This window comes from Monodelphis domestica, chromosome 3 (assembly GCF_027887165.1).
Source record: "Monodelphis domestica isolate mMonDom1 chromosome 3, mMonDom1.pri, whole genome shotgun sequence".
NCBI lineage: Eukaryota > Metazoa > Chordata > Mammalia > Didelphimorphia > Didelphidae > Monodelphis > Monodelphis domestica.
Genome location: NC_077229.1, coordinates 207,997,628 through 208,241,420, shown reverse-complemented (window position 1 = coordinate 208,241,420; position 243,793 = coordinate 207,997,628). Strand labels below are relative to the sequence as shown.

Here is a 243,793-nt window from a genome sequence, read left to right as displayed (position 1 = left end):
TACCACTCTAGATGGCTTAGGGTGAGAGGGACAGTTGATTGACTTTACAATGGTAAGAAAGGAAAATGAGGAGTTCCAGACAGGAATGACAGTGAGGGGCTGATGCCCCACAATGGACACAAAAGGGAAAGACTCAGCCCAGGGCTGGGCCACCTTGGTAATGGACCTTAGCCTAGGGGTAGAAACCATTGGGACAAAAGAGATACTTAATATTGGATGGGATTAGCTGTTCCCACCCAAACTACCAGGATGTCCATTGTCTGGGGAAGTGGGAAGTTCTCCAGTGACAAGATCAAAACCTGGGGGCAATGTCCAGGAGTTCAGGCTGGGATGGCTGCAGGGTTGCAATTGCATTTCATGGACTCCAATGAAAGCTTTCACTCTAGAAGCCATTAGAGAAGTGACAAGTTTACAAAAGGAAGGTCCACATATCCCATAGGGAACTAACCAAAACTGGGATGGATAGGTGCAAATCTCCTTGAAGCCTTAGGTTTTGGGTAAGCCTCCAAGGCACTGAGACCACGGGTTAGCTTGGGGCGCTTTATACATACCCAGGAGTCATAGGAACTTGCTTTTGCTACTGTTTCCCCAAGTTGAATCAGAGAATTATTTGTCCAACTGGCTGGACATGCATGATTAAAAAAACAGGAAAAGACAGAAAGTGTAAGAAAAAGGATAGTCATGGCTAAAGCAAGAGAGATTTAAGATAACAAGGAGGAAGGGGGGGGAAGGGGACTACTTATTGCAAGTGTCCTTAGGTTGGTTTTTTGGAAAAAGGAATTTGAGATCTTCTACTGGCTCACAGGAATAAGTGGCTTCTGTTCCTACCTTCACCACCTGTTTCTGGAGGGATAAAGGGTTTAATATGAGAGACATCAGTCCATGTATTCTGCCCCTCTAATTTTACAGTTGTGGGGCAGTGGATAGAATGACTCAATGGGGGCCCCTCCCATTGAGGTGTTAGCTGGTTTGATCCAGTCCATGTTTTCAGGTATACCAAATCTGTTCCGGAAACAGTTGAACCTAGAGGAGGGGATCCTGGAGCACTTGTTAGTTCTGAGGAGATTGGGGGAGAAGAAGGCTGTGGTCTAACCTCAGCCCGTGGGGGAGCTGTTTCCCTCCACTCTGGGAGGCAAAATTGTCATTGAGTGCTGAATCATCCAAAATGTCCTTCTGTGAGCTTTTCCCAGTAGGGGTTAGCAAGGGTGCAGTAAGGTAAGCTCAGGATTCAGACTGAGTTTAATAAATGCTGAAATAGAGGGTCATGCTGTCCTTTTCCTTTTCCTCCTGCAAAGCAAGTCCAGTTGTTGGGTGGTATTATAATTTAGGGTGCCATCGATAGACCATGCCTCTTGCTTATCAAGGGTGTAATGTGGCCATTTAACATTACAAAAAGAAATTAGTTACTCTTTTTTTTTCAAGTTGTAGAGATCCAATTTTTTTCCAATTTTTAAGTATATACCCCAAAGGGGAATCTCAGGGTACATTCTGTCTCTGTCCCATTTTGATGTGGAATGGCCAATTCCACACCAAGGGTCCACAACAACTGTTCGTCCACAGAGGTTGTCTGACCTATAGCACTCATGTTAGTGAGGTGAGAGTCTCCCCTTCACCAGAACATCTTCTAGTATGAAAAAGGGGAGCCGATAAACCCCAGATCCAGTGGCCAGACTAGACTGACTTCTGGGGCTGATGGGAGAGAGAGAGTACAAAAGAGTTCCCACAAAGATGCCACCCCAAAAATGGGGGTTTCAGGAGTCCAAGAAAGGCTCCTTCCTACCTGAGAAGCTGTGTCTTCGTGGATGATCTGGGGAACAGGAGTAGCATTCAGGGGAGCCAATCATGTTGGGTGCCAAAATGTTGTGGGAACCTCTGGGATTCAGGAAGGATAACTTTTGCAAGAATGAAAGACTCTGAAACTTGGCTTAAAAATAAAGAGAAATTTATTAATTTGGAAAAGTAATGTTGTATCTGACCAGGAGGCACCATAGGTGGAAGCCTGCCTCCCATTTGGAACAGCATGGGTGGAAAAGCTGCTCCTTGGGAGGACAGCAAGACAGCATGAGTGGAGCAACCTGGAGGGTTGCTCTGAATTCACATCTTCTTGACTCTAGGTCTAGCACTCTATCCACTGAGTCATTGAGATGCCTCTTATTTTTTACTCTGGTTGCTCTTAATTCCATTTTGGTTATGTAGTCATGTCTGCCATGAGCTTCTCTATTGCTTTCCCGATAACCAATTTTAATTTTTCAGACTGCAGCAGTCTATGTCTAGGCATATGCCACCATCTATATGTATATTGACATCACTATGCTCTAAAATGTTTTGTTTGAAAAAAATTATATTGCTGTCACTGAGCATGACCAAAATTGTTTCATAACCAATGATTATTTCCACTAGAGATCATTTCCAGTAATCATTTTCACAGTGCAAAATTTTTGTGTAGAGCATGCAGCTTAACACAGTCCCTGACTGACATAGGAAATGTTTAATAAATGCTTGTTGCTTGTTCACTGACTAACTAATTGATGTAGTATCCTTTTCTGTAATTACTCTATAGAACCTGTCTCTGCTTGCATCCCTCTGCCCTATTTCTGGTCACAACATGCCATCTTTGTCAGTGGGCTGCTATTTCCCAAGTTTATGTTTCATAGCATGACTTCCAGCTTTAACTTAGGTTCCTGTGATATGAATCCCCACTGAATTTTTTTTTTGGTAGTTGCCTTGTCATTGTGTGCACTTCTGTATAGTAATCTGCTATATAGAACTTCTGGGAATCCTGCGAGTCGTTATTTTACACAAGATCCAAACTCAGGTTAAGTATATCTTGTTTACCAGAGTTGATTGTCCTTTGAGACATTATAAGTAGGGTGGAATACATTTTCTTTTGGAGGGGCCTAATTTCATAAGATTGAAGAAAATGAGCTTAGATCTTATAGTTTAAACTCATCATTTTACAAATGTAGAACCCAAACTCAGAGAGTAAAATGACTCATCCAAGATAACCACACACAACTACCTAATAATGGAGCAGAGATTTGAACTTAAGTCTTCTGACACGTTATTCCATGTTCTTTCTATTCTACACACACTGATCCTTCCCATCAATTTGCCTTAAATCTGATGGGTAAGGAAATGCTTTGACATAGGATATATTTATCACTACTTTTCTCTACTGAGGTTCACTCCATTATGAGATATCACACTAGTCACAGCCTGGTGTCTGTTTTCTATAATGACTTCCAGGAAATTTTCTTTGCTTTTTTTTAAGGAGTTCAGTATCTGGCTCACATCTTCCTCTATTCTGTAACTACTTGAGGTCTTAAATTTACATGTTGATGAAATACTCATCCTTAAAAGTTCATCAGCTTCCTTCATTCTCAGGATCTGCACCTTTACTTCAGTAGTCACACATGGGAATTGAGTCTTTCATCTATTATCCATAAGTGTTCCACTTCTAGCCATAACTAATATTCCTATATTGGACCACATCCTTCCATATCCCCATGTGCCTCACCCCTCTAAACCTCTATGTCCTTACCATAATGCTGGGGCCTCCTGTACTAGCACAGCATAGGGTGGGTGCCATTTGGCAGCTCTTTAGCCCATTACCCAGTTGTAGGTTGCAATTCTTGGATGAGAAGGAGCAGTCACAATTGTGAGTGAGCAGGGATCCTACCTGTGTAAGGATCAGAGCACAGGCTTGGAGAGCAGTGATCAGACCTCTCCTTGGATCATACAGTGTTGGAAACACTGTAAACTTATAGGCATCCATTGAACTGGGAAAGCAACAAAAGGACATAAGCTCAGGCCAGACATCTTCAATATTCCCAGAGGTGAGCAAAGACCAATTCTAACAAATTCTAAAGCCAATAAATAGAGTAGAAAAAATGAGCAAACAACAAAAAAGGAACCTGACCATAAATAACTATTGTTGTGACAAAGAAACCTAAGCCACAAACTCAGGAGTAGCAAGGTGGCACAGTGGATAGCTTACTAGGTATAGAATTGGGAGGACCTGGATTCAAATCTGACCTCAGACACTTCCTAGCTATGTGGCCCTGGGCAAGTCACTTAACCCTCATTGCCTAGCCCTTGCCTTTCTATATTAGATTGTTTATAAGGCAGAAAGTAAGTTGTTTTTTCTTTTTTTATGAGGTCAGGGACATACTCTATTTTTAATGACTCCTCTTCCATTGTATAGGATAATGTCAATGGAAATAGCAGGCCTTTTAATAAATATTTGCTGAATTAAGTAATGAATAGATAGAAATGACTAAAAAGTATCCCTTTCCTCAGTATATGTGCTTTCACTTTCAATTGCTTTAATATAGCTTCACCCTCAACTTTTTATGTTCCCTTACCTCCCATATGCAGTAGCCAGATCTTGTTGAGCCTTCTGACACATCTCTCCTATGTATCTCTTTCTTTACTCTTACAGTCACCATCTTAGTAGTTTAGACCATAATCAGCTCTCAGCTGAACTCTCCAATAGCCTCTTTTTAAAAGACCTTTAGCTTTAAAACCCTTCTTAGTAACAACTCTAATGACTGAAGGACAAGTGATAGGCAAGAAAGGATTAAGTGACCTGCCCAGGGTCACATAAATAGGAAGTATCTAAGGCCAAATTTGAATCTATGTCCTCCTGATTCCAGGCCTGACACTCTATCCACTGTGCCACTTAGCTGTCTGTCTAATAGTCTCTTAGTTGGTCTCTTGTTGTCAGGCTCTCCCTTCTCTAATCTACCCTCCACATATCTGTCAAAATAATATGTCTGAAGCACAGGTCAGACCATAGTATTCCCTAGTGGTCTATTATTTTTAGACTGAAATAAAAACTTCTCTGCTAATCATTTAAAGTTCTTCTCAGTCTAGCCTCAAGCATATCTTTCTTTTAAAAAAAATTTAATGTAAATTTATTTCTTTGATACATTAAAGTATTCAGGTGACTTCTTTGCTTCTTCCCCCCCATTAGAGAAGGCATCATTTGACAAAAGGATATAAGAATATATAAAACTATGTCTTGTGTATTTCTATTTATCAGTTCTTTCTCTGGAAGTAGATATACACATTCTTCAAACAATATTTCTGTTGTTGTAAGGGTTTAAAAAAGACAAACACAGAAGAAGATAGTCATTTGAAAACATCTATGGACAAAGCTCCACAAAATGCTCTAAATAAAAAAAAAAATTTTTAATTAAACAAACAAAATAAGAAAAGAAACAAGAATAATTCCAGAAAATTTTGAAAAGAGAATTAATAGCTTGGTAGAAGAGGCACAAATAATACTGAAAAAAATAATTTTTTAAAAATTAGAATCACTTAAATGACTAAAAGGGATTCATAAATACTGAAGAAAATAACTTCTTAAAAACCAACTGGAGGAGGCATCTAGGTGGCCCAGGCCCAGAGATGAGAGGTCCTGGCTCAAATCTGGCCGCAGACACTTCTTAGTTGTGTGACCCTGGATAAATCACTTGACCCCCATTGCCTAGCTCTTAGCACTCTTCTGCCTTGGAACCAATACACAGTATTGATTCCATGATGGAAGGTAAGGGTTTAAAAAAAATCAACTGGACACATTTAAAAAGAATACAACTTTACTAAAGAAAATAACTCCTCAAAATTAGAATTGATTAAGTGGAAGTTAATAATTCCACAAGACATCAGAAAACAATGAAACAAAGAAAGAAAGAAATAGAAAATTTGAAGTGTCCCATAGGAAAAAATACTCTCTTGGAAAAATAGACTAAGGAGAGACAATTTAAGAATTACTAGACTACTTAAAAGCCATGATCAAAAAAGAAAGAAAGAAAGAAAGAAAGCCTAGACATCATATTTTAAGAAATTATAAAGGAAAACTGCCCAGATATCTTAGGACCACAGGCAAAATGGGAATGGAAAGAATATAATAGTCATCTCCCCCCCAAAAAATCACAAAATGAAAATGTCCAGGAATAATATAGTCAAATTCCAGAGCCCCCATTTAAGGAGAAAATACTGAAAGTAACCTGTAGGAAACATGGCAAAAACTGGGAAACTATGGTCAGTATCACATAACATCTAGCAGCTACCATTACAAGGGGGTAGAAGACTTGGAGTATGATATTCTGGCAAGCAAAAGAGCTAGAACAAAAATCAAGAATAATCTACCCAGCAAAATTGAGTATAATCTTATTAGGGAAAAATGGACACAATTTGATTCCATATTAAGCCAGTTCAACTTTACATTGTCTCCTACTCTTGATTCTCTTATTCCCTTATCCCCAAAATGTCATCTTTGAATATTCTCCTCACCTGCCTTCTTTGCTTTTACACTACTTGTATGGTCTTGAATGCTGATTGAGGAGGTCATACAGCTTTGCTAATTAGGGCCAGGACAAATTTATGTTATGTAATCTCAACCATGCTCCCCTGTTAATTTTGACTGAATCTCTATCCTACTCTTCTCACTGTTCCAAACTTTCTCTCCTTTTACCATTCCTTTAGTAGAAAACCTAGCTAAATAATTTACTAAAATATTGAAGTGATTTGTTATAAGCTCTCTTCTTAAATCTTTGATTTAGAGCATCTGAATATTATCTCTCACTTTTCTCTGTTCTCTGATAAAGTTGGTGAGCCTTCTCCTTGCTAATATCATCTCCTCTGTTGTACCTTTGATCCTATAAAAGCTTTTGTTTCTTCTGGTAATGGTCCCTTTTGACCTTTCTCCCTAATGTTTTTCTATTTTTCTTCCCCAATTGGAATTTTTTTTCTGACTAAAAACATTCCCAAATATATCGCCATCATTTAAAAAACCCTCACTCGATCCTGGCATCCCTTAACTCTATCATTCTATCTCTTTCCTCACTTTAGTAACCAAACTTCATTGCCTCTACTTCTTTGCCTGCCACTCATTTCTCAGTCCTTTGTATTCTGTCTTCCAGTCTCTTCACTCAACTGAGACCTCTCTCCAGGAGTATGGGTTGAGAGGCATTCCAGAAAAGGTCCTACAGAGTCAAAAGTTAGAGTCCTTTTCCTGGAGCAGCTGCTGAAATTTTAATAAGACAGGCAAAAGAGATACAAGATATTTTTGGTGGGGGAAGATTTTGGCAGTTGAGAGGATAAATCTGAGAGGATAAATGCCAAACAGAGGAATTTTTATTTGTTCCTAGAATAAAAAGGGAGTTAATGGAATTTACTGAATGAGGAAATGATATGGTCAATCACAAACTTTAGGAAAATTATTTTGATAACTGTGTTGTGGATATGTTGGAATAAGGAGATACCTGATGCAACAAGACCAGTTAAGACATGATTTCAATAGCACAAGTGAAAAGTAATGAAGGCCTGGACTAGGGCAGTGACTATATGAGTGATGATAATACTTAGCATTTATATAGCATTTTAAGGTTTGCAAAGTGCTTTATAAATATTATCTTTTTATTCTCACAACAATCCTAGGAAGTAGGTACTATTATTATACTCATTTTACAGATTATACATTTACAGATGAGAAAGCTGAAGCTCAGAATGGTTAGGTGACTTGGGATACACAGCTGTCTTATTCAAGATTCAAAATCAGGTCTTTTTGACTCCCAGTCCAAAGCCATATACACTGCCACATAGCTGCTATGGAAGAATTGGGATGCATAAGATTTTGTGGTGGTAGAAATGACAAGATTTGCTAATTGAATGTGAGAAGTGTGAGAGAGTTGGTGAAGATGACAGAGAAGTTGCAAACCTGGGTAACTATAAGGATGGTGGTGATCTCAACAGAAAAAAAGTGAAATTCAGAAGCTGGAGGTGGGTTTTTTTTGGGGGGGGCAGGTGGGGAATATGTATTTTACTTAGGATGTGTTTATATAGAGATGCCTACAGGTCATACAATTTGAAATATCCAGTAGACATTTGGGAAGAGAGATTAGGATTTAGACTTGCATATGGAGATGTGGGAGATAATTAAAACCCTGAGAGTTGATGAGGTCACCAAGTGAGAGAGTGTAGAAAGAGAAAAAAGAAGAGGCTCAGGATAGAGCTTTGGGGTATACCTATACTTAGTGGGCATGACATGGATAATACTGAAGAATGGTCAAACAGATAGGAAGACAAACAAAATATACACATTTTGTATTTTGGTGTTCAATTTTCTATGTATCTATTGTTTCCCAGGCTCCCATCCCCCATACTCCAAGAATATAAACTCCTTTATAAGATAAGAACTGAAGGTTTTTTGTTTTCTTCTCTTTGCATCCCCCAGATGCCAGGCACATATTATACACATGAACTTCAAAAAAGTTTGCTTAAATGGATGTTAATCAATTAAAGACAACAAGTGAATACACACCAAGTGCTCTTAAATGTTTTCATTGTTTTTTTTAAAGATTGTAGTTGTCCCAACTGCCATTGAAATGATCAAAAAACCTGAAAAAGGAACTAAAAAATGAAAAGAAAAAACTAGCTTACAGTGACTGTTGATAGTAAGAAGTAAGAGGCGGGGCTAGGGTCACTGGGGCAAAAACAGCCCAAGGCCGGGTGATCCATAGATTGCAGAGGTTATGAACTTGGCAAAAAGGTCTATTTGCAGACAGAATGAATGAAATTCAATGGGAGATCTACTGCAGGAGGACAAGCCTTGTTTAACTTTACTGTTGATCCTTAAAAAGCTGATAATTTTCTTGCGGAGTAGCTTCTGCCTCAGAGATGACAGCGGGGAAGCTAGCACTCCTTTGCAGACTCCAAGATAGACCCTTCCCTGCCTCCTGCCACATACAGCGTTAGCCATGCAGGCTCATATTTCCATTCACCTCAAATCTCCTTAGAGCTTTAAATGCATTGCCTAGGACTGCACACACAAATGAATGGGGGAAAGGAGACGTGTGTATGTGTGTGGAGGGTGGCGGGAGGGGCGCCGTAAATGAATGAAGCTCTTGAAAGGAATTTTGTTTGTTTGTCCCCCCCCTCCCCCATTACGCTTACTTGCTGGTGGGGGGGAAGGGGGGAGAGAAAAGAGAAAGGAGGCCAGGCTTGTGATGTAGAAAGTAGGATATGAAGAAAGGCAAGTGGAACTGCAAGCGGACAGTGGATGCGTTGTGCAAATATCTTTTAACTGCGTCGGAGTGGCCTGTGGGCTGCTGTATGTAACCCAATCCAGACAGGTTTGCTCTGCCTCGCAGCTTCGGGGAGGAACCCTGCTTGACTAGCTTGGGGTATATGGGACAGGACAGCAGCTGTAGGTGCCTGGCGGAGAGGTTACCATCAGTGGCGCGGAACTCCTCCTGGTGCTGCTAGTCCAGCTATGTTCACAAGCACGCCATCGCGACCCTCTCTACATTTAATTGGGGCGGGGTTAGGAGGGAAGAAAGGAGAAAAGAAGGTTGAGAAGGAAAAAGAAATAGAGAAGGAGAAGACCGAAGGAGAAGGAGGTGGAGTTGGGGCAGTAGAAGGGAGGAGATAGCCGGCAGAAAGAGAAACAAGCGACAAGTCGGGAGGGCGGGTGGGGCGAGGCGGGGTGGGGGTGGGGGGAACTGCTCAGCCCGGAGGCCAATGGCGTGGGGAGCTCCGGAGAGGGCGTTGCAGGAAAACCCAGGGAGCTGACAGCCAAACTCGCCAACTCCGCCTTCCTCCTGAAGCTAGCGATTCGGGAGAGGGCTGCTGCTGCTGCTGAGAGCGAAGATGGCAGAAGAATGAGGGGGATGCCTATCCGTTGTGACTACGCCGCTCAGCAACTTGGGACCCCCACCCTGTCAGGGGAGCTCGGCATCCTTCTTAGCTGGCCTCCTGGTGGCTGCTTCGTTTTGGTTGGTTTTGTTACAGGGCGACGAGGATAACGAACGAGAAGACAGAGGCAGATTCACTCCTCGCCTGGGAAGGTTGCAAGCTTTTTGCTTTTGGGGGGCGTTTGTAGGGAGTAAGGGTGGGTGGGACTCCCAGAAGCGAAGACAGTGGGGCGCGTGTGTGGGAGGGGTGAACCTACAGACCCCTCCGGGCCGCAAAGGTGGGGAAGCTTGGCAGCGGCCAAAGCGGTGCGAGAGGTGGAGAGGGGATGAGCCGGCTATGGAGCGGCCCGGACCGTGCGTGCGGAGCAGGCTGCAGTTGTGGCCGGTGTTCAGCCTGAGCTGGTGCTCCGCTGGGCAGTGGGGCATCTGCGTCTCTGCAACCACCAGCGGCAAGGGCGGGAGTCTCCGGAGTCCAGTGCAGCAGCCCCAGCAGCGGTGGCGGGGGCGACGACGGTGGCAGCAGCAGCAGCAGCAGCAGCAGGGACAGTGAGCCTCGAACTGCATCCCTGAACTGGGCTTGGCGCTCCAGGTCCCCTGCGTGGCGCGCGGCACCCGAAGGAGCTGGCTAGGGCTGTGAGGACCGGGGTAGGGGGGTATATGTGTGTTCGACCGGAGATCCCGGTAGCTGCACTGCTTAGCAGCCATGCTGCCCGGAGTGGGCGTGTTCGGCACCAGCCTCACGGCCCGGGTCATCATCCCACTTCTGAAGGACGAGGGCTTTGCGGTGAAGGCACTATGGGGCCGGACGCAGGAAGAAGCCGAGGAGCTGGCCAAGGAGATGAGTGTTCCTTTCTACACCAGCCGCATCGACGAGGTACTGCTGCACCAAGATGTGGACTTGGTCTGCATCAACCTGCCTCCCCCTCTCACCCGGCAAATAGCAGTCAAGACCCTGGGTAAGTGAGCCCTCTGCCTCTGCACCTTGCAGTGACTCCTCACTATCGAGCCTATGCTCCTTTTCCCACTCCTCTGACCTTTTCCCCTCCCACAACCCTAGGGAGAACCTGTACACCCTGATTAGATACTCCCCTGTGCACCTTCTCCACACCGGGATCTTTCCCTTCTCTGGCACTAAGGACACGCGCTTCCTCCTACACGTGTATTGAGAAGGTGTTGGAGGAGTGTGTGTGTTTTTTGGGGGGGGGATTGGGGGGGAAGGGGATGGTATTGAGACAGGTCAGATACTGATCGCCTAGCTTAGGCAAACCAGCAGTAAGAAGAAACCAAATGCTGAGCTCTGTGTGTGTGTGTGTATGTGTGTGTGTGTGTGCGCGCGCGCGTGCGTGTGCAGGCGTGTGCTGGCGTGTGCAGCTTCAGAGAAGACTGAGTAAATGACACCCCACGTGTCTTAACTTCTCCTGGGGGGGGGGGGGCTGAGAGTTTTGCTATTTAACCCCTATCAGTACTTTGCCTGGGTAGTTTGTTTTATTTCCTGGGTTCGTTTGTGCACAGAGGGTTTTAGAGGAGAGGGTTCTGGGATAGCAAGGGTCTGGAATTATTCCAGTCTAAGCCCTTAAGCAGGAGGTGGAAAGATATATTCCCTGGAGTATTTTTGAGGTTATTCAAACCCAGTTTGGTCCATCAAGAAAGGCTTTGGTCTAACTATGTATTTATTTGGGTGATGATAAAACTACCACTTTGGAGCTTTCTTTTATTCTTTTGGGTCAAAGTTAAGCTTCAGGTTTGGAATTTGAGATACATTAGATACCTTTGCTAAAATTCTATGCCAATGTAAGTGGTGGTGTCCTAAGCATAATTCCTTTGTGCCCAGGAAGGCTAAAGTTTTCTAGGTTCCTTTTGTAAGTAATGGTGTTTCCTTCCCTAATGTCTTTCAAAAGCATTTCTAAAGCCTTAGTGTTGAAAGGCATGATGGTGATCTCATTATACCTTATCTTTCTAGTCTCCTAGATTATCATCTTCATACTCCGAAGGAAAAAAAAAACCCAACACCTCACAGTATACTGTATTGTCAATCTGGAGTTTTCCCAGGGACACTGCACACTGTTTACTGGTCCTAGAAAACAAACCTTGTCTGAAGTACTATCAAATGGATGATATATTCTTCTTGAATAATGAGGCTGTTAATGAGAAGGGATAGAGCATGGCAAAATGATCTTACTGCCAAAAAGTTGGTGGGAGAAATGAAAGAAAGAGAAAGAAAGAAAGGAAGGAAGGAAAGAAGAAAAGAAAAAGAAACTAGGAACCATATAAGAATTACTCTACCTATAAAGATTAAGCAATATCACTTTCAAGGAAGATCCCCAGGGAAAATATTTTTGAAATAATCCTGGATTTATGACAGGTGAAAGTTGTATAAACTGACTAATTCATAGATTTACAAACAGGTTGTAAAAAGTTTTCTCCAGGAAAGAAATCATTTTTACTAACACATACTACCAGTAGATATAGCAGAGGTCTTCTAATTAGAAAGATTTGAATTTATATCCTATCTCAGATACTTAATGTTTGAGTGACCCTGGATAAGTCACTTAACCTCTTAGCCTCATTTCTTCATGTATGAAATGTATTTAATAAGAGTACCTATCTATCAGAATTACTGTGAGACTCATATGAGATAATAGGTCAAGCACTTTGCAAACTTTAAAGTACTATATATATAACAAATCTTATTTTTTATCTCTAGGATCAATCCTAGAGTTTATAACAGTTTGCATTTACACAGTTTTAAGGAGTCTAAACAAAGGCTTGAATTTTTCCTCTTGGTTTTTGGATATATGTTATATGGGGGCAGCTAGATAGCTCTGTGGCTAGAGAGCCAGGCCTAAAGACAGGAGGTCCTAGTTTAAGTCTGGCCTCAGATACTTCCTAGCTATGTGATCCTGGGCAAGTCACTTAACCCCCATTGTCTAGCCCTTACCACTCTTCTGCTTTGGAACCAATACACAGCATTGATTCTAAGATGGAAGGTAAGAGTTTAAGAAAAACAAACGTATGTTATGGGGGAATGAATGTTTGACATAGATTTAGGAGTTATTTTTGAGTCATTTTTTCAGCAGATTCTGACTCTTCCTGATCCCCATCCCATTTGGGGTTTTCTTGACAAAGATATTAGAGGAAACTGAGGCAAACAGGGTCAAGTGACTTGCCCAAGGTCCCATAGCTAATAAGTGTCGGAGGCCAGATTTGAACTCAAGAAGATGAGTCTTCCTGACTCCAGGCCCTTTCACTGTATCCACGGAACCACCTACTTGCTTCTAGATCTGAGCTCAAATATTGACCCAGATACATTCTAACACTTACTAGCTGTGTGACCCTAGGCAAGTCACTGATTGCCTCTGAGCTTTAGTTTCCTAATCTATTTAAAAAAAAAAGGATGATACTGGTACCACTCATGACCTAGTTTTGCAGTTAGAAAGCATTTGAGAGTTGTCATATTGGGGAGACAATTAAATTGCTACTTTGGTTCCTTGCATATCAATATGATAACTGTTCTATAACATAATTTATTGAGATAGGAATTTTGGCTTATTTTGGGTCAACAAAACTACTCTAGGGGGAATTAAAGCCATACCAGCACAATGCAACTTTTGATATTTAGTGGAAAAAAAAAAAAGCATTTGTTAAGTAGCTACTATGTGCCAGGCACTGGACTGGGCACTGGAGATAGAGACAAAAATGAGTATTCCTGCCTTCAGGGAGCTTTCATTTTAGTCGGGGAGACAACATAGTCATATGAATACACATGGATCATAACATAACATTCATGGGTTTAGGATGGGAAAGAGGATGATAGAGTATACTCTTCTACCAAGGAACCCCATCTCTGGGCAGTTGGTGAGGACCAAACTCCGTTCTGGAGGAGACTGAAATCTAAAAGATGGGACTGAAGTACTGACATGTCTTATCAAGCAGGAGAGACTTTAAATTTGAAGTTCACTGGTCCAGCTACAGACCTATTCTGTCTTTTGTTTTAGGACCAGATGAATTAAGTTCTGAATAGCTCCTCACTAGGATCCTGGCCCCCAAGTGATGGAGACCACTAGAAGAGGAATAGAGGGGTTGTGATCTTTATCAGTGGACAAAGTAGATACCCATACCCATAAAATTATAAGTCCTTGAAATATTGATGTAAATTTTGCCACAAGTATAAGAGATTTTTTTTAAAAATTGAACTTGTGATTTTAGTGGTTTAGGGAACTCTCAGTATGGGAGTAACTTTCCTTCCTTCCTTCCTTCCTTCCTTCCTTCCTTCCTTCCTTCCTTCCTTCCTTCCTTCCTTCCTTCCTTCCTTCCTTCCTTCCTTCCTTCCTTCCTTCCTTCCTTTCTTTCTTCCTTTCTTTCTTTCTTTCTTTCTTCCTTTCTTCCTTTCTTCCTTCCTTTCTTTCTTCTTTCTTTCTTTCTTTCTTTCTTTCTTTCTTTCTTTCTTTCTTTCTTTCTTTCTTTCTTTCTTTCTTTCTTTCTTTCTTTCTTTCTTTCTTTCTTTCTTTCTTTCTTTCTTTCTTTCTTTCTTTCTTTCTTTCTTTCTTTCTTTCTTTCTTTCTTTCTTTCTTTCTTTCTTTCTTTCTTTCTCACTTTCTTTCTTCCTCTCTTTCTCACTTTCTTTCTTTCTCACTTTCCTTCCTTCCTTCCTTCCTTCCTTCCTTCCTTCCTTCCTTCCTTCCTTCCTTCCTTCCTTCAAATCAGTTCCAAAGGTCAAGGGCCAGTCCAACAGAGTTAAGTGACTTATTCAAGGTCACACAGCTAGGAAGTGTCTGAGTCCACAGGCTTAGTGCTCTATCTACTGCTCCACCCAGTTGCCCCTAGAAATTTCCTCTTTCAATGCTGATTGGTACTTTCTTTCCATCTTAGAGCCAATAGAGTTTCCTGAAAACAGTTAGGGGTTAAGTAATTTGCCCAGGGTGACTTAACCTTATATTCTTAAGAAGTAGATCTTGAATTCAGGTCTTATTGACTCAGAGCCAAGTCCTATCTAGTATTTCACACAGGCTCAAGCAGTTTGCAAAATGCTTTACATACCTCCATTTAGCCTGGCAATCTTCCCCCCCACAACCTCACAGGTGTGCTCCCAGTTTTATAGAATGAAAGGCTTGTCATAAGGTCATAGGTTTAAGAGCTGGAGGGACTTTAGGGGTCATTTAGTTCAGTACTGTCAAACTGTAATAGAAATGGGGGCCCAGTAGTCCCTACATTAGGATCTTTTGAAAGAGTTTAAAATGTAACATTATCTATGTTTTATTGAATTTTTATTTCTTTTGTTAAATATTTCCAAATATATTTTAATCAGGCTCAAATTATTATAGGTAGGCATGCTTGACCCTCCTTATTAATCCACTCCCCTAATGTTGATAAGATAATACTTCTATTTCATAGCTGTGTGACCCTAGACAAGTTACTTAACCCTCATTGCCTACCCCTTACTATTCTTCTGCCTTGGAACCAATATACAACATTGATTCTAAGGTAGAAGGTAAGGGTTAAAAAAAAGAAAAAGATCAAACCACTAGAATGAGAAAGGAGGCTATCTAGTTCATTTTACATTGAGTTCCAGGGATGTTACAAAGTTAGGAAGTTCTACCTATAGTGTTTGAACCCAGGTTTACCTGATTCTTAAGTCTAGGACTCTATTTCTGTTACCTGTATTTATGACATAGGTCTATCTGATGCCATGGACCCCTGGGATAAGCGCCTATGATTATAGTGACAATTGGGGGGGCCAGAGCTATCCAGTTATCTGGCATGATCTCACTTCAGTGTATCATGGTATGTCTGCATTGGGGTGGGGATGGGTAGGGTTATGTTGCCTCATGACAAATAAAACAAGCTCTGTTGTGCATCAATAGCACTTCTTTTGTAAAAAAAAAAAAAATCTAAACAAATATGGTATTTGTCTTCTTAAAGAGCCTCTTCAAACCCAAGATTTAGCAGCTGGGTGTACTGTAGCATGTAGAATAGAGGTCTATCCATCGCCTGATTGAAAGAGAGGGTTTTTTATTTATTTATTTATTTATTTATTTTTTCTGTTATATTGGGCCTTTCCTTAAGCCTTGCTCCATCTTCCAATTAGACTAGAATTAAACCTTCTGCCTTAGAACCAATACTTACCCAGAGTCACACAGCTAGGAAGTAGAGGTATAATCTTATAAACATTAGGGGAGTGGACTAACGATGGGTGTCAAACATGCAGCCCACCTAAAACACTTTAAACCTGATTAAACCCCACCTTTGTCCCTCGAGGTTTTCTAGGTGAAGATACAGGAGTGTTTTACAATTTCCTCCTCTAATGTGCCTTCATTTTATAGATGAAGGAAATTGAGACTAAGGGTTAAGTGACTTGCCCAGGGTCACATAGCTAGTAAGAGTCTGAGATCAGATTCTTAAACTCAGATCTTCTTGACTCCAAGCCCAGTGCTCTGTCCACTGTACCACCTAGCTGCCTCTTTACTTTGGTGCTACAGATTTGGGGATGTGGGATAAATTTACCAGTGCAACTGTATTAGAATGAGATTTTGCTGAGATTAAGCCTTGTAGAGCCTCAGGAGGCAGTCATTTTGCTTTGTACTTCATCATTGGCAATCCAGGGAACAAAAGCCATTTTTTCCAGGAGCACCTGCAGATGCACAATGATTCTTTCTTCTTTGGTTGACTCTGGAGTCACAGTTGGACCTCCAATAAGCACAATGTAGTAAATGAATGAAGCAAATAAGAGATTATATTACAAGAGCTGAACTGGGTTGAATTGGACTCAATTTGTTTGTATTTGTTGTTGAAAGTCAACTAAATGTGGATTTTTTATTAGTAATGTGGGTTCTTCTCTTTGATAGGAAGATGCTAGGGCCTATCCACCTTCAACAGGGAAGGGGCTTTTTAGTTATTTATCTAACAGGGCTGATTGGCTCATACTTTTTTTAAAGTATCATAAGAAGAATGGTCCTTTTTTGGGGGCATCTGGGTGGCTCAGTGGATTGAGAGCTAGGCCCAGAGATGGGAGGTCCTTGGTTCAAATCTGGCCTCAGACATCTTCCTAGCTATGTGACCCTGGGCAAGTCACTTAACCCTCATTGCCTAGCCCTTATCAATCTTCTGCTTTAGAACCAACACACAGTATTGATTCTAAGATGGAAGGTAAGGTTTTGTTTTTTTTAATGGTCCTTTGGGGTGGAATTATAGTCTGGCTACAGAGGTGTCTTTTACCACCACCACCATCACCACCACCATGACCATGACCATGACCATCACCACCATTACCACTACCACTAGCTAGCTAGCATTTATATAGCACTCTTAGATATGTAAAATCCTGTATCCATGTTATTTCATTTGATCATATAGGATTCAGATTTTGATCCTAGATCAGTTTCATTATAATTGTATATTGAGTAATTGAGTTAATTGGCCACCATAACTAGTATTTAACTCTCCTACCACTTGTTGGTGATGGGGTTTGTGGTTTGTTTTTTGTTTGTTTGTTTGTTTTTGTGGAGAGAATTCCAGTCTTCCTAAGTTAGGTATTTATAATGCTGGGATCTTTCATAGAACCATGTTATTGATAGAATGTGGAAATCAATGTATATATTATGTATGTGTGTGTTATATAGAAATCAATGTATATATTTTCTGACTTCTGCTCAGTGGACAATCCAGGGCTGACTAATTGAGATTTTGTGTTCATGTGTAGACTGCCTTTGTTTCACTTTGTAAGTTATTTCTACCCAGAGCTGCATGGGTAAACCTATTTCATGAATATTTGAGAATTAGTTTCATTAGAATCTCTCTGGCCTGCAGGAGGACTCTTTGTTATTGGTAAAACTGTGTCCTCTGGGATAAGTCATTCTAAACTGTACTTTATTTTCTCTATCTTTAAAGCCAAGATAGTCATTCCTCCATGACTATTAAAAATGTCTGTAATTTACTTTGTTATCATCATAGGAAAATCTTGCTTTGTAAATACAAAGGTAATGATCACTCTACTATCATGACTGGAGAAATACCAGCATCTGAAGCTAGCCATGGGACTAGAATGAATTAAGGAAAAAGTATTTACTGGAGACAACTAGGTGGCTCAGTGGACTGAGAGTCAGGGATGTCTTGGAATGGGAGGTCCTGGGTTCAAATTTGACCTCAGACACTTCCTAGCTGTGTGACCCTGAGCAAGTCACTTAACCCCCATTGCCTAGCCCTTACCACTCTTCTGCCTTGGAACCCATACACATTATTGAATCTAAGACAAGGGTTTAAAAAACCAAAAAGATTTATTAATTGCTATGTTCTTAAAGGCAGTTAGATGCCTCACTGGCTAGAGCACTGGTCTTGGAGGCTTGAAGACCTGAATTTAAATCCAGCCTCAGAATGATTAGAAGTCCTAGAGCCAATGGCTCTGCTCTTAATTTAAAAGATCCAATTAAAGAGGAAAAGGGAGCATGATTGTGAGGACCAGGCTGATTCCATATTACAGGATAATGAGATTTCTCAGTGGAGAGATTTCGTGGGGAAGGAAGGCTTAATGGAGAGAATCAAAGAAACTCAAAATTAGTGGGGTTGTTGAGAAATTTAAGTGTGTGGCTTCTGGTTTGGAGGGTCATTGTCAAATGTTTGCAGGGAGGGAAAAGACCAAAATAAAACTAGTTTCAAAGCACTGATTCTCTATGTGTAATTTGCTATTTCTTTTCCCCCCATCTTTCTCCTGCTTCTTTGTTTCCATTCACACCCCCACACTTCAGAATCTCACTTGAGATGTTAAGCTCTGCCCACATTTTTCTGCACAAAAGGCAACCTTTGTGACTTCCATAAGAGCAAAATGGAATAGAGTCGAGGCAACCAGGTAGTACGATGGATAGAGAGCCAGATCTGGAGTCAGGAAGGCTAGAGTTCAAATCCAGTCTCACATATTTTCTAGCTGTGTGACCCTGAATAACTCATTCTGCCTCTGGCTGCCCCAGTTTCCTCTTCTATAAAGTGGGGATAATAACAGTACCTACTTTCCAGGGTTATTGTGATGATCAAATGATATAATAATTGTAAAGTTATGTATGGTACTGAGCACAAAATAAGCAGTATGTAAATGTTAGCTATGCTATTATGTCACTAGCTTCATGGTCCTGGACAAGTCACTTAATCTCTCTTTGCCTCAGTTTCTACATCTGTAAAATGGGGATAATATCACTACCTACCTCCCAGGATTATAAAATGCTTAGCATAGTGCCTGGAGCATAGTAAGATGCTAGCTATCATCATATCAACAGAGAACAGTCACTCTTAACTGTAGTACTATCAGAATCTAGAGTATAGGAAGTGGGCTCTTTCTCAGGCCACTCAGTAGGCTTCCTGAATTTCTCACATGGCACAGCCCATGTAGTGAACTCTTCAGAAAAGGTTGCTGAATAAATTAACCACTTGAAGAAACCAAGCCATTCCTTGCTTTGTCAGAAGCAGATTTCTTTTTTCCCTCAGAAGCAAAAATAGAATTTGGGACTCCCCTACTCCAAGTTTTTGAGCTATTGCTCTTGGGAAGCTTACAATGCCATTTCTCTGCCTTTGTTTTATGTTGTAAGCTGTCATTACAACCATGTCAAAATAGTTATTGCCCTGTGGTAAAAAGTGACAGTTTCTGTTTTAATGAGTTTCTTTTTTTTTTTAATTAGTCCATAGGTCTCTTTTAGATCTGTCCGATTATGGTGACCAAAATGCTCCTTTGGATGCCAATTAAGATTTTAGGGCTTCACTTAGGCTTTGATCTTATTGAATATTGAGGTAGAGCCAGCGCTTGCCCTAACTTGTTTGAGTTTTTTTAGCTGGGAATTTCAAGTTCCATATCCTTCCTCTTCTTTTCCCCAAATGCCAATAACTGCTCAATATTAGTAGGTTACTGTTTTGAGGGTCTTGTGCTCCCAGAAGCCGGGATGAGATAAGGAAGTAGATTGGGTTCAACCCACTGGGCCATCACTGTCACAACAGCAGCGATATCCCAGAAGAGGAAAGTGGTATACCTGGACTTCCTTCTGGCATGGTAGGCCAATTTCCATGCCTCTGTTCCTTATGGTCCCTTGTGATCTCCTTCCCACCTTCTGTAAATAAAGTGTTTGGAAGCATTAGTAAAAGGTTGTTGCAATTCAAAATGAGCTCTTTCTCCAGGGTAGTGAGTGAAATGGTTCAGATTTGAAATTTGTAGAGAGTATGGAAAATCCCTGGGCATTGCTAAACAAAAGAAATGACTGTAATTACTCCTAAGAGTAATTAGAACTGATTTTATAGAACTGAAATTTTGTTTATTTGAGCCATCACCAAACTGAGGATTCCTGGACTTAGAAAAAAAACAGAAAAAAATTTTGAAAAAACAATTCTACAGAACATGAAATTAAAGTCAAATGGAAATGTTAGATATCTTTGAATGCCTCAAACTAAAGGGGAGAAAACAAATCTGAGGGAGTGGAATCCAGATATATTTTGTGGCTTTCACAGAGAAAGAATTAACAGGCAGTCAAATAGATATTTTGACGTAGATTGATTTGATGTCACAGCAGAAGAATTTCCTTTGGATGGTGGGTCCCACTGAACTAAGGCGATAGATGACAAAGGCTAGTTACTCCATTACATAAACATGTATTAAGCCTGTGTGAGAGGGCGACACAAAGCTTAGCTGTCTGTCTCTGCCCTTAATTATAATAAGATAATGTTCTATAATAAGAAAATGTTATTAGATAGCCTCAAATGAGATAATTCTACCTAGCAAAATTAATAATATTTCAAAATTTTTTCATGAGGACATTTATATTTTCTGAACTGTCAAACTCTTTCCTCTAAATTTACAGAAATATGGTTAAATATTTCCTTTTTTTTATAGAAATGGTTGTTTTAAAGATTTTAGCCTCTCTGAGTCTCTTTATACTGTAGGTTTTGAATGAATCATAGAGTGGTGATGCAGTCAAGAAAGGAATTTGGCCCCAGTAGAAGTAAATGGGACTTAAGGAAAATCCTGAAAAGCCCACAAAATACCTTTATTATTTCATTGCAGAAAAAGCAGTTACACTGCTAATCTTTATTGCTAGCATTTGCTGCCTTTTTCTTTTAGCTTATTTATTCATTGCTGTTGTGTCTGACTTTGTGATCACATTTGGGATTTTCATGACAAAGATATTGGACTGGTTTGCCTTTCCTTCTCTGGGTCATTTTATAGATGAGGAACTGAGGCAAACAGGGTTAAGGGACTTGCCCAGGATCAACAATTAGCAAGTTTCTAAGTCTGGATTTGAACTCATAAAGATGAGCCTTCCTGATTCTAAGCTTGATTCTCTTACATATTTCATTAGCTATACTTAAAACCTAGCAGCCCTTATCTATTCATTAGCTATCCTTAAAACCATTGAAGAAAGATGAAGGCTTTCTAGTACCAGTTAAAAAAGTAGAAGTCTTACATGGTATGGAGAGGTATATTGGGAGTTGCAACAAGCTAAGAATAAGGACACCAGGATTTCTATGGTGGCTCATTTAATCTCCCCAGGCTTCAGTTTCTTCATCTGTTAAATGAGAAGGTAGACTTAGAGTTCCATGAGGACCAGTGGTTGGGAGATGCATGGAGGAAGTTGGTTCAGGATAAGAATGAATTGCATCCTGATTCATTTGAAACATCATTAACTCACCCTGAGTGATTTAGAAAGAAGAAAGGGGGAGGGAAGCTGAAGAGGCTGAAGAGGGAGGAAACAGGAGGAAGGGAGGTATAGAGGGAGGAGGGACAGACAGAAGAAATAAGATAATTGCCTGATCTTTAGTTACCAATCATCAATCAAATATACCCTCTTATTATTATTTATTACATAATTTAGTCTGTTCAAACAGAAAAAAATTGACTTAGGAGGCAATAAGTTCTCTGTCATTGAAAGTGTACAAGCAGAGAGAAGTTGTATGCCTCTCTGGAGGAGCTGAAATTACTGAATTGGGTTAAAGGTTAGACTAGGTGATTTCTAAAGCCATTTTCCCCTACCCCAAGATATAAGAACAGGTAGGTACATCATGGGTTGGGGTCAGCGATTCTGAAACTTTTTTTAATATACAGCAACACAATGTTATTATTAGTTCTTGCCATGGGGATCATGGCACACTACAGGAAAGTCAGAAGATTCTCCTGACTTGAGAAAGTATATTTGATTGCAAGAATGGATTTCATACAATTCTTGAGAGATATATGAATGCATATGGGGTTCCATGGAAGAGTTATACAATAAAGGGCACACTTAGGTGATATACAATCTTGGAGAATGACTAAAAATTACTGGATTAGACCTGGGGTGTTGTGAGGTTCAAAAAATGGATACAGAGCACTTTGCGAATCTTAAAATGCTATATATATGCCAATTGTCATTATTCATTATTATTATTACTATAGTATTTTAGCTTATAGTCACCATGCCTCCAGTCTGGTGTTGACTAATTTTCTGAAGCTTCTACTTTACTCCAGCTCAGTTTAAATAGCATTTATAGAGCAGTAAAAGGGTGTGCTGTTAAATACTTAACAACTAGGCTCTTCCGAAAAAAATGTGCACCTGCTTAAAAATTTTATTTGCATTATTGCCACTTTCTTAAACCTAGAAATCAACAAAACAATACATTGAACTTTAATTTGTGGAAATTGCTGATTTCTGAGGTATAAATGCTCATAATAATTAAAGCGTTGAGACCTATCTCCATCTATGAATCCTGCTCTCTCTAGTGTTCCCCTATTTTTCTTTGAGATATACGTTCTCTTTGTGGGATTCTGAAATGTTCAAATAGCTCTGTGATCTCATTGATTTGGGAGTTCAGCCTACTGGTACAGATAATAACCCATCCATGTCTACCCCCTCCTCTGCAACTCTTGTCCATGTTCTCACAAAAGTTTGCCACATGGGGCTACCTAATATGCTGGTAGCCATTCTCACTTTCTCCTACCATCTTAAGGGCACTAGTGAAGCACTCTGGCCATCCATCTTTCAACGTTGCTCTTATAAGCTGACTACTGGCCCATTATTTCTTCCTGTCATACAATTCCTTAATGACATTTTTTATTCCTGCCCTTCAGAATCCCTCTAGACTGGGTTATGTGTTATGGTTATATGTGGCAGCCTACTTGTGCTCACCGTGCACCTCTACTTTGCCCCTTGTGGGATACTCATTTTTCCTTCTGAAGTTATGATGTTCATATCTCACTGCCATGTACAACACTGCTATAATGTTCATATTGAAAAGTAGGTCTTTGTTTTCATAGGTGCTTAGAGTCTAAGAAAAGTATCTTGCAATTTTCTGAAGGCACTCTGTGTCCCCACTCTTCTCCTTTTCAACCAACTTGTGTGTGTGGCCTGTTCCAGATGCACACTCTATTAGAAAACCATTCCAGAGGATTTCTCCAAATACAAGTTGAGATCTTCACCATCTCATCAACATGAGATCACATTACAGTCTTGTTCATGGATTGTGGAAAGATTTCATTCACTAGAACAAAACTTTGCCTAATGTGTTCTTTTTACATTGATATCTTCCATCTGGTTATATATGAAGATCATTAAGGATTCTTTAGAACAGAAATGTCAAATTTGTAATAAGGTCTAATTGGGAAATAGTTAATAAAATAAAAATATAGTATGGCATAGATAATGTTCATTTGTGGTTTTCTGAGTCAATTTGCAGCTGTTTGGGATCCATTTCTATTTGTATTTGACACTGCTATCTTTAGAAGCAAAACAACAGAAGTAAATCTGTTCAATGGTCCTCTGATAATAAATATCAAGTGAGGCATAGAACAAGAAGATGTCTGCTTGCCAAAGGTACTGACAGCTTTGATAGAGCAGATCCAGAGCAGACTGAGTTCTTTATCTGATCATCATCTTTTATCTTTCTATATTTCCTTATGTCTCACTCTGGAACCTACTCTTTATTTTTATAATGACTTCCATCCTTGTGGTCATCAAGTACCAAATTATTATTTGTGTATATTTTAAAAATGATATTAGACATTCTGGAAATTTGCAACAGTTTTAAATGAAAGTATTCATTTCTTTTTGTGTTTTGTTTTTTGAAACTGTCATTGATAGTTTTTGTTTTAAAATCACTTTTATTTCCCAAAGTAGCACATCACAAATGTCTTAATGACTTTTAAAAGCTTAAAACTACTATGAATTTTGATTCTTCCCCTGTCCCCTCCACAGAATACAACAAAGAATAAGAAATTAAAGAGGAGAAGAAAAAAGTTCTGCAAAACTGATCAATATGGTAACTAACTGATAGTTTATACAATGTTCCATACATAGTGTCCCATTTTTACAAATAAGTAGATGCATTTTTTTACTCCTTTTCCAGATCAAGCTTACTCATCATTATTATACTGCATTTGGCTTTATTTTTAAATTTCTTGTTCCTATTCTTTCCATTCCCATTGTCATAATCACTGCATCTATTATTTTCCTGTTAGCTTTATTCCCAGCATCTAACACAGTACCTGGCACAAAGTAGATGCTCAGTAAATGTTCATTGACTATTTCTGCTTACTCCACTTTGCATCAGTTTATATAAGTTTAGTTATATTTCTCTGTAATCATCATATTAATCATTTTTTAAAGCAAATAATATCTACAACTTGTTTAGCCATTTACAAATGGATGGGCACCTACTTTATTTATAGTTCTTTGTTACTATAAAAGTTACTATATGTATTTGGATATAGAATTATTCATTTAGAAATGTTGACTTTTATATGTCAAATGAAGGCATAGGACTAGGAAATCCCTAAGGTTTCCTTCCCAGCTCTTCTCTGATTTTAGATGTAGGTCCATAGAGCGGTATGGTATATAGTTCTGTATGCTGATCCTAGAGGGAGTCAGGATCAGAATTTGTCTGGATGAGTGTTAATTACACATATACATTGGGTGGTGAGACACCTGAAAGACAGGTGTGAGTCTGGAAAGGAGAATTGCTACTTTAGTCAGCTATTCATAGAAAACTGTCTTGGTAAGCTTCAAGACAAGAGGTGGTTCACACAGGAAATATGGCTTCTAAACTCTATTCTAAAAACCATTTCTTCCAGCAGAAGGATATCTTTGAGTGTATCTATGCATATATATGCATACATTTATATGAGAAATTATTTCCCTATTATACTGGTATGTTGGTGCTGACCTAAATCAAGGTATAGGAAGATTATTGATCACCTGTGGGTAGCACACATTATTCCATCTAGTCTAGCTACTCATCTCTGAAACAGTAGGCTTTGGATGAATCAGGGATATCGTGGGTGGTTTGGGCTTTCCTAGGTAATTGTATAAATCAAAACAGACTGCTGATCCAAAAAAAAAAAGTAAAAGAAAAACATATTTAGCAAAAACTTCTTAATAGAATAATATCAGTTATTTTTTAAACAAAATATTTATTTGTCTCTATTCATTCTTCTTGCAGTTCTGTTAGTCCTTGGCAATATTCATATCTGTTCTTTCCATTAGTCGAGTTCCCATATGCTATTATGAGGTGATTCTGTAGACCCCATTAGAACCTTAGACTTTTGATTTGCAAGATAATTAATGTTAGCTTTCACCCCTGCATTTTCCAGTTTGGTTTGGTATTATGTTAGTTGTCACTCATGAAAGAAGTTTTTCTGTGCTTTAGAGATCTTTCTCTCTCTCTCTCTCTCTCTCTCTCTCTCTCTCTCTCTCTCTCTCTCTCTCTCTCCTTTGGGAGATTTAGCATACCCAATTTTCAGAATTCATAAGGAAGTCACACACTTCTACTTCTTAGAAGAAGGCTTGAGAAGCTTATTAACCAGTAGAACCAACATTGAGGCAAGATAATTAAGTGATCAGAGGCAAATATTGGTAGAAAAACTACTGTTGGGCCCCAACAATAGATTCAATTCTCAATGAATGGGTTTTTAGCTTTTAAAAAGTAAGTGTAATGATCTCCTTCATCTTCTTCTCAAACTTGATCATTTTCTTAGCCAAACAGTTCATAGTTCTATTGTACATATATATGGTGTTCTATGGAGTACAAAGTGCTTTGAAATACTGATTTTGGGGGGTTATTTTGTAGAGGATGAATGCAACAGATATAAGGAGGTAAAAAACCAGCAGAGCTTGGTAACTGATTACATATGAGAATTGAGGGGTACTTTTGTGAACATGCTGGAGAAATGTGGACTATATGATATTCCAAATGAATGGATTCAGAAATGTCTGAATGAATGGACTCAAGGATCAGTAGTCATGTCAACCTGTAAGTAGGTTTCCTGTGGAGTGCCCTAGGGACCTGTATTTCACTCTTTTGTTAGAATGAATGAATTATTGAGTAAATAAGTATATATTAAATGCTTGCTATGCAGGTGCCAAGCACCATGCTAAGTGCTGGGGTTACAAACATTTTCATAAATGATTTGGATAGATGTAGATGGCATGCTGATCAAATTTCCAGCTGACTCCAAACTAGGAGGAATAATTAATCATCTCTAGAATGAAGGGGTTGGATCACTGTATTTTTTAACTAAGGTCTTTTTTAGCTTTACCATTCTTTGATTACTACATTTCTAGAGTCATGGATAAAGTACAGATGGAAGGGTTGGTACCCTGGCAATTTTTCAGTGGGTCATTAACTACTAGTTTTCTTCCTCATGCAATCAGAAATGTCAGCATTCAGGGAATTGAAACTGAGCAAAAAACCACAGATGGATTAGGTTTAATGTACTTTAACCTTCTTCCTTCTTTATTCTTCCCTAGGAGGTCAAACCATTTTTATAAAAATGACTTCATGGATTTTCTTGGCCACTGGGTAGTACAATAGATGGACCACTGGGTTTGGAGTCAGAAAGACTCCAGCCTCAGACACTTATTAGCTGTGTGACCTTGGACAAGCCACTTAACCTTTGTTTGTTCCAGTTTCCTCAGCTATAAAATGGAGATAATAATAGCATTTACTGCTAGAGTTGTTGTAAGAATTAAATGATATGCCACTTATAAAATGCTTAGCACAGTGCCTGGCATATACTAGGTACTATATAAATACTTTTACCTCTCTCCTTCCCCACATATATAAGTACAAATAGATAAAAAGCATACTTTCTACATCGCATAGGTGCTTCAAGAGAAGTGATGCTCTTTGTCTCCCAGTATCAGAGAGTCTAGCACAATGGGATGTCCTGTGCTGGTCAGTCAGTGTTTCTTGAAGATGACATTGAAAGCTAGAAAACCCTACCTGTCACTGGTGTGCTGTATTTGACAGAGTTCAATTATACTTCCTCTGCATTCATACATTTTAAGGCTAAATAAAGAACTTAGTAATGAACTTCTGATTTTCTGTAGACTTTTTAGTATTCAAGATGCAAACCATAATGGTGCTAAGAAGTTTCATCCTCATCATTCACCACAATTACCTCCTCCTCATCCATCCTTTCTTCCCATTATATCTCAAATGGAGACAATAACAAAAGACAGTTATTTAGGAGAGAAAGAAAAAAGCTTGGCAAAAGGTTGGAAAGGATCTTAATGAGAAAAGCTGAAAATAGCTGCAAAAATTATATTATGCAAGGAAAGTTAAAGGACAAATGCTCTTGGGATGGTGGATTCAGTTACCTAGTTTTGAAGGAGAGAATAGATCATTGGATTATGGGAACCTATGCAATCCAAGAAGAGGATAATCTAAACCTTACTCTGTTAATGGTTTTGTATATATGGTGGCTAATGTTGGATGGATTTGGATTGGATAGTTAGTCATTTTGCTATGTACTGGGGCTTTTTATAGTACAAGAGCTACTATTGTAATGCAGTTATAACCAATTGGATAAAAGAAGATAGAGTTCTCCACCAGGGTAGAGATGTCTAGTGAAGGAGAATTTTGACATGCTTTTCAATAACCTCATCATTAGGAGGTGACAGACAGTTAATGGATTTAGTATAACAGATGAGATTGAAAAAAGCAACACATTGACTATTTAGTTTATGTAAAGCTTTGAAGTTTAATATTGTGGAAAAAAGTTTATATTAGGAAAGGGACAAATCAGAAGTCTCTGAACTAGAATAAATGGTCACTTTCAGTGATGGAAGAAGCACTGGCGCCCACATTTCAACTTATCAGTCTTGATTTTTCTACTAGTTTGTTTTTAGACTGTGAGTACCTTAAAATCTAGGACTATTTTTCACCTTTCTTGGTGTTTAGTACAGTTCCTGGCACACTGAAAGTAGTTAATAAGTGCTTCTTGACTTGAATTGATTTGACTTGTATACGATTAAAAAATAATTGAATCTGGATGGTCTTCACTAACTTAGTTCAGCATATGAAATAATCTGTTTAATTGACCTTCATACTATTTGGAAGTGGTAGATCTGAAGCATTTTTCTTTTTAGTTAAGAAAAATTAAGGGCACACATTCCATTTTTAGGTCATCATAGGATTGCTTCAGGTATTATCTTTGACTAATCAGTGTGAGAAGACTGATAACATTAACAGGTAACTTAGTTAGCCATCACTGACTAGTTAATCAAGCAATCAATTAACCCCTGGGTGGAATGGGTGGATGGGAATACTGTGTTCCAGGGGGCATGAAGGTGGCTAAAATAGGCCCTGTGGAGTGCTTGGAGCTTGGTCAGATATAAAAAACAAAAGGATTGGGGGCAGCTGGGTAGCTCAGTGGATTGAGAGCTAGATGTAGAGATGGGAAGTCCTAGGTTCAAATCTGGCCTCAGACACTTCCCAGCTGTGTGACCCTGGGCAAGTCACTTGACCCCCATTGCCTAGCCCTTACCACTTTTCTGCCTTGGAGCCAATACACAGTATTGATTCTAAAATGGAAGGTAAGGGTTTAACAAAACAAAACAAAACAAAAAAAACCTCAAGGATCATCCACTGCATCCTGGGCTATTTCCTATTGTCCTGACTTTTGTCTCGCTGCTGGTCATGGCAGCTCTTAAATCCAATTCATCTTCAAGTTAAGACATCACCCTGTGACATGATTAGTCCTCTTAAAAAACAAAGGATGAATAACAAGTACCTACTGTGTGCCAGGCACTTTGATAAGTACAGAGGTAACAGATACAATAAATGAAACAATTCCCCTCTCAAGGAGATTGTATTCTTCCCCCCTTTTTATTTTTGCTTTTAAATTTTTTATCAGTTGTTACATTTAAATATCACTTTAACTCTCTCCCTCTTCCCTATTAGAGAAAGCATCATTTGACAAATATATATATATATATATATATATATATATATATGTAACTATGCCTTACTTATTTCTGTTTATCAATTCTATCTCTGGAGGTGAAAAGTCCTTCTTCAAACAATATTTCTGTTTCTGTATATAATGTCCCCTTCTGTATATAATGTTCCCTTGGTTCTGCTCATTTAACTTTTCATAATTTCATGTAGATTGTTCCATGTTTTCCCAAAATTAACTTGTTTGTTATTTAAAACATTTTTATTTTGCTATACCTTATTTAGCCATTCCTCAATGGGCATTGAAAGGATGGGTATCCTTTCAATTTCCAGTTCTTTTGCACCACAAAGAGAACTGCTATCAATATTTTAGAACATATAGTTTCTTTTTCATTTTCCTTAATCACCTTAGGAAATAAACCAATTGAGGTATTGCTGAGTTAAAAGGTATGCACAGTTTTATAACTGAGCATAACTCCAGATTGCTCTCCAAATGGTTGGATCAGTTGGCAGTTTCACTACTATTGTATTAGTGCCCTCATTTTCCTACATTCCCTCCAACATTTGTTATTTTGCCCTTTTATCATTTTAGCCCATTTGAGAGGTGTGAGATGGTATCTCAGAATTCTTTTAATTTACATTTCTCAAATTAATAGTGACTTGGAACATTTTTCATAGAGTCATATAATAGCTTTGATTTCTTTATCTAAAAACTCTGTTCATATCTTTTAACCATTTATCACTTGGGGAATGGCTCATATTCTTATATATTTGACAAAGTTCTCTATAGAAACTGTCTATAAATGTCCCCCCCCCCAACTTGCTGCTTTCTTTCTAATCTTGGCTAAATTAATTTGATTTGTACAAAACCTTTTCAACTTAAGGTATTCAAAATGATCAATTTTACATCTCACAATACTTTCTGTTCCTTTTTTTGGTTCTTTTACCCCTTTGTCCCTTCTTTCCCTCTTTCCTCTTCTCTCCCCAACACCATTTATTAAGACTAAAAAGAACATATTTTCAGTTAATAGAGATGCTCTGGAATGAAAGGTTTTTTTTTTTTTTTAATTAATCCTCTGACTGTCATTCCTATAATACTAGCTGTGTGACAATGGGTAGGATTTTCTTGTTGAGTCACCCCATTTGGAATTTTCTTGGCAAAGATACAGGAATGGTTTGCCATTTCCTTCAGCTAAGTTTACAGATGAAGAAACTCAAGCAAACCAGATTAAGTGACTTACCTAGGGTCACCTAGCTAATAATTGTCTGAGGTCAAATTTAAACTCAGGTCTTCCTGACTCAAGGTCCAATACTATATCCACTATAATATTAGCTGCCTCTTTAGACCTGCTAAAAAAATGGAGATAACAATTCTTGAGTTGTCTACCTTGCTGGGCCATTATGAGAAAACTTCTTTGTAAACTTTAAAATACTGAATACACATGTGAGTGAAGGTGATAATAATTTTCTCTCAAAGTATAATCAATGTTTGATTACTTGTGATCCACTTAGTAGATTTTTCTAGATGATCTGAAGCCCATTAGAGTAAAACTTTCTAGGTGGTTAGTGTTAGGGATTAGTGGCTGCTATTAGTGGTGAGTGAGGGAGTATATGTGTGTACCGAATTGTACACAAATATACTAAGAGAGTCTGACTTAATGCATGCTTCTTAACTCAATTCCAAAGCCAATTAAGAAAAATTATATGTTGTATTTTATTACCTATAATTCTTATTCCTTCCATTAGCATGCATAATCAAGAATGGATTGGATAAAAATGCCATTACCCTTGCCTAACATTCTCTTCTATCTCCCTCCTTCAAACTCCCCCACAGACGAATAAATACATCAGAGGAGGAAGAAAAAGAATCAGACAAAAAATGCATTCTGGGCAAAAATATCTAAGCCACGTGCAGCCTTCTCAATGCACGTGGCTGTGTTTGCCTGAGACTCACAGCAACTGCCCCCCCAACCCCCAGTAGAGCCCATATGGGAGATTTGTTTATACCCAAGATGCATCTCTCTTGAAATCCTGGGGCCCAGGTTTACAGCCATTTGGGTATGTAGTTCTCTCTGACTTAATGTGCACAGCTGTTCACATCAAGGGCACCAAGGCAGGCTGCCTTTCTCCCTCTCAGCTCACGTGCACTACATGGTTTTGTCTCGCTGGTTCTAAACAGTCTTTTCATGCTTACATAAATTGGCTTACAGCTGGCATGCAGTGTGTTGCTTTCCCCAGGCTGCATTTGGAGTATTAGGTCTGTCCAGAGTGCAGTCTCTTACTCTGTGATGAGGGATTTACTAAGGACAATTGACATCTGTTTATTCTTCTCCATCTCCTTCTCTCCTTCCCCCAACCCTAACCCCCTTACCATCAGGTATGCTGGTTTTACACAGTCCTGGGAGAAATCATTGGGAGATAGGCAGATATACATCTCCAGTTGGAATTTCACTATTAGCACAATATTTCATTTTCAATGTTCATTCAACAAATATTTATTGAACACCTAATGTGTGCAAGACACTATGAAGAACTACAAAGAGGAAACAGACGTGATCCAACAATAAAATTAAAAAATAGTTTATAAGGCTATATACAATGGGAATGTGATAAATTACACCAAGCACACACACCATTTTAGTCCATTAATGAGAAGCTTAGAAGCTTTGGGAAATGCATGTGTCAAATAATAAATATAATTCCCCCAAAAGACTGAAAAGTTGAGCAAATGCTAATTATCTTCCTTTCTCCATTAGCTTTGAATACATTTAAAAATCCTAAAATAGAAAGCTGATGTGTTGTATGGATGGAATGGGAACAGAGAATGTGGCTCATTGCTCTCTCTGATTTTGGTCTGAAGATATTTCCTGGATAAAAATGTAATGATACATGGCTCAAGACCCATTTTTCCATATAGGATTGACTAATGGTAGCAGTAGAAAGGAATAGATGATGGTGGGGGGGAAGGGGTCTTTGCCACTGTTATATAGTCTATTAGAGTACCTTTAGTACTGTTACTAGAAATTTCTTCCTCTTCCTACAGATTGACTTTTGGGGAATCTGCAAGCATGACTATGTGTCCATGTTTTAATATATCATAACACTGAACTCTCATAGCGATGAAATAAAGTCTTTGAGCTGTCCTCACCTCGCCCTGTTCCAATCCAAGGCTGCTCTAAAAACTGAAAGAAATGTCATGGATTATAGGAAGTTAAAATATCATCTGATGATGCCCCCAACTTTTTGTTCATGACTTGTTTGTATAGTTAGCTCCATGGCAAACATTCATTTAATCCTATTTGCTCCCTGAATAGTTAACATGGAAATGACACCAAAAAATAGCCCTTTCTGTTGGAAGAAAAGCTAGGCTTGTTGGTTGGCAGTATCATCGAAACAACTCTTGTTGTTCCTTGAAAGATTGTTCCAAGCTACTCCCCCAAACTCCACTAACCATCCCTGTAACTTTCCAAACCAAAATACCCTTTTCTGGTTACCAGTCCTGTGTATGCATTATGTTCCTCAATAGAATATAAGTTTCTTGGTACAGGTACTATATTTGCCTTTATATCTGTAAGCACTGAACATATTTTTTTTCATTCATTTTTTCTACTATACATAACTCTCTCTCTGTGATCTTAGAGGCCAAGTAACTTGTTCAAATTAACACAAGTTAGTAAGTAGCACAGTCTGGATTTTAATCCATGCCCTCCAGATACTAATCCATGGCTCTTTATTGCATTGTGTTAAATCTGCTTATTTATCTTTTGTTCATGACACATGAAGATTTGTTTGGGGGGGGGGGGGCACTTGCCACTGATCCAGTCTTAATGAAGCAGATAATTTTAAAGGCTTACTTTTCAAAAATGTTCATATTCAACCACTCCCTTGATTCCTAGGCTAGTATCCTCCCTTCCATCCACCTTTCCATCCTTCTATCCTTTCTTCTTTCTTCTCTCCCATATGGAACAGACCTATAACATCTGTAGATTGGGTAATTCATGTGTTCTTAGCATTTTTACTGTTTGTTCATATATTTTGTCCATTTATTAATTGGGGGATAATGGCTCACTTAAAAAAAAAAACATTCCCTTCTTTCCTGTTATCTCTTCTGATTCCCAGGAGAATATTCTTCCTTTTATCTTCTAGGGAGGAATACATTCCTAGGAGCATAGTAGAATGACTGGTATTTTGGAAGGGATCCAGCAAGGTAGCTTGTGTGCATAGGTGGGCATACATGTTCATATTTAGTGGTGTAGAAACCTTGGTTTCTGACAAAGCCTGAACTTGTGGTGTGTCCACTTCTGAATTGGTAGGTGCTACTAGTGTCACTCACACATTAAAAGGTGTTGTATGTCATTTCAGGGCATGCTGTAGGCACCTTAATTTGTTTTCTTTGTGGGATGCAGGGAACAAGATGTTCTACCTGGCAGTTGGGAAAGATGCAGCTTTGCCAAAACACAGAGATTGCTCTGTCAGCTGAAAAGCCAAAGAGCTTTCCAGGGCTTGAATCTATCTACATACCAGCCAAATTCAGAGGAAACTAGGGGAAGGAAGGAACATGAAGATCTTAACCCAGCCATGATTGAGAAATGGTTGGGTACAGCCATCTTTCATAAGTTGACCTATCTGGGACTGGTTATCTCTGCATTTCATTAGTTTACCTAACAGAAAGTAGCAGAGAACACTGTTATTAATACACAGACATCACAATTCTGATGCTCACAATACCCTGCCAGACCAATCTGAAAAATAATCTTAATTTAATTCAAACATTGTTTAAGTACCTACTGTTTATAAAGGCTTATGCCAAAAGTATGAGATACTTTCAGAAGGAAGGAATTTGAGATTCTACTTCTTTAGAAAGACAGATTTTCTCTCCTATTTTTTCTTAATGCATGATTCATTAGTTGTTTTAAGTTTGTGGTAGATGATAGAGTGAAGTGCCCTTTATTCGTTATTTGCCAACTGCAATTTAATAAGTAATCAAAGAGCCATTTTACTAGATTGGGACTTCTGAGAATTGAGTCCAATGCTTTGCCTCCATCTAGGATCATTCAAAACAGTCCAGGCAGATGACCAGTTATACTTTTTTTTTTTTTTGAGATCTCTGGAGAAGGTCGGATCATAGCTGCATTTGATATTATGAATATTAACTCAGATATTTGTCATTCACTATAGTTAGGCAGTGTTTCCTAATGTCTAACGTGGTTGAACTTGATTTTTTAAAATAGAAATTTCTGTTTCTTCTCTCCCAGATGAAACAGACTTATTGCTTATCTGTAGGTTGGGTAATTCATATATTCTTAGCATTTTTACCAATAAAGTACATATCCTGCCTTCCTCCATCCTTCCTTCCTTCCTTCCTTCCTTCCTTCCTTCCTTCCTTCCTTCCTTCCTTCCTTCCTTCCTTCCTTCCTTCCTTCCTTCCTTCCTCCTTCCCTCCCTCCCTCCCTCCCTCCATCTCTCTGTCTCTATCTCTCTCTGTCCCTGTCTTTCTCTGGGTGTCTCTGTCTCTGGGTCTTTGTCTCTGTCTCTGTCCCTCTCTCAATCTCTCTCTCCCTCTCCCTCTCTCTCTGGCTGCTGAAGCACAATCAATGGCCCTTGGTTTCTGAGCATTTGTAGCCTTCCTCAGTAGCTGCATGCTGCTGTTTTAGCACTTATTTATCCTGTTGGGAAGAGAGTATACATGTACTTTTGTGCACAGAGCCACACAACATAATTTGGAGAGTGAAACTCAGCAAATTGCCTTTCCCTCTTCCTTTTCGTTGCTTAATGCCCTTCTGTAAGCCATGGGGCAGTGCAACTGAGCCTGAAATTAACGCTGGGGAAATCACTTATAGTTCTACAGACTTGACTTCCTGTATCTACTGATGTTGGGCCTAAATATTCTGTGCCATCATTTCATTGACCATATGGAAGAGCCAGGAGACCCAGGAGAAGATGAAATCTGGTCTAGGAAGCCAAGGATGTAGATTTTCCTGATTCTCTTTAATGACAAATATCTTTTGATAACTGGCGGGGTTTAGTAGGTTGGAAGGAATTTGATGTTATCCAAAGAATGTGATGAGGTAATTTGAACTTGTTTCACTTCCGAGTGGCATGTTCTACTCTTCCCCTCCCACTTGACCAGAGAAAGAAATCTGGATATGAGATTTATGATCCTTCAATTTGTACTACTAAGTCCTGATGCGATCTGAAAGAAATCAGCAATGTTTGTTTGAAACCTGTAAGAACTAAACCATCACTATAATTATTGTATGGCATGGCGTATTTGTGTAGTCACAATCCCCCTACTAGATTGTAATCTTGGGAGAGGGACTATTTAAAGATTCAATAAACGATTATCAAGGCGTTTTTCTAGGCTATGGAGAGAAAGAAAGAGACAATAAACAAATCAATCCCTGGCCTTAAGGAGATCTCATTCTACTTGAAAGTATATTATAGTGTTTAGATTACTAAATACAAAGTAATTTGAGGAAAGAAAGAGCATGAATACTTTGGAGCTGGGGGGGGAAAGGCTTCATAGCAAAGGTGCCTGAACTGAGTTTCGAAAGAAGATAAGGAATCTGAGAAGCAAAGATAAGGAAGAAATATGTTCTAGGCAGAGGGAATGGCTAGTGCCAATATGTAGAAAATGGAATGCCAGGTATGAAGAACAAGGATTACAGTTTGGTTCCACTGTAGAGAATGTGAAGTGAAATAAAAAACTTAGAAATGTAAGGAGGAACTAGATGGTAGATTACCTTCACCACCAAGGTGGAGAGTTTGTATTTTTTCCTAATCAATGAGAAAAAGGAAACCACTGAAGATTTTCTAGCAGGGAGGTGACACCGTTAGTGACTGTGCTTTACGAAGATTATTTTGGCAGCCACATTTTTATTGTTTTTGTTCTCTACCAGGCATAGCCTTGATGATTTATATAAATTAACTGCTTGTTGTTAAATGATTTGATGAATAGATTCTGATCGAAGCTTTGTCAAGCTAGTTGATGAAACATAGGCCATATATCTAAATTTAATACAGCTTTGGTCTAGATAAAAGAACTTACTGATGTTTTTCTTTTGATGTCTCCATCATTATTCAATCAGATGGCCATTTTAGATCACTGCTGAGATATATATGGGAGAGCTTGGCTTCTTTAAGACCTCTCATGCCACCATCTTAGCCAGAAGTCCACACATATAATTTTCAGCATAAGAACATGGGCATAAGAGTTATTAGTGCCTGTCACTAAAAACTAAAGTGCTTATATTTCACAGGTAGTTGTGAATTTTGGATTATTATTAGTGACTGACTTATTTTTTTTTAACTCTTACCTTCTGTCTTAGAATTGATACCAAGCATCAGTTCCAACTTGCCCAGGGTCATATAGTTGTCTAAGGGCAGATTTGAACCCAGAACCTCCCATCTCTAGGCCTACTGATCCATCTAGCTACCCCCAAGATAGTACTTTGTTAATAAACATGCCAATTGATTCTGTATGACCATGTTGGAGCTGTAGTCTTTTTTTTTTTAACCCATACCTTCCATTTTAGAATCAATACTGTGTATTGGTCCCAAGGCAGAAGAATGGTAGGGGCTAGGCAATGGGGGTTAAGTGACTTGCCCACGGTCACACAGATAGGAGGTGTCTGAGGCCAGATTTGAACCTAGGATCTCCCTTCTCTAGGCCTGGCTCTCAATCCACTGAGCCCCCAGCTACCCCCTTGAGCTGTAGTCCTAGTAGGGTAATTCCATTGTCTAGAAAATTCTATTCTCCATTATGCTGAGGGAATTTAATGTTTTGTTTAATAAAATACTCCATTTTTTTCTTTCCATATGTGTACCATGCTGGATCATTGTCCTCAACAAATTGGAACACAGTAAAAAAAGAATACTATAGAAGAACCTCAATAGAGAAGCTGCTGAACATTATTTAATCTTTCCATGATGAGTCAGAGGGAACCTAGGATGTTGCAGTGTCTGAGGGTCATCATTAGAATGATAAAGATTCATTTTATTAGCCAAGTCTGAGAAGCAGTGGTTAAAAGACTACTTACTAACAAAGAGTTTACAGTAAGTGATGTTCCAGTTGCTTTCATCTCCTACCAAGACTGTTTAACAAACCAAGAAAAATTATTATTATTTGGCCTATATATAAGTACCATATATTTGTCCTGTCTGGGGTTCCCAATCCAAATGGTGCCAAATGATGCCAAATGAGGCAAGGATTTTCTGTTTTTATTTCCCTTTTGAACCCTGATGTTAGATTTGATGGGTGATAATGCCTGTGTCACAGAATCTCATACATTGGCTCACTAAAATCGGGAATATGCATTTATTTGCATCATCAGAATAAATTTGTCACCTCTTTTTTAATTTTTTAAAAAAATTCTTACATATGTCAGAGATAAGAGTGTAAAAGATTGGAAAGATCATGAGATCTGGGACAGAAAACCTGAGTCTGGGTTGGGGCTGGTCCACTTATTTGCCCTAAAGCACATCAATTAACCTCTTTGAGCTTCCATTTTCTTATTTGTTAAATGAGGTTAATCATATTTATATCACCAACTTTCAATGTTGGGAAGAAAGCTTTTGTGAAATTGAAAGTGTCATTAATATGTATTTTCCCATCACTATCATCATCTTGAATATGGAGATTATTCTCCTTACATTACCTTAGTAGCTACATAAATATCAACTATATAAGAAGTTTTCTAAATGTAGCATTAATATTACAAGCTTGCATAAAGAATTTGAATTTTACAAAGGCAAGCATTGCAGTGGGTAAAAGCCTACCTATATAATCTAGTGCCCATTGCCCATCTTTACTGGTCCTCACTATCCTCAATCATTCAACAATCATTTATTAAGCACCTACTATTTCTTAGGTGTCATACTGGGTGTCATGTACATTTCTATTCTATTCTATTCCATCCCATTCCATTCTATTATATTTATCCTATCCTATCCTATCCTATCCTATCATATCCTATAGAGGGGAAACAATGTGTATGTATGACAGAATGTATAATATATGCAAAGTAAATATAAGATTTCAGGAGGTGAATGATGAAATGTTAGAGGATAAAAAAATTAGAAGTTAGGACTAGATTATAATCTGTAGCATTCTTTTGAGGAGACACAATATGCATATATAGGAGAATGTATGACATATACAAAATAAATATAAGATCATTCCAGGTAGGGAATGATAAAAAATTGGAGGGTAGAACTTGATCATCTTTGAGGTCCTGCTGAATAGCTGCAAGATTTTATAAATTTGAAACACATTTTTTGAGTCCAAAAGGCAAAATATTATTTACTTAGTCAAATCCTAAGTCTTATATGTTTACTATTATTATTCAGAAGTTTACAGTAATGCAGTATATACACTCAGATCAGCTTGTTTGTAACCCAGGAGCTTAGACTTCTCTTTTTGACTTCTTTTCCCCCTTCATCAGGGCCTCAGACAACCTAACAATGTCCCTACTTGCCCTAAATGTGAATTATTTAACATTTTTAAAAAAGTTTATAGTTAGTGGAAGGAGATCCTATCATTTGTGGTCCCACATAATCAGTTCATGCTCTTAGTATTAATTTAGTCATTTGAATTTGAGATTGACATAGCACATTAAACTGGAGGCCTCAAAAGGACCATTTTAGCACACATCCTCAGCACTTTGTGATTTGGAAAGCTTAGATAAGCCCTTGGAAATGTGGCTCCATTAAGGTGAACACTCCTTCCACTCAGGGAATCTATTTTACTTACCTTACTCCACCATAGGAGCTGACCGAATAATGATTGTTTGCATTAACATAGTCACTTTCTTCAGAGAGCTCAGAGCACTTTCCAGACATTGTAATCACATACTTGATCCTTATAAGTAAGCAGGGAGGAGGTCTTATCACCCTCCCCCATTTTGTAGACCTTGTGACCACCTACAGATCTCTTGGATGCAGTAAATACTGTTCAGTACACTTTATTGCAACTGTTAAATCCCTTTGATTGGTGCTACTTTCTGGGAAGGCATGAGTCAGGATTGAATGAGATGATGCTTAAGAAAGGATTTCCACGCCCCTACCCTCCACCCTCTCCATGATGGCCTGAGGCAAACATATGCCAGATGAGAGAACCACAAGGAACATATCTGATAAAAGAAAAATAGGGCACCACCATAGCACCAATAGAGATATTTGACAGGAAATAGAGTTACTAAAAGAAAACAGCTTGTGTCCTTGACCAGAATCCATTTCCATATTGTTGTTGTTTGCACTAGGATGTTCATTGGGAGGGAGGGGAGAAGGGAGGAATAGAAAATGATTTTTGTAACCAGGGAATAATGTTCGAAATTGACCAAATTAAAAAAAAAAAACAGCTTCATGGGGGTTGGCCAATACCTCAGGTGATAGATGAACACAAAGAATGGATTGAAGGCAACTTATAAATGTCAAAGAAGGAAGGGGCAGGAAGAGCCAGTTCTGGTTAATTAGGTTGCACTGTTTTTGGTGTTATGGTGGTGATGGTGGCACAGCAGAGGAGTATCAACTGTGCCAATGCATTTAGATTGCTTGAAATGTTTCAGGCTGTGTGTATCATTGTTGTGTGTTTTGCAGCAAAAGTCAGAGTCTGGCTGGTTTGAATGAGAGCAGACATTCTGGACTTCATTCAGTTCTGCTGACCACCATATCCCTAGGGAGCACCAAAACACTAAGGACACGCAATGAGCTGAGGGTCAGTATTGATCCTCACCATTATCACCCTGCAGTGAACACTTATTAAGCACATTCTTCATGTGAGTCAGGAGCTAGGCAGTGGTGCTGTGGATGGGGAAAAGGAGGGAAAGGTAGGGAAAGGAAGGTAGCCCGGTCTCCCCCAGCCCAGGTAGGGAAATTGACTAGGCTTTCTTTTCCAGTATAATTTCTCTAGGGAATTAAATTAAATCAAACCAGACTCTAGGGATAGTTAGATAGGTTTATTTGGGCTAGGAAAAAAGGTTTGGAAAGGGTAGAGAAAATTAGATCTCCAGCCCAGCCCAGCCCAGGGGTAAAAGGGTCTGGTGGGAAAAAGGCTCTTCTCTAGAAAAGATGCCCAAACCCGTGCTTCTCTCTTCTTTAATACTTTCTCAGACACCTCCCACAAAGGAAGTGGGAGGTGTCTGAGGAAGTTGGAGTAGAGAGTTCTGGGAGATGTAGTCTCCCAGGGCTCAGATCCATTTAAAAATACACAGTGGTCATGAGCTTATGATCTAGTCAGGTTTATAAAACCCATAATATAAAAACAAAGAAACCTTTACAATATAAGGCAGCCTACCATGAATGCTAGATGAGTTGTCGAGACTACAAACCTTGGTTTTTCTTCCCTCTGGAAATTCTTTATCACCTTGACCAGACCTTAGAAATGGAGGTTGGCTTCTGAAAATGCTACTGGACAAAGAGTTAATCTCTGGACTATTGTGAGGTTTGGGACTGTAATCTCAGTCCTTAAATTCCCAGGAGTTGTTTGTTTGTTTGTTTAACAGTAATTTAAAGTTTATTCCAGCTATAATGCACATTATTCTGATTGAGTTCTGATTCAGTATTTAACTCCTCAATAGTATTTCAAATAAAAAGCTCCTTTTAGAATTGATAGAAGTGGAAAGGTCTCTTTGAACCCTGCCCTCAACTTCTCTTCATGTCTTTCCCCCTTTTCCTTCTATCCATAACTGAATACAGGCATATTAGCATTATCCCTTTAAATAATAGTCTGCAGCTGTTATTCACTCAGTCATTCCTTATGAATGATTCAAACCTAGATTTTTTTCCTTTTGTATAGGGAGTATGCTCACAGGCTGCCTGCTCCATCCAAGGTTTACCTTTTTGACCATGGGAGGGGATGAGGCTCTTTGCAGCCTGATGTGATAGAAAGAGATGTGGAGTCAGGGAAGGGGAAAAAAAAGTGATTCCAGCTTCCATTTGGCCTCAATTTGGAGCTTCCTTTAGATAATCTTGGGAGTTTAGCTTTGTCAGATGAGATGTGCTTGGAAGAATTGGGAAGGAAAAAGAATCATCTTTCTGGGTCATTGACTGCTTGCTGAATTTCTAGGAATTGCATTTGAAAGCCTGTACTCCTACCTACAATTAAATTGCTGCTGTGTTTTGAGGGAATCATCATCATGACTTAATGCTGACTTAAGGCTGAGAAATCACTGCCTGAGAAGAAAAACAACATCCCTCTCTTCCCCCAACTAATCTAATTAAATTGAATGAAAAAAAAAAAACAAACCCAAAATGCACACACAAGTTTCACAGACTCACTGAGTAAAAAAAGTGATAATCAGCTTCTAAAGTGGAGAAAAAATGTGGCCTTTTAAAATCAGTAATAAAATTCTCTTGCAGCAGTGATAAATTAGAAATATTCATGGAAGTGTTTATGCTATGGAATCATGAAAACTTTTAGAACTGGAAAGGGAACTTCAGAGATCCTCCTCTAACCCTTTTACTTAAAATATATACGTGCATACATATATTATATATATATATATAGTAGTAGTCTCTCGGTAACCGAGGATGACAATTGTCTTTGTGCACTTTCATCTGTGATGTAGATGAGTGTGCACAAAAACACTTGTGCGTGAAGGAGATTTAAGTGGGAGAGTGGATACACAGAGACAGTCCCACTCTCTGGGCGTTGGAAGTCTGGGTCCAGTGGCACGAAAAGTCGTTACACCTGGAGACTTCCTCAGCTGCATTGGGTGGCTGTGTTATCCTTTGTGCTCCAACATACCCTAAGCACTCCACAGTGCTTTGGTGCGTTGCCCTCTCAGCCGATGAACTTTCTTGTTGGTTTCTTCTGCCTGTTCCGCCGAAGCAGTCTTCACATGCTGGGTGAGCAAAGCCCTGGTTCACCAGGGGTCGATGACCCGATGGCTACCCTCACAAGGTTTAGCTGGCCTGTCCGTTGCCCGGGTTGTGGCCACTGCCGAATGCTAGCAGCTACTGGGAGCCACAAGTGAGAGCTGGGTGTCAGATGGGGGTCAGAGGCTGGAGAGCTGCCCTATATATACATACATATATATATAACACAGGAAACTATGAAATGAAATGAAACCAGGAAGTGGCTAAAGCTATATTTGACCTCAGGAAGATGAATCTTCCTAACTTCAGGCCTGTCACTCTATCCACTGAACCACCTAACTGCCCACAATTTCTACTCAACTACTAAAGCCTGGCTTAAAAGTTAACTCCTCCAAGAAAGCAGGCCAAAAAGCATTTATTAAGTACTTACTATATGTAGGCACTGTACTAAGTACTGGGAACACAGATATAGAAGGAAATACAAGCTAAAAGACAGTTAATTCAATTGTCAAGGAATTTTATGTTTTAGCGGGAGAAGACACCTAAAAGGGAGCTGAAAAATGGGGAAAAAGGGAAGAGAGGGTACAGTGTCTGAACAGTCAGCAATAGAACTGGTAAAGGAGTGAAGGAGCAAGTATGGCTGTTCTGGGCAAATGGTATGATTGGAACTGAGGCAAATAGGGCTAAGTGACTTGTACTTAGGCACACCACTAGTTAAGGTCTGAGACCAGATTTGAACTCAGGAAGAAGAATCTTTTTGATTTCAAGCCCACTGTGCCATCTTGTTGCCCATTAGCTCATATAAGCCTTCCCAAAGATGTTCTCCAAATCCATCTCTTGAATCATTTCTCATGTAAATCCCTTATTTTAGGAAAGAAAAGATGGAAGCTCAGAGAGATGGCCAAAGTCACACACAGGTTTTTCTAACTTAACCTGGCAAAAGGCAGGAGGGAGCCCAACGCAGACATTGCCTCCTTGTTCACCTGGCTATACTACCTGAGGACTTCTCTTACTGATGTTTCTATCATGTGTCCCATACCCAAATCCCTTTCAGCTTACATTTGTGCTTTGTCTTCCCCATTATATGAAAAAACAAATAAAAACTCTAACCTTTTGCCTTAAAATCAATACTAAGTGATAAGGGCTAGGCAATGTGCATTAAATGACTTGCCCAGGGTCACACAGCTAGAAAGTGTCTTCAGCCAGGTTTGAACCCAGGACTTCCTGTCTCTAGACTTGGCTTTCTATCCACTGAGCCACCTAGTTCCCCACCTCCCATTTTATTTTAAGCTCCATGAAGTCAGGGGTAGTCTTTGTTATGTTTTTTTTTTACATTTATTGGCTCCTCACTAACTTCTTTCTTCCAAGAAACATTATTGAGATAACTTCATTATCTTTTAAAATTCCATAAATCTTAGTACTCCACTTTTTGACTCTCTGGGGCATTTGGCTATACTGCAACTCCCCCCCCCTCCCCTTTCAGTTACCTTTTGTATTTTGTCTTCCCCCTCTAGATTTTAAGCTCCTTGAGGGCAAAGGCAGTCTTCCTTTCTTCCCCCACCCCCCTATATCTTTGTATTCCACAGCCCTTAGCAATTGATGCCAGTCCCATGGATTTTCCATTTTACCAATTTGATTGTCATCAAGGATTCCTGGTTTCACCTACCCAGAGCATATGTTCTTCTGAAGAATTGCTGCTATACAGCTGAAAGTATCATGTGTTAAATGTATGCATCACTGGTGTAGGAATATAGATATGTGCACTCTATCCATATGTCAGGTGGGAGGATAAAATCATATGAGGCAGAATTGGGGAGACTATAAAATGGAGAAAACAGATGTGCCTGCAGTATGTCAGACAACATCTTAAAGTAGAATGGCCCCTTTGGAATTAGATTAAATGAAATGAGCCCTTGGAGAATTCATTGCCTAGTACTCTTTAATCATCTCTTTTGCCCGCTCTTGTTAATTATTTTATAGTATTTTGTATCTGCAGCATGATGTATGGATAGTTATCCCATATACTGGGATAGGAAAATAATGGGTGGGAGTCTAGTGCTATTCTCATATGGTATTGAAACTAGATAGAGGGAGGTCAAATAATTTGGCCAAAGTCATTTAATCTGTCAGTGAAGTCCTCTACATAAACAAAGACCATTTTCTTCCATCTGAAGTGTTTTTACTAGCTTTCTTTCCTCCATAGCAGTTTCCTTAACCTAACAATAAGGAAAGCAAAATTCTTACTCACCCGATATAAATTCCTGCTTGCCCTGGACAAGTGGTAGGTGGTTATGATCAAAGGTATATTAATGATAGAATAAGTTAGAATCCTCATTCAGCCCTAGAATTTCTAGTCAGTTTCTCCTCTTTCTCTTTCTCTGTTTCTCCCCCCCCCCCACATACACATATAAAATAAACTTATTGAGCCACGAGCTTCAAGGTTTAATTCCAATCAATAGATAACATTAGAAAGAAAATGCCAAATCTCCATTGATTCCTTTTTTATTTTACTTTTTTCAATAAACCCTTACTATGTCTCTCAGAATTAATATTGTATATTGATCTCATGGCAGAAGAGTGGCAAAGGTGAGGTAGTGGGGGTTAAATGACTATCCCTGGGTCACACAGCTAGGAAGGTAAAGGTTTAAAAAAGAAAACATATCCTTTATTCTCAATCCATTGGCTAACTTGGAATCACGAAAAGAGTGTTAGAAGGAAATTTTTCTAATCTATTAGTGTCTTCCTTCATTAGGAATTTAGTTCTCATTCTACAGGTTTCAGCTGAGACTTCTACTAGGTTGACAAAAAAAGAATGCTTATGTAAATGTTTAATTTCTTAACTTCCCTATTCCTACCAGTGTATGAAATGTTTAATAGATAGCTTTGTAAAAATTATTAATAATGATAATAGTTAACATTTATATAGTGTCTACTGTGTACCAGGCAATGTGCTAAGTACTTTACAAATATTATTACTTACAACAATCCTGGGCGGTAGGTATTATATTATTGTCCCCTTTTTACAGATGAGGAAAGTAAGGCAAAAAGAAATAAAAAAATTTTCCCTGGATGATCCAGCTTGTAACTATTTGTGGCTGCCTTTGAACTCAGGTCTTCCAGACTCCAGGCCTAATACTTCAGCCATTACACTAGCTAGCTGCCTAAATTCACTAATAAATTTGTGTTTTAAAATATGAACCAAAAAATTAAAGAGGCTTCTAAGTCATAGGATTAGAACGCTGGAATAGAACTTAAAGATTCAGTACTTTTTGCTCTTTCATTTTTACAGATGAGGAAACCAAGGTCCTGAGTAGTTTAAGTCAAAAAACTTGCCCGAAGTTATACAGATGATAATTTAGGCAAGCCAGTATTCCACTCCAATCTTACAATAACCAACTTTGGTTTACTTATGAATCAAGGATGCATTTGGGGTTAATTCTTCTCCCTGGCCACCCTTCCTCCTACTTCTTTAAATGTTCCAGTGAGTGAGTTTATGCATTTTTAAGTGAAGGAAGATAACTGGTGGCACTTGACCTTCTAGGTGGTTAACATTGCCCTAATATGGGTTTTTGTGTGGGTGTTACACATTAATTTGACTAGGCTGCTTCTCTTCTGAATTAGCTTGTTTAGATCCAGCTAAGTTTGCAAGCACAGGATGAAACTAAATATCTAATTCTCTCTTGGCTGCTACTTGGACTTCATGCCTGAGGTCAGACTTTTCAGGCTCCCTGCCAAGCTTTGTGACATTTAGTGAAGCATCTTGTGACTTTTAAAAAAACTACCTTTCATTACAAGCCCTCCTCACTTCCTTGTGCCCTCTAAAAAGCAATTTTCTGAAGTTTGTTCAATTAAATTCCACAGATGTTTATTAAGTATTTTCTATGTGCAAGGTCCTAGAGGTATGAAAAAAAAAGACTAAGAAGGAGTGGGCACACAGGTAGAAGGAGAGACAAGGAAGAGCAGGATTCATAGAATCTCAGGATGGGCAAACATAACCTAGTTTTGGGGAGTGGGATTGAGTAACATTGTTATATACATCCTTCTGAAGTTGACTTCATTTAAAAAAAAATCCTTGCCCTTCATCTTAGAATTAATACTGTGTATCCATTTCAAGGCAGGAGAGCAGTAAAGGCTAGGTCAAGGAGGTTAAGTGACTTGCCCAAGATCACACAGCTAGGAAATATCTGAGGTCACATTTGAACCTAGGACCTTCTGTTTCTAGACCTGGTTCTGAATCCACTGAGACACCTAGCTACCTTACCAAACAGCCTTTAAGAGCCAGAGGCTTTGGGTAGTGATGTCAGCCCTTGAAACTGTGGAGATTCCTATTGCCCTTTGGAATCTTCCAGTTGAGTCTAGGACTGGCTTTCTCCCAGGAAACACAAGCCATGATGAGCACTGATCAAGAGTTTGGAATTAACAAAGTGATTTATTGATAGGAAATGTCTGAAAGAGTTAGTCCTAGCATGTAAAACTGAGTTCAGATCCGGTCGGAAACTAGACACATAATTGGCCCCTAGGAATATGTCACGTCTTGGAACCCCTTCGCCTTCCAGGGATTGGTATGCTTCGGCTCAGAAGGACATAGAGACAGCATCTCTACTTCGGAGCAGAAGCATTCAGGGACAGGCATTCACTTTAGGATGTATCCTGTAACTGGGACCATTTACATGCCATTGGGTGTGCCTGTTACACCACAGAGTGATAGACAGGACCTGAGATCAGGCATTAAGGTTAACCCTGGCAGTACAACATAGCCTCATCCATATTTGTTAGGTATCTCTTTGAGATTTTTACTCTGAGTGGCAGCCAGAAGTTTGCTGTGAGTGACAGCAGGAGCAGAAGGCAGAATTCCTGAAGGTCTCTGCTTGCCTACTGAGGCATGACCCTTAATCCAACCTAAAGGGGATGCTTCTCTTGGCATACAGGAAAGACTAAATGTGAATATTCATCAGGAACTGTCACTCTCAGTCCCATGCTGTGTATAGGAAACAAAATTTAGCAGTAAGTGCGCCTCAGCCCAACTGAGTGTAAAGACTCCATTCAGCAAACCTGTGAAGTCAGAGTGTGAGACTTTTCAGTTTATCAGTTTATGTGTGGAAGTATGCATATGTCCAGGGGTGCAAAGTCTCATCCTGAGAAGGAGGCTATAAGCATAGTATTATAAGGAGGTGAGTCTCGAAGGACCAGAAGGTGCAAGGACAGAATTGGCGGAGGGGATAGGAAGACATGTGTTATTTTTGTTTATTATTAATAATAATGTAAATATCAAAATATTGTATAAATATTAATTGTTCTTAAAAACACAATTACTTAGTGCTACAAGGTTTACAAAGTGCTTTACACATGCTATCTCATTTGCCTTGTCACTATTCTTAATTAATTCCTTCTGCTTATGACTTTCCTCCAAGTGGATCCTTTTAAATGTGTATGCTATTGATATTGTATATGGGGGCAGGGGGCAGTAGAAGGAAGGGAAGACAGAACGGTGCCTCATTCTCTTTACCTTTGTACTCATAAAATTGGGGAAATAAAGGGTGATTGTGGCAACTGGACACTTTCAGTGATGCTCTGACGATTTTTCCAGGGGCCTTTTGGATTCCCCAGATAGTCCTCTTTAGTCTTTAAAAGAGTGTCTTCATATAGAATATTATTCTTTCAAAGAAGCAGGCTAATTTTCCTTGGTATAAGCTTAGTTAAAAAAAAAAAAGGATGGAAGATACCTTTCCTCTTGCCTATACATGTGAAGAAATGGGAGCCAAATGGTAGTATTAAACATTTATTGACTATCTTTTCCTGAGATGCTCTAAATATCTTATAGGGCTCAGCATATTTAGTGTGGGAAATGGAGAACAGAAACTCTAAATTTTACAATCCTAAATATCCTATTTTAGGGATCAGGGAACTTAGCCAGAGAGAAGTTAATCCATCTGTGAAGGGTTATCTAACAAAGTTTATTGGCCAACAAAAATACATTTATGGTGTTTGTGGTTGGTTTTTGTTGTTGATCAGACCTATGATTTCATCAATGTGGCTAGCTTTTTTTAAACCATTACTTTCTGTTTTAGTAGCAACTCTAAGATAAAAAATGGCAAGGGCGAGGCAAATAAGGTTAAGACTTGCCTAGAGTCACACAGTTAGGAAGTATTTGAAGCCAGGTCCTCCTGACTCAAGACCTGGCACTCTATCCACTAGGTGCTGCAAGAATTTTTTCAGTGTCAGAAAGCTAAGGTGTAGTTAAGTAAAAAACATAAATGCAAGTTTTCTGACCTAAGCCCCAGAATGTTTGACTCCTCCTATGCACTTCTAGGCATTTGGCTGATCCCAATACAGTAGACAAGAGTGCTGGGCCTGAAGTCAGTAAGACTCCTCTTCCTCTGTTCAAATCAGACACTACCTTGCCCTTAGTTTTCCTTTTGGATTTTCTTGGCAAGTCACGTAACCTTGTTTATCTCAGTTTCCCCATCTGTAAAATGAACCAGAGAAGGAAATGGCAAACCATTCTAGTATCTTTACCAAGAAAATCCAAATTAGATCACAAAGAGTTGGACATGTCAACAATAACAATAACAACATCAGTGCATCTATTTTGTAACTTATCTGAAAGGTCAAAGAGGCCATGCATGATCAGCTAGATTACTTCTTGTACCTAAAGTTCTGAATATATAAAATGGGACAGATCTCTCAAGTACCTCTTTAAATGGGAGGATGCAGAAAAATAAGGAAAACTAAGGGCAGTCAAGGAGCAATAGCCTTGAGTTCATATTCTGACTTAAACACTTACTAGCTGTGTGTCCATGAATAAGTCACTTATCTTCACTTATCCTTAATTTCTTCATTGGTAAAATGGAGATAATAATACTTGCACTAACCACTTCATAAGAGGGTTTTTAAAAAATTCTTCGTAAAGCATTCTATAAACAAGAATTATTTGTTCATGTAGATTGTATTGATGCCTATTTAGTTCATGACAGCAATAGCTACTATGTAGAGGCAGAATTAATAGCTGCTTTGGTCTGAACATGGGCTGAGGCACCTCTGTAGTACTGCAGAATCCAGAGAATTCTGTTGTTTGTCAGAAATGTATAGTCTACATAGATTCTCTCTCTATGCTTCAGCCCTTGCCACTATTTTGCTGTTATCTCAAGCAAGTAATTTTGACTTTACAGGCTGAGCCCTTAGTTTTCCTGGATGTCAGGTGCTGAGGAGGGAGGGTATATATAATATCGGATCCTTTGTAGAGATACTGTGAGTCAGACAGGAGATGGTGGGTGGGAGGGCCACTCTTGTCTCTATTACTCATTGACTGGAAATGCAAAACTGGGGAATTTTCCAAAGCCCCTTTAAATAAGAATAGCTGAAAAAAGAATATGTGATATGTTATCTAATCTCATTCACTAAATGAGGATAATAATAATGTTTTCTCTGCCTATTTTGGCCATTCTTACAAGGTCTAATAAAGGTATATGAGATGTTCAGGGCGGAATGGTACTTCTGGTGTGAGGACTTGCTGAGATCCACCTTTGGTGTCCACCTGTCACCCAAATTTCTTCCATGGCTCCAAGAAGTTATAGCATGTACAGCAGCCACTCTCTGGCTAAAAAAATAATGTGATAATCACAATAATACAATAGCTAATATTTATATAGCACTCTAAGGTTTGGAAAATGTTTTACATATATTATCTCACTTGAGGCAATAGTTTATAAGATCATAGATTAAGAGCTGAAAAGACCCAAGAAGCCTTCAGGTTTACCCCTCTTGACTGGGAGAAGCTCATTAAAAAGCTCTTCAAAAAGTAAGGACCATAATAACTATAGATATAACTAACAACTATTTAAAAAGTTACTAACAATTCATCTATTGCCCTTTTCCAATTGGCTTAGGGTTATGAGACTTGGGTTTGACTCATCTCTTAACCTTTCTAAGGGCTCAGTGCCTCATTGCTTCTAAAATGTATTGATTGCTTCTAAATTCCCCTTTAACTCTAAATCAGTGATTCTAATGATCCTATAAATAATTGTAAACCTCATATCTTATTATCTATACATGTAAAATATAGTTCCTACTTATTCTTAAATTTCCCAGAACCCATTTAGAATAGTGCTGGAATCTATCCTCTCTTCTAGAAGGAAGGAGCCTTCTCTTCCCCTTAAAATACGCATATACCAACTCTAAACATTTTTGGCTCTTGTTGGCCCCTGGCTGTGTTAGAATGGCAAGTCCTACATTGGGTTGCCAGATCAAGGGACCCTTTGTGTAAGAAATAGCTGTGACAATTTAGATATAACTTGCAATAATAGATTATAGAGAAGAGTGAAGAATGGATGCCAACTCAAGGAGCCATTCCCATTGGGAGCGACAAAACCTTGGTGGGGCAGGTTGAGAGATATATGTTATATTTCTGCATTGCTCATTGCAGCATTTCCTTAGTCTTAAGTGACTTAGAATGATTTCCTTAGAATAGGACATAGTAGGAACAAAGGATCATAGAATTTTAGAACTGGAAGGGTCTTTGAAGGTAATCAATTACTCTTCTTTTATGAATAAGAACATTGAAACCTAGGGATGCTAAGTGACTTGTTTATGATCTTCGTAAAGTCCTTGTGTAGTTTTAAAACATAGATATTAATAAATTAAATAATAAATTTAATTTAATGAAAACAGATATTAATAAATTAAAATAAATAAATAGAAATTAAAAATTGAAAGCATGATAGAAAAAGAATGTGATCTTTCTTCTTACAACTAATATACTTCTGTTCTGTTCAGAATATAGTTTTCTTTCTAGAAGTAGGTGGTACAATGCCTAGAGCCCTGAGCCTTGAGTCAGAAAGACTTGAATTCAAATTCACAATAACTGTGTGACACTGGGCAAGTTACTTGTCCTCTGTCTCAGTTTCTTCAACTGAAAATGAGGATAATAATAGTACCTACATTCCATGGCTGTTGTTAGGGTCAAATGAGATCATATTTGTAAAGCATTTAGCACAGGGCATGGCACACAGCAATACTATGTAAATGTTAGTTTATTATTATTATTAGAGCAAAAAGTTAGTGTCCTAAATTTTAACATATTTTAAATAATCTATTTTAAACACTATTTGTAGATTGATTCTGCCACATTCATAGATTAAGTTACTAAAATGGGAACGTGTATGAATATTTTTGATGACAATTTTGTACTCTCCTTCCTGGTCTCTGGTTAGAGGTGTGGCTGCCCGGCAGATGTGTTGTGGCCCCCATCATGTGACAGTGCTGCCATGGTTACAGAGAATTGTGTGGCAAGGAAAACATCTTGCATTCCTTTGAAGTGATAACACAGTAAAAGTGGGCTTTGTGCTCATCCTTGTAAGGCAGCTAGTTTTGCTTCCCTGTAGAGATCCCTTCCAGCTCTAAATTGATGTGATAAGCCTACTGAGCAAATTTCAGTTATATCCATATGCATATTCTCCATCTCTTTAGAGGAGCTTAGCCTGAAGTTGATCCATGGGTAGTTTCTTTGAAATGGATCATTGTCTCCTAGAAGCAGTACTGGAATTACTGTTTGGATCTGTCTACCCTCCCCATTATGGAGAATGCTTCCCCATTATGCCTTCCACTTTCATTGCTGGTGCATTTCACTCTGCAGTTCTACAAGTATTTGTTGAATTCCTACTTACTATATACCCCAAACAGTGCTAAACAAGGGAAGTACTAAAACATGGTCCCTGCCTTTATGAAGCTTATGGCCTAATTGGGGTTAAAAAAAAAAAGAAAGACTAAGGCAAGAAAAAAAGATGCTACTATTGGATGGTGCATGATTAGGCATTAGCAAGGGGAAATAGATTATTGGACTTCAGAGAAGAGATAAATAGAGGCACTATGTGGTGGTACTGAACAACAAACAAAAGGGAATGGTGAGTCTGAGAGAGATTAAATGACTTACTTTTTTTTTTTAGTATCAAGTTTTTTGTTGTTTTTTTTTTTAGTATCAAGGCTTGATTTTGGAACTGAGGTTTTTCTAATTCCATGACCAGCACTTTTTCTATTACACTATGACAATTTGGATGCTTTTCATTTAATTGGTACTAGTATTCCATTATCCAGGAAGCAGGAATTTGCACCAATTCTGTAGAGAGCCAGAGAAGTGTATCATTCCATATGGATGATGCATCCCTGGTGGAGTGAAAGAGATATATTACAGCTTGAAGGTCCTTAATGTACATCGCTCCTTCCCCCCCCTCCCCCTCCCAGCTTGTCAGCCTAGCATTGACTGACTTTTGCTGCCCAAGTGGCTGGGGATTTTAGTCTGACTCTACAAGCTGACTTAGGGAATCAGCTGTATTTCAGATACTACCATTCAAAAATGAGCAGATAGGATACATCTGAGGCCAGATTTCCACCTAGGACCTCCCATCTCTGCAACGACTGAGTCACCCTCCTGCCTCCTACTTCTTAACCTCTGTATCTTTGAAAGACAGAACATATTTTGAGTCATGTAACTAACTCCTTCTGATATATTGTCAAAGTATAGTCATCCAGCTCCATTTTGTATTTAGGAAAGATTCTAAATGTAAAATCTGATCATCTGCTGTTCCTTGCACAAGACATGCCACCTCCTATCTCCTAGCCTTCTCATTGGCTATACCCCACACTTGGAACACTCTGGCTCTACACTCTGGCTTCCCTAGCTTCTTTCAAGGCCCAGCTAAAATTCAACTTTCTACCAGAAGGTTTTTCTGAGCTCCCTTAATTCTAGTGCCTTCCCAATGTAATCCATTTTATCCTGTTTATATTATATTAATTATTATATATTTATATATTATTTGTACATACTTGTTTGCATATTCTCTCCTCCATTAGATCATGAGCTTCTTGAGTTGTTTTTGCATTGGTTTGTCTCTCCAGTACCTGGCACAGTAACACAAAGGAGCCACTTGATTAATGCCTGTTGTCCTTGCATTTTCTTTTTTTGCTCATATTCACATTACCCCCATTTATGAAATACAAAATGGGGCTTACCTAGGATCTCCAGAGCCATGAAAAGTTCAGCGAGTCACTAAGCTAGCTCCTTTCTTTCACTGAAATGAAAACAAAAGCAAAAACAAAAGGCAAGTAGTTGTTTAACAGCATCATTTGTTGTGTGTCTGTTCTGTGTAATGTATTTATTAAAATGTAACATAATGTATTTATTATATATTTATTAATTTAGTTAAATGTTTATTAAATATTTATTATTAAATATTTCTTAATATATGTTATACTGTGTCTATTATTGTAGAAGGATGCAAGAGAAAAAGAAGAAATAGTCTCATTCATTAAGGAACTCTTATTCTTCCTGAGGAGATGGAATTCATCTTAAAAAATGACTGAAATACAATTACAAAGCAACATATCAGACATGCCAATGAACAGCATAGATTGATTATGTGAGTGCTATGGCATTGCATTGGAAAGGAAAGAGGAAGAGATTGCAACAGCTGATATTATAAGAGCTGTAATAGCTGATAAAAGGACCCCTTCTGTTCAGCACTAATTTCTATTTTAGGTGATAAGGCTTCTGGTAAGAGGTATGAGGTCAGTTTTGAAAGAGGTAAAGAAGATAGATTGGTAGGAAAAAATATTCTGAAACACAGGTTCTGTAATGAAATAAGGGTTATAAGAGAGCTCTGAGAGCTCCCAACAAGGTCCAGCTAAAATTAGGGGTTGGGATTTAAGCTAGAAGATGTATGGAAGGAACTTTGTTGTTGTTTTTTTAAGGCAGGGAGATGGGGATTAGATATTCTTGTAGTGACTTCTCCCATTAAATATTTTTAGTCATTAGTCTAGAGCAGAATGAGAAGAGGGGCTCTCCAGGAGAAGAACTAATTGAGGGCTTCCCAGGATACTCGCTTTCTCTGGAGTAGCTCTGGATTCTGTAGTTCTGTCTCCATTTGTAGTCCCATCTCCACCAGAAATGAAGTGGAGAAAGGAACAGGAAGAGGAATATCCATTTGTATGTATGGGACCTTCATGGGGCAAGTATTCATCTATCAGAGGAAACCTGTATTGTTATTTTTGTAGCATAAAATCTTAGGGTTGGAAATAAATAATTTATTCTAATTCTCCCATTTGACAGCTGAGGAAACAGGCTGAGAAAGTTGAAATGATTTGCTCATGGTCTTGTAATTACTTAGTGATAGGATAAGGTTTTAAATTCAGGTCTTATGAAACCCAGCCCAATATTTTTTTTTCCATCACCTCATTCTGCCTTTCTTTTTAGAAGCCTATATATGGAATGGTTTCCTTAAATTCTTTTAAGTTCTTTAAATGTCACAATATGTTATATGTCAGTATTATAAATAACATTCAGAAGTCATGAGTTATATTGGTCCCTTATTCAAATCTATATTCACCCAAGCATTCAGAAGGGTACATATTTCATTGCCCTCAGTGAAAATGGAAGGGAATCTTTTTTTTTGTTTGTTTCTTTTAGACCACTACTCAAACCAGGGAACCCTGGTGGGCACCAGGGGTTAGGGAGAAAGTTATGGGCCTTTTTTCTTGAGCTCAAAACAAAAACAAACCCATGAGCTTCCCATTCATTCAACCTGTCAGTTTTTTTTTTTTCATTATCACTAAGCTCAGGTAGGATGGTTCCTTCTCACCTTTTCATCTTTTGACTTCCTCCCCTCACTGTGGCCAGGTGTTGTCCTTTGGTGTTTTCTCTCTTAGAGTGGCCTCTGCTGCTTTTTAAAATCTTGACTTTACCTATGTAAAAATGCTGAGGGGAAAGAGTAGAGAACCTGTTTGATGTGACTTGTCCCAGGCCCCTGTTATTTTCTATATGAGACCTAACATATCATTTGAAACAGATCTCCAGGTGGGATGGGAGGTAGTAGGAGCTGGATGGTTCAGTGGATTAAGAGTCAGGCTTGGAAACCTGAGGCCCTGGGTTCAAATTTGGCCTCAGACACTTCCTAGCTGTCTGACCCTGGGCAAGTTACTTAACCCCCATTGCCTAACCCTTATCCACTCTTTTGCCTTGGGATTCTCAAGATGGAAGGTAAGGGTTAAAAAAAAAAAGAAATGGACCTCTAGAATGCAGGGTAGCCATTAAATGATCCTATGGTGTTTGACTACTGGCCAAGACTTTTTGCTTATCCCTTCTACAACTTAAAGCTCAAGGTATTATATTAAATGAATCTTCTCATCATAGGAATATTTAGCCTGTGTGGAAATGAGGGAGCAATGCTCCACACATGACAAATCCCAAACTGGGAGATCTCCATGGTCAGTACCATATGATTAAAGATACAAGATTACCTTCCATTTACATTGTGTATCTCATGTATGCTCAAGTTGCTTTTTCTTATTAGAATATGAGCTATTTGAAGACAGGGGCTAGGTTTTTGCCTTTTTATTTTTTTGTAACTCTGTTTAGCACAATGCCTGGCAGATAGGAAGCACTTTTTGTAAAATGATTTTATTTTAGTGTATGTCCTGATGGTCATCAAAAAGTCTAGCTTTACATCTGGATGAGCATTACTGATCTAACTTTTTTCAGAGTCTAGATCTATGATTTCATTAGCACAAGGAATCAAGGTGAAAGAAACCCTTTACTAATACAGAATGACAATTCTTGTGCAAATTATAGTTTCAGAGAATTTACAGGAAACTGAGAGATTAAGTGACTTACTGGGAGTCATACAGATAGTATGTGTTAGAAGCAGGACCTCAGCCTTGGTTTTTTCAACTTTCAATCCAGTCCTCTCTCTGACTTTGTCTCTATCTGCCTGCCTGTCTGTTTTTCTGTCTGTCTCTCTCTGTCTCTCTCTTTTTCTCTGTTTCTGTCTGTCTCTGTCTCTATCTCTTTGTCTGTCTGTCTCTCTTCCTCCCTTTCTCCTATTGTGTGTATGCTTATACACATTATATATATATATATATACTAAAGAGTCAGTATGGCATGATATGTGTGTATAATACAATGTGGCACATAGGCACACATATAGTAAATATACAAATATGTATAATTCTATGTTATGCAATTATATCAATATATTGTAGAATATGTATTATGTAATTTAATATAAATATATTACATAATAATATATAACAGTATATGTTATAATAATGCATGGTATACAATATACTATAATATAAATATATCTATTATAATTAACATTATCAAATATAAAAATAGAAATATATTTTATCCTGAGAAACTTTATACCAATCTCATTAGCTCTGTTTTACCCATTTTTGTTATTTTGCTTCATATATACTACAATTATACTACAATGAAAATAAAAAGACTAAATAACTAAAATGCTATTCTGGGACCTCATTGTGACAAAGAGGTCACCATGAGCACTTTTATGTTATGCTAGTTGAGGCTAAGCCATGGAAATCCTTCCAAACTGGAAGAACTTTTTATATAAGCCTAGTGACAAACTGTATGCCTGATGTCCATCTTAGCTTAGCTAAATCTTAAGAACCTCATCACCAGATTGAGCATTGTTGATTCATTTTTATCTATTCCATCTCTTGATGACCCTCTTCTGGCTTATTTATGGGCTGTGGGCTATAGGAGTGGCAGGAGTATCCACATTAATAAAATAGCAAATCCTTGTTGTATAGAAATATAGAGACATAAGGGTCTAGACCTATGATTTCACTGGTCCAGAAGTCCAGAGTAAGGAAACTCTTTCTACTAATGTAAATGGACACTTTCTTTAAAACGTAGTATTGTGATTCTGAAGGACTTATGACGCAAAATGCTACCCATATCCAGAGAAAGAACTGGATACTTTATTTAGGTCTCCTTTCTTTCATAGTATGACTAACAAGGATTATGACTTCACATATGCGTCCTATATTATTGCTTTCTTAATAAGAGGGGAAGAAAAATGGGGTGGAGAGAATTTGGATATCAAAAATTTAAATAACATCTTTAAATTGTTTTTACATGTAATTGGAAAAAATATTAAATGAAAGGAAAAACATAGTATTAGCAGCTCAGATCACTGAGAGCTTAAGGGACTAGCATCATGCAGCCAGGCTATGATCAGAGGTAGGACTTGAACCCCGGTCCTAATGGCTTTAAGACCTGAATGTTCTTGTTATAATATACATGCCCATATAACCAGAGGGAGGACTCCCAAGGCCCTTCTATAATTTTCTCCTATTAGTATATTAGTACAATGAATTTCTCAGAATAGGAAATTATTACCTCGGGGGGGGGGGGGAGACAGAACTTTTGCACAGTTTGCTTTGTTGTAATGGATTTGGATAAGATACAGGATAGGAATAAAGAGTAAAGTGAGGAGGCCCAAGCAGAATAACATATTGGGAGCTTTATGCTTGGAGCAATGGAATATGGATTTGGAGAGCTTAAGGACTCTTAAGTCTGAGCTCTTGTTGATTTATTTATGTAGTATGATATTAGTTAACATACAGGTTATTCTTTCAATCTGGCTAAAAAGTCCTACATATGTGCCAGAAAAATCCATATGTAGGTCAGAGCCCACTTCTAGTGAGAATGGGGGCAGTGGAGGAGAGAGGAAAAACAAAGGCCCACTGAGAGCTCTCCTTGGTGCTGCCTCAGAGCTCATATCCCAGATTTTGTCTCTTCAACTAGTACTGTCTAAATCTTTGTTTTTTACTCTTCATGACCACACCCTTCCCCCTCATTTAACACAGGGTAGGGAATGAGAACTGCTTTATGAGTCTAACAGATGCCATTGTATTTTATGAAATGGAAAAATAATTCCCATTCATTGGAATAATGTGATTTTCCCTAACTAGGTTTCCAAAATGTTGTTTGCAGAACTTGTTTTTGTTTTTAAATTTTTGATAAGCCAACATTTTTGTTTTATCATACAAAATCTCAGCAGAGTAGCCATTGAATCTCACTCAGTGTATAATACCAGAAGGAAAAAAAAAGGTATAATCTTGTTCCTGTTCTTTGGATAGGTATATATTTATAGCAGGAGGTCAAAGCCAAGGTTGGGACATGGTGCTTCAGTGATTTCTTTTTTTCCTCTAACATTCTCCTTGAATTCCACTGCTAGAATTTAGAAAAAACCCACATATAAATTTGCCTCTTTCCACCTAGTGCTTTTCATCTAATCAAGGCAACAAGCTGCAGGTTTCCTTTTGTTGAGATCTTTTATGTGGTCTCTGAAGTGCAGTGTACAGCATGGGATGTTCAAGCATGCAGTAATGGCCAAATTTGTATGCTGTGTGACTCTGCAGGAAAGATCTCTTCTGCTTCTTTCTGTTAGGCTGGGGCTATAGTTAGCTTTGTGCATTCTCTACTCAGCAGTGTTCAGATTACTTACCTGAGGAATCAACATAATAATTCTAGGGAAGCAGGGAGAAATCATAGTTTCTCTCTAGCATATGTTTTTCAGGAAGAACAGAAATACAAATAGTATGTTTTTTCCTTAAGGTCTTCCTTACCTGGCCTAGGGTTTCTTCCTGGAAGTGAATATTTGGATGTCAGGGAAAAAAGAAACAGGTCATACTAATGACTTCATTCAGATTATATTAATTTACCTTTGCACTAGAAAATAAGTTCTTATTTTTAAATTAATTGTAATTTTCTAGGTATTCTGTTGGAGAAAAGGATATTTGGCCTGAAGATCTATAGGGGGAAAATTTTAATCTAATTGCAGAGGGCTATTATTATTGTCATTATTAGAGGGCTATAGCCACATACAATTTTAGCTCAGGTCCTTATTTAGATCCACCTTGTATATTCCCTTCAGTCCTCAAATATATGTGTGTATTTATGTATGTATGTGTATATACACATATGTACACATGAATGTGTATGTATTTATCTTTCCTCAGTAATTTCTGTTACTATAAATAGAAAGTCACATTCATATGTGAAAAATTCATATACACATATATTCATATACACACATATATACCTATATGCATGCACCTGCGCACATGGAGCAAGCTGAGGAATAGGTAAAACTGGAGATTGCCATCAGATGTCCTTTGCAAAATTCAGAATACTTTACACTCTCATCCAGTCAACTCTGAGGAAACTAGATACTGACCTCCAGCTATTTACCTTGTTTGAGATCCATGCTCATAACGATATTTTTTGGGATGTGTTGTCTCAATGTCAGGTTCATGACATAGTATTAAAATATTTCACTATTATCTCTATTTTTGTATACGAAGTATGTAAAGATGGGATTATATTAGAAGACAATGAAAAAATAAAATAGATTGTCTTTAAACTCAGATATTTTCTAATACTCTAGTGGCAGGATTTATTTTTGTAGAATATGTCACTTACAAATGATATTTTTCATATTTAGAAGGTGTATTGTCTGCAATTATTTCATAGTCTGTTTTCCTAGAAGCTTCTCATATCAAACCATGAATTTAATAAGATAGAAATTCAAAAAATGTGATTTTATAATGGCAAAAATGGACATGAAAGGGCTTAAAAACATCGAGATGATAGAGAAACTTAAAAAAGACTACATAAATCATGGAAGAAAATGGAGTAAGATATCCATCTAGAAGGTATATGACTTTGTTTCTATTTAAGAAATAAAAGTAATTACTAGGGAAAAGCTAAGTATTCGTTTTTACATGAAAACAAATTATTTTATATAGCAAAAACAATATAATAAAACATTCAAGGCAAATATCTCAGATAAAAACACAACTCACATACATACTACTTAGAATCTATAACTAGTTTTTAATGGGTTGTTAGGGGTTATGAACCATTTATTTTTTTAAAAATCCATAAATTGTTACAACTCATTTGAAGAATGTTCAGATTCCTTCCTAATCAAGAGGTGCAAGTTAAACCCATTCTGAGGCACCATACTTGCCTCATTAAATTTATAAGAATAATTAAGAGAAATAATTATGAAAAAGCAGACATACACATTCATTTTTGGTAGAACTACAAATTAGGGGATTATTTTAAAAGAAGTAATCTGGAACCACACAACTAAAATTATAAAATAATCATACTCTTTTATCTTATTCCATTTTTCTGTTATAGTATCAAAGTGCTGCATAAAAAGATATTCAAAAGTTTTAAAAATAGCACCTATTATCTGTGGTTAAAAAAAAAGGAAAAGCATATCTGAAAACAGCCCTCATGTCCAAATATGGTTAAATAATTACACAAGCTTCAGCATACTCTGTAGCTAGGTCTTGATTAGTGTGAAAAATGAACCCCCAATTTTTCAGGACTGATTCCATTATTCATTGCCTATTTCCAGTTGACCATACTTTATATAATTATATATATATATAACTCAAATAAAAATATTTGAGTTATTGCAAACTTGAATATATTTGATCACTTTTTGAGATTTATCATTTACACTGAGACCTACTGTAATCCAATGAAGACAAAGAATTAAAAAGAGGAGTGGGATAGAGACTGTGGTAAATGCTTTACAAATAAAATCTCAGTTTATCCTCACAACAGCCCTTGCAGGTAGGTGCTATCTATGACCCCCATTTTATAGTTGAAGTAACTGAAGCAGACAAAATTAAGTGACTTGCCAAGGTCACACAATTAGTAAATGTCTGAGGCTGGAGTTGAACTTAAGTCTTCCTAACTTCAGGTCCACTATTCCATCCACTCTGATTTCTTGCTGCATCTATGTGAAGAAGGAACTTCTATGAAATAATTCAAATAGAAAAAAAAAATACAAGCCAGAAGAACAGAGCAACAAAACTACAATTACATAAAAGGGAAGGGTAAATGGGGAATGAATGAATGAAAAAAAACCTGATAGAGACTTAGAGGGAATGGTTAAAAAGTTATAACATCTTACATACTGAAATTCATTTATTTAAATTAAGTTGTTGCAGATAGGGTTTGAGCAAGCAAAGAGATTTAATATTAAATTAATAGTAATATTATATTTATAATAAATCACTAAAAAAAGAAAACAAATAACATTATGTGCTGCAACCTTTGTAGAATCTGAGAATTTATAGGAGGAGGGGACCCAGAGAATCATTTAGCCTAACTCCTGGCTTTTGAAGATGAAGAAACAGAGCCCTGAAGCCAATAAATGATTTTCCAAGGTCCAATATCTGGTTAGTGGTACAAATCTCCTTCTTTTCCCCTCCCTATATTCAGTGCTATTTTCAGGACACCCCAAGTTGGCTAGCTTTCATAAGCAGGTAATTTGGTATACACCAGTTTGTTTGGTTATTGACAAAATGGATTCTGTGTAAAACAAATATTGTCATCTGGTTTGGTGGTGGTCTGAGTTTAAGCCAATTCTACTGACAGTCTGTCTACTACTAATTGTTTCAGAAGATGTGTTTACTTTGGTGCAACAATACTTGCTCAGTTCTTTTATGGATCTATAATTTCACTCATGTAGCTACTCTTTCCAGGTGTGTAGATAGCCATCCATCCAGCCCTCCTCCTCATCTTTTATGCATGCTAGGCAGGTAGGTATCAGAGTATATAGAGTGCTGGCTCAGGAGGCAGGATTTGAGGTCAGATCTAGCCAAACATAATAACTGTATAACCTCTGTCTGTCCCAGTTTCTTTCCCTGTAAATTGGGGCAGTTAGGTGGTACAGTGGATAAAGCATCAGGCTTAGAGTCCAGAGGACCTAGATTCAGACACTTCCTAGCTATGTGACCCTGGGCAAGTCACTAACCTCATTTGTCTAGCTCTTGACCTTCTCTCTTATAGTTGTAACTAGGTCCAAAAGAAAGGATTAAAAAAAAAAAAGCACCTGTCTTCCAGTGTTGTGAGTTTTAGATGAGATGATATTCGTAAAATACTTAGTATGATGTCTTGCACATGGTAGATACTTAGTAAATGTTTCCTTTTCTTGGTCCTTCCATTCTAGGAACCCTCTATGGAGGATCTTCCAGAGGATTTTCCTTTTGGTACCAGTCAGTGCTCAGGCTGCCTCTTTGTCATCTTCTGTTTTTGCTATATGACTGGCCCACCTCCTTTGATGATCATACAGTTTTCAATGACACCCCAATGCTAGTCCCTGCTCAGAAATTATTATGGATAATAGGGAATAGCCTTCTCATGTTCATTATACATATTGTCCTTTGGGGCTTCACCATGCAATTTTGGCTCTTTGGGGATTGTATTTCACGATTTGCAACTGTGTTGGTACACCAGAAGAGTATGGATATTTTTTTTTTAATGGGAGCTGCTTGGGATTGTTGAAAATATTTTCCTAAACAGGATCTAGTCCCTCTTCTTTCATCCTTCAGTTCAATTCTCTGCCCAGTGAGCTGGTTAATAATAATGAGGCCCCACTATGCATACACAAATCACTGTGATAGATACTCTTGGGAAAGAGGGGAAATGTTTCATTTTTTAAAAAGTATATTTGTTTGCTTATTATTTAAGCCTATATTTAATGTTCAGTTTTGACTAGAATACAGTTGACCCTAGATTTTTCCAGGTTTGGCTACAGATTCCAAGTTCAGAAAGATAATAAAAAATGGAAAACTTCAACTATATAGACTTAATAGTCTAGAATCAGCCTAGCTAAATTGGTCAAAGCCATTCACAAAAAAATTCATAATAATTCATAAGTAATATCTGGTAAGGTGTGGTGGAGCTTAGAATCATGGGTTTAGATTTTTTTTTAAGCCTTTATTTTCTGTCTTGGACTTGAGACTAAGTATCTGTTCCTAGGCAGAAGAACAAGAAGGGCTGAGCAGTTGGGGTTAAGTGACTCAGCTAGAAAGTGTCTGAGGCCAAATTTGAACCCAGGTCTTCCCACCTCCAGACCTGGGTCTGTATCCATTGATCCACTTAGCTCTCTAATAGGGTATTAAAGCTATAAAGGCACCTCAGTGGCCATCTTATCAAACTTCCTTCTTTTACAGGTAAGGAAACTGAGACTTCAAGGGTTAATTGATTTGCTCATGGTCACATAGGTAGGAAGTGATGAAATGGGGATTCGATTTTAAGTTTCATCTCTGACTCCAGATCCCAAACTGTTTCCATCATTATTTCTTTGCTAGTTGTCATCTATGTTGGTGGAGGTTTTTATCCATGATGATAAAAACACAGATTTTTTAAACTATGATCTAAATATATTTACATTGATAGGGATTGTCTCTTTATGGCATAGAAGGAATTGTCATCAAATAACAAGTAAATTTGAACCTCACAGATGAAGCAAATTGGCCAAGGCCAAACCATCTTATTTTTATTCAATATATGGCTGAACTATTCAAATAATTGCACTAGCTTTCCAATTAACTTGTGGGGAGATAACCACAGAGAAAAGCACCAACTAAAGGTATAATAATAGAATAGAGGTATACTGGAGTGCAAAATTTTGGCAAACACAAAGCATTAAAATATTTAAACCAATATTTGATGTTTTAGTAATGAAGGAACTAATGATGTTTGTATAATAATCCAATTACTGTTTATATTGAAAGCTGTTCCTTGATTGAATAGAAAACATATCTGGTTTTGATTTCAGCACCACATTTGTTAGCTAGATGGCTGTGAGGAAATCAAACCAATCTTGGAATAAAAGGAAACCATGTCTGTTGATTTTTTTTTAGGGAAATGTAAAATGTTTCTCTTGTGTCAGAGGTAAGGGTTACACTGAGAAGAAGAAGAATTGAGTTAAAAGTCTTGCTTATTTAACAGTATGAATTAACTTGATCTCAGAGAGCAAATGATAATAGTAGTAACAGTAATAATAATAGCTATCATTTATATAATATTTACTATGTGCCAAACACTGTACTAAGTGTTTTACAAATAATAATAGTTAATAATAGCAGCTAATGTTTACATAGCACTTATTATATGCCAGGCTTTCTTTTAGGTCTTTGAGTATGTGGGTAACTGGAAAATATTTGGTCTCTCCTTCAATTATCCCTTGTTCTTATGACATTACCAACATATTTCCTTTTCATTGTTATTGTTTTAAAACCCTTACTTTCTGACTTAGTAACAACTCTAAGACAGAAAGACAAGGGTTGGGCAAACAGGATTAAGTGATTTGCCCAGAGTCCCACAGCTAGGAAGTATCTGAGGCCAAATTTGAACACAGGTTCTCCAGACTCCAGGCCTGGCACTTTATCCACTGTGCCACCTAGTTGCCCTTACCTACTTCTTTTTCTGATCATATTTCCTGAATAGTGGCTATTACTGCATTATTGTGCTATATACATAGGAATTCTCTTTTTTTCTTCTTTTCTTTCACTTCCCTCTATCCTGGTGGATAAAGTGCCAGGTCTGGAGATGGGAGGTTCTGGGTTCCAATTTGGCCTCAGATACTTCCTAGCTTTGTGACCCGAGCAAGGCATTTAACCCCCATTGCCTAACCCTTACTGATCTTCTGCCTTGGAATCAGTACTTAGTATTGATTTTAAGACAAAAGGTAAAGGTTTTTAAAAAGATAACCATACTAATGTAGGCAACCTAGTGAAGTCAATCTATCAGTCAACACACATTTATTAAGTTCCTGCTAGGGAGAAAAGGAAGGGAGAAAATGGAATTATTTAGCACTAGACACAATGATAAGCACTTCCCAAATATTTACTCCTTTGATACAAATAACAACTCTGGAAAGAAAGTGCTATTATGATCCCCATTTTATGGTTGAAGAAACTGAGACAGGCAGAAGTAACATACATAGTCAAAGTATCTGAGGATGCTTCTGAACTCAATCTGTCTGTATGTCTCTGTCTTTTTCTTTTTCTTTCTCTATAGTGCTAGGTGTTTAAGGATACTGGGACAAAAATTAAACAGACTCTGCTTACATTTTATCCAACAGAATACTATAAAGTACATTGACCTAGGGATTAGGACACCTGGGTTTTCGACCTGCCAATGAAAAGTAACTAGTAAGTCATTTCCCCTCTCAGTTTCCTCATTGATAAAATGGGGGACTGGGTTTGGACTTGATCTCTGAAGTACCTTACTCCTCCAACATTTTAATTTCATGGTAGTCTTATCCTTACTATTAGATCTGTTTTGGGGAATAAGGCAGCTTTTTGCCCTTGCCCCCTATTCCCAGTTGCTGCAAGGGAAAAGTATGGTCAGCCAGTGGGGTTTTGACCCCTATTGTCTGTAACTCAGTAACTTTGGAGAGATCTGTTTTTCAAAATTAAATGCAGAGATGAGATAATGGGCAGCCTGTGTTCAAGAGTGAAGGCTTTTAATGGATTGTTTGTATCTGCTTTGATTCATAACTTAATGTGTATATTCTTTGGTATGCCTAGTGTTACCTTGAAATTCCTCAGTGAGTTTGTATCCTGCTCTGAGATTAATAGTTTCTTTTCAATTCTTCAAATATTGGTTATTTTTATCTATATCTATTAGGTCCCATGAGGACTGATTGGGAATGTATATCTTAGAGGAGAGAAGGTTTAGGAGGGATATAATAGCTTCCTTTTAGTGTTATAGTAGAATATGTAAGATTAGATCTGTTCCTTTTGTTCCCAGAGGGCCAAACACAGTGGATTAAAGTCTCCCCTCACCCCCTAATACATTGAAGAACTTCCCAGTGCAGAAAAAATGGGACAGTCTAGTTCAGTGATGGCAAACCTATGGCATAGGTGAGAAAGATGGTATGCAGACCACCCTCTGTGTGCACACAGCCAGCCCCTACCCCCACCCTCCAGGGTTCATTACTAGAAAGGCAGAGGGTCTCTGGCAGAGCTACTACTCTCCCCCTCTCTGCCAGACTGATGACATTTTTTTTACATCATGTGCCTCTCTGTCCAGTAGCCCAATGGGAGCACACAGAGGGTAAGGTGATGGCTCACAGGTGCAGAGCTGGAGGAGAGCAGAGTGCTCTGGCCATTCCCCACTTCACCTGCCTCTCTGCTCAGCCACCCAATGGGAGTGCTTTCTTCCTCCCCTGTGTGGGGTAAGGGGCAGCAGGGCACATCTTCCACTTGGTGGGGAGAAGGGGCATTGCACATGGTTGGGGGGGGGGTTGGGTTTGCCATCACTAGACTAGCTCATTAGATAGTGAGCTTTCTGTCACTGAAGATTTTAAAGGGCTTGATGACTACATTTTGGGATGATAGAGAGGACTTGTGTCAGGAAGGGAGTTGGATGTCTTCTAAGGTCCTTTTCAATTCTGATGTATATAGAAAAGGCCCAAATGGTTGGAGTTGTCCATTTTCTCCCTTGCCTCTTGATATTGGTATCTTTTGATGCCCTGTGAGGTTTCTTGTGAGCCAATGGCAATGGAAATCGGAAGTGAAATTCCAGTCAGTTCACTGCTTCTTCATAGTTATAGTAAAGTTCTGGCAAGAGAGAACCTGGAAGCTATTGGTTAAAAAGCAATATCTATGGATTCCATTTATTTGTGTGTATACTTCCAGTCACTTATTTCAGATAACTAAGTAAGGGCAATTTAAACATTTTGCTTATTGTTATTCATCCCCAAGTGAAAACAGAATGTATAGCTTTTGAGGGGGGGCAGTAAAAATACCTTCATGCAAGAAACTATGAACTGCTTGAGAACAGGGACTTAAGAAATGTTATAGTAGGCATAGTAGGCACTTAATAAATGTTTATTGACTGTCCATTTCAACAAGGTATAAGTACATGATAGCATTTCCTACCCTAAGCACTTCCTGAATCTTTAGATTGACTTCAAGGAGGTTGGCAGGCTAGGTCCTGAATAGATGATAATTACATGCTATTGACGCACATCAGTGCACTGGTTCACACTGGAGCTCTGGGGCATTTAATTCTCTGCTTAGTTTTATATCTTGACTGTTGATCACAGTATCTTTCCATTTAACCACTAAATTCTAGAATTTTAGCAATGAGTTAGTCAGCTAGGTGTTATGGCAGATGCCAGAGATGTTTAAGGTTAATGACCCCCTATCAGCTTGCAATTTGCTATGGGAGACATGAAAAACTATCATGGATATTATTCATTGTATGATAGTCATATGATCTTCTGAGAGTTCAACAAATTCAATTAAAATGTTAAAAAATTCAGAAGACTGAAGATGAACTCCTTCCCAGAGATGTGAGGCAATTAAAATTCAGCTTGAGATCTGCATATGTGGGCATGGCCAGTGGAGGAATTTGTTTTGCTAGGTACTGCATATTTATTGTCAGTTTAAAAAAATATTGTGGGGGAAGGGTGTGAGAAATATAATAAACATTTGTAAAAAAATAAAAATTAAAAAATCATTAAGCACCGATTATATTTGTAAAGCAAAAAGGGGAGAGAACCAAGTAGGCCAATGACTATAAAGTGGAAGTCTTTTTGCAGTATGAATTTGAGTAGGATCTTGAAGTCTAGAAAGGATTAAAAAGGATAGAGAGGAGAACAATCAGCATTCTAGGTAAGAGTAAGCAAAATCATGAGCATGAGAGAAGCCACTGGCATACTCAGCCTTTCCATCTTTGAATGGCTAACTTAAACTGTAGTATATTTGGTAATATTTTATTCAGGTCATTTCTTGGGGTCTCAATTTCCTTATCTGTAAAATGAAGGGAAGAGACTACATGGTCTCTAAGACTACTTCTAGCCATAATCAGTTATCAAAAATCATATTGATTCCTGAATATTTAGGAATAATTCCTTCAAAAGAGATTGTTGTTGTTTGGTCATTTCAGTCATGTCTGACTCTTCATGACTGCATTTGGGGTTTTCTTGGCAGAGATACTGGAGTGTTTTGCCATTTCTTTCTCCAGCTCATTTGACAGATAAGGAAACTGAGATAAATAGGTTTAAGGGACTTGCTCAGCCACACAGCTAGTAAGTTTCTGAAGCTAGATTTGAATTCTGGAAGATGGTCTTTCTGACTCCAGGCCTAGTGCTTTATTCACCGAGTCACCTAACTCTAAAGAAAGTCTCTTAAGGGCAGGCACTGTTTCATTATTTTTGTAGTATCCTCAACATGAATCATTATACCTTATATATTACACGTCTATAACATTTTTGGCAAATTGGTTTTTATTGAATCAAAGTAAAAGGTTCCAGGGGCTAAAATAGGGGTAATGTTGATTTATTTTGATTTTTATTAAGAGCTCATTTTACTCAATTGATACATTTTATTATGCAATAATTGAAATTATCCATTTTCATCTTAAGGGTTTTGGCTTTTTAGCAGTTCATTTAACTGAGGAGAGGGCTGTTATCTATTCCCATGGAGGTGACTTTGCTTGTCTTGTTTCTTAAGCAAGACAGGCAGTCATACTTGTAACTTATGTGCATTGCTATAACTGCTCAGGAAGTTCTTTGTGGCCAAATGGTGTGGTAGGAGGACCAGGGCAGGACCAAGTCTCCTAGAAATAAAGGAATTCTTCCTTTACTTTTTTAAATTAAAAAAACATTTTTTTAAGAGGATTGTAGTATAGTTGGCTCTGGGAAGGAAATGGCCAGTGCCTTAGCGACTATGAATTCAGTTTGGAAAGAGGTGGTTTTTTCATGGAACATATCATTAGGTATAGGGGGATATGTACATTAAACTGACTTCTGTCAAGCATCATGTTTGAAAAGCAGGGGAAGGATGTAAAGAACTCTGGAAAAAAGCAATTCAGTTAGAGCCTCTTAGCTGGCAAAGTTGCATACTCTGGGGCAACATGGTGAGTGTACAATAAACAATCATTAACCATTTATAATAAGGTGCTGTGATTATTGGTTGGGATTTTCCCCTGTGGTTGATGAAGGAATTGTTCATGAAGTATGACTCAAATGATGAATTATGACCTCAAATATGCCTCAGTCACAGAAGAGGGCATACAGAATAAACACAGAGAATATGTCATTCAGGAATAAAAATGGCATGCTCTCCCACTCTTCCCCTTATATAGATACCTGCATGCTCCAGACCCTTTGTCCATCTGGTGATGCCTATGAACCCTTTTTCATAATAATACTTATAAAGCATTAGGGAAAATACATAGGATTATAAAGGAAACCAATCATATAAAAACATCAGAATATCTATGAATCTAAATGTATATATATTATAGATATGCACACATATATGTAGAAATGTATGCATACATAAAATGAATCTACTTTGATTTAGAACTCCTGGGCTAGATGAAGGAGCAGAGGAAGAATAACAATAAAGCTTATATTTACATAGAACTTTACACTAAATTCTTACAACAACCCTGTAGGTTGATATTATTGTTATCATTATTAATATTTCTTCCTTTATGGATAAGAAGACTGACACCAAGAGAGATTGTTACTTGCCCAAGGTTGATATAGCTTGGAAGTATTTGAGGCAGGATTCAAACCCAGGGTTTCCCAAGTCTAAAGCTGTGCCACTAACAATTAGATCTGTCCTTGGCATTGGAATAGAGCTTTGAGGGAGAACTTGTAGAAAATTTTATATCAATTTAATTCAATTTAGCAGAACATAGAGGAAGAGGAGTTTGTAGTAATATTTTTCCTATGAACTCACTGAAAAATATTACCTGGGAACTACGTTTCAGGGAAAGCCCACAGTTCTGCTATGGGCAGCAGTGTGCCCAGTAAAGCTGGCATATGGAGTTTGGTGAGTACTTGTGTCCCCTGATTCTGTTGTGTTTATACTAGGCCAGTATGTATATATATAGAGGTCACAAAGAGTCTGACAGGACTGAAGCAACTGAACAGCAACCACATAGAATATAAGGTATATATATATATACCTCAGTTAGGATGTTCTCAGCAAAGATACCAGAGGGATTTGCTGTTTCCTTTTCCACATCATTTGACAGATGAGAAAACTGAGGTAAATGGTAAACAGGGTTAGGTGACTTGCCCAAGGTAATACAGCTAGTAAGTTTTTGAGGGTGGTTGTAAACTCAGGTCTTCCTCACTCTAGGTCTGGGATTCTATCCACTGTTCCATATAATTGTGTTCTTTTGCTTCTGCTAATTTCCATGGAAGACAAAACCAACCTTCTAGATCCCTCTGGAAGATTATGATTGTCAAACCAGGGAGCAAGAGAATAAGATAGGTGGGGCTGATTTCTTGTTTTTATTAAGCATGAGATCATTCCCATATATATATGTATATATTTATTTACTTGTTTATTTATTTATTTATTCACTCATGCCTTGATTTATTGATTGACTCCCTTTAAAGAAAAATGGTTTTAGTTCAAGTGGAATAAAAGTGAGACAGTCCTGGGGAATCATTGTACTGTGGAAAGAGAATAGGACCAAAATCATTCTATTCTTGGGTTTGTCACTTACTAGTTGAATGATCTTAGGCAGGTTAACTAACCAGTCTAAGTTTTAATTTCCTCATCCATAAAATGAAATAATCTCTAAGGTCATCGGTTATAGAGCTGGGAATAACCTTAGAGATGAACTAGGTCTATTCCCTTTAGTTTATTAAGGGGACAACCTAGACTCAGAGAAGTTCACAAATCTGGAGTTGGAAGGGATGTGAGAGGTGGTAACTGAGGCCAAGAGTTAATTTAAGTGATTTGCCCAAGTTTACACAGATATTTATTTTCTTTAAAATATCTTTTTTCCTCAATTACATGAAAAAAACAATTTTAACCCTTTTTTCTTTGAGTCAAATTCTCATCTGCCTTCTCTCCCTCCCTTCCCCCCTCCCTGAGACACAGCAAACAATCTGATATAGATTTTATATGTGTAATAGTGTAGAACATCTTTCCATATTTTATTCAAATACTTAGCAGAATTGTGATTTGAACATGATCTTTTGACTCTGGCCTTAGTGTTAATAATAAGAATAAGAATAACTAATATTTATATTAAATGCTTAAGTTTGCAAAGTACTTTACACATATTACCTCATTTGCCCTTCACTTGATCTTTCTAAGGTACATGGTATTTTTATTCTTATTTTATAGATGAGGAAACTGAGGGGAAGAGAGGTCAAATGATTTGCTCCTAGGGCATATACACAGCTACGAAAGCAGTATTTGAATCTAGGTCTTCCTGACTCTTAAGGCTGGCACTCTATACCCATGACACCTTTTTCCCTCATCTTTTTTAATGTCAAGATCTAAGTTTATATGAAACCCCATCTTAGTGAATCTAGAGAACCACATCCTATTTCTGGTGCTGAATTGGATAGTGATCTGTTCATGGGAACTGCAGCTTATTTTTCTCTTCTAATCTCTCTTCCTGGTGTGAATTAGAGTGAAAATTTTGCCAGAAATAAATCTAGCTTTCTAGCTTTTAGCTTCTCTAGTGGAAAATAAAAATTACTTGGATGTGACATTCTTGGTTGCCCTCTTCATGGTCCAATACAATAGTCACTTGAGGCTCAAGAAGTTGAGTAACTGACTCATGTTCTCCCATTCACTGTGGTCTTTAAACCATGAGATTCAGAGGCTACATATCTAGCTGCCATTGTAGTTCCATATCAGTCCTGGTCCTGGGCTTTGTCTTTCATTTCTTTCTCTCTTTCTGACTTGGTGGCCTTACGCAGGATCCAGATGTGGTATTAGAAAAATCCTATCTATGTTTACTTCTTAGGATCCTGGATCTCAACTGCCAAGTCTTCCAAGCATAGATTGCACTTGAAGAGGAAATGGTATGACAGTGAATAAGTTATTGGAGGCAGAAAAGACCAAGGTTCAAGTCCCATCTCAGATTCTTACTAGCTGTTTGGTTCTGGTTAAGTCAGTTAGCCTCTGTTTCTCTCAGTTTCTTCATCTATAAATTGGGGATAATAATAGGATAAAATGAAATAATAATTGCAAAAATGCTTACCACAGTACCTGGCACAGAGTAAGCACTATATTATTATTATTGGAGTTATCTGGGTGGTGCAATGAATAGAATACCAGACCTACAGTCTGGAAGACTCACCTTCTTGAATTCAAATCTGGCCTCAGACAGCTGTGTGACCCAGGGCAAGTCACTCAACTCCGTTTGTCTCAGTTTCCTCTTTGGTAAAATAAACTGGAGAAGGAAATGGCAAACCACTCCATTTTCTTTGCTAAGAAAAACCCCAAATGGAGTCAGGACAGAAAAATGACATTATTATTATTATTATTACTATCATCATAATTATTATCATTATTCCTAGGTATATGATCCTGGGCAAGCTAATTAACTTTTGGGGGAATTTGGGTTTTCTGGGAGTTTAACATACATTTGACTAAATAAACATTTAATATTAAGCATATATTATATATGCTTGTACACAGTATAGTTTCTTCATTTGTAACATGTGGAGATTCAACCCAATGGCCCCATAGGTGCCTTCTAGTTCTCAATCTGTGATCCTCTTATTGAGTTAATAGTCTGCCTATCACAGAAGTCCTGGAGATTTCATTGGGCATTTAAGTCTTTTAGCACACAGGTGCCTCATGTCCCATCAATGAAATCATTTCAGGTGTTATAAAGCCAATGAGGCTGACCAAATTGCTTGCTGCCCCTGGGATAGTTCTTCTTTTCAGACAATTTGGGGCAAGACTTTCTCTCCCTCTCTCTTTTAAAAGCTTAAACATTTACCTTCTGTCTTAGGATCAATTCTAAGCAAATGGGGTTAGGTGACTTGCCCAGGATCATACAGCTAGGAAGTCTAAAGCCACATTTGAACCCAGGTCCTTATCACTCCAGGCCTCATGCTCTATCCATTGTGCTATCCAGATGTCCTGCAACACTCTTAAAATGATGACAAGAACTCAGCCTACAATGAAGTGCTTCAGAACTAAGCTCCAAAAGTGTCAGCATAGACTTGACTTAGTCTGATTGCCTTTCCATATTCAAACTTTTCCACCTCCATAGAACCACACATTTCTGGTTCTTTCCCAGTGATGCTAGGAAAAGTCATATGTGGAATGAGGCTTCTTCTTTTCTCACTGTCAGAGAAGAGTGTGATTCACTTACTACACTGCACAAGTTGTGAAATCCTACTAAGGTTTTTCTAGAGATCAGGTGATTGACATCTATGAAATTGGAACAAACTGGAAGTGCATCCTGGGTAATGGCATGCAAATGAGCAAGTTAATTTGTGATGCCTGGTGGCTGTTTCACATTGGACCCAAAGGCTCTTTTGAGTAATGGTATTCCTGCTCCACACAAGAATAACTGTGTGACTTCCCAATTAGAGAGGCTACAAATCATGAAATATGATGATTTCCTTGCCTTGGCCCCCTATACCAGATCCTCTGGGTGTTGTTTTTTTTTTGTTTGTTTGTTTGTTTTTGTTTTGGTTCCACTGGCTTGATGGGTCATGAATTGGCCTGTGTTTTCCCCCAGGCTTGTTTGAATACTCCAGGTCACTCATCAGTGCCTTTGTATCATAATTTAGAGAAGGACTCATCCATCATCCCTTTTGCCTTATACTTTTGCATTGGAGAACGCTTAAACACTCAAATGGTATTGTACTCTCAGGGATGCCACTCACATTCTTTGTGCCTACTCCTCTTTTATCAGTTTTATTCATGATCTCCCCTAACTTTGTCACAGAGTGTCCACCCACTGATTTAGCTATTTCCTTATTGTAACAATGGAGATACTTGGTCTAACAAGAATCAGGAATGTCTTGGGAACTTTAAATTACTCCACCCATACTTAGACATACTTTAGGGGAAGATAAAGTTGTAAATTCCTGATTGAACAATGAAGGTACTTAACTCATACCTTATAGTGAAGCTAGAACCTTAAGTTAAGTCTGTTTTTAGATCTAATATGAAAAGGTGTTAAGTACCTGTAAAGGTTAAATTAATCACAAAAAGGTCAAGTAACTCACAAAAAGTGAGCTTAACAAAGAAGTGTGAAGTACCTCAGAATATATAATCTAACCAGAGAAGGTGAGAACTAAAGAGTGGTGAGAACTAAGAACGGGCAGTCCTGGAAAAAAGCATCTACTGTGATTGGTAGCCGTGAAAATTTAGGGGAGGTGACATAAGAGAAAATTTCTTTAAAAGAAGGGGTAAAAAGTCAGTTCAGGCAATCCAGTTCAGAGTGGAATTCAGTTCTTGAACTCAGTTCAGGAGATTGAGTTCAGTGGAGGACTGGAACCCAGCTTGGAGATGGTCTCTTGGTGAATGACAAGACTGACTCCCTTTTCTTTAGACTCAGGAAGGCCACTTTGGCCAAGGCCTTTAACTATTTCCTGGCTCAGCCTGAGCCAGAGCAGTTTAAATTAATTCTCTCCCCACCCCCTCTCTCTCCCTTGCTCTCTTTCCTTAATTTCTTCTCTCTCTATTAATTAAAATCTCCATAATTCCCAGCTTATTTGGGTATTTTATTATTTGGGAATCATCCCTAGTGACCAATTATTTAGATTTAAGTCAAAACACTAAAATTATCCTTACAATTACTTATAAGAAACTATTTTAGTTTACTATTCGAATATGGAGAAAAGATGGGAAAGTGTGAGGGTAACATATAAAAGAGTAGATCATTGAAGATAATATCTACTCCCCACCCCAAAAGGTACCTCTGATCAGAAAGGAGATGTCTTTCTTCAATGAAGCTTTTCTGTGCTTTTTAAAGATCCTGCTAGTGGGCTTTGCTTTAGGTTTCACAGCCTGCTTTTTTTCAATGGATCCTTTAAATGTTATGCACTATTAAAGTCCTGTTAGAGGAAAGGCAGGCATCTTAGGTATCAGAGATGAGTAAATGACCTGAAAATGAAATCTATATTTCCCCTGATGATTGCAGTTTCTTTTCTCTTGTCTTTCCCACATCCTCCCCCACCTTTCTCTCTTACTTCCAACTTCCTTCACAAGGTAGTGACTAGTGTTGTTTTAGTGTGATTAATGCTCACACTCTTCTGAGACTCCAGCATGAGGAAGCTAGGTTTGGAAATAATTACTGAGAAGCCACAGAATTCTAGAGAGGTCTGAAAATGAGGGAGATTGTTGTGGGGAGGGAATGCTGTCAATTACTAGTGGAAAATGCTTAGAATGGGAAGGGTCCTTAGAGGCCATCTAGTTTAGTTCCTGCCTCTCCCACAAGACTTGAATAAGTCATAGTGACCTCTATTTAATATCAATTAAAAAATTTTTCTTTTCAAATTCTGTCCTGGATATTTCTATCTAATAAGGCACCTGTCATTATTGTTTTGTTGTTATATTATTAAATGTTTTACATGGTGCTTGTTACTGCTATGCCTAGGCCACCTTGACAAATTGGAAGAAATCTCAAAGAGGAATAATTAACTTAAAATATTGATTATTCACTTGGCAGAAAAATGATCACAATCTTTTTTAAGAGATAAAGTTATTCATTACAGAATTCCTGTGGCAAGGAGTAAGCCTTCTTTCTTTTAAAAAAGATGACTTTTGGGGGCAGCTGGGTGGCTCAGTGGATTAAGAGCCAGGTCTAGAGTTGGGAGGTCCTGGGTTCAAATTTGAATTCAGACACCTCCCAGCTGTGTGACCCTGGGCAAGTTACTTAACCCCCATTGTCTAGCCCTTACCACTCTTCTGCCTTGGAACCAATACATAGTATTGATTCTAAGATGGAAGGTAAGGGTTTTAAAAAAAGATTACTTTTAACAAACAAGTATATTTTGTCTCATCCCAAACCTTTGTTCCATTACAAAAAGAAAAAGAAATCCTTTGTAATAAATATACAAAGTCAAATAAAACAATTTGTCTCATAGGCCATATTTACATATATGTATAAACACACACATAATACTCACATACACAGATATCTTGTTTAGCCATTTTCCAATCCTGTTCATTTATGACTCCTTCTGAAGTTTTCTTAGCAAAGATATTAGAATGGTTGGTCACTGCCTTTTCCAGCTCATTTTACAGATGAGGAAACTAGAGGCGAATAGGGTGAAGTCACCTGCATAGGGTCACACAGCTAATAAGTGTCTGAGACCAGATTTGAACTCAGGCTTTCCTGACTCTAGGCCTGTGCCATCTAGCTGTCCCATATGCGACCTATTCCCTGAATTGATCATCTCTGTGTCAGGAGGTGGATAGCACATTCCATCAGTCTTCTGTAATTGATAAATGGTGGTGGTTTGTCTTTCCAGGATTGTTTTTGTAGAAATTATTCTCCTGATTCTGCTCTCTAAACTGACTATCAATTCATGCATATTTCCTGTCTCTTTGAAATCGCCTGTTTCATCATTTCTTACAGCTCAATACTATTCCATCACATTCATGAATATTCTTTCTTCTGAGTTCAAATCCCACCTCTGACATTTTATATGACTCCAGGAAAATCATTTAACCTCTGTCTCAATTAATTCAACTGCAAAGTGGAATTAATAATAGTACCCATCTCTCAGGGATGTCGAGAAGATTAAATGAGATTTTTTTTTTCTGAAATGTTTAGCAGAATTCCTGACATATAGTAAGTGCTTAGTAAACATTTTCTTCCTTTCCTTCCCTCTCAAGCATGGCATGTGGCAATGAAAAAGCAACAAAATGCCTGCCCAGAGCCCATCTGTGTCCACAAAAAGGCCAGAAAGTTTAGAGGGACAGTATCAGTCACTTATCAGGAAATGGGAAAGCAAATTGCCTAAATAACCCAAACTCTTTGTGACCATCACTTAGGAACTCCATTTGGAAGAGGTGGTTGGCAGTATGGTTGGGTTCTAAGAGATTTAGATTTGGAATCAGAGGACCTGGGTTTGAATTCTGCCTCTGCCTCTATTTGTATAATCTTGGACAAGTCACTTATTCATTCTGGGCCTCGGTTTTCTAATTTGTAAAATGAAATCATTGAACTATATGACCTCTGAGGTTCCTCTTTTTTCTCTCTATTATTAAGTCTCCGTAGACCTGAAAGTTAATTTTATCCAAATGTTGTGAACTTAATATCTTTTTAGAGTACATGGGGAACCCACTAATAAAAATAGGGCATATTAAAGTTTACAAAATAGTTATTTTTTTTTTCTCGTGGAGGAAGCTCTAATAGCAAAAGAGGAGATTAGAAAGGTTTGTCAGAGGAGGTGACATTTGAACTGATGAAGTAAATGAGGCAAGTCACTTAACCCTGTTTGCCTCAGTTTCCTCTTCTATAAAATGAGCTAGAACAAGGAAATGGCAAACCACTTCTCTATCTTTGTCAGGAAAACTCCTAATGGGGATATAAAGAGTTGGACACCACTGAAAAACAATTGAACAAAAGGAATTCTAAGAGCCAGAGGTGAAAAGGAAGTACATTCCAGGCATGGGGGCCAGTTTGTGTTTAAGCATAGATATAGAAGATGGAGTGCTGTGTGTGAAAAGCAGGAAGGAGACCAATCTAACTGGACTAGACACTATCTAATGAACAGACTGAGAGAGTTTAGGCAAAATTTCCCAAAGAAATCAACCAAATTGATATTCCTTCAAGATATTCCAACTCTTGAAGAGTGCCAGCATTTCCAAGAAACATTAAGGGTCACACACTTGGAATCAAATGTAGAGAGAGAGCATTTATTCTAGCGCTGCCCCCTTCCCTTATTTTGCAGGTGAAGGAATTGAGATTCAGAGTTAAGTAGACACTCTAATGAAAAGACAGCCCCCCCCCTTTTTTTTTTTTGCTTTACACAAAGCATTTACCACAGAGTTACTTTGAATCTACTCCCTCCCAAGGTTACTGGAAGGATCAAAGGTAACCAGCATAAAAGTTTTCTTTGGAAAGTTACAAATGTTACAGAAAGTAAAGGGTTCTTGTTACTACTACTATTAGTAAATGTGAAAGAACTTTTAAAATTCACAGGTTAAGGCTGGGAGGTGGAAGGGGATATTGAGTCCAGTTCTCTTATTTTATAAATGAGGAAACTGAGACCCAAAGATGTTATCCAGACAGTAAGTGGCAAAGCTGAATTTTTTTTTATAGAAATATAATGTGTTTGACCCACTTTGGTTCCTTTTCCATTAAATGAATCAAGTATCAATGGGCCTAAAGTCAGGAAGATCTGAGTTCAAATCTAGCCTCAACTACCCAGGTAGGTGACCCTGGAGAAATCACTCTACCCTATTTGCCTCAGTTTCCTCATTTGTAAATGAAATGGAGACAGAAATGGCAAACTACTTCAGTGTCTTTGCCAAGAAAATCCTAAATAGAGTCTTGAAGAACCAGATGACTGAAATGACTGAACAACAAACATTTCTGTTAAAATAAAAACAAGGCAGAGCAGGGATCCCTTAATGAAGGGCTGCCTTCCCATTCTTTTGTTTGGCCCAGTGGCCAGATTCCCAAGGTTTCCATCCCATGTGTACACTCTCTGGTTGTCTAACTTATTGATTGGTGTATGGATTGACTCTTGGTTTTTGTTTAAAAATCTCCAGGTGGATATTCTTCTATGGAAGTATTCCTTCTTTGCTCTGCATGCTTCTGATGAGCTTGCCCTGAAGCAAACAATTCTACCCATCATGGGCTGCTTTCCTGCTGGACACCTGCTGGGCATTCTCTCAGTTTCACAGTGGGCAGGGGCTCTGAAGGGACAGGAAACATAACCAGACTCCTTGTAGACCTACTGCTGTTGACCAGTCTCTGCTGCAGTTGTTTGGAGGAGTGAATGTGGTGCTGCTCAGAAGGGAGTGGACTTCTTGTTCTCTCTCTTCAATTAGGAGCTTTTCCTTTCAATTCATTTCTAATGATCTGCCCTCTGACCCAGATAACACAATAAATGACTGGGTGGGATCAAGCCCAGGACTGGGATGCCGAAGAGGGCAAAGTAATGTTTCTGTGGTTTCCTGGCACTCATTTCTTCTCTCTTATAAAGCCAGCTCATACTGTGCTCTGTCCTTTTGTCTACAGCATTCTTGCTTGGTGTATGTAGCAGAATTCTTTGTTGGACCACTATTAACCCATCAAAACAAACTGGGTCCCTTGTATGAGTAAGGAGCCAGAACCAGATTGTTTATTTAATTTACCTGTCTCTCCCATTGAAAGCCCCTCCACTTTGTGGCCCCTATTTCCTGCCAACTTCACCTAAAGAGTGTGTAGGGAGGAGGAGGAGGAAGCTCTGAGGTATGGTGGTCCTGGCTCATGTTAGCAGCCATAAAACATGTCTAAGCAAGAGTGCTCAGACTCTGTGCTTCTTCCTCCCTTCTGAAGGAATGAGGAATGTATATATTTTAATTTGTTTTATACCAACCTAGAAAAAATAATAATTAAATCTCTGCTCTCTAATGAACTTTAGTTACTAATGGAGTAAAGCAACAAGTATAGTTGGCTAATGGAAGCTCTTTGAGGGCAGGCAGGCACTATTTTGCTTTTGTGATGGCTAGTTTGGTGATTTGTATATACTGGGATCTTAATTGTTGGTTGAATTGTCAGAAAAATTTCATTTGTTTTCCAACTTGGACTGAAGATTCCTGACACAGAAGCCGTAGTTTTTAGATCTGTTCTTAAGTCAATCAATTATTTTTTGATATTGTCAACTTTTGTTTGTTTCTAGGCCAGGAATTGGTAACATGTGAATGTATCCCCAAGATAGATCTATGGGACTTACAGCATTTGGTGTTAAACTAAACTCTTTTCATCTATAAAGGTAGTCTAGTAAAGCCAAAAAAAATTTTAAGGGATTTTTTCTGACTTGCTTATAGAGTTCTTTGTATTTTTTGTAAAAAAGAAAATCTAAGGGAAAGATGACATTTATCTTCTAATGGTTAGAGTGATTTTACAGAAGTGGGAGTAGATAATAGACTAGGACCATGTTGGCAAACCTATGTCATGAGTGCTAGAGCATGCCAGAGGGGGCTGCTCCCTTCCCCCTCCACACATACCTGAGGATATTTTTAACATGATCCACCCCTCTGCCCAGCAGCCCAGTGGGAGTGCTTCCTCCCTCCCCTGTCTGGGGTAAGGTGGAAGATAGGGTATCACACGCGGTGTGTGGGTTGTAGTTTGGTCACTCAGTCTCTAAGGTCTCTAAAAGGTTCTCCAGGCAGAACAGGGACAAATGAGTGCAAGTTACAGTGAGATAGATTTTGGACCTATATATACTTAGTGAAGAACTTTTTAACAGAGTAGTGAATTTCCAATCACTGAACATGTTCAAGGAGAGGTTGAATGACTATTGATCTGGAATATCATAAGGGAGGTTCTACTTTTGATGGGAGATGGATATTTTCCACCTAAGATTTTAAGGAAAAGTTGCCACCTATCTCAGGAATATGCCATACTGAGGACAGTTAGGTGGCTCAGGGAATTGAGGGCCAAGCCTAGAAATGGGAGGTCCTGGGATAAACTATGATTTCAGATTTTTCAGTTGTATGACCCTGAGCAAATCATTTAATTCCCGTTGCCTAGCCTTCACCTCTCTTCTGCCTTGAATCAATACACAGTATTGATTCTAAGGTAGAAAGTAAGGGCTTTAAAAAAAAGAATATGCCATGTTGATGCCCTTAAGGATGAATAGTAACTGTTCTGTCTCTAAAAGCTGACCTAAATTAAGTACCAGTTGAGACTTTGTGATTAGCTTTAATATTCTTATTATTCATATCCCAAGAGTAGAGAGAGTTACTCTCCAGGAGAGTAGATGACATGTTTACTAATGAAATAATCAGAGAGAGTAGGATGTGGAAAGTAGAACAGCTCTTCCTGAGCTTTGTTTAAGCTTTCCATATATTTTTTTTAGAAACAGCCAAATCCAATATCATGAGTTCCTTGAAGGCATTAGCTTTGCCTTTATATGTTTGTACTCTCAGCACCTAGCAATATGCTTGGCTACATAGTCAATATATAATAAATGCCTGCTGGTTGATTATAAAGTAGTTGGTATCCTAGTGGATAGAGCAGTGGACCTGAAGTCAAGAAAGCCCAAATTCAAATCCAGGTTTATCCACTTTCTAGCTATATGATTCTGGACAAGCTACCTCTCCTCTGTTTCAGTTTCTTCAACTATGAAATGGGCATAGAATAGGACTTACTTCCCAGGGTTATGGTATCAAAAGATGTACTTGTAAAGGGCTTTGAAAACTGTAAATTGATATATAAATTGAAATATAAACATTTATTAAGTGCCTACTCTATGCCAGACATTGTACTAAGTGCCAGCTTTTATTATTATTATTATTGGCAGCTATATGGTACAGTAGATAGAATATCAAGCCTGAAATCAGAATAACTCATATTCCTGAGTTCAAATGTGGCCACAGACAGTTAGCTATCTGACCTAAATGGAGAGTCCCATTGAACTGAATCTAACTCATCTTTCTGAGTTCAAATCTGGCCTCAGTAGCTATGCAAATTGCTGGGCAAATTGCTTAATGCTGTTTTGCCTCAGTTCTTCATTCTGTCAAATGAGCTGGAGAAGGAAATGACAAACCACTCCATTATCCTTGCTAAGAAAATTCCAGATGAGGTCATGAAGAATCAGAAACAACCAAATGACAACAAAATTATTATTGTTAATTTGGAAGGTGGATAAAGGACTGGAGGGAAATATAATAACTAGTCTTGTATAGTTTATACAATTTATTCCAATAGCAAGATCTAAATAACCACTGAATGCCTGTCTAGACTGATAAAGTTCCAGAACAAAACTTCTCCTTAGAGAAAATTTCTCCTAAAGAACTGTGGATGAGTCTAAGCCTACAAGCTTTCTGAAGCTTTCAGGGAAAGCTTTGATTTAAACAAAACAATCAGACCATCAGTATCTGGGAGGTGTTAATGCTTTCTACCTAGATGGAAATGATCTGAATAAAAAAAGTTTAATCTCAGGGGACTGGGATTGGGTGGGGGATGGGATTCTATCTAAATGAAGGGTTCTGGGATGAGCCACTTGTCACTTGCAGAAATATTACCAATAAAGGGCTCCTGTGTGAGAATCATTAACTTTAGAAATTTTTTATTGCTGCTTCTGCCACCTCCTACAGAAGGCCTTTCCTGGTTACTACCAACTGCTAGTATTTTCCTTCCTAAGGTTGCCCAGTGTCTCTTTGTGTATATATCAGTGATGGTGAACCTTTTAGATATGGAGTACTGTGCCTGTCCCACCAAAAGACTGTGTGCTGTGCTTTGCCCTCCAATGAGTGCTGGGTGCACCCTGCCCCACCCTTGCCCCACACAGGGGAGGGAGAAAGCACCCCCATTGGGCTGCTGGGCAGAGGAATGAGTGATGTGAAAAAATGCCGTCAGGCATGGTAGAGAGGGGGAGGAAGCAGATCTGTCCGAGTACCTATACCTTTCTAGTAACAAACTTGGGGGGTGGGGGTGGGAGGGTGGGAAGGTGGCTACATGCCCAGAGAGAGTGCTCTGTGTGCCATCTTTGGCATCCATGCCATAGGTTTGTCATCATTGATATGTATCTATACATATCGACTGTTTATCACTTCATTGGAGCTTGGCATGCCTGGCTATGTTCCCTAACTATCTTATATTTAGTACATGATTCTGATTTATATGGATTCTTTTAATATTTATTCTATTTAAACTTACATATGTCCTTATTGTTTCCTTCCTTTTTTCCTTTTGAATAGTGATAGTTTTCTTTTTTGTCTTTATATTCACAATGCTAAGCATAGTGCTGGCACATAATAGGCATTCAATTACTACCTGATTGATTGATCTAGTAGGCATTTAACTGATGCTTACTGATCAACTATCAAAGCATAATTTACAAGCAATTACAGAATTTCAAAAGAGAGAAACTTGTGTAATTGGGACATATATTGGTATGGGTATGCTTTTTGTGAAACATCATTGCCAACCATGTTTTGCTTCCCTGAGCTTCAGTTTCCTCATTTATAAAATGAAATAGTGTGCCTAGATTAATATTCTTTACAGTTTCCTGAAATTCTATGATTTTTTGTTCTTTTTAATATATTTATTAAGATTCAAGATACACAGGATTCACCAATGCTTTTGATCCAAGTGTTCTCTTGACATTCTAGATCTTAGAGTCAAACTTCTCAGTGTCTTGTTAATACCACCAGAACTGAAACTAAGGTTTGAATTGGTTGGAGGCAAATGTATTTTAGAGGAAAGGAAGATTTTTGCATCTGTGTGTGTAGAGAGGCTCATATGATACTTGGGCCATAGCTAGTCCCTATTTTTAAATAATATATTCATCACTTTTTTCACCCTATAATGAAATGACAACTTTTACTTTCTGGTTCTGGCCAGTTAAGGCTCCTTAGTGGAAAGGAAGCAGCTGTTGAAAAATCAATCCATTACAGGTTTCAATGTCAAATTATACCATTAGCTAACCAGCCCTGGGGAAAGTCCATGACTGACCAAGCAAAGCAGCCTTGATCCTTTAAAAAAATCTACTCTGTATCCCCAAATGTCCCTATGGCAAAAAGGCCTGGGAACTCACCTGAGACGGTCACAAATCTCTCTGGAAGGATTCTTAAATCCAATGTGAGAAGTGGGGAGACCAAGCATATGAGTTTGATACAGATCATCAGCATTAATGGTTGTGTTTGGTGTAAAGGAGTTAATGAGGGGTTCCTGTAAATACAGGTGTATATACACATTCCTCTGTTGAAATCCTGGTGTTTTTATTTTCCTTTGACCCAAAGTTTTGTGTTTGAATGTCAGCTTTAAGCAAAGAGACCAAAAAGGAGCCAGAAGATGGGGTGATAGGGTATGTGGTTTGAATAGTTTGGGATTTCAGAATTTCATTGGTATCTAGCCAGTTAGTTGGCCCAATTTTGGATGAAGCTTTGCAGATAGCAGGGGGAGCACCACATTACATTGAGAGAAGATAAAACTGCCCTTCTCTTCTAGAAGGTCTGTGACTCTGAGTCAGGATCAGCCTTTGGTTGAATCATAGCATTAGACTTTTATTGTGGTAAAATGAAGCTCCAAAATTTAAGAAAGCCTAAAAAAACCCACATGCCATTCTGGAGATTTAGGGAGGAAGTCTCCCAGCTCAGACAGTTTCCCTCGATTGTCTTTTAATGTAAGTTGCCAGGCAAAGCATTTCAACAAGAGCACTGAAAAGCACATAATAACACATGCTATTATTTGGGGTGGAGTGGTGGTGAGGGTTCATGGTAAAATTAGCCCAGTATTCATTCCTACTGCAGAGGTGTTTGGTGCCTTTGGAGCCTTTCTTGCTTCATGAGACCCTTTCTCTTCCCTTTCTTCTGTTTCTCCTTCCCTTCTCTTGCCCTTAAGTAATTCCTTCAACATTTTAGCTGTTGCTAGGGCTTCCCTCCTGAAAGATCACCAAGAGTATTTGGCTAAACCCTGAGCCCTGTGAGATGATTCCCCTGCAGTCTGGTAGTGCAGTTAGGCCTTGGGTTAGAGGGAGCTTGAGGCAACGTTTGTTACCTTTTGGGAGATTGAAGAGAGTTCTGTTGCTTCACCCGTTTTGTGTAGAGACTCAGATTATTTATAAAGTGAGTCCCACGTGTTTTTGTTGTGCCCAGAGGGTGTTAAAGACGCTGGAAGGCCAAATTGGATTCTAGTTTTCTAGTAGGAATTTTGTTGATTTACTGAGTGACTTGAATTCTCAGTATCACTGTATAAAGGAATGTTTTCTCCCTTCTGCCCCCCTCTGCAACTTAATCAGAATGTCAAAGCAAGTCAACAGACATTTGTCAGGTGCTTACTATGTGTCAGACACTGAACTAAGCCCTGGGAATACAAATATAAGCAGAAAGAAAGACTATTCCTGCTCTCAAGGAGTTGGCATTCTGATGGGGGTTGGGAGGCCTAGGAGATACTGGCACCTGACCACCCAATCTGGAGTGCCTGCGTCAAAGGAGGCACTATGCTCTGTGAGCAAAGCAGAATCATAGTAGCACTAAGAAAGGGTGAGATGTGCAAATCTAGAGGTATCTCCACCTCAAATGTTCAAACAGACTGTGCTCAACCTGTGGTAGAGTCTTTTGAGCTCATCTGGGACTGAGCAGTTATAATTGAACACTCTGTATCTTGAGCCTGACATCATGATATCATTGGATGAACAATAACAATAAAAAGGGAAATAAAAAGGGTGAAGGGAGAAGGATAATAGTAATATATTGTCATATTAATGGTGTCTGTTAATAACTTACTTTTTAATATTAAACATTAATAACTCAGAAGCAAACAGACATTAAGTGACTTGCTCAAGGTAACTTCTATTTGCTTCACCTATAAAATGGGGGTAATAATAGCAAGTGTTAATTATAAATGATAACAATGAATTATTAGTGTTTAATGTTAATAAGAAATTTAATAATAAAAACCATTAACATAATAATATATTACCATTATCTGGAGTCAGATTTGAACCCAGGTCTTCCTGACTGTAGGCCTGGTGCATTATTCACTATGTCACCTAACTGTCCTACCCCACTCTTTTGTGGGTATGGTAGAGAGAGTTCAGAGAGTCAAGAATGGAACCTGGAAAGTAATGATGACATGACTCCCTTAAAGTGGAGGTTCCAGGAAGAACTGACCAATCAGAGGAAGAGGCCACAAGGATGAGGGATATTGCCAGGGTGAGAAGGCCAAGAGGTAAAGAATGAACTTCCAGGCAAAAGTCCTACCTTCTACACACAATTACTACCCTTAGTGATCTCCTTTTATGAACTTATATCAATCAGTTCTTTGGAACTGGTTGGAATGACCAAATCCAAATAAAGGTAATTAATGGATTTATGTTGTAATTTCTCTCTTCAACTTCTTCTAGAGCACTTTGTCTTATACCCTCTTTTACTCCCTGTCTTATTCCCTCTTTTGCTCCCATTGTCCTTTTTCTGTTTACTGTCTATTTTTCTTGCATGCATACATGTCCTGATAAAGGAAGTAAGTTATTTGAAGGATAGTATGGATTTTATAATTTTTTAATCTTGGTACTCTTAGTGCCAAGCACAGTGTTTTATATAGATACTTACTATGGGGAAATTCTCTAGTAGACTGCCTCTGGAATCAATATTTTGAATTAGTGACTTATAGGATCATTTAAATTTTGACCTGGAAAGGTCCTTAGTGGCTATCAAGTCCAACTCCTTCATTATTCAGGTGAGGAAACTGAGGCACAAGTTGAAATGATTTACCAAAGGTTACATATCTAGTAAGAGGCAGGATTCCAACTTAGGTCTTTCTGACTCCAAGTCTAGCATTCCCTTTCTCCTGGCTATACTTCTGACTTTCTGAACTTTAGCAGCATGAATCAGTAGCTGCCTCATCACCCTGGAGCATCCCTTGGTACCAGCTGCCTTCTCACCTCAACCTGGAATATTCTTCTACCATGCCAGTTCCTCATCCTACTGAAGAATTCCTTCCAAGGCATCCATTTTGGGGATAGGTGTAGGCAGACCATACTTTATTCCCTTCTCAGCTGTTCTTCTAGCTCTTCTCTGGACTTTGCTCCCAGGATCCCATGGGTCTTCCCTCCCAATTCTCAGTTTCAGGCTATATTTTTTGTGTTACATTTCTACCCCACTCTCCATTAGAATGTAGAGACCATGAGGGCAGGGTTTAGCTTTCATTCTGCATTTATTTGTATCTCCAAAACTTAGCACAGTGTCTGGTACATAGTGAACACTTAATAAATACTTTTTTCCTGGTCATACCGTACCTATCTACTATGTTCACCTAACTGGCTCAAAACAAATGTGGCAGGCTTGCTATCATTTTAGATGATAGTAATATTCCAAAAGAATCTCAGTTGGATAGAATAATGAGCCAAATGTAACATGATGACATTTAATAGGTGTGTGTGTGTGTGTGTGTGTGTGTGTGTGTGTGTGTGTGTGTGTGTAAAATCCTATGCTTAGGTTAAAAAAGTCAACTATCCTATGAACAAATGGGGAAAACTTAGCTAGACAAGGAGGTTAAATTAGATCATATAGACAACCTGTCTTGTAAGCTGAAAAGTAACACGAGTGCTTGGATTATTAACATTTCATCTTTCAAACATTGCTGAACTGGGATCCTGCCCTCCTGGCCACCTGACAAATTGAGAAAGATGTATTTGGTCACCTACTATGGACCTAGAATAGTGTCAGGTTTTTAGTGAAAAGGTGATTGCTCAAAGACCATAATCCCTTGCCTTCCTTGCTTTGAGCTGAAATTTCAGAAATTGAACAAATGAAGCTCTTTTGAATCAGCTTACAATAAAAACTCAGAACAGACTGGGGCTATATTGAGACCAAGGGGATTCAGGGCCTTTGTTTTCCTTATACCATAATGTGGATTGATCATATATCAATCCACTAGTTGAGTACATTGGGGAATTTCTCTGACTCCCATCACTTTGTATTCCTTTGCTTTTTCTAGTTGATGTTCGAGAAATTAGATTGGTAAAGAAAGATGACCAAGAAGAGGAATATGATAATTATGTATGCCTCTTCATCTTTCCCCATCCTGAGAACTTTCTTCACTCAAACCTTACTTCCTTCTCATATACATTGTAAATATATAACTATTTCAGGTTAAAGGGAAATTGTTTTCAGCTCTCCATCTACCTGAAGAAAAATAACATGCCTCCATTTCCTCCACACCCCTTACCCCAAGCAGCCAGGACTTCATCTTTTTTGGGAAAAGAATCTCTAGTATATTAAGGAAAGATGTCTCTTTATATCTCTCAGCCCTTTCAGGATGGGTTTGAATTGTAGGGAAGAACATACCTAATTTTAAAAAGCTTCTGACTTTGAGTGAAGGAAAAGAGGAAATCTTAGGCCTATTGGTGTGGAGGAAAGGAAGAATGGTGTTTGTGTATTTCCTTCCTGAAATAAAGGGAATATAATTTCTGGAAAAAAGAGCATTTTAAATACCAGGCATACAAAACACACAAACAAATTGTTATCTCTAGATTGACGTGTTTGAACTAATGATTTCTTAAGATTCCTTCTATTTTTGACATCCTATGGTTCTAGGATTTAGTTGTCACAAAACACAAAGTAAGGAGTTTATCTACTTCCTCTTAATTGAAAAAAAGGTGGTACAGGGTAAGGGTTAAGACTTTTTCGATTTGAAAACTTCCAATTTTACTTGTGTACCATCTTGTGTATCCTGTGAGATCTTATATCATAGAATCATAGATTTAGAGGTGGGAAGAAACTCAGAGGCCATTTAGCCCAATCCCCCTCATTTCACAAACTGGATGGTTAGCTAACTTACCTAATATCACCAAGAGATAATAAGTTTCAGAGGTGGGATATGAATAAAAGTCCTTGAACTCCAAAGCTAGTATTATTTTTTTCTTTTTCTGGCAACAACCTAGTTACAAACCTCTTTTGGGGACTTATTTCCAGCTGAGAAGCAGAAACACCAGAATACTTTCCACTGACTTGTCTAGGGAGGGTTAACAAAATCTTTGTTACTGTCTGAGTAGACAACTTAGAATCACAGACTTCTCCATCTTAGCTGGTATCTGCTGAAGGGGTCCCTGGAGCTTCTTGGAGAATGGTACTTCCATAATATAAGGTGTTAGTTATATTATTATGATGATTATAGAGGACATCCATCTCTTTGTAGTTTGATGGAGAGTACAAGTCAGACTAATAATAACTGACTTTGACACATATAATTAACTCATTTGATCCTCAAAATAGTTCTGAGAGGTAGAAACCACAGAAATGATGGTTCTTATTTTATAGATCAAGAAACTGAAGCTCAGAAAGTTTAGGTGATTTACCCAGAGTCACAGCATTAGTAAATATCAGAGGAAAAGATTTAAAATTAGATCTTTCTGACTCCAAGTCCAGCCCTTTGTAGGCTATGTCATATTCAGTCTCAAAGACCTAAATGTGGATGTATTTCATCAAGAAAGTGTGTTCAAATCTGGCCCTTGGACATGTTCTAGCTGTTAGACTCTGACAAGTCATTTAATCCCTGTTTGCCTCAGTTTCATTTGTAAAATGGAGATAATAACAGCACCTACCTCTCAGGGTTGTTGTGAGGATCAAATGAAATTATAATAATTGTGCCTGGTAGAGTAGGTACTATATAAATATTAGTCGTTATTATTTATAGGAGAGAACTTTTAAAATTTGTATCAAAGCTCTTGTCTCTAGGATTGAAAGTAGAGCCATTGTCACAGGATCATCTCAGTATTCTGTTTTCTTGTGGGCATGTTTCTGTCTTCTTGTAGGCATGTTTCATGAGTCTGTCTTCTGTTTAGGCCAGAGGCAGAAATGCATATTATTTCTTGGATTAGCTCCATTTTGGATGTAATCCTACTTCCTGAGCTGGGGGCAAAGGTGAAAAAATTTTCCTCAAAGTACTTTCTCCTTCTTTTACCCTTACCTTCTGTCTTAGAATTGATACGAAGTATTAGTTCTAATGCAGAAGAGAGGTCAAGGCTAGGCAATTGGGATTACATGACTTGCCAAGGGTCACACAGTGAAGGTCATATCTGAGGGTCAGATTTGAATCCAGGATCTCCCATCTCCGGGCCTGACATTCTACCACTCAACCATCTAGCTGCTCCCAAAGTACATTCCTTTAAAGGGAGCTCTGTTCCGTGTTCCATCTTTCCAGTTCTTTGTGACTCTATGGACTATAGCATGCCAGGCCCTTCTTTCCTCTACTATCTTCTGCAGCCTGTCCAAGTTCATTTGTTGTCTCTGTGACATTATCTGTCTATTTTATCCTTTGCCATCTGCTTCTTCTTTTGCTTTCAAAATTTCCCAGCATGAATCTTTACCAATGAGTCTTGTTTACTTTCTTGTTAGATGACCAAAGTATTTAAGCTTCAGCTTCACTATTTGTCCCTTTTAAAAATGTCTGAATTCATTTCTTAAGTATTGACTGATTCCCTTCCCCCGCTCCCCACACACTTATTCAAGGGATTCTCAAAAATCTTTGCAGGAGATTGCAAACTCTCAGAGGAGATTCTATCATTTCTAATTTGTGAGAGTCTCCTACTGGGTGGGCAAAGTACTTAACTTATTTAAGGATAAAATCAACATTTTATAGTCAGTAAACATTCCAAGAGATTTCCTTAGGGAGTGCACGAATAATTGGAATAATCGAGATAGGACTTATTGGCACTTGAGTTGAACCTTGAAGGAAGTTCAGGATTCCAGGGGGCAGAGGTGAGAACCAAAGCACATTTCAGGAGTGGAATGTAGCCAATGAAAAGTAAAGAGATGGAAGGGGGAACATTCTCTCCCCAAAATCCTGTTTGGTCAGAGCATACAGTGTGTGGAGTAATTTGCATTGTCTGGAAAATTAAGTTGGGATCAGATTGTGGAGAGCTTTAAAAGTGAAATTGGAGAGTTTGTATTTTATCCTAAAAGCAAGAAGGAGCCACAGGGGTTTCTTGAGGAGACAAGTAATGTGGTCAAATCTGTGCTTTCAGAACATCAACTTGGCAACTGTCAGAAGGATAGATTTGAGAGAGTGAAGAGACTGTAGGCTAGGAGATCATTATAGAGTAGGTATTTCAGTGGTCCAGGAGAATGATGATAAGGGTCTGAATCTTAATTCCTTTTTGGTCTGAGTTCTCAGCATTCTTTATCATGCTCCAGAATGTTTTTATCCTAGAAGTTCATTCTACCTCTGGAATTCACACATTCAAAGTACCCTCTGCCCCTATGACCTCCCCATTTTGGAGGATCCCTCTCCATGGATCCTCTTAGAACCTTTATTTAACTACGGCATCCAGGCCAGCCACATCTTTATTCCTTTCCAGGCTTCACTCTGGACTTTCTTTACCTTGGTCTTGCTCCTTCTCATCCCTTTTAAGCTTTTATGTATTATCTTCCATTATTAGAATACAAACTCCATGAAGGTAAGGACTTCCTTTCTTTCTGCTCATATCATTCCCAGGGCTTCATAGAGTGCTCTGCACATACTAGGTGCTTAATAAATGCTTGCTGACTTGTCTGACCTCAAGTGACAGATGTAGGTGAGTGGAGAGAAGGGGGAGAGATCCAAGATATATTGTGGAAGTAGTACTCTAGGTTCTCTAAGCAATATGGTACTAGACCTCACTCAGGCTTGAATAATAATGTTAATAATAATAATAGCTAGTATTTATATAGAACTTTAATTTTTATAAAATGCTTCATGTTTGTTATCTCATTTGTTCCTCACATTAGCCCTGAGAGGTAGAAGTGACCTTGGCCAAGTTTCTTAACTTCTCTGGGCCCAAATTTCCTCATCTATAAAATAAAGTGTCTGGACTAGATAACTCTATAGTTCTGAGAACCTGCTTTGTTTAATACCTATTTTTTTTTTTCTAAAAGGACCTTGCCTTCATGCTGATAATGGTCTGGCAAGCTAAGAATTCAACCAAATGCAATCTATATTTATTAAAGACATATATGAAAGACACTACTGTAGGCATTGGCAATGGGGGAAACCCCACTCCCCCATCCCTGCTCTCAAGGAGTTTACATTTTCCTGGATAAGAAATGAGATTTGAGAGGCAGAGATGAAAAATGAATCTAGGTTCAAGGGAGAATTTCCTAGACATTGCATCTGAGCTAGGATACAACTTCGTTCCAGCCTAGAAATCTTTTTTCAGGAATTATGCACATACTTGGTATCTTAAGTTATATTACTTCTTATGGGCAGGCTGCATTTTTCAAAAAACAGGAAGGCATTGAAATGGAAATTGAAATTGAAGAACATGGTTATATAATAATCCTTTCCCCCTTTCAAGGAAAAAACCCCCAGATCAACCCCCTTTGCTATGAATTCAATATGTATTTGTTTAGCCATCAATTTGTCCTCTGTGTAGGATTTCTATGTCTCTTGTAAAGGTAATGAGAATGGGCCTTTGGTTTTCTTTTTTTTTCCCTAAGGATTAGCCTGTTTCTTTCCCTAGCAGCCTTCATTTCATTTTCTGTCATCCTTGGTTTTGTTATGATTTATTGTCCAACCTGTCCCCTGCAGTGGTTTTAGTGAAGAACTGTAGTGTGTGGGTGGGTGGCTGGTTTCCAGAACTGACACATGCAATTCGGGGCCAACACTAGCTCTGAGGTGGTTGTTTTGTGTGGCTGAAGCTTCCAATTGCCCCTCTCTGTGCAAATGGAAAGTTCACAAGCTTTTTTTTCTCACACGTGTGGGATGGAGTACCCAGATGTCAGCAAGTTTTGGGGAACTGGTTGGTGGGGAGGTTGGTTAGTCTTGGAGTCTCTACTTCTCATCTCAGTTTAAAAAAAAATTACTACTACTTTTAGTTATTGCTATCATTACCATTAATGCAGTGCTAAAGATGCTAGCATTCTTAAAATGCATTATTATCAAGAATGACAACAACAACAATAATACAATGACAAAATTACAAGAATAATACATATGTTAGCGACGAACTGAGTTGCTAGCCCTAACCTACCTTTCCAACCTTGGTATATCCATTAATCTCTTCCTCATATTCTGCCAGTCTGGTTGGACTTCTCTTCCTCCTGTTGCTCACACATGACATTCCATTTCCTGGCCTTTCCACTGATGTCCTCAGTGCCTGGAATTTGCTTTTTCTTTACTTTTGTCCCTCAAAATCCACCCCCCCACCCTTTTCAGATCTCAGCTCAAGCACCACCTTCTTCTATATTAAGCCTTTCTTTCTTGATCCCCAACAACTACTAGAGTCTTCCCTCTGCCAAAAATTTTTGTATTTCTTTGTTATATACCTATGTGTGTGTATATATATATATTTTTTTTTTTACCTCTCCCCCCTTCTCTCTCCTCCACTCCCAAAAAATGCAAGTTTCCTTAGGGCATAGACCATTTGCTTTTATTTTGTTTATTCTCAGAGCCTAACATAGTGTCAGACACACACAATTGGTGTTTAATAGGTGGTTTCTCCATTGATTATATACACCTTTATCTATTCTCTTCTCAATAGTTTTGCAATCAAGAGCCAGAGTTCTTTAGACCTTTTTTTTTTTCATCCTAGGCCCATTTGACAGTCTGGTAAAACATATTGACTCTTTTCCAGAATAATATTTGTTGCCTACATTTATAATGGAACTATTACGGAACTATTGCTATTATTAATGGAACACTAAAGAGGTTAGTGAAAATAAAGATGTTGGGGTGTTTTTTTCACAACAGGGTCACAGACCCTCTTGAAATATGTCCAGACACTTCTGATCTTGACATTTATTTTGTTCAGTTGTTTTTCAGTCATATCCAACTCTTTGTGACCTCATTTGGGGTTTTATTGATAAAGATCCTGGAGTAGTTTGCCATTTCCTTCCCCAGCTCATCTGACAGATGAGAAAACTGAGGCAAGTTGTATTAAGTGACTTGCCCAGAACCACACAGCTAGAAAGTGTCATCTAGACATATAATGTTGTCCTTTTTATTCAGAGATGCTGTAGAGGATGACCTTTGTCTCTTTTACTTTATTTACTTTATTTAGTACTTTATTTACTATGTACCTGTGAAGACATTCCTTTGACCCAGGGCTTTAGTGATTGTTTAATCATTGTCCTGCCTCTTTTCTTTCCAGATTGAATAATGTATTTGCATTTTAAAAAAGAAAGAAAATTCTTGTGCTATTTCCTGTAATTGTGCCTTAGCATTCACTTCAGTGAGGAAGACCTGAGTTCAAATGTGGGTTTCAGACACTAATTATCTTTGACCCTAGGCAAATCACTTAACTATCTCTCTGCCTTATTTTCCTCAAGAGTTAAAAAAAAACAAATAAACCTAAACCTAAAAAAAAAATCTATACCAACTGGTACTTCCCAGGAATGTTGTGAGGAGAAATGAGATAATGTTTGGAAAGCACTTAGTACAGGGTCTGTCACAGAGTAGACTTTTAATAAATATATATTTTCTTCCCTCCTTCCTGACCAGTCTGACTTACAGGGATAGCAATTGCTTCTGGAGACTGGAGGAGAGGTCACTGTGGGTTACAATGGTTCCTCCTCACAAACTACCTTGTATTATTGGTTATCTTATAATTTTACTAGGTTACAAGCTCCTAGAGTACTTTATATTCCTTTTAGGGCCTGATACAGGGTTTGGTTGACATTAATGTGCTTTCAAGTGCTACTTATGGTTTTGAAGTCCTCAGGATGGAATTGATGGGGAAGCCAAAGAACCATATCTGCTGTAAGCCCATGCCACAGTCCCATATAGAAGCTGAGATATCACAATGCTGTTAGCCATTCACCTGATTTGATATGTAATGCCTTAGGGATGGTAGTCAAAATAACCCTGACCAGACACTGGCACAGGAAATGGATAGAGATCTTTACTCAGAGGAAGGATGAGGGATAGTATGATTCAGAGGTCTGTTGATACCACAAGGTTTTTAAGTCTTCCTACCCACCCCCTGGCCCCTCACATCCATTTTTGAGAACTTCACAGTCTGAAGTCTACAAGAGAAAGATTACTTAAAAATACCAGGAGGGGATGGGTAGATGACTCACATGTGGTGGGAGGTGCCATTTCAACCACAGTCTTTTTGTTCCAGTTGGAGCCTTTACTAATCAAATTAAGGCCCTCAGAGAAGCTGGTTTTGAAGAGGGATTAGTAGCAGGAAAAACAGGTCAGACAGAACCTGGGGGGCAGGACAGACAAGGCTGTTCTGGTTTTTTGAGTAGAGCATAGAGTCCCAAGATGAGGACCGGTTTTGGAAACAGAGGACCCTGGCTTGAATCCCAGCCACCTGTGTGAAATTGAGCAACTGACTCCCTTTAGTTGTCTGGGTCTGAAGTCTTCTCAGTAAAATGATGGAATTGGACTTGGTGATCTAGCCCTCTAGGTTCAAAAACCTAGAAAAGTAGCAGGAACAAGGTTGGAAGAGAAGGAAAGATTGAATTTACTGGCCACAGGTTTGCAAAGTGGTCTTTTTGTATAGTATACAAAAGCAAAATGAGAACATCTGCTTGATAAAGAAGGAAAGCCCAGGTGGGTAACACAGCAAATTTCCTACCTTGTGGCTGTTATTCAGCTGCCAGTTTTTCTGTGACCAGAGAGTTGGTGTGCTTTCCATTCAGCACTCACACACTTTTGCTTCTAGCTTGGAAATAGCCTGTGTTAATGCATCAGCTATGTTTGCAACTTTGGCTGACCACTAACTACCATATTTGTTGGACTATATGACCTCTTTGGTTGCTTCAAAAAAATGGATTTACTCTAAAGAATCTTGAGGCTACTTTATGTCTTTTAATCTGATCTTTTGACTTGAACCCAATGAATCATGGAATCACTGAATTTGGGAACTGAAGGAAATTCAATATCATAGATTCTAGCCCCCTCCTCCCACCCATTTCCATTTTACAGATGAAGAAATGGAGATCTTCAGTACATAGGTGATTTTTTTTCCCCCAAGTCCCACATTACATCTTGCTTCCTGGTAACCTTAAGGAGCATCCTTCAGAGGTGCTCAATTAATTTACCAGTGATCAGACAGTTCTTATATAGTAAAAAATTCTCATCTAATCCATGCATTGGTCCTTTTTGAAAATGAAGGATCAAGAAGAAGTAGCCCTTCTCTAATGATTTAAGGTTCACAACACACTTTCCTCCCAAAGACCTTATGAAGTAGATGATATGAACATTCTTATTTCTATTTATATATGAAGAAATTTCGTTTCAGAGAGATTATATGATTTCCCCAGAATTGCCTGGTTAATAAATGATAAAACTGTTAGTCAATCCATTTTCTTTTCTTAATCCAGGTCTATCTTTTCATTATTCAGCAGAATTTTCCTGGTTCTCCAGATATCTGGGGAAAACTAATTTAGCCATTGCTAGTTGGTTTAGTTCAATATGTAGAATTTACAGTGGCATCATTGAATCTTCTGTTCTCTGAATTCCTCTGTGTGTGTGTGTGTGTGTGTGTGTGTGTGTGTGTGTGTGTGTGTGTGTGTGTGTAAGTTATGCTTTGAGCTTCTATTTATGAGTTTTTTCCTCTGGAGGTAGACATTCACAAGTTATTCTTCAAATGTGAATTCTGTAGTTCTACATAATGTTCTTTTGGTCCTACTCATTTTACTTTTCTTTATTTCATGTAGGCCTTTTCAATTAAAAAAAATTAACCTGCTCATCATTTCATATGGCTCAGTGGTATTCTATCACAATCACACAATTTGTTCAGTCATTCCCCAATTGATGGATCTCCCCTTGATTTCCAATTCTTTGGCCCTACAAAGAAAGCTGCTGTAAATATTTTGGAACATATAGTTTCTTTTTCCCCGATCTCCTGGGGAAACAGATTCAGCAATAGTATTATTAGGTTTAAGGTGTATACAGTTTTTTAACTCTCTGGGCATAATGCCAAATTTGTTTTTACAGTGGCTGGATCAGTTTACAGTACCATCAACAATGTATTTGTGTCCCTATTTTCCCACATGTTCTCTGAATTATCATGGCATTTGTAGTCTACTATATATCCTGCCAATCTTATTATATATTGCCTTGTATTATTCCCTATACATTTCATGGAAGAAGGATTAGCTTTGTTCTTCTTAATTCCAGAGGTTGAATTGGGATGATTAAGTTGCAGTAATGCAGCAGAGACTGATTTTTTGTTCAATATAAGTAGTTGTGTTCAGGTACATATTTAACAATTGGCTCTTTCAGGGAAAAAAATATGCATATTTTAAGTTTATCTTCATAATTTACATTTTCTTCATCACTTTTGTGAATCCAGATGATCAATGAAACAATAAATCAAGCCCTAATTTGTAGCTAATTTCAGAGATGTTGACACTGACACTGAAAAATTAACAGTTTTCAAAAGCCATGGCTTCAGAAGATACTTGAAATATAAGTAAAAAAAAAATTTTTTTTAAACAGTTCAGAAAGTAGTGAGTTCACCATCAGTAAAAATCTTCAAGTAAAAGCTGAATGGCTACTTGTTCAGGATGTTGTGTAGGGAATCCTTGTTTGAAGTGGGATTGGACTAGATGATCCTTTAATAATCTTTTCCATCTTTAAGAGTCTGTGTATTTATCTTTTCTCATTATCTAAATCCTAAAATCTCAAAGACAAGGTTAGACTCTCTGACTTGTTTGGGTTCACCCAGAGCAGCTAACATAGTACTACATAAATACACTGGGGATGTCAACTTAGATTTTGGAGAAAAATAAATTCTTCTTATCTTGACAGCCAAATGGCAAACCTCAATTAATTCAGAAGCCCTTAACATCCTGTGGGATAAGGTCAAAATGAGTATATGATTTAGACATAAAGGGTGATATCATAAATAAGTTAGGGGATTATGGAATATTTTACCTATCAGATATATGGTTAAGGGAAGAATTTATGAGAGAGAGAGAGAGAGAGAGAGAGAGAGAGAGAGAGAGAGAGAGAGAGAGAGAAAGAGAACGAGAATTACAAATGGATAATATTAATTATATTAAATTGGTAAAATTTTATATAAAAAACCAATGCAGCAAAGATTAGATGGAAAGCAGGAAACTGAAAAAAAAATACAAGTTTCTATGATAAAAGCTTCATTTCTTAAATACATAGAGAATTGAAGTATCTCAGTAGATAAAGCACTTGGCCTGGAGTCAGGAGGACCTGAGTTCAAATCTAGCCTTAGACATTTAATAGCTATTTGACACTGGCCACACTTTACCTTTGTTTGTTTTAACCACTGGAGAAGGAAATGACAAACCACTTTAATATTTTTTCCAAGAAAACCTCATGGATGTTAAGGACCATGGGTTAATGGAGACTAGGATACAACTCAATAACAACACAAGTCACTCCCCAATTGATACATTTATCAAAGGATGACTTTCAGTTGTTTTTGTCCTGTCACTCTGTGACTTCACATGGGATTTTCTTGGCAAAAGATACTAGAGTGGTTTGCCATTTTCTTTTTCAGCTCATTTTACATATGGGGAAACTGAAGCCAATATAAGGTCACACAGCTATTAAGCATCTGAGACCAGATTTGAACTCAGGAAGAAGAGTCTTCCTGGCTTCAGGCTTGGCATTTTGTTATTGTTCCACCTAAGTTCCCCTGGTCAAAGAATATGAACAATTTTTAGAAGAAGAAATCAAAGGTATCTACAGTCATGTGAAAGAATGCTCTAAATCACTGTTGATTAGAGAAATGCAAGTTAAAACAACTCTGAGGCACTACTTGACATCAGTCAGATTGGCTAATATGATAGAAAAGGAAAATGACATGTGTTGAGGGGTATATGGAAAACTTGGGACACTAATGTGTTGTTGATGGAGTTGTGAGTTGATCCAACAATCCTGGAGAACAATTTGGAAGATGCCACATGGCTTTATATACATCAGGAAAAAGGAGAGATTATAGAATGGGTATTGTCACTAGTTCTGGCTAGCCTCTCTAATCTTGTATGCCTTTCCCTCCCTCCCTCCTCCTTCCTTCCTTCTGTCCTTCCTTCTTTCCTTCCTGTCTTCCTAGCACTGTTGTGATGGTCGTGCATTAGGTGACAACCCACAATCCCTCAGCACACCTAGTGCTGCTACTTTCCTGAGTGAAGGTGCAAGGTTAGTGACTTTCTCACATTTTAGCCAAAGAATATCTGGACATTCCTTCCAGTTCAGCTCATTCTTGACTTACCTTGAGATAAGGGTAGGGGATATAGTGAGAGTTACTCAGGGACTCTGTGTCCCTTAGTTTTCTGAATGCCCTTTATTCCCATCTGGATACCCTTTATCAGAATGGATTTTTTTGGCCTTTTGGACTAGCTTTTTTTCTTTTTTTTCTCCTTTGGAGTGGAGAACTCATGTTGATTATTTACTACACTACAGTCTGCTTTTGGCTGGTGCTCATATTTGGTCATGACAGTAGAAAAAGTCAGCCATCAAACAGGCATGAGGCAGTGTTGACTCTACCTACCTCTGTTGATCAGAAAGGTTACATTCCCATAATGCCAGACTATAGGAAGATTAATTGGTCCATAAGATATTATAATAGAGTGCAAAAAGCACTAGAGTAGAAATGAGAAGACTTGGGTTGGGTTCCAGTCTTGACTCTCTTCCTAAAGGACAATATGATCTTTGGTCAGGTTACTCCTTGAACCTCAGTCTCATCATCCATAAAAGAGGGAATGGACTAGATCTTTCTGAGATCCTGTCATACCTTCAAGCTCTCCTCTTCCTTCACCACCACCTCTTCTTACTTTTTCTCTCAAGTAATTTTAAGAAGTGTAGTTTGTTCCAGTCAAATGAGCAGTAGCACACAGTAGCCAACTGACCCCATAAAAATATTTTTTGGACAGGAAATGGAGGATACAAGTTGCCTTTGAGGTTTGAGTGAGGAAATTCTAGGGAAAAGTTTATGGAAGTGACTAGCATTGGGGAGGAGACTGTTGAGTGGGTGTGTTGAGCAAGAAAGTCCCTAGCCATTGACTTAGTAGATGTTATTTTTTAAAGGGTTCTTCCTTCTCTTTGGGCTTCTTGTTTACCATCTGTGTAATAGAAGGCTTTGGATGAGCAGTACAACACAAGGAGAACAATCCAACTGTTACAGTTGCTTTGTCATATGAACCAGAGGCAATAAAATTTGACCTGAAAACATAGATGTGTCATGGGTGTTACCAGGTGGGGTGGGGCTTGAGAACTACTCTAAAGTGTCTTTGCAGTTCATTAAATCTTATCTGGCAGTTAGAAATTTGTCAAGATTTCAAAGGGTGGTTAAAGAAATGACATGTAGCCTTGGATTGATAGCTCAGGTGTGGGAGACAGGGCAGGGGTGGGGGTGGGGGCTGGAGAGGGAGTCTATGGGAAGAAAAGACCCATGGTTGCTTTGATTCTTAAGTCTGAGGAGTCCTGAGATGCTGGGCAGATTCCAGTAAGATATTTGGGGGATATCCTTCCCATTGACTGAAGATGTCAGATTAATAAAAATACTTTCCTGGGATGTCAAAATGTCCAGCAGCTAGGTGGCACAGTGGATAGAGTACCCAGTCCTGGTGTCAGGAAGACTCATCTTCCTGAGTTCAAATTTGGCCTCAGATACTTACTAGCCGGGTGACCCTTGGCAAGTCACTTAACTCTGTCTGCCTCAGTTCTTCATCAGTAAAATGAGATAAGGAAGAAAATGGTAAATGACTTCAGTATCTTTGCTAAAGAAAATCCCAAATGGGTTTGTGCAAAATCAGACACAACTGAAACAACTGAACCATGATAACACAATATAAAGCTGGAAAAGAAAATCATCTCATTCAAATCTTGCCTGAGCTTCTGGGTTCCAAGGCTGTCCTCACATAGTCCCAGGTCATCCAGAGAGGGTTATTGTGAGCTCTTCTTAATCTCTGCTTCAAAGATCTCTGGTATCCTCTCTTTTCCCAGCAAAAATTAACTCATACAACCAAGTTGGGCTCTGCTGTGTGTTGGCTTTGAATGCCTCAAGTTTAGGCTTCATCTTGAAACTCCATTATTACTTTTACCAACAGCAGCAGCAGTCAGACAAGTGAAGCTTCTGAGTTTTGCTTTAGTTTACTTTACCCAAAATTTTATTTTTGTTTATTTTGAGTGACTTCTGTTTTATTAACCTTTCCTTATATCTTTGGGCCTCTAACTTATTTTGACTGCAGCATCTCTTTGATTTAGTGATTAGGGTCCTTAACTGATTGATGCCAGCCTGAGGATGGGTGGGGTTCTCTAGATCCCAGGATCCTTTCCCGCAACACTTTTTTCCCATCTTCAGCAATAACCCATTTACTCTATTGCCTGAATTTCAGAATGCTGACTTGGTCATTTCCTGCTTTAGCTGAAATATACTTTGAAGTTTGCTAGACATTTAGAGGAAATTGGGTTCAAATGATTATGTAAATATGAGTGATTGACACTTGGAGTCAATAGCATGAGGCAATTGCACCATCTTCCTTTCTCTGTCAGTCACTCAAATGAGTTCTTTTGGGTCATAGACATGAATGTACTTCTTTTTCTCTCCTTAAATTCAAATCCCCACAATCCACATTTATGCAGAATGACACTATTTTTGGTTTCTCCAGAATAAACTTGAAATTGTTGCTTTTTCTACAAAGCTGCACAGAAAATCCACATTCATCTCAACCACTTCAAGCTTGAGCATATTATATGCACTGTGCTTTCAAAAAGAAAAAAAATTCAAAAAAAGGAATGTGTGTTTATATTCACTCATGGAATATAATTATTATTAAGAATAATTTGTTTCAATATTACATTAAGGGGCAGCTTGGTGGCATAGTGCCAGGCCTGGAGTTGAGAGAAACTGGTTTCAAATTTGGCCTCAGACACTTCCTAGTTGTGTGACCCTGGGCAAGTCATATAACCCCAGTTGCCTAGGCTTTACTGATCTTCAGACTTAGAATGATACTTAGCATTGATTCTAAAACAGATGGTAAGGAATTTTTTAAAAATCTTGCTTTAAATGGCTATGTGATCCTGGGGAAGTCACTTAATCTCTCTGAGCTTCAGTTTTTTCAAAGTGGAGATAATAGCTCCTCTCTTAGGTGAGATCAAATTAATTAACATATGAAGGCACTTTTAAACTCTGCAAAGTGCTTTTATAAATTATCTCATTTAATAATAAATGTTAGTCATTATTTTTCCATTTTACAGAAGAAACCAAGATCCCCAAAAATTATTTGCCCAGTTATTTATCTAGTAAGTGAAAGAAACTCCAAACTCAAACTCTAGTCTTCAGACTCTAAATCCAAAGTTCTTTTCAACACATGCATTGTAAACCTTAAAGCATTATATAAATCTTATTATGATGATTATCTTGAAAATGATGATGATGCCTCACTGATGTCTCCATTGCTAATTGTTTCTATTTCCTGGAAGCTTGCTCATCTACCAGTGATATACCTTAATTACCATTCTGTGGACTGAGATGACAATTCACCCAAGATGGGGTCTTCTGGGAACCTTTACTTGTTGGAAGGTAGCCACCTTCCTGATGAGAGAAAAAGGAAAGTTCTTTTCTCTGTGTATGGAGCAGCCAACTGTGTTTCTTTGGCCCAACATCTGGAGGAAGCAGGTTTCATATTAAAACTGGATTACATTAGGCTGCTGATTTTTTGTTTGTTTGTTTTTGCACATTAGGGAGGAAGGCAGGACTGAAGGCAACAACAAGAGTTATAATTGAGTCAGTCCTTCTGGAAGGACCATTTCCACAGCTGGGCTCTGCCCATCTTTTTTCTAACCCTAAAGTTCCCTTCCCTAGTCTTTTTTTTTCTTTCTCTCTTCCTTTAACTAAAAATTTAACCATTCCACATAACAATGAAAGCAAATTCCAGCCAGGGTCCTTGGCACATCCTGAAGTCTTAAATAATCCACATGGTGCAATTTCCTATTTGCAGGGCCAGGCCTTAGTGCTTTTTCTTTTTTAAATTAGAAATTAAAAACAATTCAATTGGTCTTTTGGGGGGGGGGGTGAGTTGACATTACTTATACTTCATCTTAATAGCTTATAAAAATTCACCATTATTTGAAATTCTTTCCTCCTATTGTCTCCTTACCATTCTACTACCCTAATCACTCAAAAACCACTATTGCTTTCTTTGGGATTTGGCTTAATAGAGTTGCCTAGTGGAGAGGGGGGAGTAGAGAATGAAGGAGGGAGGGGAAGGGCAGTAGGGGGACTAGCTTTCAATGCCAAGATTATGAATAATGTCTCTTAAAAATTTTTTTTTCTCCTTTTCCTCCTTGGATTCCAAAGAGGGAAGGGCCTATATTAGTGTATCCTGTATAGGTCTATTACTTAGATTTCAGATCTTAGAAATTGTTCTCTTGTTTCCTCTCAAATTCCTACCCTTTCCAGTGTTCCGGAAATTTAAAACCCTTTCTTGTCTATACCAAGCCAAATGGGCCACCTGTGGTTGAAGTTCCCAGTCCACATGTCAGAAAATGCCAAAGGTTGTAAAGAATGTGCTGAAGCCAAAGGACTGGAATGGCCCATCTAGCTGTATGGGAGTTTTCCTCTTCCCACTGGGAAAAACAGAGCAAGAGCTAGACAGCAATTTCATACCCATACTTGGATTCTAAGTAGGTAGTGTATCCCAAAACTTTGTTTTAAGGTAGGTGTTGGTGTCTTGTTTTCCCAGGTTATTACCTGTATTCCATTATTATTAGCTTTGGTTTTTGTGTTGAATATCTGACCATTTTTCTTAATTCTGCTGATAACATACCTGACTATAAACATATATTAATTTTATCCATAGAAATCCATCCAAATTAAAAAAAAATCTCCTTACCAGCCCCTCTCTTTACATAGTGTTGCTAAAAAAAGAAGGCAGTTCCTAGATCCTTTATATTTAGACATAAGAAGAACCTTAGGGATTATCTAGTCCAAAACTCATTTTATGGATGACAAAACTGAAGTCCAGAGAATTTTTAAGTAATATGCCCAAGATAACAGAGATCCTACATTTCAAATAAGAACCCACATCAACTGACAGTTTGGTTTGGGATTGAAATTTAGAGCTCCACATGTGAATGAGTTAGATTTTATTTTATGTTATTTTAAAATTATTAACTTCTGTCTCAGTATCAGTTCTAAGACAGGAGAGCAAGGGCTAGGCAAACAAAGTTAAGTGACTCATGCAGGGTCATACACATCTAGGAAGTGTCCAAGGTCATATCTGAACCTAGGTCCTTCTAACTCCAGGCCAGGTACTCTAATCCACTGTACTACCTAGCTCCTTCCAGAAGGTATTAAGATTTTAAACATTTAAAAATCTAGTATGTGACCTACTGTCCTCATAAGGGTGTTGTGAGGAAAATTATTTGTAAATTGTATATTTATCATGTACTTACACACATACATGCACAAATAGGTACATATATATTTGACCAGACCTATAATTTCACCAGTGTAGGGAAAAGGTAAAGAACTCCCTCTACCACTATACATAAATAAATACCTTCCCTGAGCTTAGAGTCTTAGATAGCTACTTGTGGTATTGAGAGATTAAGTGATTTGCTGAGGGTCATACAAACTAATATATGGCAGAAGTCAGTTTTGAACTCAGATCTTCTTGACTCTGAGGTCAGCTTTTTATAATCCTCATGGATAGTATTAAAATAATCATAATAACTGGCAATTCTATGATGCTTTTAAATTTGCAAAGCACTGTACAAATATCATCTCAGAGAAGACTCACACCAACCTTTTGAGGTAGGTGCTATTTTATCTATTTTTTATAGATGAGGAAACTGAGGCCACAGAGAGGTCAGATGACTTATTGAGAGTCACAAAACTGGTAAGTGCCTGAATCAGGATTCAAAATCAGATCTTTCCTCATTCACCTACCTCCATTAATTAAATTAAATTAAATTAAATTTTTACATATTTTATATTTATTAATTTAGCACATAAATTAATTTAATTAATTATAATTGTAATTCATTGTAACAAATATTTTCTGCTGATCATGTGTGAAATGGGGATTGTCATTGAGGATACAAAGACACTTCTTTTGGCATCCATAAAGTGAGGGAGTTGGACTAGAATATGTCTAAGGATCTTTCTCAATCTTTCTACAAGGCCGATTGAATGGATGGCCCCATCTAGGATTCCAAATCGATTGCTTTTTCCTGTATACCGTCTTGCTCTTGATAGTAGTGAGAATGAAGAAGCCAAAGAAATCGTGTCTCCAAAATGTTATTTTCCATGTTTTTTTCTAAAACTTGCAGGGGTTTGTGGCCTGATTTCTCGCAGACCTATTGGCCGAGTTCCTCAGGCTCTGATCTTCACACACCTGTACTAGTTTGCATGGCTACTGTGTCCTTTGTGGGCTCGCTACATGAGCAAACCTCTCTGGGAGAAATAAATCTTCACTGAACCGGCTCCATGCCAGCTGCCTTTGGGGCTGCTATGAAAACAACATCCTTTCTGCGATTAACATTGTTTCTGAGCAGAATTCTTTCAATCGCCTTAAACGCCAACCACCCACTTTAAAACAACGGGAGGAACCACACGGAGGCTTTTGCCTCACTGACTGAGATAAGGCACTTGCCATATTGTGCGGAAAATTTAATTAGGCTAAGTGAAACAATTGGAACGGCATCCTGCCCCGAGAAGGAAAGGGAATTAACCTTTGTCTGCTGCTGCTGTGCCCAAGGTCACAGTGAGTCATGTTATGATCAGACTTGCTTCTGAGCTGGAGGGCGGATGCCAGCTGAAAAGCTGCCCCTGTGCAGAGAGGTTGGAGACTGCCCTCCTCACTGGGCTCAGGGCTTCTCGAATTTTCTCCTGCAATGTTTGGTCGGGAAGGGTGTATTTCTTGTGTGTCATAGTAGGCGGATAGATTCTCTGGGAACAAAGCCAAAGGCTTCCGTCTTTCAGAAGCTGACCTGGGAATCCCTCTGGCAGCTATTGATCTCTGTTTGGGTAAAGTCAGAGGCAACCTTTATTTCATCACGGTTCATGTTGAACAAATAGCACAAATAGCACAAATATATAGTACTCTTCATTTGAGAAAGCCATTTTTAGATAATAAACACAATCCTTGCATTTGGTTAAATCAACTTTTTTTTTTTAAACAAGAAATCTTTTGCAATACACAGTTGTGAGCATTATTATTCCTATTTTGCAGAAGGGGAAACTGAGGCTCAGAAAGAGAAATCTTTTCTAAATGACTTGCAGTGAGAATTGTGTGTAAAGAAAAGTATCCTGTTTATTTCTTTGCGTTGTTAGGATTGTACCCAGTATAATCTTTAGTTAATGGTATTAGGAATGTTTGCTGCTACCTACTCCCAAAGAAATTTTTGATACCATGTTTTTTTTTCAGGCCTAAAATATAATTAATGCATGGTCAGTTATAGATGTTCTTTGAGTCATTTTCAGTGAAGGTATTTTACTCCAGTTTGGTTTTCTTGTTGTTTTGAAAACCATGTATTTGCTACAAAGTATTATAGTCTCAATGGGAACTGAACAGGCCTTATGCAACATGTATCATAGTTAACAAATGAAATCTTGTAAAAAAATTTTCTTTTAATCCAGCTTTGTAATAGCCTCTGCCTACCTCAGTTTCTTTATCCATAAAACAAGGATAAGAGCACCTATCTCCCAGGACTGTTATAAAGATAAAATGAGATGAATATTTCTAAAGTACTTTGCAAAGTTTAAAGCACCATATAAATGCTATTATTATTATTATTACCAGTCAAAATATTTATTACTCTAGGTCAGTCTTTTTTAGTAATGAGCCTCTGAGAATATAGCTAAGCTGATCCTTAGGTCATATATAGCAATTTCCAAGTCTATCCTCTTGAAAACTTTGTCAGCTTGGTAGGACCTGCCAGTTCTTTTTTTCTGTTGATATAGTTTTCAAAAACTCAGTCACATCCGTTGCCATGATGAGGTTTGAGAGTGGGACTTCAGTGAAGGGAAAAAAACCAAACTTGTAGGCAAACAGACCTCTTATTTTTTCCATTTCTTTATTTTGCAACCTTTTCTCTCCCTCTAAACAGCTGAAGAAAAACTAAGATGTTCTCAAATTCTGACCAAAGACAAAGGCATCTTTGGCACAATGTTGTCCATCTTCAGAGTAGACTTCATAAAAGATGATATTCTTTGAAAGACTTTAGTGGAAGGTAGGAGGATGGGCAGCTAGGTATCTCAGTGGATTGAGAGTCAGGCCTAGAGATGATAGGTCCTAGGTTCAAATGTGTTCTCTGATACTGTCTAGCTGTGTGACCCTGGACAAGTCACTTGCCTCCCATAGCCTAGCCCTTACCATTCTTCTGCCTTGGAATCCAATGCACAGTATTAATTCTAAGACAGAAGATAAGGGTTTTAAAAAAATAAAAAAAAAAGACTTTTGGAGGGGGCAAGAAGAGCTCTTCCACAAAATTGCAAAGAAACAGCAAAAGTGTATTTGATTTTCCATTAGCCAGAGAGGCATTTTATTTCCTATAGAAATGGTAGCAGATGAGAAAGCAATTAGCATTAGTGGGTTTATAGTGACGTCCCTGGAGTCAGCATAATACTTGGACCAGATGTCTGTGCTTTACTGGTTCTCTGTTCAGAGAACATGTCAGAGTTATTTCTAACCCTACCCTGTCTCCCACCCTGTCTCTCCTTCATCTTTCTCTCCCCCTCCCCCCTCACACACAGCCCCAAAATAACCCAGTTAAGAGAACAAAACATTCCCTGAACAGCTGAAGAAGGCTGTTCTTTGGAGAATGAACAAGTATACTGCTTTTTTTGGGGGGGGAGAGGAGGGGGAGGAAGGCAAGAAGAATAGAGAAAATGGACTAAAGGGCTGAGTCACTAAACAGCCTAGCCTCCAAATTCCTCTCACCCTCATCTCTCCCAAGTGGTTCCTTTATGCCAAAGTTTATCTGGGACTAAGGCTTAAGGTGGATTGTAGGGGAGATCAGAAAAGGAAATGTCCTATTCCTTCTTTCACTCTCACAGTCCTACATTTCTCAAACTACCCTTATGTGATACCAGGCAGAAGGAGAGCTGAGAGCAAAACAGAAAGGGAAAAAAGAGAGTGGGGAAATGAAGCAGAGAGAAAATGGAAAGATGAAAACCTCTCCCACACACTCAGATGTTAAAGAGAATAAAATCAAGCCCTAAAAGACTTGGAATGCTATTCCAGCTTCTTCCCCATTTCAAATCTTATTTGGGACCACAAAGACCTCTGGGAATTAATGAATAAAACTGACCAATGTTGGACATTCATCAGAAGAGGCACTGTGACTTCTTCCAAGATCTAATTTTGAATGGGTTTTAGGAACACAACATGAATCTGTGAAAATCTTAATAATGACATTCATATAGCCATTTCTGTGTACCAAGCAGGTTCACAAAAATCCTCCTTTGAGGATTTGAGTCATTTGAGTCTCACAGGTCAGAGCCATTTGTTCTTCATTTTTCAGATTGGGAAACTGAGGCTTAAAGAGGTTAACATGACTAGGCCCAAGTTATGTGGGTAGGAAGTTCTCCAAGGTAGCATTCAAACTTGGGTTCTCTGATTCCAAATTTACTATTTTTTCACTACCCATGCTCCTTCTTTAGTAAAGAGTTATGAAAAAATTTTGCATCTTAGTCTAATCTCTGCCACTTGGCTGTGTGGCCCCAAGCAAGTTCCATAAGTTCTCAGTTTCCTCATTTATAAAAGGAAGGGACTAAAGACTAGATGATCTTTGAGGTTTCTTCTAGCTCTAAAAAATATCGTGATCCCATAATTCAGTGGGTAGGGGGCAAGAATGGGCCTACCCTATACTATATAGAGCTTTCTTAATTTACCCATGCTTTGAAATGTCCAGGAACCTCTCCATTCCATTGTTTTTGTATTATATTCACCAAGGGGATTTTCAGTACTTTCAACACCAAAAACTTATCCTTATCTCTCTCTCTCTTTTTAAAAATCCTTACCTTCTGGCTTAGAATTGATACTAGCTATCAGTTCCAAGACAGAAAAGCAGTAAGGACTAGGCAAAGTTAAGCAACTTGCTCAGGGTCAAATAGCTAGAAGTGTTTGAATCCAGGACCTCCATTCTTTAGGCCTGGCACTCTATCCCCTGAGCTATCTAGCTTCCCCTACCTGGTCTACTGGAAAGTGAATTCAGCAGTGATAATTCTGCTTTGTGACATCTTAATCTAGTTTTGCTTTTCATTCATTTAGTCATTCATTTGACAGACACTTATTTAGCACCTTTAAGAGTGCAAAGCACTGTGGTAGGTGGTGATACTGAGGCAAAAGAAAAAAAAAGTCTCTTCCCAAAGGAGCTAATATACAACTGCTAGCTGACAAGAACACCTGACCTGGAGAACATGGCAATTTAAATCTTGCCTTAGACATTAATTAGCTGTGTGATCCTGTGCAAGTCACTTAACCTCTGTCTGTCTCCACTTCCTCATTTGTAAAAATAGGCTTAATAGAAGCAGCTAGGTGACTGGATAGAGAACTAGACCTGTAGATAGGAGACCCTGGGCTCAAATGTGACCTCAGACACTTTCCAGCTGTGTGATCCTGGGCAAGTCACTTAACCCCAATTTCTTAGTTCTTACCACTTTTTTGCCTTGGAACTGATACTTAGTATGGATTCTAGGACAGAAGGGTAAGTCGTTTTTTTTTTAAAATAGGAATTTGCAAACCTTAAAGTATAATATAAATATTTCCTATTAATCTGGGAGGGTATAGCATTTCTATAGGTAATTATGAGGGAATTTCAAGAGTGAGATAATACTAAAAAATATAGAAATCAGAAACAACTTCCCCTATGAAAGTTAATTATTAAAAAAAGATCAAGAAGACATCTATAACTATCAACCCATGCCTATTTTTTTCTATTAAGAAATCTTTATGAGAATGATCTTTACATGTATCAAGATAATCCTTAATAAAAATATGAGAAAGATTACAGGGCAGCTTTCTCCAGTAAATATCAAATTCATTGTCATACAATTGAAGAACTGTGTTATTTGTTGTTGTTTTAAAAGCATCTGTCTCAGTAGAGCAAAAAGGGTACTTTTTGGTAGCTCTTTGGTTTCATTGGTATAGGTGCTCCTGACTTACAGAGATTGGAATCCACATATGTTTTTCTTCAATAAGATTTTGTCCATGTTTTCTCATAGGATTTTCAAAGAACTTTTATCCTATCCATTCTTCCTCTATTTTTTTTTTCGATTCTAGGTAGTACCAATATATTAGATTATCCATTATGTCTTTCATCTCAGTGTGACTGACTTACCTTCTTTCCAGAGCTTTTAATACCTTGCTTGATGTCACTACTTAGAAGATGACTGAATGATGATGCTATCTTCATATTCTTGTCTATGATTTTGATGTATGCATGGATCATAGGCTTGCCAACCCAGAACAGAAAAAGACCTCAGAGTTTGACCAAACCTTTCAATTTTACAAATGAGGAAGCTGACATTCAGGGAGATTAAGTAACTTACTCACATTGCCTCTTTGGGGAGCCTTTAGGACTTCATTTTTGTCCTACCAGGTCAAATACTTCTTAAAATAAGTAAACAGCAAGCTTAGAAGCATCTTATAACCTCTGTGTCTCTCTCAGTTGAAAGACTGTTTCTGATATGATCTATTATAGAAAATTGTCTATGAAAAGTTACCTGTTCTGTTCTCCTATTTTCATTGTGAATATCCTCTAGGTAATATACCTCTAGGTATAAATGATTCTCAAAAACTTATTTTTAAATAATTTTAAATTAAAAATACATTTATTGATATCTTTTATTTTATATTGTCTAGATTTCCCTTTAATTCTCCCTTTCTTCTTCCCATAGAGTCATCTCTAAAACAGTATTTTTCTTAAAAGAAGAAATTTTTTGAGCAAAAGTGATCAATAAAATTTTAAAAATCTGACATTATGTATAATGTTCTACATCCATGGACTCTCCCCTGCCTCAGCAGAGGAATAGGGGGAAAGAGATGTCTTCTTATATTTCTTTTTTCAGGGTTTAGCTTTTTAACATTTATTTTCTTCTTTTTTTTGGTGGTTCTTTCCATTTACATCTACTTTATTTCCAATTTATTTTTTCTACTACAAATAGTGCTGCTATAAATATTTTGGTTTTTACAGGGCTTTTTTTTTTTTTAATCAGCAACCTGCTTGGGGCAAATGCAGTAGAATCTCTCTCTCATTCATATATATATATATACTATTCTCATCTTTTGTCATCTTTGTTAATTTTCTTGGCATGAGAGAGAACCTCAAGGTTGTTTTGATTTGCAGTCTTCTTATTAGAGATTTTTTTCATATAATTGTTATTAACTTTCAGTTCTTTTGAGAGCTGTTTTTTCATATCCTTTGACTACTTATCTATGGGGGAATAGCTTTTGGTCTTATAATTTTTGTCAGTAGTCTAATCACCCTGATCTTCTTTAATCAAAGATATTTTTTTAACCATTCAATCAACCACTTCCCTTCTTATTCTAGATACATAAACTTTGTGCAAAAGCTTTCTAATTTTATATAAACAAAATAATGTTTTATCTTTTGTAATTGCCTCTATTTTTTGGTTAAGAATTCATCTCCTACTTATAGCTGTGAAAGATCTGTGATCCTTCTAGTTGTTTTTTTTTCTTTTTTGTGGTATGATCTTTAATATTTAGACTTCATTTTCCATTTTGAATTTGTTATGGGATATGGTTTAAGATATTGATTTAAGCATATGAGAGAGGAACTCTTCCAACAGATATGCCTTTGATTTATGCAATCTATAAAATAATAAAATATGGATCAGCGAGATTTAATACTTAAAAAAAAAAGATATTGGTATAAGCAAAATTTCTGTCAGACCAATTCCTATTTTTCCCCAATAGTTTTTGATCAAAAAGGGAGAGTGCCTTTCGTAGTCTTTCCAACATTAACTATTTCTATTTTTTGCAATTTGTTGAGTGTGCAGTGAAATCTCATTATTGTTTTACTTTTTATTTCCCTAGTGGTTTGGAGCAAGCTTTTGAATGCTTGTTGGTATTTCTTTTTTAATAGCAAAGAAAATAACATCAGCATTGGTTTTTTTTTTTTGCCCAATGGGTTTTTTGTTATAATATGATTTTCTTAAAGTAGAAAATTGTGCAGTGCATTTATTATTTTTTAAAATTCTGAACTTGATAAACATCATTTAAAATGAGCTTCTATATACATAGTAGAACAGAGAGGACTAAACATGAAACTTTGATAGTATTTTGAAAACTTTTTAAATTTTATGTTGATCAGGTATGGAATGGCTCCTGGTTTTTTATATTTATGCTCATTTCTAATCTATCTGAGATAGCAAAATTTAATCAGAGATATTTGATGCCTACACTCTTTTCCCAAGTGAGAGTTTCCTTTCCTATCTTAGTTTATAACGATTTTTGGAACTTAAGAAGCAAGCCTATGTTGGTAGATGCTGATGTCTTAGTTTTTGTTTTGTTTTAAGGGTGTGTTGTGTGTGTGCCCACATTTGAGGTTGTGCTTTGTTTTTGGTATGAGCATCATCTTTGAGCCTGTTCATCCTTTTGTGATGCCTCCAACACAGATGTCTTCAATGTGCCTAAGTGTAGTTTTAATGGTCAAGAAATTTGTTTTTAATCTGGCCTTGGACTTTACTTGATACATTAGCATAGGGAAGGACAAAAAAAAGATATATTTTTCTAAGCAGCCTTTTTTTGTTTTTCTGATTTACTGTGATAAACTAGAGACAGCATGTTATTTATGTATGGTATCAAGACTGTCAGTTTAAATCAGGCCTTAAGTGTGAAAAAAACTTCTCTCCCTTAATAATAATCTCTATGGACTCGGATAAATCACTTCCCCCTCTCTATAATTCATTTTCTTCAATTGTGCCATGAGAAATGGGCCCAGATGATTCTGATGGTCCCATCTGGTGCTAAGTCCTATGGCCTTTCCATAGAAGTGCTATTGCTTTTCTGAGAGAGTGGCTATGAAACAGAGACATTTCTTAGTGGAGGTACAGGAAGCTGAGGTCCAGAGGAAAAGACAACTCTTCATTCATTTTCCCATAAGCTGCTCCAAAGACCCACTGTTTAGTAAAAGGACAGTAGCAGAAATATTACCCATTTTCTTCTGGGATGGGGAAACTGTACCCCATATGTACTTATCATTCTTATACTCATTGGCTCTTCAAAGCATTTGGAAAGTATTAGCTCATCAGCATAAATGCCTTGGTGACAAGAGAACTGTCATCCCACACTTGGGAGTGAGGAGCATCAATGAAGGAGATGACTTAGAGATTTTGGATTAAGACATTTCTTCCAAGGTTAGCACTAGAAATTGAGCACTTTATTTCCTAGTTACATCACTGAATTCAAATCACCAGCCTGAATTTTCTCCCCATGTTTCCCAAATTCTGACCTTTTATACCCTTTAAAGTTCAGAAATGGAAACTAACACAATTCTTCAGTTGGGTCTTATTCAATATTAAGACAAAGTTACTTAATTCTTTTAATGCATTCCAGACTCATGTAGGATACCAGCAAACAGGATTTTGTCGATGATTCACATAGCCTTCTATGCCTCTCAGATTTCTTTTTGCTATATTCATGCTTAGTCATCTGTTCCCTATATTTTATTTCTATTTTCATTCTAAGTGTACCATCCTTCACTTTGATCTTATCAAGTTGTTCAGAGTCTTCAGTGTTCCCCAAATGATTACCAAATAAAATAAAAGCTTCAAAATCTGTCATATATGGTTCTTCAAAATCAAATTCCAATGCATTTCACACTCTTCAAACTCACCTATTTCTTCCCTTCACTGAGTCTATGTATGAGCCAAACCTGACTACTTTGATTTCATCTTGCCCTCTTCTATTTACATACTTTTTATACACACGATCTCAAATTTCTAGAGTATTCTCTCTCAACATCTTTATCTGCTAAAGTCTTTGATATTTTTCAAGATGCAGCCTAGAAATCTCCTTTTCTCTGGACATTCCATTGCCCAAGTACAGTGGATATCTCCCCCCTCAAATCTCATTCCACTTTTTTGAACTTTTCTTATGCAATTTTATCATATTATAATTCTCTCTGTGTGTATTTTCTTCTAGCCTCAGTCCCTTATGAAATCATAAGTGCCCATAGAGCAGAAAGCAACCTTGTTTTGTTTTTAATTTTGTATCCCTTGGTCCTAGTAGAAATCTTTGCATGAAGTGGGTGCTTCTTAAATATTTGTTGATTTGAATTAAACTCCATAATAATCAGCCCACATATTCCAACAAATATTCTTCAATCATTCCCTTTTTCATTTATTTCTGTGGAAATGACTCTACTTTCCACTCAGGTATTGGAATGAGGAAACTTTATTCCTTTAGACATCAGGAAACCTCTCCTTTTAAAAAAGATCATCCTTATGAAGAAATGACTACAAGCTCTCTCTATATATATATCTATATCTATATCTATATCTATATAGATATATATATGGATAAAAAACTTATGGGAAAGCAATCAGGAGCACACATAGCTCTTAGTAAGAGTCTGAAATAATCCATTTGACTATTAAAAAAAAGAAGCTCACCCTTAGAAACAATGACACCTTTCTCCTTTTTAAACACATTGTTCCTGTAACTTGGACTGATTAGTGTTTCTAGGATTAAGAGGAATGAATAGAATTAACTTGTGTCCATGGAGTTATTGTGAATAGAGCTTAGAGATGGGCTCAGAAAAAGAACTCAGTTGGTGTCCAGTAGGACTCCTAAATGTCATTCCTTGTTCCTATCTTTGAGTGTTTGTGCTCAGGAAGCAATTCCAGCTGGTGTTAACCCAGACCAGGAGACAGAAATAGTTGTTCATATCTAGCAGAAACACAGTGAGCTGAGTGGATCCAGCTGTGATGGCCTGATTCAGTGATAGAATGATGCACTGCCCCAAATGCCTTTAGAATACAGAATTACTTCTTTTCAGATGGAATCCAATCCTAAATCTATAATCCTGGGATAAAGATAAGCATCCATCATTTTGGAGGGGTGAGGTGGGGCAGGAATGGCAGTTAGACACTCAAATTTCCCTAGTCCTGTTTCTTGATTTGTCCATCACAGGATTGTAAGCTAGAAAGGAAGAGTTGAGACCTTTGATACCTCCTATCTAGGATTCTTCCTTTTGATAATATGGCAGAATTGGCTAGTGCTGCAACCCTCCAGGGGCCTGCCTAGGAGATGGTATATAAAACTTGAAAGTGAAAAGGGAAATGAAAAGAGATATAGTGGTAGGGAATATAATCTCATCACCACAGACCAGAGAGTGAAAGGAAAAGCAGCATTATATCTGCTTCCTTGGGAGCCTTTGTGGCTCTGCACCTTATCAGTTTTGACTGAACCAAAGGGGCAGGATGGTGGATAGGGTATGGTTCACCATCAGTTGTGTCGTAGATTGTGACCATTTCCTGTAAGGGCAATGAGGTTCCCCCATAGATGCTTTCTCTTTATAACTGGGTTCTCAAGCAAGTGAGGAGACTGATTTTGAGTCTTCAGAATATGTCTATAAGAAACATGCCACATCTAGAAATGTTTTGCCTTCCTTATTCCATAGTAGGGGGTGAGAGAGAGGGGAGGGAAACCCCTTCTAAACCACTTAGCCTGAACAGTTGAGGTTTAGAAGCTTCTTCAGTTGTCCTACATTTTTATTAGATTCAAAAATTATAAAAAGGGAGTGTGCAAGAGGGCCTTCTGTCCACAATAAGGCTGAAGGAGGTTAGTGTGGGTATTTTACTTTTTAGGGCCATAGTGTGATGCCAGCTTTGAAGGAGTGGTGCTGGGCATAGTATTAGAATTATGGAAGTGTAGGACATTAGAGACCTTAGAAGCCATGTAGTCCAACTCCCTTATGTGTTCTAAAAACCAGAGTGGCAAGGGAAATTGTTCAAAGTCATAAAATTGGTTGGCAGCTCTAAAACTAGAACGCAGGTCTCTAGACCTTTATTTCAGTATTATTGGTCTCCAGGGTTCAACGGTTAAGATGAAATACTTTGTATAATTTTGTTGTTGTTTCTCAGTCTGTCTGACTCTTTCAGGGAAAGATACAAGACACTAGAGTAGTTTGTCATTATGTCCCCATTTTATAGATGAGGAAGTGAGGGGGTAAGTGACTTGCCTAAGGTCACACAGCTAGTGATTAGTAAATAGTAACTAGTAAAAATAGTAAATTTAAAAAAAAAAACTAGTCTGAGGTCAGATTTGAACATAAATCTTCCTGGCTCCAGGCCCAATGCTCTATCCATAACTGTCTAGCTGCCCCATATCCTCTAAGTCAAAACTATAAATTTATATTTTTGTCTTTTCCCCCTGTGACAATGCTGGCACTGCTGTTATTATAATCAATGCTTATTGATTGAAAGGCTTGCTTATCACATGATAGGTTGCAAAAACTTTATCCTTCTTATCCTCCCAGTCTCAAATACTGGTTTCTTTTAGGGACTATAGGGATTTAGCCTGCACTAACTAGAGTAGACTGTATCCCTCTGGCTAATACTTGAATTATCTTGGCCATTCCTGGACCTGGCATAATCCAGGGCTGAACTGAACTTCTCCAGGATACTTTGGCCTGGTTAGGAGTCATATCCTTTGATTTATGGCCAAGAACTAAACTAATATCTAGGAATGGGGGTGTGAAGGAGGTAGTTAGACCATTGAAAAGACAGGCAATAAGGCATACTGGAAAGAAAACTATACCCATAGTCAGGAAAATTGGGTTCTCATTCTTGCTCTACTTCTTAATCCCTGTGTGATATTGGGCAAGACGTTTAGCTTCTTTGGCCCTTTGTTTCCTCATCTGTAAAGGGTAAAACTAGATGATCACTAAAATACCATCCAACTGTAATGATTTGTGATTTTACTAATTCCAATGCATTGGACCCAATGTGGAACTTTCCGTTCTGGTTGTTAAAGATCTCAAATCACTCTTGAGATTTTGTGTCCCTTCTTTAATCCTTATCTCACTCATACCCTCCATGTTTCTCAATTCTACCTTCCATTTACATTGAATTAGAATTAGGTTGATGAATATCTAGGGTCTTTTGAAAATTATGCAACTAAGAAAAATAACAAAGTGACTTAGTTGAAAAATTATGGTGGTTTATATATTTCAATAACTTGTTTATTAGCATTTTGGTTTAGAACTGAATTTCTTTCTCATGAAGTAGACCTTTCACATTTTGTTGTTGTTTCAGTCATTTTTCAGTTGTGTCTGACTCTTTGTGATCTCATTTGGGATTTTCTTGGCAGAGACATTGGAGTGCTTTATTATTTCCTTCCCCATCTAATTATATATATGATGAGACCGATGCAAACAGGGTTAAGTGACTTGCCCAGGCTTATACAGCTAAGGTGTATCCAAGACCAGATTTGAACTCAGGAGGTCACTGAGTCTTTTTGACTCTAGGTCAGGCATTCTCTTTATAGCTCCACTTATTTGACTTGACCTTTCACATTGTAACAAGGGAATCACTTTTAAAAGACTGATATATATTAATTTAAGGTCGCCAAGGAATCAGCTATGTAATTCCTAAATGAAAAACTCAAGTCAGCCGTCAGCCTTTTTTGGAGTTTAATTACAATAGGAGTAAGAAAGGAATTAGAGATAGAGAGAGAGAAAAAGGGAGAGAAGGGAATAGGGCTTAAATACCCCTTCTGTTTAGGCTGGGCCAAAAGGCCCAAGCCCTTAGATAGCTGGGGCAAAGAAAAGAGATCAGTCCCTATTACTCACGTGTCCAAAATGGAGAAACAGTCTCAGAGGCCCCCACCTTCAGCTTCCTTCAGAGCAAACCTTCTCAGAGGCCAGGAACCACACCGACCAAAACCTCAACAACCTCCCCTTCAGACCCCCTATCTTTAAGGAAACCCTCCAAGTTGCCTCCCCTCAGTCCTCACATCCACCAATCCCTGTTCATCAATTTCCCTGTCAATGGAGGCTCTAGCTTAACCCAGGACCGCCCAGAGGTTTCTGGCTTTTGCACATGTCTGTTGAAGGTCATATTTTCAAATGATTAAATCTTTACTCCTTTGCTACAGCCCTTTCTAAATCCTGTTAACTTGAGTAGGGTAGAGATTGGAATAATTAAATTTTGATCTAGGCTGCAGCCCTTACTCAATCCTATTAGGACTGAATAGGGTGGAGATTTATTCCAAGTATCTCCATTGTATCAATTCTAAAATCAATCAAGACTCAAAGAAATTCCTGTTCTATGCTTAAGCATAGGTCAAAGTCCTTTCCATTGTTCAACAAAGGGTTTCTGTCCTAAAGTAATCTTAAGAAGGGAAGAGAAAGAACCTCCCATGCCAATGGGGTTCCCATTCCAATAGACTATCAGTAAGAAATTTTCCAAGTATGAAATATCCCAATGGTGAAATTTCCAACATTTATAAGTCTAAGGAAATTTGAGGTTTACACATAGACCTATGCAAAAGGCCATAACACACAACCCTGTGGGCTGTGATGAATAATTTTCAGCCATTCTGAAAGAAAACAAAAAGGCAAAACTCAAGTCAATAACAGGTTTACTGTGAGAGACAGGTGTCTCTCCATTAAGCTGTGTCATTAGGTTTCCTCTCCTAAGACAACTGAATGACTTTTCTCCTCTTTTTATACCCTATAATTGCATCATAAAAAAATACCATTCCAATATTCAACCATCAATCCTATGCTCAGTGGGAGGGAAATCTATTTAGGATGGATGGGCAGAAGATACCTTTAGCATGAATGAGCAGGAGGGCCATTTTCTAGCAATGAGTGGGTGCTTCTTAGAAGAGATGTATTGAATCCTGGTTGGTTGGGATGGTCTTCAAGTTGATATGCTAAACCACTACCTCATATTCATTAGAAGTTCAAGTCCTGACCACTCTTTGGGATGTAACTTATATATTTCATAATTAATCAGCAGGTCCAAGGTCCCAACCACCCATCACTTGGGCATGCCTAATATGCATGATATAGATTTACAGTAAAAACAGGCAGTAGCTAGTTTTACTGCATAGTTAGAATTTTTTCTTTATAAAATATACTTACTGTAATTCTGTTGATCCTACTATAATTCTATTAATCACTAATTAATCATAGTCCCAGATTAATCACTCCCCTTGGATATATGGATTGATTATGATATTTGGCTTGATTATGATAACTGGGATCTTATTTTTATTTTTATTTTTTTTATTAAAACCCTTACCTTCCATCTTGGAGTCAATACTGTTTACTGGCTCCAAGGCAGAAGAGTGGTAAGGGTTAGGCAATGGGGGTCAAGTGACTTGCCCAGGGTCACACAGCTAGGAAGTGGCTGAGGCCAGATTTGAACCTAGGGCCTCCTGTCTCTAGGCCTGGTTCTCAATCAACTGAGCTACCCAGCTGCCCCCCCCCCCCAATATTTATCTCTTAGAGACTCTGTTTCCTCATCTGTGTAAATGGAAGTTAATAAAATTTACACTGTCTCTATTACGAGGATAGAACTTATGAGGGAAGCCCTCTAAAGCCCTTTGTAAATCTTAAGACATGATATAAACATCAACCACTATTTATTATTATTATTTGCTATTCTATATTTAAGTTGCTATGATCCTCCCCAGGAAAACTTGTACTCAGTAATAGCACTTTATTATTTTATACACCAACTAAAGTGTAAACCCCTTGGGTGTATGGGATGAAACAAAAATACTTTCATCCTCTTCATCCCTATCCAGCACTTATTATACAATGGAAACTCAATAAATGTTGACCAACTATTCTTAATGAATCAAAAAGATTGTGATCTTGCCTTTTATAAGGAGCTCTATGAAATTATACGATATTATACATGCATATGTTTACCAAAATCCACAAGTAAATGCTGTTTCTAAGAGTTCAGCTGTGCAGAGAAATAAACACCATTGATTTTTCTTGGTTGCTTTGTGATATTCAAACCATGAACTCCTAGTGTTTAAAATCCTGTAATGATGGGAATATAGGTTTACATGGAAAAAGGTCAATACAAGTTAGCATATATCAATAGAACCTACAGAGGAAAGTGACTTGCTAATTTAGCCTTAATCCTTTCTCCTCCCCAGGAATTATAGGATGGAATATAGTATATGACTTTAGGGAATGTGCTACATATTTAAATTCCTGTGAATTTCTACTCATTCCAATGAAATGTATTTTAATACATGTTTACATGCACTGGGAAGTTGTGTTTATAGATCATGAGACTGGGGGTCAGCTCAACCACAGAACTATCCCACTATGCTTAAAGATAACAGGCCAGCAACATACATTTATTTTAAGTGTTTGCTATGTGCCATGCACTGTGATAAGTGCTGGGGTGCTGGGGATTCAAATACAATCAAAGTGAGTCCCTGTCCTCCAAATGTTTACATTCTAATGGGGGATAGGGAAGAAATAAACCTTTTTAGTGCCCCAAACTGCACTTAGCCTTTTTACAAATATCTTACTTGATCCTCACAACATTCCTGTGAAGGAGATGCTATTATTATGCTCATTTCGTAGTTGAGAAAAGGAAAGCAAACAGCTGAGTATCACACAGCCAATAAGTGGCTGAATCCGTATTTGAACTCAGGTCCTCCTAATTCCAGGTCTAGTCCGCTACCCTATCCATTGTTCTACCAGTTGCCTCAGTTTTCCCTCAATAAAGGTAGTATGTGTTGGTGTCTATTCAAGCTTTCTAGTCCAATCCATAGTAGTAGTCTCTCGGTAACTGAGGATGACGATTGTCTTTGTGCACTTTCATCTGTGATGTAGATGAGTGTGCACAAAGACACTTGTGCACTTGTGAAGGAGATTTAAGTGGAAAAGTCAATGCACAGAGACAGTCCCACTCTCTTGGCGTTGGAAGCCTGGGTCCAGTGGCATGAAAAGTTGTTACACCTGGAGACTTCCTCAGCTGCATTGGATGGCCGTGTTGTCTTTTGTGCTCCAACATGCCCTAAGCACTCCACAGTGCTTTGCTGTGTTGCCCTCTCAGCCATTGAACCTTCTTGTTGGTTTCTTTTGTCTGTTCTGCCGAAGCAGTCTTCACATGCTGGATGAGCAAAGCCCTGGTTCACCAGGGGTTGATGACCCGATGGCTACCCTCACAAGGTTTAGCCGGCCTGTCCATTGCCCGGGTTGTGGCCACTGCCGAATGCTAGCAGCTACTGGGAGCCACAAGTGAGAGCTGGGTGTCAGGTGAGGGTCAGAGGTTGGAGAGTTGCCCTAGGAGGGCACAACAAGCCGTCCATACCAGAGATACTACTCCTCCCTGAGCACAAGAAAGGGGAGAAAGATTATTTGAATGGCTTCTTTTTTTCTGCTAAAGCCATATTGAGGGTACTAAGTAATTAAAAATAGGCTGCTGTTCCTTGAATAAGGAGCCATGAGGTTGGATCCCATTGTCTGTTCTCTTATCAATACTGAAATGTAGGTAGTTTCCCAATAGGATGAAGAAGAAGAAAGGGAATTAGGACAGGTGAATGAAGTCTGTTTGGAGTAAATCATTTCAGCTCCTTATGCCCTTTCCCCACTGTTTCCAGCCAATGAAGTGCACCTACCACTTTCCAGCTCCTATCTCCCCAATTCTTATCTGTCTTCCTCCTATAGTCTGAAGCAAAAGAGTCAGCTTGCTAAGGGTAATTTGAGTCAAAGGACACTGCCTAAGAAGAAGTACTTTTTATTGAGGTGAGAGGAAGTAGGTAGGCTAGATTGATGGTCTTTAGGATGTCCCTTCTCACTCCAGTCAGACCTGTTCTGAAATCACCAGGAAGAATGAGCACAGGAGTCTTTCTTACCCATTTTCCAAGAAAGGACCCACCTTGATAACAGATTTCTCACAATAAGGAAGTTCTCAGTTCCTAATCTAACTGTCTATTGCTGTAATTTTAAACTAGTTCTCTTTTCTGTGGTCTTGAGGGTGGGGAAAAGCAACGGCTTACTAGCACTCATTCCATTTTCTTTCACTTGTTTGAAAGTTATAATTATGTCTCCCTCTACTATTTTTCTCAGGTTCAAAATTCTTAGCATGATAAAATACCAGAAAAATCTAATAACTAACATTTATATAAGCACTAACTATGTGCTAGGTACTATGTTAAGCAATTTGTAATTATTATTTTATTTTATCCTCATAACACCCTTGGGTGATAACTGCTATTCTTATTCCCATTTTACAGATGAGGAAACTGAGGCAACAAGAGATTTGCCCAGAAATTGCTTAATACAATGACTTGCCAAAAACACATAGCTAGTAAGTATCTAAGGCTGGATTTGAAGTCTTCCTGATTCCAGAACTAGCCCTTTCATTTTCAGATCTGCTTTCCAATCCTCATCCAAGAATGCATTGGAAGTGGCTGCTTGTGGATTACTTAGAGCTGTAATGACAAACCTTTTAGAGACCAACTGCCCAAACTGCAACTGCAAGCCTCACAACACATGTGAGCCCCCCATCTTACCCCAGACAAGGGAGGGAGGAAGTGTTCCCATTGGACTGCTGGGCAGAGGAGCACATGAAGTGAGAAATGTCCTCAGGCATGCATGGGAAGGGGGAGGGCAGCAGCCCCCTGTGGCACATGTGCCATGAGTTTGCCAACTTGGACTTAGAACTTGGTCAGACATGGAAGAAACCAAAGTTGTCTACTACATCCTGAGCAATCTCCAGTTGTCTTGATGATGATCTTGCCACTAGACTTTGTTCAGAAGAGAGAGGATGACAGCTGCGTGCAACAATGCTTCACTTCAATCCAATTAATGCAACCATTGAAAGACTTTACCAGTGTTTTCATTTTAGTCCTCTTCAAGTACAAAGGGCATAAACTAAACTAAACTACCCTGCTTCTCAGTAGTGTAATCCAAAGCAACTTACTTTACTTTGAAGTCTCAGTTTCCTTATCTGCATATAATGGAAATGACAATAATAATAATAATAATAATAAGTCCTCATGGGACTAATTTCACTCAATAAGCATTGAACATCTACTATGTTCTGATTCCAGTGGTAAGCACTGTGGGCAATACTAAGAATTTTGTAAGATAGAATCCCTGTCCTCATGGTATTTGCAATTTAGCTGTAGAGCTAAACATGGACACATGAATATTAACTCATAAATATAAGGCCATAGTTGTTTAGTGCCAAAAGATCAGTACAGAGGGGAATGGTGGCAAGGTATGATGGAAAACACTGGATTTGGAGTCTGAGTATCTGGGTTTGAATCCTGACAGTGTTATTTACTATCCATGCAGTTTTGGGCAGATTACTAAATTTCTTTCTTTCAGTTTAAGGAAAGAATATTATTTTATTTTTAGTTGCTTTATTGTCCTGTTGCATTAAAGTTCTGAGTTATCTCCTTCCCCACCTTGCACTAGAGAAGGCATATTTAACAAATATATATGTAAAACCATGTCACACATGCAACCATTTAACAGTTCTTTCTCTGAAGGTGGACATTCACAGTTTTCTTCAAATAACATTTCTGTCACTATATGTAATGTTCTTTTGGTTTCCCTCATTTCATTCTTCATAATTTTATGTAGGTCTTCCCTTTTTTTTTCAGATGAGTTAATTTCTCTGGGTTGCACTAGATGCCCTCTAAAGCTTCTTTTAGTGCTAATATGATTCCGTGAGGAAATGGCATTCCAGGATGAGAGTCAAGTATGAACAAAGGCCCAGAAATAAAAACAAGCAAAGTACATTCAGATTAACCTGGTTGGAACGGTGTTTCCACTTGGATTTCATAGGCAATGAAGCTGGGAAGATAGGGAGGGAGGGAGGAAGGGCTTACGGTGTAGAGAGGCTGGCTGAGGAATTTTGACTTTTAGCATGTAGGCAATGGAGAGTCATTAGAGCTTTGGTGAGACAGTGAAAGATGAACATAGATGAGTATAGAAGTGATGTGCAGAATTAGAGAATGGAAGAAAAGTTAGAAGTCTGCTGCCATGCTTATAGAAGTAGAAAGAAAACAACATTTATGTGAGAGATGTTAGGAAGGAAGCATTGACAGGTCTTGGTAACTCACTATGAAACAGTAAACAGTCATGGCCAACTCCAAAATTAGTCCTGCTTGTGTAACATTGTTAAAATACATAGTGTTCCATAATTTTTTAAAGATGTAGTAGTGAATTTTGTAAAATAAAAAAACTGATTCCTATTTAAACCCAGACTATTAAAAAGACTCATCCTGCCAGGATTGGGATAAGTAGATTACATTCCCATCATACTGAGCTTTTTCTTGATCTGTCTCCATACCCTTTTTTATGGCTTCTGCTCCTAGCTGACCACAGTTGATTTACACAGCTGGAGGGGTAGGAGTGACTGTCCCAATGTAGGCCCTTTCCCCAAATTACCTTCTCCCTGACCCCCCACTAGTATGTAAGGGGCATGCATTCATTTCATTAAACAACAAGTGCCAGGGACTACCCTAGGCTCTGGGGTCCCAAAGACAAAATGAAATGATTTCTACCTTTAAGGTTCTAACATACTTTTGAGGAAAATTGACCTGAACATGGAAGAGTTTGCCCAAAATATATTCAAAGTGGACACAAAGTTAGTCCCAAGAGTAGGAAAGGGCACCGATTACTAGGATGTTGGGAGGTGGGGTTGGGGACAGAGAAGAAAGGGATCAGGATAAGCCTCTCTATAACCTGAAATTTGAAGCAAGCTGGGTGGAGGGGAGAAGATGCATCCTAGGACCAAGATAACCTCTGTGAAGGTTTAGAAATGAGAGATGAGAGATGGAAGTGTTATGTAGAGGGATCAGCAAGTAGGCTAGAGAAATGGACTATTGACTAGGTATAGTGGTTTATGCCTGTACGGACAGAAGACAGAAACTGGCAGGATTTCTGAGCTGCCATAGATGAAACTTGGCACCAACATGGTGAACCCTCATGTGGGGAGGACCTACCAGGTTGCCTAAAGAAGAGTCAATTGGCCTCATGTGGAAATAGAGCAAGTCAAAGTATCAGTGCTAGTTAGCAGTGGGATTGGGCCCATGAGAAAATTGCTGTATTTCCAGCCTGGGGGAGATAGTTAAAAAGAAAAAAGAAAGAAAAAAAAAGAGATGGAAAAGGGAGGAAGGAGAAGGAAGGAGAAATAAGGAAGGAAAGAAGGACTATTTTATATTCATTGTCTACTGCATTAGAGCATGTCAAAAAAAGTATACTCCTGGTTTGTTTATTGATGAAAAAAAGAGACCTAGATTCTGGCTAAAAAAGAATGTTCCTAGTGTTATCTTAAATTTATGTGTCACTTTGTCTTATTTATTATGTCTTATTTGACCATATCACCTTCTTATTCTGTAAACTCCAGTGGTTCCCTATTACTTCCAGGATCAAACTTAAGATACTCCAGTATTAGTCAAAGCCCTTCGTAGCCTGGCCTCTTCCAACTTTTTGAATCTTCTTGGTTTATTGGCTGAACCAGACAGTGACAGGGAATAGTGGCCTATCACCAGAACTTGTGAAATACCTCACATCCAAGGATTAGAAATTACTATTGAGTTGTCCAATTAACTCCCCTCTCCACCTCCACCTTAGTAAGCGTCCTCTTGTAGATTAACCTTTTTCAAACCTCATCCCACTTAAAAACAAAACAAAACCCATACCCCTTTAAAATAGCAGCAGCAGCAGCTGCAGCAAGAGTGGGATGAGTAGGGGAAGGAAGGACATGTCTTTAGGGATAAGCAGGTGAAATTAGAAGGTGGTTGCAGGTAGCCAGGGGAATGTCTTGCACCTTTGTTAATTTTGGTATCTGCTGAGCTCCTGAAAAGGTCAGAGGCTCCTCTGCCTGGGACAGAGTTATTGTACTCCTGCATCTCTGGGGTGTTGACTTGGGTATCTGGGTGTCCAAGTGGATCTGACCTGGATTAATTTTTGGCGTTTGATTTAGAGGTGCTGACTTCGAAGCCTCAGTCTTTTCCTCTGTTAAATAAAGAGAATTCCTGCCCTGCCTTCATCACAGGTCAAACACATTTATACAGCACTTCACTGTTGACAAAGGATTTTATATCCATTATTTATCACATTGAGTATTTCTTGATAAAGCAAATTCCTGGGGCTTTTGTTCGTCTGTTTATTTATTGACATTTTATAAGAAAGAGACCTAACTGCTTTGATGAATATGATGATCCAAGACAACTCCAAAGGACCCCAAATAAAAAACTATTATCTACTTCCAGAGGGAAAAAAAAAACCGGATAAACTCTGAGTGTAAATTGAAGTATAATTTTATTATTTTCTTTGTTTTTCTTGATTATTTTAAAATGGTTAATATGGAAATATATTTTGCATGATTTCACATGTATAATAGATTTCATATTTCTTACCTTCTTAGCAGGTTGGGGAGAGGGTAGGAGGGAGAGAATTTAGAACTCAAAATAATTTTTTAAAAAATGTTAAAAATGAATATATAATTCTTAAAAAAGAAATTAAGAAAAAGGCCTAGGCTCTGGTTAAACAGATTATTCCTAGAATATGTAGCCTTCTGAATCAGGAAATGTTCTAATGATGATGTCTTACATTTATGCAGCATTTTATGCCATTTGATGTTGGTTCCTTCTTATTCAAGAAACTCTAGTGGCTCCCTATTACCTCCAAGATCAAACATAAAATACTCTTATTTGGCATTCAAATCCCTTTATAGCTATTTTTCCAATCTTCTTGTACCCTTATAACCTCTTCTTCTCCCCCCCTCCCCCCACCTCAGCGCACATAAACATATACTCTGGGAATTAGAGATACAGGGTTTCTTTACTCTTCCCTGTCCAAGATACTCCCTCTTCCTGCTCTGACCATTTTTCATTGGCTGTCTCTCATGCCTGGAATGCTCCCCCTTCTCATCCCTGCCTCTTGGCTTCTGTAAAGTCTCAGCTAAAATCCCACCATGTACAGGAAGCCTTCTCTGATTCTCCAATCCTAGAATCTTCCCTCTGTTAATTATCTCCAGTTTATTCTGTATTTAGCTTGTCTGTACAGTCACTTGAATGTTGTTTCCCCCATTAGATGGTGAGCCCCTTGAGAACAGGAACTGTCTTTTATTTTTCTTTCTATTTCCACTGCTTGACATAGTGCCTGGAGCCTGGTGTGAATTTCAAAACTACTCACATTGGCTTTGTTGTCTCTCTCTCTATCTCTCCTATTTTTCCCTTATCTCTAACTATTGTAATTTCATAGCTGGTATGTTTACAAGACCCATCAGAGAGACTAGCTGGGCCTCAGGGGGGGATTGTGAATTTCAAAACTACTCCACCCTATTCAGACCATTCTTTAGAAGATGGGGTTTAGCTATTTCCTGATCAATAACAATAGAGATATTTGGAATAACAGAATCAGGTCTCCACCTGATTCTAACTACAATCTCCACCCTACTCAGTGTAACAAGATTAGGAAGGGCTGCAACAAACTCAAGATTTAATTATTTGAGAATATGGCCTTCAACAGACATGTGCAAAAAAAGGCCAGACCTCTGGGCGGTCCTAGGTCAAGCTAGAGCCACCATTGACACATGTGAGATACAGGAATTGTAGGTAGAGAACAGCCCCTGGAGTTCTCGGGACTTCCTGTGAGGAGGGCTAGAGGCAGTTCAAGGCTGGTGCTTGGAGTTGGAGGAGCCTCTCAGACTCCTTCAGATTGGTTATGTGAGTGATAAGGACTAATCCCTTTCCTTGCCTTGGCTATCCAAGTCCTTAAAGCCCACTTTGGCTCAGCCTGAGGCAGAGTGGGTCTGGATTAAACTTCTCTCTCTCTCTCTCTCTCTCTCTCTCTCTCTCTCTCTCTCTCTCTCTCTCTCTCTCTCTCTCTCTCTCTCTCTCTCTCTCTCTCTCATACTTTCTTACTCCTGTTTGTAATTAAAACACCATAAAAATTTGGCAGCTAACTTGAGTGTTTCATTTTGGCATTACATAAGTGAATTCCTTGGCGACCTTAAATTTATATATATATATATATATATATATATATATATATATATATATATATATATATATATATATAATGTCTTTTAAAATGATTTCAATCTTACACTAGTAGATGCGTAATAAATGCCTACTGACTGACTATATGATTTTTATCTTTGTGTCTGCTGATATGGCTCCTCCCCAAGATCCAGTTTCTTCCCCCTTCATCTCTGACTAGCTAAACCTCAACCATCCTTCAAGGACCAGCCTTAGGCTTTCATCCTTTGAACCTATAGAAGTCATTCTTTCCTCTTATCATGATAGACTCAGCCCACATTTATGTAGCACTTCACAGTTCACTTTAAATACACTATTTACTACAATCACCTTCCAAGCTAAGCAGGAGAGGTATTATCATTCCCATTTACAGAAGAGAAAACTAGGGCTTATGAAATTTAAGTGACGTCCAAGGTAACATATTTATAGAGCAAGTCAGAGTTAAAACTAAAACTGAACTAAACCCCAGTCTTCTGATTCCAAATCTCATGTGCTTTCCAGTATAGCACATTACTGCCTTATAGCCTTTACTAACCAGGGTTTTCACTCATTTCATACTTGTCAGTAATGCCTTGAGATAACCCTGGTATTATATTGGTGTCGAACTCATCGTTCTTTAACTTTTTAAAAGAAGGTCTCGGGTCCTTTGTAAGTTCTTTTTAGGCAGGGTCATATGAGTCTTTTTCTTGGTTCCATCCTCCAGAGCTCCAAGCAGTGTTGGATCCAGAACGAGCAGAGTTGAATGAATGAATGAATGAATGAATGAATGAATGAATGAATATTGGCAGAGCTGCTTGTTAAATCTTTTACTAGGTAATATCACTCTGGGTCTCATATTCCTGAGGGGGCTGGGCTTGATCTCTAACATTCTTCCCAGCTCTGAATCCAATGATTTTGTAATAGCTACAAGAGTGAATATTGAACAAGACCAAATTGCCTTTTGTAACCCACAGTGCTAGACTCTGATTTTCTCTTCTTGTATTCTGGAAGAAAAACAGGCTGGCAAGCTGTGTTACCTTTCTCTATATGATATTTTCAAGGACAGTAGAATTTTGCAAACATGTTGGCTTTTCTAAAAGAAATAAAAAATACATAAAAATAAAAAAATAAAATTTAAAAATATCATTAACTACCCAATATGGTAGACCCTAAACAAAATAAAATAAATAAAAATTTAAAATACTTTCAACTTGGGGACACCTGGGTGGCTCAGTAGATTGAGAGCCAGGCCTAAAGACCTTCTGTCTTAGAATCAATCCTGGGTATCGGTTCCAAAGCAGAAGAGCAATAAGGGCTAGGCACTGAGAGTCAAGTGATTTGTCCAGGGTCACACAGCGCCAGATTTGAACTTAGGACCTCCCATCTCCAAGCCTGGCTCTCAATCCACTGAGCCACCTAGCTGCCCCTTTTCGTTTCTTTAAAAAATCCATATCTTCCATTTTAGAATCAATATTGTGCCAAATGCAGAAGAATGGTAAGGGCTAGGCAGTGGGAGTTAAGTGATCTACCATGGGTTACATATATAGGAAATAGCTGAAGTAAAATTTGAACCCAGGACCTCCTGTCTCTAGGCCTGACTTTCAAACCACTGAGCTACCCAGCTGCTCCCTAGGGTTTTCTTGGCAGAAGATACTAGACTGGCTTGCCATTTCCTTCTCCAGCTTATTTTACAGATGAGGAAACTGAGGCAAACACAGGGTAGTGACTTACTCAGGATCACATCGCTAATAAGAATCTGTGGCCATATTTTAATTTGGGTCTTCCTGACTCTTAGCCCTATGCTCTGTCCATTGCACCATCTAAGCTGCCCAACAAAACAGCACCCTGAAACAAATGCCACATATTTTATCTTGAGAGCACAGTAACAAAGGCATATACCCAAGATTAACCCGCATTAACATTATAACATTGCAAACCCTTCCTCTTGTCTTTGGTGCCATGAGTAGTAGCAGTTGCTAGGCAACCAGATTATCTATGGTCTCCCAGGGTGGCAGAGTGAGAGTAGGCAGTTCCATTGTCTAAAAGTGCCAGGTATAGGAATCCCTTAAGCAGGAGATTAGAACAGTCACACTATTGCCAAATAGCTTGTACCATCCTTTGGGCAGACTTCTTCCTTTTGGAAAGATGCTTAAAAAAAAGAGAGAGAGAGAGAGAGAGTGTTTCTCTGTCTGGGTTAATTAGACAATAGATCAAATCAGATCTTGATTTAAAAGTTTGATCTATTAGGAGGAAAAATAAAGACCCAGGCATTCTCACCCGGCTGCTCCATTGAACTCTGTCATTGTTTCCAGAAACCTCCAAGAACAAATCAACTCCTAACTGCTCCAGTACTTTTTGCCCCAGCTCTCCCTCTCCCCCCACTCTCTTTTCCCCTCTTTCCCCCTCCCTCTGTCTCTCTGTCTCTGTCTCTGTGTTGTTCTCTGTCTGTGTCTGTCTCTGTGTGTCTATCTGTCTGTCTACTGTCTGCCTGCCTGTCTGTCTATCTCTCTCTTCAGAGAGGGTGAAGGGTAGCCATCAGAAAGCTCCTATCAGATCCTCTTATGGAGGGAGTCCAGGGTAGACACCTCATCATTTCCCACCTGGCTGTAGGACTTCGTCCTACCCATGAAATTGTGAATTCTTTGAAGGAAGGATTGTCTATATTTTTATATCTCCAGTGCTTAGCATAGCACTTGGCATAGTGTAGGTGCTTAATAAATCTTTATTGACTGGCTGATTATTATTATTTAATAAGAGGTTCAGGTATAATAGTTGTGCTGATGTGGAAAGAATATTGAACTGAGAGCCAAAAGTTTCTGGACAGTTCATGTCAACCAATATTTATCCTGGGTAATGATTGAACAAGTTATTCTATATGAATGTTCACGTTGTTTCAGTCATTTTATTATTGTGTCTGACTGGTGTTTTCTTGGCAAACACACAGGATGTGATGGAATGCTATTGTACTATAAAAAATGATGAAGGGGATTGTTTTTGAAGACGCCTAAGAAGACTTGTATAAACTGATGCAAAGTAAAATATGCAGGATCAGGAGATCAGTTTATATAGTTACAACAATACCGTAAAGACAAATAACTTTGAAAAATTTAGGAACTATGATCAACACAATGGGATCCCAGTTCCAGAGGACTTATGATAAAACATGCTATCTAGCTCCAGAGAAAGAGTGATGTATTCAGAATGCAGATTGAAGCATATTATTTTGGGACCTGGCTAATGTGGGAATTTGTTTTGCTTAATTATACATATTTATAATGGGCTTTATTTTTCTTGTTTTCATGGTAGTGAGATGAGAGGAAAAGAAAGTGGAACTGAAAATGACATAAAATTGAATTTTTTAAAGAGTACATTCTGTTTAGCTTCCAAGATCAGAAGAGAACAAGCCCATTTACCATAGTATGGCCTCTGAACTAGGAAGATCTAGGCTAGGACACATATTGGCTATGTAACCCTGCATAAATCATGTAACCTCTGTGGTCTAGGCAAATTTCTTTCTTCCTTGCTTCTTTTTGCTTCCTTCCTTCCTTCCTTCCTTCCTTCCTTCCTTCCTTCCTTCCTTCCTTCCTTCCTTCCTTCCTTCCTTCCTTCCTTCCTTCCTTCCTTCCTTCCTTCCTTCCTTCCTTCCTTCCTTCCTTCCTTCTTCCCTTCCTTCCTTCCTCCCTTCCTCTCTCCCCCCTCCCTCCCTCCCTTCCTTCCTTATTTCTCCTTGCCTTGTTGCCTCTTGCCTTACAATCAATACTAGGTATCAGTTCCAAGGCAGAAGAGTGTTAAGGGCTAGGCAATTGGGGTTAAATGACTTAAGGGTCACACAGCTAGAGCTAGCTAATGTGATTATTGATTTTAGCCCAGGACCTCCCATCTTCAGGCCTTGCTTTCTATTCTCTGAGTCACCTAGCCACCCCTCTAGGCAACTTTCTAAGACAGAGGGCTTTCTATCTGGAATATGTGAATTAAAACTTTTTTTATAACTTGGTTTCAGTATAATGTTTCCTTTGTAATTCTACGTATTTTCAGGTTAATACATTTGAAAACATTCTGAGAAGGGGCCAATAAGCTTCATCAAATTGGTAAAAGGGTCTATATTATGAAAAAAGATTATGAAACTCTACTCAAAGACTCTCTATATTGGGTATAGAGATGCTAACACAGCCTTGTTATTTGGGCTACCTCATTCAGGACTTCTTTTTACCAATGAAATTACAGGTTTATTCCCTATCCCTGAAAAGTCCAGGAAGTGCCTGCTATTTCTCTGATCTGCACCTCCTGCAAATCTGGAACTCGTCAGTCAGATACAACATTCTACATGTATATCTATATCTATATCTATATCTATATCTATATCTATATATCTGTAACAGACTCTCACCCCCTACTCTGGCAACAAGAATCACAAATGGAAAATATTGCTGTATTCAAAGGAATTGGAAGTTGGCTTATTTATACACACTGGTGTAAATCTATAAGTAGGTTATCTTGTATCTGCAGACAACCTTTGGTTCTTTCATGGCCCCGTATGAGTAAGATTCAACTTTTCATTTAAACTAAAAAAAGATATTGAGTAGTGTAATATTTTATTGGTATGTTTATTTTTTATTGTCTATTTTATATTTTATTAAACCTATTTATTATTTTTTAGTCTATTTGTTTTGTTTTACTGAGTATATTTGTTGAGTAGTGAAGGAGAGTTTTTTTTTTGTTTGTTTTTTAGCTTATGAGGTCATGAAATATGATCATTCCCATTTTACAGCTGGGAAAAACCAGATTTCAGAGCCATGATGGAAAAAAATAGTAGTTGCCAAGATATGAACTCAGCTCTTTTGACTTCTAAGTCCAGAGCTACTGTCTTTATGAAACATGGATGTTGCGAATAGAACTCTAACTACCTATGGCAATGTTAGTATTGCAGGGAGTACTTAACATCTTTGGGCCTCAGTTTCCTCATCTGTAAAAAAAATAATGTAGGATGAGATGTCCTTGGAGATATCTTCCCGTTCCCAACTCATGCTCCCTTGATTTGGGAGAAGACAAAGGGGAGGGGGCGTTGAGGGGAAGAGGGAGAAGGGGGCCATTCCTGAAGGAGGTAAGTAAAAAAGGAATTAGAAGGGAAGTCAGGGAAGCCAGATAAGCAAACCTGAGAATTTGGCCTAGGATTGTTCTTACAAACATTGCCTTAAGAAAAAACAAACAAACAAACAAACAAACAAAAACAAACAAACAACTAGCTAGCATTTATAGTGCTTTAAGGTTTGGGATGCACTTTAAAAGTATCTCATTTTATCTTTACAACTAATCCTAGAATGTAGATGCTATTATTCCCATTTTACAAATGAAGAACTGAGGTTCAGAGAGTTTACATGACTTTCCCAGGGTCAGACAATGAGGAAATATCCCAGACTGGGTTTGAGTTCAGGTCTCCAACTCTAGTGCCAGCCTTCTATCCAGGGTGAGACTTCTTTTTATGAACAGGAGATTCTGTGGTTGAGCTTAATCCTTTTCTTGAAGCCTGCTTGTCCCCTGGGCTTCTTTCCTTATTCCCTTCTATGGGTCCCAGTGACAAGGGCTAGATCTTCGAATACTTTGTATCCTCTGTCCTTCAGCAAAAATAGTATCTTGCTCATATAAACTTTAATAGTCAGAAAGATGTCTAATCTCACTTAAGCAGGAACTCCCTTTACTGACACAGATTACAACAGCAGCTTGCCTCAGTAGACAGTTTTCTTAAATCATTTTGGCCCCAAACAGACATCAATTGGGGGCCAACCTGCTGGGGATGAGCTTCTGGGAGCTCACCTAGTTCTAGCTGGTCCTCTAGGGGCAGACAGTGAATGGGAGTTTGTGCTCCATTGATAGCACCATTGAGAACAATGTCATGTTCATAGAGTGCATAAGGCTTGCAGTGCATGCATTTTTCTAACAGCAACAACAGAATGCTACAGTGGTGCAGAAAAGATCAAGATCAGGGAAGGAGATGCCACCAGAACTGCATTTGAGGGATTCAGTCATTTCAGTTGTGTACAACTCTTCATGACCCCATTTGGGGTTTTCTTGGCAAAGATACTCGTGGTTTGTCATTTCCTTCTCTGGCTCATTTCACAGATGAGGAAACTGAGGCAAACGGGGTAAGTGACTTGCCCAGGGTCACACAGCTAGGAAGTATCTGAGGCCAGATTTGAACCTAGGACATCCCATCTCTAGGTCTAGTTCTCAGTCTACTGAGCCATCTAGCTGCCCAGTTTTGAAGAACAGAGAACTTATAGGCAGAGTAGGGAAGCAGAAAGTAAAAACAGACCCACTGGAACCCCCAGAGACAACTGAAAACCAGGGGTCAGCTGTTCCCTAGAGAGTTACTGCTTTCTAATTCTCAATCTTTTCATCTGTCAGTTGGGGATAATAATCTTTTCATTACTTCTCAGAGAGCACTTTATAAACCTCATATCATTAAAGAAAGAGAACATCTTCCAGGTACTATGTTTAACAATGGAAAGAACATTGAATTTAGAGGCAGAGAACTTGGGTTTGAATCCCAGCCCTACTACTTACTACCTAGGGGTAATCTGGATGACGTGGTAGATAAAGCACTGAGCCTGGAGTCAAGATCGGAATTCAAATCCAGCTTCAAATACTTACTAGCTGTTTGATCCTGGGCAAGTCACTTAACCCTATTTTCCTCAGTTTCTTCATCTGTGAAATGAGCCAGAGAAGGAAATGACAAACCACTCCGGTATCTTTACCAATAAAACCCCAAATGGGGTCACAAAGAGTCAGACAAGACTGAAATCACCAAACAACAATGGCAAGTCATTCCATAAGCCTCAGTTTCCTCACATGTAAAACACAGGGGACAAAATAGAACTTTTTCTCTTCTTTACCTGGAATTCATCAACTTCTTTAAACGTGCTTTTCTTTGGTACCTGTATTCTAAAATGATTGTTTGCCTTTATAATCCCATGTAATATATTGCATGCATATAAAAATATTATGCTGAGAAGGGGCCCATAGGCTTCACCAGACTGCCATAGGAGTCTGGTGCACCGAAACGTTTCAGAAGCTTTCGATTAGGTGGACAATGGGGTCTCTTCCAGAATGCTGTGGTTCTGTCAATCCAGTGAGGTTATAGGTATGGTAGGAATATTATTATGAGTATAAACTCATTTTGTACATTAGGAAATTGAAGCTTCAAGAGAATATAATTTGCCTACAATAACACAGCTAGTAATTATCTGAGTTGTAGGGTTCAAATCTGGTCTCTTGAATTCAATTCTAGCCAACATAGTAGACTTCTGAGTGAGGACATAGCCACCCTTCTCACATAAAGCATGGAATTCAAGTAAGAAATGAATAAGTGAATGAAAGAATGAAGAAAAGATTTGCCTAGGAACCTTAGCCCTTTTCAAATTCTGGTTGGTCTCTCTTTCCTTCCCTACAACCAGTGAATGGAGCCATCTTTTCCCCACAAGAGCAGCAGTAGGATTTATAAAATGATCTTGGTGATGTGCAAAGTTGCAGACAAGGAGGATTTTGGGAGAGTCTGCCCCTTTCCCTCCAATAATCAGGTCATTTCTGAAGGAATTCAGCCATATGTTTTTCACTCCCTTCTTAACTATTCCCCATCTGTAAAATGGGAATGATCCATCTTCTGTCACTACCAAGAAGAGCAAAGGGATACTAGAATCTTCCCATCAAAGGTCCTTACAAAGTCACAAAAGGGTGGCCTGTTTGAAATTAATTCTAGGAGGAAAGTAGGCTTGTCTGCTAGGTTTTACTGCCTAAAAATAGTTTGCAAATGCAACAAGCAGAAAGGAAACAAGCCAGTCTTTGGGGTTGCCATTTTATATGACTATGCAGTGGAGAGAGTGATAAACCAGCCTTTCCCTCTGCTGGGAAAGAATTGGGTAGCTTATCTCTCTTGGCTGGGCTGTGTTATCACCAGCCCCAGTTGAGAAGAAAAAAGCTGTATCTCCTATATACAAATGGTGGCAGGCAGGAAAGGAAAAAACAAAACAAAACAAACAAACAAGCAAACAAAAACAAAAGAGAAAGGCCCTTCTGGTGACCGTAGGGTTACCTGTCAGAGTAGCTTGTAAACTATTCCTTGTTGAAGACTTGTCTGTCTCTGTCACTTTGTCTTTTTCTCTCTCTCTCTGCTGGCAGGGCTCTTAGCCCACAGCAGGAACAGTGTGGATGTCAAAACATGAGCCTGATGCATTGTGCAGAGAGGAGGGAGGCCTGGAAGTTTTGTTCTTTGGGAAAACAGGTTCTTGGCTTTATTTATTCACTTACCTATAGTATTATTTATTTAGTTCTCTGGAACAGCTAAGAAGGAACTGGTGCTGAAGACAGTGTTCTCTGTTTCCACCCCACCGTTATAGGTGAAGAAGAGATATAAAAGAAATATTTCCTATTTCCATTCTTCATAACCTATTCTATTGAGTTGGGATAGGCCTTGAATTGCTGCCCAATTTTTAGATTAAAATGAATAGTGGCCATTTGAGAGCTGAAGGGCTTGTATCTTCAAGGCCCAGGCACCACCCTAGACTGGGCACAGAGCTCCGGACAGGGAAATATATCCTCATGCCCCTTGCCTAGACGGAAAGTGATAAGGGCTATGGGAAGTGCTTTGGCCTTGGGTTAGGAGCTTCTGCCATTAGCTGTCTTCCCTGCATTGTTTTCATGGAGTCTGGGAGGCAAGTAGAGAAGGTGAAGCTTCTTACTTTCCTTCCCAGGAGAAAAGTGGGGATTGGGAAAGGACAATCGTTTCCTATGGGCTTGCCCTGGCAGCTTAACTTGTTTCTTTAAAGGAAAAAAAAACAAGAACAAAAAATACCCCCTTACCTTCTGTCTTCAATTTTTTTTTACCTTTATCCTCTTTCTTAGATCTAATACTGAGTATTGGTTCCAAGGCAGAAGAGCAGTAAGGGCTAGGCAATGGGGGTTAAATGACTTGCCTAGGGTCACACAGCTAGGAAGTATCTGAGGCCAGATTTGAACCCAATCTCTAGGCTTGGCTCTCAATCCAATGAGCTACTTAGCTGACCCCTAACTTGTGTCTTTTAAAAACTAATTTAGAAGGGCTAGAGCTAGAAAGAAAATTCAAATGTTTGCATAGTACATGTTTCATAGAGTTGTGACAGCAAACAAGTAAACATTCATATGCTTGCTACTCAACCAAGTCCAAGGGAGAATCCCAGACATCCTTCTCACTAGAGTGTGAGGTGAAATCATGTTGCCAGGGGCAGGTGAGGGTGGGAACATTTTTTTCTCAATCTTTATAGGGAAGAGCACTGGTTTAATATTTTTATAGACTTTTAATCTCAAGGTTGGAGGGAGTAAAAGTCATGGAGGAGTATTTCAATTTGATAGATGGTACCTGTTAAAAGAAAACTCATTTATAAATGAAATGGCTTCCTTTTGCATTCCCGGCACATAGTAGGTACTTAATAATTGCTTAGTGATGAATCTATTGATTAAAAGTGTAACATCAAAAAAAAGATGATGGAGGAAGCATCAGTAAAAGGAGAAAGTACCCCAGCAGAACTCTGGGCTGGGACACTCTTTGGAGTTTTTCTTTGTCCTTTCCTTTGACCTGCCGAAGGTCTTGTGCTTAGCTTTGAGATTCTTGGCATAGTTCTGAAGCTTATATATTTTTCATCTTATTCATTCTCCACTAATTAAAATAGCACATTATAATTGTGTCAAGATTTATCCTACTCAAACTACTTTCACATCAAAACATCACTATGTCCTCACCTCTTCTTTTCTTTCCTCCAGTCTTGGAGAAATGCTCTTTGTCTTTGTTAACTCCTCCACTTGTACCCTTAATGCTAATTCTCATCTCTGGGGGCAAATCCAATGGCAGTCGCTCAGTCCTGACCCTTGATCTACCAGCATTATTAGTCACTCTTGAGGAGCCCCTCCTTGAAAGCTGGTTCTGTAGACACTGTCTCTAGGTTCTGCTATTGGAGAACCTGTTTGACCTGATAATTTTTGTCTCTTCTATTTAATCATCATCCTCATACCTCAGTGTGGGTGTCTCCTAAGGTTTTGACTTCTTCCTTTTTCTCTTCTCGCTATACGTAGGCACTGAGGCGGCACAATGGATAGAGCACTGGGTCTGGAGTCAGAAAGACCTGAGTTCAAATCTGACCTCATACTTATTAGCTGTGTGACCCTGAGCAAGCCATGCACCTTTGTCTTCCTCAATTTTCTCAACTATAAAATGGCAATAATAATAATAATACTTTAGTAATAGTAGTAGTAGTGGTAGTGGTAGTAGTAGTAGTAGTAGTAGTAGTAGTAGTAGTAGTAGTAGTAGTAGTAGTAGTAGTAGTAGTAGTAGTAGTATAGAGTCGTACTACCTTACCTCCCTCCCAGGGTATTTGTAGAGTGCCAGGCACATAGTAGATGCTTAATAAGTGATTACTCCCTTCCTTCATAGGTTCACCTGTGGTACCCTCATTTACTGTCATGGCTTCAATAATCTCCTCTGTTCATTTGATTCCCAAATATATATGAATATGAAATGGCTGATTACATCTGTAAAGTCTAAATCAGGTTGCTTTCCATCTGAGCGAAGGGGCAGGCAGACTCAAAATTCTTTTTAAAATGCTGGAAACTGTTTTTACATGTAATTGGGAGGAAATTTAAATTTAATTTAATTAAAACACATTTAGGTTTTAATTACATTATTTAATTTATTAATCAATTTAATTAAATCAAAATATTAATAAGGCAGCTAGCTAGGATAGCAGATAGAGTGTGCTGGACCTCAAGTTAGGAAGACTTGAATTCAACTCTAGTCTTAGACAGCTATTAACTGTGTGGCCCTGGGAAGGATTGTTGTGTGAATATAAGGAGTTAATATTTGTAAAGTGCTCCAGGTCTATATTTCCAACTGCCTGCATGGCTTCTCCAGGAGAATTTCTTCTACTACCTTAAGCTCAACATATCCTGAGGAATAATAATGATGGAGGTGGTGGTGGTGGGGATATCTAATATGTAGTTTTGCAAAGTGCTTCACATATATGAATTCATTTGATCCTCACAATGACCCTGTAAGGTAGGTGATATTATTATTCCCATTTAATGTTAGGAAAACGGAGGCCATGAGACTTGCCTAGGCTCACACAACTAGTAAATATATCTAAGGTAGGATTTGAACTTAGGTCTTCCTGTCTCTAAGTTCTGAATGATATCCATCCTGTTAACTTCTTTCCCTCTATACCTGCCCCTTCCTTCAACTTTCCCATTTCTCTTGATGACACTGCCATCTGTCAGTCATTAAGGGTCAAAACCTTTGGAGTCTGTTCTCTCTCCACCCAGTCCATTACCTCCACAACATTCTTTCCTCTCCACTTAAACTGCCACCATCTTAGTGCAAATTCTCATGCCATCAATCCTGGACCTCTGGTCTTGTCCTCTCCAACAACCAGGAGTCCCACTTGTTTGTCTCCACAATTTTGTCTTTTGGAACCCCCTCCTCCCTGATACCCATCCTCCTCTGTTAGTTCAATGTGAACTTTTCTTTCCTGAAGTTTTTTTTATATCACCTTGCCAACATCTCTGCTTTGTCCTTATTTCATTCCTCTTTATAGCTTCCCTGTTTGTCTGCTATATCTCCCCTATTTGACTTGATGCTACCGAAGGGCTGAAACTGTCTTCTTTCATCTTTGTACCCCCAATACTTCCCAGAGAGTTCTGATTACATGAAGTTTTTAATAAGAATTTGTTCAATTGAATACATTATTTTACTCACTCTTTTCATCGAGGTAAGTAGGATAAATGTCTTTACCCCAATTTTAAACTGAGGAAACAAATTCAGAGAAGGTAAATGCCTTCTTCAGAGGGATTTAATGATCAGACCAAGACAGAACCTGGGTCTTGTGATTTATCAGCTTTTTTCCCACTATATAGCACAGCCTTTCACTATCTAAGACCCACCCATATTCTCTGAGGTCCTATCACCTGTTGGGCTCTCAATAGAGGTGGCCCCTACCGTCTCTCTTCCAGCTCTCAATCCTATGAGCTGAAAGCAGACATTGTCATTTTTGATTTGGAACTATTTGAGAGATGATCGCAGGTTGCTTTCCTTGTGTACACCCAGGATTAATAGAACAAAGTTATCCTTTCAGGGCACAGCACTAGGGCACAAAAGCACACAAATTAGAATCCAGTGACCTGAATCCAAATCTCAGATCTGATTATGGGCAATGCACTGAATCTCTCAACCTTAGTTACCTCATCTTTAAAATGGGGATAATAGTATTTGCAAACCTGCCTCAAAGGATTATTGGAAAGAAAGCATTTCATGGATCTTACAGTTATCGGAACGTTTTAGAGGTTTTCGTTTTTTAATTTGTAACTGACCATAAATAAATGTCCAGTAAGCGAATATATTGGGATCCCTTTAACCAGTTCTTCTGACATAAGTACATATAATAAGTATACTCCTGGGTTATAGATTAGATAATTATATCTAACTACCCACAACTTCTTTCTCTAAGAATTCTTTTTCATAAACTTATACTGTGTCTGGGGAATAGGATGCTATGCATAAAACCAGGGAAGGTAGATTCTATTGCTTCTGCCAGCTGCCACTGACTTCATTGCTGGTTTGTCAGCTCCAACAAGAAGAATCTTTGTGCCGTCTATAAAGTAGATGTGGGTAATACAAACAGTTCACAAAATGAATTCCTGTTGAACAGGCCCAGAATGAGGAGGGAGAAAAAGAAAAATGAGCTCTTTTGGTGGTTGGGGAACCAAGGTGGGGGTGGTTGGCCCTTCCTCCCTCTCCCCAAGGGAGCCATTGGACTATACAAAGCTACCCTTCTTTCGGTGGCCCTTGAGTCCTGCCCAGGCTCTGGTGGGCTGCATGACTTCAAGTAGCACCTCAGGTTTCCCTGACAGCCAGCTCATTGCTTTTATAAAAGGTGGAGCTCTGTGGCAAGTCCTTGGCTGGCTTAGTCCTTTCTGGGGTGTGTGGTATTCCACAGGGCATGAAACTAGACTCGTCTGAAAGGCTTTTCTTGGAGGGAAGCTTTTATTGGCTGTGAGTGTAGCCTAAAAGGGGATTATATTTGGGTGTGGACATGTGCATGTTTCTTTGACTCAGACTGTTCCTAGTTCTGGGTTTGGGACATTTTGACCTTGGGATGGCCCTTGCTTCCTATCTTTTCCTTAATCCCCTCAGTTAGGCACAACTAGGTGATAGAGACAAGATCTTGTTCCTGGGTTTAAATTGGTCCTCAGACACTTCCTAGCTATGTGACCCTGGACAAGTCACTTAACCCCCATTGCCTAGCCCTTACTGCTCTTCTACCTTAGGACCAATACATAGTGTTGATTCAGAGATGGAAGGTGTTTAAAATATATATACACATATATATTTTATATAAAAATATAAATATATGTTAAATATATGATATATACATAATAAAATATAATATATAAAATCTATATTTTAAACTCTTACCTTCCACCTTAGAATCAAGCTATAAAAATATATTGTCCATATGTATTATATATCTATCTATATCTGTATCTGTATCTCCTCAGTTGATCTGGCCCAGCCCAGGAATATGAATGCACTGGAGACTTGCCCTACTTGGAAGACTGATCTAGGACAGTAACAATTATAGCAACCTTTGTAGTGCTTCCCTTTCCCTCTGGCACCTACCTGCGACTCCTCCTTGGATACCAGCCTGGGTCACCTCTGAAGGGCCCTTGCTGAAGTCTGGTAGGTCTGGAGGAACCGGAGGCTTAAAGGGTCATGTTTCCCTCACTCACCTTTGTGGGTCAGGCCATCTGGATGTTGTTGAAATGCTCTGGTCCCACCTTTCTGATAGCAGCAATAAAATGCCAACTGTTTGCTAGATTGAAAATAAACCTCTTTGTTCCTGGGCAATACCCAGAGGTCACGTAAGACATCTCAGCCGTGGTAGCACAGTTTCCAGAAGCTGGCTCCAAATGAGCTTTTCCACTGTTTTACCGGGTCAGAGAAGTTGATACTGCCTCTCTCTAAGCACATAGGTCAGCCAGTCTTGTGCAGCTGAAAAGCAATGAGTAGGTTCGATTTAAAGTTGGGAGTCAGTCAGTCATCAAGAATTTATTAAATGAGTGCCAGATGCTATAAAGGCAATAACATAGTCTGTGTCCTCAAGGAGATCACATTCAGAGAGAGACAACATGCAAACAACTATCTACATATCATCTATATAAAGAGTGTGAATGGAGGCAATCCCAGGGAGGAGGCACTAATGGGGTGAGGGGGGTTGGCAGGGAGGAGGGAGAAAGGCTTCTTGCAGATATGATTTGAGCTTAAGTCTTAGGGGAAGCCAAGAGGAGTCTGAGTTGAGGAGGTGAGGGAGAGAGACAGACAGAGGCAGAGAGAGACAGAGAGAGAGGGAGACAGAGAGACACAGAGATGGGTGATGGGGTTGGGGCAGCCAGGGAAAAGGCAGGGATTTAGAAGAGTGTCTTGGGGGAAGAATAGCAAGGAGGCCAATGTGGCTGGATCAGAAAATATGTGTATAAGACTAAGGTGGAAAAAGACTGCAAAGGTAGTAAGTGACCAGATTGTAAGGGGCTTTCAAAAGTGTGGGTGGGGGGGAGGGGCGCAGCTGGGTGGCTCAGTGGGTAGAGAGCCAGGTCCTGGGTTCTATCTGGTCTCAGATACTTCCTAGCTATGTGAACTGGGCAAGTCACTTAACCCCAATTGCCCAGCCCTTTTTGTTCTTCTTTAGAACCAATCTATAGTATTGATTCTAAGTCAGAAGGTAAAAGTTAAAAGAAAAAAAAAGGTTAAGAGAAGACTTTATAGTTGATCTTGGAGATTTGGGTTCTGGTGTGTTGGTTCCAGCACTAATGCCCTGTATGCCATTGGTTCCAACCTCATTGAGTCATAACTTTGTCATGTATAAAAAGAGGATAATACCAGCCCTACCAACTTCTAAGGGTTATTATGAAGACCAAATGACATAATACAATGTAGAAACCCCTAGAGTAGGAGCTAACCTTTGGACTTCTCCAAATCTTAGTTCTTTCATATGAAAAAAAGATGTTGGATTAGACAATCTCTAATATCTCTTTCAACTCTAATATTCCATGATTAAATAAATCTATCAATAAACAAATATTTAAGTAGCTATGGGGTAGGGACAATGGGCACAGGTGATACATATACAAGAGTCCCTGCCCTCCAGGAGTTTACAGTTTTGCCCAGGGAGATAAGTCCCTATAAAAGCATGGACAAAAAAAAATACCTATAAAATTGAGAACATGTGATTTGGAGGGTAAGGAAGGAGATTAGCACCTGGGAAGTGAGGGAAAAGCTTCATCCAGGAGGCAGCAATTTAGCTGAGCCTCAAAGGAAACTAGAAACTCTGTATGAGGAACAGAAGTAGGCTTGTAAATTTGTAATGCACATGAAGAGTAAAATATAAGAAAGCTGAAGAAGTGGATTGGAGCCATGTTTTGAAGGACTTTAAGTCCTAAACAGAAGTTTATATTTGATCCTAGAGGTTACAGGAAGACTGTAGTTTGTTGAGTAAAGGGCAGCTAGGTGGCTCAGTGGATTGAGAGCCAGGCCAAGGGAGGGGAGGTGTTGGGTTCAAATTTGACCTCAGATACTTCCTAGCTGTGTGACCCTGGGCAAGTCACTTAACCCTCTTTGCCTAGCCCTTACCCCTCTTTTGCCTGGAACCAATACATAGTATTGATTCCAAGATGGAAGGTGAGGATTTTTAAAAAAAAAAGTGATATAGTTGGAGTTGAGCTTTGAGAAAATCACCTTGGCAGCTGCATGGAGGATAGATAGATGGGAATTAGAAGAGTCTTGAATCAAGAAAACCAATTGGAAGGTTACTGAAATAATAGTCCAAGTGAGAGGTGATTCTAATGTAGAAAACAATTTGCAAACCAGAAAGTACTACAGAGTATATGACATTATAAATGCTAAATGGGAAGCTATCCAGATTTAAGGATTCAAGTTTCCAGTTTTCATATATTCTCTGTGCAGGGTAACCTAGGTCAAACTGATCCTTACTTCCTGAATTTGCTTCAGCCCTACACCTCTCTCCCCACTACTGCATCTATTGGGAGGGTATGAATAGGCTTCTATTGAGAGGGAGATTAGTAGGCATTAAAAATATATTAGCATCTAATTAGGGTGCTCTTACTGCTCTAATCAGAAAAGCTGAAAAGAATAAGAAAGGTAGAACTTTGGAGGAAAAATGTAGGCAACCATAAGAATAATTATAGGCTTGCATTTTATACTAGCACCTTGAGGTTTACAGACTGTTTTCTTTCTACCAACCCTGTGAGGTAAGTGTAAGTATTCTTATTTCTTTGGATCAAAGGGATCTTTGGAAGCCACATCAGAGGACCTGGGCCAAAGCTTAGCTTTGCCACTTATTACCTATGAAACCTTTTGCTAACCATTTCTAGTTGGTGGCCCTCAGTTTCCTTATCTCATCCCTTGGAGACCTATGCTTTCTTTGGTTGTAAAATGAGGGAGTTGTGATGTGGGCGATGCTTATTGGGGTCTCATCCAAGGAATTGATTGACAGCTCAAACTGACTCCATTTTAGGAAATAAGCTTTATTATAAGAGAATATAGTAACAGAGTAGCTAGACTACTAGGTTAAGGTAAGGTAGGTAAGCAAAGTAAAAAATGGTAAGCAAACTGGGTAGGAATGCTTTTTATCTTGATTAGTTATTAGGAAAGGGGTCATTTGTTTGGGCAGTTATTGTCCTGTGTTCCCAAGGAACTGTGGTCCATTCTGGTCTGTGTAGCTTTACCCATGATTCCCTCTGCCCGCTTGGGGAGCAAACCACAATGTAAATGGAATGCTTTTATGGTAAATGCTCTGGGACAACTTTAGTACAAATTTTGGGTCCTTCTGCACAGACTCTAAGGAAGGCAGTGAGTGTGGAAATTGAGCATTGTTTGAACTTAGTCCTGTGTGCCTGGGAAACTGAAACACCTGTACTGGCCATCCAGTGATCCCCAACCAAGGACCTAGGTTAAATCTAGAGATTGATGTGAGTTTTCTCATAATTGTGAATCTAAGCAATTCATATGTCTTATATGAAAGTAACCCTACTCTAATCAACTAGTTATAGTTTCCATGTTCCTTTGCTTGCGCATAGCTACTTGGCAGGGTTTGTGGGACATTTCAACCCACCTCATTCCCTACTCCAAATAACACAGGGCCCAGACCTGGATAAGGGATGAAGATCAGTCTTCTGGAATTATTTCTTGCTGACTAGGGGTACAGGACCAGAGATGAACCCAGGGGCCTGTATTATTGGGTGGGATGGGGTTCTTCGCAAGGCTTCTGGAAATGGAAGGCAACAACTGTATCCCGTGGTTGGAGGTGTATTTTTTACTCAGTGGCCACCATCTAGAACAGGGAAAGTCAAGAGGTAACAAATTGAACAAAGTAATTAAACAGGCAAGGACCAAATAGCAAAAGAAGCAATAGTGAAAGCAAAGGGGGTGTGAAGGCATACCACCAGGTGCCCGAGGGGAGGAAGGGCTTAAGGAAGTACCAAAGGGATTCTAGGTTATCCAACAGTTAATAAGTTTTTCTTCCAGGGTCAGAGTCTTGGAGAGCTGGAAGATGGCATTTTGGGGTCCATTGTGGCATTCCAACAGTCTATATGGATGCAAAAAAGAAAACCAAGTATGACATAGCCTAGGAAAGGAAAGAGAATCAATACTATGGATTGGTTCTAAAGAAGAACAAAAAGGGCTGGGCAATTGGGGTTAAGTGACTTGCCCAGTTCACACAGCTGGGAAGTGGCTGAGGCCAGATAGAACCAGGACCTCCCATCCCTGGGCCTGGCTCTCTACCTACTGAGCCACCCAGCTGTGCCGAGCGCCCCGCCCCCCCCCTCCCCCCCCCCCCCCCACACACATTTTTGAAAGCCGATTACAATCTGGTCACTTACTACCTTTGCAGTCTTTTTCCACCTTAGTCTTATACACATGTTTTCTGATCCAGCCACACTGGCCTCCTTGCTGGTTGATTGATAGTAACACTGCGTCTGACCAGTGATAACCCCTGGATTAGTGGAGTTTGGGGAGAGATCTAATTCTGTTTTTCACAAGGAGGTGATGAGGGTGTCATTGTGAGGTAGATGATGAGAGCAGGAACAAGATCCCTTCTGAAATTATTGTGAGATTAATAGCAACCATAACACTGACAATAATAGCACTGAGAACTAGGGCACCTCTAGAGTATGGAATTAACTTGCTCAGTGAGCATGGGAAAATCACTTCCCCATCTAGACTACATTTTTTCATAAAGACTAGATAATTATTTTGGTCAAGTAGAACCAGTGATGGGTTTGAATCTTGAGTTCTGGCTCTCCTATCTATACTTTTGTGACCTTGGTCAAATTACTTCCCCTTTCTAGACCTTAATTAGCTCAGCTATAAAATGAAGATGCTTGGACTAGGTTAAGTCAACAAGGAAAGAGGCAGTGTGTATTAAGTGCCTATTATGTGACAGATACTTTACTAAGCACTTTACAAATATTTATCTCATTTAAGCCTCACAGTAACCCTGGAAGGTAGAGCCTGGTCACAGCAGGAGAAATGTAGGCAGACAGCAGTTAAGTGATTCCTTGGAAACTAGCTAGAAAGTAAGGCTGGATTTAAATTCATTTTCCTGACTGCTCTAAACAGGCTTTTTTGGGGTATCTGTTGTTTCTAGGCATTGTGCCAAGGGATTAAGGCACAAAGAAAGATTAAAAACAAACTAGATGACCCCTCAATTCCCTCCAAGTCTTAACATCCATTGACTTTATTTATTTTGTGACATCATTTGGGATTTTCTTAGCAAAGAGATGAGAGTTTTGCCATTTCTTTCTCCAGTTTATTTTACAGATGGAGAAACTGAGGCCAACAGGGTTAAGTGACTTGTCCAGGGTCACATAGCTAGCAAGTATCTGAAAGGAACATGAATCTTTCTGCCTCTAGGTCTGGCATTCTATATACTATGCTACCTTACTAGTTATTTATCTGACCCTTAGTACTCTTATCTTGTGATATATGCAGTTAAGGATTATTCCTGTCATTTTGTGAATGATGAGAAAATGTAGTTTACACTTCATTTTATTTGAAGACAGAGGCCTAATGGGTTTGAGGGAAGGGTTGGAGAATAGTCAAACATTACTGACATCTCCCTTCCCTCTCCTCTCCTCCCCTCCCTTCCCATCTTTTACCCTATCTTTCTCTCCCCTCCTCACCTCCCCTTCCTTTTCTGTTTCTCCTCCTTCCACCCTTCCTCTCACCTTCCTTCCTTCCTTCCTTCCTTCCTTCCTTCCTTCCTTCCTTCCTTCCTTCCTTCCTTCCTTCCTTCCTTCCTTCCTTCCTTCCTTCCTTCCTTCCTTCCTTCCTTCCTTCCTTCCCCCTTTTCTTTCTTTCTTTCTTTCTTTCTTTCTTTCTTTCTTTCTTCTTTCTTTCTTTCTTTCTTTCTTTCTTTCTTCTTCTTTCTTTCTTTCTTTCTTTCTTTCTTTCTTTCTTTCTTTCTTTCTTTCTTTCTTTCTCTCTTTCTCTTTCTCTCTTTCTCTCTTTCTCTCTTCTCTCTCTTCTCTCTTTCTCTCTTTCTCTCTTCTCTTTCTCTCTTCTTCTTCTTCTCTCCTCTCTCTCTCTCTCTCTCTCTCTCTCTTTCTTTCTTTCTTTCTTTCTTTCTTTCTTTCTTTCTTTCTTTCTTTCTTTCTTTCTTTCTCTCTCTCTCTTTCTCTCTCTTTCTTTCTCTCTCTCTCTCTTTCTCTCTCTTTCTTTCTTTCTTTCTTTCTTTCTTTTTTTCTTTCTTTCTGCACATTGGAACTAGGCCTTTATGTTTGGGCTGGATACATAAGAAACTTGAAAGCACAGTCAGTGCTTGAGGAACTTTTAGAACATGGACACAAACATAAAAACCTAACACGTATGTTTCTACGAATAATTGTTGTTCAGAACTAGTACTTCAGGAGAGGATAAGAGAGGTATCAGGGTCCAAATGATAAGTTGAATTGGGGGTACTTTATCAGCATTATCCTCCGAGCCATCAAGAACTGTAGGGGTCAAGAAATGAGTTAGGGTGACTGGGGGAAGATGAGGGAGAGAGTTTTGTCAAATCCACTTCTGTGTGAGATGGGCGCCTCTAAAAGGTGAGAGACTTGATGGTATGATATCCAGTATGGAACAGCAATAATGTTTTTTAGGACCCACTTGTTGGGGTGGACAGAGACAGCATGTGGTTTTGGGTTTTTTCATCTTTTTTTCACATCTTGAGCTGCTTTGGGAAAGTTTGGGTTTGGCAAAACACAAAATATTTTTTTCCAAAGGCCTAAATCTTTTTTCCCTTCTTCATTTTGTACTCATGTTTATTTGGAGGGAAATAAATGCAATCCATATGTTTCAGATTCCTTCACTTAGTTCTATGCAGCACTATTTTCTCTAGGATCTGTTTGATGTTTAAGAAGCTTTTTGATCTTTTGTCTTAAAAGAAGGAAGCAACATTTTGCCACGAAAGGATATAATACCAGAACCCCAAAGGTCTGCCTTTGCTATAGAACTGAGACATCTGGGGGAAAGCAGATTTGGGACTGGATCCCTTGGGTCTTTCTCAACCTGCTTCTATAAAGCCTCTCATCTTGTGGTGAGAACTAACAGACCCTCTCCTTAGACTTGGCATAAAGGAGGCAAATATATATTTATTTTATCACTGAATCCTATACAACTCCTCAGTCAGAATCATAAATCACAAATGGTTGTGATTTGGGACCTTCTGGACTCAAGAAGGAATGTGTTATATAAAATATTCTAACATGGATTGACCACCTGAAAGGGAAGTTGAGGACTGAGGGAATTTGAGTTGTAGGGTTTAAAGATTAAGATGGGGAAGACATAGAGAAGGTATAGAGACACAGAGACACAGGATATTTCAGCATGGCATTCAGCCTGTCGGTGCTCCTCTGATGGTATGAGAGAGAGCGAATGCTTTACCTCCATGTCAGACCAGGGCAATTTGTTTAACCAATTAGAGCAGTTTTACAGGAGAATTTAGTTCCATACCTCCCTCATCCCTCCAATCATGAGAGTAGTTACTGCTGTCTATCATCTCTGTGGTAAAGGGGAGAGCTAGTCTCTTCTTAACTACAGCTGCAGGGACTATCATATCAGGTCCTTATGGATCTCCATTTGGGGGGAGTGGAGATGATGGGGACCTAACACTCTTCCTGTTTCCTGTAATCCCTGACTTCATTCTAGCTACATAGAGTGGAGAGGATTTTTCTCCAAAGAGCCACTTTTGCTATTTTTCTTCCCTCTTTGAGTATAAGAAGAAATTTTGTGTGTTAGATACAGATGCAGGTTGTAGAGCCATTTGGCTTTAGGCAAAATATCATGCATAAATTAATTTAGCTTGAATAGGATGTGTTGAGAAAGTACCTGCCAGAGGCCCTCATTCTGGACGCCTAACTGAGGTAGGTGACTGCATGTACCCAACAGATCTCATGCTGCTTTTGGCAACACCAGCTAGTCATGAGTAAGCGAATATTCTGTCTCTGCAATGACTTTCTAACCCTGAGTGCATGAAGCTGTGTTAAAGGATTCTGGGAATTCCATGACCACACTGGGAAAATATGATGTTCAAGGCGGGGTGGGGGTGGGGACCCACAATCTTAATATTAATATAAAGCAAAGACCTGCCAGTCCACTCAGTTCCTTCTGTCATTTTCTGGCTCGGTTACTCAGTTAAAGGAGGCTCCATGGTTTAATTTGAACTGTTGTCCTTCTTGATTCATGGAGGCCAGGGGTACAGGGCCATCTCAGACTGTGTGGAATAGAAGATGCAATCTCTTACCAGCTATTTGCAGCCATTTTATTCCAGGGTCACAATTAGAAAAGTGTAATGAGCCATTAATATATCAATGTGTATTTAAAGAGAACAGCATAAATACATATATACTAGAATATCCACATGAATACATATGAATGTGTATGTATGTAAGGCTATATAATCATACATACATACAGAATAATACCCCTATTATTTTATCTTTGTAGATATTGGGAGCCATAAGCAATAGAAAATCTAATCTCTATTCTATAAATTTGTGTGTATTACAGATTATGTGTTTAATATGTTGTGAATATTATATGCATACACACATACATACACCTACCTATGTATTGTAAATGTATGTGTTGTATATATACAGACACACAATAAATAAATATAGTCTTCTTAAGTCTTAGTGCTATGCTAGTGAATTCACCAGGCTGCTGTTCTTTATTGGCAATTCTCATCCGAAGGAAATACACTCTGCTAAAATCCACATCTGAAAAAACTCAGCAGAAAGGACCTTGTCATTGCCAAGCTTTTATATGGATTTAGACATGCTTGCAGGTCAAATCATGTCTTGCAAACTATATTAAAAGCCCAATGTAATTGAGTGAACCTATCAGGTAGAACTTAGCCTGGACTAGAACTGATTAACTGAAACTGAACTAGGCTGATCAGTTTAATGGCATCTGTGTTGGCACTGCTGGATCTCTGCTCATCCTGCAACAACCTAAAGACTTAGGGTTCTTTCTTGAGTCCTCAGTCTCAGCAGCATAGTGTCTCCCTTTCCCCCTGGTATCTTGTACTTATTTTTCCCAGGAATTCTTCATGACTCTCAGCTCAGTCTTCAAGAGTTCTAATTCACTATAGATAGGAAGATTGATAAGGGTGTAAATAGTCAATTTCAAGTAGCTAAAGCAATTTCAAAAGTCTAGAGATAAGACTTATTGACAGCATACAATCTGCCTCAGATCTGGAATTTCAGAGTTGGAAGGAATCTTAGAGAAAATGAAGCTCAACCCAATCATTTTACAGATGAGGAAAATGAGTCTCGGATGAAATGACTTGACCCAATTATATACCATGTAATTATTGGAACAGGTCCTTGAATTCAGGTCCTTTGGCTCCAACATTGTTTCCAGTACACCAGGGGATGACTAACCTTCCTTGTGTCCTGGACCCCTTTAGGTGGTGAAGTCTATGGACTTCTCAAAATGTTTTTGGATGCATAAAATAAAATGAAGAGAATTATAAAGGAAACCAATTATACTGAAATAGTTATAACAATATTAAACAAAAAGTTAATGCACCTCAAATCCTATACTATACTTTGCTGATTCTCTGACCCTGATTGGCCTAGAATTCTTCCAGCTAATTTCTTAAAAAATCTAGAAGACTATAAACTCCCTAAGACCCAGGACTATTTTTTTTTTTCCATTTGACTCTTGTATCCCCTACTCAGAGTAACAGGATTTAGGAAGGGCTGCAGCAAAGATCAAGATTTAATTATTTGAGAATATGACCTTCAACAGACATGTGCAAAGGGGGCAGACCTCTGGGCGGTCCTGGGTTAAGCTAGAACCACCATTGGCACAGGAGAGACATCGACAGAGATTGGTAGATGTGAGAACTGAGGGGAGGGAACTTAGATGGTTGGCTTAAAGATAGGGGGGGTCTGAAGACTGAGGAGGTTGATGCTCTGAAGGAGGGCTGAGAGGAGAGAAGTCCTGGAGGGAGAGCTTCTGGAGAGGTCTTGAAGGAGGCTGTGGAAGGAGAACTCAGGAGGAGTCAGGAGGAGAATTCTCTGGAAACATTTCTTGAAAGGAGGCTCTCTTGAAGGTGAAGCCTGAGGTTGGCATGAGAAGCCTTACCTAGAGAGATCTTGGGTGAGTGATAAAACCCACTGACTGATTTATCTCTTAGGACTGAGGTCTAGGCCTTATTGGCTTGAGGCCCTTCATTCTTATTCCTTTCTTACTTTCTCTCTTTTTCTATTGATTAATCAGTGTATTATAAATTAAATTTCTCTATAAAACCCAGTTGGCTTGGGCATATTCATAAATTGGGAATATATTCCCTGGCAACCATCTTATATTTATATAAAACCAAGACACAGTAGAAAACATATTTCAGTGGTCATAATTGTTATATATTTCCCTTGCTCCCAAACATTTTAATTATCACAGTTTATGGCTCCTACTCTCTTATCTACAACTATTTAACGCTCAAAACTAATTTAAATCTAATCCCCACAATTCCTTGCTCTACTTCCCCAAAATGCTTTGTAATCTCACCTGGGCCAAGATCGAGAAGGTATTTAAGCTGATTCAAAGGCTTTTGAAGGCTCTCTTGACTCTTGGACTTCCATTGTGGGGCAGGCCTGGCTTTTTTCATAATGTAGGTGAGGTTGTGTCTAGGCCACTCTATGGCCTGGACACATGTTCTTATCCTGTATTTTCTTTAATCCTTAATCTTCAATAAACCTCTAAAAATTTATAATACTCCTTGCAGAGAGAAACTAATTTCTACCTGCCTCAGTCTCCCCGTCTCCCCTAAATTTTAATCTTTACAGTAGCCATATTTAAGGGAATGAGGAGACTCTTAACCATAGCACCTGATACCCTGACCTATAGAATAAGTGATCTCTCACCAGTCATAAAGAACTTCAAAAGGAGGATAAGCAAATATTGATGGGGACTAACTAGAATTGTCAAATAAACAATTGAAGAAATAGCCCAGGAGATGTCGTCCTTTAAAAATATCCTCTTTACATTTGTCCGTTGATACTCATGAGAACATCTCGTAAAGTCACCCAAGTCATTATTCTGCTAGGTCCAACAATAACTTCAGGGGTAACCACAGAGTTAATATAGTCCTCATCTCCCAGTATACCTATGACCTCTTGCATTCTCTTTTCTTCCTTAAAGGTATTGGGAAGAATGTCATCTGTGACCGAACAGCTACACCCCTGGATGCCTTCCGGATGATGTCAGCTGCCCACTACTACCCCAAACTCATGAGCATCATGGGCAATGTCCTGCGCTTCCTGCCGGCTTTTGTGCGTATGAAGCAGCTCATTCAGGAAGGTTATGTAGGGGACCTGCTGGTATGTGAGGTTCAGGTACACAGTGGGAGCCTCCTGGGCAAGAAGTACAACTGGAGTTGTGATGACCTGATGGGAGGTGGGGGCCTGCACTCCGTGGGCACTTATATTATTGACCTACTGACCTTCCTCACCAGTCAGAAGGCAGTGAAAGTCCATGGGCTGCTCAAGACTTTCGTGAAGCAGACAGACCACATCAAGGGCATCCGCCAGATCACCAGCGACGACTTCTGTACCTTCCAGATGGTGTTAGAGGGTGGTGTGTGCTGCACTGTGACCCTCAATTTTAATGTGCCAGGAGAATTCAAGCAGGACATAATTGTGGTGGGTTCTGCTGGGCGACTGATGGCAGCTGGCACAGATCTTTATGGCCAGAGGAACAGTGCCCCACAGCAGGAACTCCTGCTCCAGGATGCCACTCCTGTCAGCAACTCTCTTCTGCCAGAGAAAGCCTTTAGTGACATCCCCTCACCGTACCTACGGGGTACCATCAAAATGATGCAGGCAGTACGGCAGGCTTTCCAGGACCAGGAAGACCGACGGACCTGGGATGGGCGGCCCCTCACCATGGCTGCCACCTTTGATGACTGCCTCTATGCTCTGTGTGTGGTAGACACTATCAAACGGTCTAGCCAAACAGGGGAGTGGCAGAACATTACCATTATGACTGAGGAGCCAGAGCTGAGCCCTGCCTACCTGATTAGCGAGGCCATGCGCAGGAGCAGGATGTCTCTATATTGCTAGCATGGGTTAGGGACAGGAGTGATATAGGAAATTTGGGGATGACTGGGGGCAGTGACTTAAGGGAGGTGGGGAAAGAATGTAGCTGAATACTTTTGGGAAGGGTGGAGAAAATAAAATTCCTTCTTTGCTGTAAAAAAGAAAACCCAAGGGTTTGTGGGAAGTGGACCCCAAAAGGGATTCTTTGTGGGCATGAACTAACCACAAGAGGATTCAGAGTCCTGAGCTGCACACGTCTGGTCAGCAGCCAGTAGTACTAGCTGGCTAAGTTCTCAGTGGAAATTCCTATGTGGTTTTTCTGCCTCTTTTGCTTTTGTATTTACTGTGAAAGAGAGAGGGCTTCTCCCCCCCCCCCCCCCCCCTTTACCCTTCTCTGCCCTCTCTCTGTATCACTTTTCTCTACATGTGGCTCTACATCCCACATATACATCCCTCCCAGTTTTCCTCCCCAGCCACATGGTGCTGTTAGATCAGGCTGCATTCAATGGTTAGCTCTGTTTGCTGCTGGCATGAATGGCCTTCCTTCCCCATACCCGATCCTGGCACCATGTGGTCCTGCAATCTTCTGCTATGTCCATTTTTCTCTAGAGGAAAAGGTTGTGCAGAATGAGTGTGAGTGTATGGGTGTGTGTGTGAGAGAGAGAGAGACAGACAGAGAGAGAATAGAGGAGTGTAAGGGGATTGTCAAGTATGATGATTTGGAGGCTGGGCAGCCATTTTTTAGATTATTTCTAGTGTTTGAAAGAGAGAGCATCCCAAACCTATGCTGTAGGGAAGAGTATAGCTTTTCTGGATGAGCCCTTTCCACTCACAGTCTGCTTCTAGGTTGTCAGTGAGGGTCCTTTCAAAAATTAGCTACACCATTTTTTTCCTGTTACTCTGATAACTTGATAGGAGCATCATGGATGAGAAGCAGAAAGTAGGGCTCCCTTTGTTTTCTTTAAACAAAGTTGGGTTAGGAGACAGGGTAGAATTGAACAAGTCATCCGAATCCATCAACAGTTTGAATAACTATATTGAAACCTCCCTATAAACTCATTAGATTTTAATACAAGTTTGGACTAGGATTATAGGTAACAAAGAGAACATTAAGTTTCTCTAATATGCTTTTTTCTGCCAAGGTGGCTACACAGCTCAAATCCCAAGTGTATGTAGTATTATATAGCACCCAGTGAGGTCCAGGTCTGCTTAGCTGATAGCCCATCTGCTCTTGGTACAGAATGAGCAAAAATGGGTGGCTTGACATGGTAGGTATAACAGCTAGACTCAACTTAAAAATCACAATACTTATGGAATTGTTTTTGAACTATATCAAACCTCTCTCTATTCATTTAGAAAAGTGAAGAAAAAAATATTCCAGAAAAGTTGCTCGGATTTTTTCCCCTCAGGCTTGAAAGAGAAAGACCTGGTTAGTCCCCCCTATCTTTCTAAAAAGAATCCTTTCTTCTCTACCTCCTTTTCTTTGATACTAGGATCCAGGTCAGCACCTGATAGATTTTTGGTTATGGCCTTTTATAATGCAATCAAAGGGCACACTTTTCAAGGTTTCCTTAGTTTGATGGGGTTTGATCCCTCTGATTTAGAACTACCCCCTTCAAAACTCCCCTTCCTTGGACAAATTACTTAGCTTCTCTGTGCCTCCATTTTCTAATCTGTAAAAGGAGGGTGTTGGACAAAATGACCTCTATGGTCCCTTCCAGCTCTAAATCTGTGATTTATACTGGGTTGACAGTATAAAGTCATTGATATTGTGTTGCTTTCCTCTCTGTCACAGACCCATGCTGAGGGAAAGCAGCTGACCTTTATTGGGGATGGTAAGAACTTTGAGCTACTTCTCAGTTCACTAAAAGTAAGATTAGAAGACATTTCTAGAAGGCATCTGGTACAGCCCATTGCAATTAGAGAGATGCATATTTAAAATGACTGGGATCATTAGCTTCTTTTCTTCCCCCTGACTCCCTACCACAGAGGATCCCTGGGCTTCTATAGTATATTCATTCAATTATTTAAAATGCCACTGGAAATATCCTCCAGTTTCCACTTAAAAGGATTAAACTTGAGTATCATCCAGGTTGAAACAATTCACCCTCTCTGCTAGGGACCTAACTGTAGCATCCTTTGTATTTTAGTCAATGACTTAAAGCCATTATGTAAGGAGTACCAGGATCTCACTAAAGTAGCTTCAAAATAGGAAATTTGGTAGAATTTAGAAGTCTCAGCAGTGCCATTTCTTTGAGGCAATTACTCATGGCTGGACTTCTCATCCTTCTTTTCCTCGATTTTAGTGATAGGGAAGGGGTTATTAGAATGCTAGCATTTGAGTAAATAGATTCTGTTCCTGAGTGAAAAGGTGTTTAAATCCCAGCCTAGTTGAAAAGAGATGGTTGTCAGCAGGGAGAGAGAGAGAGGTAAGGGCAAACTGGGCTACTCTTTTTGTTTCAAAATTCCAAGTCACATGCTAAAATTAGGAAAAGTCTTGGTAACTCCCTATAACACTAGGGAGATTTTTTTTCCCCAAAGCGTTTATAGTAGAAATTTAGGGTCCTTTTTGGTAGCCTCTGAGTGCCCCTTTGAAGACAGGCTGTAAAAGGAATGTGTATTTTCTAGTTAAGAAAACACAGAAGTGGACATTTTAACTTGGCAAATCCCAAAGAGTGGCTTCTGGAATGCCTTTGGTACATGTATAGGAAAGAGAAATGACTAAAGGTAGTATGGCTCTTTTAGTTAAGTCAATAAAAACCAACATGACTCAGTTCTCAGGCCTTAACTTCTGCTCCAGTGCCAACAGAGTCATACTTTTGGCAGATAGAGAAGAAATAAGTAATGGTTTTTAAAAAGATTTATATTAAATCTGGCTTCAAATACTTTCTAGCTGTGTGTGACCCTGGGCAAGTCACTGAACCCCAGTTTTCTAGTCCATACTGCTCTTCTGTTTTGGAACTGATACTTAGTATTGATTCTAAGATGAAAGATGAGTCTTTTTTTTTTTTAAAGATTTGTATGGATATCTCTTGTTTTCATATTGCTTAGATTTCTCCCCCTGTATTTCTCTTTTTCCTTCTCCCAGAGACACATCCCTTATAATAGTGATTTTTAAATAAAGGGAAAAAGGAAGAAGAAAAAAATTCAATAAAACAGACCAATATGTTTTTTGAAATCTGATGTTATATGTAAAGTTCCACATCATGGATCTCAAACTCATAAAAAAGAATCTGGGGGAGGTCTCTGCCCATATTTTCAAATTTCCTGGCATGCTGGAACTAGAATCCCAGAGGCTATTGGGGCATCTGGTAAACCTGAATTGTCCCAGCAATTGCTGACCTTTTTCTGCCTGTTTGCAGTGTTACCAGAGGAATTACCAGGGGAAGGAAGCTACCCTTCCATTTTGCTTAAAATTCTGCTCCCGGTTGCTCTGCTGATTTGCCCCTGCCCAGTTAGGAACTATGAAATAATACAAAAAAATTTATCTCCAGATATTTTATGGAAAGAAATATAGGAGATTCTGCTACTAAGACTGCGAAGACTTCATTAAAGTACCAGTGCATTTATGGGCAGGACACCCATAAATTCCCTGACTGAGGGAACTGGGCTAATCCTGCTAGCACCAAGCTCAGGATGATGGGATGTCCCTGATGGGACTCCTCAATGATTCTTGAAGATCATAGAATGTCAGTTGGAAAAAACTTCTCAGGTTATCTAATCCAAACCATACTAAAGGTATTACATCTGCAGCAAGCTTTTCAATCTCTAGCTGAAGACATTCAGAAATGGAGAACTTACTACTTCCTAACCCAGTCAATTTGATTTTTAGATCGCTTTACTTACTAGTTTTTCACTTGGAGTGAAACTAAAGCTTTCTCTTCTATACCTTCTGCCCATCACTTCTAGTTTCATGGCCCATCCCTCTCCTTTACTCACTTTTTTTTCCCAGGAAATCTATTCCCAGTTACTTTAACCATGATTTTGAATTCCCTTTACTAGTCACTCTTCTCTGGGTGCATTCCAGACTAATAGCATTCCTAAAATGTGACACTTATAAATAACAATATTAGAGATAAGATCTGAATAGAGCAAAATGAAACTTGCCTATCTTGTTCTGAACACCATATTTCTAGTAGTATGGTATAATAGTACATTGATTTTTTTTTTTTTGGTTGTCATGTCACACTGTTGACTCATATTGAGTTTGAGGTATACTAAAACACATTCATTTTTTTCCATGAGCTATTATCTAGCCATCTTATTCTTAGGCAAATTAATTTTGAAATTTTGTATCCGATTATAGGAGTTTGCATATATCACTTTAAAATTTTATATGAACTAATTTGGCCCTTTGCTCAAGCTTGTCAGGATCTTTTTGGATCCTGGACTCAGCATCTAATGTATTTTTTTTAAACATTTTCCTTCTGTCTTAGAATCAATACTGAATATTAGTTCCAAGGCAAAAGAATGATAAGGGATAGGCAATTGAGTTTAAGTTATTTGCCCAGGGTCACACAGTTAGACAGTTATCTGAGGCCAGATTTGAACCCAGGACCTCCGGTTTCCAGGCCTGGCTCTCTATCCATTCAGCTACCTAGTTGCCTCTAATATATTTTCTATTTCCTTCAAATTCATATCTCATGAAAATTTGATTTATATAACATCTGTGCCTTCATTCAGGTCACTGACAAAAATGTTAAGTAGAATGGGGCCAAGGACAAAGCTCTGGAATACTACTGAAGACCTCTATGCTCTGCCATTCTTCCCTTTGGGGTGGGGCTCAGCCTTCATTCAGGTAGCCAAATGTCTGATTTTCAGCCAAGATCTTTCTACTTTGTCTTGCTGATATTACAATAGGCTTTACCAAATGCCTTGCTGGACCCAGTGAGATGTGATGTGCAAAGCAATCCTCACAGCACTATATAAATGCTAGATGATAAATTACTAATGTCTATCTGATCTTCCACTCAGCTACTAGTTGAATAACCAAAAAGGGTAATGAGGTTATTCTGACCTGACTTGCTCTTAGTGAACCTTTGCTGCTTTCTAGTGATTACCCTTTTCTACATCAGTCAGATCAATTCATTTCTCCACTCGGTAGAAGGCAACCTTCCATTTGGTTTATTCAACCTTTTGGAATGGATGTTGATAGCAGTTAAGTAGGCAAAGGTAGCATGGTCAGTTCAGAGCTAGAAGAGATCTGGAAAGTCAACTAGTCTAACTCTCTCCTTTGAGTCATCATTGATGCTCATTGGTAGGAAGTGGTAGAAATAGGATTTGGGCTTGAGGTTTCTGATTTCACATCCCTTCCTCTTCTCTCATATTTTGATGTGTCTCAGGAATATAGCATTTTATCAGTGGCTTCTTTTACTGGAGCAAAGATCCCTCTCTTTTCCTGATGACTTGATGAGAATATTTTCCTGCCTGCTCATATCTGAGTAATTAAGGTCTCTCTCTACTAAACTGTGACACCCGTCCTCCTGTTTTATAGGATGCAGTGCTTGATGTTGGGCCAAAACAGTATTGAACTGCAAAAAGAAAGCTTTTCCCCCTTTCAGAATGGAAATGTCACTCCCTTTAAAATCTTCCTTTCTGAGTTAATTTTGATTGCAGGCTATGCAAGAAACCACAGAGCTAAGTGTTTTCCAAAAACTCATGACTGACTTATTAGATCCTTTTTTCTTATTTTCTGGCTTGCTCTGGTTTAAATATAATAAGGGGATAAAAAAATCTTGTCTCAGTAAATGGCACTTGTTGTATTCATTTGTATATGTACCCAAAGCCCAAGCCCTGGGAAAATTTGCCTTACCCTAGATCTTTTTTTTTGTTATTAAACCCTTACCCCCAGTCTTAGAATCAATACTATGTATTGGTCCCAAGGCAGAAGAATGGTAAGGGCTGGGTAATAGGGGTTAAGTGACTTGTCCAGGGTCACATAGCTAGGAAATGTCTGAAGCCACTTTTGAACCCCAGACCTCCCATCTCTAGACCTGGCTCTCAATCCTCTGAGCCACTTTGCTGCTTCCCTTGTCTGGAATCTTATCATAAAACTATCACATACATTTTTTTTGCTCCATTATTTTTTTCCTTAAAAATTTTCCCAATTACATATAGAAACAATTTTTGACAATTGTTTTCTAACATTTCATGAGTCAGATTCTCTCCCTCATTCTCTCTCCTTGAGGTAGTAAATAGTCTGAAAGAAGTTATTATAGTACTTTCCTGCAGTTCCTGTTTCCATATTTCCCATATCGTGACAAGATATATTAAAAAAAAAACATAAAAAAGACATACCATAAAAAACTCATGAAGTGAAAGATAGCATGCTTTGATCTGCAATCAGATTCCATTAGTTCCTTTTTTGGATATAGCATAATATTCTAACCAGTAGCTGTGTCCTGCATGGATGTTCAACAGGGCTTAAACCCATTGGGATCTATCATAAGATAAGATCATAGACAATTAGAGCTGGAATGGACCTTCAAATTAATTTTGTCTTTCCCTTTCAATTTACAAATGAAAAACTGAGGCTTAAGAAAATGAAGTCATGGGGGCAGCTGGGTGGCTCAGTAGATTGAGAGCCAGGCCTAGAGATGGGAGGTCCTAGGTTCAAATCTGGCCTCAGACACTTCCCAGCTGTGTGACCTTGGGCAAGTCACTTGACCCCCATTGCCTAGCCCTTACCACTCTTCTGCCTTGGAGCCAATACACAATATTGACTCCAAGATGGAAGGTAAGGGTTTTTAAAAAAGAGAAAAAAAAGAAAATGAAGTCATTTGTCCAAAGGTTTAAAACTTATTAGTATCAGGACTGATGCTGGAACTTGGCTCTATTGACTTCCAGTTCAAAATTCTTTGAAGTCTAATATTGCTTTTCTGATCTGGTCAGTGTCTTTGTAGTCATGGAGCAAAAAGATTGAGGGGGGTGGTAGTGACCATCAGAGGAGAAGGCAAATCTGCTTGCTGAGAGCAGGAAAAAAAAAAAGATATATCTATATCATGATAATGAGATTTTGTCATTGAAAAGGATTCCTTTCCCAAGTTCAATATCAAGAAATTGAACCCAAGAAAATAAAATGATTTACTTAAGGTCACTTAGATATTGAATGGAAGAACCAGAATTTGAACACAAGGCGTCAGTCCCCTTCTGTAATTTCTTTCACCTTATCATTTTGCTTCCCTAAAAAGTTGCCTGTAAAACACGTTTTAGCTAAATAATACTTTACAGTTAGAGCTGAAAAGAACCTGAGAGTTCAGCTGGATCCACCTCTTCAATTTGTAAATGAGGGAAATCGAGGCCCAGGGAAATTGAATAATCACTTGTTTCCAAAGTCACACAGACAGTAATCAAATGTAGGGTCTGAACCCAGGACTTTGAACAGCAGAACAACTATTTTGAGACCCAGTCTTGCCACTTACTGAATGTGCTAAAGTTGGCTTACTTCTCTGGGTCTCAATTTTCTCATCATAAAATTAAAGTATTGAAGTTTTTGCATTCTATGTTTTTACATTGGATGTCTCCCCAGGATGCCACTTTTTTTTTTTAAGTCCACAACTGAAAATGTCATTTTTTGGTATACTTACTTTTTTCTTAGAAAAGAAGGAGCAGTGAAGGTCTGTGGTAAGATCCCATAGGAGCACTGCAACTCCACAATCTGGAACTTTTTTGTTTGTTTGTTTCCCACAAGTCTAGAAAGGTGCAAAGGTCTCAAGATTGGGAGCTGATTTTCACCATCCTAGGCTTTCATTAGGGATAGATAGGTGAGTTGGCCAGTGACTTGTCATCTATCATGGACAAATTAGAGGAGGCTTTGTCTTCATTTACATATATATATAAAAAGAAATTTACATAAACACATTTATATATATAAATAAATTTATACACACATCATTATCTTCTGTCTTAGAATCAATACTATGTATGAGTTCTAGGACAGAAAATTGGTAAAGGCTAGGCAATTGGGGTTAAGTGACTTGCCTAGTCACACAGCTAGGAAGTATCTGAGGTCAAATTTAAACCCCAAACTTCCTGCCTCCAGCCTGGCTCTATCCATTGGGCCACCTAGCAGCCCCTGCAGCCATTAAGTTTAGTAAGAGTGCTTTAATTTGTTTAAAAAGAAATGAGGACAAAAGAAATGAGGGGGAGGGGCCTCTGAAATTAAATCCACATTACATGCTAAGTAATTAAATCTATTAAGACTGGATGTGAAAAATAGAGACCTGCTCTCTTCCAAACAAATTAATTTTTTTTTTCCGAATAGCTCTGTCAGTTGTGGACAGTTTAGCCCTTTCCTGAAGTTTAGCACTGTATCTGTTGTATTTTCCTCCCCGTCCCCTGACTCCCAGAATAAAGGGGAATAAGAACACAGTGTATTCAGAGGTTTGGGGTGGAGGTGGGGCTGATGGGGAGTGGTGGGGGCTGGGAGTATTGGTTCAGTAATCAAACCAGACGGATACAATCTTAAACCTGCATACAGGAGTTTGGGGGTTTGATTCGGCCGCCCTTCTCCTCAGCCCACTCTTGTGCTGATCTCTCTGGGTGACCCTCTTTCCGCTTCCTCTCTCTACGCCTTCCAGCCCAACCGTGGAGAGCTAAGCTGCCGAATGAATCAGCCGCCCTCCATCCTTAGCCTTGCTCCAAAGCAGCCTTTAGTCCCCGGTTTGGCCCGCCTGGCAGGATGAGGAGGAATTTCTGATCCGGCCGGCTAGTTCCCAGTGATGGGAAGATAATAAGAGCAAGTGAGCACCCCCCGCCCCGGCCTTTTCACTCATCCATCCCCTTTCCTTGACACCTCTGTCATTAACGCGCCAGGTGCCTTGTCCTGGGGAAGGACTCCGCCCCTTGCAGTTTTTCGTGCCGAATGCTGCCTGGTGCTTTTTCTAGTGCTGCCTTTGTTCGTGTTGGCTTTCATTTCTTTCCTTTCCGACTGACCTCGCGTTCTCGTTGCTGTATCATTGTGGAGTATGTATTTATTGTGTTTTACATACCTGAAGATATTATATGTGTACAAATACGAAGTTATATATAAATGAAAAATGTCAACGCATGAGCATATGTACAGTAGATATTTTAAAGAGCTATTTATCAAAAAGTGTGTTATAAAGTAAACAGAGTCTATATTTTATATATTATGTAGATAGCAAAAAAAAAAATAGCATTTAAGTTATAGAAGAGGGATTTTTTTCCTTTGGGTAGCAGAAAAGGACAATGAATGTGGCCATTTTTGGTGTTTTGAGTCTTAGGATTCTCATGTTTTAGCAGCCAGACCGCTAGGAGAGGAAGCTTTTCTTCCCTACCTGGCCTCGTAGGGGCCACTAGCCCGGTTTCTAGGAGGGGCTCCCTTGGCATTGCTCTGGGAAATGTTGTTTGCCTCACTCAGCCACCTGGTATGTGATGCATAAAACATGGTTTCCGGCTGTTCTACATGTTTGCATTGATGGGATAAGGGAACTCAAAGTGGCAAATAAAGACATAAAAGAAGAATGTAATTCCAGCTGTTTTCCTTTCTTCTACATTACATGCTCTTCCCCCCACTCCCCAACCCCCAACCCCCAACCCCCAGCAGAACTTGCCATCTGCACTGGCGCCACAGAATTCTCTCCAGCTGCACTTGGTGAGTCGGTTACCTGGTCAGCCTAGGGCTGTGTGATAATCATTCTGAGGGGAGGAAACAGGGAATGGGAGTCTGTGTGTGTCAGCAGTGACTAACAAAGCCCGGCATCATGAATCACTTAGGGATCCTTGAATTTCAACTTACATACAGAACATTAGACCTGCAAGGAAGATCACTAAGTCCTTCCCTCATTTAATAGATGAGGAAACTGGGGCTCAAAAAAAAGCAAAGGGACCTCCCTGAGGTCACACAGGTAGTAAATGGCAAAACTGGATTTGAACAGGTTCTCTGACTCTAATTTCAGTGTTCCTCCCCCTATACAAGTGTCTCCATGCCCTCTTATGATCCTATAAGCATGTTGGCTGTTTATACATTACTTGTTATTTGTCAGAGGCTAGTCTATTTTGGACTAGCCCCTTTGGATTAAGGCTGAGACCAATTTAGTCCAAGACTGTCCCCAGAGAGAATCTGGACTTCTTTTGAGAATTCCTGAGAGCTGAATTAACTCTGGACCTTCCTAAGGATACAGATTCCAGTCTATAGGTGAGATCTAATTTATCCAGGAAACCTTCTGGACTACCTAATGGTGACAATTTTAAGAGGATGTCCTCAAACTGATCCTATCCCTTCAGGGTCCACCAACATAAACCAGAGCTACCTACTCAGTTAATCATAATTCAATTAGATAATTCAAATAATAATCCATCATAGAGTATGTGGCTGACACTTGATGGGTCTATAACTTTAAGAGAAACATGATCATTCAACTGGCTACATTTTCCTGTCCTCTGTTAGAGGATGGTAAAAAGACAAGAAACTAGCAGTACAGAGTTTAGGATGAGGAGTACATTCTGGAATCCTATCTGTTAATCAAAACTCAAATGGCCACAAATTCTTGAGAGAAAACTTTGAAAAAAAATTTAATGTTTAATGATGGGAAGTAGGAAAGAGAACCTTTGGGGGTGAATGGAATGTTGAGAGATCTACAGGTGCATAAGGCAGGAACAACAGTTGGAAATTGGACAAAGACTTCTGGGAAATTCTCCTGAGGAGGGGGTCTTGAGTTCTGGGACACAGAAGGAAATGGAAGGAGTAGCTGTTTCTCTGGGCCATTCACCTTTGGAGATTTCTGTCACAGACAGAAATCTCAACATCACTGGTTCCTGTTACAGAACTGAATTTTTCTGAAAACTTTCATTTCATGAACTATTGAGATACCCGACTCAAATTGTTGAGCAGTGCTCTCTGCCCCTTTCTACCTCTCCCCTGCCTTACAAGAAGACCTCTTTAATTCTATAATTATATTATTTAGAAATATAGATTTAGGATAGATTTGGGTAAGGGAAGGTGAACTTTGAGAAGTGGCAAATTCTGCCCACTCAGAGGATGGACCTTTGAACAGGAATTTCAGACATTAGGGTGACCTACAAACCCCTAACCTAGACTTACTTCTCCTTTACCCCAGTTCACAATTAAAACACATTGAGCAGTCAGCGAATTCAATCTTATATATTTACATCAAGGGAACAAGCTCATTGACAGACTCCATTTTGCTGCCAGCTTTCCAGAAGACACCAAGGGAAGGCTTGTGAGTGCCCCAAAGTAGCATGTATCCAGATTGGGGTTCCACATACCTCTCCTTGTAGAGAAGACTTCCCCGCTGCCTTTGAGGGCCAGCAAGGCCATCAAAGGGCAATCCTTCACCAAGGGGAGATCTTCATTGTGTCTCCCTTAAGTAATCAGGGACTCCTGTAAGGGGGTGGTGAGGGAAGCCATTTTATCAACCCTTTTCTCACTGCCATCAACCCTCATTGTCCATCTAAAGAGTCCCCAAAATTACAAATGTTACTATTTTTCCCCAGTTAACAAGCATTTGTTTTCTCTCTCCTACATCCTCCTCCTTCCAACTGAACAACAACAAAAAAGAAAAACTCTATATCAAATATGTATAATCAAGCAAAAGAAATGCCCATATTGATCATGTCCAAAACCGAACATCTCAGTCTTCATTTCTAGCTTATCACTTCTCTGTCAGTAGGTGCAAAGCAGCATGCTTCATTTCCAGCCCCCTTGAATCAGGGTTTGTCATGGCATTGCTCAGTTCTCGAATCTTTGAAACCTATTTTAATTTGTTTTTGCTATTGTACTAATTGTTCACCTAGTTTTAGTCGCATCTCTATACCAGTTGATAAAAGGTCTTCCCAGTTTCTCCTGAAACTGACCATTTTGTCACTTCTTGTGGAGCAATAATATGCCCTCATATTCACATACCATGATTTGGTTATCCATTTCCCAATGGGAGAGCAACCCCTTAGTTTCCAGAGATTTTTGGCTACTACATAGATAATTACAAAAATATTTTTTAATATGTGGGTCCTATTCTTATTTTGATCTTGTTGGGGTCATAAAAGATAACTTTTAGAGGCATCATAATGTTTTCAAAGCACTTTTGTCTTCCCTTGAGTGTATTAAAATAGAGCATTTGTCAATAGATAGAATTTTAGAGTAATTTTTAGGAGAATAAAATCCTATTTACCTTAAATGGGTTTTCTTTCTTTTGGCAATGAAGCAAATAATTAATTAGAGAGCATCAGAACATAAAAAAGATCTTTCTCATATCTCAAATTGTTATTTACCTCAAACTCTTAAAAAATAATCAAAAATGACATAAGTATAGTCTTATGTTGCATGCTTCTTTACAGGAGGGCCTGACATTAATCTCCTATCTAGATTTTCAACAAAACCAATCATGTATATGACCTGCAGCTAAACACATCCTTCTCCTCCAGAGTAAACCTAAGCAAGGTCAGGTTAGAAGGGATCCAAGACTTCATTGGTTTATGTATTCCTTTCTTTAGTTTAAAACGGAATCCCTTTAGACTTTCTTATCCTGGAGGAATAGAAACAGTCAGGTACAGGGTATTTGTAGTCTAAAGAGCTGGGCTCAAATTAAAGCACTGTCCTGAGTTTAAATCACAGCTCTATCTGTGGGCAGACTACTTTCCTTTCTGAATCTTAATAATTATCTAAAAAATGAGATTAGACAAAATGAGATTGAATTTTGAGCTCTTTCCCAGCTCTAAATCTTTGACTCTATGATTATCCTTTTTTCTCCCCAACAAATCTTCCACAGGTGACCTGCCCAACATACTACAGCCCTTTCTCTGGCTCTGATAGTATTTTTGATGTTCCAGTGACTTGAGTTTTCTATCTGTTCTCTCTCATTCTCAACAAATGAGCCCACCTTTTTTCATCATGATCGTAGTATCTATCTTTAAATGCTTTATGACACTTCCCTATGTAAAATGATGTCATTTACCTGGTTTATTTTTGCCTTAGTGATTATAACAAGGCCTGACACACAACTAAAGATTGACATTTCTTATTAATTTCATTTTTTAGAGAGAGCTCTTAATGTGTATTAAAACACCCACCACCCCCCAACAACCTACACTTTACTTTTTGTTTCCAGATAAGCTTTGAGGAGGCCCATACCATTTTCTCATACTTTTTTGTAAATTCTTATAACATTCACAGAGACACGGGAAGATGTTCAAGTTCTCAGGCCTGGTAGATTTAATGATTTGGGCTATTTTCTATCTTATATAAGAAATACCTGTACAGAACATTATAAACTATTCAATCTTATACCATCAAAAACTGTCATTTTTTTCTTTCTTTGTAAACCAGGGATAATCACAGCTTCTATTAGCTCATAGCCATGTTGTAAATTATGTATTACAAAAAGTCTTAGAACTCTTGATTAAAAAATAATGGATGATATTTTGTGTCTTGCCTTGCATGTACTTCACATTATTTGTCTGCCCAAATGAAAGAAAATATCTTTAGACTCTGCACATTTTTTTCTACCCCTTAAGATACATTCTCTTTTTTTCCACTCACATAGCCTACAACCCTAGTCCAGACCCTTATTATCCTTACCTTAGGCTTGCCTCTATGGGCTTCTAACTTCTCTTCCTGCCTCAAGTTTCCCTTCACTCCAATCCATTCTCTAATAGGCTATCATGGGGATTTTCTAAAGTGCTGGTCTGCTCATTTAACCTCCTAGCCCTAGGAACTCCAGGAGCTCCATGTTGCTTCTTGTGGTAGAGGCATGGAGAAAGAGAGAGGACTTGTAAGCCAAGATACAAGAAACAAGCTGGGGACCTGACCTGCCTGTCAATCAAGAGGAAGGTTCCAAATGGAATGTTCCCAGGAGTGGCAGTTGGGGGTTTCTGACCACAGAGAGGAGAAGAAGCAGAAACTTGGCTTTTGAGTTGGTTGTCTCTCTGAGAGTTAAGCTGGCCAGGAGAAACTGAGAGACTTTGGATGTGAAGAAGAAAGAAAATTTCAAACAGCTGTTATTCTCCATCTCTCTAACTGTCTTAGAGTCACAGTTTGTGACTGGACTACTTTCTCAAACCCTCAAATTCTCCCTCATTTTACATTAGGGACATCCTCATCTCTCTTACCTCAGTTTCCTATCCTGTTATCCCAATAAATCCCTTGACTTGAAAAAGGAAAAGAAAAGAATATCTATATAGTTTCCTCAAGGGGGGGAGGGAAGAAACCAAAGGCTTCAAGAAGCACTGGGAGGTGAGGGAGGCAGGAAGGAGAGGGTTGGAGAAGGGAGGGAGTGAAGGGGGAGGAGATAAGGAGGATATACTTATCCCGCAGCCATCAGAAGGGATCAGTAGGCAAACCCCAGAGCATTCCCCAAAATAGTTCCCCTGTGTATCAGCATCTCTGTGTGGCAGCATCCCTGTACTAGCATCCCTCAGCATTTCTTATTCCTACCTCCATTACAACCAAACAGTTTCAGGTTCCCCTCTAGCAGTTCTCCAGTCATAGCCAGCCAGAGTATAGTCATTGCAAAAGAAACAGTTTCCTCAGTTTACCTTTTCTATTTCAATTGGCACCCTTAGTCTGACTGTACCCAACAATCCCACAGGCAGGAAAGATAGTAATTATGTTCAAACAAGTGGTTTTTGGTGTGGTGGTTTTGGCAACTATTGTCTGCTTTGGGGTTTAACATATTCTATATAACAGAATAACCCATATGGTAGTGGATACTCTAGAGTATGTTAGCAATGTCACACTGACTGTTTTACAAATGCCATTTCAACATGAATTAGTTCTCTGGCAAGTCCTGGAACAAGTATATGTACTCTTTATGGCTGTGTTGCAGACTCTGACCCAAGTGAGGAAAGTATTTAGATTCATGGTTCCCCTTAAGACAGAAGGTTATGGCCATTGACAACAACTTAGACAAGGTGATTAAGACTGTGTTTGAACAACTGATCAAGGAAAAAGGTTTAGATCCAGTTATGGGCAAGGACAATGGGCACTGAGAGAATGCACCTCAGGAAAATCAAAATGGCAATGAAAATGAGAACCAGGCTGCTAGTGACCCTGAGAAAATATGTCGTTTGAAGGAAGTCACTAAGCTGACAACTAATGCTGGTGTGATTCACTCAAAAGCCCATAGACAATTCTCCACACAGGAACTGGAGTCCATAAAATGCCATTTCCCAAAATTTGTGGATAATCCTTTTAAATCCCACAAGGAGCTTAAAAAGGCATTCAGGATCTTTGATCCAGACTTCGAGGATGTCGAATTCCTGCTATCAGAACTGTTCAGCCCCCATGAACAAAGGCAGTTTTTGGAGAAAACTAAGTCTGAGAGCAATTTGACCAGCTGGCCAACAGTAGACCAAAGAGGGGATATGGACTTTGCAAATCCCACCTGTATATCCCACCTAAAAAGGTACAGGGAGGATTTACTGCAAGCCATTAAGCAATGCTGTTCCAAGCCAAATGCATGGGCCAAATTTGACAAGGTCAAGCAGGATAAAGGAGAACATCCTGCCACATACATAGACCATCTGTCAGAAATGGCAGAGTCAATCTTAGGGTTAGAAGCCAACACTGATGAGACAGCTAGCCATGTACGTAGGCAATTTCTTAGGGGATACACACCCAATTTGAGAATATTCTTCAAGAACTATTTCCTTAAATATGACTCAGTTTCCCTAATTGAATTGAGAGAGGCTGCAGGTTACCTATTTGAAAACAATTCAGATCAAAGTAAGGAAGTTCAAGATCTGAAAGATAAGTTAGAGAGTACTGAAAAGGATTTGAAACAAAAGGAGATTGAGGAAATTAAAAATTTGAACACAGTTAAGACATACACAAAATCTAGTTCCCAAAAACCTAGTTACCAGGCAAGATCAATGCAAAAAGAAACCAAGCAATGTTTCTTTTGTCACCAAAGTGGACACTTGATTAGAAACTGTTTTTTTGAAGAAGAAACATGAGAGTACTAACAGAGACAAGCATAATGTACAGACTAGGTACAAGAAATCCACTTTCTGTTCACACTGCAAGTTAAAGTCCTCACAGGAAGCTCTGGACTTGAAGGGAATGCAAAAGGAAATAGAAACTGGAGCTAAGTCTAAATATTCTGATATGGTTAGTAAACAGTTATGAAGCCAGGCCCATAGTGTGACACTTGGAGGTAGAAGAAATTGTGAGGAAAAGGTTGCAGATAAAAAACAATAGAACTAAATTTGGAAATATTGCAAAATTGGTGCAAGAAAGTGATTCTGTGAATGATAGCCATTGCAATAAAGCAAGAGAAAGACTGAGATAGATTAAAGAGTCAGAAACAGAAATTAAGGAAATAACATCTCAAATAGTAAATGAGATGAAAGACTTTGAAATGAGTTGTATAGTAACTAAACAGGAAAAGTCTGTAAAGGAAATCAGATCATTCCTTGAGAACTTTTTTCAGTGTAGAGTAGATAATAGGATTGAATTATGCAAAAGAAAAAGAAAGAGTCACAAGAACTCAAGAAAAAGTTAGTGACTAATAGAGACCCATAATTTCAATTCCCTAAAGGTTACTGTTGATAAAGATGACAAGGCTCTAAAAACATTCACAGATGAAGTCCCACCAAGCTCTGAGGATTGCTCTGGGTTTGCCTACTGATCCCTTCTGATGGCTGCTGGATCAGTATATCTCCTAATCTCCTCCCCCCTTCACTCCCTCCCTTCTCCAACCCTCTCCTTCCTGCCTCTCTCACCTCCCAGTGCTTCTTGAAGTCTTTGGCTTCTTCCCTCCCCCCTTGAGGAAACTATATAGATATTCTTTTCTTTTCCTTTTTTCAAGTCAAGGGGTTTATTGGGATAACAGGATAGGAAACTGAGGTAAGAGAGATGAGGATGTCCCTAATGTAAAATGAGGGAGAATTTGAGGGTTTGAGAAAGTGTGACTCTAAGACAGTTAGAGAGATGGAGAATAACAGCTGTTTGAAATTTTCTTTCTTCTTCACAAAGTCCAAAGTCTCTCAGTTTCTCCTGGCCAGCTTAACTCTCAGAGAGACAACCGACTCAAAAGCCAAGTTTCTGCTTCTTCTCCTCTCTGTGGTCAGAAACCCCCAACTGCCACTCCTGGGAACATTCCATTTGGAACCTTCCTCTTGATTGACAGGCAGGTTAGGTCCCCAGCTTGTTTCTTGCATCTTGGCTTACAAGACCTCTCTATCTCTCTCCATGCCTCAACCACACTCCAAGATAAAAAATAAAATCTTTTGTATGGCAATTAAGTCTCTTTATAGCCTACCCCCTTCCTACCCTTCCAGTTTCCTGCACTTGACTCCCTCCTACATTGTCCTACCTTTATGCATCTTCACAGGCTGTTCCTCTTTCTGGAATGCTTTTCCTCTTCAAATCCACATTTTGATTTCCCTTCTCCTAGAGTCAATTTAAGTCCTTTCTATAGGAGGCCTTTCCCAGTCCCCCAAGCTAATTGTGCCTGCTCTCTGAGATTAATCTTTCTATATTTTGTATAATTCCTATATTGTTGTTCAGTTATTCAGTTGTGTCCAATTTTTTGTGACCCCCATGGACCATATGTTGCATGCTAATACTCTCCATGGACTTTTCTTGGCAAAGATATTAGAGCCATTTGCCATTTCCTTTTCCAATAACTTAAAAAAAAACCCAACAACTAACTTTCTGTTCCAACTCTAAGACAGAAGGGCAAGGGCTAGACAAATGAGGTCAAATGACTTATCAAAGGCAAGGACATGTCTGAGGTCAGTTTTGAACCCAGGTTCTCCTAACTCCAGGCCTGGCACTCTATCTGCCCCTTTCTCTAATAATTATATTACCTAGTTATTTATCAATTGTTTCCCCTGTTAGAATGTGAACTCCTCATATGAGTGACTATAGGTTTTCTGTTTGCTTGTTTTGCCTTTTTTTGTGCTCAAACAGTGCCTGCTTTATTTTTTATTATTATTTTATTATAGAAATATATAAATATAATATATTTATTAATTATTATTTATTAATTAACTGCTCAATTGACTATTTATTGAATCCTTCAGCATACACTAATTCATCCTTTTGTCCTCCTTCCCAGTGTCTCCCCTGTCAGTTCTTTTTCATGTTGAGATGTCCCAACATGGAAAAAAATGACTTACCTGGTTTTTACTGAAATGTGTCTGCCCTTGGCATTAGTAGTAGTTACAGGATGAATTAGATGTCTCTAAGGTAATTTTGCACATATAGATGAAATGACTTAAATCCCCCTAAATAAAGCAAAAAAGAATGAGTTCTTTGCTTCATTTGCTCAGTCTACTTACTCTGTTTTTCCTTGAGCAGAAAAGATTCATCTTGCTGGGGCTTTGTTGGCCTTAGTCAGAGCCTCTCTTCTCCAACTTGACTTCCTCCATGGAGCTTTCAAGTGAGAGGCAGCATCGCCAGAGGATCTCCAGTCCATCTAAACCAAAGAGATGAAGAGGACGCTATCTCAGAGTTTAAATCAGGTCATGATCAAGTGCCCCATAGAGAGCACTACATTTTAGCTCAGCCAAAACCTCAAGTTAAAGAAAACCCCCAAACCCCAAACCAGCTGCTGCTAATTGGAACCTCTCAAATGTGGAGTCCAGATGGATGAATCAGGCTTTCATTTGAACTTCTTCCCTGATTCTTGATCTGTGCAATGATTGTGAAAACTATTCAATTCAAATCAGTAAACACTGATTAAGTGCCTGCTGTCTGCAGAGCACTATGCTAGTTGAAGAGAGAATCATTTGGCTACAACTTACAGTACTGTATTCGCAGGGGAGGAATATGAGCTATACCTGGAAAAGTAGTGTTTCTAGTTAGTGGAGGACCTTCCATTCCAGGTAGAGGAGTTTTAATTTTACTAGGCAGGCAGTAGAGAATCACTGTGGGTCTATAAAAGGTTTATGATGTGATCAGATCTATGTGTGAAGAAGATGCCTGGTAGTGATGTCAGGAAATAATCAAAGAAGCTGCGAGGTGGCTCAGTGGATTGAGAATCAGGCACAGAGATGGGAGGTCCTGGATTCAAATATGACACCAGATACTTTCTAGCTGTGTAACTCTTGGCAAGTCACTTAACCCCCTTTACTTAGCCCTTATCACTCTTCTGCCTTGGAAGCAACACGCAATATGGATTCTAAGTTGGAAAGTAAGGCTTTTAAAAAAAGAAATAGGCAAAAATAATTTGTTAAATGTCTACCACATTCCAGGTCCTGTGCTAAGCATTGGGGATTCCAAAAGAGGCAAAAGATGGTCCCTCCCCTCAAGAAGCTCACAATCTGATGAAGGAGACAACAAGAAAACAAGTATACAAATTATATAAAGAGCAAATAGGAAATCATCAAAAGAGGGAAGGCATCAGAATTAAGAGGGATCTAGGAAGCCTTCCAATAAAAGATGAACTTTTCATTCTTACTTAAAAGAAGCCAGGGAGGTCAGTAATAAGAGCAAGTGAGGGAGAGCATTCCAGGCATGGAGGATAGGCAGAAAGAATGTCCAAAGTCAAGAGATGGAGTGTCTTGAACATGGTATAGCCAAGAAGCTGGTGTCACTGGATTAGAGAACAATGACCAAAGTTTCATGACTGTCTGATCACAGTGGCTACAGAGTTTATGGAGGTGTTTATGACTGTGAGAACTTCATTAGTTCAGGTGAGTTCTGGATGGATTCTTCTGAGGCATCAATTTCATTAAAGTCAATGATCTCAGATGTTCAGATAACATTCAAGTCAGTCTAGCTGCTTCAGATAGTTCACTAGGTTCTACAGATTGCTTCAGTATGTGCAGAGTCCATGACCAAATTAGGTAGAGTTCCCATGAAAACCTGCAAGATGGAGAGGAGGGACCCCAAACTCACTTGGTCTTCATAGGACCTTTAGGGCAAGGCTGGGTGGAACCCTCTGGTACCTCTATTGCAGAATACAAAGTGAACTCAAGGGAGTAAGATTAGAGAGTCTCAACTGAAGCCAGGGAAACTATCATGATATAGAGGAAAGAGTGCAGCTAGATGGCACAGGTGATAAGAGCACTGAGCTTGAAATCAGGAAGACTCATCTTACTGTGTTCAAAGCTGACCTCAGACAGTTGGTATCTGTGTGACCCTGGACAAGTCACTTAACCCCTTTTTCCTCTATTTCTTTATCTGTAAAATGAGCTGGAGAAGAAAATGACAAACACTCTTTGCACAAAACCTCTCCCACAAATGGATAATGAAGAATTGGACACAAGTGAACAACATAGAAGAAAGACTATTGGCCTGAGAATCTGGACACCTGGGTTTCTATCCCATCTCTGTCACTTGCTATCTATGTGAATATGAACAAGTCCCTTTTATTTCTATGAACCTCAGCTTTTCTATCTGTGAAATGGGGGAAAATATCTGCACTTACCATCATATAGGATTGTTAGGAAAATGATTTATACAATTTCAAATACTTTAGAAATGTAATTTTTAAAAAGAATTTATTTGTAAGTATCTATCTTATCTTCTCCTTCCCCTCCCTAAGAAATGTTATTCTGTTTTAGGATTGAAATTTAGACAGAAGGTGAGGTTTTAAAAATCTTATTGATACCCTTAAAAAATATCATAGTCATTCTCATGTATTATGCATATCCCCATGTGACAAAGAAAAACAATTAAGTAAAACCTAACAAGAAAACAAATATTCCTGATAGCTTATGCAATGTTTTACACTCATAATTTCCCACATCTCTACCAAGAAGAGAGAAATGGTTTTTATCATCTGTTTTTGAAGATCAAAGTTGGTGGAGAGCATGGCTTTTAAAATAGGAAGAGACAGGGAGTCTGCTCTCTGTGTTTGAAGTAATATGACGCCAAGCTTAAAGGCTCCAGGTTAAAAAAAAATGGAACCACCATCAGGTTGCCAACAGACTGGTATTAATCATAGTTGTTTCATATTGATGATATGGAGGATTAAAACTAATTAATTTACTTTTATATTTGGGTTCTGATAACCCTAACTTATCATTTTGATCACAAGGTCATTAAACCAATAGGGAAGAGAATAGTTATACAGCCTGAATGTTCTATTAATTTTGTCAACCAAACCAATTTGTGACTAAGTAAACTTTACTTGCTAATATCAGAAACCTATATTCAAAGAGTCATGCATTTAGAGTTAGAAATGATCTTAGACATACTTAGACTAGAGTTCAACCCCTTCATTTTTCAGGTGATGAAATAGGTCCAGAGAGTTGGCTTGCTTGGTGGTATGAGTATGTTAGATCCATTATTCAAAATAAAGTTTTCTTATTTCCAATGGTTGACACTATCTTCCATTTTTCCATAAAACTCATTCATTTCTAAGATTTGGTAGTGGTGCTTTTCCTTAGTTACTTAGGAAAAATTGCTTCTGAACACCTGCCCTACCAAAACAGATTAGTCAAACCTTGACATTTATCAACTAAGAATAAAAATTATTTTTCTGTACCTTAATCAGTACCAAACATCAATTTGTCCCTAGGGATTGGTAGTAGTGATAACACTAAAGATAATTTTTCTAGTTCACTATATCAGTTCACTGTTAATTATTTCCTATTTATCCTGTACATAACTTGTTAGTACAAAATGGTTTGCTTGTTACCATTATATTGTCGAATCTTTGAGGACAGGAACTGTCTTTTACCTACTTTTGTATCCCCAGTACTTAGCATAGTGCCTGGCACTCTTAAATAGTTATTGACTGACTAATGAGGGCATGAACAACAGATTCTCTTTCTTTGTATTTCCCCATATGTCTACTCGGTTGCCAGATCTTATTATTTCTAGGTCCACAATATCTCTTGCATCCAACTCCTATTTTCCATTTAAATAGCTACCTTCTTAGATGAAACTCTCATCATCTCTCATCTAGATTATTGCAGCGTCTTCCTCATTGACCTCTCTGCCTTAGGTCTCTCACTCCAACCTATCCTATATAGACTTTGGGGGGGAGGGGGAGAACCCTTACAGGGAACTCCTGTTAATATCAGTTCTAAGATGAAAGAGAGGCAAGGGCTAGGCAAATAGAGCCATTCTATTGACTTCTGTCAAAGTAATTCCTCTTAAGCATATATTTAATCATGTGACTCCCTCATTCAATAAATGAGTATATCTTCTAAGATAAACTATAAGTCCTTCAGTTTAGTTTTTAAAACCATTCCCAACCTGTCCCCAACCAATCATCTGCACTCTGGGATCCAGCCAAACTGGCTGTATCTCTTTTCTTCCTCTGACTTTAGAGAGGTAAGATGAAAATCAGGGATGTATTGAGGAACTGAATCCTCTGATGCACCACTAGTTTTTGGTCTTTCTCTCTCTCTCCATATACCATTTACCACTCCTAGAAAGCACTTCTTCCTCACCTGACTCAAAGAGTCCTTCCTTTCCTTTAATATGCATCTCAAGCATCATTTTCTTTATAAAGCCTTTACTGATTCTTCTAACTGCTAGTGTTCTCCTTCTCAAACTTAATGTCTCAGTACTTTAGTCACCTATCTATGACTAGAGTTTGCAAAGAAGATGACCTGAGTTCATAGAGGGAATTCCCTTACTTGGGGGTTTCTTTTTTATTTCTTTAAACCTTTACTTTCTGTCTTAGAATCAGTACTTAAATTGGTACCAAGGCAGAAGAGCAGTAAGGGCTAGGCAATGGGGGTTAAATGACTTGCCCAGGATCACATAGCTAGGAAGTGTCCAAGGCCATATTTGAACCCAGGACCTCCCATCTCTCAATTGGCTCTCAATTCACTGAATCACCTAGCTGCTCTCCTGAGGTTTCTAATATCAATGAAATTAGAGGTTCAGATTTTAATCTTTTGGAAGTGAGAATAGTTATTGAAGATCTCATCCTTCTTCATAGTTTTGGGGATGAGTAAGGTATTATTGTACCTAGTGACAGTGGAACAAGATTATAGAAAATCTTTAAAGGAATGCGATTAGCTTTGCTGTCACAGGTAAGAGGGAGTCATTGAAAGGTTTTAAGCAGAAGCATGCTTTTGTCCCATGTAAGACATATTTATGGTCACATCAGTTGTCTAAATGTGACACATGAGAGGCATTGATATATGCACATATGTATAAGCAAATTTTCTATAATATATGTACATGTATGTCCATACATGATATGTATATAGCATGTGTATTTGTTATATATGTGTGTGTATATACATACATATATTTATATGATATCCACTCATTCCTTTCCAAAGGAGAGGAATGTGATTCTTGTCTTGGGGGCAGCAGGAAGAGACCTTCAAGGTTATTGACTACTCTCTTGTCCAGTCTCTCAGAGAAAGATATTGCCTAGAATTATATTTCTCTAAAAATATATCCATAAGTGTATCATCCCTAAATACTACTGGTCTATGGGCATAATTGGTAGTTTATAAATTACTAGCTTTTGTGGGGGAAAGTAGCCCCTAGCTTAAATTTGCTAGTCTGACTATTTCCCATCAACTGGTGGTTACACAACAAATCATCACAAATAGCATTTGTGAATAGAATTTTTTCAAGTAAAAGTCATGCAGAATTCAGAGCAGTTAGTCTGATTAGAATTAGAGAAAATATGAAGTGTGAATGAGCTACCCTGCTGGGAGCAGGATATAACAGCTCAAACCAAGAACAATCTCTGATCTCACCAAAAAGGAAATTCCCTAAAACCTCTAGGCAAGTAAGCTGCAATTTTGGGACATATGGAGGAGTCAGCTCCCCCTACTTGTCTGTGGTTCCCAAAGTCTCTTTCTCTCTCCTCACATGTTTGGAGTTGGTTCTCTAGAGAGTCTGCCATCATGTAGTTCCTCTTGAAAACTGTATGAAGAATATTTCTCTTCTCTTACGATTTCACGTTAATTCCTCCTTTCATGAAGTTACATTGCATTATGTCAAAAATTTCTCCATCAATTAAGAAAATATCATGCAAAATGCCCCAGGTTTGGCTATAAACCTGGGTTTCATGACATAATTAAAATAATGTTTAAATGGGACAAGTATAGCAATCTTTCTTAATGTAGTTTGTGTGAGGTTCAAGATTGCAAAGCACAGTAAAAGCAGTAAGCTTCTTTGTATGCCAGTTATGTTGCTAGAGGAAAAGTCCAAGGATCTCATGTTTCAGGGCAGTCCCCTATTCACAGTTGGGGAGAAGGGGTTAGACCTTACCATCAAGGCACAAAGTTCCCAATTCAGTCCTTAAGTTCTACAAGTGGTCTGGGAAGTAGGTGTGATGACCAAGGTTATTGGTCCCAACCCTGATCAATAGCTGATGCTTATAAGGAGTTTACTCATCTGCAATATGGAATAATAATAACCACACATAGGGTTATATGAGCTAATAGGTAAGGCATTTTGCAAACCTTAAAGTATCTGTGAAGATTGGATTTAGCTCTCCCCTGATTATAACAATGAAGATACTTAGCTCTTCCTTTATTGGGAATATTGAATTGTAATCCAGTCTATTTGAAGTAGATCTACCCATTTTAACTACAAAAAGGTGTTAACTAACTACGAAAGGTGAACTAACAAAAAAAGGTGTTAAGTAACCAAAAAAGGTATAATCTAACCAAAGAAGGTGTTAACTAAAGAGTGACAATCCTGGAGAAAAGCATCTGCTGTGATTGGTAGGTGTGAAATTTAGGGGAGGTGATACAAGAGAAAAAGATCTTTAAAAAGAGGACCAGAGGCCAGAAGATTTAATTTGATTCAAGTTAGATTAAAGAACTCTCCCTTGGAGGAGAGACTGTAAGATGGACACTCGGACTTGACTGTGGAACTGGATCCCTGGAGGAGCTTGTGCAGGAGACCTCAGACTGCTTTCCTTTTAGATGGTCACCATTGGTGAGTGAAAGGCTGACTTAGTAACCCTGCCTTTCTCAGAGGTGTCAAGCTCTCAATCTCTCTCTCTCTCTCTCTCTCTCTCTCTCTCTCTCTCTCTCTCTCTCTGTCTGTCTCTCTGTCTGTCTCTCTCTGTCTCTCTCTCTGTCTCTATCTCTCTGTCTCTGTCTCTCTCTTTCCTTAATATCTTCCCTCTATTGTAAATAAAACTACCATAAATTTACATTTTACTTTAGTAATTCATTTTGGGATTTAAAAATTAAATTCCTGGTCACTATCTAATTAATATATTCAAGTCTCAATCACAAAATAAAATTTAACATATCATCAAATATAAATGATGATGTATTAGAGAAAGAATTTGAACTCAGGTTCTTGGAACCAGTACTTTTTCCAGCATACTGCACTGACTTTCTAAGTGATCTCAGAAGGGTATGGAAAGAGGTAATAGATGTGCATTAGGACAGTGAAGGCTGGAAAGATATTTCCTGGGATGGGGAATGTCTGAGCAAAGGCACAAAACATTTACAATGAGTGATCTTGGGGCAGCAATCAGCCTATTTTGATTGTAGTACAGTAGCTGAGTGGACAAGGTAGGAGGTCAGGGGGAGGGGGTGCAGAGTAGGCCAACTGATTGAGGACTGAGGCATTTGGGGTTTTACCCATTGGCTTCTCACTACTGCTTACTGCTGCTGTTGTGACTGCTAAAAGAAATGACCCAGAAGAGCATCTTGGTGTAAATGAATCTATAAGGTATGTCATCTCCATGTGTCACTGAAGATGCAAAGGAGGAGAGGGAGAAGCAGTTTTTGCCAAGAGTGAACAGAAGTGAGGAGGGAGTTGTATGATATGAAAAGTTATGGAAGTGAGTAAATGTTGTAGAAGAGCTTTGTGCCATAATCTTTCTGTAGCTATTAGACCCTCATCTTTGCTCTAAGGAGGAGGTCAAGGAGGGTGACAGATGGTTGTGGTAATGGGAGCTTATAGGAGCTCTTAAAAATCTGGTTAATTCATTTTTTATAACTTGGTTAATATTTCATCAAAGCTTTCTGACTTTCAGCAGGTTATTTGTTGAAATGTTTTCATTAATGCTCAAAACTCTCATTGTTTTATGTCCAAGAGCTCCAGCCCAAGGCTTCCTCTCTCTGACAACATCCCTCTTTTAAAAAGTGTGTTTAGTGCTTTTTTTGTTTCATTAAAACTCTTCTCTTTCTCATCTCTTCTATTCTCATCTAGGCTAGAAGTACCTGGGCCACTAATAGGACAGATTTGGCTCTGATTAGCACAGGAACTTTGACCAGCTCTTTTTCTTTCTTTCTCTTTTTAACTCATACCTTCTGTCTTGGAATCAATACTGAATATTGGATCCAAGTCAGAAGAGTGGTAAGGGCTAGGCAATGGGGGTTAAATGATTTGCCAAGGGTCACACAGCTGGGAAATCTCTAAGGTCACATTTGAATCTAGTATCCCCCATTTTCTTGTCTGGCTCTCTATCCACCGAGCCTCCTAGTTGCCCCTGACCTATTCTATTTCTGTCCCAGACCAGTTCACCCCTCATTAGCAACTAGGTATCTACCCTTCAGGTCCCCCTGCCATTACTGGAGATTCCCCATATTGACCAGACTTAGTGTGGACACCCAATGAGTTTAGTCCTACTGTAGTTCAGAACTCCCCAGATCAAGTAATCTACCAGCCTCAGCTCCCTCCATAGTTGAGTTTGTATGTACTCTACCATGCCTAGCAGTGCCCTTTTAAAAACAAAACAAAACATTACATTCATTTCTTGATACATCCTCCACTCCATTCTACATCAATGAGTCTTTACCATGTAATAAGGAAAAATAGTTAAGCCAAACCACCCCCACAGTAACCATTGCCACATGTGACCACATGAAGTATTTTATACCCTTGTTCCCCTGCATTTCCAACTGAGGAAGGGTTGGCCACAGCCTTCTTGCTTTACTTTCATCCTGCTACCTTTCCCCACCTGAAAAACCTACTTATTTTTCAGAATAGAACCCCTGCTACTTTATTCTGATTACCAATATCATTCTGTTGAAATCAATCTAATTTTTAAAATTAAGAGGTTTCTATATGTAAAGTATTGAGATAAGTCCTGGTAATGTGAAATAGATACAACTTATACATTTTTTTTCAAGGAGTTCAAAGTTTAATAAAGAAGAAAAGACATGTACACAATCACCATGAAAGAAAGGAGAATAGGATAGGGCAGAAGAGAGATGATCACCAAGTGATCTGCCCTGCTGGCCTCTGCTGGATGCCTAGCCCAGGGACTTCACTGAAAGCTTTCTCTACAGCCTGGATTCCCCCAGCCACATCACTATCAACTTTACAATGAGCCTCAGGTTTCCCCCTCCTTCCATGTCCAATCCTGGATCACTCCTATCTTCTCTTTTCTTTTCTCCTAAATAGCACTGCTAGAGAAATCCCATAATAATTGTCTTATGACCTAGATGTCCACTTGACAAGAGATATGCAGTTCATTATCCTACATCTACAAAGGTAAAAACCTAAAAAAATTGTACCAAGTAAAATAATGTTCTAAAAATACAGTAAGAAACTATAGTATATGACTTTGTGAACTCCATAACCACCCCACCAAAAAAAAAAAATCAGCTAGAAATCCAGAGGCAATAAGAGAGCAGGCCATCAGACAAGTCAATGAGGGGGCAATGACTTGATGAATTGAGATCCAGGTCCAGATATGGGAGGTCCTGGATTCAAATCTGGTCTTAGTCTCTGGAGAAGTCACTTAACCTCACTGCCTAGCCTGTACTGCTCTTGGCACAAACATGCAGTGTTAATTCTAAGACAAAAGGTAAGAGTTTTTAAAAAGAAAGAAAGAAAGAAAGAAAGAAAGAAAGAAAGAAAGAAAGAAAGAAAGAAAGAAAGAAAGAAAGAAAGAAAGAAAGAAAGAAAGAAAGAAAGAAAGAAAGAAAGAAAGAAAGAAAGAAAGAAAGAAAGAAAGAAAGAAAGAAAGAAAGAAAGAAAGAAAGAAAGAAAGAAAGAAAGAAAAGCCAATGACCATGGTAAGACAAACAAGCAGGTGGACTCCTAGACTTATGGTCTTCTAGTGTTTGGATCATTTCCTGGCCCCTGGTAGGTGATTAATGATTATTATTAATTAATTGAGAGTCTTCACGACTCTATATTCCAAAGTAGTCATAAAGGATAATTTCAATGAACAAGTCCAGTGGTGGTTGGAAACCCAAAATGCAGACCTTGAAAGGGATCTGGAGGGGTAGGAACTGGAACCAGTAGTGATTAGTCATGGCATTACTCAGACCTGTATATTTCAGGCCCAGTCCCATAGCACTCTATTCTGAGATATCATATAAGATCTTAAACATCTAGTTCTATAGCCTCAAAGATCCACAGCAGGGTTGGGAGGAACTAAATTTAATGTAACCTAAGTGATCCAGGGCAACATCCATTGGGACCCACCACCTCAAATAAAAAAAAAGCAGTAGGGGTAGAACTTTACCTTGGAACAAAGCCCAGTTCAGAAACTAAAGCTGGAGAGATGAATAAATTAAAAAAAAAAACACCAAGCATTATCAGAAACTATTTAAGATCTAAGGATCCCTAAAAAGAAAAAGAAAGTAACTCTGACCATTATAAAAAGGAAAACATGGATTCTCTGTAAGAGTTACATTAATATCTAGAAGAAATAAAAATGGAATAAAAGCCCTGGAGGAAAGAATTGAAAGGAGAACAAATGTCAGAAAGCAATAAATTTTGCCCAAAAATTTGGCTGTGAAAACTAGAATAGACTAAGCAGAAATCAGTGACTCCATAAATTGACAAAATATATGAAAAGACATATAAAAATAAAATCAAAAGACTTAAAAAGGAAAAAAATTAAAAAATGATCTGGAAAGCAAGTCAAGGAGACATGATGTAAGAATTATTTGACTCTCTTAAAAATAAGTCTGGACACTGTATTTCAAGAAATAATAAATTAAAATTGTCCAGATTTATTAGAGACAGAGGGCAAAATAAAGATTGAATGCACTAATCATCTCCTGAAAGGAACCCCAAAAGTCCTAGTAAAGTCATAGACAGAATCCAAAGCTTTCACATTAAAGAAAAAAATATATCGTACTGCCATCATCCAGAGAGAAGCAGCTCAGGTGTCAAAGAACTGTCAATAAGGATCAAATAAGACCTGACAGTTTCTTACACCTTTCCCCTCATGTGCTTTTATTTCTTCCTTAAACACCCTGGGCCAGCTTTTTAAACTCTCTGTGTCTCAGTTTCCTCACCTGTGAAATAAAGGTATTGGACTAGATAATCACTGAAATGATTCAGTTTTGATTCCTATCACTTTATGCTCCATCATCTGTAACTTCCTGTGCCCCCCTTATCTTTTCACAACATTTTAGAAGGAAAGTTGTTCTTCCTCTTCTCTAGGAAGAATTCCACTTCCTATGTTCTGAACTCCATTTCTTCCTAGTTTTCAGGGGACCTTGGTCTTACTCGGTCCCATCTGTATTTTTTTATAGTGTCTTCAATCATTTGCTCCTTTCATTCAGTTTTCAGATATGCACCCAAAAGTCTTTTCTTTGACCCTACCATTCTTTCAGCTCTTATTCAGTGCAAAATAAGAATGATTTAATAGACATATGGTCTATGAGAAAAGGAAATCAAATCAGTTTAGGATTCCTTGAGGACAAGTCATCCCAGGCTAACCTCATTTTCTTCTGTGATAAAGCCATTAGACTAGTTGATCAGGGAAATGCCACAGTTGCATACTTCAAAAAGGCATTGAAAAGTGTTTCACAATGGCTAGTGGACCAGATGGAGAAATGTGGGTCATCTAGTTGACTTTGGAACTGGTTAAACAACCGAACCAGCATGTTGTGTAATGGACCAATGTCAACTAGGCAATGTGGTGTAACTGATACAATTGGAGTCAGGACACCTGGGTTTAGAACTCATCAGAGATACTAGCTATGCAATGAAGAGCAAGTCATCTCTCTTCTCATCTAAGGAATCACTTAGAGCAGATATTCTTAACCTTTTTTGAGTCTTGGACTTGTTCAGCAGTGTGATTGAACCTATGGACTCTAATGTGGCAGCTGGGTGGCACACTGGATAAAGTGCTGGGTCTGGAGTCTTGAAAACTAATCTTCCAGAGTTCAAAACTGGTCTCAGACACTTACTAACTATGTGGATCTGGGCAAGCCACTTAACAAAAAAAAAAAAAAGGCAAAATCTTTGGAACAACTAGATAGCACAGTGGATAGAGCACTAGAAATAGAGATTGGAGGTCCTGGGTTCAAATTTGACCTTGGACACTTCCTAGTTGTTTGACTCTGGACAAGTCACTTAACCCCAAATGCCTAGACCTTGCTGTTTTACTGCTTAGAACTGATGCCAAAACAGAAGATTGGTATTTAAAAAAAGGACTCCTCAGAACAATGTTTGTAAATGCAAAGAATGAATTGCATAAGATTATGAAGGAAACCAATTATATTGAATTATGGCTTTTGAAGTAAAATCAGATCACAGGTTAAGATCCTCTGTTTTAGAGGCAGCCTGACTTAAATGAAAGAGAATTCTTTACTCTATTGTCTATCCTAAGTTAACACTAACTTAAGTACCCCTACTTAGTAACTCACTAGACTAAAGAAAGGATTAACTCCCCCTTGTTTACTTTTGAATTGAATCAACAAAAATACACCCTACTTAGGTGAGAAGCTAGCAAGGTACTTAGATAATTCACATCCTTAGAAATTCAATCAAATCAGGAAACTGTGAATCTTTTTGATGAGAACTTAACCTTCAAAAGATGAGAGGTTGATCCTACAGACACTGCCCCTTAGGCAGTGCTAGACAATTTGGAAACTGTGATTGGCCCCTATGAAAAGGGGAAGGTACAAGAAGTCACCATAAAAAGCAAGTCCCAAACTCTTTCAAGGCAGATTGTCCTTGAAAAGATAGTCTGAAGAGATTGTCTTCTGGAGATAGTCTTAGATAGTCTTTGAGGGAGCTTTGCTGGAGACTATGACTTAGATTGTGGACTTGGAGCTTGGCTTCTAGTTGGACTCTGACTCTTAGATTACTTTGTTGGGTGAGTAAAAGGCTGACCCCTTTCTTAGCTTCTGGAGAGACTAACTTCCATCTTGGAGAAGGCCACATGGTTACTCACTATCATCCTTCCTGATTAAGAGCTAATTAATCTCTGCCTGGATTAAGCAGACCTAGAGAAAAATATTTAAGTCGATAGGAGAGATAACTTTTCTATCCTCCTCACATTTCTCTTCTTTATTGTTTCCTCTATATTTATAAATAAATTTCTGACTCAAGATATAATAAATACTGGCAACCACATAAATTCTTATATTCATAGTCCAACCATTAATTTTAACATTTATAATTCTAAATAAAGTACTATTTTTAGAATCTGAATTTGAACACTGATTCATATACTTAGTAGCTGTATGACCCTGGGTAAGTCATTTGATCTCTCAAATTCTTCATTTGTAAAATAGGAATAATAATAGCTTGTACTTCCTGGACTTGTTAGGATCAAAGGGATAATATAAATTAAGAACTTTGTAAATGTCAGCTATTATCCATAAAATGGGGATAATAATTCTTATACTGCTTTCTTCACAAGCTTGTTCCAAAAGTATTTTGCTATCCTTGAAACACTATACAAATAATAATTAATAATCATAGTAGCAGTAGTTATAATTATTATTATAGCTAGAATTTATATAGCACTTTAAAGTTTGCAAACCACTTCACAAATATTATCTCATTTGGTCATCACAACAACCTTTGGAGATATATTTTACTATTATCCCCACATTACAAATAAGGAAACTGAAGCAGAAGTACAAATTGGGGGGAGAACTGGTATTGTAGTTCATGTGAAAAAGACTCTATTTTTTTTTTTTTAGTGTACCACAAGCTTAATATGAGTCAACAGCATAGAGTGGCAGGCCAAAAACCCCACGGAAACAAAGACAAGAACAATACTCCCCAAACTGCAAAATTGGTCTTTACATTGGTAAAAATATATCTGGGGTGAAGAAGGCAATGATTCCACTTTATTTTGGCCTGGTTACACCACAAACAGAATCTGTTGGTTAGTCCTGATGGTTGTCAGATAGTTGTAGCATGTCAGAGACAAGACTTGAAAATAGATGACGCTGATATCTAGACTTCCCCTCTATCTGATATTCCAGTCTACATTTCCATTATTCCATGGCACAACTTGTATGGATTAATGTCTTCCACCTATTCATAATCATAATATATTTAAAGATATTGCCAAAGTGTAATATATCCAGAAAAGAGTAAAAAGAATAAGGAGAATACGAGTAAAAAAACCCAAGTTATACGAGGATTGACTGAAGGAACTGGGAATATTCAAACTCAAGAAGAGACCGATGAGTAATAAAAATGTAAATAATTTGTTGATCAGACCTAATAATTATTATGCTCCTAATTATGCTACTGGCTTTGTAAAATCATATGCCTTCTTTGGACCTCAGTTTCCTCATTGTGAAAGTAGGACATTGTATTAGATATATTCCTTAAGAACTTCCTAGCTCTAAGACCCTTGGTTTCTAGATAGTGAAAATCTCCTAATCAAGAAAGTGGATATACAGTACTTGTTCTGAAATTGCTATTCAGTTGGGTATAGGAAAAGAAATACTTTAATATAATTCCTATTGTATGCCAAATATCTCATTTGTAAAATGAGTTGGAGAAGGAAATGGTGAACCATTCCAGTATCTTTGCCAAGAAAACCCCAAATGGGGTCATGAAGAGTCAGACATGACTGAAACAACTGAACAATAACATGTACTAAACGTTTTATCAGTATCATTTCATTTGATTCTTACCATAAGACTGTTGATGTAGGTGGCATGATTATCCCCATTTTATGGTTGAAGAAAGTGAGGTCAAATGCTTTTCCCAGGGTCATACAGCTAGTAAATGTTTGAGACTGCATTTGAATTCAGGTCTTCCTGACTCCAAGTCCAGTGCTCTATCCATCACACCATCTAGCCACCACCACCTCTCCAAATTGTTTTTAATTAAGGCCTGCCCAAAGACCACAGAAAGGTTGAGATATTCACTTATCTAATTACTAAGGAAATGGTATATGAAGAAGATTCTCAGAATCTGTGGTTTTTGTAGAACCAACCCTAGATTTAACGAAGGAAAAAAAAATCAATCTATTAGTAAGTCTTTATAAAGCACTTATTTTATTTCAAGAAATGTCCTACAGATTAGGAATTCAAGTTAGAGAATGAAAGAGTCCAAACCTTGAAGGACCTTACATTCTATGATGGGGGAATGAATAAGGAGGAGGGAGAAGATAATGAAGAAGTCTTGATTCCCTTGGTTATGAAAGAACATTAATCCATACAAGTGCTGCCATGACCTACCAATGGAATGTGCTGTGGGGTGGGCCAGCCTCCCACAGGGATGGGGTCTTGGAGGTGGGATGGTGTCAGTGGAATGATGGATAGGACACAGCTTTCGCATTCAACCCATAGCACAGGTTTCACAGGATAAATTGCTCTACCTTGACTGAGGCCTGGCTTTATTTTATACCCTCATGATCACACATCTACTTGGCACACAATTTCATTCTCAACATACATGTTTCCATAGAACCTAACAACAGACAGGAAGCCTAGGGAGATAGTCAGTGAGACATTGTTGCTAAGTGCAGGATCAGATGGTAGAATCAACATGACTCAGATATAGGTTAGGGAATTCAGAGCACAGATTTGCCAGGGTCCTATCTAAGTGGGTATATAAGAATCCTTAGGTTTAATTTTGTAAGTGAGATCTCTTGGTAATATCCTGGGGGGACAGAGTAGGATATCTATATTAACCCTGCAAGCATGTTGCTCTCATCTATTTTTCCTGGGGTTAAGTAAGAATAATAATCAAAGCAATTCCAATAATAAGATGTTAATAAGGAAAGTCACTTGGGGGGGGGGTTAGTAGATGTTTCCATCCTTCCTGGGGGCTGCTTTACAGTCCCCAGTTTCCCGGTATGACCATGTTAAACAGCGTGGTCTTTGATGGCTCCTGGCAGGAATGTAGACTAGAATATTGAATAGAAGGGAAGTTTAGATGTCAGGAAGCTCTATGCTCAACCATAGGCTTCTGACATATGTCTACCATGAGCAAGACCATGGACATTTGACCAGTCATCTTTTTAGGCAACTTTCTAATACTAATGAAGTTCCTCTTTATATTTGTGGTGAGTTTCCACACTAGGAGTATCTCATTCTGATAAATCACCTTTCTGGATAAAAAGGAAATTGCCATGTATAGCTAGGTGGCTTAGTGGATTGAGAACCAGGTCTGAAGAATGAATTCCTGAGTTCAGATCTGACCTCAGAGATTTCTTAGGTCTATGACTCTGGACAAGTCAGTTGACTCCAATTGCCCAGCCCTTACTCTTTTTTTGCTTTTGAACTAATACTTAGTATTGATTCTCCGATGGAAGGTAAGGCTTTAAAAAAATAAAAAGAAAAATGTCAACCTGCTGAAATATTGTATGCAGAGATCATTAGTGTGCTAGAGACAGGAGAGCCAATTGTTCAGTTTTCAGAGTGAGCATTTATATCATGAAAATCAGCAAATGCTACAAATCAGAGCATCATTTATTATTTTGTATTATCTAGGCTATAAAAAATTTTATTTAAAAATAAAAACGATTTTATACTATTATCTAAACTTAAGAAAGTGGTATAAAAATGTTAAAGCAGATTAAAATTACTGTTTGTATACATCCCCCCCCCCCCCAAAGAGTTTGTTGTTAAACAGCTAATCACACACTTCTTTTTTTGTAGGCAATGGGGGTCAAGTGACTTGCCCAGGGTCACACAGCTAGGAAGTGTCTGACGTCAGATTTAAACTTAGGACCTCCCATCTTTAGGCCTGGCTCTCAATCCCCAACCACACACTTCTGATAGTTTGATTTTTAAAAGCACAGAAAAGATTACATGCAACCAGTAAAATAGAAAAAAACCTATGCACTTTGGGGGAAATTGACTTTAGGTTAATAAAACCTTTCTGAAACAAAAAGGGAGAAAACTGGCAATTTATTTAGTTTGGAAAGGAATCAGGGGATGCAAACCATTTGGAATTAACACCAAGAGAACAACAATACCCTCTTTTAGCTTTCTCTTTTCCTTACCTAGGGTTTTATGGATACTTAAATGCTGCCATTGCAGAAAGTAGCTGGGCTGCTGCTAAGTCCCCTGGAGGATGCTCCAGAGAGAATGCTCCTTCCCCCTTAACTACCTTTCCTCATCCCCCCATATCAGTGGTATTAAGACACAAACAGCTTTTTGTTGTTGTTTGTTTTTTCCAGTCATGTTGGACTCTGTGACACCACTTGAAGTTTTTTTGGCAAAGATACTGGAATGCTTTGCTAATTTTTTTCTCCAGCTCATTTTTCAGATAAGGAAACTGAGGCAAACAAGGTTACATTACTTGCCCAGGGTCACAAAGCTAATAAGTGACCAAGGCCAGATTTGAACTTCAGTCTTCCTGACTTCTGTACTCAGCACTTTATCCACTGAGCCACCTCATTGTCTCATGAAATGTTTACATAACACAGTTTTGACTATATCAGTGGTATGTATTTAATGAAACAAATATTCTGAAATCTAAATTGATCTCTTCAGTGTTCCCAACTCTTCCCTATTCTTTATAAGGTATCTATTGGTTCGTTTTTAGTCAATATTCTTCCCTTTGTCTTCTGTCCTCCAACTTGGAAACAAAATGAGCCAGCTGGAAAGATCACTGACTCTTAACTAGGGATTCTTAAACTTGTGTGTGTCTCAGAATAACGTTTATTTTCTACATTCACAATTGAAGAAAATATTAAATTTAATTTAGAGGTCAGTGAGAATAGAAATGTTTCATTCAAATTCATGAATGGCCTGAAATATATCCAGGAAACCCTTTGAGATCTGTGGACCCCAAGTTAACAGTTCTTGCTTTAGAACCAGATCAAATCCTGCCTCTAATACCTACAACTTGTATGTCCACATTAATCAAGATACTCAACCTTTCCTACATCTCAGTTTCTTGATCTATAAAATGATGGCATTGGACTAAATGTTTTCTTCTACGTTAATGCCTATTTTGTCTCTGAGAATCAGATATGCATCTATGTGCTGAATCTATGATACACATTGTCCTTGCTCATGCCCCTTTGTTGTTGATATACTGTGTTTTGAGACTCAGGAGTAGCCCTTTTGAACCACATATGGACATGTGTGCGTATGTGTGTATGTGGAGGTGGGGTGGAATGTAGACATAGCCCCTAGAGAAGCAATGACACCGAGAAAAAAATGGAAAGGGAGCATAAATGAACCTCAGCACTTGGCCCCATCCAAATCCCATCACTGCTCTCCAAACCTTACCATAAGATTTCCTCCTACACTCTAAAATTAAACACCCCCAATTGGCAAGTTTGACATGTATACATATGTGGTGCCAACTGCAACACAGAAGTTATGGAAACACCTCCTTTCTAATTTAAGTATAAGTGGAATTGTTGGACTGTGAGGTTCTTGATATATTTCTCCACCTCCATATCCATTTCCCTGTATGCTCTTGATCAGGCTGCTTTACTTTTCTGGGTCTCAGGTTCCTCATCTGTAAAATGGAGAGCTTGGCCTAGATGATCAGAAGGGTTTTTTTTGAAATGGAGGAATTCCATGGGAACTGAAACAACCTTCAAGAATTGATGCAGAGCTTAAGGAGCAGAACCAGGAGAACATTGTACATAGAGACCGATACACTGTGGTACAATCGAACGTAATGGACTTCTCTACTAGCAGTAATGCAGTAACTCAGGACAATCCAGAGGAATTTAGGAGAAAGAATGCTGTCCACATCCAGAGAAAGAACTGTGAAAATGGAAATGTATTAGAAAAATATATGATCGACCACGTGGTGTGATGGGCATGCGATTAGGATTTTGGTGTTAAAGAATCGCTCTATTGCAAATATGAAAAATGTGGAAATAGGTTTTGAACAATGGTACAAGTGTAACCCAGTGGAATTGCTTGTCGATTTTGGGAGGGAGGAGAAAAGGGGGGAAAAGGGGAGAAGGATCATGAATCATGTAACCATGGAAAAATATTCTAAATAAAACTTTTTAAGATGAAGGGGTCTTTTTCAACTCTAACATTCTCAGATTCTGTGCTGTAAAAGGCTTCTTTTGCCTCATCTTGATGACTTATGGACTATTTTAGCAATTCCAGTAGATTTTAAAAAGTGGGCGTGTCTGATCCCTGTCTGCCATTATGGAGAAGCTATAGAGAAAAAAAAAAGACTAATTAATATTTCTTGACAGAAACGGGTGGTCTTTTCTTTATCTTAGAAACTATTAAAAGAATCCTAGTGATAGTTGGTCTTTTCCTCTGACCTCACTGGAGGTGAGCAGATGGATGGCATTACCAAAGATAACAGGTTCATGCTAATGAATCCTTTCCAGTTCTGGAAGGTCCTCAGTAATGAATAACAGCAGACATTTGTAGAAGACTTAAAGGTTAATAGAGCAATTTACATATATTACCTCATTTGATCCTCACAATAATCTTGAAATACAGACCCAACAGGTGCCATTCTCATTTTGCAGATGAGGAAACAATCTCAGAGAGGTTAAATGAGTAGTCAATGGTCACAGCACTAGTCTGTGTCAGAGAGAGATTCAACTTCACATCTATCTTATATTTGGCACTCTCTAAAAGGGGGAAAAAAGACAGTGATCCAAGATCATTCCAAAGGACCCAAATCTCCCCCATCCAAATTACACTGTAATTTATTTCTTCCAATAGAATATAAGCTCTTTGAGGACATGGACTACTTAATTTTTTCTTTACTTACCTAATAGGTAGAATGCTGGCCCTGGAGTCAGGAAGATATGAGTTCAAATCTAGCCAAAGACATTTACTAGTTATGTGACCCTTAAGTCTATGTCACTTAACTCTGTTTGCCTCAGTTTCCTCATCTGTAAAATGAACTGGAGAAGAAAATGGCAAACTACTCCAGTATCTGCCAAGAAAACCTCAAATGGGGTCGTGAAGAGTCTGACATGACTGAAATAACAAAGACAACAAATCCCCAGTGCCAAGCCCAATATCAAGCTTATACTCAATAGATAGTAGATACAATATACATAGTATACACAATAATAGATAATAATACATAATAGTAGATAGACAATAAATGTTTGATGATTGACTTCTGACTTGATTTATAAGAATTAGCCCTCAAATAAGACTTGAAATAGCCAAAAAGATTCTCTGAATTCTATTTCTTCCCAGTTTTCATGGCTACTCCAAGCTTTCCTAGAGCACTGTAATATACACATGAAAAAGCTCAGGTCAGGTGGAAGTTGGTTATTAAGTGTCTTGCATGATATCCCACAAGTAGTAAGAAGCAGAGGTGAGATTTGGGCTCAAGAGGACCAATCCACTCTTCTTCCTACTACAGTGTTCTGTGGTTTCAAGCAAGAATTTAGAGACAGGCTGTTGTCCAATCATAATCCTAACTAAATATGGAGAAGTTTATCACTGGGCTGGCTGAAGGCTGGGTGACAAACTTTCCAAACACAGAAACTTTCCCAAATCTACTCTGGCAGAAGCTTGAAGTTTGCTTTCAGGGAGCTTAACAATGTGTTCCTATTTAATAACCAATAAAGCTGGAGAAGCATTAGTCACTTGAGTTGTCCAACAATCATCATGGCAAGCTTCCTAGATTTTAAACAAGAGACTCACTCTTTGTGAACTAGTTAAGCATTCATTCCATTTAACTTCCTGTCATAAGAAGATAAGAGCTAAAATGTATATAGCACATTAAAATTTACAAAGCACCTTATACATATGTTATTTTATTCTCAAAACACCCTGGGATGTGCTATTTTCATTCCTATTTACAAATGGGAAATTGAGGTAGAAAGGAGTTGAGTGAATTACTCAAACTGGCACAGCTCATAAGTATCTAATACTGGATTTGAACTCAGTTCTTCCTGAGAGTCCAGCACTCTATCCAGGATCTGAGGTCACATTTGAACCCAGGTCCTCCTGACTCCAGGACTGGGGCTCTATTCATTGTCCTAGTTAACTGCCCTTAGATTCCTTTTCCTACAAAAAAGTTTCATAGAGCTAGAGACAGCAAAAGAATTGAGAAAGCCCACATCCTTAGGAGCAGAAGGGCATAGCAGTCAATCCACCCTGGTTCTCTGATTTTCTATGTTTGGAACAGATAGTAACCCTGATTACACCAGGTTATGTCTCTAGAGTTGCTCATTGTGTTTTCTCTGCTTATTTGCTGTTGCCTTTTCATGAATTATATTCCTATGCTTCTGTCCCTCACCTCTCCTCTTGCCCCTGAATTTCAGATTTTCCATACACTTACAAACTTTTCCCTTGATTACAAAAGCCTGCTTTTTTCCCTTGAACCACTGTATCCATGTTTGTCTCTGCTATGGGTCGTCTTTGGGCCAAAAGTTACTGATGGATGAAGGATAACAGGTTTAAAGTTTTATCATCACCTTGTCCATGGGCCATCAGAGTATTTTTCATTTTGCTAACTAAATAAAACTGTATCTTTCCAAATGTCATTCTATAAATAAAGTTCTAGCAGCTTCCTTCTGAGGTAATGAGTATAAGATAAATGATGCTAAGGTGTGGGAGACTGGCATAGTTCCTGGTAAACTTGAGAATGGTATAGAGGATGGAACATAAATTCTGGAGTTGTTTCAGTTATGTCTGACTTTTCATGATCAGATTTGGGGTTTTATTGGCAAAGATACTGGAGAAGTTTATCCATCATACCACCCAGAAGCCTCTTTGACTCTTAGATGGAGTCAGAGTGCATCGGTTCAAATCCAATGTTTATTCCCTGAGAGTACTAGTCCCCCAATCATCATCAGGAGGGATTATGAATTTTAGTTTTACTCCACCCTGCTTAGTCTTTAGAATTCTAGCAAGCAGGAATGTATACACCCCCAATTAAGGATTAAGTATGGGAGAGGAAGGTCTATGACCCGAGTGTGCTAGCAAGTGACAAATTAGAATTGACTAACTGCCTTCTGGGCAGTCCTAGAGCAGAGTGTCAGCTGTGATTGGTAGACGTGGAATTATGGGAAGTGACCCAAGAAAAAAGGTCTTTAAAAGAAAAAGACAGGGGTCTGAACGAGGTTGGTTGTTGAGGTTGGTCTTCTGGGAGTTGTTGGTGGTTCGTCTTCTGGGAGTGTGAAAGAGATACACTTGGAGTGGAGCCTACTGGAGTTGAAACTGATAAAAGAATCTGCTGGTTGAACTGACAACATGGTGAGTATAAAGGCTGACTTCCTTCTTTGCCCTTTCTGGAGGTGTGAGCCTCCGGGAAAGGCCCATAATCTTGAGACTCCTTTCCCCTGGCTGGGGCCTTAGAATTTCTACCTGGCTCAGAGGAAGTCAGAGCTCACTCGCTTGCTCTCTCTCTCTCTTCCTTAATATCTTCCCTCTATTGTAAAATAAACTACCATAAATCCCATTTTACTTTAGTAATTCATTTTTGGGATTTAGAAATTAAATCCCTGGCAACCAATTAAATATTCAGTCCAAGCATAAAATTAACAGGTCAAAATCCATTGGCACCTCTGTCACCATGTTCTGAAGACCAATTGAAGCTTGAGTCAGTCTGGTCAGATTAGGTCTCTTTTTCTAGGGGGAAGAAGGAAATTGTGGAAAATTCTGTGGATCCTCTTCTTTATTATAACTAACCAAAACCTCTTCACATCTTTTCATTCTGTGCCATGCTTGGCCAAACCTTTGTGTAAGTCCTTGCTAGAAGGTCTCTACCTACAGCAGCATGACAGCAGATAAGAGTCCTAGACCTGGAATCAGGGTAAACTAAGTTCAAATCCTGCCTCTGACACTTAACTAGCTGTATGATCCTGGACAAATCATTTAACCCCTCTAAGCCTCACCCTCCTCATCTATAAATTGAGGGTAACACTTCTCTACCACACAAGGTTATTATGAGGCTAAAATGAGAAAATGTATGTAAAATGATATGGGAAGTTTAAAGATCAAGAGACATGCTTTATTTAGATAAGTGGGGATATATATATATATACACACACACATATATACAATAAGGGATATAAACAGGCCATTTTTAAAGAAAGAAATTCAAGATTTTAACAACCACATAAAAAAAGTCTCCAAATCACTAATAATAGCTTCCTTTTATGTGTTGTCTTCCTCCATTAGAATTTAAACTCCTTGAGGGAAGAACCATCTTTCTTTTTCCTTGAAGTCTTGGCAATCCCAGCCTTTAGCACAATTCGCCCACAGATCACTGACTTGTCCAGGCAGAGGGGATTACCTAGCCCAAATAAAACAATGATATGCCATGCAGAGTCTCCCAAGATGGACAGATCATAGTCAAGAATTCTGACAAAAGTTGATCCATTGCAGAAAGAAATGGCAAACCACCCCAATATCTTTGCCAAGAAAACCCCATGGAAGGTGAGTAAGGAGCATAAGCTTGGACAGAATTTGGTAGAGAGCAGAAGACAGAAGCACCCCACATACTGTGGTCAGACATAATTAAATGACTGAACAACAACAAATAGCACAATGCTTGGCACATACTGAATGCTTAATGAATAACTGGTGTCTGTCCACCTAATTAAAGAAACAGATATTAAAGTAACTGTGAAATTCTACTTTGTACTTATCAGATTGGCAAAGATGACCAAAAATAGGGAAATAACAATTGTTAGAGGGACTGAGGGGAAAATAGGTGTAGTGATTCACTGAGAGCAGGGCTGTGAATTGTTCCAGAGTTTCTGGAAAGCAGTTTGGAACTATGCCCTACAAGTCACTAAACTGAACATACCCTGTTGTGTAGGGAAGTGAACCCCTGGGGTTTGGGGATACCTTTTGTGAGAATGTAAGACTGAAACTTGGCTTAAAAATAAAGAGAAATTTATTAATTTGGAAAGTAATATTGAATCTGGCCAATAGGCAGCATAGGTGGAAGCCTGCCTCCTCGGTGGAACAGCATGGGTGGAAAAGCTGCTTCTTAGAAGGACAGCAAGACAGCATGAGTGGAGCAACCTGGAGGGTTGCTCCCAGAATGCCTCAATTCTGGGGGTTTTATATTCTTTTACAGCCATGAGGACTTGACTCTGGGGCTAAGGGTTTGCCTGAAGGCATGGGGGTGGTTCTCCTGATTTGGAGGACAGAGGGATGAGGTGTGTCTCTTTGTCCATCTCAAATCAGTGGGACAATCATAGGAGGATGATCTTCTCAGGGTCAGATGTTTTGGGTTGGGAGTCTGAGGGTGTAAGGGAGCAAATAAATTTCCCTGAAAATAGTTTGCCTGAGTTTCTAGGGGTACAATTCCCATGCTACTGTGACAACATGTTACCGACAAGGTATTACTACCTAATAGATGCACTACTAATCTTAGAGCACAAAGAGATTAGGGAAAGAGGGAACAAAAATATTTATAGTAATTCTTTCTGTTATCTCAAAGGTCCAGAAACCAAGGGATGTCCATCAATTGGGGAATGCCTGAACACTTTATTGTAGTATTTGAAAATTAAGGAATATTGTGATGTAAGAAATGACCAAAGGAATGGTTTCAAAGAATACTTATAAAAACTGATGCAAAATGACATGTGTAGAAAATTGGGAAACCAAGTTTTACAATAACAACATTGTTTTTAAAAAATCATTGAAAGATTAAGGACTAGGATGGATGAAATAAACAACCATAATTCCAGAGAACCAATGACAATGTTTGCCACCCACCTCCTAACAAAAAGATGATGGACTCAAAATGTACAATAAGAAATATTTTTTTTAGACATGGCCAACATGGGAATTTGTTTTGCTTAATGAAAAAAAATTGTTACAAGGTTTTTATTTTCATTTTTCTTTTTTTTCCAATTCTTGGTTAGGTGGAGTGAGGCAGAGAGAGGATTAAAGGACAGAGCTGACCAACAAAAGAAAAGAAAAGGAAAAGGATTGTTAAAACATTTTTAATGCCATAGAAGAGAATGAAAGGAAGGTGAGAAAAAAATCATTTCTAGGCAGATCAGATTTGAAAGTTACCTGATGAATTTATTATCTACCTGAAACATGCACAATGCAAAATAGGGATTCTTAGTTTCATCTACAATTTTCTTTTTTCATGTTCTATTATCTGTATGGAAATGCTCATTTTAAGTTTACATAAATAGATATGTGCATGTGTTTGTGTGTATAACAACTTACATATATATATATATATATATAATCTTTAAGAGCTATTTCAATGTGAGCTATTATCACTTTGGTTTATTCAATGCTTTGATGGTTCCAGTGTACCATTCAGGTTATCCACACAGAGGTCTCAGTAGAGATAAATACCTATAGCCAAAAAGGCCAGATTGTAAAATATTCTTGAAAGTCATTCAGACTTACTGAGCTTTGTTTTTGGTGGTCTCCTATTATCTCTTGTAGCTCTCTGATCTTCATGGTACCATGCCAACCACTCCTAGGTATCCAGGGCTCTCATGCGTTCCCTGGTTGACCCAAAGACTGGAGGACTTAATACCTTAAGTTCTGCTGATCATCAAGTCTTGACTTCATTCCATGTGACATTGAGCTGAGATTAGTTCTTGATACAAAAGAGGCTGAAGACCAGGAAACATTAGGATAGGTAGTGAGGAGTTACAAAGAGAAATAAGATATGGCTCCTGCTTATAAGGAAGTTATCTCCAATCTAGAGGATAAGGTAAAACTATAATGAAAGAGAAGATAAGAAATGCATAAAAACAACACAAAGTATTATGTGAACCCAGAAGAAGGAAAGAACCCTGGGGGTAGAGAAGAGGGGCAGGGAGGGACACTGGGGACTCTGAAAGGACTCCAGGAGGTGTTGCCATGCTGTTGTCACATTGGAAAGAACTGATCATCCTATTAACATTAAGATGTTAATTGGAGCAGCTAGGTAACAGTGCATAGAACCCCAAGCCTGGAGTCAGGAGGCTCTGGATTCAAAGCTGGCTTCAGACCCTTCCTAGTTGTGTGACTCTGGGCTAGTCATTTAACCCCAAAGGCCTAATCCTTGCTGCTTTTCCATCTTAGAATTGATACTAAGGCAGAAGGTAAATTTTACTATATATATATATATATATATATATATATATATATATATACATACATAATATGCTAGTGAATGGTTGGCAAGGCTTTTGATGTTGCCTGTCCCAGGATATTTGTATTTTCACAGAAAGCAATGTATTCACCAAAAGGATGAAACTCTCATGGTGAGGTTTTTAGCTATTTGCAAGAGTGGGAATATATTTAAATAAGTGAATGAAATACTTATTAAATGTTTACAATAAGCAAAGCACTGGTGTTAAGGGATGGTCATATACATAGAAAAGTAAGAACCCCTGTGCTCAAAGAGCTCACATTTTAATGAAGGAGACATTTCTGGAAGCTATAAGTCAGATGGAAAGGTCCCATGGTCCTCATGGTGCAGCAAAAAGCAGGCGGCACTGTCTCTTCTTTAATCAGTTTCTGACATTGAACCATTTGACTGTGCCTAAGACTTGTAACAGTGAAAATGTGGGTTTCCAAGACTGTGAATTGCCAAAACTGTAAAGGTTTCAGCCAAACTGTAAAGATAATTTTTAGTGACTTGATTTATATTAAAAAATAAGTGGTTGCCATGGGAAAATTCCCAAATATGAAAATACCCAAGTCAGCTGGGTTTTATGGAGATTTTAATTAATACAAATGAAGGAATTAAGGGAGGAGAGAAAGAGGGAGAAAAGAGAAAATAGTAGGAAGGGCCTAGGTCTTCTGAGTACTTCACACCTCTTTTGTTAAGCTTGCCTTTTGTAAGTTGCTTGACCTTTTAGTGATTAATTTAACCTTTATAGGTAGTTAGCACCTTGTTGTATTAGATCTAAAAATAGACCACCTAGCTTAAGGTTTTAGCTTTACTATAAGGTATGAGTTAGGGACTTTTCATTGTTCAATCAGGAGTTTGCAACTTTATCTTCCCCTAAGGCACTGTCTGAGTGGGGTGGAATAATATTAAAAGTTCTCAATACATTCCTGATCAAGTAATTTCATTGTTACAATAAGGGAATTTGCTTAACCAAATCTTCTAAGGTACAGTCTGAGTAGTTTTAAGATTCACAGACTTCAGTGGCAAGAACTTACTTTTTCAGTCTTCAGGTGCTGTGGCTACCTCTCCACACAGGTTGCTTCCCAGGATGATGGCTAAGAGCACCAGGCTGGAAGCACTGCTATCCCAAGGCTCTGGAGTTCAGATTTCTGGGGCTGTCTACTTTTGGTAGATAACATTTCTTCATGAGCTTCCTCAAATCCCACAACTTTTGCATATCTTCTCTTCACATACACAAATGGGTGACTCTGTGTTGCTTAAAACAAACAAACAAAAAACAACCCTCATCTTTGGTCTTAGAATCACTACTAAATATCAGTTCCAAGGCAGAAGAATGGCTAAGACTAGGTAATTGGGGTTAAGTGACTTGCCCCAGGGTCACACAGTTAGGACATATGAGATCTGAACCTAGGAGCTTCTATCTATAGGCCTAGTTCTCTATACGCTGAGGCACCTACACGACCCAGAATGGCTTTGTTTTAATATAGACCACCACAGACATTGATCTTATGATATACATAGTCTTATCAATATGGAGCTGTTCCCATATTTGTTATTATTTTCAAAAATCAGGGATATTTATTGTGGACCATACCCAATTCAATATAATATTTACATTTTATCTATTTTTAAATATTTTAATTAAATAAAATTTAAATAGAAAACCTTTCCTGTATTGGGAAACACTAAACAAAGCATTAAGAAAAAATATCACAAATACTAGTAATAATTCCCTACACCAATATTAATAATAATTTCCCATAAAACCAAGAACCTAAACCTAGAGGACACACTAATTAGGAACCTGCCTAAATCCTGAGAAACTTTCTGTGTGGCACCATGTGAACTCAAAAGGTCAGTGCCTTATCTATAGTATCTTCTCTGGCAAGTGGAGAGATAGCATATATTGTAAAATAAAAAGCATTAATTTTGAAAGGGTACCTAAATCTCCTCCAGACAGAAACCAAGATTTCAGTTCCTTTCCAGCTTCCCTTATAAACTTGAGCCAAGTTGGGGAATAAATGGGTAACTAGTTAAATCTAGTTAGATCTTATGCTAATGAATGACTGATAAAAGCTCTATCCCAGTGTGTTTCCTCCAGAGAAGGGATGCTTCTTTGATTATAGAAATAAAAAAGGGGTAGGAGAGGTGGTGAGAGAAGGGAGTGGAGGAAGTCAGTAGGTAGGGACTAGAGGGTGAAACATGTCCTGTGTTCTCAGCTGTCTCTGCGATGACTTAAAACAGGGTTGGGGAAGTTTGGCACCCCTCCTTGTCTATGTTTCCATTCTCCTTTTTTTTGTTTATTTTTGAAGAGTTTCCTAGACATGACAGGTTCACTTGACCACTTATAAACTGCCCCTGATAAGTAGTCACCTCCTAAATGGTTTGCCATCTTTCTTCTCTAAAACAGAAGCTCTAGTTTTTTTTGCATATGTGTTCGGGAGGAGGGAAAGAAAGGGCACAACCAAACCTTAGTTTTCAGAAAATAAGAAAGTGAGCCTAAAGAAAATGAAGCAGCAAGTCGAAGAGAACGTTTGTAAATACTGACAAATGTAAAGAACAGTGAAGGCCATAGTATAAAGCGGGGAGGACATTTAGGAGGGAAAAATGGTAGGATCACAAATGTGGATGGGAGCTATAAGAATTCTGTGGTCTGGCTGAAAATGCTGATGGGTTCTTAATATAGATTACCCTGGATCATAGAGTTGGAAGAGACCTTATATAATAATTTTGTTGCTGAGTTATTTTTAGTCATGTCCAACTCTTCATGACCCAATTTAGGGTTTTCTTGGCAAAGATACTGGAGTGCCAGTAAGTGCCAATAAGTGTCAACGGTCAAACTTGAATTCAGAAATATGGTCTCCCTGATTCCAAGCCTAGTAAGATTATATTAGTAAAGTACCTGGTACTTTATGCCTGGTACTATATAGCATGTATGTATAGTATATATAGTAGTAGTATACAGAGCATATACTATATGTTCTGGCACTATGTAAATATTTCTTTCCTTTCCTTTCCCCTCATTTCCCTCTCTCCTCGCCATCTCTTGACCATTTTCACTGTCTGGGGGCAATGGGTATGAGCAGGTTATAACATATAACCCAAGAGGCATCCCGAAGCAGTGGAGAGAAGAAAGCAATCTGAGAGTCATAAGGAGATGATGGTCACAGATCACTTTGAATATTTAAGTAGGTTCAAATTTGACCTCAGACATATGCTAGCTGTGTGACTCTGGGCAAATCACTTAACCATATTTGCCTCAATTTCCTCATCTGGTCAAAAGAACCGGAGAAGGAAATAGCAAACCACTCCAGTCTCTTTGTCAAGAAAGCCCCAAATGGGGTCACAAAGAGTCAAGCATGACTGAGTACCTAGGTAGAGTTTAGTAAAAGAATATTAATTTTTTTTTGTCCAAAAACCAAATCTTTAATCAGGAAAGAGACAGGTCTTTAATAATTGGCTGCCACACATAGCCCAGCACTAAATACCACACAGTCAAAACTGGGGGCTCTAGAGCTCTTAGTGTCTCTAAGAGAATAACTCCACTAGATGATTCTCTAAAGAACAATAGAATAGGGGGCAGCTGGGTAGCTCAGTGGATTGAGAGCCATGCCTAGAGACGGGAGGTCCTAGGTTCAAATGTGAACTCAGACACTTCTCAGCTATGTGACCCTGGGCAAGTCACTTTGTTATGGGTAGGAAGGATACCCTTTGGGGTTCGGGAAGGATACCTTTTGCAAGCATACAATGACTCCAAGACTCAGCTTAAAAACAAAAAGAGATTTATTAATTTAGAAAGTAATGTTGAGAGTGGCCAGGAGGATAGCAAGGTGGAACAGCAAGATGAGGAGCAGTTCCTGGGAGGACAGCATGAATGGAAAGGCTGTTCCTTCATGGGGACAGCATGGATGGAGAGGCTGTCCCCCAAGAATATTAATTTCTTAATAGTGTGTTTTGGTATCTTTCTTTTTTCTCTAAGATCAGATGCTTTTGAGAGCACTGACATTTTCTATTTGCTCAGAATTGCGAACATAATTGATCAACTTGGTGAACCTTCTGCCAGTCCATCCCTCACATAGTAAAACAAATACAATGAGCATTCTGGGCAAGGGGCATCCTCAATAAGCACGATAATCATGGATTACAGAACTGGAAAGAACTTGAACAGACTTTTTGTTCCCCTACATTCTGGATTCTATAATCATCATTATATAAAGACAACTGAGGGACTTGTTCAAGGCCATAAAACAGATACAAGGAGGAGCAATGGACAGTGATCTGTAACCCATGATACCTTGCTGGAGATTAATTAATCATCATTAATTACCCAGAAAAGAGTGTCATGTGAACTGGGAAAATAAGAAAGTGGCTATTACTAAGGCCATGTTATCCCATCTACAGTTATCTTAGTAAAAGAAATGATAATAATCATAAATTAATATAATAATAATAATACCTTTAGTATGAACACATGGAGATTGGAGTTAAGAGCTGAATGTTCTCTTTTCTAAGCTAAAATGAAAGCTCTCCCCCATCCCACCCCAAACCTTTACTCCACCACTCAACTTTTTCTTTTCTTTACCAACTGCAATGACTGGTCCAGAAAACAAATTCTGGAATTTAACTTTTTCTTCTTAGAACTCTATCCCCAACCCAATGTCTTGATTAGAGATTTCTTCAGATACTCAAGAGCTCCAGTCATGCTTCATTTCTCTCCCCCACTATTTCTTCACTAGCTAACCTGCTGCCATAAACACAGCTCTTTTCTTCCCTGTTCCTTCTTTCCTGTACTTTTACATTTCTGGTGTCTTCATTCAACTCTGCCCTCTGTGTTGTTCAACTTGTCTTCTCTGTAACTTTCTAAACCAAACTATCTCTCTCTGGCCCCCTTTTATGTGTTGGCTTAACATGTTAAAATGTAAGCTCCTTTGAGGACTGCCTTTGCTTTTGTATTTTTATCCCCATGATTTATCAGCTTCTTAAAATGCTTTTTCATTCATCTGTTCTAGGCCACATTGAGACATGCTGTTTTTTGTTTTTGCCCTTTGTTTTCAAAGAGAACCAATGACATCATGGGATGCTATGATGATTTGGACTTGAATTGGATTTAAGTGATGCCCAAATTTGCCCAAAGTCATCAGCCTCACCTTCTCTTTCAGTCTAGTGGCAAAATAAAAAGTCAGGATGATGAGTGATGACTTAGTATGCTGTGGATAACTTTGGCACCTTGGCATCTTTGACGAATGATCAAGCTCTAAATGCTCCATTGTGTCTGATTTTGCCATCTTCATGGCCATTGGAATAAATTGTTCTCATCCACCCATTCCTTGGGAAAAGTCTTCTCATGCTCAGAATAGACATACTCTTAATTTAGCTTGGTTTAGCCCATCTACTTAGATAAGTTTTACCAGGGCAGAACAACTGTTTATGCTATGGCTTCTTGGACAGAGCAGCTTAGTGGCACAGAAGGTAGAGTGCTGGACCTGGAGTTAGGAAGACTCATCTTCCTGAAGTTCAAATCTGGCTTCAGACATGTACTACCTCTGTGATGACCCTGGGCAAGTTACTTAACCCTGAGTTTGGTCCCTCACAGAGACAGTGTACAAAAAAAGAGGTAATAATCCCATTGTCCTCTGTCTGGATTGGAATATATCTGTAGCCCTCTGTCCATCTCCAGGAGCTACAGTTTGGAAGGATATTTCCAGGCTAATAATGTGTATCAGAGGAGATGACCAGTATGGAGGAGAGGAGAAAAGAGGCAGGGAATAGCTGACCATATACCCTAATGAAGCTCATTTTCAGGAACTGGGGATGTTTAGACTAGAGAAGGAAATATGAGTGTTGGCTTCAAGTATTTGAAGGGCAAACACATGGAAGATTAATTAAACTTGTTATGCTTGGCTCCAGAGGACAGAACTAGGAACAATGGGTGGAAGTTTCAGAGAGGTATGTTTTAATCCCATGTAGGAAAAAAAAAATTCTTAGTTGTGCAAAGTGGAATGGGCTGCCTCATAGTCCCTCTCCCTTGGATTTTCAGACAAGAGCTAGATTATCTGTTTGTAGGATCTGTCATGGAAGGGGCTCTTGGTCAGGTATGGGTTAGATTGGATTATTCTGTCAGGCCACTTCTAACTTTAAGATTCTTGGATATTATGAAATTCACAGTATATTAGGATCCAAATTTGGACCATTTGGTTCTAAAACCATTGCTCATTCCATTACTGCAACCTTTGGTGGGTTATAGCAACTGGGGGTGAGCAGATGGCAAGATAAAATCAATGAAGAGTACCAAAGAACAAGAATAAAGCAGAAGGAGCTCTAATCACACAGATATGCTTAAATATTTAAGGAAGCTTGACTTAGTTTGGAAAGAGACTAGAAGGGGCTTCCAAGAAATCCCTTCCAGGTATCATGCAAAGTAGGAATCATGAAATTCATAGGCTTCTGCTAGTTCTGGAAGAGACTTCAGGGACCATCGAGTCCAGTTCCCTCAATTTATAGATGATGAAAGTGAGGTTCAGGGCGGCTAAGTGATTTGCTTAAGGTCTCCCCAATTGATCACTAAACATAATCATCTTGTACCTCTAAAATCTTCTAACTACAGGTGCATACAAAATTTCACCTTCTAAGAGGAAACTACAATAGTTAGAGATAAGAGGGAAATAGAAGAGAGAGAGACAGCAAAACCAATGTTTTGCTGGGCACATTGACAAAAACCAATTAGGGAGCAGTCCCCTTTTGGCATAAGAGTGTATATTCAAAACAAATGCATTGAACTCCAGACAGTTCAAATCACCACATCCCAAAGTTCATTCTGGATCTTCTGGTGCAGTGTGTGGTCTGTGGAGGCATCTTAATGGTGCCTTCTCCAACCAGTTCACTTTCTGGATTCAGAGTTAACATGTTTCTTATCCTAAAAGTATTCTCAAAAAAAAAATTAAACCTTGCATTCTAGAATAATTATACATCCCCCCCCCAAAGAGGGTGTTGAAAAACATTTAAGAATGCATGGCTGAGTTAAATCCAGTCAATACATATCACCCCTTCTAGTCCTATTGATATTTAGATTCTCCTATTAATCATTGACATACTATAGAGTATATTAAAGAAAATCATTGCCAATCCATTCTGGCATTGCAATAGTGTCCTTATTCAAAAGTAACCTCCCCTCACTGGCCCTCAGTTTCCTAATCTGCAAAATGAGGTTGAATAAGATTTGCTAAGACTTTTTCAGCTCAAAAATTCTATGATCCTCCCCATTAAAAAAAATTGAAATGGGCAACAGTCACTTTCAGAGTTCTCTGTTGGGGATTGAGAAACCATAGATCTTGAACAATTCTACCAGTGATCTATAGCAGAAATTGTATAGTATTTTCTAGGGGCAGCAGGGTCCATAATAGGATTGTGGATTATTCAGTTTAACAATTAATCTAATATTGTGACTGATAATTCCTCTGTATCTCAGTAGATAACCTCTCTATACCCCAGTAGACTGCCTCAAGAACTCCTGTGGCTGAAAACAGTTCTCTTACCCTTGGTTGCTGAGTCTCTGAATTTTCTAAGGTTGGTGCTTGGGTTGTTGAAGAGCGCATACACAGTGCACTCCCAGGTCCCAGTTTTTAGTCTTCTGGTGTAGTCTTTGAGATAACAGAGTGATCTCCGCACCATTATAAAGGATGGAGGAGGAGGACTTTAGTGGAAAACTCTTTATGTGCAGACATACCTTGGAGATATTGCAGGTTCAGTTCCAGACTACTATAATAAAGCAATTATTGCAATAAAGTAAGTCATAAGAATTTTTTGGTTTCCCAGGACATATCGAAGTCATGTTTATACTATACTATAACCTATTAAATGTACAATGGCATTGTGTTTATAAAACAATGTACATACCTTAATTAAAAAGAAACTTCATTGCTGAAAGATGCTAACCATCATTGGAGCCATCACTGAGTCATGATCATTCTGCTGGTTGCCTTGATGTTGACAGCTGTTGACTGATCAGGGTACAGTGTGGATGGCTGTGGCAATTTCTTAAAATAAGATGATGATGTTTGCCACATAGATTGACTCTTCCTTTTATTTGAACACTTAGAGGTCATTGTAGGATTATTAATTGGCCTTATTTAATATCATCGTGTCCCATGTAACAAGGAGATTAGAGGAGAGGAAGAGAGATGGGGAACAGTAGGTCAGAACACACACTATTTATTGATTTAAGTTCAATTTTTTATATGAATGTGATTCTTGGCTCCCCAAGTAGTTATAATGGCAACATCAAAGATCACCAATCACAAATCAGCTTGACAGAAATAATAATGAAAAATTGAACTATTGAGAGAAATTCCAAAATGGGACATAGGGACACAAGGTGAGCACATGCTATTGGGCAAATGGCTCCAAGAGACTTGTTCTATGCAGGGTGGCTATAAACCTTCAATTTATAAAAAATTCAATATCTGCAAAGTGCAATAAAATGAGGCGTATCTGTACACATGCCCAAAGAATGAATTTGTCTGTGCTAATGAATATTGAATGTAAAGCCTCTGGGTTGTTGGAGGGGTGCCAGTCCCAAGCGAACAACAAATCCCTGAGGAGGCAGAAAGCAGTGAATAACTTAAGACCTAGTCACCACAGTAGAATCCTTCTGTTCAGACTCAAAAGAATGAGCCTTGAGAAGGGATTGGAGAATATCATGGAACTAACTACCTCCTTCAAACATAACTTGGATGGGGGTAGATAGGATGCAGACTTGGAAGAAAGAACCAATTTCTCAGGGATAGTCAGAAGAGAAGAAATTGAGCCAAGAATGAATTTCCTAAAGGATTGGCCACAGATACAAAAACTGAGGAAATGCTAAGTAAGATATTCCCTAACTCAGGTAGAGCCGATTTCCATTGTTTTAGGTGTTATTTGTTCTTCTCCAACCTTGCACCTAAATGAGTGGCTTGGAGTTTGTGACTTAAAGGTAGTTAGGTGACACAGTGGATTGAGTGCTGGGTTTAAAGTCAGGAAGACTCATCCTCCTGAGTTTGAATCTCACCTCAGACACTTACTATGTCACTCTGGGCAAGTCACTTAACCCCATTTGCTTGTTTCCTTATCTGTAAAATAATCTGGAGAAGGAAATGGCAAACCACTCCAATATCTTGGCCAAGAAAAGCCCAAATGGAGCCATGAAGAGTTGGATACAGAGCAGTTGGGTGGCTTCCTAGTCCTGGTTTTAAATCTGCCTGCAGACAATTCCTAGCTATGTGACCCTGGACAAGTCATTTAACCCCAATTGCCTAGCCCTAACCACTCTTCTGCCTTGGAACCAATCTTCAGGATTAATTCTAAGACAGAAGGTAAGAGTTTTTTTTTGTTTTTGTTTTTGTTTTTTAAAGTTGGACAGGACTTGAATAACAACAGCAGCTTTTGGCAGGAGGAATTCAGATGGCTAGATGTATTAAGGCCTGCTTTTTGTTGAATTCTTTTTTGAAGGTGACTCTCTAGGTCATACATGAAGACCAGTGCGATCCATTTCAACCTCTCCAGTATCTTTAGGGAACTTGGGAGGGGAGAGCCTTTCAGTCTCTGCCTTTGGTTCAAGCACCCACAAATTGTGTCACCCTGATTTTAGAGATCCACTTAACCACTTAATAATCATATAAGGCTTCACAAAGGAATACTTTAAAAAATATAATAACAATTCTACAAACCTCCCTCCCCTTATACCTAGAGGGCATAACCCCATCTGCTCTCTCCTTTCTATACGTATAATATAATAAAATATAATATTATATTATATTCACAGTTTACACAACATTAGTCCTATCAAATTTTAAGTTCAAAGCCCTCTCTGCACTTGAATTTCGAGACACTGGCTTCTCCGGGCTTCTTCGCTGAGCTAGTCATAACTTCTGGCCAGGAATTCTGGGCGCTGAGATTCCCAGGTCTTGAGTTCCTGAGCTCAAAGACTGCTCAGTGCACCTAGAACTGAAGAGAGCAAACACAAGAAGATGAAAACCTCAAGCCTGTTTCTAAACCTAAAGGAAAAGGAAGGTGGCCCTTCCTCATTGGCAGCATGGTGTCCTTGCCTTGAATGAACAAGTCCTTTATTTCTGGACACTGCTGGGAAGAGAGAGAGACAGAGACAGAGAGACAGAAACAGAGAGAGAAAGAAAAAGAGAAAGAGAGAGCCTGTCCTCAGTCAGATAGATTTAAAGACATAGGTAGTTCCACCTACACAGTCCATGGAAAGAGGCTGCCCCCAAATACAGGCCACAGCAGAAGACAGTCCTACACCACTCCTCCTGTCACCCACAAGCAGGTTCCTGGCATCTCCTATGTAGGTGCCCTCCATCTAATGTAATGGGCGTAGGCATCAAACACCTTACACTATATAAATTGGTATTGAGGAGATGAAGCTCTTCTGATCTCCTGGCCCATTTATTCCCTCTGGCGATGTTGTAATTCTGGATCTGGGCATATTCCTTTGGATGAGGACTTGGAGAGCAATTCCCATCAATACTGAGTTTTTATAATTTAGTAAAAGGATTTTGAAAATTATCTGCCTCATTAATTCAGTCTCTCTAGATCCTAAACTTGCATTTGGACCAGCCTGCACCTGGCCCAAGACAAGGATTATTTATAGCTGTAATTACCTGTGCATATGTATCTCTGACACATAACAGCTGTGTGTGACCCTTACAAATCTTGAAGACTCTAAATTGCTGATAATTTGCCAATATACACCCCCAGAGAGAGAGTGCCTAGCCTGGAGTTCTCTATACAACCACAATCCTAGAACCACAAGGAAATTGTGTGTCTATGTGGTATTTATATTCTTAGGAATTTTTAGCTGGTCTGGCTTGAGTGCATATTGTTGTGGATGCCCTTTTGTTGAAGAAGATGATGGGATATAAAATAGAAGCCCCCCAAGGCCTCAGGTAAAGGGAAAAGTGAGAGGGAGGCTCTCCTTTCATTAACCATGGAACTGGTGGTTCTCTCTTCTACACTTCTCAGCTAGGAGTCCCATTGGGCTCTCTAGTATAGAAATGATCTCTCCTGTAACTTGAAGAAAAAAAGTTGAATCAAACCTGAAAATGAATTGAAAGTTGGTTTGAACCATCCTGGAACAGCAACGAATCCAGTACACTAACTTTTCCCCCCTCAGTAATATTTTTCAGTAAGAACTGACTTTTTTTAGTATGAATCACTTACAACTAGTTTGAACTGGAACTGAATTACAGATAAACTCAAGTGTCCGAATTTTGTCTTTAGTATTTCCAGCCTCTCCATTCTATATCCCCTTTGCATCTCAATGGAAAAAAAAAAAAAGCTATTTGCAGCTCTAATTGTCTGTCCATGTGGTGTTTGTACCCTTCACAGTTTTCCACTGGTAAAGTAGCTCTTATCCCTTGCTTCCCCTCAAAACTAATTTTTCTTTTTTGGCTGTTTCAAATTTATTCTGAGCAAAACACCATCTATTCCCTTCATCCTACTGGTGCCACCACCTACTTCAATTCCTGGACTATCCTAATAACTTCTGAAATGCCTTCTTGAGTCTCTTTCTCTGATGTCTCCCTTCTACAACCCATCTTTCACAAAGCTCCCAAAGCAATCTCCCAAATACAGGTCTGGAATCTCATCATTTTCTTGAAGTGCTTAATATGTGCCTGGTACATAGAAGGCTTAATAAATATTTTGAAATTGAAAAACTTCCAGGAGTTCCCTAGTAATTAAAGTATAAGATAGAAATTCTAGCATTCAAAGCCTCCCACAACCTCTCCATTGTGCTTTTCTGGCTTAATTTCAGACCCTTACGAGGATAGCTAGGTGATGTAATGGATAGAATTTTGGACCTGGAGTCAGGAAAATATCTTCCTGAATTAAAATCTGATCTCAGACACTTACTAGCTGTGGGACCCTGGGCAAGTCACAGATTAAATCTGTTTGCCTTAATTTCTTCATCTGTAAAATAAGATGGAGAAGGAAATGGTAAATGGTAAACTCTTCGACTCCAAATGGGATCACAAGGAGTAGGACATGACCAAAAAGACTGAATAACAACTATATTTTCACTCTACATTCCAGCCAAATTGGAGTGGTAGCTGCCATCTTCTTCCTCTTTGTACCCTATCTCTCAAATGCTTTCCTTCCATATTCCCTCCTTTAGAAATCCTTTTCCTTCAAGATCCAAGTTAGGTGCCAACTCTCCATAAGGCTTCCATTTTTAGCCAGAAAAGAACCCACTCCACTCCATCATTCACAAGTTTTCTGACTCCTCTTATGTACTTTTTTCCTTCTAGCTGTATAATGTACACAAAATATTAGGACATTCCTTGTCCCAATAAAGAGCAAGCATTTTAAGGGCAGAGTCATTTTGCCTTGGCATCTTTGTATTTCCAGAACCCAGCGTACAGAAGGAACTTAAATATTTGTTGAATTTGATTTGGTTGAACCCGATTCATGTTGAGATGTTCCAATGAGGTTTAAAATATTAAACCTTGCATTTTATCTCAGGGAATAAAGATTTAAGCCAAAGGAAAGATCTCTAATTGCAGAATTTTAGGAATTAACTGGTGAGGTTGTTTTTGGATAAGGTGACTTCCTCAAGAATTACACCCCTTGGGTGGTTGCCCACTTTGTGTCCATGCAAGGCCGGCCATGGACTCCTATCAATCTGAAACAGAACAGACTAGAACAATTCCGATTTGACTTCCTATAGAAAGAATATTTTTTGACCCTCTTCTCCCTTTCCATACCACATACCTCTCTTTTTCCCTTAGGCGCTTCATGTGCTCTAACAGAGTTTTTCTTTTTTTTCCAGAGAGCATTCTCCTTTTGCAAGGGAACTTATTTCATAGCCTCCAAGATGAAAGGGAAGGAGGGGAAAAGGCCTGTGTCAATGGGAAGGCAGGTAGGGGCACTGTGGAAGATGGGAGGCTGAAAGAATAGAGTAGGAACCAAGAAGAGAGCAGGAGCTCTCAGGTAACACAAAGGACCAAGGCAATGAGGGCGACAGACTCGGGAGAAGCAGCAAGGTTGGGATGCAGTGACTTTGGTGACTGATGGTTTGAGGACCGGGGGAGAGAAGAGACAAGGACTTGGGAGATGAGGGTAGGGGAGGGAAGAAGAAGGGCAGATCTAATAGCTGGAGCTTGGCCTATCTACAGAGATGTTGGCAAAATCAGGAGGCCCTGCTCATAACAGAGTTGAAAGAAGTAATATTAGTGAAATAGAACATGTACTACCCTAAGGAGTGAGAAAACTTAGTTTTTAGCCTTGCTTCTTCTATTTAACTGTATGACTTCAGATAAATCACTTTTACCCTTTAGATATCAGTTTTCTCACTTGTAAAATGGTATGAGCATGGGAATTCAGTTGGTCTTTTCTAGTTTTAACACCAAAGATGAGGAAGATACAGAATAAGTTGAGGAGATGATATGGACTAGGATTCTAAGTGAAAGATAAATTTCAGTTGAATATTTAATGGATAAAGTATCGGTCAGGAAGACATGGGTTCAAATTCTGATACTCATTGTGCCACAAAGGGCAAGTCACTTAATTTTTCTGAACTTCAGTCTTCTCATCTGTCAAATGGGGTTAATAATTCTCTTAGTATTTACCTCAATTAAAGTTGTAAGACTCAAGTAAGAAAATGTATATGAAGTGTTTTGTATACTCTAAAGTTTGTTATAGAATCGTGAGATATCCTTAATAATAAACAGCAGGATGAAACTGGCTTTATCATTAAGAACCCTGTAATGTATCTGGAATAATGATAACAATTCATCTTTTGATAGTGCTTTATAGTTGATTGGTTGAGTATATAGCTAAGTGATGCAGTGGATAGAGTGCCAAACCTGGAGTCTAGAATATTCATCTTCCTGAGGACAAATATGACCTCGGATACGTGCTAGCTCTGTGACTCTGAACAAGTCACTTAACCTATCTGCCTCAGTTTCTTCATCTTTAAAATGAGCTGGAAAAGGAAAAGATAAACCACTTCAGTATCTTTGCTATGGATGACCCCCCAAAGGGGGCCACGAAGAGTTGGACATGACTGAAACGACTGAGCAACAACAAAATTTGCCTTCGAATCCCCAGACTCCAAAGCAACATTGTACATGGGGCTGTTTAATAAGTGTTGGTTGAACCGAAGGTGCAAGTCATTATTTTTATTTATTTTTATATTTATATGTAATAATAGTTCATATTTCTCTAGACTTCACAGTTTATGAAACACCTCCCTCCTAACAGCTTTGCATGGTCAGTGATGGGGTAGCCTTATCTCTAAGACTGGCAAGTCAAAGAGGGTTGAAGAGACTCCTCTCAAGTGCCACTGGCTAGACTCCAAACTCTGGTCTTCTGCCTTCAGGACTGGTGCTCACACCACCACCTCATATGCAGAAGCATCGTTCGTCTCTAAATTCTTGGATGTGGTCCATGGGAATGACAAATGAAGTTGACAATGTGTAGATAAGGCTAGTTTGGCTAATCTGAAAAAGACCTGGGTCCACAAGCTGGAAAGCAGTCAACAAGAGATTCAGCAGCCAAGTAAGCTCAGGACATCTCAGGCTACATTGAGGGAAGCATGGTGTCCAGGAGTGGGGGTGCTGATCTTTACTGTAGGAGCTCTGCTCTGGTCAAGCTAAGCCTGAAGTACTGTGTTCAGTGCTGGGCTTCACGCTTAGGTCTGGGAAGGGTACAGAGGAGGACCACCAGGATGTTGAAGGACTTTGATTTTAGGATATAATAGCTAATAGCTTACATTTTTATAGAGCTTTAAGGTTTGTAAAGTACTCTATAGATATAAGCTCACTTGATCTTTGTAACAATTCTGGGAGGTAGTAGCTATTATCACACCCATTTTATAGATAAAGGAACTGTCAGAAGTTTGGTGATTTGCTCAAGGTCACACACTAAGTGTATGAGATCATACTTGAACCCAGGTCTTCCTGACTCTAGGTCCTTTGCACCAATTGACTGCAACCAAATCACTTGAAGGAAGTAGAAACTTTTGGCTTGGAGAGAAGGTAGAAGATGGGAAAGATACCATAACTGTTTTCAAGTATTTGAAAAGCTGTTATATGGAAAAGAGATTAAATTTGTCCTAATGGGGCAGGATCAAAAGAGGTAGATTTAAGGGATGGCTCAGTGTTGCTCAGTGGATAGAGCACCAGGTCTACAGTTGGAAGTATCTGGGTTCAAATATGGCCTCAGACACTTCCTAGCAGTGTGATCCTAGGCAAGTTACTTAACTCCAGTTGCCTAACCCTTATCACTCTTTGGTTTTAGAATCAATTCTTAGACAGAAGATAAGGGTTAAAAAAAAAAAAAACCAATCAATTTCCCCAATTGCCCAGTTCATATCACTCTTTTGTCTTGGAACCAATACTTAGACTCGATTCAAAGATGAAGGTTGTTTTTGTTTTGTTTTGTTTTTTCTTTTTTTAAAAGGGATTGATTTAGATGTAGGGAAATTTATTGTTCAGCCACTCATTTGATCTCTTCTTTGTGACATCATAGACCATAGCTATCCATGGGGTTTTCTTAGCCAGGATTTAGATTTAGCAATCAGAGCTTTTCAAAAGCATGTGTTTGTGGATATGCATGTCATTGTGCTTCTCTGTGTGTGTGTGTGTGTAATTATGGGTATGATTTGGGGGTGAAGTAGGAATTTCCCTCTTCTTAGAAGATTCCCTTAGTAGATTCTCTCTTATTAGAACTTTCCAGGCAGAAACTAAATGACCATTTTTTAGATAAATTATAGAAGAACTGTTTTTTCCAGATTTGATCAGTTTAGATGACCTAAATCTGAGGTTCTCTCTAATCCTGAGATTGAGTCATTTTACAGAAGAGAATCCAGCCAGGTGGGAATACTTACACAACCATCTCAATGGAATTTTTGTGAGGAAAGTGCTTTATAAACATAAAAGCAAAATATAATTGTATGAAACAAAAGCAAAATAGAAACTTTGATGTAAATATAAATATAGTTTAACCCCTGAATTTTATATATGAGCAAATTGAGTCCAGAGAGGTGATAATGAGCTATCAAAGTTCTCACAGATAATAAGTAGCAGACCTGGGACCAGACCTGGGTTATTACATTTAAATTTTTTTATATTATTCCAAACCAATCTTTCCTTTCTTGGTTGATCTGAAAAATTAACCACCTACACTAACCTCAAAATTCAAATCACCCCTCTGTTTTTGCTTCTAATTGACTGGTACAATGATTGAATTGATGATTCCCATTGTCCTTTTCTGCATCCCAGGTACAACAAAAGAAAACCAGAAGAGCATTGCCAAGTCAGAACTAGCAGTTCTCACAGATACTTATGGCAACCAAGCAGGCACAGGCGCCATCTTTTGGTAAGGTTTTCCCATTGTTGCATAGGAATTACCTGAAGGTATCCAAAATGCTAATCTGCCCTCTGCTGTTTTAGTCAAGAATTGCCAAGCCTGGCACAACCCAGCAATCCCAGGAAGGGGAGGAAATTTCCCCAATGATTTGCTAATGATTATAGCTAATATTCTATATTTTATTCTTGTTGTTTTTGTCAGTCAGTTGTTTCATTCACGCCTGACTCTTCATGTTTTCTTTGTAAAAGATATAGGAGTGGCTTACCATTTCCTTCTCCAGCTCATTTTACAGATTAGGAAACTGAGGCACACAGAATTAAGTGACTTGTCTAGAGCCACATAGTTTGTAAGTGTCTGAGAACAGATTTGAACTCAGATATTTCTGACTCTAGGCCTAGTATTCTATCTACTAAGCCAGGTAGCTGCTGATAGTACTTCTAAAATATTTGCGTACATTTATGTGTATATGACATCTCTACAGATCAAATATAAACTTTTTGAGGAAAAGATCATTTTGTTTTTGCCTTTGTAACCTTAGCATCTAGCATAGTACCTACCAAACAGTAAGGTCATCAGGTCATAGATCTAGAGCTAAGGGGACACTCAGAGGCCATCCTAGGTGTAAGGATAATTTTAAGGTTGTGACCTAATCTAAATTATTTTTGGTCACCAGGGAATATCCCAAATAAAATACCCAAGTCAGTTTTTTAATTTATGGTGGTTTAATTAATATAGAGGGAAGGAAGGAAGGAGAAGGGAGAGGGAAAAGGTGTAGTATTTCTTCTGCCTGGCTTGTGCCAGGGGGAGTTCAAAGTCCTCTGCCACAAGGTTCCTGAAGAAGATTAGTGGCTTTTTAAGAGGATAGTGTTTGGAAGGTAAAGGAGAAAGAATCAGCCTAAACTCTGATAGAGCCCAGTAAAGATGCCTCACCTGAACTAGGCTACTCAGCTTCCTCCAGTATGGTATCAAGGAAAACTCACTGCTAAACCCTGATAATAGCAGCCACCATCCAAGATACCAAAACACTCAGCACACTCCACCAGTCACCTCTCTGCCACCAGAGAGGCCAGAGAGAGGAAGTGGCACAAAATATATAGACGGTTTTTACATCACTTTCATGCATCTTATATGTACCAATGTTAGCTTAAGCTTGACTTAGGACAGCCCAGGGGTCTGTCAGTTGTGTCTAATTTGTCATTTGCTAGCACATGTCTATTGAAGGCCATCCTCCTAAATACTTAATCCTCAAGTGAAGGTGTAGACATTCCTGTTTTTGTTAGACTAAGTAGGGTGGAGTAATCTAAAGTTTACATAGACCAGGTATATTATGAATACTTGTTGATTTGACCATTCTAGTTTTTTTTTTTAAACCTTTACCTCTCATCTTAGAATCAATACTAAATATTGGTTCCAAGGCAGAAGAATGATAAAGACTAGACAATGGGGGTTAAGTGACTTGCCCAGAGGCACACAGCTAGGCAGTGTCTGAAGACAGATTTGAACCCAGGACCTTTTGTCTCCAGGTTTGGATCTTGAATCCACTGAGGCAGCTAGCTACCCTCATCATAGTCTTTAGCTGAACACTTGGTAGGCTATTATGTTGAAGAGAGATTGGATATTTTATGTTTAGTCCTAGAGGGTAGAACCAAGAGCAATGTGGCAAAATTTTAACTTTATATAAGGAGAAACTTCCCAAAGATTTAATTTTGAGCTAAGTGTGGTAGTATATACCTGCGATTCCTGCCACAGGGAAGGCCAAAGAGAGTGGATCACCAAGTTCAGGGGTTCTGAGGTATAGTGGGCTGAGCTAAACTGGTGTCCTTACCAATTCTAGTACCAATATGGTGAGCTCCTAAGAGTAGATCATTAGGCTGCCTAAGAAGGGACAAACTAGCCCAGGTCAAAAATAGAGCAAGTCAAAGCTCACATGCTAACTAGTGGTGACTCTCTGCTGCACTTCCACCCTAAGCCAAATTGGGAAACCTCAAGGTGCTACAGAAAGAAGGGAAGGAAGGAAAAGGAAGGAAGAGAAAGAAAGGAAGGAAAGTAGGAAGAAAGGAAGAAAAAAAGAAAAGAAATAAAGGAAGAAAGAAAAAAGAGAGGGAAAGAGGGAGGAAGGCAGAAAGAAAGAAAAATAACCTCATCCTAGTAGAATGGGCTGTCAAAGTACGTACTCAATTCCTTGCCACTGAGGCCTTCAAACACACTCTAGATCAGTGATGGCAAACCTTTTAGAGACTGGGTGCCTTATACCCCACCCCACCCCCCAGCTTGTGTACATGCCCTGCACTCATCCCCCAGTCCTCCCCAGACTGAGTGCTGCACTGCTGCCTTACCTCAGTCAGGGGAAGGAGAAAGCTCTCCCATTGGGCTTCTGGGCAGAGGGGTAGATCAAGTGAAAAGGTGTCCTCAGGGGTAGGGTTAGGGTTAGAAATGAATTTAGGGTTAGAAATGAATTTAGAGTTACAGTTAGAGAGGGAAGTGGCTGAAGCACTCCACTCCACTCCAGCTCTTCTGTCTGTGACCTGTCTACCTTAACCCATGCAGGGGAGGGAGGAAGCACTCCCACTGGGCTGCTGGGAAGAGGGGCAGGTAAAAAAAAATGCTCTCAGGCCAGTGGAGAGAGGGAAGGGAACAGCTCTGTCCAAGGCCATCTGCTTTTCTAGTAACAAACTCTGGCAGGTGATGGATACATGCCCATAGAGAGGTACCTGTGTGCCCTTTTTGGCACACATGCCATAAGTTCACTATCACAGCTCTAGATGGCTATTGGTCAAGAATGTTGCAGAATGGATTACCTGTTTGAGTTAAACCAAATGGTAAGTGTCAAAGATGTGTCCAGAGGCTGGCAGCACTCCTGAAGTACAACCTAACCAGATTAAAATGTAACTGGGAAATATTTAGCAAAATAAGTGAAAATATACTTTATTGTTGTTGAGTCTTCTTTGAATCTTCATAACCCCATTTGCTTTTTCCTTGGCAAAGATATTGGAGAGGTTTGCTGTTTCCTTCTCCAACTCATTTTACATATGAGGAAACTAATGCAAACATAAAAAAGTTTAAGTGACTTGCATAGGGTCACAGAGCTAGTAATTGTCTGAAGTAGATTTGAACATAGGAAGATATGGGAGCTCTCTATATTGTGCCACATAGCTGCTCAAAAATACAATAGATCACAGATAATGTTAATATGTGGTTATCTAAGTCAATATGTAACCTGAAGATAGATAGATAGATAGATAGATGTATATTTAGTGGCCCCTATTTCTACTTGAATTTGACACCACTGGATCAGATGACCACTGAGGTTTATTCCAACTCAATTTCTGTGATATTATGATTTACAACTGCATAGAGTTCTTTGAGACTTTAAAGTTTTAACATCACTTCAAACTCCATGCATCTATAATCACATTAATCATCCTCCTTCATTCACCTAAATAACTCATTCTATAGATTTTCCCATTTCTATTGTCATTATTGTTTTTCTCTCAATAACTTTGGCCCCAAATTTTTCTCACTTACTCTGCTTTCTCCCATGTTTAATCAGTCACCAAGTCTCTTTGGTTCTTCCTCTATATTGTCACTGTCATCCCCCTCTCCCTTTTCATATCCTCCCTGGCAGCAAAAAGCAGAGAAAATGTTCAAATTTGAAGGCTTAGGTTCAAATTAGGCAACTAGGTAGTACAGTGGACAGAGCACCAGACCTGGAGTCAGGAACACCTGAATTAAAACCCAACCTCAGACACTTACTAGTTATGTGACCCTGGGCAAGTCACTTAACCCTGTTTGCCTCATCTGTAAAATGAGCCAGAGAAGGGAATGCTGAATCATTCCAGTATCTTTGGCAAGAACACCCCAAATGGGGAACAAAAGAGTAAAATAAGACTTAAATGAATGAACAATTAACTGTTTAAAGGAGGAAGCTAGAGGACTCATTGGAGAGAATACTGAGCTTGGAGTCAGGAAACCTGAGTTTATATATAGCCTCAGATACTTATTAGTTATGTGACTCTAGGAAAGTCACTTAACCTCTTTGCCTTGGATGAAGCTAGGTAGCACAGTGAGTAGAGACCTGGACCTGGAGTCAGGAAGACCTGAATTCAAATTCAGCCTCAGACACTAGTTGTATGATCCTGGGCAAGTCAGCTTAACCCTCCTTGTCTTGTTTCACTGAAGAAGGAAATGCAAACCACTCCAGGATCTTTGCTAAGAAAATCCATCCATAGTATTTGTGTTCTGTGGTTCATGAGGTTACAAAGAATTAGACTCAAGTGAATCACAACAATCACTACTTAAAGAAACTTGGGAAGAGATGAGCAGACTTGGTTAGTGAATAGCCTAAGAAAATGATGGCAGAGAAAAGGCTTTAGCTGTCTGAATCATGGTTTAAATGTAGGAATGATGAAAATTTTACCAGGGAAGGAATGCACCTGATAAAGACTAGTAAAAACCAACATGCCTGGAATCTAATAAATATAATCAAAGAGTTTTAAACTGAAAGTAGAGGGAAATGAAAAACAAACAAACAAACCCCCAAGGCAGATATCATGGAGTTGTCCCATGTACAACATGGGAACAATAGCCGGCAATCCTCAAAACACGTGAGACGCCATAACCTCAAATATCCAGGTATAACCTGGACATAGGTTATGGACATAGGACAAGGCATAACCACACCTTAGTACAGAAGATGAATGGAGAGATCTAGAGTTCTTAATGCAAGGAGGCAAATTTGGCCTCATGGATATTACTAATCGGTGTCACTTGATGATAGAGGATTCAGGACTGGAATACAATCCTTAAAGGATAGGCTTATTTGAAAGGCACAGAATGGAAATCACCTGGAACTCCCTGCTCCCTAAAGCAGAGAAGCTGATAAATTTTTGACTTGCTTAATGATAATTTTATGTTTCTAAAAGTCGAGGAAATGACAAGTAGAAATGCTAATATGAATTTTATTCTGAAAAACAAAGAGTAACTAATGGCTGGAATAAAGAGGGTGGGGGAAAGTGGACACATCAATTCTAGCAGCTTCTTGGCTTGTCTTTCATAATCTGTCTTGACTACAATTACTAGGCTTCCAGTGTGTGAATGACTTCATTCCTTGAGCCCTCTACTATACTCCTGCTGAGGTCAAGGAGTGTTTACAAATCAATATAGCAGTGTGCTGGTAAATGTTCAATGATGGAAAAAATATTTGCACATACTTTTAAATTTAATCTGCATTATGTTAACACTTTCTGAAGTTTAGACAATTAACAGAACAATGAAACAATGGATGGTAGGTTTGGATTTCTAAAGTATAAATGCTCACACTGAAAATTTAACAATTGGCTCTAGCAAACCAGCTAGAGCCAAGAAAGCTAGCTGGTTCAAGAAAGCCTGGTCAGAGCTGGCTCTTGCACACTTCTGTAAAGAGGGGACATGGGAGTAATCTACAAGTATCTGAAGGGCTCCTGTATGAAACTAAATTCGTTATATTTGACCCTGTGATGATTCTTCCTCTTCTAGTTCTCATGGTTTTCCACCTACTGGGACCATCTGCCTACTGATTCTGCCTCTACTTCACAGGAAATATTCTCCTTACAATGGAGAACTACTCCCAAATCCTCCTCCATTTAAGGAGAGTGCCCAGGGAATCTACCTCATTATTTTCCAGTTGATTGCTTTCCTAGATTCCATGATCTCCAGAGGCTCATCATTCTACAGGATGAAATCAACTCTGATTTCCCTTACATGTCTGTGTGGCGGAGTCCTTCAGAGCTCAAGGTTAGTGTCAAACTTTTGACACCAAATTAAAGGAGACTACAAGAAGGTACTTTGTATAATTGTGGTCGAGGAGAATATTAACTAAATATGAGATAGATTATTAAGTAGCTTAATATATAGATAGCTGAATTTGGAATCAGATTCTGTCCCAGATATTTATGAACCATGAACCATGGAAAGCCATTTCATTTACCATTTGGTTACTTTTTTCGGATTTCTTGATCTTCAGAAACTCATCCTGTAGGATATGAATTGAGAAACTCAAACTTCTTCAGCTGCCCTTACCCCAGGGCTTTTCCCTCCCCCTCTGATTGAAGAAGATGTAGGGTATACATTGGAGAACTACTCTCAAATCCTCCTCCATTTAAGGAGGGTGCCCAGGGAATCTACCTAATTGTTTTTCACTTGGCTGTTTTCCTAGATCCCATGATCTCCAGAGACTCATCATTCTGCAAGATGAAATCAGCTCTGAAACTCTCAGCTCCTCAGATCATTTCCCATACCACCCTTCCCCTGACTCCAGCTTCTTCTTATGTATTGTCTTTCTCCACCATATTGTGAGGTCCTCGGAGGCAGGAACTGTCATATCTTTCTTTGTATTCCCAGCAGTTAGCACAGTTCCCAGCACATAGTAGGTACTTAAAAAAGGTTTATTGACTCTAAAATGCTTATATCTGCTTTCTCTTCTGTAAATGGGAATGGTACCAATTAACACTTACCTTATCTTGTTATGAGGATTAAATGAGGTAACATGTAAAGGACTTTGCAAATCTTGAAGTGCTATATAAATGTTAGCTATTAATAAATATGACCAAAGGGCATAAAATAAATGGTTTAGGTTATATGATTAAAAAACAAACAAACAAACAACAAAGCAACCTTTACCTTCTGTCTAAGAATTTATTCTCAGCACCATTTCCAAGGCAGAAGAGTGGTAAGTACTAGGCAATTGGGGTTAAGTCACACAACTAGGAAGTGTCTGAGGTCACATTTGAACCCAGGCCCTTTCAACTCCAGGCCTGATACTGTACTACTCAGCTGCCCTAGATAAAATTTTAAAACTTTTTCATGAATAAAATCAGTGCAATGAGAATTAGAAGATAAGCATTTAATTGGGAAAATATTTGCATTTTTACTAATTAAGGTCTGATATAAAAGATATATAGTACAAATGGAGCCATTTGGGTGAGCTGTGAAAGAGCTAGAACTTTGGATAGAAGACTACCCATGACCAGATGTGGAACTCAATATTCAAACAATGTTGGATAAGAGCCAATAAGTAAGGAATTATGATGAGCCAGGTTAATTTATCTGAAAGGGACCAACCAAGCTCTCCCAAAATGAATACATATAATGCCTTAATTTAGGTTCTAGAAGACTTTCATATACTTCATAGGAACCTCTTGCCATTGCTTGAATAGGAAGTCAAAGAACCGAGAATATTGATGAATTATCGGTATAATTCAGCACAACTCACCAAACTTCACAGGAGGTACTGATGTGCCTACATGGTATTGTGGGGAAAGGGATTTTGCTATGGATCTTCTCTTGGCCCAGGGTTTGGGACTATATTTTTAGTGTTAGACATTCAGATCAAGATAGTCCACTTTCTTCCCTGTGCTGGACTTCTCACCAAAACTGAGATTGCCTACTGTGTATCCTCCAGTGAAATTTTCCTGTTACACATTATTCCTTCTCACATCCCCTCCAATAAGGATCCTCAGCTTATCTCATATTCTGGGACTGCTCTCTTCATGACCACCCAAGTAAAAAATCACCTTTCCAAGTATATTATGCTCATGTTGATAGGCAGCCAAAGAATGAGACTTAAACTGTGGTCCACCATTTCTGGTTGCTCTACTTCCTATATGCAGGATTATAGTGCTTCTTTTTAACTGTCTTTGGGGTTCTGTTTTGGCTCCTTCCTCTATTTAGCATGTACCTTTTTATATGCATGGTGGCTTGCACCTGTGGTTTTTCTCTGCCCTAAACATATGCCCTGCAATTCTCAGTTAATGACTTCCTGAGTCAAGAGATGCACAGAGTGATTTATAGCATCCCATTTGCATAGCCAGAACAGGAAGCTGCTTGTCATTGTGCCTGAGAGTGATGAGGACCAATGTCTAGATATCTAGATTTCCACAAGCCCTGCTAGAAACTGGTGTACAGTTGGCAGTTGGAAGAGAAATGAGAGCTGTACAAGAAAGAGAATTGATAGTGTGGTACAAAATTTTTGTAACATTGTCAAAGTCACACACTCACTACAAATTAGAATGAAAGATGAAATGACCCAGAAAACAAAGATTCTGTCTTCTGACCATATCTATTTATTAAATTGCCAATTGCCCAACCAGTTGGGACTAGAGGCCCCTTCCTCAGCTTAAGGCTGGACCTCGAATACAGAGGTGATACTTTTATACAATGAAAACAATTACTCAAAAAAGACCAATTAATTGAAAGGAAATTATAATAATTAGGTAATCTGATTTCTAGTTGAAGGAAAGTTGAAGGAAAGATTAGGGCCTTTCCCAGTTGGGATGGGGAGAGTGAACAAATGCATTTCCCTGGATTTAGAAAAAGAGGTGTTCTACTACTCCCCAAGTATGTGCATAAACAATCAAAAGAATATGGGGACAATATCTGTTTTCAGATAAGACATAGAGGTTGCTAAAGATGTACAATTATGAGAAAATTGCTTATATCAATTTTTGGCTCAGACTGCATTTCTGGTCAACATGATCTAGGTCCTTGGTTAAAGATCTCTAAACTACAGGTACAGGAGGTCCAGTTCCCCAGCTATGCAAGGCTAAGTTCAAATAATACAATACAGTTTTCTACCAATTCCCACAATTGAATAAAACTTTTCACAGGACAGAAGTTGGACTAGACCCATAATTGCATAGAAAGAGAAGTAGGCTAGATCCAGAATTGAGTCAGAAGTCAGGGTGGTTCACTCATTTCCCACAATTAGCCCCTTGATGTTCTAATCCTCATAATTCCTTTAATTTTTCTCACACAAAACAGAAGTCAATGACTCTATGAGGCTACAAGAATTATACAAATTACAAAGTAAGAAGATAGAAAAAATAGACAATGTAAGGAATCTTGGAGCAAAAACAACTGAATTAAAGACAAGTTGGGAATAAAATTAGGAATCATCAGCCTCTTTGAAAATCAAGATAAAAAAGAGAGAGATGACATCATATTTCAAGATATAGTTTAAAAAATTTCCCAGATCTTTAAGAATCAAAGGGCAAAGTAGAAATAGAAATAATATATCAATCACCCCCTAAAAAGCCTCCCAAAGGAAATTTCCTAAGGATATCATAGCCAAAATCTTTTTTTGTCATAAAATACTTCCCCCTTCCTCCACCAGAGACAAAGCAAGTTTCCTTGAGATTCAGGTAAGACTGAAGTCTTAAGACACTAGAAATACCAGTATGGCAGAAGTAAAGCTTCAAGCCTTTTTTTTTTTTTTGGTAGCTACTTCAAAGGTTCATGTCCTCATTACATGAATTCACTAGTCCTATATGTTAGTGATGTAAATATCATTATCTCTATTTTACAGATGAGGCCTGAGGTTCACTAATCACATGCTCTCTCTCTCTCTCTCTGACTCTGTTTCTGTCTCTTTCAATAAGATTACTAGCCTGCTGAAGTAGGGCAATTCTGTAGAAAGGTACATTTTTTTACATTGACTTCTTCCTTTAAGGTTGAGCTTAGTTGCCACATACTCTCTAAAGCCTTCTCTGATCCTTTCCCTCCTTTGTCTCCATGAATATCTACTTAGTACTGTGGTTATTTCCCTATTCATTCATTCATTCATTCATTCATTCATTCATTATGTTTGTTTATTTATCCATCATCTATTCATTCATTCATTTATTCACATATTTTAAATTTTCATTGAAAAATTTTTATTTCCAAATTCTCTCCCTCTTTCTTACTCCTCACTACTATAGTCATATTTATGTTATATCTCTCTTTTCCTTCTTCCTTCACTAAAATGTGAACTCTTTGAAGCCTGGGATTGTAATTAAAAAAAAAATCTTTATATTCCCAGGACCTGGTATCAGGACTTACCATTAGATGTTCAATAAAAATTAGTTTAATTTAATTTCAGGAAAACATTTGATCAAGACTCATAAAATCAACACAGAGAAGATGAAGCAATCTGTACTGTATGGTAGCAAAGCTGGGAGGATTCAGAATGGGTTGAATGATAGACCTCAAAAATAATAATTAATGAACTGAGAACAGCCCAAGGAAGCAGGCCTCAAGTGCAATGCGTTGGGCATTTTTCCTTGGCTTAGAAAATTAGCTAGGACTCTGAATGAATGCCTTTGAATCAGAATAATATATTGACAGGCTGGAATGATGGGTTTCACAGAGGAGATAAAATTGAGCTGGGGCTAGAAATAGTGCTAGAATTTCACCAAGGATTGGAAACAGGCTAAAAGATACATCTCGAGAAATGTCATGGGGTTGAGAAAAGTTAGAACAGATTTGGGTTACATCTTTTTAAGTTTGGAAAGCTATAGAGGTATAAAGGATCATGTAGATCTGATATATTTAGGAAAATAGTCACTTTCAGCCGGCTTGACTGGTATTCTTAAGAATTTATAAGTGGCAGCAAGGTGGTTCAATGGATAAAGTGCTGAATCTGGAGTCAGGAAGATACCTTTCACAGCTCAATTCTGGCCTCAGATACTTCCTAGCTATGTGACCCTGGGCAAGTGACTTAATCCTGCTTGTCTCAGTTTCCCCATCTGGAAAATGAGCTGGAGATGGAAATGGCAAGCCCCTCCAAAGTCTTTGCCAAGAAAACCCCCAAAATGGGATAAAAAAGCCATACATGACTGAAAATGACTGAACAACAACAAAATAAGAATTTATAGGGACTTAAACAATAGTCTAATGCTTTATTGATTCAAAGGGTCAGAGGATCATGGATTTAGAGTTGGAAAGTAACTTAGAGGTCAGTTGATTCATTTTATAAGCAAGGATATCATATATGAGAGAAGTTAAGGGACTTTGCCAAGGTCATAGGTAGTAAGGAGCAAATCTAGGATTCAAACCCAAGATTCTGATTACAAATTCATCATCCTTTCCACAATAGCAATAGCCATATATATATATATATATATATATATATATATATATGTATATATAATACTTAAAGGATAACAAAGATCTTTTTTTTCCCCAAGCCCTTACTTTCTGTCTTAGAACTGAACATTGTTTCCAGGACAGAAAAGTGGTAAATGCTTGGCAATTGGGGTTAAGTGACTTGCCCAGGGTCATAGAGCTAGAAAGTGTCTGAGGACAGATTTAAAACCAAGACCTCCTATTTCCAGACTTGGGCTCTTTAACCACTAAGAAACCTACCTATCCCTAGCAGAGAGCTTTATATGTATGTGTATTATCATTCTCCATTTTACAGATGAGGAAACTGAGTCTCAGAAAATGGAGTGACTTGATTATGGTAACACAGATCTTAAATGCCTGAGGTAGGATATGAGCCCTGGTTTTCTTGATTTTGCCCAAAAAATTCCCAAAGGAGTCACAAAGAATTAGACATGACTGAAAAAACAACTGAACAACAATGCAATCCCATAATACCATATTCCTCTCGGAGTTTATTTATTGAACGATTCATAATTATTATTCACTATGCAGAGCAGACCTTCATATCTCTCATCATGTACCTAGTATTCTTCATACTGATGCTGGAAGACATATTAATACAGTAGGACCTTATTTTATGTGAACTCAACACACACAAATTCAGGTATATGTGATTAGCAATTGAAAAAATAAAAGCAGAAAAAATGCACCAAATATTAGCTTTTATCCATCTTTGTCCAGAATTTTCCCTTGTAACAAATCATGTCCAAATCAGAGCAGTGTTTCTTTTTGTTTTATTAACTCTATTTAGTTATTAATATTGGTCCCAAAGTACAAGAGTAGTGATGCTGGTAGCTAGGATGAGATTAAGAAAACTCTTCAAGTGCCTAGATATGTTCATATAAGAAATGCTTATTAAATAATGGGGGTTGCTATCATGCATGATTCTTAACTTACAAGAAGGATCTTGAAATGTATTGGTCTCTCAAAATGAGGTCCTATCATGTGGGCCACTTAAGTTAATGAGAATAAATCAGATTATTTCTTTATAGTTAAAGTTTTGAGATCAGTGTTGCCTTACATAATATCTGAACCTGTGTATTCATAAACGATGTTAGATGAGAATTCTGCTCTACCAATTTCTGCTGCTGCTGCAGATGGAACCATGATGTAGTAGAAAGTTCATAGAAGGGAAAATTGGTTGACCAGATTTCTTGTCCTGGATATATCACTGATTCACACAGGTGAATCAGTCCAGCTCTGAGTATCTGTTTACTTATATATGAAACGAGCAGACTGCAGTAAATGAATTTTTTCTTTATCAGAGACATTTTATTTTCTCAATTACATGTTATGACAATTTTCAACATAACATTTTCTGAAATTATAAGATCCAAATTACCCCCCTCTTTTCCTTCACTCCTCCCTCCCAGGAATGGTAAGCAATTTGATTTGGGTTGCACATGTATTATCATGCAAAATATACTTCCATATTGCTCATTGTTGTAAGAGAATACTCATCCAAAACAAAAAACACCCAATAAAACCATAAATAAACCAAAGTGTAAAATTGTAAGCTTGGATTTGCATCTGACTCCAACAGTTCTTTCTCTGGGGTGGATTGTCTTCTTTGTCATAAGCCCTTCAGAATTATCCTGGATCATTGTATTGCTCAGAGTAGCTAAGTCTTTCAAAGATGACCTTTGTACAATGTTGGTGTTACTGTGTGCAGAGTCCTCCCAGTTCTGCTTATTTTGTTCTGTATCTGTTCATGTAGATCTTTCCAGGTTTTTCTGAAATCATCCTGTTCACCCATTTCTTCTTGCACAACAGTATTCCATCACCAACATATACCACAATTTGTTCGGACACCCCTTCAATTTCCAATTCTTTACCAGTGGTTGATTTCTAAAGAACCCCCCTTTAAGATTATCCTAATAATAATCCATTAAAATAAAAAAAGCTAAACCACCAGAGGGCAGTAAAATTTCAAAGCAACTTTACTATGAAGCCTGGAACATGCTATTGTTGAATCTAGAAACAACCACATTTTGCATTTTAGGACTCAGATCAAATTATACAGCTTAACCTGTGTTGTGACCCTCCCCTGAACTGGATAACCCTTAGATTTCTTAAATTCAGTGTGTCCAAACTAAATTTATTATCATTTACCCTTAAACCTTGACTTTTCCTAATTGCTTTATTATTTGTTAAAAATAGCATCAAAAGTACCATCCATCCAGACTTACAACCGGGTCATCTTTGATTCCTCACTCTCTTTCACCTCCCATACTCAATCTCAATCATTTGCCAAGAATTGTTTATTCTACCATTGTGTCATTTTGTATAAACCCCATATCTCCTCTGATGTTTGCAAGTCCTTATCATTTCATGCCAGGACTATTGCAATAGCTTGCAATTGCTTTCTATGCCCATAATTTCTGCCCACTCAGTCTATCCTCCTCTCAGTTATCAAAACAATCTTCTTAAAGGGCAAATCTTACCATTGTCACTTACTGTCCTGTCCTTCCTCCTATTCAACTGTTCTCTAGTACTTCCAAGACCAAATATAAATTCCCCAGGTTGGCTTTCCTACCTTTCCAATCTTCTTACATCTTAGTTCCTTCCACTTGCTTTGTGATCCAATGACATTGGCCTCTTTGCTGTGCCTCACAGAGAGAAATCATCTTCCAAAATGTGCCTTTTTCTTTGGCTGTTCCCTATCCCTGGAATTCCCTCCCCCTTCACTTCCTTGGTTTCCTTCAAGACTCAGCCACATTCCCATTTTTCTGCATGAAGCCTTTCTTGGGTCCCTTTTAATGATATCCTGGTTTCCATCTGAGGTTACCTCCAATTTATCCTGATATATTTTGTTTGTAGGGAATTGTTTGCACCCCACAATAAACTAAGAGCTCCATAAGAACGCAGTTTTTTTTTTTGTTTTTTTTTGTTTGGTTGGTTTTTTTGCCTTTCTTTATAATCCCAGTGTTTAGCACATTTCCTGGCCCACAGTAGGCTCTTAAATGCGTGTGGACTACCTATTAGTTTAATAGTTACTCACATTTCTATAGGGCTAAAGAAAATCTTTCCTTTCCATAGATCTATGAGCGAGGCAATGCAAGTATTTAATTTTTATTCTGCAGAAAAGGAAAGTGACACTCTTTGCTCCATAATTTAGGAATGATATTAATGTCATCCCTTTCCTCGTCCCCAACTCCCCTTTCTTCTTCCTCAATCATTTTCCAAGATTTTGAGATGAAGCCCACGTGTCTAAATTGTTAACTTTTATCCTGCCCATCGTATCCCCACGATGTCTCGCCATTGTCTGTGGTGTCTGGCTGCAGGGAGGTTCAAGGACTAAGGCAGAGGGTGCATGCAAAGACTCAGACCCATGCCTGCGCTGGAACAGTTTGGCATTCAGACTCCAAGCCCTGAGGATGCTGAGATGCTTCTTCTCGAAGGGGCAAGAACTGGAAGTGGAAATTCGGCGGGGAAGGACCAGGGCAGGAGCTGGTAGCGGGGATCGGGAGAGGCCAGCTGGGGCGTAGTTGGCCCCACTTTTCTCCATCCCCATTCAAGGACAGAGAGCACGCCAGGAAGCGGGCAACTCGCAGCTAGGGCAAGCCAGCCCAGAAGGTCGCTCCCAGCGCGCATTCATCCATCCCTGGCTGGGCGGGGCTGGGAGGAGAGGGGCGGACCTGACTCAGTCCTCTCCCTCCCCTAACCCGCCTCCTGCACTCCGGCCAGCCCCCGGAGCTGCCGTCACTTCCCCCAGCTGGTCCTGCTGCTGCAGCTCCTGCCTCTCGGCTTTCTTGGCTTCCCCGGGTCGCTGCCATCCACAGGTGACCAAGCCCCTAGGGAGCTGTCCCCTCCGCACCGGCATCCCTTATCCTCTCCTTCCCTAGAGGAAGGATGGAGCCTCTGAAATCCGAGCGCGCCTTAAGACTCCCCTTTCCTACCTGTTTTCCTGCATCTGCGCCCTGTCTTTCATTTCCTGTTTATTGCCTTCCTTTCTTCCCACCCAGTCCCTTTCTTCTGGGTTTCTAGTCGCGCCGGATACTAAGTGAAATCTCTCCTGGATATCCCAATGTCCCCAGAGTCATTGTTTAGTTAACGTTTTAGACTGATTGCCTGCGGACTGACTTCGGCCGGCGATGGAAGTCAGTTAAGTATAACTCTGGGAAGGTCTTCAAGATGCTCGTTAATATAAAATACCTTCTCGTTAATTTGATCTCCATGTCCAAATTAGGTGACACTTTAAACTGAGGAGGCCAGGTTCTCTAGGAAATGCCTTTAGGGAAGGGATTTGGGCTTTAAAATTCATAGGATCATCGATTTGGAGGTGGAAAGGACCTTCAAGGTCATTTAATCCAATCCCCTGATTTTAGAGTTAGAGGAAACAGACCTGGAGAGATTTAATGATTTGCTCAGAGTCACACAGATCATTAGTGGCAGAATGAGGATTTGAACTCAGGTTCCCCAATTCCAAATCCTCCTGTATTTACATTATCTGTGACACCTTTGGACAGATTGATATTACTGTTGCACATTTGGACTTACCGTAAGAAAAATCCTCAGTGCTGTCTTTTAGACGATTTATCTGTGGTTAATCTGCAAATATATTAATCATAAAATTTAGGGGATCGTGGAGACCCTCAATTTTTTAGTTATACCACTTGCATCTATCAAAGATGGAAAAACCTCCTGCAGAGGTTAAATGATTTTCTCCTGTTCTCATAGGTAGCAGCTAACAGAACCCTGCCTGGAATCCAAATATTCTGACTATGAGTGACTATGACTCTGAGAATAAGGGGCATATCCTTTAGAGTTGTTTTGGGTTGCTTCCTTTAAATATATTACTAACAATGGCTTTTTTTTCCTCATTAAGTTTTGTATTTTGGAATTCTTTGGCCCATCAGTCTTTTTTTTTCTTGCTGAAAACTTAAATTCCTAAAAAAATCCTTAAAAAAAAAACAAGTTATTTATAAACTAAGTTCTGAAGAATGGGAAAACCTTTTGGTTTCACATAGGCAAAACCTTGGTTGTCCATAACTTGAAGGTTCAGTTCAAAGTGGCAGACACTTATTTAATACCATTTATTAAAATGAGCACAGGATGCTATAGGTGCTTGACGAACAATGATGCATATTATTTTCAAGGAGTTTATAGGATAAAGGGTGAGGGAGGGTAGAAATGTATCCAGCTGATTATGATGGAAGGGAGAAAGGCTGATGAAAAGTGTAAGGGTGAAATGTTTGAGATATCTGAGGAAAATGGAATCACTTTTGGTTGGGGAATGGCAGATCAGGGGATAATACATGCAGGAGGTGCCTCTGGATTTTTGTCTTTGTAGAAAGGGAGGGAACAAACTATTCTAGATAACCAGGTTTTCTGGAAAGCTGAGAAGTTTTATACTTTAGATATCAAAACTATATTGTACCTATTTGAAGAAAATTAATTGTATACTCCATTATTAAACATTATATGCTGAGCATAATTTAACATTTTTTGTGCATCAATCAGTTATCATGAATGTCATTTTTGTACTCTAGTAAAACACAGGCCCATAGATTAAGCACTGGAAGGGATCTTAGAGGCCATCAAGTATAATATTCTCTTTTTATAGATGAGGAAACTGAGCCCGAGACAAATTAAGTGATTTGACCAGGAGTATACAGCTAATAAGTATCCAAGGCAAGATTTGAACCCATTTTCCTGATTCAAAGTCTAATGCTCTATTATACCACAGTGAAGAATTACTCTATTTATTATGTTGAGACACAGTGATTAATGATTATTCCTGGGACATTGACTCATATAAGGTCTATACATGGACTCAGACTACTTTTGCAATTTACAAGTCAATTTTTTTTTCAGTTTTTCTGTTTCTTCCTTCCCAGCCAGCTGTCATTGCTTGCTGCTCACATTGAACTTGCCTATAAGCAGCCTATCTCCTTTTAATTTTTGGTGAGTTTGGAAACCAAATTTCTATTAAAATTGTGAGTAAAGTAGTAGTTAACAGACTCTCATCTCATAGGATCTCTCCTATTGACATTTCTTTAATATATTTGCTTGTTGTAAGGAGAAAAAGCTTTTTTTTTTAATACATAGGCCATTTTTATACACTGAAAATGTTTATAAAATATTACTATTTTAAACTACATTTACTGTGAAAATTCTTTTAGACATTTAAAATCCTTTTTTTTCACTTTTGCCTCCATTTTTGTAATTTTAGTATCTTTTTAAGACATAGTTATTATCAATAACACTGAAGTTTCATCTAGGCCAGATTTGTTATTGAGAAACAAGGTGTAGTACTAATATATATGCACACACAATTATATACATATATATTTGTGTGTGTGTGTATATAAACAATTAAGTGACCTTAAGGCCTTAAGGCCTTAATCACCTCCGGTTTTGAGACTGTTCTGCTGCTGGATAGCTGAGCTCCATTGAAGTGAGATATTAATGTATTTGTACAAAGAAAGGAACTTTTCACAAATCTCTTTTATAAGTACAGATGTATTATGATGACATATCAATTTGATTGCGAAGATAAATTTAATTAACAACAATTTTCATTCTCCTTACTTTCCCTTCTTTTGATTTTCCTTTTCCAATGCTTCTGTCCACTCCTCTTTCTCTCTTCCTCCTTCTCCTTCTCTTCCTTCCTGTCCCTCTCTCTTCCTTTCCCTCTCTCTCCCTCTCCTTCTCTTTCTCCCTCTCTGTTTCTCTCTCTGTCTCTCCCTGTCTGTCTGTCTTTCTCTCCACAGTAAAACATGGCTGAAGACTCTCAAAGAAACTTTCGTTCAGTATATTATGAAAAAGTTGGATTTCGGGGTGTTGAAGAAAAGAAATCATTGGAAATACTCCTCAAAGATGATCCTCTTGGTTAGTTTTCAAAGGATGATTCAAATGAATGAAGATAAACTATCCTATGATAATCTTAAAAAATATCTGGTTCTAACTGCCACTTCATATGTTTTTAAGGAAAAAAAATAGCAACTTCTACCTGTCAGGGGAACTTTAAATGATCAAACATTTATTTTTAATCTTACTTTGAGGCAGAGTATAAAATCATATTTTTTCAAAGGAACTTTTAAGAATTTGAAACTGTTATTCTTTTTTTTTTTGCCAGCCTATTATATATTGTTTTCATCTATCTGATGTATCTATTACCATTTTAGCTAGACATGTACTTTTACTTACCTATTTATTTGTTTCTTTTTGGACTGGGTTTCCATGGCCAGAAGTGCAGGGCTTTCTTAAGGGCCAAATTCTATGCTGATTTGTATGGACTTTTGGACCTCCTCTGTTTTCCAACTTTCTTTGGTTTGCCCATCTTTAGGAAACCTAGTGGGTGCCCCTTTCCCATTCCCGGGGGCTTATTCTACTCATTTCCTGAGGATACCTGATTGACTTAGCCCATTGCGTCGGTGAACTCCTGAGTGCATGATATCATCCAGGTTTTTTTCAAACTGTATGATAGCCTAGAACCTGAGAGTTTGTCAGCAGGGCTCAGTTGAAAATGTCATGGATTGCCAGGGAGGCGAATTTCAGGAATCTCTGGCCTCTTTAAGGGCCAGTTTGCTCTCTAAGGAGGGGAAATTGTTTTCCCAGGTCTAAGAGTTCTTCATGCCTTTTAACATCTTGGCAAAGGGGCTGTGCATTAGGGATAGGGGAGTCAGCCTGTGAGAGGTGATGGAGGGCCAATCCTTCCTGGGAATACCTCTCCTTCCTATCCTAGACTTCATCTATCCCTTTAGGCTTTGACCTCCTATGTTGCTTTATGGACCCTTTACAAATGAAGAGAAGCAGGGACAGACAATGATCATGGGAGCCATGTTTCATCTAGTAGGACCGAGGGCCCTACCTTCCCTCTTTTGCTACTTGTCCTAAGTTTTGAGACCAGGAGTTGCTACTTGGGAAGAGCTGGGGCCCTTTCCCTTGTCTTCATGAGTGAGGCCACATTTCAACACTTGGCTAAACAAGAGATGGACTGAATTAGATCTAGTCCCTTCTCTGACATGAATTTTGGAACTCTTGTTTCTTTCCTCTGTAAAATGAGGGCGTTAAACCAGGTGGCCCCTAAGGCGTCTAATAGCTCATGAGTTTGAGATATGGACTCCATTTAATCTCAGCTCATCCTTACATTCAGTAAGAGTTGAATGAACTTTCTTGTGTTACCATGACCAATTCACTTCTCTCTGGGGCCTCAGTCTCCTACCCTATAAAAACCAAGCAGATTAGAGAGCTCCAATCTTTAAGGAAAAGAAAAGACCTGGGGTCTGAGTCCTTCCCAGGAATGCTAGTTTTAACTAGTACTTTGAACTCAAGTATTTTGGGGTGAGGGAGTAAGGATGGAGGTGACACCAAGCTTTCTTTTACTTTGCAAAAGCATAAATCTATTATCTAATGGTTACCCTCCCAATCCTACCCTTAAATAATCAGTCTTCTTGGATGCCATATTTGAAGATATAATTGACCTTATCAACTAATTATCAAGAATAATTAATTCACATAGTAAGCTGCCAAGTGGACTGATTCCTTTGGGGATGGAGGTAGGCAGCCTGGAGGCTTTGCCTTTTGTGAATGTGCATGCACAGTTGAATTTGTATGCTGTGATACATGCTCAGGCTACAAAAATTCCTAGTTCTAACTCTGGCTGGCTAAATAATAACTCTTTTTCTGAGGAACTGGGTCATTACATTTTCAGTTGTTCCAAAGAATAATTTCTTAAATCCTATTATCAGCCTCATAAGTCTCATTCTAATTCTTTGTTGTTTTTCTCCTCCTCTAGACATTGAGAAACTTTGCACATTTAGTCAGCGGTTCCCTCTTCCATCTATGTACCGAGGCCTCGTGTGGAAAGTGATTTTAGGTAGGTTTTTTTAAGTGCTACAAGAGTCTTAACCTTAGGAGGTATTGGTTTATCAGGATAACTTGACATCTTAAAAAACATGCACGCGCATACACACACACACACACACACACACACACACACACACACACACACACCCCTTACCTCCTGTCTTAGAATCAATATTGTGTTTTGATTCCAGCCCAGGATGTGTCTGAGGTCAGATTTGAACCCAGGACTTCTCATCTTTAGGCTGGGCTCTCTATTCACTATCACCTGGCTGCCCCCATAATTTGACATCTTAGAGGACAGAAAGAATATTCAGATGGGTAATGTTCCACTTTGTGCTTGGGAGGTCATATTCAAGTTACAGAATATTTGAGCCACCCCATTAGGTACCAAGGGTTGCTTGGAGTCAGTCTTTAGAGAGCTGGCAGATAGTTTTGTTTTTTTTTCCCCTTAGTGAGAGGACTGTTTCCTTGCCTGAAATATTGTGAATATTGTTGATCTCCAAAGTGCTTTTTGGTCTAGTAGTGTAATAGTCCCAAACTGGTCTAGCAGTGTAGTACACTACTAGTGTAACTGGTCATCAGTGGCCAAATGGCAAGGCAGACCTATTTCCTTTGGAAGAAGGGTTCTCCCATAAAAATAGAAGTAAGGAGTAGGCTTATAGATATTGAGCTAGAAGGAACATCAAAGGCCCTCTAGTTCATCCATCTGTATTATTTTACAAATGAGGAACTGAGACTCAGTGAAGTTAAATAAAGTTGTTAAATAATGGATTAATTTAATAAGTTAAATTAATTTGATTATATAAGAAGACCCAAGATTTGGACCCTGGTGTACTGGTTTCCAAAGTCATCATTATTTCTCTGCACTCAGGGTATTCCTCTGAGGCCAAGTGGTACCCCTTTGGACTTTACCCCTCTTAGAACTTCTATAACAGACACCTTTCCCTTTCTTTCTGTAAGGGTAAGTCGATGACATTGGAGCTCTTAGAAGAAGATGAAAGAATTGGTAATGGTATTGGAAAATCTTGGAGGAAGTGTGACGATGGTGGCTATGGTCTTTTGGATTCTGGTAGAGTGTTAAAAAAGGAAAGATTCAGTTTTTATTTTGTCAGGCCTTATGAAATTTAGTTACTCAGGAGTGTTGGGTACGTGACATCTTTGTGAATGATGAGAAATAGCAGGAGTTTTGTTGAGTGATAGACATCCTTAGTAGGTTTCTGGGTCAAGCGGTAATTCATTTCAGAAAAATACACTGCGGCTACTAATTCAGAGTCAATGATGGATGAAACCATGCATGCCAGAGTCTAGTGAGAGACCAGAGAGACTGGGACTCTCATTTTTTGTCATAAAATCAATTACTTACAAAGTTGAAAGAAATATCCCTTCCCAAGTCTAATTTATGAACACATAGGAGCACGTGGAAAGTAAGAGCTTTGGGGTGGAAACATCATCAGGTGTTTTATGTCATCCATGGAGAGATGTCTCGATATTTTCCAATCACAGATACTTAACTCTTTCTGCAAAGGGTAACTTTTGGGTTGTCCAAAGAACCTGGCATTTCTATAAATATTTTGCTATTTGAAATCATTAAAAAAAATCATTTACCCTTGGGGTACATTGCTAGCAATGGGATCTCCTTATAAAAGGGCAAGGCCATTTTATTCACTTTCATAGCATAATTGTGAATTGTTTTCTAGGATGTTTGGACCAATTCATAGCTCCACCAATTGGCACATTAATGTGCTTGTGGAAAATGTGTTTTCATATCTTCTCTGAGATCAGGATTGGTCATGGCAATTGATCTGAGTTAGAGTGTCTTACTGTGTCATCTCTATTATTCACTTAATTTAACTTCTTTATTCTGTATCAGTTCATACAAGCCTTCCTGTCTTTCTCTGAAATCTTCATATTTATTATTTCTTATGATACTGCCATGGATTTTCTGTGCTCAGTATTTGAAAAGAAATGTTTGGATGTTATTCTGCGGGAAACAAGTATAGATGATCTCTTTCAAAGATTAAGATATATAAAGAGAAGACCAAAAGGAAAATTGGTGAAAATAGTACAAAATCCTATACTAATGAATTTAAGATACTTAAAATGGGTCTTCCTCTCAATATAGGGTGATAGAAAGTCTATGAGTTTAGGGTCCTCTTTGTCTCCTCTCTCCTTTACAGATCTAATCAAATGGGCCCACAACAAACTTTATCTTATCTATTCTCTTTTTATCCACCCAAATTGCTCCCATCAAAGTTCAACCCTCATTCCTGCTCACCTAGGTTATTGTCTCCTAATTGGATTGGTTGGCAGCTAGGTGGCACAGTGGAGAGAGTGCCAGGCCTGGAGTCAGGAATACCTGAGTTCAAATCTGGACTCAGACTAAATGTGTGACCCCGGGAAAGTTCCTTAACCCTATTTGCCTCAGTTCCTCATCTGTAAAATGAACTGGAGAAGGAAATGGCAAACGACTCCAGTATCTTTGCCAAGAATCCCCAAATGGGGTCACAAAGAGTTGGACATGATTGAAATGAATGAACAACAAAAAGTTGGATTGGCTTCTAGTCTCTTCTTTCCAATCTGACTGTTAACTCCCATGACTAAGAATCTTCAGTAGTTCCTCATTCCCCTTAGGGTAACACATAGACTCCTCACTTGACATTAAAAGTCATTTATAGTCTGGTGTCAGCTTATCTTTCCAGGCTTATTATATATCACCCCCTTTGAAACACTCAACATTCAGTCTACACCAGGCTTCTTTGGGTACCCAGACTCAACATTCTACTCCTTCATGCCTCTTCAAAGTCTTACTGCATTTTGGGGATGCACTTTCCCATCACCTCTTGGAATCTCTAGCTTCTTTCAAGGCTCAGCTCATATACCACCTCTTATAGGAAGCCTTTCCTAACCCTTCTAGCTGTTGATGCTTTCTCTTGCCTCCTCCAGTTATTCTGTATACACTCATTTGTTTACATGCTGATCCCATGAGATCCTTGGGAATAAAGACTACTTTGTTTTTTTATTTTATACCCCTACTACTCAGCACACATTGCCTATAGTGAGTGCTTAATTAATTCTTAATGCATTAATTAAATTAATTTAGTTGAATGGAAAGAGTGCTAGATTTGTAGTCAAAGGACCTGGGTTTGAAGCCAGCTCAATTCCTTTTGACCTGTGGACCTTCAGCAAACCACTTGGACCTATCAATGTTTCAGATTCCTTACCTGTTCAGTGAGGAGATTGTACTAGACAACCTTGAAAGCCCCTTCCAGGTCCAAAAGTATGTTTCTGTGAATGTGTCAATCAATCAACCTTTAAGAGCCTACTACGTACAGGCACTGGGATTGCAAAAGACAATTCCTGCCTTCATAGAGCTTGTATGTGATCTTATTTCTTTTTGCTACCAGTTTGAAGCCAATACTAGCAATGGGAATTAACTAATTAATTAATTAAAATTAATGCTGTGCTACTTTAGGAAAGTTAAGAATGAGCTCTGGGCGGTGACTTCGTAAGAGTGAGTCTCCATGGTTATTAAATGTGGTTGTAAGTTCTTTGTGTGGACCACACCAGGCTTTTGTTTTGGGTTTTGTGGGTCCCTTTATTAGATAAGAAGGGTTGGGATGAGTGCCACCAGCTCAGTGCCCTGCTTTCTCCTCTTTCCTAGGGATCCTGCCTCCTCACTATGAATCTCATGCTCAGGTGATGATGTACCGGAAGGAACAGTACACAGATGTCCTGCACGCATTGAAAGTCATTCGTTTTGTCAGTGATTCCACTCCCCAGGTGGACATTTACCTGCGCATGTACCAGCTAGAATCTGGAAAGTTACCTCGAAGTCCTTCCTTTCCTTTGGTTGGTGGTTGCTTTGCTTTGCCATTCAGTTTTGCTCGTGGCCATTCCCCTGCCACTTATAAACAATCAGGTTCAATCTTGGACTAAATCACAGTCACAGACTAAAGCTCCTAAGTAGCAAAAGCATTGTGCACTAATTCCTACTAGAGCAGAGGCACAATTGTGGAAGTCTTTAGTAATTCAATTGGAATGGGAACACAGACTAATCTTTCCCTCACTATTTGTGTCCATATTTATTCAGAAAGTCTTTTTAAGGTTAGCATTTTCTTTCTTTTCCCCTCTGTGGTACGAAAAAAAGAAGTCAGGTAAGGGAACACTGGGGGAGGTTTTTTCTTTGACTCTTCAAATATAAATTCTCTCACAAATACACAAATGCTTTTTTCCCTCCTCTTTCTTCTTAGATTGCATTATCACTAGGGGGAGTAGTTGAGGACCACTAAATGCCAGGATATGACTGTCAATTGTGGTGTCTGTTCTTCAAGAATTAGATCTTATGGGTGTGCTATTAAGGATTTAGTAAAGTTGTCTTTTTTTTGGTTGTGACTTTTTGATATTCACACTGAAATTTGTAAACCACTCAGAAACACATTAAGAGGAGCCTAAAGATGAAAGAATGAAGAGCTGGAACTTTGAAAGGATTTTTAATATTTTCCATAGTTTGTTCTTAACTTTGAATCATTACCACTGCCTAATTCTGATAAGATTCCAAAGCATTTTCTTCAGGGGATATTATTTAAGGTTAAATATATTCATGCATTCTTCCAGCCCTCTCTGATGTCTGTTGTTGAAATTTATTTGAGGAATTTAGTTCCGTGTTCCCAGTGGCATTTTGCAGGATTTTGAAATGGTTGTTCTTTTGATCTGGATAATCTTGGTTCTAGGGCACATCAGATCAAAGTCACTTAAGTTGGTACTTAAAGGTAGAATAATAAGATACCAAAGGACTACTAATACTTCAAAGTAAAAATTTAAAAATATTATACTTGTTCTATAACATTCATTGATTATAGTGTTGATAACAGAGACAGTTTGGTACAGTGAATAGAGTGCTAACTTTGAATCAGAAAGACCTGAACTCATCAGATCGTAGATTTGGAATCAGAAGGTATCTTACAGCCATCAAGTTCATTGCTTTCATTTTACATGTGAGTAAACTAAGGCATAAGGGGTTAAGTGAATTGCCAGGGAGTACATAGCTAATAAGACTCTGAACTGACCTTTCAATTCAGGGCTTGCTGACTCCAAGTCCATTGTACAGCCCACCCTGTGACTTTGCTACCTTCTCTTATTAGCAAATTGAGTCACTTGACCTTCATGAGATTCAGACAGCTCTCTAGGACTTACTTACTAACTTACTGGTTGTGATCTGCAGTGGTGGATGGAATTCACATACTTAAAAAAATCATAGGTCTTTATTGAATTTACATGCTGCAGGGACAGATACTTTCAGTTGCTGTAATTTTTTTTTGTCTTAAAAAAACAACAACACTTACCTTCCATCTTGGAATCAATACTGTGTCTTGGTTCTGAGGCAGAAGAGTGATAAGTGGGGGTTAAGTGACTTTCCCAGAATTATACTGCTAGTTCAGTAGAAGGATTTGAGGCTAAATTTGAGCCCAGATCTTCCCATCTCTAGGCTTGGCATTCAATCTACTGAGTCACCCAGCTCCTTCCTTGCTATAATTTTTCATGTTTCTCTCTCTCTTTTTTTAATTAAAATCTGTAGTCCACGGGTTTTCACCTTTTTTTCTTTCTGGATTGTAAGACCCTTTTGGCAGGCTGGTGAAAGCTATGGAACCCATCTCAGAATAATAGTTTTAAATGCTTAAAAATAAAAAATATAGGATTACAAAGGAAACTTATTATATTGACGTACAATTATTAAAATCGTTTTAAAAATTCAAGTTTACTGGGGCAGCTAGGTGGCTCAGGGAAAAGAGAACCAGGCCCACATATGGAAGGTCCTGGGTTCAAATTTGACCTCAGACATTTCCAACTGTGTGACCTGGGCAAGTCACTTAACCCCAATTGCCTTGCCCTTATGGATCTTCTGCCTTGGAACCTCAGAGAGAAGGTAAGGATTAAAAAAAGAAATCAAATTTCTAGATTCAGATCAAAACCCTCTGGGTATAAGTGTAATTCAAACTTTATCCCTGACGTCTCAGTCAGCAAACATTTCTCAAGGGCTTGCTATGTGCAAGGCACTGGGATGGCTGCTGGGAATACAAAAAAAACAAACAAACAAACCCAAAAACCCTGAATGTCTTTTTCCAGAGGCAGCCTACATTCTGCTAGGGGAAAGAACATGTACCTATATAAACATAATTAAAATATATGCAAGGAAAAGAGGAATCCAGATGGCCTGTGAGACATAGTTGAACTGTTGATGATTTATATGTGGTAGACCTATCACAGAACATTCACTAGGCTCACTGAATGCTCAGTCTTACTTATCTATTCCCAAGGTTATTTGAGACTTCCAGAGCTCCTAATCCCTCTTACCCACTTCCTCCATTCTCTTTTTAGTGCTGAACTTTTTTTTTTTAAACCCTTACCTTCTGTCTTGGAGTCAATACTGTGTATTGGCTCCAAGGCAGACGAGTGGTAAGGGCTAGGCAATGGGGGTCAAGTGACTTGCCCAGGGTCACACAGCTGGGAAGTGGCTGAGGCCAGATTTGAACCTAGGACCTCCCGTCTCTAGGACTGGCTCTCAATCCACTGAGGCACCCAGCTGCCCCCTGAACTTTTTTTTTAAGCCTTCATCTTTCTTCTTTTAATTGGTACTAAGTATCAGTTCCAAAGCAGAAGATTGGTCATGGCTAGGCAACAGGTAAGAGTAAGTGATCTGCCCAGGGTCACACTGTTAGGAAGTGTCTGAGGTCAGATTTGTTTATTTATTTATTTAGAATATTTTTCCATGGTTCCATGATTCATGTTCTCTCCGTTCCCTCTTCCCTCCCCTCTCCTAAAGCTGACAAGCAATTCCACTGGTTTATACATGTCTTATTACTCAAAACCAATTTCCGTATTATTCACATTCATAATATGGTAATCTTTTAAAAACTCCAACCCCAAATCATATAACTGAGTGATAAATAGTGTTTTTCTTTTGCATTTCTACTCCCACCATTCTTACTCTAGATGTGAACAGCGTCCTTTTTTATTAGTCCTTCGAGATTGTCCTGGATCATTGCCTTGCTGTTAGTAGCAAAGTCAATTACATATGATTGTTCCACAGTGCTTCACTTTCTGTGTATAATGTTCTCCTGGTTCTGCTCACTTCACTCTGCATCAGTTCATGGAGGTCTTTCTAGTTCATATAGAAATCGAGCATCATTCCTTATAGCACAATAGTATTCCATCGCCAACATATACCATGATTTGTTCAGCCATTCCCCATTTAGTGGAATTCTCTTCAATTTCTTATTCTTTGCCACCACAAAAGGAACTGTTTTAAATATTTTTGTAGAAGTAGGTCTTTTCTCCTTTTTTATGATCTCTTTGGTATACAGACCCAAGAGTGGTATTACAGGATCAAAGGGTATGTACCATTTTATAGCCCTTTGAGCATAATGGGTAGACCCCATATCATAGGACAATGATAAGGGAATGTGTGGTAAGGATTTGGAAGTAGTAGATAGGAAGGAACCCTTCCAGTTGGCCATGACAGGGAAAAGTGTAAGGATGAAAATTCAATGCCAAGGGAAGACAAATTGTTAACATATAATTTGAGAGGCCAAAAGTTTTGTTTAGTTTATTTTAAAAAAATGATTTCCTTCCTTCCTTCCTTCCTTCCTTCCTTCCTTCCTTCCTTCCTTCCTTCCTTCCTTCCTTCCTTCCTTCCTTCCTTCCTTCCTTCCTTCCTTCCTTCCTTCCTTCCTTCCTTCCTTCCTTCCTTCCTTCCTTCCTTCCTTCTTTCTTTCCTTCCTTCCTTTCTTTCTTTCAAAACCCTTACCTTCCGTCTTGGAGTCAATACTGTGCATTGGCTCCAAGGCAGAAGAGTGGTAAGGGCTAGGCAATGGGGGTCAAGTGACTTGCCTAGGGTCACACAGCTGGGAAGTGTCCGAGGCCAGATTTGAACCTAGGACCTCCAGTTTCTAGGCCTGGTTCTCAATCCACTGAGCTACCCAGCTGCCCCCTAAAAAAATGATTTTCTTAAAAGGAAAATATATCCTCTCCTTCCTTCCCATCTACTCCCAAATTAATTTGCCCTTTTTCTTTCAGGAACCAGAAGATGAACTATTTCTTGCTATTGCCAGAGCTATGGAAGAGATGGTTGAAGATAACGTTGACTGTTACTGGCTTATCAGTTGCTTTATGAATCAATTAAATACCAAGTTCCGAGATTCCTTGCCCCAGCTGGTGAGAAGTGTTTTTTGGTCTTGGGAGGCTTACAGATGTTTTAGAACTACTGTGTTCTTTTAGGGCTGCTGCTGATGAGAGCTGATTACCCCCAGTGACCATTATCCATGGCTGCCTTCCAAGGCAAGGGCCTCTAAAAGGGGGCTAGTTTTAGACAATCAGCCGAGTGGCTGCCTTTATATTGGTCAGGATCAGCAATGGTTCTTTGCCTTTTCTCTTTCATAATATCATGGCTTTTTAAATTTAGAGCTGGAAGGGACCTTGAGGTTATCTAAGCCAAAGGTATCAAATTTGCTGACTTAGGCCTGAAAGACTCTCAAGTGTAGTTGAACTGAATTAAAATACAATTGAGAAATGTTTAATAAAATGAATAAAAATACAACAGATAATTTTTTAAAAAGGACCTTTATTGTCTGTCTTAGAAGTAGTACTAAGAATTAATTCTAAGGCAGAACAGTGGTAATAGCTAGGCAATAGGGTGAAGTGACTTGCCCAAGGTCACACAACTAGGAAGTATTTGAGGACAGATTTGAACCCAGGACCTCCAGTCTCCAGGCCTTGATCTCTGTGCACTGAACCACCTAGTTGCTCCTAATGTACATAATATTCATTATCTTATATATGTTTTTTTGCATTTTCATTATATGTTGCTTTCTAAATCATTCCACTAGGGTAGTTAGATGATGCAGTGGATAGAGTACTTGGTGTGAAGTCAGGAATACTTTTCTTCCTGAGTTAAAATCTGATCTCTGACAACTTACTATTTGTGTGATCCTGGACTAGTCACTTAACCCTGTTTGCCTCAGTTTTCTCATCTGTAAAATGAGCTGGAGAAGAAAATAGAAAACCACTACAGTATCTAATGGAGTCACAAAGAGTTGGGCACAACTGAAAACTACTGAACAATATCAATAACAAGCCACTGCTAAATCAAACCCCTCGTTTTACAGTTGAACAAACTGAGATTTAGAGATGTTGAATGACTTGTTCAAGGTGATATAAACAATAAATATCAGAGATAGGATTTGAACCTGGGTCCTCTGACTCCAGAGCACTCTTTCTACTACATCATGGTGATTCCCCATCTCTTTTCCCTGAGTTGTACTCCTTTCATTTTCTCCACTTAGTCTTATACTTTTTGAGGAGTGACATGATATAATCTATGTATAAAGGTAACAAATAAGGATGAAGATATTTATTTATTTGACTAAAAAAAACTTTGGAGAAAAAAACTAAAAAAAAAAGTAGAAACAAGCAAGACATATTTTGTGTCTTTTTGTCAAATGATGCCTTTTCTAGTTCAGAAAGGGGAAGGAGAAAAGGCAATACATGGGAATTTTAATTGAGTACAGGTTTGAATTATTATAAGTAATAAGTAACTTAATGAATTAAAAAAATTAAACTTTATTAAGTATAGGCATAATGTAATTCTTACTTCTTAATTCAGGTATAATCTCCAATATTTGCCAAAGCATCCTTTGCTACTTTTCTTGTTCATTCCAGTGACTTTGGACAGTTTTCTTTTCTTTTCTTTTCTTTTTTAATATAAAAACCCTTACCTTCTGTCTTGGAGTCAATACTGTATATTGGCTCCAAGGCAGAAAAGCAGTAAGGGCTGGGCAATGGAGGCCAAGTGACTTGCCCAGGGTCACACAGCTGGGAAGTGTCTGAGGCCAGATTTGAACCTAGGACCTCCCGTCTCTAGGCTTGGCTCTCAATCCACTGAGCTACCCAGCTGCCCCCCTTAGACAGTTTTCTGTCAACTCTTAGGTGAAATACTGGGTTCCTGGGATGACTGCATTTGGGATGCTTATTTACTTAGATTCTGAAATTGATATAATGCTGTAATCAGCACTTTTAAAGGAAGAACAGGGAAAAGTGTGTCATCAGAAAGGTAATACACTTGTAATCAATGGTATTTTCATTTTTGTCCAAGGCATTTTACAGGTTTCAAATTTCCCATGGAATCCAATATCAGTAGGATTAAATAACTATGCGGTTTTTAGAAAAATCTTTGCTAAGCATAAAGAAAAGCTAATCTGTATTTGTGCTGATGTTTGTCTTTGTCCTAATTTCATTTATTTAAACTTTTCTGTTTGGTTAAATAGTGTGAGCTTTTTTTTTTAAACTTATAAATTGGATTTTTTTCCTACCTGTCCTCTTATAGATGCAGAGTTATGATTATTTTATCATCTTCTGAGATTTTTAAAGCTTTGCCAAACACAACTGGTACCACATTGGAAAGATTATTCTAAAGTCTTGGGGAAATGGGCACATGCTAGAGATAGAATAAGCATATTTGGGTCTTAGAAAAAGGTCAGAGCTCACCTGGATGATGAGCATCTTGAGTATGTTTCAGTGTTCTCCTTACCTGGATCCCATCAATACCTTCCCTCTTCCTTAGAATGCTTACTGTAATCTTAATCTCTCATAGATAATTGCCATATTCAAAAGGACTTTGTCAAAATTACATAAAATTATAGGGCACGAAAGGTGTTTTCCATTTTCTCCCCTTCCCCTTTTTCCTTCCCTGCCCTCAACTCAAGTTTTGATGAAGTGGTATAGTGGATAGAGATCTTAAGATAGGAAATGCTAGATTCAAATTTTGCTTCAGACTCTTAGTTGCTATGTCATCATGAGTTAGTTATTTTATCCCTCTTAGACTCAGTTTCTTCATTGATAAAATGGGGCTAGATTTTTGTTCTCATAAATTTTACCCTCATATATCTTGTCAAAATGAGATAAAAATAGAGTACTTTGTAGATCTTCAAATGCTATATAAATGCTGGCTGCTATTAATTATTATATTGCTATTATTAATAAAATTATTTATATTACCTCTTGGCTATCTTGTAAGGCTTAACTAAGGTAATGTTTGTAAAGCACACAGAAAACTTTAAAGTGCTTGGTAACTCTCATCTGGGGCAGCTAGGTGGTGCCATGAAATCAGGAAGACCTAAGTTCAAACTCAACCTCTGACACTTATGAGCTGGGTGACCCTGGGCAAATAACCCTCTTTGCTTCAGCTTCCTCCTCTGTAAAATGAACTAGAGAAGGAAATGACAAATCACTCTAGTATCTTTACCAAGAAAACCCCAAATGGGGTCACGAAGAGTCAGACGTGACAATAACA

General features: G+C 38.7%; 2 protein-coding genes across 6 annotated transcripts in view; both read left to right on the top strand.

The window, feature by feature from the left end:
* The first annotated feature begins 9,566 nt into the window (after positions 1-9,566).
* Positions 9,567-161,800, top strand: GFOD1 (Gfo/Idh/MocA-like oxidoreductase domain containing 1). 2 transcript variants are annotated; one of them, XM_001367114.4, is made up of 2 exons: positions 9,567-10,654; positions 151,414-161,800. In XM_001367114.4, exons 1-2 carry the CDS (start codon positions 10,402-10,404, stop codon positions 152,331-152,333), a joined length of 1,173 nt encoding a protein of 390 aa, XP_001367151.1. In that variant the 5' UTR covers positions 9,567-10,401; the 3' UTR covers positions 152,334-161,800. The 2 variants fall into 2 exon arrangements, with proteins under 2 accessions (XP_001367151.1, XP_007487990.1); XM_007487928.3 differs by lacking the exon at positions 9,567-10,654 and adding an exon at positions 101,918-104,396.
* Positions 161,801-227,274: 65,474 nt separating this feature from the next.
* The window catches only part of TBC1D7 (TBC1 domain family member 7), a 24,854-nt gene continuing 8,335 nt past the window's right edge, over positions 227,275-243,793 (top strand). Inside the window, exons 1-6 of one of the 4 annotated variants that reach the window (XM_007487933.2) lie at positions 227,290-227,417; positions 229,476-229,542; positions 230,352-230,469; positions 232,379-232,459; positions 236,111-236,229; positions 240,523-240,660. In XM_007487933.2, coding sequence (XP_007487995.1) covers positions 230,358-230,469; positions 232,379-232,459; positions 236,111-236,229; positions 240,523-240,660 — 450 coding nt within the window. In that variant the 5' untranslated portion in view covers positions 227,290-227,417; positions 229,476-229,542; positions 230,352-230,357. Of the gene's footprint in view, positions 227,418-227,445; positions 227,736-229,475; positions 229,543-230,351; positions 230,470-232,378; positions 232,460-236,110; positions 236,299-240,522; positions 240,661-243,793 lie in introns of those variants that run through there. The other 3 variants (XM_007487930.2, XM_007487931.3, XM_007487932.2) reach the window with 3 other exon arrangements.

What these genes read in the sequence shown, in the direction of transcription:
- GFOD1 (XM_001367114.4), top strand. Translation starts at nt 10,402, where the DNA reads ATGCTGCCCGGAGTGGGCGTGTTCGGCACCAGCCTCACGGCCCGGGTC. An exon ending in AATAGCAGTCAAGACCCTGG is followed by an intron (nt 10,655 to 151,413) that starts GTAAGTGAGCCC and finishes TCTTCCTTAAAG; the next exon opens with GTATTGGGAAGAATGTCATC.